Source organism: Scomber japonicus, chromosome 5 (assembly GCF_027409825.1).
Source record: "Scomber japonicus isolate fScoJap1 chromosome 5, fScoJap1.pri, whole genome shotgun sequence".
NCBI lineage: Eukaryota > Metazoa > Chordata > Actinopteri > Scombriformes > Scombridae > Scomber > Scomber japonicus.
In genome coordinates this window covers 7,198,241-7,433,391 of record NC_070582.1, presented here as the reverse complement: position 1 = coordinate 7,433,391, position 235,151 = coordinate 7,198,241, and the positions used below count along the sequence as shown (strand labels likewise).

At 39.2% G+C, this 235,151-nt stretch overlaps 6 protein-coding genes across 8 annotated transcripts; 3 read left to right on the top strand and 3 right to left on the bottom strand.

The window, feature by feature from the left end:
- Positions 1-8,420: 8,420 nt before the first annotated feature.
- kif21a (kinesin family member 21A) lies at positions 8,421-74,857 on the bottom strand. Its single transcript, XM_053319477.1, has 34 exons — positions 74,814-74,857; positions 43,863-44,085; positions 39,895-40,077; positions 39,185-39,325; positions 38,584-38,715; positions 38,197-38,367; positions 37,370-37,485; positions 36,663-36,858; positions 36,370-36,559; positions 36,120-36,186; positions 35,191-35,394; positions 33,413-33,500; positions 32,622-32,736; positions 31,233-31,421; positions 29,953-30,152; positions 29,402-29,509; positions 29,200-29,268; positions 28,375-28,514; positions 27,475-27,619; positions 25,591-25,785; positions 24,833-24,934; positions 23,920-24,085; positions 22,826-22,846; positions 21,948-22,005; positions 21,680-21,734; positions 21,388-21,590; positions 20,631-20,756; positions 17,481-17,617; positions 16,839-17,013; positions 16,404-16,568; positions 12,479-12,596; positions 11,677-11,847; positions 10,304-10,503; positions 8,421-8,917 (listed from the first exon to the last, which is right to left on the bottom strand). The coding sequence occupies exons 1-34, from the start codon at positions 74,855-74,857 to the stop codon at positions 8,827-8,829; spliced, it is 4,704 nt and encodes a 1,567-aa protein (XP_053175452.1). The 3' UTR covers positions 8,421-8,826.
- A 5,493-nt stretch (positions 74,858-80,350) lies between these two features.
- Positions 80,351-91,227, bottom strand: LOC128358727 (proton myo-inositol cotransporter-like). Of its 3 annotated transcripts, none has more exons than XM_053319095.1 (11): positions 91,120-91,227; positions 90,295-90,764; positions 89,007-89,166; positions 87,121-87,329; positions 86,909-87,017; positions 86,570-86,733; positions 86,305-86,419; positions 85,862-85,987; positions 84,820-84,938; positions 83,814-83,966; positions 80,351-80,985 (listed from the first exon to the last, which is right to left on the bottom strand). In XM_053319095.1, exons 2-11 carry the CDS (start codon positions 90,734-90,736, stop codon positions 80,759-80,761), a joined length of 1,824 nt encoding a protein of 607 aa, XP_053175070.1. In that variant the 5' UTR covers positions 90,737-90,764; positions 91,120-91,227; the 3' UTR covers positions 80,351-80,758. The 3 variants fall into 3 exon arrangements, with proteins under 3 accessions (XP_053175070.1, XP_053175071.1, XP_053175069.1); XM_053319096.1 differs by having other exon boundaries at positions 90,295-90,761; positions 91,120-91,222; XM_053319094.1 differs by lacking the exon at positions 91,120-91,227 and having other exon boundaries at positions 90,295-91,072.
- Positions 91,228-94,103: 2,876 nt separating this feature from the next.
- lrrk2 (leucine-rich repeat kinase 2) lies at positions 94,104-130,680 on the top strand. The gene is made up of 52 exons (XM_053319476.1): positions 94,104-94,242; positions 95,587-95,669; positions 97,135-97,244; positions 98,142-98,230; positions 100,058-100,192; positions 101,504-101,638; positions 103,419-103,550; positions 104,444-104,563; positions 105,061-105,221; positions 105,308-105,387; positions 105,995-106,101; positions 106,303-106,432; positions 106,905-107,029; positions 108,055-108,182; positions 109,451-109,595; positions 110,140-110,279; positions 110,735-110,863; positions 111,368-111,538; positions 112,762-113,026; positions 113,159-113,401; positions 114,206-114,321; positions 114,562-114,592; positions 115,075-115,271; positions 115,366-115,616; positions 116,590-116,738; positions 117,262-117,355; positions 117,489-117,675; positions 117,768-117,949; positions 118,144-118,367; positions 118,641-118,768; positions 119,303-119,524; positions 119,610-119,811; positions 120,389-120,477; positions 120,897-121,084; positions 121,296-121,450; positions 121,563-121,709; positions 121,917-122,108; positions 122,267-122,413; positions 122,549-122,661; positions 122,761-122,951; positions 123,068-123,228; positions 123,501-123,671; positions 124,297-124,397; positions 124,627-124,839; positions 125,749-125,942; positions 126,250-126,322; positions 126,525-126,715; positions 127,143-127,295; positions 127,961-128,187; positions 129,305-129,373; positions 129,484-129,616; positions 130,479-130,680. Exons 1-51 carry the CDS (start codon positions 94,107-94,109, stop codon positions 129,606-129,608), a joined length of 7,647 nt encoding a protein of 2,548 aa, XP_053175451.1. The 5' UTR covers positions 94,104-94,106; the 3' UTR covers positions 129,609-129,616; positions 130,479-130,680.
- Positions 130,681-131,691: 1,011 nt separating this feature from the next.
- Positions 131,692-156,162, bottom strand: slc6a15 (solute carrier family 6 member 15). The gene is made up of 11 exons (XM_053318687.1): positions 155,862-156,162; positions 148,442-148,599; positions 144,364-144,490; positions 144,026-144,207; positions 139,437-139,547; positions 137,584-137,825; positions 136,700-136,898; positions 136,161-136,353; positions 134,521-134,680; positions 133,705-133,867; positions 131,692-132,780 (listed from the first exon to the last, which is right to left on the bottom strand). Exons 1-11 carry the CDS (start codon positions 156,160-156,162, stop codon positions 132,400-132,402), a joined length of 2,217 nt encoding a protein of 738 aa, XP_053174662.1. The 3' UTR covers positions 131,692-132,399.
- Positions 156,163-181,159: 24,997 nt separating this feature from the next.
- lrriq1 (leucine-rich repeats and IQ motif containing 1) lies at positions 181,160-219,997 on the top strand. The gene is made up of 32 exons (XM_053319475.1): positions 181,160-181,246; positions 181,368-181,464; positions 182,568-182,656; positions 182,770-182,890; positions 184,560-184,780; positions 185,681-185,755; positions 185,922-186,743; positions 187,299-187,691; positions 188,411-188,563; positions 188,715-188,865; positions 189,433-189,626; positions 190,651-190,778; positions 190,980-191,053; positions 191,591-191,684; positions 197,430-197,609; positions 201,307-201,771; positions 202,346-202,532; positions 203,968-204,093; positions 204,513-204,587; positions 205,599-205,732; positions 206,489-206,560; positions 206,695-206,783; positions 207,618-207,719; positions 208,618-208,627; positions 209,057-209,140; positions 210,021-210,196; positions 210,255-210,372; positions 213,587-213,690; positions 213,736-213,850; positions 214,720-214,780; positions 215,356-215,476; positions 219,864-219,997. Exons 1-32 carry the CDS (start codon positions 181,172-181,174, stop codon positions 219,995-219,997), a joined length of 5,040 nt encoding a protein of 1,679 aa, XP_053175450.1. The 5' UTR covers positions 181,160-181,171.
- A 6,537-nt stretch (positions 219,998-226,534) lies between these two features.
- alx1 (ALX homeobox 1) lies at positions 226,535-231,314 on the top strand. The gene is made up of 4 exons (XM_053319534.1): positions 226,535-226,724; positions 227,160-227,464; positions 227,848-227,976; positions 230,973-231,314. The coding sequence occupies exons 1-4, from the start codon at positions 226,535-226,537 to the stop codon at positions 231,312-231,314; spliced, it is 966 nt and encodes a 321-aa protein (XP_053175509.1).
- The last annotated feature ends 3,837 nt before the right edge of the window (positions 231,315-235,151 follow it).

The window sequence follows — 235,151 nt, the reverse complement described above, 5'->3', positions numbered from 1 at the left end:
TAATTTCTATAAAAGTTGCTAATTGGTGCACAAAGTTTGAAAAGTGTCATGTAGCTAAAAAAAAAAAGGTGCCATATTCCTTCAGGCTTAGATTTCACACACTTCCTGTAATAAAACATCTGAAAGTAAGGTCTAATGTGTCTTTTTTAGGGTTCCTTGACTTGAAAAAGTTAGAGACCCACTTATTTCCTTCATGTGCTGCCTCACAGAGCCTCTAACTTTGGCTCTGGTTTTGTTCCTCTCGGTTTTGGGCTCTGTTGGGAGAGATATGAGAAGATATGATGAGTGTAATTCATCTCCCCCCCCTGTTCAGTACAAGAGCAATATCAGCTTTATACAGCAGCTAAGGGAGTGATAGATGAAGCGGTTAGTTTGATCATTTGTAATATGGAAGCAGCAGTGATTTATAGAGGGACTCGTTGAACAAATGAGCTTTATTATTATTAAGAACTTTATCTTTATTGGAGAACTGTTTTATCATCTATTGCACTTCTTCTAAGTAGTAAGAAGTTTTTTAATTCTTCCCTCGTGTTTTTAAATTAAAGTCTTCCAAGATTCTTACTATAGTTATAAATGTGATTATAATTTCAGGAATACAGTTGCATATTTTAATAATAAGTGAAAACATCATTAAATTCCTCTGAGATGTAAAAAATGTCTAAATAAAAATATATATCTATGAATCTTTAATACTGCACTAGAATATTGAGTTGAGTCACTTTAATGAAACTTGCATGACTTGAGTTTGTGTTTAATTCTTCAGATTTTCTTAAAAAAAAAGATAGAAAACTTTTTGCTTTAAAGCGCCCCAGTTTATCTGGACATAAAGAATTGTATTACATTCATGCCTCAGTGCCACAAATAGATTTCAAATTATCAGAGTGTGAAGCAGCTCTGTCTGCTACTAATTACAGTCTCCTCAATCTCCCTTTCTCTTAATTTGCTAGAGACGTAGTCTTGCTGCGATAGATGTCGAGTTCTTCTAAAATGTATTAACCCTCTTCAGCCCAGTCTTACCCACTAGTGGATCCAATAATACTTTACTTTAAACTCTAGTCAGGATTTCAAACTTTTATAAGCTAAGATTTGGGGGAAACATTTATTTTAACCCTCCTGTTGTCCCTGAGCAAAGGAAGGAAGAGAGGAAGAAGGAAGGAAAGGAGGGAGGAAGGGAGGGCGGATAGGAAAGAAGGAAGGGAGGAAGTAAAGGAAGGAAGGATGGAGGAAAGAAAGGAGGGAGGGAGGGAGAAAGGAAATGAGGAAGTAAGGAAAGAAGGACGGAAGAAAGAAGGAAGGGAGGAAGGAAGGAAGGAAGGAAGGAAGGAAAGGGGTGGATGAAGGGAAGGACAGAAGGAAGGAAGGAAGGAAGGAAGGAAGGAACAGTCAAAACAGACAGGGTCAATTTGACCCGGGAGGACGACACAAGGGTTAATTTAAAGCTTCTTCTTAGATTTGAATATAAGCATCATATAGTTTAAGGTAAGCGTTGGGACATACAGAAATATAATATCTTGCATCATTAAGGGTTTGTATGTTTTTATAAATAATGATATAAGAGAAGAAATCATTAAAGATCTCCATGTATCAACATATTACTCTGCTTGGATCAAATCATTTGTCTGATATATTTTTGTCCATATAAAAAAATATAATAACCACTTTAAAATCCTTAAAATGGCATCTACTCTTTTTCCCCTCATTGAAATCATCCATAATCATAATTATGTAAATATAATTCATATGAGAAGTTCAGCTGCTGGACTAAAGATGTCTCCTTGTTCACTGTAAAGTTCTTAACCCTTTACATACTGTTCATATTCTGACTCATAATTAGTCTCTATACTAATTCATATTCATACATTTCCCGTAAGTCAGTAATAAAAGTTTGATTCATCTTTCGCAATCACTATTTTATGTTCCAGAACGTTTTATAGAATATGAAGAATACAACGACATGTTTAATGCTTTTTCTCCTTGTTCCTGTCTTATTTCGTTCGTTCATTCGTTCCTGTCTTATTTCATTCCTTCCTTCCTTACTTACTTCCTGTCTTATTTCCTTATTTCTTTACTTCCTGTCTTATTTCCTTACTTACTGTCTTATTTCCTTCCTTCCTTACTTCCTGTCTTATTTCTTTCTGTCCTTATTTCCTTCCTTCCCGTCTCATTTCCTTCCTTCGTTCATTCGTTCGTTCGTTCCTTCCTTCCTTACTTACTTCCTGTCTTATTTCCTTACTTCCTCTTTAAAAAGAGGTTAAACTTGTACATTTGCATATATAAAAATATATAAAATGTGTATCAGCTGCACAAAAACCTAAAAAATATTTTATTTCCATTTTTGTATACTGTGAGTCACATTAGGAAAGAAAATGTGTATGGGTTTTTTTTTTAGTTTTTTTTTACAGCTTTTAAATGTAAACAAGGGTCAAATTTAACCCTGAACAGTATGTAAGGGTTAAATGTGTAAGTTTAATATTGAACCAGGGTTAGCTTCCAAAATATGAATCGTGCTCATAGGTTCACCCATTCCCCACTTTCAGCATAATTCTGCTCTGTGAAGCTCAAACATCCCACAGCACTCAAACATCCCACTGCAGGAACAAGAACAGATTATTGAGTGAATCATGACTTCATTACATTTCAGCTAAATCTACTAACACAACAAAACTATAATTATTAGATCTTTATTTCAGTTACATATCACCTCTCTAGTTAATAAGCTGAAGTTTGTTGAAAGAACCCACCCTCTGCACAGCTCACCTGTTCTACTTGTGCGTGGCTCAGTGTAAATGGGTCTTTCAGATCTAGTTTGTGCTTAGGCAGGTCAAAATCTCTCTCTAAGGGGCGGAGAGAGATCCGCTCAGCAATGAGCAGCAGCCCCCGAGTGAAATGTGCACATCTCTGCATCTTGTGAAACAGCTGGTTGTGCTGTTTTTAAATGAGGATTAATAGGCTAACATCAAAGAGAGAGGCTACTGGCAATTGAACGCCACAGCTGGTGTTTGTGGGAAAAGTCAGCAACACAATTTAATAGAATAAAGATTTAGCAGTAGAGCAGAGACGCAGAGATAGAGAGAGAAGCTTTGTTCACACGCAAGAGAAGTGGATTAACCTTCCTGTCGTCCTACCGGGTCCAACTGACCCCGTCTGTTTTGACTGTTCCTTCCTTCCTTCCTTCCTTCCTTCTGTCATCCCTCCCTCCCTCCTTCTCTCTTTCTTTCCTTCATCTCTTTCCTCCTCTGTTTCTTTCCCCCCATTACCTTCATTCTTTCCTCTGTCCTTCTTTCCTTCCTTCCTCCATCCTTTCCTTCCTTCCTTCTCCTTTCCTTCCTCCCTCCCTCCCTTCCTTCTTCCTCCCTTTCATCCTTCCTCCCTCCTTTCCATCCTTCTTCCTCCCTCCCTCCTTTCCTTCCTTCTTCCTCTCTTCCTTCCTCCCTCCCTCCTTTCCTTCCTTCTTTCTTCCTCCCTTCCTTCCTCCCTCCCTCCCTACCTCCCTTCCTTCCTTCTTTCCTCCCTCCCTCCCTTCCTTCCTCCCTCTTTTCCTTCTTCCTTCCTTCCTTCTTCCTTCCTCCCTCCCTCCCTCCTTTCCTTTCCTCCCTTCCTTCCTCCCTCCTTTCCTTCCTTCCTTCCTTCTTTCCTTCTTTCGTCCTCCCTTTCTTCCTTTCCTACCCTCCTTTCCATCCTTCTTCCTTCCTCCGTTCCTTTCCTCCCTTGCTTACTCCCTCTTTTCCTTCTTCCTCCCTTCCTCCTTTCCTTCCTTGACTTGAGGACAACAGGAGGATTAAAACTGTATTCAGGGTTCAGAGTTGGTGTTTGACTTTGTCCTGTAACTCCACAAAGTATTGCTGAGTCTTCTGAGGGCATTCTGGGTCAAATTAAACCCAACATAACCTCAGTGACACGCAAACACACACTCAGCCAACATTCACATCAGGTGGCCGGTGATTGGTGCTGCCTGTCAGACAGTCCTGCAGATTTATGATGGCCTCCCGAGTCGCTCGTTAGGCGTCTGAACAAAGTCTCTGTTTGAATGTTCTTATTAGATTTTAGCAACAAAAGAATCGACTGTGCACGTTAGGCATCATGATAGAGTATGAAACTTTTCAAGATGGTTTTTGAGTCAGTATTATAGAGTTTTCAGTGATATTGTATTTATGAGTATGTGATAATATTGTGTTATCATTTTAGAAGCTAAGTTTCACAATCGATAATCTATGAAGATGCAAATAAGCTGCACAGTGGATCAACATTGGCTTCAAATGAGTTGTGATGTTATAAATAATGATCATAGTTAGACGCTTTAACGTTTCCCCTTTCAGCTGAGGTATTTGAAGGCATCTTTTTAGTGTCAAACTCTTCTCAAGATGGGCAATTTGCATAAAAACACATAAAACACGAAGATGAAACAACTGACATACATATATGCTATGTTGGTCTGCAGACTGTAATAAGAGTCCTCAGTAACAATAAATAATATCATCACCTCATAACATGATAACTTTAATGCCATCATCATAGTTTAGTTAGAATTAATACTAGACATCAGCAGCAGCAGATAGATCAGCATTATAAATAAATAAACTAGCTCAAGTTAAATCATTATCAGTCACCACAATAGCAACAATGACCTCGTCCTTCCTTTAATACTCAAGGCTGGAATGGAAACGGTCTAGACAAGGGGTGTCAAACATGCGGCCCGTGGGCCAGAAGAGAGGTCCAATCCGGCCCAGTTTCCTTCTTCCTCTTTTCTTTCCTGCCTTCCATCTGTCCTTCCTACCTTCCTTCCTCCCTGTCTTCTTTTCCTTCCATCGCCCTTCCTTCCTTCCGCCCTGTCTTCTTTTCCTTCTTTCTCTTCTCTTCCTGCCCTTGCTCCCTTTCTTCCTTCCATCTTTCCCTCCTCCCTTTCTTCCTTCCATCTTTCCTTCCTGTATTCTCTTCCTTCTCCTCCATCTTTTTAATTATCCGGCCCTTGAATGAAAATGAGTTTTACCCCCGTGGTCTAGACTTATAGCTGCATAATAAGGAGCTGGTCCAAGGCAAGCCTGGGTCTGCCCCTGACTTTAAGATTTATCAAAAATCAAAGTTTTTTAGCCTTCTTTTTAAACATAGAGAGGGTGTCTGCCCCCCCAACCCAAACTGGAATATGGTTCTACATGAGAGGAAAGTTTTTTTCATCCTATTCTACTTTTGGAAAAAACAGGAACCAAAAATAAGCCTCTATATATACTGGTAGTGCAGTGTTCTAGTGGGGTAATATGAGCTCTTTAAGATATGATGGAGTCTGAAGAGCTTTGTAGGTGATTTTAACATTTCTATTGTTTGCAGGGAGCCTGTGTAGAGAAGCTAAAATTGGGAGTAATATGATTTCTTTTTTTTTTGGCAAAATATGTGCAGCTGTGTTTTAGACCAGCGGGAGACTCTTTAAAGACACGTTAAGGCAGCCTGATAATAATAATAAACTGTAATAACCCAGCCCAAATTTCAAAAGAATTACTTTCAGTGTATTAAAAGAGCTATTATCCCACATTGTGACTATCTGCAGCACTGTAACATAAAACATTTAAGAACTGCAGCAGACAAACCTACAGCAGCACATATAATTACACTACTTCATCATCAGAGGCAGATGCTAATATTTGCTGCATCTCTTGTCATTTCATTTTGTTTTTTGGCCCTTTCCTTTCCTTCACTGCTGGTTTCCTGTGATGATGTCAACAAAGCTGGATTACTAACATATCAAAACATCTGGGCTCCAGACCCTCAGGGACCCCCAAAAGCCTCATATTCTTTATTTTTAGTTTGTTGTAAAGATCACTGATTAGTTTGAGTCAAGTAGAACTAACAAGGCCTTTAAGTCAACACCTGCTTTATTCTTCTGTCTTGACTTCAGTAGAGGAATCCTGTGGTAGACTTTAATTAGTGCAAATGCTATCTCTACTACCGAGGGCATCTGAGCAGGGTTAATTTGGGGATTGTCTGTGGAGAAATCAAAGCTTTTCTATTGTTTCCCCTCATTAGCCAAAATCCCTCAAATGTCAGTGGAAAATACTCTTGGATATTGAGATAACTATGAGCGCTTACACTGTTCCTGGGTCAGTCCTGCCGGTGCTGCTACTGCCATCTTGTGTCCAATTTCCATCACTTCAGGCATCTGAGAATGTTTTGTTTTTTTTTACCTATAAGCAGCTTTAACCTAAAGAAACAATGATGTGGAAAGAAACACATGCATTCATAGCATGGGATCATATCAGGAAGAAAAAGACATTAGAAATGAAAAGCTGTGTGGGAGCATGCAGCAAATGCAAATGAGTCCTATGTTCTTCCTGTCATGTGAAAAACATTTACATAGTGTAGGAGGACATCTGTTTAACATTATAACACATTTTAGGCTATAAGATCCCCAACAAGAATAATATATTGAATGTAGGATAACAAAAGTAGTGTTTGGAAGTGACGTATATGTTGCATGCAAAAAAAAGCCTCAACTTAATAACTTATATTAAACATTACAATACATTTGTGATTAAAATAAAGAAGTATTTCCCCTGAGGAGGAATGAGAAGAAAATGGAAGGAATAAATTGCCTTCACTGAAAAAAATAAGGATGTTATAATATCTGCATGTGAATAAATCTATGGACAATATGGAGATAAAGCCAATAAAACCCACTAGTGTTCACCACCATTATTTACTTCATTGTCTTATATAATGATTACCTTTATTGGTGTATGCTATCTCCTTTTTTTCTCTTGTAAAATACCTGTTAGAAATAAAAAGGTTAGAAATAAAAAGAAATGAAGAGCTATAGATCTAAAACCAAAGAAAAAAATGACAATGATTCACACTTTACTCCATTTACCTGTTAATATCTCTATACATAACCAACCTGCAGTCTATCTATCAACAGCAGAGGAGTATCTGTAAATGACTAACAGAACCAAGAAAAGCCACACAGAGTTGGTCGTTTTTGACAGATGGCATTTATTCTCACCAGGCATCTGACATTAGAATCGCTACAGAGTCCGCCATTAGGGAATGGCTTACTACAACTCCAGAGGGGAACGCCCAGGAAATATGGAACAGGGACAGCATAACAAACTAAAAACAAAAGAAAAAAAAAAACAAAAAAAAAAACAACTAACCATCGGCTGATAAATTTAAATCAGTCACACCTTCTGGGAGGAAAATGCTGCTCGTATATAAAGCTCAGTCTTCCTGACAATTCTGGTCCTCTCGGCTCTCGTGCAGGACTCCGTTCAGATTGGTGGTCCCACAAAAACTATAACATTCAGTCAGATTTCTTTTTTTAAATACATTAGTTTACATACATTAGATATGTACTTAAAAGGATGCCTACAACTGTGTTTTTCTTCTTTTTTTTTTTCTTTTAACTGAACATTCAAATGTGACGGCACACGATCTCGACAGACAGTTACATCGGGGGAGACTACGAGTGTCTCCAGGAAGGCCCCAAAAGGATCAGAATTGGGAGACGAGGGTTAGGCTCACAACATTGGTAGAGTCTGAAGTCCTCTCCTCTCCAAAAAAAAAAAAAAAAAAAAAAAGATACTGTTACTTATATATACATACACAGTACATTGCTACGGTACCAAGCGGACCTCGCCTGGAGTCCACAACAAGAAGCCCTCTTATAGGGGTTGAAGAAGGTGAGCGCACGACTTAGCAGCGTGGAGGGGAAAGGGAGAGGAGGTGGGGGGGTTAGACGACAACTCAGTAGTGGCGCGAGGGGTGGGGTGGGGGGGGGGTGGGGGGGGTTCGGTGAGTGTTAACAGCAACACGTGAAGAGTGAACATCTTTTTTTTTAATTATTACACACACACAATGAAACATGAACATGAAGCGTGTAGAATAACCTGCTCACATTTAAAGAAGGATTAAGTGTCAAGACTAAATTGTGTCGATTTTCACAAAGTGCTCGAAAAAGAGTTTAAAGTGGAGCCGTTACAGGTTTTAAAGTGTGGGTTTTTTTTGCGGTTCACAGGCAAAAAAGACGACGAGTCGCACGATTCTGATTTTTTGGTCGCTGATCTTGAGGCAGCTGCGGGGAATTGGAAGAGAGGGGAGGAGCACGACAAAAGCGATGTGAGTGAGGACGTTTAAGGGGAAACGGTGATTTGTCTTTATCACATACAGTAAAGCCACTTTTGTTATTTGGAGGGGGGGGGGGGGGGGGTAAAGGAGCGTGGGGACATTGGTTCTGCTTTGAGTGCAGAGAAACAATCTGTAAAAACCCAAGAAACTGGAGAACTGGGTTGTGAAGACCAGCTACCAACCCGCTAGCTCTGCCACCTTTTTTCTCTCCTCTTAAAACTCAACTTCTTCTTCTTCGTCTTCTTCTTCTTACGTCCGTTTTTCTCTAATCTAACAAAGCACACTACTACCCCCTTTCTTTCTGTCTGATTTGAATGTGTGTCTGTGGATGTGTGGGATCCGGGCACAGCGCTGAATCTAAGCTGAATCTGTTGGACTCTTAAATAAACATGTTTAGTGAGTAAATGTGACCCTACTGACATTCACTTCTTAACACGATCTACAGTAAAGACTTGTCTACCGTCCTCTGAGTACATAGAGTCTGTGTTAATACGTTTTATTTTGAGATGAGATTACTTGAGTGTTTGCTGTGGCTCAGTCATGAAGGTTACATGGCTAAAAAGTGTGTGTGTGTGTGTGTGTGTGTGTGTGTGAGTGTGAGTGTGTGTGAGAGCGTTGGGTTGGATAAGTTAGGGGGTCAAAGTGCAGGGCAGCAGCAGCATCAGAAGATGCCGTTAGTGTTGCTTCCAGAGATTAAACCAGCAGGAGGCGCTGCGTTCAGTTACTGGCCACTTCGTCCGCATTGTCAACCGCATCTAAGGTGCTGTCCAGTCCACCGCGCACACGCCAGATCTTCACTGTGCGGTCACTAGAAAAAAACAGAAACATGAAACAGTAAGAAACAGCACAAAATAAAGAGAGTTGATATCCAGATGCACAGTTATGTCATTCTGTAGACTTTCAAAAACTATTCAGACAAAGAAATGGCTCCAAAGAATAAAGAGTAATTGCTGTTATTAGTCTTTGGATGTGCTCACTGACATGTTTTTAATGGTTTTTAGACAATAGAGGTTTACGGTACAAAGTAATACAATATATAAGGCTGGATACACACACAATATCAATAAGAAGGATGAGTTCATTGTTGGTTTGGATTTGCACATGAGATTTATTGACAGTAAAAAAACTCATAGTTTATGCTTATTAGAGCCATTTCTGCATATTCAGTTTGATTATTGTTATTGTTATGTTTAGTTTAACTGTCTAAAATGTTTATATGATGAGTTCCTCCTCCCAGGAAATGAGATATAGAGGAGCGGGGGACAGGTGTTGCTGATGAGACAGGGGAGAGACGTATTGTTTTTGGACCGCTCTCTTTTTTTATCCCATGTTTTTTGTTGTGGACACTACATCATCTAAAGTGGAATAAAATCTCTGTTGGATCCAAACCACACAGTGATTGTTTTATTGGCGCGCGTCAGGAAGCAAGTCTCCTCTGAATTGTGAGGTTTGCTGCTTCACATCTAACTCTTAGCAAGAAAGAAACTACGCTTATTTCCCCAAAATATAGAGCTACCCCTTTAAATCTTATCTCAAAACCTATTTTTCTTTTCTTTCTTTTTACTGATGCTTCCTTGCTCTGATTTGTTCCTCTTTTAATAATTCTAGCTCAGGATATCTCTTCAAATGTTTTTTATAGCAATTGTGAATCATTTAAAACTCGTTTTGAAAATGTGCTACATAAAGTTTTATTCTGCTTTCCGTACCTAAGATTAGTCAGAATAGTTGTTATGCTCCTTGTGGAGATAAAAAAAAAAGAAAAGAAGATAGCAAAGGAAAGCTGGAGGAGAGACTGAGAAACAGCAACAGTGAAAAACAGAAATCAATGAAGACTCTGCATTGTGTAACTGACAATCAATAAAACATAAAAAACAGTGATGGATTTGTACTTGACCTCCTGTCGAATCTCATCGAGGTTAAGATGAGTAATGAGAAGGTGACGATGTGTTGGTCGATTTTTAACCTTTTTAAAAAAAAATTTATTGATAGGTTGCTTATTCCTACTTTACACTGCAGCTCAGTAACAAGCCATCCAAACTGTGCTCATCAATTTGATGTTTTTCACACAAGAACAAAAATAACTTTTCTCATACATGGAAAAACTCAACTAAAACTGCTTGTGTGTGTGTGTGTGTGTGTGTGTGTGTGTGTGTGTGTGTGTGTGTGTGTGTTTGTGTGTGTGTTTGAGACTCACTCGGAGGCAGTGAACACGTGGCTGCTGTTGCAAGAGATGGCGTTGATGGGGCTGTCGTGACCCTTGAGCTCCCCGATGGTCCCCAGAGTGTCCGTGTGCCAAAGCTTGAGCACCCCGCCTCTGCAGCCGCTCAGCAGAGCCGAGGTGCCGGGGACCACGCCGAGTGCGCACACCCAGTCACGGTGGGCGTTCGGGACTTGCTGATGGAGAGAAAGATTGAAAAGGGTTTTAAAAAGTGATGAAGATGATTTGAATGATTTAATCTTCACTGATAATCTTTCAGTGGGCAGCCCCAAAAGCTTTGGAAGTTTTTGGTGTTTCATGTTTTAACTCCTATGTCTTGTTCCCTTTGTATAATTTATCTGGTGTCTTTATTTCTATTTATCTCAAATTTGATTGCAGTTGATTTTATTTCATTTGAATTTGAAGCACTTTGTGACTGAAATAAACTTTACTTACTGATAATCAACGATTTCTAAATATTAATGAGGTGATCCTTTCTTTTCTCACAGTGGGACACATAAAAAAAGTCTCAACCAACTCTCTTCTAATGGTAATGCAGCTGAAATAGACCTATGAGTGACAAATAAATGGCTCCACTAACTATGTGATAGGTGACAGTTAAGAAATTAAAGGCTATTAGAGGGGAGAGGGAGAGAGAGGGAGAGAGAGGGAGAGAGAGGGAGAGAGAGAGAGAGAGAGAGAGAGAGAGAGAGAGAGAGAGAGATGCAAACATAGCAGAGCAGGGGTGTCAAACATATGGCTCGTCGGCCAGAAATGGCCCATGAAGGGGTCCAAACCGGCCCACTGGATAACTTTGCAAATTACAGAAAAATAATAAATTTTTTTCCCAGTAAAATTCACTGCTATTCTCACTTAATTTCTCTTGACATTCACAGTCATGGCTTCTAATCTTCCTGTCTTCTTGTTCTTTAAATCTGAATCACATTGTCAGTCCGACTTTTCCTCAGTATTTCTAACCAGGGTACCCCTAGATGGCTTATTATAGTAAAATTATAATATGTATTATATATTATTTATAGGTTATTATGCAATGATTTAACTGATCTGGCCCACTTGAGATCAAATTGGGCTGTATGTGGCCCCTGAACTAAAATGAGTTTGACACTCCTTAACCAGAGCTACAAAATGTAACCACTTAATCAATTAGTTTGAAAATTAACTGGCAACCGCTTTCATAATTAATTAATTGTTTCTTAAATGTTTTTTGTATTGACTTCTGTTTCTTTTATATCTTGTCTTAGGATCTATTGTCTTCTTATGTCCTGTTTAAAAGAACTTTGAAAAGTCTTGTAGTTGAAACTTTCCTCCCTTTGAACCATGAAAGCTCTAAAAGTCTCAGCCTCCAGTACCTGCAGCAGGTCTTTGCGGGTCAGGTCCCACTTCTTGATGCCGTTGTCTCGGGAGCCGCTGAACAGCATGTCCCCCTGGACCACCAGTGACTCGATGCCGTCGTAATGCGGAGGTTCAAAGTTGTGTGTTGGGCTGATGCTTCCCAGAGAGCCTTCAGTCACATCGAACAGCTGCAACAGCCACAACACGTGTTTACAGCGCGGTACGTCTACTGAAAGGGCTTCATTGTGTATTATATTGTAAAATCCAACATTTCCAGAGGATTACAGTATCACATGTCATGCACATAACAGCAAATGACACTGATCACCCCCTACTCTATATCAACAATTCACATTACTGCCACCTGGTCGTATATACAGGACTTAAAAGTGGCTTTCTCTCTTCTGCCATAGAAAACCTGAACAAACAGCCTCATATACATCCTGACTTATCTGTGTGAGTGCATACATGTCTTGCATCACTTGTAAGTCAATTTGGATAAAAGCATCTGCCAAATCATGGTATTTAAGTGAGGGCAGTGGATACAGGCAGGAACATGAATATATGAAAGTATGATTTCATGTATTGTGTTAATTGGTATGTTTATGTGTGAATAAGTGCAGGCTGTTAACACGAATCTCCCTCTCGAGTTAATGTTGCATGACGGAGCTACGGAGCATGAATCCTTGTGTTGTATTCCTGAATGTTAGAATTATAACTTTAATGTCTAATCTTTTGCTTTCTTCTGCAGGATTCAGAGGAAATATGCTGATTACAGAACAAGAGAACAAGAGATGATGGATCAGTGGAAACCCCCACCTTGATGTAGTGGTCTTTGGACCCGGTGATCACGAGGTCTTGGTTCTTTCCGGACTTATCCACAGTCAAGCACATTACTGGACCGAGGTGACCAGTAAGTTTCCCGGTGGATGCAAATCTGACAAAAGAGACAAAATATAAATAAACACGTATAACCAACTCACTGCAACCACTGAGGGAAATACTCTAATAAACTTATACATTTATTCATTAAAAACAGCAGCTGGGAAAAGTCTGATGTTTCTGTTCATTTCCGCCATGTTGCACAAATGTAATTTCAGGTTTCAGTATTTTGTGTTTCATGATGATATATTTTGTTGAAGTGGTTCAGTCGTGGTCTTTTTGAGAGTTGTGATGGTGGGGCGGATTGTCTGCTTAATCAGTGGTAGTGGCAACAGCTGTGCACCATTAACTGCACTCAGCAGTGAGTCACTACGCCCCGTCAAGTTGAGGTAGGAATGATAAAATTGTTCTGTAGTAAAGGACATTCTCTAAATTTGGTGCACTTATAACTGTGTGTGTGTGTGTGTGTGTGTGTGTGTGTAACCAGTGGATATCATGATTGCCAGCAGTTGCAGAAATTCTACACTAATGTTGTTCTTTATGCTTTGATCAGTCTAGCTCATCCTTTGGTGTCCTGAACAGGTGGTACGTTCCAGTAAAGGGCTGTTATAAGGTAAAAGGCCAGTCACTAGACAATTGAATGGAACAGGAAGAGAGAAGATTTTATTTCGGGAAGAATTTCCCAAGGTTCATTTTTGCGTTTATTTTTATTAATGAATCTCACCTTTTTGTGTACGTACTCTGGCCTGCTGACCTTTTTTGCAACATCAAAAAACTATGTTCTCAGTCTGGCAATGGTGATGTACTGTATACTTGCATTAATACTTTGAAAGATGAAAATATGTCTTTTTTTGTAATTTTGCTTGCCTGGAGAATGCCACTCCCCTTAATTCTCCCTCATATTCCTCTGTACTTATTATTACTGTATATTTTAAAATGTTCTATATGTGTAAACAAACATCCCTTTAAACGTTTCCAGTGTCCAAATAACATCTTCAACCCTTTATATGAGGAGTCTAACTCATTACAGCATGTTTAAAGGGGGCATATTATGCACGTTTCCAGGTCTATATATATCCCACACACTACAGAGTACCTTCAACTAGTAGATGACCTGAAATTTCACACAACCAGCTGCAACCCCTGCTATCACCTCCCCCCTGACTCCCCACCACCAGCTCTGATGGTCTGTGAAGAGGATGTGTGTCAGCTCTTTCAGAGACAGAAGATCCAAGAAGGCACCGAGCCAAAATGGCGAGTCATCCTCGTGTCTAAAAGTCTGCACTGACCAGCTGGCTCCCATCTTTACACAGATCGTCAACAGATCACTGGAGCGGTGTGAAGTCCCCTCCTGTTTCAAATGCTCCACTATCTTCCTGGTCACCAAGAAACCCTGAGATCCACCTGAAGGAAAGGCCCTCTGCTGGACCCCTTACAGTTTGCCTACTTGGCCAACAGGTTAGTAGATGATGCAGTCAACATGGGACTGCACTACATCCTGCAACACCTCAACTCCACAGGGACTTACTCAAGAATCCTGTTCATGGACTTCAACACCATCATCCCCGAAATCCTCCTCACCAATCTCACACAGCTAACTGCGCCCTCCTCCACTTGTCAGCAGATCAAAAACTTCCTGACAGACAGAAAGCAGCAGGTGAAGCTGGGAAAAATCACATCCAGCACCACAGGGGTGAGTACTCTTTCCTGCTGATCCCCCCCCCCTTCCCTCTACGCCAATGACTGCACCTCAGGAGACCTGTCTGTTTAACACCTGAAATTTACAGACAGCAGTCATCGCCTCATCTGAGACAGAGAGGAGTCTGCATACAGATGGGGGGTTTCAACAGCTGGTCCTGTGGTGCAGACAGAACAACCTGGAGCTGAACACCATCACTGTGGAGATGACAGTGGATTTCAGGAGGAGCCCCCCCATCACTGCCCCAAATCACCAACAGCACTAAGCCCCTTTACTGTATAAGAGGTACAGGCAAGGAGTGGGGGGGCAGAGTTACTCATGAAGGTAGTCACAGATACAGATTGATGTCTGTGTGAAATGGACAGCCAGCACAACGGGACAGGAAGCGGATGCAATCTATATAATAAAAAGATCAATACTTGGTGTCCGTGTATCAATACAATATTACCACACAAAATATACTATGCTCTATCAATTTTTTCCCGCTCCCCTAGTAAAAGCACACACAGGGGCGGTTCATTATAAAAACGCAAAGGTGGCTTAATGACAGATTTTCTTTATGGCTATAATGTGGGAGAAGAGCCTACTGTGTCAGCTGCTGTGAAGGTTACTGGCACCTGAGGTGGGAGTCCAACATTGACCCAGTCATCAAAAAGGCCAAGCAGAGGATCTACTTCATGTGTCAGCTCTGGAAGTACAACCTGCCTCAGGAGCTGCTGATCCACTTCTAAACCACAGTCATCGAGTCTGTTAACTGCACTTCCATCACTGTCTGGTTTGTATTGTTCACAAAAGAGGAGAGGAACAAACCTAAATGGACTTTAAGGGCCCATTTATGCTTAACAACGGATGTACGAAAATGTATCCGTCCGTTTCAAACGATGTTACCGTCACTGCTCACATACTTCCATGCGTCCTTTACGTTGGCATGGATGTTAACCAATACATCCACCAGGGGGCAGCACAGAGTCAAAAGTTTATGACGACAACAAACTCAAAAACAAACATGGCGACTGTGGAGGAGATATTGATAATGTTCCTCTTGCATAAAAGACAAAAACGATATGTTTAAAGTTTCTAACCAACTCGCAAAACCTTTCCTCAAAAAGTTCCGCCATTGTTATTTCTTCGTCGTATCTCACTAGCGCTACGTATCGAGTAGTGACAGCAACACTGCCCCCTCATGGTTTCCGGTGGTACTGCTCCGTTTGGTCCGTATCCGTAAGCTTTATGGAAACGTGCAGAAATACGGATGAAATGAACGCAGAGCACGGACAGAAAGCTCCGTCCGTATTTAATGTTGAGCATAAATGGGCCTTAAGGGTCTACAGAACCTGCCCACCATCCAGGACCTGTACACCTCCAGAGTCAGGAAACAGGCAGGCAGGGAAAGTCACTGCAGACTCCTCACACCCTGAATATAACTTGTTCTAACTTCTCCCCTCTGGCAGGTGCTACAGAATACTGCACACCAAAACCACTAGACACAGGAACAGTTTCTCCCCTTCATTGTCTCACTTATAAACTCCATATTTTTTCCTAAGAAAAACATGAAGGCAATAAATGAATTATGTTGGTGAAAAAAGTTTCTGGATGAGTTTACAAGATTCCATCTCAGTCCAAATAGCGTGTTCCTCCAGGTCACGTTGTTTAAAAGTTATTTTAATCATCATGCTGCCAGTTATCAATTTCTTATTATCCAAAAGGAGCAAACAGGCAATTTATTATAAATGATGGATGACAACATTGGATACCTTCAGGTTTTTATACTAAATTGAGTCTTCCAAGCGGGCTGCAAAAAGAAACCGGGCTATGAATAACTAATCTTGTGTGTTATGCATCTGAAAATAGTGATGTTGGATCAGAAGGAAAGAATGAGAATAGCAGGGGATGAATACAGACCGAGAACGTTGCTGCATGTAATATTTATAGATATTTTTTGCAGATATTTTGAAAGCCCATGATGTTTTTCACTGGTAATTCCCATTATCATGTATAGTTACTGCTTTTGGACTTATTGGTGTCACTGTATGCAGTACGAAATCTGGGGAACACCAAAATCACTTAAATGCATCTTTAAATTTCAAGATATATTCACACAGCATTACTCACCTGCTCAAAAGTTTAAGTATTACAGTTTTTTACTTAAACTGAGCTGCTTACCTTCGCAGATCCCAGACTCTGACTGAGTTTCCGGCAGCAGCGTATAGGACTGTCCCGTTGGGGTTGAGAGCAATCTGGTTGATCTGGTTCTCTCCTGCAGGGATGGTGACCGTTCGGCTGGTGGTAGACGCACAGATGTCGCCAACACTAACCTGACCAGAGGACCTGCAGATACATGGAAGCAACATTTAAACAAATCTGCAACTGAAGGAGAAGAAGTTTTCCAAATTCACTTATGTACATCATTTATGTAATTTATTCATTATTAAAGGCCTCTGTGGTTTACTTATGTTCAAATCAATAAATCTTTGTAAAACTGATACTGTATAAACACAATACAGGTTTCTTCAAGTTGATCCATCAAAGAAAACTGTTTACTCTCTCTCTCACTTTCGCTCTTTAGCTGTATGTCATATTACGGTGAGTCACACTCACGATAGTGTTCGGATGCATTTGGCCGAGTCCCGAATGTCCCAGACTTTAATGTAGGAGGTGGAGATGGTGAAGACCAAACTGGAGCTGTAGCGGACTGACACCACGTTGTTGGGGTGACCTGCCAGGGACATTATCTCCTGACCCGTCACCAGGTTCCACACCTTACAGGTCCGGTCTGCAAGGGAACAACACAGTCCGTCATCTCCATCATCACTTATTATTTAAAGAACAGTTTCTGCACTCTGTCAACACTACTGCAACAGAGTACAGCTCAGTATCAAGACTGATTTTATTTTATAAGTTAAAAATAAGAAGTATGTTGGGATAAATGGGACCTTCAATAAATCTGACTGCCTCCATTTTTATCTCAATTTATTATGTTTAAAAGCTCCTTCATCATAAGTTTAACTATGTACCCAATGTCATATTATTTCACTACCTCATTTATTCTCCTGTTCTACATACTGTGCATGACAATCTTAATTAATAGCTGTCAGGTTTTATTTGCTGTAATAGAACAGCATATCCAAGTGTAATAATTACCAAGGAGGCATGTGAGGAATACTAATGATGAGGGACGAAAGAACGAGAGAGCGCCACAGAGAAAGAAAGATGGAGGGAGGGAAGATTGAGGGTAATGACCTTTGGATCCGGTAAAGAGAAGGTCATCAGTGCAGTCGACACAGAGAACAGCTTTACTGTGACCCTCCGCCACATGAGCACACTGCAACGTTGATGAGCGATTGCTCTTAGTGGATGGCACCGGGTTAATGACGCCCCTGGAAAACACACATATATCACCATCAATAGCAGCAGTATGAATGTAACCCTGTCCAGTAATCCGAACAAACAGGAGCAACACAGATATTAATCACACAGACAGAACCGGAGTCATGCACAGCATGCAGCTCTCATGGCTGATTAGCACCGTGCTGCATATCAAAAATAGAAAGATGATAACAGTCCACAGAAAAGGGATGAGACAGCTGTTAACAGAATAACCCTTATTGTGCTGAAGAAAAGAAAAGTATCCAAAAATACCCCCTGAACTGTGAGGAGCTTCTCTTCGCCAGCTAGTGACAGAAAAATCACCCAAGGAGACAAAAACAGACGAACATTGGAAACCAGTCGTGCCGAATCATCATGGACCGCAAGTTCAATAGCAGTACGGGAACCCTGATCGATCACAAATTGGCTGCATGTGTTGACAAATTGGCTTCTGATAGTGTAGTTGTGCAATCACTACCCTAGAATAGTCGTAGCTATTAGTATCAGTGGAGCAGCGGTGAGAGCTGATGGTGTACCACAGATCCAGACGTCAATACTCGGGAGTTGGGAATGATTGAGGTTTAACAGGGGCCTCTAATGTGGCATGTAAAAGCCTCGCTGAAATGAGAAAAGGCTAATGAATATGGAGGATCATTGAGTGTTCAAGACTCAATAGCAGTAATGAGCTTAGGAAGATGACATTGGGGTTAGGATATTCATTAATTGTTCTAGCACAAGGTCACCGCATCGTCATGTGATGAAACCCCTGAGACGCTCTGGTTACAGGACAGTGTGATGAACTAGAGCTCTGCTGCCCGATAATCATGCTAAAAACAGTGCGGGTCGTGTTGATAAGAGGCTGAGATCTACACCATGAGATTTGAGATTCACCTTTACCCTGCACCCATATATAGGTGAAATGTTAAGTGAGATATATGAGAAATAAAAAACAAAATGTACTTGGGTGGATCGGAGAGAGGAGGGGAAACAAAACGGAGGATGCTGGAGGAAAGGTGGAGGCATCCATCCATCCTGGAGGGCAAGAGAGTTTAATGTCCACTGATTTCCTATTTTAAACCATGTTCCTTTATTTTACTAATAAAACCATAATATTCAGTAGCTTAACTTCAACAAGAGCTAATTAAATAAAAACGTATCTTAAAGACATAATATTTGATATTGTCTGACTAAGTTTCACTCCTAGTATGTGAGTTTAAAAGATCCATACCATTGGTTTTCACATTTGAGCTACAAATCATACATTTTACATTACTGCTGGCCATCTTCCAAAGATTACAATTGCAATGCAATATTTTCATGCCTCATATGACAAACCCTCAATAGCCACAGACTCATAAGCTGGTCCAAAAGGAGAAAACACATCAAACCGGTTTTAAACCCACTTATATATAGCTGACCTCCTGATTTCCTACGAGCCTGAATGCAACCTGAGATCCTCTGGTAGATCATTAATGGTCATTCATCGGTCTAACCTTGAAACTAAAGGTGACCGAGCCTTTTCTGTTTGGGATGAGATCAGAAAACGCTAACATGTTTTAATTGTATGTAAATTACTTTGCAGCTTGTTTTGAACAATACTATATATATATATATATATATATACACACATATAAATAAAGGTATTATTATTACATTAAAATTGGCCAGCATGTCAAACCTGACAGATTTTGGAGTGCAATTAGTGTCAGTGATCATCTTCAGCATCTTTCCCTGACTCTAATCTGAATCTCTGGCAGGATCGTGTCAATTTTACTTATCTCTGGTCCTTACTTATCCTGCAGGACGTTTGCAGTACGCCCCAGATACCCTGTCGCACAGCTAAACACGCCGACGTGGTTACTGGGACGAGCAGTAGGGGAGAGAGGAAATGGTGGGCTGCTCTTCAGGTTCTTGATGACTGGGCTGCGAAGGAAGACAGCAGGGCTGCCAGTTAAGCTGTGGCATAATTAAAGTGTGTGCTAAGCTGTTTATACACTACAGGCAGGAGTGTGGGAGGACTGCATGAAGACAGAAGGGAGATGCATATGCTGCATTTACGTCATATAAGATAAACTGTCAGGATGGCTTGCGGGAAACATTCACATATTCAGACTTCTCTGAAGCCATCAAGATAACATTACTTTAGCTTTCTGCACACTGTGGTTTACAGCCAGCTATCTTTAGAACGATGCATCAGTTTGTGGTTGTGTCAGGCAAATATTAACCTGTCAAGATGGCATTCAGTCATGAAGGTTTCTGCCTCAACAGAGCTTCACAAATACATTTCTTTTGTATGTTTTACAGCCATTAATGTTTTACTATTTTCAAAGTGTGTAATTTGAAGGTCTAATATAGCCCAGAGTTTTTTGTGGCCTGATTTCAGAGGAGAGTTTCAGCAAACGTCAGCAAAACACTTAACTGTAAAACAAACAGAAATTTTTTTTAGAGGCTTTTCAACGTGGCAAGACAAGAAAAAAAACTATTGAGCAAACTCTGCAATTTTTGGGATAAAATTGATATAAAGAGAACAAAATACTGGCATAATGCAGCTGATATCAAAATATCTTTTATCAGCAGTTTAAATCTAATTATAGCCAGGCTAGCATGTGAGGCTGCAATGATCTTGTGATATTGTGAATCCAACTGCCTCACAAAAACAGGAAAAAGTGCCAGTGATTTCCTAAGTATGTGAAATGCTAATCAGAGCTAGATCAGCAGCAGAGGGATTGATTAGCAAGTTGAACACTGAATTTGAGTCAAACACAGGAGCGGGAAAAAGGAGTCATCATTACCGTCATGGCTCAAAGAGACATGATATCCAAAGTTAGGAAGGAAAAACATGACTTTAAATTCAGCATAGAACTTGACAGGTCAGAAGTTGTCGAATCAGGCAGAGAGCATTTCTGATTTACTGAAAACCACATGCTTCTCCAAAAGCAGGAAACTGAGAGGAGTATTAGTAGATTTGAAGTGAAGTTATTTTGCTTTTTTTTTTTTCTCCAGTGTTGGCAACGGGTCTCTTACTGTTTAATCTCCTTGACCTTTGCCCTGTCGGCTGCTTGTTGCGCCTTGTCATACGTCTTCCTGCGAGAGAGCGGGGAAGGCTCCGGCGCTCGCTTTTCCACCCCTGACGGAGTTCTGGGGCCAGAACTGAATCGTTCAGTTTGATACAGTAATCCACAAACAACACAAAGACAGTATAGAAAACAAAAAATGAAACAACTGAAAGATGTGAAATCAACACAAAATAATGGCAACAATGAGGAGATGGGCATGCAATACACACAAAAACAGTTACCTGATCATTTTAATGTCCCAAAACAGTGGTGGTTCTTCGTCAAGCCCACGTTTAATTAATGAGGACGCTGTAGGTTTTGTTTTATACTACAGCATCCCAAAATATACCTCCATTATTCTATTTGTGGTCTTTCACAAGCCAGTCAAAGCAGTCTGGTTAGTACATTTGCTTTCAGTGTGTAACTAAGCTGTAATAAGGAATTAGAGTGGTGGGTTTTTGCAGGGAACAGTAATAAATAAGCCATACATGTGTTAATATTTGCTCCTCTCTCTCTCTCAACATGCTTTACCTTCAAGGACTTATCAGCTGGAGGAAGGTATGTCAATATGACGTAAGGAGGCTCAGGAATAAAATGTCCAATAAGCTAAATAATAAGGCAGAGGAGGTAGCAGCAACATCAAACATGCAGGAAGGAGGAAGGGGGGGGGGGGGGGGGGGGGTAGTAATTAATGTGTTATCAAAGAGTGCCGGGCCTGGACTTACATGCTGCCCATTTTAGAGGAAAAGCCGGGAGAGAGAGCGGTGTAGTCCCTGACTGCTGAGCCTGATGAGTCCGTGTCTCCTCCCCCTTCTGGCGTTTCAGCTAACGGTAACATCGGACCGGAGAAGTCTGCGGTGGGCGCGTCGGGGGCGGAGTCACTGCTCGCATACAGTAGCTCCATCTGAGTGGTGGTCCTCCTACGAGCCTGTAGAGCACAGATAAGTGTAAATTAGGCAGGAAGTAATCGGGGGAAAAGCTGGAGTTCATGCAGGAAATGATGAATAAACTAAATACCTTATTTCTTGTTTTGGTCTCTCCACAAAGTTTCATAAGATCTGATGTCAAGGTGCTAAAGTAAAGGAAAAAAATGAGTTTTATATGAACGAGTATTAATATATATATATTTTAACTAAACTGAATATCGTTGGGTTGTGGACTTCTACTGTATGTTGCATTTTACACCTTCGGGAAACTGTGATCGACATGTTACTTTTATTTTGAAATTTTATAGACCAAATGACTAATTAGTTGCAGCCGTAACATAAACATGACATAAACTTACCTTCCCTCTGCAGAAGGGCTCTGGGCCGACTCATCACTGCTGCTATCATCCCCGTTTTCTGTCAAATAGGATCAATAAGTAATATTAAAGTTAGTAAATATGTTTTTGACTGATAAAACTAACATGACAGCTTAATGACTATTTGAAATGTTTTCTAGCACGTACACCTCGCCTGAGACTAAATAATATATCTTCTTACGCAACTATATTCTCAATTTTTTTTTCTTTTTTTTATTAAAGTTACTAGATACTAGCTAGTTGCTCAAAATGGATTTAGGAAGGATGAACAAGGGAAGCAGATGAGGGCGATGTCAGCGCAGCACCATGCCGTTTTTATCGACAAACAGAAAGTTGGTCCTCAGGGAGCTCAATGGGTTCAAGATGGGTTGAAAAAGGTGAGAGGTCAGAGGTCAAAGGTCAAAGAGCGGCCAGGTGAGGAAGGGTTATAAAAAAGAGGTGTGTGGGTGGGTTCAGGTGAAGGTAAAAGACCCAATATGAGGCATTTAGGTTGTAAAGTGGAAGGAATCATTAGTCTGTTGCTCCTGTGGGGGTCAGTTGACCTACAGGGACGGTCAGAGTCACACTATCCATGTTGTATGGTTCCTGTGGAGGGGCCTGGGGTTAGCAGGGTGCTAAAGCATGGAGGCTGTAGCACATGGAGAGCTGGGAGGAGGAGGAAGAGGACGAGGATAAGGAGGAGGAGGAAAAGTGTCTCCAGATGAGGGGAAAGAGGGGAGTCAACAGACAGATGGAGGGAAGCCTGGTTTGCATTGCACCTCATGCACCTGTTCTTGTTATGTTTAGTTAGTTTCAAAGTGCAAAGGGAAGGAACCATGCATTCATAACACAGATATGAGTCTAATTATGGTTTCACTTACCAGCCGGGATGTTACCTAGCTCTGTAAAAACATAAAAAAGAAACAAAAAAGAAAAAGGAAAAACGTGGGGGAACAGAAAAAAGGCAATGCACAAATCAAATCCACAGTCCCCCGAAATTCTAAAAAATAAAACAACGAAAGAAAATGAAAGTGCAACTACAGTAAACAGAGCGTCCTACTGAACACAGGCTGGCAACAGGGCACCAAATGCAATAATAAAGTTTCTAATAGTTGTAAAATTAGGTAGCTCTGTAACCACATTTAAATCAAATATTATCTCAGTAGTAGGGCTGCTCGATAATGGAAAAAATCATAATCACGATTATTTGGGTCAAAATTGAAATCACGATTATTAAATGTTGATTATTAGATGTTTTTTAAACTTTGGAAAGATGCTGCATTTATTTATTTCTTGTCCATTCGGCTTAATTAATTTTCTCTCCAATCAGTCGCTTAACGCAACACAGAGCAGAAAATGTGCAGAGATATTAGTGCTGAGCTGGTTACCATGACGATAGTTCACACATCACTTCCTGGTTTTTAATAATTAGTCAGTAAACTCAGCATCGTCTGACGCAGGCTGGAAACTGCACTTTAGTTAAAACATTTCACCGTATGTTGCAGCTTCTGTCAAACTAACGGAGCTGCGGCAGCTTCCGGCGGCTTCCCATCTAAACTTTTCAAAATAAAACCTTTGTTATTGAGCGCTATCTCATTATTATTAAAAAACGTTTCCCCTCGATTTTATTAGTTTTGAGATCAATGAAATGTCGATTAATTGAGCAGCCTTACTCAGTAGCAGACATTTAAGTTTTTAGGCCAGCTTTTATTCAGCAGCAGGCGACAGGCAAGAGCCTCTCAACAGGCCCAATCATGCAACTCACCAGTAACCCAGATCACTTCCTGAAAGGCCAAATATTTAATGACCATTTGATGTTTTTTTCAGAATGAATTCAGAACAACTAAATCAGACATTTTATTTCAAATTCAAACTTAATGTGATATTAATGACACTTTCAGGAGGTGGGCTGGGTTAAACCAGAAGTCTGGTGTGTGTGTTTTACAATCTGAGCACAAACAGTCGCCGTGGTTACCTTGCAGAGCGTTTCCCAGCAGCGCGTCCAGCTCCGGGTTGAACTCGGCTTTCTCCTTCAGCATGTGAAAGAGCAGCTGGTTCTGTGTGGCGCTGGTGATCTCCGTCTGCTTCAGCCTGCCCTCCATCACCTTCACCTGAGACTCCTTCTGGGCCGCCTGCAGACCCTGAAGAGATCAGACCGCAGAGTGTGTTTGTGTTCACTCACAGATATCAGCTGTTGACTTTAATTATCATAATGACACATACAGTATCACATATGAAACTTTACTTTTCTATTGCAATTACATAAACATGATAACATTTATCTGAAGCTGATGTATTTTTTTTAATTTACTGCAGATACCAAACTTTGCACACTACATTAAATGGAGCCTTTTTCTTTGTAAAATCTTCCTGCATAAGTTGGCTTAAAAAACAACTTCAATCAATAAGACTAACGCAATTTTTTTTAGCAATGATCCTCAAAGATGCAGTTTCATGGGGCCTTTAAAGGTTGATCTTGAATGTCAGAAATCAATCAAGTTTATTGCCAAGTAGGTTTGCAAATGCAAGGAATTTGTCTTTTTATCAATATGTACAAATGCCAATAAATAACTAAGTAACAAATATATCACAAGTCAAGAAATGTATGATAGAAATGTAAAATATATAAATATGTTGTAACCTTAAAGTAGCTTTGAAAAAGACCTTACAGGTGAAATGTATAATAACTAATGAAATCGATAAATATGACCAAAACAAGGAAAAAACCCACATAAATAAAACTCAACAAATCCAGTGTTCTTTACATGATCATAAACATATCAAGCAAGGAAAGGCATCAATATCTATCTGAGAAGTTTTAATATTTCTTAATTTTGTCTGGGTTTTTTTTTTAGATAGATATTTTTAGACAGACACAAGATCGGTACCTTGTTTATAGCCATTGACATGAAGTGATCGAGCAGGAAACGAGCTTCTGCCAGCGTGCAGGAAGTAATCACAGCAGAGACGTCCACTGTGTCTCCGTCCTCCTGTAAACAAACACAGTGAAAGATGATTAATGCAACTTCCTAAATTCCCTCTAACTCCCAATTTCTCAGTGAATTACTGCTAGCCAATGTTCACATTTTACAATCCACTCAATAAATTATTGTTTTTTTTTTGTTTTTTTTCCAAATTTTCTGGTGGCTGATATTAATTTAGTTTCCTACCTTTTGTTAAATCAAAGTCCTGCCAATTAGAAACTCTATTTTAGCTGTTAAGAGTTTAACCTTCCTGTCGTCCTCCCGGGTCAAATTGACCCCGTCTGTTTTGACTGTTCCTCCCTTCCTTCCTTCCTCGTTTCCTCCCTCCCTCCCTCCTGCCTCCCTTCCTTCCTTCCTCCTTCCTTTCCTTCCTTCCTTCCTCCCTCCCTCCTTTCCTTTCTTCTACCTTCCTTCCCTTCCATCCCCACTCCCTCCTTTCTTTCTTTCTTTCTTTCTTTCTTTCTTCCTTCCTTCCTTCCTCTTCCCTTCCTTGACTTGAGGACAACAGGAGGGTTAAAAAACAGGTGGTAATAAGATAAAGCTAATTTACTTTCTCCATCCATTTAACTGAAAACATCGTTGGCAAGTCAGAACAACTAAATAAACAGTTAAAATGTTTTACCTTTTCGCCTATCTATTCCTATCTATTCTGGCTTTCTCACCTTTGTCTCCTCCATCTGCATGATGTTAGCCTGACAGTCTGCGATGCTGTCGTTAATGTAGTCAATGTTGGCCGTTAATGCATCCACTTCCTCATTCAGGGGAAGCATGGCCTTCTCCAATTCTGGTCCTTCTATGTCCAGCCGGCCTCTCTTCCTGATCACCTTCTCCTTACGCTTAGTCAGCTCCTCCCGTTGCTACGAAAAGGCAAGACAGGGCAGGAAATGATTACATATTGAAATGTCAGAGCACAGATTTTGAAGTTTGAACACATTCATCTCTGAGTGTTTGTTATGAATGTTTCAGCAGCACAGAAAGGGGAAAATAGAGAGAAAGCAGTGCTTAAAAGATGATTATGAAAAATGAAAAAGAGGAAGGAGCAGATTCACTCATCCAGATTATGACAGCTTTGTTTTGCTTTGCAGCTGATGATGAATCATGCAGAAACTAAATGATGGAGCAGTAACTGAGACTCCTTCCAAGGTCACAATTTGATAATCTCTCATTTTTTAACTGCACAGATTGTGATGAATCTGTCTGGCTCCAAAATGTATAAATCAACCAAAGTTTCTGAACAGACTCACCAGAAAAACTCAACTTAAGTAATTCTTGGACATTTTGAAATCTATGATCACCAACCACTTAACTCCTGTTTGTACTTGTACTTTTATCATCTATATACTTGTTTTTATTGATTTGTTTTATCACTCGTATCCAGGGGTGCATTAACATCACTGGAGGCCCCTGGGCTACAGAACTTTATGAGCCCCCCCCACCCCCACCCTGCACCCAGGCTATAGGACTTTGAGCCCTCCATCCCTAAGTGGTTGACACACTATATTTTGCCTATAAAAACTCAATACAAGGTCATCTTTGGCTCTGTGCCATTTATTTGTACCATTGTATGAACCAATGTATGTACCATTAACTATGTGCATTTCACTTTTGAAAATTAGCCAACATATACTCACCCACACACACAATTACATCACAACAATTACAACACCACTTAGGTGTGAGCGCTTCATTGTTGCTAACTATTAGGCTTTGTGTGTCGTCTACTAAGCTGCATGTTGGATATATATGGTGTGATTTTGTTACATTGTATCAAAATGTAAGATATGGGAGGATGGGAGGGGAGGGGGGCCTTTCAGTGTCGCACCATCCCCATCACTCTTACCACCAGATGTCACTGTAGTGCAGCGTCATGTTGCGTTACAGTCGAGTGTTCATTAGCCTACATAATTATTCTCAATTTTTAGAGCCCCCCCCCCCCCCCCCCACGGTGGAGACCCTGGGGCTGTAGCCCAGGTTAGCCCGTTCATTAATGCACCCCTGCTCGTATCCTTTACTAACTGTACTTGTACTACTATCCTTATTTTAGTTGATTAAACTGAACTAAATAAAAGGTAAATTGAGAGTTTATTGCTCTAAGTTCAGTCATGCATAGAGTCACATTCATTACAACCTCAGAGATGCCGAGTCTGAGAAAGCTTTGACTGCTGAGCACTGACGATCTTTCAAAGCAGTTAAATATTACTTCCTGGTGCTTAACAGTATTGACGTTGTAGATTAAACTCGTAAATTTACAAGAAAAAAAAAGTTGGTTATTCACCGACATTATAAAGTCACAAATTTTCAAAATAAAATAAAAAAAGGTGTTCTACCAAGCAATCACATAGCCTCACTTTGCAACACTTGTCATGCATTATGCCTTGTCAGTATTTTTTTTTAAACACATATGGCCCTAATACGCTGTCGTAGATTTATATATTCCCAGCTGGTCCAATAATTTACTATCCTTACTGTCGCAGCCACGGAATAAAATCAACCACATCCATAAAACCACATCATATAATTTTACAAGTGCTGCTGTAGAACTTCACCTTGAGGAGGCGGTTCATGTCGGCCTCCATGTTGGAGATGGTCATCCTCTGCATGATGACGTCGCTTATCCGTCGCTCAAGAGACTGCCATTTATTACGGGCGATCCTGGTGGAGTAAATACCTACTGTACGCCTGTAGGAAGACCTGCACACACACACACACACACACACACACACACACAGTTAGTCATGGTATGCAACATTCAGGGCGCTATAAAATAAACTCAAATTGAGAGCAGGTGCAGGATTATGTAATAAAATCTAACATAATAATTGAAAGTCAAGTCCAAAAATAGAGTTATGTTACATTTTAACCTTTGTGTCGTCCTCCCGGGTCAAATTGACCCCATCTGTTTTGACTGTTCCTTCTTTCCGTCTGTCCTCCCTCTCTCCCTCCTTCTCGCTTTCTTTCCTTCCTCCATCCCCCTTTCTTCCTTCCTTCTGTCCTTCTTTCCTTCCCTCCTCCCTCCTTCTCTCCTTCTTTCCTCCCTCCTACCTTCCTCCCTTCCTTCTTTCATCTGTCCTTCTTTCCTTCCATCCTCCCTTCCTCTTTCCCTTTCTCCCTCCTTCCTTCTTTCCTCCGTCCTTCCTTCCTTCTTTCCTTTCCTCCCTACTTTCCTTCTTTTTTCCTTCCTCCCACCCTGCTTTCCTTCCTTCTTCCTCGACTCGAGGACAACAGGAGGGTTAAATGATTCAAAGGATGTTTCTTTTCTAGGATCACTTACTATGATGGAGCAGGCGTCGCTACTTCCACATATAGCTTTTGATGTTGTGAGGATAAAACGTGGCCTATTTTGGCTCCAAAAAGTATCTATATTTAGCTGCTTTCCTCGTTTTTCCTCTCTATGGGAACTCGATGAACGTGCATCTGAAAACACCTGTGCACACACACAGACTCACCGCGTGCCGTTTGGAGCAGTGTTGCCGGAGGAGTACAGACGTCCAGAGGGAGGGCGGTGAGAGGAGTCCTGGCTCAGTTCTGGGATTTTCCTGATGATCTTCCCTGAGGTGGGTCTGGCCTGCCTCCTCAGAGCTGTCACCTGGTGAACATTAGAAGCATATCACATGCATTTCTACATACATATAATTCATATTACACCCTTTACAGGCATTAAGTGAAGCCAGTGAGTAAGCAGTTTTGCATCTAAATCACTAAAATTAATGATATGAATCTAGGGCCCTATAAAATCTGTTTTATTTTTTGTGAACTCCATTTTTTTTAACCTTTTACTGTTATTTTACTAACAAAAAAGTGTGTTTTTGAAAAACAACAGTTCCCCTGACACATAGAAGTCCTTTGGGAACTGCTCGGCTCTGTACTGAGGGGTTAGTGTCCAGTTTTCAAAGTTTTTTCGCCGACGAAGACAGAGGCGTGTTCAGCCGCTTCGCCATGCTTACATTGTTTTGAAGTGGGATGGGCTCAGTGTGTGGAGGGGGGGCTTGTTGTGCCACCCAGATTTGCTTCCCTCCGTGCAGTTTCCCCCAGACATACGTTCCTCTTCCACACGAAAACAGCATTTCAGTCAAATTATGTCAAATTCCCTGATATTTATTTTAATCGGCCTTTTATTCTGTGATCGCGGAAATCATAGGGCCTTATAAATCCTACCCCTGACTATACAACAATACAACACAATGCCGCTTTTGGTGATGCACATTTTACCTTTCCAGTTGACTAATGTCAAGTTTAATATCGAGTTTAAAAATGAAAGTACTATGGCTCACCTCTTCTGTCTTTCTCCTCAGAATAAGCTCCTGCTGTCTTTTCTGAGCCTCCAGTAGCCTCAGTTGGTGCTGAAGAGGTAAACAAAATAACAGTATCACCCACATTAGTTAAAAGAAAGGGCTGAAACACTCAGGCTCAGATTGATGGAGATGTAATTAGTGAATTAGTGAAGTGGGCGCAGAGCACATCCCCGTCACTCACTTCTTGCTTGCGCTGGTCTTTCTTCAAAGTTGCAATTTCTCGGTTTCGGCGAGACTCGTTCATCCTGTTCTTCTCCTGCTGCTCCTTCATCTGCTTCATGAGACGAACCTGGGACAATCACATTAAACAGATAATATATAATATCATTTATATCATTCACATATATATAAAAAAAGGTTTTAGCATTTATCATTTCTCTCATCCTCCCTGTTTATTTGGGATTTTATTTTGAAATATTGCTTGTTGGCTACTGTCCCACAGTTCATTTTCATCATTTTTCCTCCATGTAAACAAAGAGGTGGAAAGAAATGAAGATACTAGAGAGAAAGACACAGAATAGACACAAACAGGAGACGAGGAGAAAATTGACTAGATGATGTGTAAATGAGCCTGTCAACACTTCACATGCTCCATTAACTGTTTTTGTTAAATCCATTTTTAATCTCAATGAAGGCAAATCCTGCTAAGCGCATGCAACCCGAGACAAATAACAGAACTGGCCTCAAGAGAATAACAGAATAATAAAAGACATACAGTATTTTTAAATATACCTTAGTTTTCTTCATTTCAGCCACATCCATCTGAAGCTTTTTCAGCTGTTTCTCGTACTGTGATTGGTTCTTCAGCAGGCGGGCGTGCTCTTTCTGAGCAGACTGCAGCTTCTGAAGCTCCTTGTTCATGAGGCTCAGCTTCTTCTCATATTCAGCCTTGATCTTACGAGCCTTGTCCTCCGTGCCGGTTTCCACTGAAGCTGAAAATACATATGAAACACAGAAATGATGGTGAGATGTGACAAAAACCAGACTGATATATCACAGTGAAAAGCTTAACACAGTAAAGAAGTAATAACGTATTTTTTTTCTCTTATGGTTCATACGGTCTTTGATCTTTAGATGTCAAAAAGTCTCTTGTATTATTTTCTAATTAAAACAATCTTAAAACTCCTCTATGCTTTTAAAATCTCCATCAGCTTTGATCCATTAGTGCTGATAGGCTTAAATGTATCTGACATTATCTGGCTGCTGAGAGACAATTCATAGCTGACTGTAACATTCGTGTTGTCCTCCAGGGTCAAATTGACCCCGTCTGTTTTGACTGTTCCTTCTTTCCTCCCTTCTGTCTGTCTGTCCTGCCTCCCATCCTTCATTCCTTCCTCCCTTCCCCTTTCTTTTCTCACTCCCTCCTTCCTTCTTTCCTTCCTTCCTTCCTCTTTTCTTTTCTCCCTCCCTCCTACCTTCTTTCCTCTGTCCGTCCTTCCTTCCTCCCTTCTTTCCTTTCCTTCCTCCCTTCCTTCTTTCCTCTGTCTTTCTTTCCTTCCTTCCTCTTTTCTTTTCTCCCTCCCTCCTACCTTCTTTCCTCCGTCCTTCCTTTCCTTCCTCCCTTCCTTCCTTCTTTACTTCCTTCCTTTCCTCCCTTCCTTCCTCCCTTCCTTCCTCCCTTCTTTACTTTCCTCCTTTCCTTCTTTCTTCCTCCCTTCCATCATTCTTTCCTTCCATCTTTCCTTCCTTCCTTCCTTCCTTCTTCCTCCCTTCCTCAAAGGATTTGCTGAATTTTGAGGTTTTTTTTTTAATATCACTAAAGACAAAAAAACTGAGATCAAACATCTAGGGTTAAATATAAATTCTTACAAATACAAGTAGGACCAGCAAGAACTCAAATATCACTTTGAGACTGAAATAAACTGATCAAAAACATCTACATCTTCCTTTTGATGGATGTTTTTTATCCAAACACTTAAACCATAAGTAGAATTATATACAGCATGCCATGATCTTCCCACTGAGTGATACATGACTCCCCCTGCTGGCAAACACCGTCCCCGTCTCCTTACTCATGTTATGGAGCACGCGGTCCCTCTCCAGCTGGGTGTCCCTGATCTTGCACTGCAGCATCATCAGCTTCTGCTCGTACTGCTGTTTGAGCGTGTGCAGACGCCGCTGGCTGTTCTCCAGCTCGTCGATCAGCTTCTGCTTGATGGCGATCTCACAGGTGATGTTGGCCAGATCTGCCTGGAAGTTCTCTGATGGGACACAGATGTAATAAGATTAGAGAGTATTCACATCTGTAGTGATATTACAGTATTTCTTGTTTTTGGTGTAAGAGGATACGCCCCTTTTGAAGTACTTTATATTACTATTACTATTACAACTAATTCAACACTGTGCTGCTAGACTTTAAACCAAAACAAGGAAAACTGAGCATATTACCTCACTTTTAGCTACACCTCACTGGCTCTCAGTATCTTTCAGAAGAGATTTTAAGCTTCTTTTACTTGTTTTTAAAGCTCTAAATGGTTTAGGATCGGCCTACATCGCAGACTCTATTGTTCTCAGATTCTCTACTATGGTTTTTAAATACACACAGTTATGCAAACAAGAAAATAGGAAGTGCAGCTTTCTTTAATTATGCTCCAAAATTATGAAATACTCTACATGAACATTTTTAAACGACACCTGCAAATTGACTTATTGGCTGTTAATTAGTGTCATTTCTATTTATTTTTTACAAAGTGTCTAATTTAATTTCTATTAGTTTATTTGTTGTGGTTTTACTGTATTTTATTTTTATTTTTTTCTGTTAGGCATTTTGAGCTACACCCTTTGCATGAAAGGTGTTCTATAAATAAAGTTTATCACTATTGTTACCATTATTATTATTATTTTTTAATTTTTATTATTATCATCATCATCATCATCATCATCATCATCATCATCATCATCATCATCATCATCATCATCATCACACATGGTTGCTTCCCCAAATTGAATGAAATCATATGAAATACAACTAACAATTCTCAGGGAGCACAAAGTGTTTTTGTCCTATTAACTTTTATTTCAGTCTTGACTCAACATTTAGGTAACTTCCACTAACACCACACAGCCATCTGTTAGTGAGGATGTACTAATCTGTAAGAGTATTGTCAGCGGACTTGTGTGTATTGTATTCAGTTAAACCCTCCTATTCAAACAGCATTGTGCCCCTTCATCTCCATGACTGATTTTGTTCCATTTTGGGGATCTAGACCATCACATCCAGACCTCCCCCCCAAATCCAGCTGCTCCTTTGTCTCATGTCACACCCCTTTCTTTGGTCCTTACAGTTACAGTCTCTAAATGTGCCGTGAAGAACTGGGCTGACGGTGACTGAACAGCTCCCTCATGTGGTGGATCTGCAGGCTGTTTAATGTGAACCTGAGAGCAGACACTGTTCCTCGTACCTTTTTCATCGGACTCAGAGTCAGACTCATCAGAGCTCTCCTCTACATCCATCTCCTCTTCGTCCTCATCCTCGTCTTCTTCTGCCTCCTCGTGGTCGCTGCCTTCTTGGACCTCCTACAAGATAAACACCAACAATTCAATATATGATGAAGCTTTAGGTAATGCTTTATTTGACAGGTCTTTTGCTTTTCAAGTAAGAAAAAGTGCTCAGCTGTTACATTCAGTAAATTTAATTCACAAATAACAAATTTATCTAAAAGCAAACACAAAAATCATCATATCTAAACAAAAAGTCTCAAAAAGTGAATGCATAATGAATGAATATTAACCCAGGCTTAAACTGAGCTTTTCTATCAAATAAATTATGGGGAAGAAGGAAGGAGAAGGAAGGAAAAGGAGGGAGGGAGGAAGGGAGGAAGGAAGAAGGAAGGAAAGGAGGGAGGACGGAAGGAGGGAAGGAAGGAAGAAAGGAAGGAAAGGAGGGAGGAAAGGAAAGAAGGAAGGGAGGAAGGAAAAGAAGGAAGGAAGGACGGAGGAAAGTAGGAAGGAAGGGAAGAAGGAAGAAGGAAGGAAAGTAGGGAGGAAGGAAGGAAAGGAGGGAGGGAGGAAAGGAAGGAAGGAAGGACGCAGGAAAGAAGGAAGGAGGGAGGGAGGAAGGGAGGAGGGAAGGAAATAATCTCTTTAATAAACAATTACAATTCTACAATTACACATTTTCCTAAGACTAGTAAGATAAATGGCTTTGAAATGATTATCAGTGCTGATTCAGTATATATATTAAACATCGTACCATTTCTGCGTCCTCGATGACTCTCTCTGCCATTTCCTTCTCGGTTCCCTTCTCTTGGTCGTTGTCAGGAACTTCCTCCTTGTTGGCGCTGAAAGATTCAGAAACAGATGAGAGTCAAAAGACGTCATCTATCAGCTGTTACTTTTCCATGTTATAAAAAGGAACACGTGAATATTTCCTGAGCAGAACACATGCATGTGGATTGCATGTGCATCTTCACAGGAACTGTAACACATCATATTTCCACAGCAAAAAAACACATCTGTGGGTAATGAGGACGTCCCTTCATTGTTTTAGTTGGTCAAATAACGCACACATAGCTCCATTATTATTAAATTATCACACTGTCTTTTTGGCAAATAAGCTTTTTGATGGATTTGATGGAACCATTCAGTTTATATTTGTAGACAATGCATGTTTTTTATTATGAGATAATGTTGTTTGCATGTATTGTAAAACATACAGAGAGCTTTTTACTGTAAAGTTGAACACACAGATTGTCACGCCACATTTGGGCTTATGTGCTTGCTTGTGAAAAAGACAAGTGTGTTTTCTTTAACAAAAGGAAGGAATCTCATCAGAGTCCAGCAAAAGCAAAAAAGAAAGAAAGCATGTAGGGAACACGCAGTGCAAAAAAACAGAAGGACCAAATCTATGAAACAATACTAGAGGTTTAGCAATGTTTCAGATTGTGTTTTGCACTAAACCATCTGACTAGACTGGAAAAAAAAAGATTCATAAAAAAGAAAAGAATCACTGAGTTTTACATTGTATTAATGTATTTTACACAAATGTAGATTAACAGTCTATGATGAAGTCTGTAAATGAAGGAAGAACAACACTATCAAAACCACTTTCTAGCCCCAGACTGTCTTGAATGCATATAAAAAAGTCAGAAAATTTGGAAAAAAAGATGCAGTAGAAAGCAGGGGTGTAGCGTGATGAGTCAGTGGATGAGCTAAGGGGATCACACAGCTCTAAAGAAAGATTTAAGGCTTATTATCATGTATTATAACAGCTATATCAGTCTGTTTCACTCCAGGTGGGGGTGGGGGGGGGCCTGCTGAAAATAAACAAATAAATTAAAAAAATGGTGCATTAGGGGAAGCAAAGGATGAGAATAGCAACAGGAGGGTGGAAGCTCTGACAAACCTGGCGTCCTCAACCTCTTCCACCACCTCCTCCCTTTGCTCCCTCTCTCTCTCATCCAACAGCAGCTGGAGTCTTCAGGGAGGGGTGAAGGGGGGGGTCAAACAGAGAGAAGGAAGCAAGAGATGAACGGAGGAAGGAAGAATGGAGGGAAGAATGGTCAGAGGAAGCTCTGCACTGAAAATCCCACTTTTTATCCCACCTATAGTGCCGCTCAGCACGACTCTGACCATTTCAAACCAGGAGCCTGAGATCAGCTGTTCATGCTGTTGTTGATTTCTCATCGGGAATTTCTTGCAGTCCAATTCTTGTGTCTATCAGCCCTGTGATACTGTCAGTAAATAACTTTGATCTCTATTAAAACACATTATATTTAAACATTATTGATTGCCTGATATTGTCTATCTGCTATGTGACGTCATGACTACAAGCCTTTAAATTTGTCTATTGTACCAAATTGTTCTACTTAAAATCTATAACAAGCCAAACTGACTTCTGGGTGCACAATTCATTAAAAAAAGAGGGCATAGTTTTGGGATAAAAAGATCCAGATGTGAACACAGCTAAATATGCAACGACACAAAACAGCCAATCCAAATAATCCAGGTTGTCTACTTCACTCTCGTTACCTTTTCTTTTTCTTTTTTTCTCGCTTCTTCAGTTTCTCCAGGTCTTTCTTGGCGAGTTCGATGATGTCAGAAGTCTCCTTCTCGGGGGCCAGCAGCGGCGTGGAGAAAGATCCGGGCCCTCCGTAGAACGACTGACGGTTGGAGGCACGGGACAAATTCTTCCTCAGGTTCTCGTTCACGGCCTCGCTCTCCAGGAGTTTGGCTCTGAGGAGAAGATCAAGGAACGCAGACATCAGACAGGATATACTCAGGATACACAGGACACACCCACTAGGGCTGCAATTAACCTTTTTTTTATTATCAATGCATCTATTGATTTAGTTGATTCATTGATTAGTTATTTGGCCTATAAAATTTCAGAAAATAGTGAAAAGTGTTGGTAACTGTTTCTGAAAACCTAAAATACAACCTTAAATGTCTTGTTTTGTTTTAGACTGTCAACCTACACTTCATATTAGCTGCTGTGCTCATGTCCTTTTCTATGATTGTCAGTTTTTGAGCCACAACAAAGGTCAAAACATGGCCTGCAGCAGATTATATAAGGCTTGTTTGCCTTTAGCTGGAAATGCCTTTTGCTATGTCATAAAACATGTAGTAAAATGGCAAGGGCTGATGAAAAGATGAAAGTTAATCACCGCAACCAAGAGATGTTCTTGATGATACAGTCATAAATGAGCACATAAAAATATTAGGCTGCTGGGTCTAATAGTGTGTGAGATTGGCTGCAGACAGATAAACACAAGCACACGCAGACAAACAGACACATACGACCAAAGGCATGATTTCCTTCCAGGCTGACAAAAATAGGTCCTTCTGTTATTTGGTTTTTCGTTTGTTTGCTTTAAAGTCATCATGCACTTGAGCAATTTCATAAAAAGAGAACGAGGAAATCAATAACAGCATTTTACTGTACAATGAGAGATATTTACCTGAGCTCTTCAATCTCTTTGATGTAACCCTGAATCATGTTGCCAATCTCCTCAGTGCCTCCTTCACCTGGAAAAAGAAACAGAATAGATTCCAAATGAGAGAGATAAAGAAGAACTGCATCATGTATTCACTGTAATAGCAATGACAGAGCAAGAAAAAGACTAAAGCATTAAAAAACCCAACATGAGCTTGCTGAAAAAGTCTTTGCCTAAACTAATCTAATAGTTTGAGTCTGCAGGTTCCTCCTACCTGCCCTGGCGAGGGCCTGGTTTGCTTGGTCACTGATCAGCTGGGTGAGCCGCGCTCTCTGGGCATCGATGGTCTCCTGCATGGCCTTCACCCTCACTCTCAGGTTGCTGTTCTCCGTCTGCAGCATGGAGTTCTCATGGAACAAGTCGCTGAAGCTCTCCATGCCGTCCTCGCCCGCCAAGCGTTTACCCTGCACAGAGGAGAATGATATATACATAAATCTCATCTAACATGACTGGTAAATTCATTTTTTCCATTGCTCCTGCCCTTTAAACTTCTTCCTCTCTCCTCACCGACTTGTACTCCATCAGCTCTATCTGCAGTCGAGCTATCTCCGTCCTGAGAGCGCTGATCTGCTGGCTGGCCTTGTCCTGGTTCACCATCACCTTGTTCTTGATGTTCCTGGCTCGGTTGGCGTACTTCAGCGTGTTCAGCGTCTCCATGAAGTCACGGTCAGACGGGCTGATGCATGCGATCATCACTGTTTGGCTGAGGCGAGAAGAAGAGAAGGAGATGGATGTTTAGTGTCTGACTCACATTGTGATATTTTTGATAACATTTCCAGATATTTATATAAACTATATGTTTGATGTATGATCCAACAGCCGAACAATACGAAGCTGATTGAATCTAGGTGGAAATATTTCTCAGCTTGAATGCTTTGGTGAGGAAAATTGACGTTTAATGCTGATAAAACATTCTCATTTGAAAGCATCTGTGATAATACTTTGATTTAAAAGTACACTCTTAAATGACCGTCCACATTTTTCAATTCTGAATACTTCCCTTGTCTCTAAACAGAAGTCATATATCACAAGATGGCCTGCATCATTGTCTGATATTGTGTATATTTAACACACTGTCTCATATATGCTTTGTTAAAATGCTATTGGTAGATTAATGGACATCCTAATCCTAATCACACTCCTTTATTCTCCAATTCATTCCTGATGAATGATTTCCATTTGTAATCTTTGACTAATCACACTTAACCACCAACCTGTTTCCTCCTAAAGAGTCCTGTAGAAGTCGGGTGAGTTTGGAGTCTCTGTAAGGCACGTGTGAGGAGCGTTTGCTCCGGTCGCCCAAAGCACTGATTACATTCCCCAGAGCGAGCTGCAGGAACAGACGGGGAGCAGAGAGGTGACAATATATTTAAACAGCTGACTTGTTTATATTGACACAAAATAAATACAATGTAAGTGTGTCACCTAAACAGGGCTCAAAGCATGGGTGTGACATTTTATTTCATTTATTTCACACATTTTGTCTTTTTATTCCTTAACTCAATTAGAGGCATTTTATATTTCCATTGTGATCTTATTGTAAAAATTCTGTGATTTTTCCTGCTTTCACCAACAACATGTTAACTTCCTCTGTCTGAAAAATCCCTCAAAATAATCTGAAGAGCTTTAATTTAACAGAAAGAATCCACAAAAACAGTTTTAACAAAAAAATAGCTTGCAGTACTTTGCATTTGTGATTATTTTAGAAAAGAGAAAAGAGAAAAGAACACATTTAAACAGTAGATGAATTTTCATTTAATCTATCAATTACTGATTATAGTGCTGCAGACTTAAGCTGTAATTCTGTAGATAAAACTGTAAAGATCATGTTTAATGATTTTTAAGATGTCAATCCTACCACTTTTTGCTTTAATGATGATATATTTACAGATGTATGCCCCTCTCTGTTGTATTATTGTTGCTTGGCTTGACGTCTTTTATTAAATTTAGCCACTAGATGGCAGTCAAACCCTATTATATCAATGCTCCCCTTCTTATCAGGGTGACTTCACCAACTTTGCTTGAGGGGGGAGAAGCTCACCAGTCCACAGTTGATGGAGATGCCCTCTTTGGCTCGATCACCCGTCGCTCCGGTTCTCTTCAGCCTCTCTGAACCGGCGAGGTCAACAAAGTGAAACTTGGCTGTCAGCGTCTCGTACTCGTCCATCTCAGAGTTGCCGTTGGACACTCTGTTATCAGTCTCATTGTCTTGCTGTGAGTGACAAGGACAAAAACAAATCACTGTTTTTATTTTATCCTTATCTAACCCAGTATATGTATACACACGCAGATAATATAAGTTTTATTAGTTCAGTCTTCTACTGAATGTATTTGATGCATATGTTATAGTTAAGAGCCCTGGGGGAAAATAAAACATTTGGGAACTTTGTGGTAGCTCAGATGTTGCTCAGTGTGATGATGTACGAACATTGTCGGAGGCACAGACGCGGACTTGGCACAGGTGGATGGTGAAGATGGCGTGGGATCGAGAACTCTGGACGTTCATCTGAGTGCTGGCTGTGGTGCGAGACAGAGCCCCCAGCTTCAGGCACTGCATCATCTGGAAAGAGAAAGAGAAAGAGAAAGAGAAAGAGAAGAGAGAGAGAGAGAGAGAGAGAGAGAGAGAGAGAGAGAGAGAGAGAGAGAGAGAGAGAGAGAGAGAGAGAGAGAGATTAACACACTGGTCCAATTCATGTTGATGTAACTGGATATAAAACACAAATGTCCTCTGGCATATTTAAATATAAACATCAGTGCGGTTGGTTGCAATCTGCAAGCTCACCACTAGATGCCACTAAATCCTACAGATCTATTAGTTTCTGCTTTTTTACATCAAGAAAACAATACTATATACAATATAAAAATAAAAACCGTTGTCTGACAACCTGGTTAGCTTCTGAATTACTGGATTTGAATTAACAGTTTAGATGCAGCGTAGTGTCCAAAGCATATTCAGACTCCATTGAATTAACAATGGGCTATATTTTTGTTACACACACACACACACACACACACACACACTACTGTACCTCTGCCTCAGAGGAAACGGTCCGTGTGGTCACTCCCACTGTGTAGATTCCTCCGTTGGCGTCCTCGTGAATCTTGATGTGAGATTTCTGCTTCATGTCTCTTACGGAGTCAAACAAGTCCAGAACTTCCTCATTGTAAAGCTGCACAGATGCAAAACACAAGACAAATATATTTATATAACACGCTCTTCCTGACCGCTGTCTCGCACATGCCCAGGCAGAGTTAGCTGAATACAGGAAATATTTGGACAACTATCCGCTCAGTAAGTATCAGTATCTGCCCAAGTATTCGATTTCTGTGTATGTCCTTATTTCTTCGCCATAACTCATCCATTTCATCCACCTCTCCAATTCCAGGTCGTCTCCAGGAATTTGAACACTGTCGCAGTCTGAAGGAGCAGCACAACTGTCAATTCACATCATTCCTGTTAACTCTTCCTGTCTGCCCCCCTCCTCCTCCTCCAACACCTCCTAACCCCACGATGACAGCTGCTGCAGTTCAATTGTCAGTGTGGATATTTTCAAGTGATGGAGAGCTGGTGTTAAAGCTTGTTAAATGAGCAGTGTCAACAACATAAGCCTGACCTATGACATCTCTGTAAATGCCTGTCCTAATGTGAGAGAAACAGAGATTATATTATGTATCTTTTACTTGGTTAAACAAGAAAAAAAAACATAGTTTACGATGATGCAGCAGAGTGGACGAGTACCTCGAGGAACTGGGCGTTGATCTTAAACTCGGGTACAGGCCGTCCCTGCTCCTGAGCGGCCTGTCGGCGCTCCTCGATGCCCTTGAAGAGGTGGTGGACGGCGCGAGGAATGATACCCAGCTCGTCGTCTACGATGTTGACGTCAAAGCCCGTCCCCATGGTGTAGGTCTTCCCCGAACCCGTCTGGATGGAGAGGAGAAAATGTCATGAAGAAGAACTAAAAGACAAGACAGCTTAGCTTTTAATGAGACATAACTGGAATCTGAAAGGTTGACCTCATATTTGGCAATGAGTAGAAAATGAGCTTTAAATCTCAATATCAGACTTCAGACTTATTTGCAACTACTATTCTGTGAACTTGTTTTTATTTTTAACCTATTAATGTTGTTTTAATGGCATTTTTAGGCCATGAGACACACCATGACCTACTGTATTACTATTGTGTTTTAGAGTGCCATTACCTTATTAATAGCATTTTAACCTAAAGGTAAGGGTAGCTTTAAATCTCAGCATCAAACTTCAGACTTATTTGTAACTTACTAAAATTTGTATTTACATAATTTTAACCTATTAATGTTGTTTTAATGGCATTTTTAGACCATGACCTACTGTACTACTATTGTGTCCAAGTTTAATCCTGTTTGAATTGTATGTTTTACACTACTACTATTAACTACTAACATCTCAACATTACATGATTGTTCAACATCTAATTCCAAAACCACATTAATCAGCTGCTACTATATAACAGCCTCCAGTTTGTTTTCGGGAAGACTTCCCAACAGCATGTTGAAACCTGGCTGTGAGGGATTTGCTCATTTATCATTGAGCCACATTAGTATTCGGGAGGTCGTCCGCTGATGTTAGGCAGATCAGAGCTCTGTGTGGGCCGGTCAAGCTCTTCCACAACAAATTGGGATAATAATTCCTTACTGGATTTGGCCTCGTGTACAATGGCGATGTCGTGTTAAAACAGGAAAGGGCAACAAATTTGGAGGGACAGCATCTCACAATATATCATTGCTGTAGCTGTTTTTCTCCAAAATTGGATCTGAAGCACAAACAATGAGAAGCAGCCTTGAGCAGGATATGAGATGTTAAGTGCTACACAAATTATTATTGTCATTACATGCTGTTATTTAGAGGTGTAATTTACTTTTGTTGTATATTTTTTTCCGCTGTCATCAGCTTCAGTAATGCCTCTAGACATTCGCTGGAAAATGGGCAATGAACTATTAACTCATTACTTTGGCCTGGGGGCTACACATGGAGCTGTAGAGCAAGTTTTTCTTGTTGTGGCTGCGTTCATACTGTTCAAATGAGGATGCTGTCACTGGATATATTAGTACCAGGATATCAGTGGCACCTCTTGCTTAAAATAAAATAAACTCGGGCTTTAAACAGCCCAGCATCCTTTTGATATGACAGAAGATTTACTCTCTGCTCTCCTGATCATTACTGTTTATATCTGCAACCCAACCGGGAAGAGTTCTTGTGATGCGGCCGAGTGGGTCGCTCTAAATCTAGATTAGTCCCCTAAACAGGTCTGATCCAGGCCAAAGCAACCGCTGCCTCTGTGTGTGTGTGTGTGTGTGTGTGTATGTATATGTATGTGTGAGAGAGAGAGTGAGAGTGAGAGTGAGTGAGTGAGTGAGTGAGAGCGTGTGTGTGTGTGTGTGTGTGTGTGTGTGTGTGTGTGTGTGTGTGTGTGCGTGTGTGTGTGTGTGTGTGTGTGTGCGTGTGTGTGCGTGTGTGTGCGTGTGTGTGTGTGTGTGTGCTTTCAGAGGCAGTTACTGGGGAGATATGGGTTAATGTGGACACACATTAAAGATGTATACTGCAGCTGTCTAAGAGGTGTGTACGCACTTCACTTCACTTTGACTCATGTGAGTGCCGTACAGCAGGGGACTCGGTCGCCAGGCAACCTGAGCAGTAGGGGAGGCGAGGGAGGTGAGGGAGGTGACGGACGCCCAGACTTGCATGTCATTTCCATGCGGAGGAAAACAAAGCGGGAGAAGGAAGTGGAAGTGAAGGAGCAGTAACCGGAGAAAAAGAGAAGAGGAGTGGGCTGCAGCTAACAACTACCAATTATTTCATGACTTTCTTGACTTATTATTTGTTTATTTTATCTATTAAGTGCGGAAATAAGTAGGTATAAATGCCCATCAGGATTTCCCAGAGCCCATTATGACATATGTAACTTTTTCTCTTTGTTCAAACAAGAGTCCAAAATGCATAAATATCAATTTTACTATCATATACATGAGTTAAAACAAAAATTACAAGCTGTAATCTGTAAAATGTTTGGTATGTTAATGAATAACTGATTATCTTAGATTATCTGTGGATTCATTTGCTGCCAATATACTGTAATAATAAATGAATCAACTTCAGCTATACAGGGGCGTATCACTCATTATATTTCTGATATTTCAAATACTAAATACAGTGTACAAATCATTTTGATTTTCCATCTCTTCCAAATATTTGACTTCCTGTATGAATGATCTCATAACAAGGAGTTTTTGAAAGCAGTATCCAGTAAAATAGCATCAAAAACATGCTAACATGGACTCTTTATTTATTTAAGGACTATTTTGTGTTGTTTTATTCATGTTTCTTGGTATTTATGTTATAGATATTGTGTTTTGGTCACATCTATTTTCATTTTTTACTCTTTCCTGTTTTTAATTCAGCTATTTACGTCCACGCTGTGATGATACAACACTGGTCTGGTTTCCTAACTGACATTGTTAAAGAAACAACCTTAAGCTCTGTGCATCTTGCAATAGCAGGCTCACTGCCAGTAATGCCATTAATACCACAAGTTAATCCTTAAATTGCTCTTCAAGGTATGGTGTGTGTGTGTGTGTGTGTGTGTGTGTGGCGGCACTAATAAATGAGTACAGTAAGTCAGTGTGTGTGCAGAGGAGACAGTTATTTCTCTGGAATTTGTAGGATTATAAAGCCTGAGCTCCTCGTGACTTCACATCCAGCTTTACATGACTGCAAACATTAAGATGTGCATACATAAATTAACAAACAGGACTTCAGCCACATGAACTAGGGCTGCATGATACTTTGATACTGTGTAATTTCTATATTAACTTTAAACTGAAATAATATTGGGATGCTGTCAGTATACTGTCCTTTAACATGTCGTCTCGATGAATAATTACAACTACACTGCAGTTTAAAACGATTAAAATATAGATTTAATTTAAATATCATTTTGGTTGACTTCTGCCTCTACATATACTGAACATATTACAAGTCTGTTCAACCTAGAAGAAAAGTGTTTCTACCTTTTGTTTATTCTTCTTTTTTGTTTTTCTTTATCCAAAGTAGAGCTGCAACTGACTATTATTTCATTTATTGGTTAATATGAGGATTTATTTTCTCGATTAATCATTTGGTCTATAAAAAGTTCAGAAAAAAGTGACAAAGAAGTAACCACTACATGTTTGGTATTTCTCCTTAAAAAGTGGCTCAAGCAATTATTTGACAATCAAATATTTGCAGATTAATTCTCAGTCTATCTGAAAATTAGTCAATTGAACCATTTAATTATTGCAGTTCTGATCTGAATTGGGAGTCTAAGAAGAATAGAGGGTGTTGTATGTTGGATATATTATAGTCCTCTGAAATTTTGGGCTGAATAAATAAAATACACACCGTACCATATGAGTAAATATTCTTGTAAATACAGTACTGTGAGGTTGTCTAAAATCATATCTCTCAGCCTCACTTGGTGGTACAAGGTCAACTAGGTTTAAATTCCTCCAACAGAAGTCTCCTCCTGTGTCCTTTTACCCAAACGTCAACACTTCCCACCTCTGAATCACGCCCCTCCTCTCTTTCTCCTCTAACACACACACACACACACACACACACACACACACACACACACACGTTCTCTAAAGCCCCGTCAGCACTGCAGCTGTGATGCCGAGCACACAAAGACTCGCCTGTCCGTATGCGAAGACGGTGGCGTTGTATCCCTCGAAGCAGCCGTCGATCAGCTTCTCGGTGCAGGTGGAGAAGATGCTGTCCTGCTGGGAGTCCATGTCGAACACGTAGTCGTAGGTGAAGGACTTGTCTTTGCCCAGGATCACCTGAGGCTCCCCGGGCATCACATACGTACAGATGTGACATCCTTCGATCTTCTCGCGGGCCAGCTGAGGACGAATCCTGCAGAAAATACACACACAAAAAAGAACAAAGATATGAGATGAGATTGTTGATGTTAGACAGAGCAGAGGTGTGAAACTCATTTTCATTCAAGGGCCGTACACAGACCAATTTGATCTCATGTGGGCCGGATCATTAAAAAGATGGAGGGAAAGAAGGAACAAAGGAAGGAAATAAGAAAGGAAGGAAGGAAAGACAGGCAAAAGGAAGGAAGGAAGAAAGGTAGGAAAGAGAGATAATGAAGGACGGACAGACAGAAGGAAGGAAGGGAGGAAGGACAGATGGAAAGTAGAAAGGAAGGAAGGACAGAAGGAAGGAAGGGAGAAAGGAAGGAAGGACAGATGGAAGGAAGGACAGAAGAGCACTGGATGGCAAGTGGGCCGGCCCCTCAGCGGGCCCTATCTGGCCTCATGATTGATCCACAAATTAAAAAAAAAAAACCCAAACAAACACAAAAGAAAACAAATTCCCAGAGTGATCAGAAACATCTGTCACAGCATTTGTTACAGAAAACCAAACCGCTGTCTCTCGTAGGCCACCAGAATTGATTCGTGAGAGCAGCTGACCTCCGTGGCTTTGCATACTGAGAAATAAAAAATGAAGAGGGTTTTTTTTTTTTTTTTTACTGTAAATTAGAGAAAAATGCCAAACCCAAAGCTGTTGGCACACACACAACAGCAGCAGCAGCAACAACACAGCACTGGATTGAAACTTCAACCGCACCCAAAAAACCACAGAGACAAATAAAAACATAAAAGTATTGATAACATGATAAGATGATGAATTGATAACGGACTGCTGCCAAATCTGAGTGATTTGAGAACATCGTAAAGTATTGTGCAACAAAATAAAAAAAATGAGAATATTGACAAAAAAAACAACTCACAATAACCCTAACCCTCCCTTCCTCCTCCTTTCTTTAATTTTTCCTTCATTCTTCCCCTCCTTCCCTCTTTCTTTGCTCCCTTCTTTCTTTCCTCCTTCCATACTTCCTTCCTTCCTCTTTTCCTCCCTCCCTTCCTTCCTCTTTTCCTCCTTACCTCTTTTCCTCCCTCCTTCCTTCCTTCCTTCTTTCCTCCCTCCCTTCCTTCCTCTTTTCTTCCCTTCTTACTCCTTTACTTCCTTCCTTCCTCTTTTCCTCCCTCCTTACTCCCTTCCTTCCTTCCTCCCTCATTCTTTCCTGCCTTCCTACTTTCCTTCCTCATTTCCTTCCTTCCTTCCTTCCTTCCTTCCTCCTGTCCTTGATAACTACCTAAAAGCTAAAATACAGAATCAACGGTGCAGTAATAATAATATCACATTATTTCTTATGATTGACAGACAAGAAATGATTTTCAAAACGTCAATTAAAACACAAATGGGGAACATCTTTTGAAATATTGATGAAAAATCACAAAAGCAGCATCACTAAAATATGATGCAGAGTGTTTTTTGTACGACAGCGACAAGGTCATCTCCTCCGACTCTGACCCAATACTTTGTCCCATAAAACCAGCTGGGTTAATACTTTAGCGTGTGTGACAACGCTGCAATGCCGAATGTTAGAGATGTTCTCTCAAATGTAATCTGACGGGGGATTAACCGATTTCACGTGGATGAGAGAGAGAGATAGATGAGTGTGTTCATTTTGCAGTGGAAGTGAAAGTGAGCATTTATGGGAGTTTTTATTTTTTAAGTGAAAGAAAAAAGAAAGATGGTGGAACAAATAGTACAACGCAGTCGGGGACGTCTGCGCTCAAGGACAAAGAAAGCTGGAGAGAAAACACTTTTTGAATGTCAGTCTGAAGGTTAGAGACACATGAGGGTAAAAAAAAAACACTAGAAGAAGAAAAGAAATCGAGGTGCCTGAGGCTTTCTATCAATGTTCACCCAAATGAGTCACACTGAGATACTTTACACACAAAATATGTAGCTATAGTTATATTACAGTGATTACCATTCATGATATTATAACAGTCCATATAAAACCACCACAAACACCTTATAGCTAAAAAGTATGGTTGCAAATGTTTCAATTTTATCTTTTATTAAATATTTCCAGAATCATATTATATAAATATGATCACATTTATTTAGTTTTATGCAGTTTTGAATGATTTATTCAAGTTTTAAACACATGTCTGATCTGAAGAATAACAACAGAACACAGTTTATTAAAATGATCAGTCAATCAATGTGATCTTTTTAATGGGATTCGGCCAAAATGAGCCATTTTATGATATAAAGTAATGTTGAAAGGTTGTTTTTTGCATCAATATTAATTTTGATTTCTGCACTCTACTCCTGCATTCAAGTTCATTAAGATGTCATGTATTCATTAGTTTGATGCACTGATGACCTGAATGAGACAGTAGTCCTTAATCATGAACCTCATGTTACATGTTATACAATGCTGCTTTATTGTGTGTTTACTGAACTCTCTCCTCACATAAGGAACTGAATCTAGGAGCTGGAAACCCAAATTAATGTAATTCATTATCTGCTTTAAGAAACTGAGTTTTAATATTAAAGGGTCAGTTTTATTATTTGCTAACTAATTATATTACCTCCTGCCTTAGTATTTACTTTATGTAGTTGTTGTACTGATCTTGTCTGGAGTCATTTTCTGTGTCTATCTTCTACTTATTTATATATTTTGTATTTATTTATACAGTTTTTAAGAATTATTTTATGTTTTGCCTATATTGATGCAGTTATCATAGCTGTAATAGGGATCAGTGTGGATGGTGATGACTGGGGAGGGGTTTGATTGTTGGGGGGGGGGGCTATTGTTTCATTGTTATTGTGAATAATGAAAATAAAAAATGAAATCACAAAAAATAAATAAATATTGAAGGGTCAGGTTTGCTTTAATGTGAGGTGTTAGCATCCACACAGCTGCAAATGAATCATTCCAGCATCTATTGTATGTTCTCCTCTCTACTCAATGGTTAAACGCCCGGCCAGCTTTAAACTAACTCTCCTGATGGGTTCAGTTCACAAACAAGCTTGGAAGAAAAGCACCTGACAGTGAGGCCTGCCAGTCTCTGTGTCCCTGTGTGGATAAGGGTCTCATTGTGCCTCCCAGTCCAGGCAGAACAATGCAGTGAGAGAAATACAGTGAGACCATTGTGTCCGTCTGTGTGACACTGGATCCCAGCGCTGACACCATCGCCACGGCTACGGGATTACAACGGCCGGACGGAGGAGTGGGAGGAGAGGTAGGAGAGGTAACGGTCGCAGAATGAAAGATGGCACACATGAACTTTCCCACTGATTCCTTCACCAGACGTTATCCTGTAATGCCGTTAGACTTCAAGGGTCTCAGGGTGTTTGTGGCATGCATTCATTTTCAGGCTGGTGAATCTGACACTTGACGACCGGTTGCTTTTAATGACAGAGTAGAAACATCAAGTTTAAAGCAGCTCAAGCCAAAGATTTTCAAGGTTATTACCTACCAGGCAACCTCATTGTAAAAGATGCTTTTTACAATGCTGCTTAAAAGCTGCTTTAAAAAGTAGAAACATGTGAGCACGCTGCACCATACTGCACTGATAATGACTGCTGCAGAAATGAGCACACTCAGCATTAACTGCTTTAAAAAGGTAACCATACACAGTCACCTGCAGGAGCTTTTGCTTAGGTCAGCTACTTTTAACCACAGTTAGATGTTAAATGCACAGCTGCATCTAAAGGATTTAAGATTGTACGTATGTTGTATTTATTGATATGCAACATTTGGAAATGAATGTTTTGTGAGGCTCAGCTTTTTAAGTCCAATGTCCGTGGTCCTTTTTCCTTGATATTGTTGCCAGTGCATTTGATGATATTGGGATTCATAAGGGCAAATTTTACATGTTTAGTACCTGTTTGTGAGTAGAGCTGTAAAGCTGCAGGGCTTTATTGCAGTTTGGGGCGAAGCTGAACCATTTATAAAATCTTCTTATTCCCTTATTGCCACCTTATTTCCCACAAGCTAATAAACATGTTTAATGATCTTTGAAAATTTAGTACATAGCTCACTTGCATGATTTTGGAGAATAAAGCAGTGGGACATCCTGATTAGCTTTTTCATCTCTGATACTAAACTAAGTTATTAAATCTTAGAAATATAATATCAACCAACCCAATACATGTGGGTTTTATTAGACGTTATTTTCTTCATTTTCTCTATTACCTCAAATCACATATTGTAAAGTCAAAACTGAGAGAAATCTGAGCTCCAAGTGTCTAAACAGACAGATCACATCTTCAGTACAGATCTGTTCATTTCTCTCTTCCTTCTGTCCTCCCTCCTACCTTCCTTCTGTCCTCCCTCCCTCCTTCTCTCTTTCTTTCCTTCCCCCTATCTTACTCCCCTCCTTCCTTCCTTCCTTCTCCCTCCCTTCCTTCTTTCCCTCCTTCCTCCCTCCCTCCCTCCTGTCCTTCCTTCTTCCTCCCTCCTTCCTTCTTCCTCCCTCCTTTCCTTCCTGATATCCTTCCTCGACTCGAGGACAACAGGAGGGTTAAAAGACTGATATCAATATTAAATACAAACCCCCCCCCCCCCCCCAATAATGATAAAAAGGAAAAGAAAAAGATATTTAAACCATCTTAAATATGATCACAACACATAAGACGAGTAAAAATGACTTTACAAGATTAAAAAATAACTGTCCACAGTGACTGAGGGAGAAAGTTGCTTTGGGTTTTCTTCATATCAACAACTTTTTACTGGCATCTGAAACATGTAGGAGAAAACCAAAGCTGACTAACTGCTCTTCTCGTCATCCTCCATATTGAGGTATGATGTTCGGTTACATTTTTGAGGGGGTGCACATGAACGTTTGGGAGTATCCAGGGTGCTCCTCCTCCTCTGTTGCTACAACCAAACCCTTCACACCCACAAGAATAAATCTCACTTTAACTATTTCCCTTTCCAAGCTTGTCTCTGAGGCTCTGTCTGGAATCTGTCACAGCACTGAGCAGCTCTCATCGTACATGCAGCTGATGCTCAGGAAAAGACTCAAACACGCTCCCAACACGACCCAAAACAAATGTTCCCGTTGAGCCTCCTCAGACGTTCTATTGTTTGGATCTCGTGAGGCTGTCGTAACGCACAATAAACACCATCCCAGTTAGAAAATCAATTAGTTTCTGTGTCGAATTCGCCGTATTTAATCGATTACATGTTTCCGGGGGCCCGTAAGAATGCTCTATAAATCTAATCCTTTCCCGTAACCACAAGGGGGGAGAGGGGGGGTCTTTGTTTCAGACGATTTAACTCTCTAATTGGGCGTGTAATCCTGTCTGTTTCAACACTCACACCCACAATACTTTCCCACACAGGAATCTGATGGCATTCCCAAATTTGCTCTCTTTTCGTCTGAGGAGTATAATCATTATCTTTATCTTAGTCAAACAGCCCCCCCCCCCCCCCAAAACCCAACATCTCAGCCTCCATTAGGGATAAGTGATGGGTAGGGATTCCTTTATATACACTATTAATAATCTCCTTTGCATAAAGAAGAAAACCATTATAAAAAAAATGTCTACCACCACCAGCATAAACTAAAAAAAAGTCTAAAATTATGATGCAAATAGTAAAATATTGCAATTTTTTAGCAAAGCAGTGAAATTGTAGAAAAATGGCAACATTAGCACTCAGAAAATTATATTTATTTCACTTCCTGCAATAATCACCTGTGATATCGCTCTATGGTAATACTGCATTACTGGAAACTAACCTTTACATTATTATAAAGAAACTGAAATATTGTTATTATATTAAGCTTTAAGATAAATTCATTGATTATACTTTAGCATGAAAGAGCAGATATTGATAATAGAGCCCAACCAATATATCGGTCAGCCGATATTGGCCTATCACAGATATATCACAGTATCTGCATATAAATGTTGCCCATTAATATATTTATTTAAAGTTATATAGGCAGCATCTTGTGTATATTTGATCCTTGTTCTTAATTCAAGTTTAATATATAATTATGTTTTTATGTTCTATAGGTTTTTTATTTATAGTTATTTATAAATATTAAATTCCCAGTGAAGTTTATTGTTTCAGTGCAATGATATAATCTTCTAACGAAAATACATATCTTTGTTAAAAGTGTTTAATAACCACATTTGAGGGATAATAATAATGTAAGATTAACAGCCGATGTATCGATATCAGACATTTTTTACTCCCTTATATCAGTATTGGCCCCAAAAGTCCAGTATTGGTTGGGGTACGGTGGCCGAGACCCGCCATAGCTGCAAATAAAAGTAACGCTGCAAACAAAAAGAAACGCTGCAAATAAAAAGACACACCGCAGCAAACAAAAATACGCTGCAAATAAAAACAAACGCCGCTGCAAATAAAAGAAACACCGCAGCAAACAAACAAAAAAAACACCGCAGTATATAATAAAAAAAAACGATGCAAATAAAAAAAGACACAACGGAAGTGGATTACCGGGGACTGTTTTTGCCGAAACACCGGAAGAAGAAACAACAACAACAGGACTACGAATTGGAAAACGAACTAGAAAGTAAGTGAAAATGGTAGTGTTTAATGTCGCTACATGTACTTTTTAATGTGTTATTTGGTCAGGCGATGTAGCCCCAGGTTTGAAGTTGAACTGGAGAATGCCGGTGTATTGTTAGCTTCGGCTAACACGGGGAGACCACTAACGAGAGTGGAAACAACTGACGGCTACATAGTTCCGGCAGCTTATTACTGTCGTTGTTCCGCCTACGGGACGGGTCGGAGGTTGGGAGGTAGCCACAAGTCCTTCTGAATGTTTTAAACACCAACCCTTAAACATATATATTCATGCCGTACATTGTTAGAAAGCATAGGTTGCCCTGATTCATTCAAGACCACTCACGACTTATATTGGTTGCTCACAGCCGTAATAGTATTAGCGATTAGCTCGGCTAGCCACTCAGCTAAAGTAAAAACAGCTATAATGCTACATACCTTCAAAGTCTTCCCTTTATCCACAACGATCATCTTATGACTCAGGACTTTCTGTACAGCTCGCCAAGTATCCATTCTTGTGAAATATGAAATCCGTTTCCATAACATCGAAATACTTTCCTCAATATGTCCATGTATTTAGTCCAACACGTAACGTAATAACACAAATAACAAACCATATACGGTCCCTTTTACGTCATTTCCTGACATACACGTACAAGCAACAACAACACAAGCAACATCGCCTGACCAAATAACACATTAAAAAGTACATGTAGCGACTCTTTCTAGTTCGTTTTCCAATTCGTAGTCCTGTTGTTGTTGTTTCTTCTTCCGGTGTTTCGGCAAAAACAGTCCCCGGTAATCCACTTCCGTTCCGTTTTTTTTGTTTGCTGCGGTGTGTCTTTTTATTTGCAGCGTTTCTTTTATATGCAGCAGCGTTTCTTTTTATTTGCAGCAGCGTTTCTTTTTGTTTGCAGCCTTACTTTTATTTGCAGCTATGGCGGGTCTGGGCCACCGTAGTACGGCCTTGATTAATAATATTATAATATTATGTAAAAATGTAAAATCACTGAACCAAATGACAAAAGCTCCATTGACTGTGATTGAACATGTGAAAGCTTTATGTGACTGAATCTGCATTAATTTCATCACATTTGTGGAGGTAGTGATGTAACATTACTGCGTGGGTCGTTTATTAATTAATATACAGATGTTTAACTACAGATGTCCGAGCATGTAAGGCTTCATGTACATTATTCATTTAAGGAGGTGACACATTATTTTAGATTAATAGCATCTAATGCATCATCAATAATGACTTCTTACAGCATTTACATATAAAATGTAAACTGAGCCTCACTGTATCAATACTGAGGCCATAAAAAAAAAAACAGTTGTGGTCACTCGTCTATTTTAGCGGCTCTGGATTTGTAGTGTGGGGAGGGGAGGAGCTGAGGTCAGAGGTCAGGAAGTCAGGGGGTCAGGGTCAAAAGGTCATGAAGGCTACACTGTAAAGACCAGTTGTCTGCTTCACGTCAGCAGGCAACTAATTCAGATACAAACACAGAAGGTGTCAAACAACTAAACCTGACATTGAGGAGTCTGTATGATTAAAGCTGCAATAGATCAACCGAATATGAAACTATTTTGATAATAAATTCATCATTTTGAGTCTTTTTTTGGAGAAAAGCTCAAATTCTCTGATTCCAGCTTCTTCAATGTGAATATTTTCTGTTTTTTTTAGTCTCCTATGATAGTAAACTTTGTGGTTTGACCAACGTGGATCGATATAAAATCATTAATTCAGAGAAATGTACTATTATTACTATTATAATTTACTATGCATTTAATAAATTCTGCATTTCTCTATTTGCACTTTTTAAGCCTTAAAACTTTCACAGCTTGTTTCTGAGCTGCTGGTGCTCAGCTGTGAATACTGAAGCACGCCCAAACCTGTTAACACCCCCCAACCCCCCAACACTGTCAAACCACCTCTTCACCACACTCAATAAATCATTAAGGGTGCAGCATATTTCTATGAGGGGAGGGGTGAAGGATATAGAAGTGTGAGAGTGAGTCCTTTCAGTTTTATCTGCAGTGTTGCACTTCTTTATAGTCGTCAAGTAAAAAAATCGGATTATCGAAATATGCAAAAAAATAACTGAAATGATTTCTAACAAAAAAGGTAAATGGAGGCTGCTACCCTGACTCTGACCTATGCAAATCTATAAACATATAATATTTATTGTATGTATGTAAAAACCTGATTCAGGTAAATGTAAAAATGTTAAAGTAGAAGTAAATATTGTTTCCATTCATTATTTCAAATTAGTCAGAAACTAACAATTATTTGTATCAATGAATCTGAAAATCATTTTTAACAGTGAATCATTTGGCCAGTAAAACATCAGATAAATGGAGTCTTAGTCTTAGTTGATCCATGTCCTCAAGTATCTTATTATCGTCTAATCAGCAGATCAAAGCCCCAAAATATTACATTTACAATAATGAAAGATGAAGAAAAGCAACAAATTCTCATATCTGCAAGTTTTGAATCAGCTGTTTTGGATGTTTTGCTTGAAAATGATTTTAAAATGATTAAATTATCAAAACATACATTTTCCTTTGACTTATTAATCGACTAGTCATTGCAGCTCTATTTCAAATGATTACATCTGAAATCTGGTCACAATGGGACAATAGAAACAATCGCTCCTGAAGTTGTACTCCTTTCCCCCCAGTGATTTACTCTGATGTTTGTTAAGAGACAGATTCACTGCAGAGACTCCAGCCGGTGCTCAGATAGAGAGGAAGAGACAGAAAGCAACCGTTGTTCATGCACACACGGACAAAAAGACCAAAGCTGTGCTCCCAGTGGTCGCTGCAGACCGGCGGAGAGTAAACAGGACAGATCTTTATGTGGAGATTTGCTGAGAGCAGCAGTGCGGCTGCTTGGGATGATGTCACCTGCCACTGTGCTGTCTGCTCAACTCCAAGCAGAACGTCTCCTCCGTCCTTCAGTAGAGCACACAATTATGTCTGTGTGAAGGACAGGGACAGGGACAGGGACAGGGACAGGGACAGGGACGGAGACAGAGACAGAGACAGAGACAGAGACAGAGACAGAGACAGAGAGAGAGAGAGAGAGAGAGAGAGAGAGAGAGAGAGAGACAGACAGACAGACAGACAGACAGACGGACAGACGGACAGACGGAGAGAAAGAGAGAGTGTGTGCAAAGAGGAGTGAAGCAGTAATAAGAGAGAAGTGTTTGCCTCACACTTGGCATGAAGCCAAACACTGCAGGCTGGTGTCTGCTCGTAATCAAAGCGAGGCAGCGTTGGTTTTAATGGTGCAGGTGAGTTGCTCTAAGGCGGTCAGTGTTATTCTGCTTCCTTTCTCACCTCTCATCCACTATACAACACCTTAGAAATCAGTTTTTAACAAGGCATAAAAACGCCAGAGGAGGAGGAAGAGTTTAGCCTTTCTTTGAGTTTACCACATCAGGACAATTCAGAACTGGTCAGGTAAGTTTTAAAACTACAGAAACATGTTCTTAATTGTCTTTGCAGCTCTTTCCTGTCATTTGGTGTAATCTTCCTGTCAGACGCTGCTTTTGAAAACATCAAACCCTGTCCAAAAGTCACCGAGTCCCTGTGTGAAACCAAAACACAACTCTTCCCAGGTCTGTGGAAGTCTTTATCTCAAGTTGCCTAAAATACCACAAGGAAGGACAAAACCCTTTTCTAAGGCCTTCATAAAAAGATAAGGAAATGACAAGAATACACCAAACCCACCAGATGTCTTTTTATAGCAGCTGTATATGAAGGTCAGTGTCCCACGTTTTAATTAAAGAAGTGTCCACAGTATAAACGAGCAGTCGGATCACACTTAACACTTTTACTGGTAATACTTTCACCAAAACTGTCAACTGCCAAAAGAAGTTTGCTCAAAATGGGACCATTACCAACCCATCTTCAATGCATGGTTGCCACTCCATTGTATTTAATTGGCCTTAATGTTTATTCAGATCCCCATTAGTTGTTACCACGGCAACGCCTGTCCTTTCTTTTTACAGTTGCATTTCAGTACGCCAGAGAGAGTCACTATAACAGTACCACTATTACATCAAATGCTATTAAATTGCATTAAAACTTGGTCTAAAAACATTAAATCGAATAAAACTAATTATTTGAACACTAAGTAATGCCTTTTTTTTATCATGTTTCCTGTTTTGAAATATAATAACCTCTTTGGTTGCTTCTTAAAACCTTTTTTCCTTCCTTAGCTTCTTATGAAATACAGTAAAATATGAATAATATCTAATCAGTGAAATACTACATGGCTTTATACATGTTGTTTTTTCTTCTTGGTGCATTTCTTTATATCTTTATGATTCATTTTAAATACTATCAGAGCAGCTTCATACATCACTAACTAATGAGATCTCATACAGGAGTTGCTACAGAATGATAATTGTACTATTCTTTCTATACTAACTGCACTTCATACAAAAAAATATAGCATGCTGGTTGCTGGCAGTGGTTGCATATTACCCTGCATGTGATCACCCCTGCCTGCAGTACGGGGATTAGAGCCACAGAGCTCAGGAACTGTGCATGGAGCGAGGGGATTGTGTTCAGGTTTACAGAGAAAGGCTCACAAAACTGTCAAAGACTTAACATGTGTGTATCCTCACTGTGCAGAGGCAGGTTTCACTACATGTGTGCTGACTACTGCAGTTTGGTTTCTCCCTTAAAAAAAAAAAAAAAAAAAAATCAACCACATGCCACAACCTACACAACCTTTAAATAAAGAAATCTTGAGTCCACTGCAGCCTCTATTTGGTGGATGCTTTTAAATCTGCCCAACGAGAAGGTACATTTTTAGTATCACACACCCCTGCTAGAAGTGGTTTCATGCTCTGCTCATTCAGCCAGACAGGACCACCTACTGTACCCAGACAAAGAGCTCAGCACACTGTCTACTTTGACTCAACATTTGGCTGCAGACGAGCTGGAGAAAAAAAAAAAATCTGTGCCACAGTCACGCACGCACAAATCCATCACTGATAAAAAGCTTTAACTTCATATCTGTTGAGATTCAACATCACTCCAAAAGTATATCATATGTGTCTTCTGTACTGTATGTCTGTGAAACGCTCTGTGAAACGCTCTGTACTCTGCGTGGCATAAAAGGATGGGGTTGCCATGGCGACCGGTAATGGAAGCGAAGAATTAAAGTCATAATCCGATCCCAGCAGGATATATAATGCCGGTCTGGCTGACTAAAAGGATGCCAAAGAGGAGGGGCGTCGGAGACAGTCGGGCTGGGCGGCTCGCTCAGCGTCCCGCCGCCCGTCACAGACTTCAGGATGAGGTTAATTCACTGACGACCCGACCGGCGAATTAGGCACGACGTCTTTCAGTGCTTCTATCCTCGTGACTGAAGCCTGGGCATCAGAAAAAAGGTTTATCATATAATTATTTTTAACCCACAGGGATAATTTCATGTCTTTTTCAAGTGTAACCACTTAGCTGGGCTGTAGTTATACACTCTATTAATTCCACAAAAAAAAAAAAAAAAACCCACAGATGCAGTTTGGGTTCAAAATCAGACTTGGGTTTAGTAGTTATAAATTATTAATTAGTCCAAAAGCTGAGTTAGAAAATAGAGATGACCTCGGTTCAAGTGCAGAAACCTTCTTCTCTTTCAACCCTCCTGTTGTCCTCGCGTCAAGGAAGGGAGGGAGGAAGAAGGAAGGAAGGAAGGAAGGAAAGATAGAAGGAAGGAATGATGGCAGGGAGGAAGAAGGAAGGAAGGATGGAAGGGAGGAAGAAAGGAGAAGGAAAGGACGAAAGGAAAGAAGGGAGGAAAGGAAGGAAGTAAAGAAGGAAGGGAGGAAGGAAAGGAATGAAGGGAGGAAGGATAGGAAGGATGGAGGAAAGAAGGCAGGAGGGAGGGAGAAAAGAAAAGAGGAAAGAAGGAAGGGAGGAAGGAAAGGAGGGAAGGAAGGAAGGAGGGAGGGAGGGAGGAAAGAAAGAAAGAGAGAAGGAGGGAGGAAGGACAGCCGTAAGGAAGGAAAGAAGGAAGGAGGGAGTGAGAAAAGAAAAGAGTAAGGAAGGAAAGAAGGAAGGGAGGAAGGAAAGAGGAAAGGAAAGAAGGAAGGGAGGAAGGACAGACAGAAGGGAGGAATGAAGGAACAGTCAAAACAGACGGGGAGGACCCGGGAGGACGACACGAAAGTTAATGCAGCATATTTTAGTGCTTCTATCAAAGTCAGCAATTAATGTAATACGATATTTGACATTTTCCAAAGAACCAATGCTAATAGTGAGAAGTTTTATGTAAACTGGCAAAAAAATATAGGTTTTAACATCAAGGTGACGGGTGGTTATTAAAGAGTTAACTCAAAGCCTGAAATAATGAGTTTGTCTTAAGGAGGACTTTACTATCTGTACAACATATGACACTCTATCCTCAGTCTCTCCATTCACATGTGAAAGAAAAATAAATACACATTTCAAAATGTCAAACATCTTCATTTTTTTTCTAATCACTTTAACATTTATAGGTTGTTTTGGCAACAGACCTCAAAATCTTACATCAGTGCACGACTTAATCCTCTAACAGGTAGAAGCTCGCCCCTCTAGAGAGTGAGAGGAAACCAAACCCTGACTCTTTAAAACCTCCCATCAAAGGTTAAAAACATCTCTGCACAGAAATATGATATTACTGAGAAACAGACATCAGTATTAAAGCTCTTATTAAAATCACTCAAAGTGACAAGAACAGAGAAGATCAATGTTTTAGGCCTTCACATTTAAAATTTGTCAAGTGTTTCCTTAAACAAATTTCTCAAAAATAAAAAGAGGAAATGAGATGTGACTGCTGTGGGACTAATAACACTATTCAAGGGTTTCAACAAACAGCTGATTATATTCTCAGTTAATCATTTTGTCTATGAAATATCAAAAAATATTGTCTCAGAGTCAAAGGTGATGTGTTTTGTCGATCTTAACCCCCCAAATATTCACTTTACTATCACGTATAACAAGGAAAAGTTTTAAATCATTACATTTGAGAAGTTGAAATTTCAAAAGAACGAGTAAAATGATTAATGATGAATCGATTATCAGAGCAACTGCAGATTCATTTTATCGATCAATTGTGGCAGCTTTAAAACTTTCAAAACATTATGAAGTGCTTTATGTGGAGGAAATATAAATACAACACTAAAATCATTCAAAACAATTTGACCTGGTACCAATCAACAAATACAGCACTAACACAGGCAAAGTATTAGGCTTCTCTGCATTGAAACAACTTGATGTCAGATATGTAAAAAAAGAAGAAGAAATTAACCGTTATGAAAGAAAACAGGTTCAAATACCAATCTATTAGTCTGTGACTGTGAAATCAGCTGTGTCCTAAACATATAAACTCTGGAAAACAATAGCAAGTCTCATCCCATGGCGTCCAAATAACAGTTTTATACTTTGAAATGATGTTTTGTCCTGTTTGCTTATTCTTTTATCACACGCTTCCAAATCCAAATTATAATATGCAAAATTTAGACAATATTTAATTTAGCCTTCAGGCGAGAGAAGATATGTGCTTTGTTTATTTCCAATCTGTTTATGGTTTTGCTATACAGGAAGAGAGGTTGTTATTTTGTACAGTTCAATTACAGCAACTAGCTTGAGGGACAAGTACATTACAGTGTAATTGGATGGATGATACAGCACGGCTCAGGGCTTCATAACCATATCACAGGTGGTTGATAAATAACCTAATGAGCAGAAATTGATGTGTGTGTGTGTGTGTGTGTGTGTGTGTCTTTGTGATATCATTTTTGACAAGTGATTGAAGACACCTTGCTAGACAAAGGGTATTTTAGATTTGGTGCTTTGTTAAAATTTAAAAAAAAGCATTGTTGAAAAATGTGTCATTAAAGAAAGCTATCAAAAGGTTACTGATTTACTACTAATAGAAAAAACTCAGATGTCATACTGTATTTGCACTAGTGTTGATAAATGTACATGTCCGAAGCAGCTACTGTGTTCATCTAGTATAAATGGGGAGAATCCATCTATTATTATTTCCATGTTGAGCTCACATAACTTTGCACTGAGTCAGATTTATTTAGAAAATGTGTTAGTTACCTAGTTTGTTACTAGGTGTGTTAACAGAGCATCAGTTAGAGAGTAAATAAATCACATATTTTAACATGAGGCCAGAGCTTACAAAAACAAGGCACACACCCAAAGCTCTGCCAGGCCACATTTTTAATCTGGCTCATGGAGGGGCTGACACTACCCTGCTGCTGACCTGAGCTCACTGGTTCATCTTCCTCTAATACAGCCTTGGATATGCATGGATATCCCACTGATCCTGCAGCACGTGAGCTGTTTGGAAAATGTGCTTTGCAAACAAACAAGGCCGCGCCGAGTCCCTGTGGCACGCTGATAACGGCTTTACTGCTTCCTGTGGGGTCAAGGGTCGGGGAGCAGACCACCCCTTCATTATCGGGGGGGGGGGGGCGTAGTAGAAGGGAGGGAGAGGGGAAGGTTTGGCAGCAGGAGGTTCGTGTCAGCGAGGGATCGTATGTAGCTGTCAACATGGATAGGACAGGGTCAGTGTCAGGGGGGGGGACATGGACCCCTTCCTCTTCTCAGTGGCATGTGTGCACGCAGATTTAAAAAAAAAAAAAGTAGTTTTCAAAACAGATGAAACTCTTTTGGTGATTTTTGGAGGTGCTGAAGTTTTGAAAAGCTGCAGATTTAACAGCTGGTTGTGTTTTTAAATGTAAAATCGTGGTTCTCTCAATAGACTGGACTCATGGGCACAGATTTGGGTAAGAACAGTAGAAACATGTCCCTATTATCATCGTCAAGGTGTTGCTCGATTGTCCCTACCCATATCTGCTTTAACTTCACATAATCTTAACATTGTGATCTCTGCTGAGTTGCCAGGTTTGTGTGTTTTCTATTAAGATAAAGAGTGAAAGGATATTGGAGATAATTGACCTGATGATATAGCAACTAGGGCTGGGCCGATATGCTTTTGTGCCGATTCGATTCTCTAACGATTTTTTTGGGTCCCGATTCGATTTAAATTGCGATTCTGATTAAACAAGTATTGCGATTTTATATTTCAATTATTGTGATTTTTTCATATTTTTTAAAAAACAATACACACATCACATCAGTTTGAGATTTATTTTTAAAACTGTGCACCTGCCCTCACAAAAAACATCCTCATCCACCAACATCTTACAATAAACTAAACTGCTACATTTAGCTGCTCTTTAGAAAATAAAAAAAAATTAAAATTAAAAAAATTAAAAATAAAATAAAATAAAAAAGTAAATTAAAAAAAATAAAATCAAAATTGAAATTAAATAAATAAATAAATAAAAATTAAATAAATAAATATATTAAAAATAAAAATCCCCAGAAAAAAATCGCGATTAATATAAAAATTGATTATTTTTTGCCCAGCCCTAATAGCAACCCTCAACTTGAAGCTCTACATTGTTGACTCGGAGCAGCAGCAGCAGCAGCAGCAGCAGTGGAGTCGGTGAGGTGGAGAATCTGGAGCAGTCAGTATTTATAGTTTAAACATTTTCAAATGTCACAGCGCTGAAAATGACTTCACTGGACACTAAAGATCATTCAATTTTTATATTTAGCTTCAAGTGTTACGTGTTGTTTTGCTATTTCTTGATTGTTGACATGCTACTTAACTACAGTTAAATTAAGACACCTGATCTTATTAAAGAGCCAAAGTGCCAGTAAGGAGTTGAGCTAAGTGTTGTTATTAATCCAAACATGAATCTTTGAAATTAGTGGGATAAATAGTTAATATCTAATGCCATTTCTTCTCTTTTCCTACAAGATTTATGGTTGCATATGTATCATATAGAGATGAACATTATGTATAAGCTAAATTAGCCATAGTTTGACCAAATGAACTGTTGGTGACTAACAGGAATCATTTCAGCAGCAGAGAGACACAGACAGGTGAGCTGCAGCCTCTCAGGTGAACTTTGATGGTGTGATAAAGGATTGAACCATCAGTTCAGGGGTCAAATGAAAAATAATACAAATATAAGTTTAGTAGATGATTTAAAATTAGTTGAGCAACACTGTGGTGCTGTCATGAAACTCTTAAGATGTGTTGATCAAATCCACAAACTGAAAGAAAGACATAATCTCAGGTGAGGTTGGAACATTACCTGCAGATTTCTATACATATATATTTATTCTGACAGTCTATGGTGTGTTTTTAAATATTCATTTTGGTGTCAGATTTATATTTAAGTAGTATATCAATAAAATAAAATGTCAAAATTGATACGAGTCCAGTTTCAGGCCAGTCAGCAAATACATAATCAGTAAAGTAAACATTTAGCAGAGTCAGGCTTTTTATGTGTGTGTGTGTGTGTGTGTGTGTGTGTGTGTGTGTGTGTGTATGCATACATGAGCTTAAGAGGGGGGAAAGAGTGATAGACAGCAGGAACTCTTACACAATTATTTTGGCCGCCCGACAAAAAAAAGTCCATACCAAAGTTAAAACCAAACATACGCCCTTCCAGTCACTCCTATCCAGTTATGTGTTTTTATCATGCCAGGAAAAAAAGAAAAAAGGGAAGCTGCATTGTATGCTTCTATTTAATCTCTCAAAAGGAAAACTTTACTTCTTATTGCTTTCACACATAATCACAGGCACTTGTCATTTGGCAGGAGTGCAGTTTAAAAAAAAAATCACACCTCTTCAGCTGACTTGGAAGATAATCAAGAACTAAAACCACCTCACTGTTTAATTTAAATCTGTTCACAGCTGTCAAACAAATGACAACAGCTCTGAACATGCCTGGGGTGAAAACACAGCAGATCTGACTCACTTCATTATCCTTTCTTTTTCAAACTTGATAGTGTAATACAACTTTTTATTCTTAATTATAAACTATTAAATGATTCATGTTTTATACTTAGATTTGCAGCTACAATAGAAACTTCTTACTTGAATAAACCTTGTGTGAAAAGGTGCAGATATGTTATTAGAGGCAGACTGTGTGATTCTCAGCAGACGGGTGCGGAGGCTGAACTCCTCTGTGAAGACACACTGATAAGTGATAATGAACAAAAGGACCAACTGTTGAACCAATTAACTACCAAGGTTGTAAAATCTGAGGGTCTTTTGCGGTGCTCTATGTGACGGAGGGTCTATAACGAGTGTGGCTATGACTATAAATCTGAGTGTTTGACGTCACTCTTTGACTCTCTGTCTAATCCAGATTTAGTCCTGTATGTGAACAAGTGTGACTCTGGAATAAAACTCTGAAAGACAAATTGATTCTTTGTAAACCCATCTTCATCAGATTTCCATGAAAATTGGTATAAACTTTATTTGTGGACACACGAGTGTGCTATGAAAGCTACATCCTTTTTGGGAGTGGAATCCCTCCACCCATACGCAGGTTATATCTAATACCAGAGGTGTGTAATTAAATCTGGATCATCTCTAGACCAACAAATAAACTGTAACTGTATATTTATCTGGCACCACTAATATAGATCTATCAATGTAATGATGTCAAGCAGCTCATGTAACAGCAGAGCCTAAAAACAACAGCCAGCAATGGGCAGCATTTAAAGTGGTTAACATCCCTGTGGGTGACTCCTTACTGGTGATTCATCCATGCACATTAAAAAGTGATGCTGATGCTGCAGGAGAATTAAACAGCAACATGTTTATTATGACTAAAATCATTTCCAGCAGATGTTGGATTTTTGCACAAAATCATTTAACTGTTAAAAGGTACAACTGGCATCTGTACCGATATTTATATGGAGTCATCCTGCACTGACTTGGGTCACTCTGTTCTGGTTGAATAGTTTTGTGCTCTTATTTTGTAAAGACTGCATCGCCACCAACAGCAATCCAGATTTTGGTTTTGTTGCTGGTGTGAAGGTGATATTTTAACATTCATCTGAGCACTTTCAATGAAACAAAGAGATATTCTTGTTTGCCCATTCATGATATTTCATAAATCTGCCAACTGTATCATTCAATGCTGATATTCATGACTGATTCCTCTCAGACAACAGCAACAAAAACACAGTCTGTAAATGTCATTTTATCATCATGGTGCATCATCTTCATTATGTTTTATACACTACTTCAGCATTTAAAAGCATCATGTACCTGCTGTTATATTATATTTTACTTTTATTTATTCATTCAGGAAAGTTTCACTGAGAGGAAGCCTCTCTTTTGCCTCTCTGTGCTTGTACTGGGTAGCTTCCAAGATACCCAGTGCAACCACAGTCTGATCTGCCAACCACTGGAGCAGTTATACTTAAGGGCCTTGGCTCAAGGGCACCTCAGTGGTGGTAATGAAGGAGGGGGGCACTTCACTTTCTCCACCCAGATTTATGCTGCTGGTTTGGGGATCGACCTTCTTGGCTGTGTTGAGACTTTTGAATCTGCTCACTGCACCAAGTCCAGCTGATACAAACCCTGACAGAGCAAACACCGTAGTCTATGAGGAAGAATTACCCCCGACATCTCGGAAAACGTTCACTTAATGGCCTTTCTGTCAGGTTTGGGCTGCTGAATATTATTCTTGAATTCGATAAAACCCCCATAATTCATTTTATGTCGTCATAGATACCCATCAGTGTCGCCGGCAGATATGTTGGTCTCTTGTGATTTCTTAGTGGAAAAACGAACCCCCCCCCCCCCCCCCACTACCACCACCACCACCACCACCACCACCACCACCATCACATGGAAATCAGTTAGAGTGGAGCCAATGTCAGACTGAAGATAGAATAGAGTGTAAGAAGGTGATAGATCTGTCTGATATCAGGCAAACGACCCTCCAGTCACAAACTCGCTTCTCTAACCTTTAGGTCACCATTGCTGTTGAATAGATGGGTCGATAACCTCCATCACATACTCAGCACTCTTAACCCTGTATTGTTGTAAAAGCTTTCTAAAGCTAAAGCTAAAGTTTAAGAGTAGGCCTTTTTGATAAAGCTTATAGTTAGGGCTCCTAGAGCTCTTAGCTTATGCTGCTATAGGCTTAGACTGCCGGGGGACTCCCATGATGCACTGACTTCCTCTCTCCTCCTCCCTCTCTCTCTCTCTCTCTCTCTATCCATCCATCTATATACAGTACTATTAATGCATTCAATAAGCTAAACTTCTTCCCCGGAGTTGTCTGTGCTTTCTGGTCTCACAGGTAATCTGGGCCTGGAGACATCCAGATGACGGATTCCAGTCCCGGACCTTCTAGCTTCATTGTTGACTTTCATTGTGCTTTTCTCCTCTATCCTTCCTCTCTCTCTCCTCTCTACCCCGACCGGTCGAGGCAGATGGCTGCCTACTCTGAGTCTGGTTCTGAGGGTTCTTCCTGTTAAAAGGGAGTTTTTTCTTGCCACTGTTGCTCATGTGTGAATGTTGGGTCTCTTTAAAGTTAAAACCTGAAGAGTTCGGTTTAGAACCTGCTCTATGTGGAAAGTGCCTTGAGATAACTTTGTTGTGATTTGGCGCTATACAAATAAAGATTGATTGATTGAAGCTCCCAAAAATAGTTTCTAGGGGAGGAAGGTAGAAATGTAAAGAATGAAAACGGAAAAAATTCCACAAAATATCATGTTATAACAGAAATTGTAAAGGGGCCCCTTCAGAAACCACAACCAGTCAACTTTTGATTTGTACTGTGGCACAGATAACAATCTCAAACCACAAGGGTATCATTATTATTATTAATAATATGCTGCTGGTTCATTGACCTTAGTCTATACATCCACACAATGATATCAAGTTACTGTATCTTAAACCTTCAAAACCAAGAACAAAAGAGAACATGGGTCACACCAAACTAAACAACAACATCCCCGCTTGATAAAGAAAAGCAGAGAAAAGAAGAAAAGTTTGACGTATTTGGGTGCATTGCTGGAATTTCCTCTGAAAATAAACTTCGCTGCTCGTACCGCGGAGTCAAGCCTGGACTGCAGTGTCATTCAACCATGTGGTGTTGACACAGGAGTCCCATCTCTGTGTCAACCGCCGGCCAGCGACACAAAAGCGAGCTGAAAATGTCAGTGTGTGTGTGTGTGTGTGTGTGTGTGAGTGTGTGAGGGACACATCAGCCAGCCGCCATCTGTAGCTTTCAAGGCAACCAGATAGCAGATAATAGGTTAGGTAAACACTCACGCCAAGGTTGAGTGGAAGTCAGCTCGGCTCCACGGTTTAACCATTTGCATTTCTATCAGACGTATGATTTTAGGGGTTTTTTACCATTATTTGCCAGCGGGTGGCCAATCAACGCCGCAACGGTTTAACAAAGATACCGCCCACGTCGAGCATTCACACCTGCAGCAAAAAAATCCAAATTACTCGAACGCCTCATGAATATGCAGATTCAAGACAGCTGCTACATAGTGCCGGCAGGTGGTGATGGGTCATTTGCATATGCTGCCTTCAGGGCCGTTTAATCCAAGCCTGCGATTTAGGTGCGAGACTGTCTGACGGAGGAAGGTGTGACGACTTGTGAGAACTCTGTGTGAAGAGGCTGCTGTACTACAATACTGATCATGACTTTATCTGCAAGTGTTGTTCATGCCCTCCAGAAATTAAGCCAATAGAGGACTCAGTAGACCATTTTATTGTACACAGGTGTAATTAATAACATTAATGATGGCAGAATCTAGTCTAATCTTACCAAATCAATGACTCTGGTGTAGTGTGTGATGTTTCGCTAGTATTCATTCATGTTGATTGCTCCCAACCTTTGCTTTTCTTGCTGTGAAAAAGCATCATCCCTCCAAGTTTCATTAAAACTGAATGGTTGGATAGCAATGTCAGTTTGTTGGTTGGTCCACCACTTTGGTCCAGACTGAGCTTTCTCAGAAATATTGGTATTTAATACTCTAATATCAAGCACCTCCACAAGGTTGATATTTGTGTTTCAGAATAAGATATCTCAACAACTATTTAATGAAGATTTCTGACAGATGGTTGGCAGATGATGCATTCCTATAAATTTGGCTATTCCCTGACTTTTCCTCTGCAGCCCCAAGTGGCTTCACGTTACTAGGCAACCCCATATTTTTGTGCACAAGCCCAAAAATAATGTACCCAAAATGAAAAGGCTACTGTTCAAATCTTTTGATTAAGTTATAAACTCAGTCTCATTTGAAAAGCAACTTGTCAAGTTTGTGCCAAATTTGTGGTGAATGACACAACTGATATCAAGGCTCTCACAGGTGGGATGGTTTCGTTCAACAGGTTAAGAGTGAAATGTTTCAACTATTGGATGGATCGCCATGACATTTGCTATAAACATTCAACGTCTCTAGAGGATAATAATAACTTAGTTTGATCCCTAACTTTCCATTTGGATCATCCTGAGGTCAAAATTTCAGTTTATCCAATACTTTGGTTTATGACCAGATGACTGAAAATCTAATGATATTTTCTTTACCCTCAGCTGTACTCTGTGCTAAAGCAAATACACAAATGCTAGCATGCTTAAATGTAAAACTAAGATGATGAACCTGGTAATTATTACCTGAATGAACATATACTTAAATTATAATTATTAAATACTATCTATCTTTTCACTGTGTGCATGTTAGCATTTAGCTCAAACCAGTGCTGTGACTAAGCACACTCTCACAGAGCTGCTAGTATGGCTCGACACATGAACACTAATATGGTGCCAACATTTCTCCAGATTTCTTCCAAAAACTCTGAGTCTTTGGCATTTGAGATTAGTGCTGAAATATTAAGATTATTGACAGAAAATCCATCGGCCAAAATAGTGTTAATTATTTAACAATTTAATTCATTTATCAAGTAAAGATGCTGCTTGATTGTTTGTTCCAGCATCTCAAATTTGAAGATTTGCTGTTTTTCTCTATTTTTTGAACATCTTTGGGGTTTGACTCTTGGTCACAGAAAAACAAGCAATTGTAGGACAAAACTGACAGTTCAGGACTAAAAGAAATTCACTGAAAATGCAAATAATTGTTGCTGCTCCATCTGAGATCCTATATTACGTACACTTTTTACTGTAACGTATCCATTTGGTGATGCACCATCCGGATGAGGTCACCATCACAGATATAACCTTACATATCACATTTAATCACAATCAATTGACAGACAGAGAGACACGGTCTGATTTATAAAGTCAGCGGCTCACTTTACAGAGAAAACACATCCCTCCCTATTAACTGTAGAGACAGCCTCTTGACATAAATAACAAGGTGGCATCTCACTATGCAAACAGAGCTATTTGTGACTGTCTACGTCCTATTTGTGACGTTCTGCTGGCAGTTTGATGATGGAAGTTAAGTTACATCCACATCCTATTTGTAGTACCGGTCCCACATTTAGACATTAACCATTTTAAGCTGAGCCCTTAACTGGACAGATCTGTGCAGCGAGGAAAAGGCCGGCATCAAGCGGAGCCGTGTTGGAGACTCAATGAAGACTGAAGCAATGAGGAAGAAAATGAGCATTAAAAAAAAGAATGAGGAAAGTAAAGTGTAACGGGGGAAGACAAAGCCAGCAGAAGCAGAGTGAACAACATATTTGCATGGGTGTGGTATACATGTTAGCCAATCTATAATTACATCCAATTTATTTTGCATGACCAGCTAAGTTTCTATGTGCTATATAATGGGGTGTGTGTGTGTGTGGAGGGGGGGGGGGGCATAAGCATGTCCACATGTGGTGCGTGTGGCTCCACGGTTGAAGACACTCTGCATCGGTACAGATGCTTCTGGCAGAAATGTGCTGACTCCTTAGAGGTTGTGATATAGATAACTGAGGTCTTCCAGCAATGCTGCGGCCGGTCGGGAGGCTATTTTGGGTCAAGTTAAGTCTAAGTGTAGGCTATGCTTAGTGTCGCCTTGGAATGGAGGAGCCTTCCGTCTAGAACGAGGGTCAAGACAGCGAAACACTGAAAATGTATCTGGGTTTCACTCTAATTACAGTGCAGTGTTGCAATGCAGCCTGTCACCATAACAAAGTCAGTTACTAAAGATCATTTGAATATCTGATAATTGGACTCCTGCTGCAGGGAAAAGGAGAGAGGGGAAGTCTGTAGTGCTGCTGTAGATCTATCTACTACTCAACCACAAAACTAATGATTTTCTCATTATGAAGTACTTTTTTTCTTCTTTACAAAGTTGCCTAAGTTACTAGTTCATGTCTTAAAACAGCTGAAACAAATGGTTAATTATTCAGTTAATTAGACAATCGTGTCATTTCAAGCAGGAATCTTATACATTAATTGACTAAGGCTTCAGAAAAGTTAAGATTTACTGCTTTTATCTGTTTTATATCACTTTTCTGTTAATTGCATATCTTATAATATAATGATAATGTTGCCTGAACAATACAAGATTTTTTATGGTGGGCACAGGAAACTTGTAAAGGGACATTGTTTCAACATTTTTCAGACTGTTGAACTACAAGCTGTTATGATAGCTTCATCTTGATTACAGGTTAAGAGCATATAAATTGATCACAATAGGCAACTTGAATCCAATAGCAACACTATGAAAGCCCATTCGCTGGCAGCCTGAATGCACTCCTTATAGTACCATAAAATACAAAGTGATGCAAGGTCAGTTATGTTACCCTGTAATGAGCTGAGTCTATTCAAAGCCAGCCTCTGCTGAGCTTCAGCTCCCTTGTTGGAAACATACACTCCTCGTTCAAGCTAGTGCTGCAGGCAAAGGAGGTGTTATTCATAGCTTCCGTCTGGGTAACTTGGCTAGCACTTTAACACTTTGGCTATCACTTAAAAAAAGACAAACAGCAAGTGCGGAGAAGTAATACGACACAATGCGAACTTCCTTCAGGCTATTTCTCTAATAAAAGAATGTGGATCATGGCACGAGGATGCAGATCTAGTATGGAAACCACAAGAGTAACAGCCAAAACTCAACGCTCCAGACAAAGCAACAAAGAATAACCCAGACTCCCCGGTGGCTGTGAAAGACATTTTAAGAGTAGAAAATACAATATTTCCTCACAATACAGTCAGGCTGTACCCAAAACCGATTTTTCCAAGCTGAAGTGACCCATTTCCATCACTACGCTGTGACAAAATGACTATGAAAAGATGATAAATATCTATTATTATAAAACAAAAACTGGAAGACACAATTATATTGAGTCATAGCACTTATGAGGGTCATGATCAGGAGGATGTCAGACAACTTCCAGGTGTCACCAAACAAACCTGAGCCACATAACCTCCTCTCATCAGCTATACTTTGTGTTTAGTGATAATTAATATGGCAAACATTATACCTGCTATAGCCTCATGATACCAGATTTGTAGATCTCTGCCTACCAAAGTGGGGTGTTTTCAAAATGCACTGTAGTTATTTGAACAGCAGTAAGAACAGCCGCTACCAAACCTACGCCTCTGTACAAGACCCAGCTCACCGGAAATGATGCTTCTCCCCTTTTCATTCTCCTCTATAGAGAACCGCATGTAACCGCCCCAGTATGAACATGAATGAGTGAAGCATTTAGAGACTGACCTGTGAGTCTATCATTACTAAACCTACTTCACATTTAGCTCAAAGCACTGCTGTGTGTAAGTACAGCCTCACAAAGCCGCTTACATAGAGTCTCTGTTCATGTCAGACATCACTTCCTATGTTATGAACGGTTTACTGAAAACTGAGCTGAAATTTTGGACAATCCCTAACCATCCTGATCATTTTAGCATCAGCAGAAAGCGGGACACAAAACATGTACACTACTTTTTTCTTCCATCATTGGATTTTTTGACGCCACTAGTTGATAAATTTAAACACTCTGAATTCAGACGCTCAAATAAAAAGGCAGAAAGTAAATAAAGCATTCTATACAGGCGGCGAGGTCCGGTCCTCTGAAATGAAGCCAACGCGGAAGTAACTTAGAACTGTATTCTAGCAAAAAGGCCACCAGGGGGCGACCGTTTTGGTGTCAAAAGGACTTCCGTCTCTATACAAGTCAATGGAGAATTCACCAACTTCTCACTTGATTTCTAACCTCAGTAAACGTTTTCAAAATGTGTTTATGGTCTCAATCGCTAGTTTAAAGCCTTCTTCAATGCAGTATGATGTTCATTTGTGAAATTTTGGCCTCCCTGATTTTATATTTGACGATAAAGCAGGGTATGCATTAGGGCGTGGCTACGTCCTGATTGACAGGTTGATTACCCAATGTCCTCGAGATCCAGCCCTCACAACCAATCGCAAACTCCCCACTCCGCCCATGGCCGCGCCTCATGCCCATATAAGTAGAATCCGTGTTTTTATTTTTCCCAGTATGCACCTGAAATTTTCAAGATGGCACTGCCCAGATTCGAAACTATTGGCTTCCGAGCAGCAGTCCACAAACCAATGGGTGACGTCATGGATGTTACGTCCATTTCTTTTATACAGTGTATGATTCTATATAGTAATCAGGGATTGATTTAGTCTAAAATCCAGTCTTTAACTTGTAGTTAGAGAGCTTTCCTAAAAGACTGAAACAGTGCTGCTGCTGTACCAACATGCCCTAATATCATTCCACTTCCAAAGTAACGCCAGCATAAAGTGTTAAATACATACCTTCACCCTCAAACTATGAACATACAGTCATGCAGAAAATATGTAATTTTTTTTTTCTTTTTTCAAAAATAACATCACTATCTTACCCAGGAATTCTGGGAAAACCTCCAAGTGATATGCAGTGATACAGAGATTCATTCTGACTTTTCCCTCCACTGCATGTATTGTGTGTATTAAAACCAAAGCATTCAGGGTAAAAGAAGCTGCAAGTGTGAAAGTGTGACACACAGACGGGTATAAAAATTACAACAATGGCCGGGAACGGAGAACGGCTAGAGACCGACACACACTGATACAGCGACATACAAACACACACACACAGGGCCACAGCACTATGGGTCAGTGGCTGACTCCTGACAGACTGACTTGGCTCAGTGGATGTGAACAAAGCACAAAGTCTGGAGAGGGCTTTAGACCCGGCGGGGCTTTTGTGTTTGCATGGTGCTGCTATGGGCGACCAAAAACGCATCTGAACGTCCCATAACTGAGCTCCCACTGGTCTTCTGCCAGTCCTCTACTAACCCTGCCCCTGTTAGGTACTTTCTGCCCTAAATACGACCAGATTGACTAGCTTTGGAATATAAATCCTGGCAAAGACTTTGGAAAATCATCTAGTAATTTGTTTGCAGGATGCTTTTGTCTTCATTTAACATTTAATAAACAACGCTACATGCTGGATAGTTAGCTGAAATCTGCTTCTCATTCATGTTTCATAATTCACTTTCTATTCACCTCAGTTTTTCCTGCAGTTTTCTAACCATTCAGTCTCTGTACCTCACTTATCCTCTCTCTTTGGCTGAGGGCCAAAGAGAGGATCTTTCAGCCGAGAGGGCCCCCAGCCTCTCTTTCTCCACTATAAACCCCCACGGCTATTGTCAGCTGTTGTCTCTCGTCAGCTGAGTTAAGGTCTGGTCTGGTCATTAAGTAATAATAGTAAATATCTGCTCTAATCTTGCAGCTCATTATAACAAGCTTCTTTTTTTTTTTTTTCTTTCTTGCTACCACTGTTAACCCTGCCTCTACAGTCGGGGCTTTAGACTTAGACCACTTATACCAGTTCCTGCATGCCTCTATGTCATTAGATTAAAGTATGCGTGTAACTTAAGCCTCAAGAGGTTTAGGGACCTATTTAATTTCATTATCATCAGTGTTATGCCCTTCAGCGGAGCATCATGATCACCAAACCTTTACAGGTGGCTAATAAATAAAAATAAAGGTGGATTTTCATTGCTTGGATGCATCTTTGGATTTCATGGGCTACTTCCTGTTAGCAAGTTAGTTAAATTAATTTGGCAACAGAAGCTAAACTACAACCCACAAACTTATTACAGCAGAAATAAACAGTCGGAGTCACTCCTTCTCACTTTCATCTGTCAACACTTACAATTAATGATAGATGCTTTCAAGTTTGTCGTATTCCTTTAATCACCTCAGCTGGCAGGTTCAACAAGTCCTCACTTCCACATGAGCCCTTCCCCTCAATGTTAAGACAAACTATTGTGACGTCTTGCGCTGTGCAAATAAGCCGACAGCGGCACACACAATCTATATACTGTAGTCTTGGAAGTGTACTGTGTGACTCCTTCAATGCTAAACCTTTCTGCTCTTGAGTAAACACGCACGATGGACGCAAATGCACGTCGGAAACAAAATGATTTGAGTTTGAATGAACAGGAGGGTCTTTGTCGAGAGAAGCTGTGGGGTCTTAAAAGCGATTAAACAACCTCAAATGGACCCCTCGGCCTCTTAAAGAACCCCTTTTTTAAAGGCAGTATGCAATCAGGGATCATGCAGTAAGGCTTAAACAGCACCTTGTGGAGTTACTGGTTTTCCAAGATAAGCTCGACACTTTTTTTTTTTTCTTTCCATTGAAATTTACATTGCAGGAATTTTGTTGACTCACTACTGTTTCTGTGTAGTGAAGCTTTAAGCAGCTGAGAGTGAAGGGGACTGTCACACCCAATTTGAGCTGGCCCGTGCACGTGCGTGGTGAGACTTGTCAACAGTCTTGTCAAACTATTTTGCCAGTTGGTAGTAGTTGAAACACGCTGCGGCAAACCCATCACGAGGGCTCGTCCTAAAAGCAACGTGTCGACAAGTAAACAGCATTCAGTTTCGGTTACAATAAAACAACACTAACTTTAAGTATCCTTATATCCTCATTCATTCATTACTTTTATATTAGACTGGTAGAGGTCTAATGCATTGGGAAAGTGAGTGATTTCCTGAGTATCTTTTAGAAAATGAACTGGTTTTAAACATGACACAGTAAAATAGAGTGTGCTAAAGTCAGTGTTGTATTTTAAGTTCCTGGAACAAGAACCAACATTCATCTCTCAGTGGATGAAAGCCATCCTCACTTTTACTGCAATTTGCATTCTTTCAGGAAGTGCCATTCATTTTAAAACACATGGTTACATCTAATTTGGGGAAGCGTGCATTTGCATGACTTTTCAAGATCAGTGGCCATAATTAAAGTTTGGAATTTAACTTCACAGCAGGCGTCCTGAATGGGAATAATGATGGAAAATTTACATGCCAATTGTATTATTTAACACAGGCTGAAGAGTTATTAAATTAGCAAATGAAACAGATGTTGACTCAGCTCCATTGTCAGCTTTAAGGTTGTATTGAACTACATTATATTCTGCAATCCAGTGAAGTTCAACAACACTATGAAGCCTCAAATCATCCCAAATTACAAGAAAACAGTATCTCATTTTAATTAAGTTAGTATTAGTAATAGTGCCATTTCATTGCATCAGTACAGGTGTTTCTATTTTTCTGGTCACTCAGTCAGTATATCAACTTGCAGCAGGCTTTTTCCACCTACTGTGCAGTTTTACAGGGACTGAACATAAAGGCACAGGCACACTACTGCTCAGTTAAACCTCCCTTTAGATACTCGGTTACACTGGTAGATATAATTGATCTGTGATGTGCAGGTTGCCTCGGGGGGAACTTTAATTTGCAAATTAAGTGCTGCTGTAATTCCCTCAACATGCATGTTTTACTCTGCTCCAGGCTTGTTGACTCTGTAGAGTTCTCAGGAAGATGTTTGGATGGACATCTATTGACATTGTAAGAGTCGAAGTTGGTGCCTCTGTCTCTTATACAGCATAGTCATTCTCCACAAAACTGGAGACAAAATCCTTGAATGTCTGGACAAACCTGGCCAATAAAGACGATTCTAACTATAACACATGACACAAAAATCTGGCATTTCCAAACTATATTTGCCTCAGATAAGCATTTTCTGCTCTAAAAGCTCTGCTATCAATGTCTCAACAACTATTCTTTAGAAGCAACAAAAAGATGCACCACCAAGCAATAAAGCAGCCCCCAAAAAAGCCAGACTCATCATCACCAATATGTATTTTTAAAAACAGCATCACAATATGGATTTTCCCCTCTACCAAACAAAAGATGGAATCAGGAAGCTCTGGACAAACAATGATGATGCACTTTTGTGAACAAGAGCACATGATGATGGTGAGTATTAGGGACATATGAGCAAATGCATGCATTAAATAAAAGATGGAAAACACAGATACTTTAAAAAGGAAAGAAACAGGATGAGTGCAACAATACAGTCATTATCTGTCATTTTCCATCAAAAAAAAAAAAAGATCTGCAAATGGCCTTCAATGACATTTTGGATGAGAGGAGAGACAACTGATGTTTTGTTTTTTTCCATTATGCCACTGTCACTGTGCCACCTCACCAGCTGGGTGGGAGCGGCCTACTTCAGCACAAAAGCACATATGAAGTGTATGGACTGAAGGAGGGCCAAATTCTGTCTCTTCTTTGCTAAGAAAAAAAAAGCTAACAAGCCTGAATTGATAGTATATAACAAGCTTGGATAACTAAGAGCTATAAGACTGATCTGTCCAAACTTACAAAGAGCAGACTTGACAGTGTTACAGAAGCTTGCAATGAACGCTCCACTGTCCTTTCCTTGAAAACCTGGCTGTCAGTGAAGCTCTCCTTTCATTGATTAGCTGTCTTTCTGCAGGAGGCTTTGAGAAAGGAGGCCTGGCTTTGGTAGAGAGAGAGACAGAGAGACAGAGAGAAAGAGAAACACAGGCTGATTGTCTGTCTCCCACCCTCCTCTCTAGCAGTCTTTCTCTCTTTCTTCTGATACCTCAGCCATTACAATAGATGATATCATCCCTCCTGAAGCATGCCACAGTGTGCAGAAAACCAGTAGGCTACCATGTGTGCGCACCTGTTCAATGGGCGTGATGCTCTCTATGTGCTTTCCCCCCCTGCCCCCTGCTATGTCCAGACACACACATTGCACATCACACATTGCAAAACTGGTCTTTTTTTTGCATAAGTGCACCACAAACAGACCCGAGGATATGTGCTGAAAAGCCCGCAGCAGCTATGGAGAGGTGCTCGGCTGATATGGGTCACCGGCATGTTGAAATGAAATGAGGCTGATAATTTATAGGAACTCTGTGTGTGTGTGTGTGTCTGTGTGTGTCTGGGCAGATGCTGCTGTGTGGACCTGCAGGTGTTTGCTAGGCCCGCTGCACAGACTGACAGGTGGCACCGGGGCAATTAAGACGCAGCTACGCATTTACCGGTGGATGGAGAATTAAACAACAAGGAACATTTTAATTTTTAGAAGACTTACCTCAGAGCCACACGGACTGAGCTTTCATCCTGTCCCATCATCATGATTCCTCATACAATAATCGATATATTTATTTAAAAAAAAAAAAAAAAAAAAAAAAAAAAACCCAGGAAGGGGGGAAAAAAGCGGATTTCTCTGTTTTGGCAGCTTGCCTTAGCAAAACAGCGAGGAAACAAAGTGCGTAATGTTACTACCTCACCGGCAGGCGAGCTGGACCGAGCCACGGAGCTGCTCACCTCGCCTTCAAAGCCGCCATTTCAAAACAAACACTAAAAAATTGTCCCACATGCAGACTGACGCTGCTGCTTCTAGTGCTGCTGCTGCTGCTGCTGCTAGGTGAGCCATGGACACGCACACACACACACACATTCATAATACCGTGCACTGTGCCTCTCACACACTCTCTCTCTCTCTCTCTCTCTCTCTCTCTCTCTCTCTCCTTGCTCCGTTTACGCACCGGGGACGGAGCCGCAATGCGTCAGCAAGCCACGCCCTCTCATTGGGAAAACGACGGCGAGATGACGTCATGACACAAAGGTAATGAACAATTTGTTGATAAAAATAATAAATAAACATTACTCTAAAATAGTCTGAAGTTTTGGGACAGATTTAGGGCAGATGACATCATTCATTATGCATTGGACAAAGACACTTAATTTTGGTGTAATCATCAAATGTCATTGGCACTTTCCACAAACATGAATCATAATTATTGTTTAATTTTCTCATTATAAAGATATTTTTGAAAGCAGTAAAATACAAACAAAACTAAAAAAAACTCCAGTCTAATATGTCTACCTACTTTTAAAAATATTATATTATTAATATACTTAGTCATTACTTGGCATCATTTTTGTATTACCTTTTTAAAACGTACTTTAGTTACGTTTAGTTTACACTAAATACACTGAAGTTGTGGGCAGATTTAGGACAAATGACACCATTCAATCAGACTGTGACTGTGATTTTGGCGTAATCCTCAAATGTCAGCACATATTCCATTAATCAATAATTAATTAATTAATAATACTGAGGCACATCCCACACACATGAATCATAATTATTGTTAAATGTTCTCATTATTAAGATGTTTTTGAAAGCAGTAAAATACAAACAAACAAAAAACTCTAATATGTCTAATATGAAAACTGCACAGCCAAAAGTAATATAAGTTCTCAATAGCACTTTTAAAAATATTATATTATTATTATTATTTTAAAAAGAGAGTTGCTTTAAAGTGCATGTGACAAATGTACCCTTACATGCTGTTCAGGGCAAAATTTGACCCATTTTTACATCAGAGAGCTGGAAAAATACTTTTTTCTTCTAGCCTGAAATGTGATGCCTCCCCTTAATGTGACACAGAACATACAAAACAGGAAAATTCAAAAGTCATCATTCAAAAATGTTCATTCTTCACATTTAATATAATTTGAAATAGTTTTGTCCTCCTGTTTTACCTAACATTGGACCTTAATATAGTGTTTTTTTTATTTTTTTTTCTCAAAAAACTACAAAAATAAACTTTCCCTGCTCTCTGAACGCTTCATTAAGGATTAATCATGTTTATTTGTGCCTGATGAGGTCTTTATACTTTATGGCTCAGGAGTTTGAATTATGAGGAAGGTTATAATATGAACAGTATGTGAGGGTTAAAAGATGCATTGGATCTGCTCGTGTTGCCCCCTGGAACAAACATCTGCAGGTTAGTTCAATCATATGAAGCAATGGCCTCAGTAAATGATGCTACTTCACATTTAAATCATTTAAATGAACTATTAGTGCCACCTTGTGGTCGTAAATCATCATGACACAGTGTGAGGGCATTGGAGAAGTCTACAGAGCATGATGAAGTGTTGTGACAGCTGCTTCTGTATCTCAAGTACAGGAAACAACTGACTTTTTGGGGAAGACTCATCCGAGGTGTGAACAAGGCAGTTTTGTTCTGAATGTACAGAGTAGAGGTATCACGCTGCTCTGATTACACATAAATAGTTTTATCTGATATCAGCTGGTGTACTGTGACTATAACCTGCCAGGGCAACAACTGCCGGGCATGTCTCTTCAATCCACTGTGCAGCCAAAGGTAATAGAGCGGAGCAAGCCAGGACTCAGTTTTCCTCAAGCTACATATTTGAATTTGGTTTATGTGTAAAAAAGCTCCTGTACTCCACCCTACCACATCCTGCTGGGCTATAACACCATGAATACAGGGGTCCTGTTACAAGCCTATCAGGTTACTGGGACAGGAAGGCATTGCAAAACACACGCAAGCCCACTAATGACTAGGCACATGTCAGTTCATTTTATAGTGAAACTGAGCAAAGACTGTGTGGTGGTTTCACTACAGACAGACGCTCCACTGGCTGTGACTCTGACTGCTTTTAGAGAGGTTGTTAGAATATGTACATCCAAACTGAAAATAAAAATGACCCTAAATAATATGATTATGATCAAAGCTGTTTTTTCTCCTCGTGGTCGGAAAGCCTCCTTGTTGGCTGAAGTCTCGGTTTGCAACTGCATTTCTGTTTATACTTTAAATCATATAGACTGCATCTACTGAGATGAAGCAAGAGGAATGACATGCAGCATCCCTTGCCAGAGTCGAAACAAGGATGCAATTTAATGACATCATCTTAAATTATAACGCACTTTTGCAATACTTTCTGACATGATGATGATGATGAGTTTTTAAAGGCTTAGTTCACCCAAATTGCTCTGTTTGCTCTTATGCTTGTACAGTATTAAATTTGTTGTTTTTTTTAAAGTATATTTTTTGGGCTTTTTGCCTTTAATGTACAGGTTAGTAGAGAGAGACAGGAAACTGGAGGCAGAGATGGGGGAATAACATGCAGGATAGGACCGGATCAGTGCGGGATTCGAACCAGGGTTGCCTGCAGCGAGGACTATAGCCTCAACACATGCGGCGGGTTCTATACCCACTGAGCTATGCTCTACCCTTGTACAGTAATAAATTTAACTACTGAGTAAATACAAACAAGCCTCCCTGTTGGCTGAAGTCTTGGTTTATATACTTTAAATCATATAGACTGCATCTACTGAGATGAAGCTCTCTTTGAACTCCATCATCATGCAGCATCCCTTGCCGGAGTCAAAACAAAGATGCTGCGATTATGTGGCATGCACAGCAACCACTCCGCCACCAAAGCGTTAGGATTTGAAAACTTCTCTTCTCTTCTTCTTGAATATCTTGTTGGTCAGATACAACAAGCAATCTGAAGACATCAGCTTAAATTATAACACACTTTTGCACTACTTTCTGACATTTCATACACAGATATTATATTAATCCATTAATTGGTCAATTAATTGATTACTTAGTTGCAGTACTAATGTTTTTTTGTAATTTGGGTGAACTGAGCCTTTAAAAACTCATCATCATCATCATCATCATCACCTCACAGCACAACCAACATGACAGTTATATTTTCATTTCATTGCTCTGTTTGCTCTTATGCTTGTACAATATTAAATTTAACTACTGAGTGAATTTAAACATTGCATCAAACAAAGTCTACAAGTGTTGCATCATTATTACAAACAGGCACAATGTGACTGCTTCAATGTGTGCATGTTTATTTCCCAAAGATCAGATCAATGAACACAACATGATCAAACAGACATGGATTGTAACTTCATATACATCACAAACAATTCATATATAACATTAAAATGACAGTACCAAAAATGGACGCACCTCATTTATCATCAAGTTAAAATTCGTCAAATGGATCAAATGGATATTTTATTATCCTTATAAATATCTTTCACATTACTGATCAATTGTGTGTAAATCAAACCCTTTTATATGACAGTGCCATGTTGAATATTTGGAATAAATCACCAAGATTATACTGTATATTTTCCAAAACTTCACAAATAGGCTGGAAATGAGAACGATTTACATGATTAGTGGCTGGATGGTATCATTACTCACATATACAGTAATATTTGATTATATTATAATGGATCTGTAACTACAAAATATTGTTATACACACTGAGTCATGATCATGAAAGGTTTTTTTTTGTGCAATTTCTAAACATTTCAGAAAACTATTCAGTTGAGGTATTCCCTGATGTTTGTGGGAATCTTACATTATTAGAAACAAGAAGAAGTTTTGTTCTTAAATACAACACTCCTACAAAAATGAACACTAATCAATTACAAAGAACTGCAAATGTGCAAAAACACAGCATTAGAAAACTGTTAATAAGTACAGTTAATCTGTTACAGGTTTTAGATGCCGAATGTGTCACTGTAAAGCTAATTGGCACTAAGGCTGCTCAATTAATTGAAATTTGATCGTGATTACGATTTAAGGGCCAATTGATCTCAAAACTAATAAAATCGGGGGGAAAAATGTTTTAATAATAATAATGAGATAGCACTCAATGACAAAGGTTTTATTTTGAAAAGCTTAGACCGGAAGCCAATGTTTGCGTGAACTATCGTCATGGTAACTCGCTCAGCGCTAATATCTCTGCACATTTTCTGCTGTGTGTTGCGTTCAGCGGCAGATAAAAGGCTGCTACTGGGAGAGAAAATTAATTAAGCCAAATGAACAATAAATGCAGCATGTTTCTAAAGTTGAAAAAAAATCATTTTAATAATCGTGATTTCAATTTTGACCCAAATAATCGTGATTATGATTGTTTCTATAATCGAGCAGCCCTAATTGGCACATAGTCAAAGTGTGTCAGTGCAAACGGGACATTGTGTGGAAATGTGCTCTGTACAAAGTTGTTCAGGGCTAGTTGGTCACCATTATCTCAGCTGTGGAAACAAGGACATTATATTGAACAATAAGAAAAGGCATAGTCAGCAATATATAGCAGAGCAGACAAGTTACTGGCACACTACTTTAATGTACCATAATACTCACAGTTATAAAGGCTATGGCACTGTCCGATCCCATCGCTCCGTAGTTTGCCGAGCTGGATTCTGAACTTCGCTAAAAAATGTACAGATTTGAGTAGCTAGTTAGCAATCTCGTATGTATATGTATATATAAATATCTCTCTGAGAAAAAAAGACACCTTTTTGGTTTTTAAAGTGCAATATCTCCCACTGTGTAGACAATAGCAGCAAACCACAATCCACTGATTTGTTTCACACCAGGACAGGAATGTGTTTTAAAGAGTCTAACCCACTACCAAATGGTACACAAATGTCCAGAGAAGGTAGAAACCCAGCGAAAGTGTCTGAAACTGTCTCTTCTCCACATTGTAGATCCCTTATTTCTGACATCTTCATAAATTACAGAATATGAAGGCCTATATATTGTACAAACACTGACTTGCTGGTATAGCTAATTTGTAGATGAGTTTGCTTAAAAGAGGTCTTTTTTTTTTAAATCGGGAAATAAAATCATCATGACAGTTTGGAAAGGCTAAAGAAATGCTGAGTCAGGAACCTGGTCACCCTGATTCTGAACTCAGTGGATTAAAAACTTGCTAGACAAATGGCAAATAAGTTAATCAGTAAATGTCCTTAAAGTAAAGATGATCCTTTTGTTCAATGGAATTCCCTTTAAAAGATTTCCATCATTTTCAGTTTCAATTTTGTGATATTATCATTTTACCACTTACGGACGGTAATAATTCAAGCACCACTGTTCAGTCACATCCTGGAAAGTTTCACTCCAATGTTTCCTTTTACGATGGCAGACAAGATGATTGGAAATGAGAAGAAGCAGACCAAACCGACTCCAAACCAAACCAAGGTGAGAGACAGGTAGGAAGGAAAAAAACGAAGTGGGGGAAAGAGCCACTTACAATCCATCACTCAAGCCATAAGTTTTTGCTCATTTTTTGGTCTCAACCACCAAAGACGTTTCCTCTCCACATCACCAATCTTCCCACTCCTCAGTCAAAAGTCATGAAACCCCAAAAGACAGAGTGGAAGGACAGATTCTTCCCGGACTACTCTACATCGGAGGCATCGTTGTCAGAAGGGAGGTAGTTGCTGCCTTTTACCCGGATGTATTGGATGTGGCGACTGTCGTTGGGTGAAGAGGCTCCGCAAGAGCAGAGCGGACCGGTGAACAGGTTCTCGATCTCTTCCAGCTGCAGACCCTGCGTCTCTGGCAGGCAGCCCTGGACGAAAAGGATACCCAACACCACTAGACCCGTGTACATGAAGAACGCACCTGGAAGAGATACACGTGGACATTGTTATTATAAAAAGGGTCTGAGTTACGGAAGTTCAGGGCTGCCAATGGCTGAGTCATGTCAGAGCCATAGACTGTATAAAAGAAGTGGACGTAACATCCGTGACGTCACCCATTGGTTTGTGGACTGCTCGGACGCCAATAGTTTCGAATCTAGGCAGCGCCATCTTGAAAATTTCAGGTGCATGCTGGGAAAAATAAAAACACTACTTATATGGGCAAGATTCTACTTATATGGGCAAGAGGCGGGGCCATGGGCGGAGCGGGGAGTTTGCGATTGGTTGCGAGGGCTGGATCTCGAGGACATTGGTCAATCAACCTGTCAATCATGACATAGCCATGCCCTAATGCATACCCTGCTTTATCATCAAATATAAAATCAGGGAGGCCAAAATGTCCCAAATGAACATCATACTGCATTGAAGAAGGCTTTAAACTAGCGATTGAGACCATAAACACATTTTGAAAACTTTACTGAGGTTAGAAATCAAGTGAGAAGTTGGTGAATTCTCCATTGACTTGTACTGAGACGGAAGTCCTTTTGACACCAAAACGGTCGCCCCCTGGTGGCCTTTTGATAGAATGCAGTTCTAAGGTACTTCCGCGTTGGCCTCATTTCAGAGGACCAGAACTCCCCGTCTGGTCAGAGCACATTCAACAACTGTTTGGGTTTCTTTTCCAATGGTTGCCATGTCTGCCTGTTTAAGGGAAATTGGGGTAGTTCGTCAAAGTAGCTACAAATTGGGCTTTTTTCCCCCTTACCTGCACATGCTTTCTCTGGGCTTGTTTAATTAAAAGTGAAACTAAATTAAAATTAAAAGAAAATAATGGTGTCGTTAGAGTTATCTCTGCTTGGGCTATGAGACTGAGGGTTTTAAAGAGAAAGGTAGCATAACAAACTGAGGTGTGGAGTTTGAAATATTGGCATTTACCTTTCAAGGGAAGTCTAATGTTGAGGAAATCAAGCTGAATCAATAATATCTTTTAAGTCCCTTCTTAAAACATACTTTTATTTGAGAGCCTTTCCTGATTCCATTAAATATGGTTTGTCTGTTCTTGCTCATTTAAAAAGTAATTATTTTATGATTTGTGTATTTTGCTGCCTTGTGAAGTACTTTGAAACTTGGTCACTTGGTTTTTGAAAAGTATTCTATATTATCTTATTATTGTTTTATTATTATTGTTTTATTATTATTATTATTATTATTATCATCATTATGAAGATGCTTTTGAGTTTCATGGCCGTAAATGTAGGATGCAGCACATTTGGCGAAAGGCCCACACTTAAAACTACAAATCTATCTTCAAATTTAAAGATATTTCATATTCTAAGGAATCTAATTTAACTATTCTTTTAAAATAAAAATACTGACAGCCTTGAACTTCTATACTGATGATACACAAAGTAACTGAGCATGGGGTCATTTGTTGAAGACCTCGGAGTCACCTTCACACACACCTACAGTTTACATTCCAGTTTCCACGACTGAATCCGAGTGATTAAACATATTTTGTTTCATATACTGTGTTCATGTGCTTTGACTTAGTTTCGCACCGGTCTATTAAAAGCATACCTCGACTGAGCTGAACTCTACAGTGGTTTCTTTATTGAACAGTTTGCATCTCATCTCTCTCTCCACTGTCCTGTTGCTATAAACAAGATGGTGTTTATAGTGACCACGCCTGGTTATATAAAGGGTAAAAAAAACAACATTTTAGGATCAGACTAAAAGAGAGGAGTCCCCTTTGAAGATGAACAAGATGCTTAATATAGTTGCTTTAAGATATGAAGCCATTACGTTAATCTTGTGGCTGTCTAAATACTGTAAAAGCCACGTTACTTACATGCAAAGGTCAGACCTAGTAACATTTATGTAAAACTGTAAAATCAGTTTAATACACCATGAAACAAAGTGGAAGAGACAATTCAAATGAGTCTATAAAAACTATGTTCCCCTTTTGGTGTGACCGCGCCAAAGGAATAAATAACCCTCCAGAAACCAAGATAATAAAGATAATAAAGATAATAATCTGAGCAGCAGAATAATTGATTCATATCCAGCAAATCACTTCAAATACAGTACATAAGCAAACAGGAAGTTAAGATCCTGTGATTTGATGCTTGTGCACTATTGAGTATTATAAAACAGGCAGCAGAATGATAAATATGAAGCCAGCAGAGTTGCATATTCCATGTCTGACAGGAGCTGTTTAAGACGTAGTGCTTAAATTCTGTGTTGAAATAAATAGATATTAGGCATGGGCCGGTATGGGATTCTGGCGGTATGATAACCATAAGCGAAAATATCACGGTTTCACGGTATGGAGGTATTGCGATTACAGCTCTAAAATGTTCCTAAAAGGAAGAGAAATGAAGACAGGCATGTTAATTTAACCTGAATATACACTGTAATGACAGTGTGAGGGGTCGTGATACTCTACGCTGCAGCTGCACCACCTGAGGGATTTCTGACCTTTCCACTTCCTGTCTTTGACCAGGCTAAAAACTGCTCATACCTCAGGAACGGTATGACAGAAAATTTTGTGGTTTCGGTTATCGTGGCTCTTTCATAACGCGGTATACCTCGAACGCGGTTATCATCCCATGCCTATTAGATATACATTAGATGGCAGAACTGGACCTAAAAATCAGCCAAAAGTGAGCCGATAAACCAGCCGTGAGCATGTTTTAATAGAAAAATATATGAAATATATGACGGCATTCATTCTCTACAGCAGCCTCGCATGTAAACCCACATTATGATCTGAAGCATTTACCATCATCTGACCTCCTGATGAAGTCTTACCGTAATAAGTCAGAAACTCTGTGACATGAAGGAAGGTGAGAGACACCAGGACATTGAAGGTCCAGTTGACCCCGGCTGAACAGGCGTTGCCGGTGCTGCGGGCCCAAAGTGGATAGATCTCTGAATTCACCGTCCAAGGCATGGTTCCCATACCTAACCAGCAGAGGAGGCATTTGTTGATGTATATCGGTGTAATCATCTTTTAACATCAGGTACTAATTTGATTCTTAATCAGAACAAAGACAGATGGTTTCTATCATAATATCTAAAATTATGACTCATTTACAATTTAACCCTTCTGTTGTCCTCAAGTCAAGGGAGGAAGAAGGAAGGAAGGAATGGAGGAAGGAAGAAGGAAAGGAGGGAGGAAAGGAGGGAGAGAGGAAGGTAGGAGAAGGAAAGAAAGAGAGAAGGAGGAATGAAGGGAGGAAGGAAGGAGAGGAAGGGAGGAAGGGAAGGAAAGAAAGAAGGAGGTAGGGAGGAAGGAAAGAGGGAAGGAAGGAAAGGAGGAAAGGAAGGAAGGAAAGAAGAAGGAGGGAGGGAGGAAGGAATGAAGAAAGGGGGATGAAGGAAGAAAGGGGAATGGAGGAAGGAAGGAAGGAGGGAAGGGAAGGAAAGGAGGAAGGGAGGAAGGAAGGATAGAGGGAAGGAAGAAAGGGGGATGGAGGAAGGAAGGGAGGAAAGAGAGGAAGGAAAGAAAGAGAGAAGGAGGGAAGAAGGAAGGGAGGAAGGGAAGGAAGGAAGGAAAGAAGGAAAGAGGGAAGGGGAAGGAAAGAAGAAGGAGGGAGGGAGGAAGGAAGGAAGAAAGGGGGGTGGAGGAAGGAATGAAGGAAGGAAAGAGGGAAGGAAAGGAAGGAGGGAGGAAGGAAGGACAGACGGAAGGAAGGAAGGGAGGAAAGAAGGAACCGCCAAAACAGACGGGGTCAATTTGACCGGGGAAGACGACACAAAGGTTAAAGGAAGTGAGAAAATATGTAAGAACAAATGAAAAAGTGTTTTTTCAGACCTGGAGCAAAAAATGCCAGATAGAGGATGAGACCCATCAGGACGATCCAGGAGTAGGTTGTGGGACAGTAGTTGTAAGCCCAGATTGGGCCGCCTGCTGCCTCTGTCAGGTTAGAACACCTGGATGATATTAAAAAAATGGTGAGAAACTGAACTCCACATTTCTCTCCAGGGTTTGCTAATGAATACACAGATGGGGGAGTAATTAAAAGGAAACATGAACCACAGGAAGTGTCTTAGTGTGGAGTCAGGCCACCGTGAACAGCATCTTTACCAAGTCTAAGATATTCCCTCATTTATACAAATATGTACACACTCAACGTTTATTTAATCACATAATGTCATTGAGAGCAAGACCTTTTTTGCAAGTGACACCTGAGTATGGCAGATCGAAAGAAAAACAGACATAGCTAGTCACAATGAAAGGACATATAGCATCAGAGATAATCAAGACATCACTACATAGATTTGAAGATTAAAGTTTATATATCATTTGGTCGTATGGAGATGGTGGCGGTGAGTGTTGTCTTACATGTTGGTCCAAAATCCTACACAGGTCTTCAATTGGGTTGAGAACTGGTGACTGTCATCATTTTTATACTAACCAAACCATTCAGAGAGCTCTTGAAGCATCTGCATTTGATATGTTTCTCCACACTTTTATTTCCTCCTTCATTTATCCCCCCATCTGTTTATCATTTATTTCTTAATACTTCAGCAAACATTATCTGGTTTGCAGGCAGAGATTCAAAACAAAGCAAATGTTACTTATTTAGTTTGAAAGTTACTGACAGTGAGAACATGTGTCTTTCAATTCACTTCTTTTTTAAATTTTTTTTGATATTTGTATATAATCTGATTAAACTGCACAGAAGTGAGTCGCTGGTGCTTTTACTGTGAGTACACAGGCAAATGTGATGATGATGATGATGTATATGTGGGGATTTTGTAATGTGACATTAACATATCTATCTCAGCTATTTTATTTATCAACCTCTTATTTACTCTCCGTCACACAACCATGCAGAAAACGAGTGTCTGACCTTCCCCACGCTGCGTGATCTATGGACTCTTGATTGACGGGGACGCAGGAGGACTCGTACACTCTGGTGCCGTTTTCGCGATAACAAAATCCACAATCTGGGTCCAGCATGCAGGATTCACAGGATCTGAAGAGCAAAGTTGAATGTAAAACTTCTCACAAGGGCAGGTCACACACACACACACACACACACACACACACACTATTTACTAAGCAACAGACAGGCATACATAGCATTTTGTCAGTAGTGGTAAATCAATCCTTTTCTAAAAATAGATAGATAGATACTGAAGAATGAAAGCAATATTCACTAAAGCAGGCTCTTGATTTGGGGACTTCTGAATTCAGAAACATTCACCTTATAGCAGCTTTTGTCATTACTATCATAAATTGCATCTACACAAGCTAAAATGACTGCGATGTAGCTGCTGTGCGATTTCTTACTGGTATAGTCTGCAGGTTGAGTTGTGAGGGTCGACCGGATGGAGGGTGATGGATGGTGAGTTCTGGGCTGAAAGCAAGAAGCCGACTGCCAACAAAGACAGACTCAGACCAGTACCTGCATCGGAGGAAATAAACACACTGAATAAAGCTCTGATAAAGAAAAAAAAGTGTAAAAAAACCAGCTTGTACAGACCAGAGGATAAAGGGAAATGAAAGATCCTATCATTCCTCAGCCTGTTCATCAATCAACTAACCAAACACAAACCTATAAGGCTGCCCAGTGTCAGCTTCCTGCGGCCGACTCGCTCCACAAGCCAGACTCCGACTAAGGTGAACACAAAGTTGGTGGCAGAGGTTGCAGCGGCCAACCAGATCGCCTGTTTGTCATCACTCACCCCCGCCATCTGCAGAATGGTTGCACTGTAGTACCTGGATATAGGCGAGGAGGAATTCATTTAAATTTCAACAGCTCAACAAATCACTCTGGGGTAACAAGCTTCTTTTTTTTTTTTTTTTAATTATACAGGTCAAAAAACACAGATGGATGTATCACAGGTGAGTGATAATTGTGAGGAGACTGTTCCAAGACTAATAGATGACCTACATGACGGTGTTAATCCCAGACAGCTGTTGAAACATCTGGAGGCCACAGCCAACGATGAGAGCCCTGCGAGTTGGACCATGCCTGAGGATGCGTAGAATAACAACGCCTCCTACAGCCATTAAAAAAAACAAAAAACAACTTTATTAATAACCTAAAACTCTAATGTTTGACTTGTCATTCACCCTGTTTCTGTTTTCACTCAAGTGTTTCACCTCCACCCGCCTCTTTCTCTTCTTCCTCGATGCTGGTTCTGATGGTGTCGAATTCCTCGTCGACATTCCGGCCTCCTCGGATCCTGCTGAGAATCTGACGGGCCTCTTGGCTCCGGCCCTTTTGAAGAAGCCAGCGGGGGCTCTCTGGCAGGAAGAAGAAGCCCACAAACTGCAGTGCAGCCGGGACAACGGACAGACCCAGCATGTACCTACAATATTAAGGGAAAGTGGGGAAAAATGAGGAAAAGATTGTCAAAAAGGAAACTGGGGAATTCTCAGAGTAATTGCTAAAGCTGCGTTATCATTGTACAAATTAAATCACAAATGGGGGCAGCAAAGATACAAGAGTAAGGATGTCTAGAGCCAATCTGCAGGATCAGGGCTGGAGTCAAGATTTTAGGCTCCAATCCTGGCATTGTTAACATAAACAAGCATTATTAATGAGCAGACCCAAACAGAATCTGCAGGCTCTTTTCTAGTTTTCAGAGATGATTCAGAATAAAAATCTGCAGAATTCTGTGGAAAGTTTCTTTCCTTGTAAATTGATAGATAACATTAATTTAACATAAGAAAGATTGATTTAAGTGAATTAGAGCTAAGCCACATTGTTTTTTCCCACTGATATCAAAACACATATCTCTTCCTGTCTCTGTTCATATTTCTCTGTTATAGCTACTATGACTAAAAACATCCTTTGTCATCACAGTAGAGTTGTACTGTAGTTAGTGTCTGACTGTGGTTCATCCCATAGTCACAAATAGTGACATGTGGTTTTATATGTCCTGTGTGATCAGCTACTTACACATAGTCACATATGATTGGGAACTTTTGTAAATGAATCTGAGCACATTATGAGCAAACATTTGAGACTATTTTACAGCTAATATTGAAAAAAATACTGATTTTATGAAATTTTTGGCATTTAATAAGAGATAAATAAGCAATTAACACATGGACACAGGATTAAAAGTGGGAAAAAGTCAATTAACATTTAGAGTTTTACAAGTAGCATCTTTACTGGCGGAAAATCTGCAGAAGTGTCATCAGAAATCTGTTGGTGCAGATTCAATGTGGGCCTGTTAATGAGGAGCATTACATGTGGTTATTACTGAAATCATACTATTGAATAATCAGCTCTCCAGTGCCCTCCAGTGGACAAACTACATAATAGCGACACTGTTTCTCAATGACCTCAAGTATATCTTTGACATTTCTATCCCATAGTTTCCTCTGTTGATAGCAACGGGTGTTTGACGCAGTGTTTTATGGAGCAGCTGCCCAACTACTGCTGAAACACACACAAACAAAAGGTTGGACAAAAGCATCTCTGAATAGCAGCTGCTGATTTATTGCTGGGATGACATCATCAATACACAGTATTTATAGATAACTTTTACAGCTTAGTGCTTCAATTTCCTCAGTTAATTAGTGAGGAACATATTCTGCTGGTTTCCCCTAAAAAACAAACAAACAGAGAACGAGATAAAATGCTACAGGGCCCTGAAATGCTGCACCTCCAAACTGAGGAACAAACTGTACTCTCACCCATCAATCCTCCTCCTACCCCCACTACCACCACACTAATATTAACTGCATCACCACACACTGCATATGGACTTTAGCCCATCCCTTTCTTTAAACACTTTATCCTTTTTACAGCCCCTTTTTATTATATTTGACCTTATTTAACAGTCATTCTTATAATATGTGTGTGTGTATGTGAGTATGTGTTTGAGCAGAGTGAATGGAAACAGGTTTCTCTTATGAGACAGACAGAACATTTCATTGTATGTGAACATGTAAATGCCTTCATTCATTCATTCATTGGACAAACAAAACTAAAATAAACATTGTCATATCTTAAACAGTGTAAAACTAACACGTACCTCCAGCCGTCACGGCTCATGTAGCTGAAAGCTCCATCGATCACACTGGCAATGAACTGGCCACCGGTGATGAAGAGGGAGTTTATGGTGACCAGCTGACCTCTCAGGTGTGACGGGGAAACCTCTGCGATGTACACAGGAACCGTCATAGAGGCAATACCTGAGGAAAAAACATAAAGGGTGTCATATTTCTATAACACACACATTTAGTTTCTGTTTTTTTAATTTATTTTCTGGCAGAGAGGCCGACAGGAAACAGGGAAAGAGAGAGGTGGATTCGAACCAGGGACGCTGTGACTATATGGCATGCACTCCCACACTTTGTATATCTACTTCTGGTTTTTTAAAGATTATGATTCAATAGCTTGAAAATACAGCAAAGTTGACTGATAATGTCAAATTTCAAACCATGTAATCAAAACTAAAAGTGCTTTCTAACTGTCATGTAAATTTAACTACAGCATAATGATTTTGTAAGAATGGACACAATACAAAAACAGCTTCTCGTTACTGTTGAATTAATATTATTATCAATTTTAAAAACACATCTAATCTCCTACAAGCCAGTCTGCATATTACACACACACACAGAACAGGGATTTTGACCAACAGTTGTACCCATTGTACAGCTTTCTTATTAACACCTACTCTACAGACAGTCACATTAGATATTAGATGTCCTAAAGATAGAAAAGATATTTTCTGCCTTTTTGTTGTGAAAATAACATAATATTAATATTAAACTGAATGCAGACAACAAGGCAATTCCAATTGGAGTAAGAGCAAAAACATATACATTTTCTTCCTTTGCAAACACCCTTCAACCCCTTCAAACTTCTAATGGAATTCTTTTACATGATCCACTGCCCTTTGTTTCATTCAGGAAAAGACCAGCCAATAGTTTTACTGGACAAGCAGGTCAGGTCAGGTCAGGTCAGGTCAGGTCAGAGGTTGCTTGGGAGTGAACTTTGTATCTGCTTATCAATGATTTTCATGAATGTTAAAATGGCAGGAATTTGTAATCTACAGAGAGGAGAGGTAGAATAGTGGCGACTGGTCTGGTCTGAATTTACAGGCAAACTGGAGACATGTTAAAAGGACAGTTACACATTTTTTTCAAGTCTGTCTTAAAACAACAGTTAGGTGTCCATATGAACAGTGAAAGAGGATTGTAATGATTCATCCTGTTCATACCGACTGTTAAAATATCCCTTTGAAATGTGCTTTCAATGAATATGATGGGGGCTAAAATCCATGGCTGAAGCTTCAAAACATGACACCTACTCACCTATACCCAAACCAACTGTGATTCTGCCCACCAGAAGGACCACTTTGTCTGGAGCTAAACTCAGGATAATACCACCAATGCTGAAGATGAAGCTGGCAATGAGGATGCAGATCTTGCGTCCCAGCCATCCGTTCAGCGAGCCGCCACTCAGGGCAGATAACGCAGCGGCTCCCACCGTGCTGGAAACCAGCAGCTCCTGCCACAGAGTGTTCAGGTTCATCTCCTTCTTCAGGAGCAGCATAGCCCCCGAGACCACCCCAGTGTCATACCCAAATAGGAATCCTCCCAGGGCAGAGAAGAACGCCAACACATAGACAAACACCGGAGTGGAGGCATCTCGATCCAGGATGTCCTCGCTGGAGGCAGCATCCCCAGATGATGAGGGCCCAATGAGATTCTCCTCTCCATCTTTCTGCCTCCTGCTGCTCATGAGGTTGCCCATGTGCTTCAAGCTGTACTCATCGTGGCTGCTGAACATAGGGGAAACCAAGAGTTAGGCTCACCAGAAGTCAGTCAGGTGACAAGACAGCAACTTCTTGCAGCAGGTATTTCTTTTACTCTAAGGTGACACATGACACCTTCAGCATGGTGTCATAGATACAGTCATATGTGGTGCAACGCCCCCAAAACAAGGTAGAGTTGAAGATAAGTGGGTTTACACAAAAGGAGATATTGATGTTGCATTCTTTAGTATCAGACATCCAACTACTGTCCAGCTGTGTTCAAAAAGAGCAGCTCGAAAAATTCAACAAGTGAAAAACAAGAACACGTCGAGGTCTTTTTAAAACAGCTATACGTGTAAAAATACGCGTTTTAGTTACTCACGGCGGCTTTTAATGTCATGTCATCAAAAACGTGCCTAAATGGTGCGTTTAAACCGCTTCAAATGGATTATTTACTTCAGTACGACACAAATACAACCACTCTGCCCAGTGTGCGGCCATGTTTACGTGACGTCACTCGACAGCCCAGATGCAAATGTTGTGGCATTCACGTGTTTTTGGAATAATCGGAAAAATGACCCACCCCCCGCCGGGCTGGGAAAGATTCACGTGAACAACTCAGAAAGTCTAATATGGCAATAACATATTTATTAATCCATGTGCTCACATTTGTAATATGGTCTTAGGTCGTTGTCACTGTTAGTTGCTGGTGCTGAGTGATTAGATTAGTTAGAAAAAGCTGTTTATTAACATTAACCAAGCATTAATTAAAAGTCAGGTAATGCGATATTTTTTAGTTGTTTTGGGGAATGCAGTGGTGCAGCCAGCAACAAGTCTGGGTCAAAATATAAAAATATCTTCTTTGTAGCGTCCATGTTGTTTCCACTTTTGACTTAAAAGCTTATGAACATACCGAACTGACATACCAATTTGGGAAACGGGACCAACGAGGACCACGTGAATGCAGCGTCAACCAAATAAAAATGAAAGCAGTTCATCTACAATTTTACAGATTATATTGTAATTACTTATAAATAACAATATAATATTAAAAGTAAAACTTGTTCTGGGAGGGTTTAAACGGGATATTAATTATCCCTGTGATTGATGTGGTCTAAAACAAAGAAACAATTGCTCATTTAATTCCATAATTTCCATTGTATGTATTCCAAAATTTTGGATTGATATTAAAAACTTTCTATTGAGAAGAACTAATCACATGTTCACGCCAAGTGGTAGTAATATTTCAATGTATAAGAAAATAGACACGAATGTTTGCTTTTTAATTTAACTTCTTGATTTTCAATCTGTACCCCTTTGTTTATGAATTATACCTATACCTCCTTATGTATTAATTTGTTTTTAATGAATGCAAAAACGTCCTCCTTTTGTTCTTCATACTTTTAATGTTTTTTTTTCTTTCAATAAAGTGTTAACCGAAATAAAGTCCTGTCCACGACTTGTAATGTGTAGGCTAGATAATGACATTATGTATAACATAGCATAATAAATATGATGTATATCAATAATTTATCAGTTATTTGAGAAATATATATTAAGCATCTAAGTTGTATAAGACACTTTAACATTTGTCTAGAACACAGCACCAAACTCCGTTCAAAATCTGCAGCATTTTGTGAATCCTCGGCAAATGTTAGTAAGAGCATGTTATAGAATGTAAAGGACAAAAAAAACAAAAGATAGCCACGTAACCTCAAATGCACATTCAAAAAAACTGCTGACAAGCAAGTATGAGCTTCAGCTGTGAGGTAGGTTGGATCTAATGACTCAACACTCGCACATAAAATCTATTAAACATAAAACGACACACAAAAAACATAACAGACATTACCTGTGCTTAACTCAAACTGTACCTCTTTTTTAAAAAAGCTTATTCTGGAGCTGTGCTGCTGTTTAGTGTCCTCTCTTCAATAAACGGGAAGTTTGCCATTCATGGATCACATGACCCACACACTGCCGCAGGAAAGCAGGGACACGCCCACATTCACACTTCACCTGTTCATGAAGCCTTCCCCAGCAGACTGCAGTGTTTACCTTATCACTCTTGTTCTACAGCAGGAATATGCAAAACTTTAAACAGATATTAACCCTAGCATACTGTTCAGACAGACAGACAGACAGACAGACAGACAGACAGGCGATATCTAATTTTTCTTAAGGACCTGTTCATCTGTTTTGTGAATTGATGTTTTATTAAAGAAAAGTCACAATATATATTATATATATTATGTATTATTTATAGGCTATTATGCAGTGGATTTGAGACATACGATGAAATATGACTGTATGTGGCCATTGAACTAAAATGAGTTTGACCCTCCTGCCAAATACTGTCAATAATAAATACCGTAGTTACACTAATAGATGCACAGACCAACACATATAGTTGCGCTCATAGCAGGATAAACCAAAAGTAAAAAGTTAAGATTTTATTGAGTTATTAGTAGTGAATATATGCATGCCGAATTCAAAAATTCTTTTCAATAAATTATTAGAAGTTTTAATATTTGATCTAAATGTTAATTAAACTCTTCTTTTCGCTAACAAATATTTAAGTGTTGATTTTTCGGATGAAATACGGCGGCGCCATTCCGGGTCAATCCCGATGTTTTATAAATCGACTGCCACCAGACACCGGAGGGAGGGAGGGAGTTTATGAAGTGCACAGATTTCACTCTACAGCTCAAGTCAATCACTACAGATGCTAATTAAGGCTTTTAAAAACCACAATATTTCAGCAATTTAACCAACTACTATAACGTCAGAATCTCCATGACAACTTAATTCTCCATGACAACTTCCCATCCAGCGCGGCGTGTCTGTGTCCTGTTTCCTCTTCACCAAAACGAGGAGTGTTTTTCTTTTCCTTTTTTTCCCTCTCTCTCTCTGACCGGAGTCATATGATGTGATTGTAAGGAAGGAGGAACACGTCTTGTCAGAGAGGGATCTGCTGCTCCCCACTACAAAACAGAAACAACTAAAAAAGCCACCGACTCCTACAAAGAGGAACACGTTTCTGAGTCAGAGGAGAAAGTGAGTTAGCTTAAGCTGCTGCGGACTGGGGTGATGTAAACAGAGCCGAAACTGCCACACTGACAGCTTTGACAGCACAGACACTTTGATGTAATGTAGCTCAGTGAGTCATGATGACATATATGTAATGTTTAGTAATGTGTTATAATGTTATTAGTTGTTACAGTAGCACTACTCGTCTACCCCCATGCTGCTGCTGCTGCTGCTGTTGCTTCTCCAATGTAGCTAACCTTTCGTCGGTTCTGAGAGGACTGTATACTGACTGACCATAAATGCACGTCAAGTCGTCAGCTGGAAAACAGTATTTCAAAGATCATGGTTAACCAAGAGGAATTGGAAGAAAGGCTGAAGAAGCTGCTGGTGAGGCTGAAAACCCCACAGGAAGACAGGCAACTTTGCACGCTGATTCAAATCATCCAGGACCTGCTTTTCCTGGCACACACAGACTGTGGTAGGAAACACATTGTTCCTGCATGTGTGTGTATGTGTGTGTGTGTGTGTGTGTGTGTGTGTGTGTGTGTGTGTGTGTGTGTGTGTGTGTGTGTGCATAATGTTGTAGTTCATAAACCCTTTTCCTGTTGGCATGTATGAATAACTGGTAGTGGATGGAAGAAATAGTGAAATCCTTTAGCTAATGTACAGTATAAACTACTCAATTATAAGTGTAAAGTGTAAAGCATGCTGCATTCATTGTATTGTCAGAAACGTGGGACCAGAAGTACTCATTACTCATCTACTAGTATTTTATTTTACTATATTATCATTGGAACTGATCATATAGGTTATTTTGTATGAAAATCAATGTCAGATAAATGTACAGTAGGAGTGGAAAGTAGAGTATTTCCCTTTGGAAAAATATAATGGAGTGAAAGTATAAAATCACTGTGAAGTATATGTGAACTTTAACCTTGACTACATTTAAATAAAGTACAGTATTGTGTTAAATAGAAGACTTCAACACAGTAAGATACTTTACTGCTTTAAAGTATCTTGGATTTTACTATAAAATAGAGAAGCCTTTACTCATGAACTCGGGTTCCTTATGTCAGGGACTTTTTCAAATTAACTATTAACTATTTTCATTTTTTGCAGTGTCATACTCTCATATTGTGCATATCACTCCACTGCATGTGACAGCTTACTATAGTTTAGATTTAGCTGGTAAAGACATAGTATGATGGTATGAAAACTGATGCATTACTTTAGTTTAAACCACCTAGCAGAACACTTACAATATTACTTATCATATTAACACAGTACATTTAACTTATCTTAATGCATAGTTTACTTTTTGTACTCAATTTCTCTTATACTAATACAACTACTATGTAATTGAAAATTTGAAAGCAGGGCAAAGGCTGTTGCTCATACAAAACAGGCAATTTGATGACATTACTTTTGCCTTTTTTTTTCACTATTTCTGACATCTTATAGCTTGATTAAGAAACTAAAAATTAAGAAAATCTTCAAGTGATAAGAGCCCTGCTTACAGTTTAGTTTTTTCACATTGTGGTCTTGCTTGATTTGAATACTTCCTGTTTTACTGTCTTTATCCCACCTGCACAGATTTATCATTTGTCAGTATAATTAGAATTCTTCATATACTTTTATCATCCTTTCTCATCGCTGTTGTGAATGAGCAGCATTCAAACAAAAGACAACCAGACTATCAATGGGATCCTTGTTATTGTCAGTCTTGTTTACAAGCCTTATTATATGCATGTAAAAAAGTTCTTCTTCAAAGTGAACTTGTCCAGTCATGTCATGTCTATTTCTTTGCTCTTTGTTGCAGCAGCTGATCTGTTTCAGGACAAAGATGTCCACAGCCCCCTCATGGTGGTGCTCTCATCCTACATCAGCAGCAGAGGAGTCCAGCAGGTACCACAAGACTTTAGGACACCCCTTCATTGTGTAGTTTTTTCTTTTTTCTTTTCACACAGCAGTCAGAAATGTGCCATCTTTAACTCTGTGTGCTGAATTAGAGAGAGAAAACTTCACTGACAGTTGTTGTAGCATCAGATTTCATGGTGCTGGATGTTACTGGAGACTCGTCACACAGATGTTTCAGTGTGTACGACAGCATCACCTGCTAAGACAATTTGTGCTCTATGTAGTTTCAAAGTCATTCACAGCTGACATACCAATGCTTGATCCAGCATGTTTATTGCGTCTGTTGGCTGCTATGTACTGCCGCTTATCAAAGGTGAAGCTGCAGCAGAGCACCATACTGAAAGTCAGATTGTGAGACTCGTATCAGGCTCAAACATATCTGATCTGATCCTCAATATAATGAACATTTGCTTTCACTTTTGTTTTTTTGGGAATCCAGGCAGTATAATATTTGGGTTGGGCATTATGATGACTTATATTCAGCCATGTGTCAGCATTTATATGATTTTTGATCTTCTTAGGTATTCAATTAACTGGATTAGCCAAAATAAATTGTAATTCATTGTATTTCTCAGTTGAATTTACTACTGTATATTACAATTTATATTTATATCCTGTTATAAAATTACATACACTGATTTTTTTTCCATATCGCCCGATTCTCATGTGATATATCTATATTTGAAAATGTCTGTCTTTATCTATGCTCGGTAGCACATGAGCATAGATACAGTAGTCGTTCAGTAAAGTGATATTTAAAATTAGGGCTGCGACTAACAGTTATTCTCATTATCAAGTTATAGATAATGAGAATAGTTGTTAAGTCTCTATAACATAACGAAACTGTGAAAATCAAAGTTTCCCAGACTCTAACAGTGATGTCTTCAGATGTCTTTTTTATTTGTCGGAGCAACAGTCGAATACCAAAAGATATTCCGTTTGTTATTATTTAAAGTCAAGAAGCAGCAAAGTCTCACATTTGAGGATATACAACTAGTGAATGTTTGACATTCTGGCTTATCAGAATGGTTTCCACTTAATTGTGATATTGCTGAGCTCAGTTATCTGGGTAAAACGTCAAATATATCATGACACAGCTTTAAAATACTGCTACTAAAATAATGAATACAGTTATTTATTTGTTTTTAAGCATCACAGCAAAGGCCTGATAGGATCAATAGGGTGCTTTGTATGTGTCAGTTGATCTTTCACTTGCTGCATAACATTTTGGTGGAGGAAGATTAATGCTTTTCAGCTGAGTCAAGTGATTTATTTTCTGGGTCAGCAGTCAGGGCAACTTGCATGGAAAATTATCTCTGGCATATTATGGTGAAAATTGCAAACGCATTTAGAAGATATGGCGCCCGCCCGTGTCTTTACCCTGTATGTTTTCTTCTTTTATCCATCTATCTGTTTCATGTTGGATTGTTTAACATCGAATGTCTTGCTACAGGTGGGTTGGTCGCTGCTGTGTCGGCTGATTGAAATATGCCCCAATACACTCAACCAGCTGACCAGACATCTGCAAGCCGCGAAGGAATGGGAAGTACTGGGAGTGCACCAGTAAGTAAAGACCTACTTGTTTGGCGCTTTAGGTTTAATGCACTATGTCACACCACCCTAGTAACTTGTGTCACATGAAGTTACATGACATAATCACACTAACATAGTCATCCAGATTACATGGCATTCAAGTTCAAAAGAAGCCATGAAGTCGTTCAGTATGTACATATGCGCATATATATGTCATTAAAACCTTTGACACATATTTTGGCCCTAATTGGGGTTATGTAGTTTTATAATAGAATTGGTGTGAATATGTGTAATATGAGCTTTATATAGAGTGGATATAATCAAGTTGCAATCCTCATGCTCATCAATCCCTGCAAGAATTTCTAGATGTAAAAGCATCATTTCACATTTGAGTTGGACATGGGAAAATCTTTTTTTTTTTTTTTACTTGGACAAAGTACGGTTCAATTTGAAGAGTCTGTTCTTCTGTTTAATAGATTTCGGTTCTTACGTGATACTGCATGATTTTGCCTGCTCTCGTTTTCATTTTTCACTTCCTATTCATTAACAGGTTATATTGTGGTATCACGCATTGTCTGTTTAACATTTTTTTTCCATATCACATTTTCAGTTCCTTTATCTTGTCCAAAGTTTTCTCCAAAACCCCTTTTATTCAATAATGCTCTACTAAAGCCACACCTGTATCTAATTTCTAATAGTGCTTTGACTAGTTTGTATGATATGCATGATAAAAATGCAGACTACTGAATCAGAATCTGTAACTAATTTATATACATGTAAATATAACACATAATTACATTTCCTTAAGTTTGAAATAGTTAGGCTTGCCATGTACAATGTGTACTCAGACAGGAAAACTTTCACTTGGATCTTAGTCCAGACTACAGCTGTGGTTGATTATTTTGCTTGTACTGATGTGTTTTCCAGGCAGATCCTGAAGGTATTGTCTCAGTTCAGCAATGACTGCAGAGTGACTATGGTTGGACTCCGAGCCCTGGCTCTCCTGCTAAGATCAGGTACACTGCTACACAGGAGCTATGTTATAAAGCACAAATGTATCACTCTTGCATAAGATATAATGCTGGAATGAGTGAAAGAAGTTTGAACTATTTGATCAGGGCAGCAGAACCACAGAAAGGTGTATGTGATTACTTTTTGTTTGCTATTAAATCAATGTAAAAGAAATAAATGTAGTAACTCAAGCCACGTGTATAAGTTTATTCTGCTCTATTTTCCATGTCTGGTTAGTGGGGGTTCCCCTTTTGAAGGCAGCTGTCTGTCTGTAGTTTATTTTTTGACCAACATTTCAATCTGTTTCCTTAAGTACTCTCTGGGGTTATTCTCATTTATGATCTCCGGTGTGATGACCTATTTTTCATGATGCTTGCTGTGATGTATAACTTCTGAGAAGGGCAAAGTTTAACTAATCTTAAGGGAGGGATTTACAGACTAATTCATAACACTATTACCATATTCTTCTATGATAACAATACATCACAACAAATATGATTCTGCTATACACGATATATCACAATCTACAATATATCAATTATTTCAAAGGGCAGGAAATAGTCCGAAAATGTACAATGTTTATTAATAGTACATTAGTTCCACAGAAAGAGGTGTAATCTCAGTTTGTGCCTCACACAGAGCTGCTAGTAACAACAGAGACGCAGAGGTGACGTCAAGCTAATATCCCAAAGATGTATTTTTTTATTATGGCAGTAAACATAACACATGACCCACTGATAATTAACTGTTTACTATATTCAGAACTCGTTTACAAGAAATTCAGGGCTGACTGGTGACGACAGTGGACTAAACATTAACAAGATAAAGAGCAGCCGCTACGTCACTCGCCCACAGACACACACACACACACACACACACACACACACACACACACACACACACACACACACACACACACACCCCGAAGAGCCTTTTGTTGTAGATCCGCTATGTCAACTACAACACAAGCACCACACAGAAACTTGTACAGAGAGTCATGAATCTGTTTCTAGTGACTGTCAAAACTCCAGCAGACTCTGTTTGTCCAGTGTGGACATGGAGAATCTTACAACAGCTGCTCATTGATGCTCATTTCGCTTCCATTTCTTCTCCATTGTCACCTACAATCATCTCACCATCACCAGTCAGTCTGTTCAGTGTCTCCACAAGGAGGCGGAGTGTAGTGGTATGCCAAAGTAGCTGGATCAATTTTGAGTGGTCCAATGTTTTAAAAAAAAAAAAAAGTATTGATACTTGGTAACAGCGTATTGATAATGATTCGCAAGTAGAAATATTGCATAATTGATTTTTTTTACCTACTCCTGCATCACATAGTTTGCAAAGCACACTAATTTGTTTACAGTGTCAGTGGCTGCAGTGCCAAGGACACTAATTCAGAAGAAATATTTACCTAATTTAGCTAAAGTGCTTGCTCATGTGGGAATGTTGAGTCTCTTTAAATTAAATTAAAGAGTACAGTCCAGACCTGCCCTGTGTGTAAAGTGCCTTGAGATGTCTTGTTGTGATTTGGCGCTATATAAATAGAGATTGATTGATTGATTAATCATAACTGCATTTCAGATATTCAATACTTATCATATATGAAGTAAAAACTAAACTAAATATTTGAAGATGATATCCAGCATGTAATACATATGTGACAAAATGGTTACTGGATTTATTGAAAATAATAATGAGTTTGTGGCTCTGTTCTTCATCTCTTTTCCTTTGTTGACAATTCCTTGATGGGAGGCTCAAATAACTGATTTTTATCAGCACTGGGATTGAGTCAATGGTTTGCATTGTTTTTTGTTTTTTTCATTGTCACGTAGACAATGTTCCTCTGCTGGTGCTGGAGGAGGAGGAGGATGTGTTTGGCCTGGTGGTGCAGGCCATGAAGACATTCCACACCAGCGAAGAAGTGCAGTTCCAAGGCTGTGGCGCTCTGCAGTTGCTCCTGGAGACAGGTGATCACATACACACTCTAACCTCCTGCATACTAACATGTAATATGTATTTTTATTGTTATTCCTTTATTTTTTTACTATCCACTTTGCTTCTGTAACACTGTAAATTTCTCACTGTAGGATTATCTTATCTTATATTATCTTATGTACTGTCCGTGTCTGAATATGCTACCGTAGGCATTCCCTGTTGTGTAGCAGTGTATTTGAGAAGCTTCTAGCTCTCTATTGTTATATCGTCACAAACTATTTTAATTATGGTACACATGCACTGTCTGACTTTTACATACATATACATATATAACAGTTTATAGGTCCTGAGGGACTGTAATGTACAATACAAGCCAAACATGTTAAGTTTGGAGTGAGAACAGCAGTAGAAAAAAGGCCATGTTGTTACTCCAAGCAAAAATGGTTTCTCCTTTGCACTGTGGTCATTTTAGGACATCTTGGATTCAATTTGTCAGCGTCAGCTCTACATCATCAGACATGTATCAACTTTGATTAGTCTAGACAAATCTGGTCGTGTGGCTGAGGTCATATCTGTTTGGGATCGAGAGTCTTGGCATAGAGGAGGTTCTGTTGCTGTACAGATTTTGGAAAATGTGTGATTTATGATACTGACTTAAATTGTTCTCAGGCTCAGATCTGCTCTAAACTGAGCGGAGAGAGTATTTCAGGCTTATTATATGGTGACCTATAATACACCTACAATTATGCACTACTCTGTAAACTACGTGATTTGAAGCCTTTTTGTGCCCTGAATCTTTGTGGTTCTCGAGTAAGAAAAAGTGTACATTGGCATAAAGATTACATATAATTACATAATGAAAGGACACCAGTGCATATCAATTTGGTCAAACTCAAAATATACTGTAGGTAGCTATCTTCTCTTTATATGTAACATTAGCATGTAGCCTGCTAGCAAGGATGAATTAGCAAACAGCAATTTATCAGATTAGCGTTAGTTAACAAACCATATATTAACCATAGACTGTGATATTACCATTGTGCTTAAAAATACTAAATATATAATAGTTATAACTTATCATTACATTATCACAAATGGCCAACAGTGTACACTCAGAAGAGAGGATGCTAGCTTTTTCACAGTTTACATTAATATTGGTGTTAAAAAGTGCTGAAGATTAACACGCTGACACGATTTCATGCTAACGGTAGTATACCATTTATCAGAATTACATTAATATTATTTATTAGTAAAGCATTTAGCATTTTAGATTGGTATGCTTGAACCTTTATCCGTACACTTCTGTAGCTAAATGTCCTTTCTTGTGTTTACTGTGTGTGTAGTGAGTGATGACCACCTGGTAGAATTTGTGGAGAACCAAGACCATGCTGTGGTTCTCACGGCTCTGCAGAGTTTCCCGGACAGTCCTGATCTGCTCCTGCAAGCCATGAAAGTGCTGCTTCCGCTGGCTTGCCCTGGTAGGAACTAACAATCAACACCCCAGTAAAGATATGAGGTCTAAAGAGGAACTGGATTACTATTGATACATGGATCATAAGAGCTGCATACCAGACCAAAAATGGCATCCATTCAATCCTATGAGAACTGCTCGGCTGGCGTATATGCCAAAGTTTCTAGCTTCTGGGTTTACTTCTGCATTATGCAGCCCGCTGAATATGCACAGTGGTGTTTCCCCTGCTGGCCATGCCTGTGAGTTCCCGCTCAGCCCACAGACTTTACATTGTGATGATGCCACAGATTTAAATCACTTTTCTTTGCTTGAGGAAGGTTTTATACATATAAAACCTCCATGGATCAAAACTTCGTAATAGAAAGAGTCATAATTGCTAGACACTGATCATGAAGGAAGCCGATTAAGCATCAACCCTTCTCCCCATTTCACATGGTCTATTTCTAACCTCGCTACCAGAAAGTGACGTCAGTGTAACCCTTTTTGAAACAGTCTTGATGTAAATCAGATTATAACTTAAAAAGCAACAAATATGTGTAAAGTCGGGCAGCTCCAGCGTCAGCGAGTATTTATTTGTGGGGCAGGATGGCTGTGCTTGTTGAAAATAGTACAATCTGCATGGAAATACCCTCTTGTTGAGTGAATAACTGTGTATTTGCCTTCCAAATACATTGTTATGCAACAGATAATTGGGTTGAAGTCGCCAACATTTCCAGGAACATTTATTCTTGTCTTTAATTTTTTCAATAGCAAATTCAATTATCAGAGCGCAGGAAGGCCCCTACTTTGGGTTTTAGTCCAAATTGTGTTCAAAATATGTGAGCGGGAAATTTTACAGTAGGATAGTAAACAAATGTCCATGCTTCCTTTGTTATTTCTGTACTGCATTTCTTGTCACTGGTGGCCTTACGCACACAGAAATATCTGCTAAGTTAGCATGAAGTTTAAAAGTACCAGCTACTTTCACAAAAATATGTTTAGCTTCCCCATTAAAAACAGCAGCCTTGTTTTCTGTGAAGAGAAACACAATCACTTATCAATAATTTTCTGGTTGGATGATGCATTCTGACAGATTAACAGATGTGGGATTAGCTTTAAATGCTCTAAACTCTCTAATCTTCCATTTTAGCTTGTCACACTTACACAACATCAGACATCAGACCATACATATTTTCTAGGATAGATGTGCTGATATATGATGATGAGGATGATGATGATGGTACAGAAAAATTCTTCAGATGAAACGTAGACACTTTGCCCAGCACTGAAATTCTAATGAGTTGGAGAATTTATGCATGAAAAGCCGAGCTGTAGATGAAGAAGAAGTGGAAAAGTGGACATGACTAAGTTTCAGTCATGTTCAGTCAACATTTTTTCCACTTTAATCCCTTTTTTTCACAGATGTACGATTTATCACGGTCATGGGGGGATTCCAGGCTATTTGGAGATATCAATCTCGTTCATTTGTGAAGGACTTTCTCTGACCTCCTGATTTTCTTCCTTTTTTAATAGCAGATTTTCCCTTTTTTATTTTTTATTTTGTCCCCAACACCTATTCTTTGTTGATTTAAGGACACTGTAAAAGTATCTTTGTGCTGCTCATCCATTCTTATGATCCTTATGTAATTCAAACTATACATTTTTACATTTCTTGATATGTACAATCTTGAACTATCAGCGAATACTTTAATTGCTGACTAAAATGATTAAACCAAAATATTAAGATGAGAATTTGAAATGCAAATCCAACGTGTGCTGCTTTGAGCTTATAAGCTTTTCTCCTTCAGGCAGTAACGTGGAGATTTTGATGTCAGGAGGTGCTCGGTGCTACAGCATGCTCATCACAGCCATGGACGCCTACCCGGAGGTGGAGGAGCTACAGGAGACGGCCTGCTGCCTGTTCAAGAGGTTTACATCAGGTTAGACTCAGATCAGATGTCCATTCTTCTGATAAAAAGTAGTTATATTTATGGCCTATTTTAATACCTTAATTCATCATTACAATGTAATGCAATAATATGATTATTCAGTTGGTGTTGTTTGTAGATAAATTGAGTTTCTCCCACCAATCAAAAGGTTACATGATAACAAAAAAAATCCAGAATTTCCTTATAATTGTTATACCCAACTGGTCGAGGCAGATGGCCGCCCACTTCTTGCCACTGCTGCCAAGTGCTTGCTCATGTGGGAATGTTGGGTCTCTTTAAAATTAAAACCCGAAGAGTTCGGTTTAGAACCTGCTCTATGTGTAAAGTGTCTTGAGATAATTTTGTTGTGATTTGGCGCTATACAAATAAAGATTGATTGATTGATTGATTGATTGATTGATTGATTGATTGATTGATTGATTGATTGTTATTCAATAAATTGGCAGGCCTATGATCTTTATCGCGAGCCATAAGTTGGACTGATCGTGGTTGCATGGTCAATCTAACTCTTTGTTTGTATGTATCCAGGCTTCTTACTTAAAAATGTTTAAAAATTGAAATAATACTCACAGAAGTAAAAGAAAAATGTAGTATTTGGATGATAAAATATGTTTTGGTTGCATATTTATTTAGTTTACTCCATTAGAAGCAGTGTAAAATGTACCCTAGTCAAAAACTCAGAGGTACTGTCACGTCAATGAATAACTTTGGAGTTGACTCATTGACAGTCGGACATGATAACACTATTTGTGGAATCGATGAATCCTCACTATCAATGCATTAATGTTTATCCCCTCTGATAAACTAACGTGTTGACAGTTGACAGATTGAGATTGAAGAGGTCAGTATGAATGAGGGTGCGCTCGTTTTGTGTCATCATGCAGAGAGCTACTACAACATCCTGGTGCTGAACGGCGTCCAGAGAGTTGCGGTCAGGGCCTGTCAGACGTTCCCCGACAACGCCACGCTGCAAGCCGCCGCTCTGTCCTGCCTGGCTGACCTCAGTGAGAACACACACACACACACACACACACACACACACACTGACACACACACACGCACTCACACATGCTATATTTAACTAATTTATTTATATCCACACAGATGGATTAGTGATAGAGACAACAGAACAATGGCTTGACGTTATCATCGACACATGGCAATATTATACACAAGAAGATAGATTATATTGGGTTACTAAAACAGCACATTATCTATGTATAGAGACTAAAAATACTTGCTGATTGATTGCCTCATCTTTTTAGCTGTGACCGAATCTATAGTAACTGAGATCATTCGTATATTCACCTTTCATACATATTACAACAATATTAAACAATAACATACTCACACACACAATTACATGCATCACTGAGGTAGCAATGATTGTGGTTTTATAAATGCAGTGAGCAGTTGACATTCACCTTATGTAGCCCACATTACATCATCTGAAATGCTTTTAAAGGTTAGATTAGGTGATGATATTGTCTCCCTCTATCAGCTGCAACCATAGTACAGAACAAAGCAGTGGCGGAGCAAGGTCTGGAAGAAGGAGAGGCGGAGGAGAACAGGGGTAAAGAGGAAGTGGAGGACATGGGCCTTGGCTGGATGGAGATTTGCTGTATAGCACTAGAGCTCCACGCTGCTGAGCCAGCTGTTCAGGTCAGTTCAACTTCTTCTAGTTATCCAGCAACTGCAAATATTTAACTGGTATTGTTTGAATAATCAAATTCTGTCACCTGCTTCAGGAAGCTGCAAGCTGGGCCATTCACAATCTGTTACTGCACGGAGCTGGAGTGAACCATTCAGAGGAGGAGCAAGATGAGAGGTACACAATGAAACAGTGTTATCTACAGATATTTAATACTGTTCAAGGTGCAGTGTGTAGGATTAGGAGCATCCAGAGGTGACGTTGCAGATTGGCTGCAAATCACGGAAAAAAGCAAAAAGCCCTCCTTAGATACAGTGTTAGGTTTGTCCATTCTGGGCTACTGTAGAAACATGGAGGTGCAACATGGTGGGCCTCCATGGAAGAGGACCTGCTCCATCTGTATATAATATGGGCTCATTCTAAGGTAACAAAAACACAATGATTCTTATTTTCATGTGATTTTACACAAATTAAAACAAACTTATGAATATTATATACCATTTCAGCCAAGTCCATTCCACTATATTCTACACACTGCACCTTTAAGCACTTTTTTGCAATGCTAGTGGAAATGTGCGGAAGGTCAAATTTGTTGCAATCAATAAAAATCATAGAAGGAAAACAAAAGCCTTCTCTTAAAATCAAGAAAACTGTGGAAGACATGTTAGGATTCATGAATGCTGTATGTTAAGCTATGCATGTTGTGAGGAATGTTTCTGAAATGCATCAAAGTGTCACATGAGGAAATGTAATGATGTGGTGGATACTATATGGTTGCTTTCAGGACTCCTGTTCACAGACAGTTAATGGCGGCCATGCTGCTCCACTCCTCCTCTCCCAGTGTGTTTAAAGCTGCTACCTGTGCCATCGCCACACTCATCACACACAATGGTAAATCTTCAGCAATATCCCTGCACACATTGATGATGCACATTAGCAGCCTCTAAATTTAGTCAGTCTTCTTATCTTGTATATGTTCGGCTACAAAATAATAATCCCTAAAATTGTGATGTTTTCTTGATAGTAAGTGATGTAGTCAGCTGTCAGTACTGTGTTGTTGGTTAGTGCAGTCACTGTTTGTTCTGCTTGCAGGTAAAATGCGTTCCCTGCTGCTGTCCAGTGGCCTCCACGTCAACATAGTGGAGATGATGAAGAGACATTCGACTTCAGAAGAGGTTTCCATCAGTGCCTGCAAACTGCTTGGCCTCCTCTTCCAGGGAAGGTTAGGACAAACATGGTTTCTAAGTGTGGTTAGTTCTTTTTGGTTTCATACGGACGAATAAAGGAGTAAAATTCACTCAAAATGAGAAACACAGGCAGACAGAGGGCAGTTTGTTGTTTCTTTCAAATGATACATCTTTGTATTTTTCTTTTCAGTTAAGTTTTTATCTCATTCTTCACTTTTCTGATTGCATGTCAATTTCTGCGCATCCACATCCACTCACTTCCATTCAACCGCAGTTCAGTTTATTTCTCATTTCTCTTTTTTAAGGAGTAGAACGGAAGTGAGTGGATGTGGATGCGCAGCGATTGATGTGTTGTTACAGAAAAGTGAAGAGTAATAAATGTGTGGCCTCCATGCTCCATCCTCAGTATTATTAAACACTGTACAACAATTGCATATTTGAATATACAAAGAAGACAATTACATTCATATTTATTTTGGGATAAAGTTGGCTTCTCTGTTTCTGTAGGACGGCCAGTCTGGATGAGCTGACCATGGCCATGAGCCAGATCCTCTGCTCCATGAAGGTCCACAACTTCCAGCCGGAGGTGCAGCTGGAGGCGTTGCAGGCCAGCTTGGTCTTCCTCTGCCCAGGTACATTCAAGTGTCTTTACTCATTTATTCCTGTCAGCATCTTTACTTAGTGTTGTTTTTATGGTGCATGATCCAGAAGTAACCTGCCAGATAAGATCTTCTTCTCCTTTTTCTTTTACCTCCTGATGACTATTTATGCTCATGTAAAGTAGCATGTTTCTTATTCCCTAGAAAGAGCTACCAGACACTGCCACCCTTTTAAAAGCTCCATCAATTGGTCACATATCTGGATAATGTAAAATGAGTCACTGATAGAGAAAAAGCCAAAGATAATTTTCACCCAGCTTTGCAGCTCTCAGGAGCTTTCTAGCCTCTTTTAGCTCATTATCTACTTTATTCTCAGCAATCTCATCAGCCATATCTCCAGCAGCAGCAGACAGCTGTTTTCAACAAACAACACTACATACCCAGCATCAAACAACAGTCAGCTGGTGAATAAAGTGGAACATTTTTCAACTAAAAGACAAATGTTTTTCTAAGGAGTGGAAGGAGACCAAAACAGAGCAAAAAAAAGAGGAAGTATTGGATTGGCATTCATTAAGTGGACATAAACAGGACCTGGATGAATGTAAATGTTGTTGTGTGTTTGTTAAATGTGTAAATAGGCAGTTCTTGGACATAACTTCATGATGCCAAAACAATATGGAGCCAATGTCCATGTACAGTGTGTGTTATTGTGTGGACAGAAATGAATGACAGCCTATTTAGTGTGTATATAGCACAGCAAACCTCCCAAACACAGGTAAACACCCTCAGATCTCAACCCTGTCCCCTGGCAGTATAGCAGAGTCATTTTCTCTGTTCAGCAGTGGAATGCAGATCTGGTTCAGTAGGATGGCTTGTTTTGTTTAAAATTTCTATCAAAATGAGGTTATAGTGTACTCAGCCTCTGCTCCCAGCACTGCGCTTGTAACACTCCTAATTAGATTAGTGACTGATAACAGAGCAGTTGTGTCTGTGTGTATACAGCGTGTTCGCCTGCTTCTTTGTCTTCATTGGTGCTTGTGCTGTGTGTGAATTCCCAGACAGGAGCTTACGGGAGCATGGCGTCTCAGTGGCAGACCCCGACATGGCCGACGTGTCCCTGAAAGTCCTGAAGAACCAGTGTGTGGTGGAGGGAGCTCATACCCTCTACCTGGAGGTTCTCAACAGGGTACGAACACACCCCACTACCAAAACATCAAAGTGTATCTTTCATGCTCCTCATCTTCTTTCAGTCCTTCCACTGCTTTAGCCTCTTTTTAAAAAAAATCTTGTTTTGAAAGTATATTTTAAATTTGGCTAATGACAATAATATTACAGAATTAAAGAATTACAGAAGGGTAGAGCTTGAAAAATAATCCCACAGGACTTCTTTTGCACACAAAGAGAACAGACGGTGCACAAATACTCGTATAGTTCAAATTCGTAAATTAAACAGTTCAACCATTCATTGTAGAAATTATACAGTATGTTGTTCTGTGACCAGAACATCGGAAGGATGTAATTAAATTTGTCAATTGACTTACTGTTATGAATGAATGGTTGAGCATTTTCTTCCCCTTATGTGTTTGTTGGGTAGGCTGATAAACACTGACAGATACCGCTTCTGAAAAGGGTGGAAGCAAAAATACAAATACTTCACGTTTCAGTGGGGAAGTCAAAACCAAATGATGAACTATAATTTCTAGAACGTTAAACTGCCTTTGTTGCCATTCAGAGAGTTTTGTTCCCAAATGAGATACACACCAAATACAAACCAAACAAAATAAATGAGAACACTGTTGACATGAACTATGACATCTACATTACAAGCATTTTAAATGATATAGAGCAAGTTTATGTAGCTCTGCATACATTTCTTATGATTAGCCACGAATAGTAAAGAATGACTTTAAAGAATAAGTAAAGGTGATAGAGGAAGTCTTACTGCCATTTTCTTTATTCTAGTTAAAATATTATCTATTTTGCATACTTTATCTTTCAAGGTTTAAATCATTTCAGTCAGTGATAGTTTTTGTGCTGTAGCTAGGTCAAATCTATTCTCTTTAATGTAACAGATAGATAGATGGATAGATAGATAGATAGATAGATAGATAGATAGATGGGTAGATAGATAGATGGGTAGATTGATAGATAGGAACTATATTGATCCCCTAGGGGAAATAGTGGTTGGGGGGGGGGGGGCGGAACTGTGTAACAATGGCTTACAGTATGCTGTGTGCTTGGTTGACATGTAGACTGGATCCTAACTCTTTATCCTAATTTTTTTTACATTTATAGCACTTAGTAATTAATATAAACTCAGTTGCCAGTTTATTCAGTACATTTATATACATCCTACTGTCTCGAAAGCACTACTATAAAGTTTTGAAGTGTTACTCATATTTTACTTGTGCCAGTAATATCAGTGACATTGAGGTTGTTTGTCTCTGTGTGTAGTTCATCAGCAGCTCGATCATCCAGAAGTGTGGTTTGAGGGTGTTGTCTGCTCTGGCTGACTGCTCTGGTGCAGTGGACCTGCTCTGCCAGCAGGGGGCGATCGACACAGTGCTGCATACACTACAGATGTTCCCACAGGAACGAGGTACACTGTAATTTCCATCCATTTACGTAATTAAACCCATTGATTTTATCATTGCATTGAAGAGGAAAGATAAGCTAATAGAATTTAGAAAAAATACAGGATTTTGGACCAGTGTATAGTAGTAGTATGTCACTGATAAAACAGTAATATAATGTCTACCATTAGTCATTGCTTCACTTTCTGTCTACCTTTACATTAACTCCATAAAAGCAGATTTGATTGTAATTAACAGAAAATTATTATCACATTCAGAGCACTGTCTACTGATTACTTATCTGTAGGTGAAATGATCTCTTTGTGCTCTACTAGCTGTATTCTTTCTTTACTCTGGTCTCACTGCCTTTTTCTGCTATTAGAACATTCCTACATTCAGACCAGATTATTTACAGGATGAATAATGAAACTATATAACTCCACACTAACTTAAATATATAATTAGAAAAGTTTACCTGTTTGAACAATAAAAAAAAAAAAAGTAATTTTATGTGATTTCATTGTGAGAGATGGCCGCTGATGCTTTTACTAACTCTCTACCTTCTTCCAGAGATACACTATTGGGGTCTGACCCTGCTTAACTACCTCGTATCCAAGAAGAAGCTGTCGCGGATGATCGTTCCTGTTCTGGCCTCAGTTTTAGTCACTTCACTCATCCAGTACAGAGAAGACTCTGAGATGCTTCTGAAGGTATCCTTGAGTGTTGCTCTCATAGAGTGTGATAAATAAAACTGATAACTGCTGCAGGGCATCCTTTTTTTTGTTATTCAGTCTATTTGAACACAATACATGTTAAATATTTGTTTCTTATTTTTACCATCAATTGCTCTCAAATGCAAATTATGTCAAAATTAAAAGTTCTATTGCACATATTGCTTGCTTTTAACATTTACAGTAGTAGTCCAATTAGCAGGCATCTTCTGAGACAAAATGCTGATGTGATTGATTGGTATTAGTCTGGCCAGAGAGCTCCAGCAGTGCACACTTCTGTCCAAAATCTTGCTCTTTGAATCGAGAGTCTAAATATAGGAAAACCCTTTGAGACACATTGATTTGAATTAAAACTTGACTTCTCTTGACTGTTACTGGTTATAGCTCTGATCTTCTAAACCCACGAATCATCACTGCTTGTCTGTGTCTTGCAGTGTTTTCAGGTGTCGTTGAGGATGCTTGACGCCTGTTCAGGAGCAGCTGCTGAACTGCAGAGAGAAGACTTTGACAGGCAGATCTTCCAGCACCTCAAAGAGGAGACTCCTGACCACAGCAACAACCAGGTAAAGAAGATATGTGATGCAAACCATAAATTCCCCCTCATTTTCTCATCTTAGACTGCAATTAGAGATCATCTATACTACACCCTTGAAAATGAAATCTATAGTATAGTTCAAATAAAAGTGTTTGTGCTATTTTACAGCGCAGCTTTTTTATCCTATTATTGTCTTTTCTATCGTAATGTGTCGCCATAAATGTGCTTTCTTTTTCAAAAATGATGTAACTTCATGGAAATATCAGTTTCAGTCACACCCTGTCTATCAGCATGCAGTCATGTTGAAACACAGGGTATATTTCTGTACACACACAGGGACATGCAGTACATACCAGACATGCCTGAAAATTTCTCAGATTAAGCTTTTAGGCTACTTGTGTAGATGTTAAACGCCTTCTTGAAAATGCCTTACTAGAAAGCAGGGAACCTTCACCCTAATTTAATAAAGAGATTTGTATCGGACCCCTCCTTCCTTCTCTCTCTTTGACTCCCTCTCTGTTTGTTCTCTCAGCTGCGGAAGTCGGTGTGCTTGGCTCTGTCTAAAATGTGGTGCAACCACGAGTTACACTACAGCATGCTGGAAAAGGCCTGCAAGGACGGAGACACCACGATGGCCGAGTGTCTGATTGAGCTCGGCGCTGATATCAACAGGAAGACAAAAACAAACTCTCTCATCTATCAGGTCAGAGGTCATGAAACTTCACAGACCTGGAATAACGACAGAATCCAGACGTTCATGTTAAATTCCTGTTGAATCTGGTGCTTTAGAGATCACTGAGGGAAGTTATGTTTTCAACCTTGTCTAAAACTCAAACAAGTCCACAATAAAAACTGGCCAAAAATCTCTTGATCTGGCAGCTGGAGTTTGGATATGTGGGATTTTTCGACCACAAAGCTTGAAAAGACAAATATGGGGAAAAGGTCAACACAAACTGTTTATATATGTGGCTTAACTCCACATGACATACTTAGAATCACTAAAACTAAGTACTTGAGGGTGATTTTGAAACTATTAAAAGATGAATGAATTAGTTAATTAATTTAATTAAATCAGAATTACTTTATTTTTCATTTATCAAGCACATATAATACAGAACATTTACTGGTGGGAGGATTTGCTGCTTTTCCCTATTTATATTTTAAACTTAATATCCTGTTTTGCTTTATTGTCAATATTTCTTAGGCATTTTATAGCTAAGGCTGGATGTGTTGTTGTGCTGATACGACCCAGATTTTGGTGATGGTATAATCAAATTAATTATAAATATATTAAACTGCTCTGACTGGACAGAGTGCTCACCCTAAAGACATCCACCAGTTGAACTAGTTAACTTCCGGTTAGCTCTCTGCAAAATTGAAGGGGATAAAATAATTTAATGTGCAGCTCTTCTAGACTTTTCAAATGTTATTAGATAGCATGGATCAGATTCTGATTTTGTCAGGGTTGTGTGACATTCAAAATAATTTATTCACCGTTTTACAGCTGAAACATTTAGGATGGAGTAAGTTATTGCAGAGTCTATGATGTTAGCGTGTGTGAATAGTGTTTTTGTAATTACTCTCCCTGCCAGAAGGGGGAGACAAAAGTCCTGCACTCCAGCTTTCCTTAAAAAAATCTTTTGTTCAGCACACAAAAGAATACAAATTTTGCCTGAATAAAATAGTTTACTAATGACAATTGTGATTTAAAAAAAAAAGTGAACAAGATAACAAATCTAACCATTTGATGACCTCTTTCTGTACTTGCCAGTTGACAGTCCTCACTGCTACAGACACATTTCCAAAAATGACTTAAGGTTCAATACCTTGCACTGTTAATAGATAGAATAACTGATCGTGACAATAATTGTCAGTTGCAGATCTTTATTAATTTGTCCATCATGACCTTTGTGCTGTGTTTTCCAGGTCTGTGAGAAAGGAGGACCACTAGAACTGGTGGAGCTGCTGCTGAGCAAAGGTGCCCACGAGCAGCACCTCCGTAGGGCTCTGGCTGTGAGCGTGAAGCGAGGTGACGGACCTACTGTCATTCAGCTGCTTGGCCGTCTGGGTCTGGACCTCAATAACAGCTCCCTCTGTCTGGGGGGCTTCCGACTGGGGCGTCTTGAAGCCACTTGGCTCAGCCCCCTGCTGGCTGAAAGAGGCAGAACGTTTAGTCTCCGTTACAACAACAGTGAGAAAACTCTCAATTTGATATTTCTGATATTTTAATTAATTCAAAAAATCCTGAACAAATAGATAAAGTGATACATTTTTACTTGCAGCCCTTGTGTTAATTTCCTCATGCCTGTTCTTTGTCTCCAAGGTAGAGGTATGAATCTGGCAAAGTACATTCAGTCTTTCCAGAGGTCTAAAAACACCAGTGGTCCGCCCAGGTCTCTAGGTGACCCGTGTTTGACCTCTGGCTACATTTCTGACGAGAGCGACGACTCCAGCTTCAGCTTCGTCTCCATGGACGACAGCCTGTTCCTCAACGACGACATGGAGAGTGACGGTAAAAAGCTTCAGAAATGTTGGGTAGACCTCATCCTGCTGTATGTTCACAGAGGTCAGAGAGTAATAAGGAGTTCAATTCAATTAAAAAATTACCCACATAAATGTATGTAGGCCACAGTTCCAACACAGGCAGCAAATTACTTTTAGACTTGAACTGGAGCGGACTGTTTATTACATTTTACACCTGCATCACTGTAAGTCTACTAAAGTGCACACAGAGGAGGGTTAGGTTAGGTTACAGTTTGAACTTTGACAGATTACTTCAATCTGTCAAAGTTCACACTGTAGGTCTATTGTCCTCTAATAGCTGAAACAGTAACGTCCAAATCATTCTCGTCGTCCATATTAACTTTGTGTATTGTCTGTTTGTACATCAAAGAAGTCACATTGATTAGTTATTGATGTTTTGTCTTATTATTAGTCTCTGTCTATTCTTACTCAGTATAGTGATGTTTCTTTAGTCACTTGTTTGTTCATTTGGCACGTGGCCTTTTACTTCAATGTGAAACTTTGCTCATCCCACAATGACTGTAGCTTTAAGATTACACATTTTGGTCCACATATATTAATAATCAGTAACTATAAAGACTTGCTCATTAAATATATTTGCCTCCACGGTTTCATATGATTAAAGTGTTGCCGTCATGACACCAGAGTGTGTGAGTGTTCGTCCTCATATGGATCTGTCTTTGTAGTTGAGCAAAAAATAAAATAAGCTTTGCATCAATCAATTCATTCATATCTCTAATAATACATTTTTAAAGTAAGATGTTAGAATATATGTCTTGGAGCTGTACCAAATAGTGTAATTTGGTGCATTAATAACCATTTGTCCTCATGTTGTATGTATTTGTAGGGAGTGATTCACTGACAGGAGCTCTGTCTCCAAAGCCTCATAATAACTCTTCAGAGGAGCTGAGGGGCAGCTCCTTCAAAAGGAAGCAGGGACGTCGCAGACATGCCAGCGCAGAGGTAAAACCTGTCATCATTTCTTAATTCAAGCTCAGGTTGTAGATTTTGTGTTAAGTTATTATTATCACATCTAAATGTTTGACACAGTTAAAATGAAAATCATAAAACATGGTGTCATTTACTGTAAATATCAGCTCATTGAGTTTGTTATCATGATGATAGAACTTTAAATCTCAGTCTAAATGTCGGCTTGGTCTCTTACTATCAGTGTTTCTCTCTGGTGTCTTTTCTTGTTTCCAGAGCGGTGGAAGGAGTGGCTCCAATCAAAAACGTAACTCCATCACACTCAATTCAATTTAAACTTTCTGTCAAACATTGTGCAGCAAAAAAAAAAACACGCTTTTATTTAACATGACCTACAGATTTGATCAGTGATGGCCAGTTAATTGAGTTTGCTGCCTGCTATCCACATGTTTAGACTTTCTGTCTGTTCATATACACATTTAATTATATGGATTAAAATCTTTTATAGATAATATTCTAATCATTAGTATGAAACGTCATGATAAGTATACTGTAGACTTATACTGTAGACCAAAATTTCAGAATCCTTTAAAAGAATCATGGATCTGCACTAAAACTTCAGCACTTTTTACCAAATTTTCACCAATTTAACTTGGAAATATGTTTCTAAACATGCTGCTCATATGTACATGTTAAGTGATATGACAAGTTTAGATTAAAACGGCCATGTAATGAATTAATGATGATTGATAATGTGTGTTTTCTGTTTTTTTGGTATAACCTCCTCAGATCTGGTATCTGGTGAGAACTCTGCTGCTCTCCCCAAAGAGAGAGAGAGGATCCGGCTGCTGGACCTGTCAGGAAATGAACTGGACTCTCTCTCCTGTCTGATGGACGACATTTTTGTCCAGCAGCAGCTGGGGCATCTCTTCCGCCTGGACCTGAGCCACAACAGCCTCCTGGAGTTTCCCTCTGCACTGTGTCAGGTAATTATTCTGATCTGTGCCAAAACGTTATCGAGGACAAAGTTAATCAAAAACAAAACGTTCACCAAGTATTTCTCTTTTTTTTTTGGCTCAGAATTTGAAGAGTCTGACACGGCTGGACCTGCAGGGAAACCAGCTGCAGTCGCTGCCTGTGGAGCTGCTGGCTCTTCCCTCTCTGAGCATGCTGAACGTCTCTCGCAACTGTGTCGGCCCGCTGCTGACCTTCGACCCCGCTGTCACCTGCCCCTCACTGCGGCAGCTCAACCTGTCTTTTAACAAAATCACTACATTCCCCCACGAGCTGGGCCGGGCCATGGATCAACTGGAGGAGCTGTTTATGGAAGGGTAGGATTGTGGGAAAAGGAGTTGATTAATGATGAGCAGAGAAAATGTTAGTGAAGGAAATAAAGAGGTCCTTCATACTTTAGTACAACTATAAACACTTTAGCCTTGTTCGTCTTTTCCACCTTGAATTAAGGTGGCAAATGCACTCAAACTGTTATCCCTGCTGCACTTATCAGTGTTAATGGGCTTGTTGCCATGAAAACAACAAAGCAACAATATAAGATTTTTCTGTTCTCTGACATTTCATTTCCTCAGTCTATTGCAAAACAGACAGTCTGGCTTGTCTCCACTGATTAGACGGGTATTTCCTACACACAAAGCGCTGTATAGTGGCTTTTATTGTCTAGAAGAAGTTTTGGAACTGTGGCATCTGACCTGAGCTACAAAATCACAATTAGATTATTGGCTGCTTTAAAACCAAGTCACAGCAAACAGCACCTTCTTTCTGTATGAGTCAGATTTCATAGATAAGTTCTGAAACAAGTCACTAGAAAGCACACACAAGGACCACAGAGTGTACCTCCCCCAGAGCTTCATGATCTTTTAACTTTGTTAATTCCACAGGAAAAGAATTGTAGTTTAATGTTAATCATGGGATAAATTAGCTAGATTTGTTAAAAAATTTAATTATGTGCAGTAATGAATGAGCAAAAAAGCAAATAAAGTTCACTGTTTTTCACAATCTTAAACAATGTCCTTGATCTTTGGTCCATGACCTAAATATTCAACACAGTTTCATGATGATATAAGATTCATGTTTTGAGATATACTGCTCACTAACAAAAAAAGCCACCTCATATGTTAGCGGTTCCCCTCGTTCCCCTCTGAATAGTCTTTAATATGCTGAGTAATCAAGAACACACTGTGGTCATTTGTTGTATCCTTTTTGCCAAATGAGTAAAAACATTCCAGTGTTATTTTGTGTCTCATTGCAGAATAATGAATTAAATCTTTTTGTTTTTTCCCTGTTCAGTAACAGTATAACTGAGCTCTGCACCCCTCTATGTCTGCCGGAGATCAAACTGCTTGATGTGAGCAAGAACAACGTTGAGAACATTTCTCCAGACTTCCTGACCTGCTGCCCCAAACTGGAAACCTTCAATGCATCCATGAATAAAATCTGTGAGTATTTAGAAATTGATTATTGGGTTCAACGTCAGCACTGAAAGAGCTTTGTGCTTCGTTCTTCTGCTAGGACAGACTCAAGCACCACATGACCCTAAGTAAGATAAACCGGATAGAGAAAGTAAAATATCAAGATTAATGCTCAAAAAAGTGTGTGTAATATTTGAATTAAACACAAATACAATCACTGTACAACACATTAGAGTCAGATGATTATATTAACATATACAGCCTTTTCAAGTGTAGAAAGGTTTATGTAATTCTTGCACCTCCAACAAGCCAGTCATGTGAAAAAGTATAATAATTCTTCCATTTTTTTAATCAAAATTGACAAGAAATCCTCTATCTCTACCTTTATATCTTATACCCGTTAATTCACATCAACTTTGAAGACTGAAATTTTATAGTTTTTACAAAGTTATTGATGAATTTTTCACCCAAATGTAAACCATATATACATTTTTATAATTTTTTTCTGCATTAAAATTTGACATTAAGGGATATTTACCATTCTCTCCAGGCTCCCTGTCACATCTGCCAACCAAGATCACAACAGTAAAACTAGCCAACAACAACTTCACTTACGTTTCAGAGGCGATACTTGATCTCCCAAAGTAAGTTTTCACAATTTGATTTTTGTAATATGTACAATTTTAACGACTAACACTTAATGTCAAGTTTCTAGCCATGCAATAATGTATCTTCTTGTATTATATGAACACATTTCTCTTGCTTTTATCTGTCCAGCTTACGATCAGTGGACATGAGAACCAACAGCATTGCGATTCTGCCTGTGCCGGGTTTCTGGGCATCCAGCAACCTGAGAGAGCTGATGTTCAGTCAGAACTGTATCAGCACTCTGGATCTGAGTGGACCAATCTACAAATGGGCCAGACTAGAGAAACTCCACCTGAGTGGCAACAAACTCACTGAGGTAAAGTATAATTCACAGAACTTGATAAGTAATGAGACATGTTTCTATTTTCATATTAATCCCTTTGGTTGTTTTGTGTCCTCCGTTTCCAGATCCCTCCTCAGATCGGTCTGTTGGAAGGCCTGACCTCCCTGGATGTGAGTCGTAATTCTGGCCTGCGGTCCTTCCCTGATGAGATGGGGAAGCTCAGCAGGCTGTGGGACCTGCCGCTGGACGGCCTTCGACTCCAGCTGGACCTCAAACTGATTGGCAGCAAGACTAAAGACATTGTCAGGTCAGTAATTCTGCCTCAGTAATAAATGCTCTTTGGATACCAGCCCGTCACAAATCGAATTTGTGCAATTTTCACTGTAATTTATGTTCATTCAGTTTTGATTTTGGATAAAAAGCAATAGAATGGATAAATCTAACATCTGCTCATTGTTATTAAATAAATAAGCAGCATCTTTTCTCCTCCGGCTCTCCCAGGTTCCTGCAGCAGCGGCTGAAGAAAGCAGTGCCGTACTACCGGATGAAGCTCATCGTGGTGGGGAATGCCGGCAGCGGGAAGACCACCCTGATCCAGCAGCTGATGAAACTGAAGCGCTCCCAGCTGAGCTCCAAGCAGACCGCCGTCGGGATTGACGTGCGGGATTGGACCATCAGGGAACGGGACAAGAAGAAAATGGTGCTGAACGTCTGGGACTTCTCAGGTTTGTCGGCAAAAGTCGCAAGTGTGGCTGACTTTGTTTTAGGGACAAATGGACAATTACATTAAAAGGACAACTTGACCTCTTGTCAATTTATCATTGGATTGTAGTTTTTTTTCATCAAGTCAGATATTTCAGTGTTGAAAGGTGAAAATCTTACATATTGAAACTCATATATCTCAACAGTTGCATTGCAAATGGTATATGGGGTGTTTGAGAGAGTCATTTATCATGTTGTGTTGGTTTGATTTCACACTCAGCTGCTTTACTTCACAGGTGGAGAGGAGTTCAGTGGCTCTCATCCTCACTTCCTGACTTCCAGAGCTCTCTACCTGGTGGTTTACAACCTGAGTAAAGGAGCCGGTCAGGTGGACGCCCTCAAACCCTGGCTCTTCAACATCAAAGTGAGTCATAGAATCATTATGATATAGTGGATTTAATGACAGCAGAAATGTGTGGGTGTAGTGCTTCTGAATTGAAAGTATATTAAGTTCAAGCCTGCTGCTATTTTGGACAAATAAGAGATAAGAATGGATGCTGAGTGATCATATTTATTTAATAATCATGTTAACAAAACTTTTAAGGTTGCATCTTGGTTTTCAGCACCATCTTCTGGCATTTTATAGACAAAGCAATAACTTCAACTGTCAACAATATTCAACCTGAACTACCTCAAAATTATGCCACATTAAAAATGACACATTATTTCCTATGTTTTTAAAAAAATATATATGTTATTATTATTTATTTTTTAAATTATTATTATTACTTTCATGTCTTAAGGAAAAACGTTATAAACCGTTAAAGAAATGTATTTACAACATTTGACTAAATACCATGTTACAGTAGAGTTAAAAATCCTTGAGATCTTAAAAATGAAACTTGAAAATTCCTTAAAAAACTTCTTAATGATAAAGATGTTCTTTTCTGTACGTCAGGCAGTAGCTCCGCTCTCCCCGGTCATCCTGGTAGGAACCCACACAGATGTGAGTGAGGATGTGCAGCTGCAGGCCTGTATGACTAAGATCAGAGAGGAGCTGTTGAACCACCAGGGCTTCCCAGCCATCAGGGACTACCACATGGTCTCCGCCTGCGAGGACTCTGACGCCATGACCAAGCTCCGCAAGGCCATCACCACCAGGGAGGTCACCAACTTCAAGGTGGACTGAGCACAAACAGCAGGTTAAATGTTTTCCTTTCATTTCATTTCTTTATGTCTTAACTCACCTCCTCTTCCTCTCACAGATCCAGGGCCAGCCTGTGATGGGTCAGCTGGTTCCAGATAGCTATGTGGAGCTGGAGCGCCGGGTTCTCCAGGAGAGGACCAGAGTTCCTCCAGAGTTCCCCGTCCTCAGGCACCATGAACTGCTGCAGCTCATCCAGGAGAGTCAGCTGCAGCTGGAGGAAGCTGAGCTGCCCCACGCCATCCACTTCCTCAGTGAAGCTGGTCAGTTGTAGTTAGAGTTTGTTTAAGGAAGCTGGTTTCAAACAGTGGTGAAATGTTATTGACTATTAAAGTTTTTCTGTTTTATATTTACACAATGACATTTTTTGATTCATAATCATCAATAATATGGATAAGGCAAATAATAGAGCAGCTAGAACAGTGTGGTAGGTTCAGAAAATGACATCACTTTACTGTAATGCAGCCTGTAAAAGCAGGAACAGACAACACTTCCGCCATATCACAATATCCAAAGTCTAAGACAATATCTAGTCTCATATTACAGCATAAATATAGTATCAATTAATTGCCCAGCCCTAAATATGACCTGGATTCCCTCTGAGTCACAGCCTGACCTAATCAAAGTATGCAGTGATAGCAGGCAGAGATCAGGATGAGTCTAAGTATTCCATGAACTGAAACTTTCCTGTGCCTTCCCTTAAAGGCATTATACAAAACACTGAAAAGTTTTGGATTCATTTGATATGTTCAGGTCTGTTATTGCCTTTTTGGATCAACACTAATTAGACTGGGTGTGAATTATATCTCATCAAACTTTGCTGTGTTTTTGTCATTGCAGGAGTTTTACTGCACTTTGATGATCCTGCGCTTCAGCTCCAGGAGCTTTACTTTATCGACCCACAGTGGCTGTGCAACATCATCTCTCAGGTAGCCTTTTCTGACACACCCACACAGACAAAGCAACAGCTTCAGATCATGTTTCAGGCTTGAGGCTGATGCTGAATATAAGAAAGCATCTTACAGTGCTATATGAACTAAGAAACTTAACTTCAGATTTACTGTTGCTACTTTTGATTTGCTTGTTTTTCTTAGGCTTTGATGATGGTGTCAAAGTTTTGTAGATAAAACTCTAAATCCTGTTAAGATGATTTAAGTGTGATTATGTTCAAGCTAACATCAGCTGATGCAAACACAAAATAGATGCATTTGCGTTTGTTCTACACTGTTGAGATATTCACCCATATGTTCAAAAAAGCAGTGAAAAAAATTCCCCTAGAAAACCCTTAACGCTTTTATCAGATTGTGTCGGGTGTCTCAGATGCAAGTGTTGTCTGTCTTCTCTGCAGAAACTGACATTAAAGAGTTCTGGCTTCTGGGAGCATCCTAAGGGAGTCGTTCAGCGCTCAGTGGTGGAAAAGTTCCTGTTTGAGACCAAATGTTTCCCCAAGAGTCATCTGACGCAGTTCTTCAAACTGCTAGAGAAGTTTCAGATCGCTCTACCCTTTGGCGAGGACCAGCTGCTCGTACCCAGCAGGTACTGTATATTCAGAGTTTCAGCTACAGATATCTGTCTCACATTTTAAATTAAGAACAATTGTCTATCATAGTTGTGTGTTACTATGATATGTAGGCCAGTACATGTTGATTACAAACATAAATTACATTAAATCAATATAGAAACCATTAAAAGTGTTGATTGGTAATTGATCAAATTTGAAAACTAAAATCAAACTCTTTGTCCACAGTTTGCCCAAACACAGACCAATAATAGAGCTTCCTCACTGTGAGAACTCAGAGGTGATTGTGCGTCTGTACGAGATGCCCTACTTCCCCATGGATTACTGGTCACGCCAGATCAGCCGCCTCCTGGAGTTCTCTTCTTATTTGCTTTATGGACGAGGTAACATAGACATATAGTAGACAGAGTTCCTTTTTCATCATTGTGACTTCTCAGTTAAAGAATCAAGCAAAAAGAAATGATAAATAAATTGTATCTCACGCTGTGTGTTCAGAGAAAGTTGTTCGACCAAACCGGATCTACTGGAGGAGAGGTGTGTACCTGAGCTGGTCTCCTGAGGCCTACTGTCTGGTGGAGTCTGCTACAATGGACGAGAGCCCTTCTTGCTTCGTCAGGATAACTGTGCCTTCTTCAAGAAAAGGTGCGGGCAGAAGTTCCCTAAAAGTTATTCTACATAAATGTGACATAATAGAAGTCGGAAGCAAATGCAGAACAATCATATAATGAAGCCCTTTCTTTCAAATGTGATATTACTACATGGTTATATAATAGAAATGCAATGTTACACTATATATATAAGCTCTTTGCTCCATCTCACCAGTGTTAACATCTGTCTCTTCTCTTCCAGGTCGGGTGTTGCTGGGTCAGGTGGTAGATCACATCGACTCTCTGCTGGAGGAATGGTTTCCCGGCCTTCTTAACACCGACATGCATGGCAGTGGAGAAGCCCTGCTGAAGAAGTGGGCTTACTACAGCTTTGAGGATGGGCAGGAGAGGAAAAAGATGTTGTTGGAGGACCTCTTTACCCATTTCAACGACGGTACATTGATGTCAAGCTTAAAAAAAAATCACCTGATTTCAGCAAAACTTTAAATCTGTGAAAATTAAGCACAAAACACATTGAGTTTGGTTTGGTTTTTCTCATTTTTAGCATTGCAAATGTTATCTGCAATCTATAATTTAAATTATCATCATCAGACTTTCTGCTGAAGAATCCAGAGAACGAGCGCTGCACTATTCCTATCAGTCAGATCGCCCCTGACCTGGTACTGAGTGACCAGCCTGGAGGAACAATACTGGACAGTGAGGAGCTGGAGGTGGATCTATCTATAGAGAACCAACTGGGTAAGTATATCTTATTTTTGTGTGTAATTACTTCATTTACTTTTTAAAATTACTGATTTTTGCCCCCTGCTTTTGTCGGTAATGTTTTCTTGTGATGTGATGGCATTATGTTAAATTAGTATATTTTATTTACAGGGGGCGGTGGCTTTGGAACTGTCTATCGAGGCATCTACAAAAATGAAGAGGTGGCTGTGAAGATATTCAACAAGCATGCATCTGAGCTTTACATCTACAGGCTCCTTAGACAGGTACAACTGAAAAAAAGAATCTAAAAGGTCTTTATAGTTACTTTGCTTTGTACCATCTTTAACTGACTTCACTTTCTTTCACTGGGCATTTTTTTCCAGGAGCTGGCGGTGTTGGGTCGTCTCCGTCACCCCAGCCTGGTTGGTCTGCTGGCAGCTGGCTCAGCTCCACAGGTCCTGGTTATGGAGCTGGCTATGCGAGGCTCCCTGGACTCTCTCTTCGAGCATGAGAACGGCAGCCTCAACAGGAAGCTCCAGCACAGGATCGCCCTGCACGTGGCCGATGGACTCAGGTAAAGAATAAAGCATTTACGATCCTTGTTGTCATCTTGTTCGTCCAGCTATATTTTTCCTCAACATGAAAACTCAAAATCAGATTCAGACTTTAAAGTTTAATCTGTGTGATCAGGTACCTTCACTCAGCCATGATCATCTACCGCGATCTGAAGCCCCACAACGTCCTCCTGTTCAACCTGAAGACCGACTCTGAGATCATCGCCAAGATCACAGACTACGGCATCGCTCAGTACTGCTGCAGCATGGGAGTGAGGAGCTCTGAGGGCACGCCAGGTCAGTGCTTCCTGAATGCATTCACATCCTTATTATCATCCTGCTTATCAGTCATTAAACTTCTGACCTCCATTTAAATGGTAGGCCAGTGTAATTCTGTAGATAAGCTTATTCTTACAAGTCGTACAGTATATGGATTTTTAACACACCGGAGAGCTTTTGCAGTGCTTCTTCAAAACATGATCTGTCAAATTAAATATGGTCAAAAGATTGTACAATTTTCCACATTTACCAAAGTGGTCCACCTTAACTGGTTTCTGTGTATTGTGCAGGTTTCCGGGCACCAGAGGTTGCTCGCGGTAATGTGATCTACAACCAGCAGGCCGATGTGTTTTCCTTTGGTTTGCTTCTCTACGACCTCCTGACCTGCGGCGAGCGCATCTGTGATGGCATGAAGTTCCCCAGTGAGTTTGATGAGGTCGCCGTACAGGGAAAGCTGCCAGGTAATCTCTCAAGATTTTTTTTTTTTTTTTAATTACCATAATTAACAAATTACCATTACCAAAAATCCATACAACCTGATCTGGACTCTGTTGTATGATTTTAATGTGGTGTGACAATTTTATCAAACTAAAAACTATTCTGTGGTATCTCACTCAATTACCTGCCCATAATTAAAATATGCTCTTTTGTCTTTTGATTGTGACTTTGTGTGACATTTGACATCCATGACAGGTTCTAATCTTGTGTAATTTCAATTTTAGTGTTGAGCAACACTTTTGTTTTGGATTTAACATGCTTACATGGGTGCTACGTTTATTTTAAACATTATATTTAGATATATTTAAACCTCCCTCATTAATTAATAAATTCTAGAAATTCTGTTCTTTAGACAGCCAAAGATTTGATGCTGAATTTGTGAAAATGTGTTTGATAATTTTGGTTATACTGAATATGTATCAAATCTATATTAACATTTTCTGGTGTCATCCAAGAAATAGTTCAGTCAACATTATGAATGCTATAGAAATTATCTCTTATTTTTCTCCCTTTTTTAAAATGTTTCATATCTGTGAATAAGTTTAAATCCGAGAACGTTTACTTACATATCCACTGTCCTGTTCCCAGACCCAGTAAAACACTACGGCTGCTCACCTTGGCCGGGCTTCCAGGCGCTGATGAAGGACTGTCTGAGGGAAAGACCTCAGGATCGACCCACCTCTGCTCAGGTTAGGAGCTGACGACTTTACATGTGTGTTCAATGTGTGTTGCTAATTTAATCTTTATTGAGCAAGTTAGAAAGGCACAAAGAAACAAATTGTGGTGGGTCGCCCCCTAGTGGTAGCATCTGAGACAGGCCCCAATCCAGCAATACAGCTTTAAACTGAGTTTATTTTGTTATTTTAGACCCAAACAAGCACATTTAAAGTGCTGTTCTGTCTTCTGTATTGTGTGCAGGTGTTTGACAGGCTGAATTCAGGAGAGATGTTGTGTCTGATGAGGGATCTGGTGGTTCCCAGAGCGGTCAACGCTGACTGCTTCACAGTGAGCTCCCGTAGTAGCGACGGCCCCTCATCCAGTCACAAAGCCTGGCTGGGAGGGGGCAGCAACAGCCAGAAGACGGGCTCCGTCACAGCTGTGGACCTGGACACCAACACGGTCACTACACAGGTACTGGCTGCACTGTCTGCCTCAGGATTGTGTGATTGTGTGATTGTGGGATTTTAAACCAAATTAAAGTAGCTCATAATCTCTGTATTTCACCTTCTGTATTATTCATACTGGTTAAAGTCATATTTTAATGTTGGCATCAGTCCAGATTGTAGTTTAGTTTAGTCATTTTTTCATTTTGTTATGTTGTATGTTGTAATGTAAGTATGAGGAACTATCAAATGACAGCTGGTTAGACGACTTCCTCGCTTCTCTTCCTGTGAAACAACTTTTAGTTTCATTGAAAAAGATCATCAAGAGGTTCACTTCTGCATGTCTCTCTCTGACATTTAAATCAAGTGACTTTAAGTGCACAAGTGTGTCTAAAGCATTTTTAATATACTACCTTAAAAAATCTCACACAAAAAATAATAATTTATTCTCTGAGCCATGCAGATGTGCATGCAGCATAGTAGATAGTGGCCACATCTAACTCTAACAGCAACATACATTTACAGATAAGTGTTCATTGTCTTCTCTTCCTGGCTATTCTATTGTTTAATAACAGATTTATTAATATATTGTCATAATAAGCTCCTTTCACACATGCATTCTGTCTCTGAAATGGGTCATATGTGTGAATGGGAGCAAGGATCAATATTCAAAAATGTGTACTGACAATTTCCCACCTCAAGACCTGGTAACATGTTGAGGATTTAATTCTCAGTAGGATCACTAATTGTAAAGATTTAGTCAAAATGTTTGTTAGCAACCACCTGCCTCAAAGATTTTGGACTATTCAAACAAAAAACAGTAGATTTGTGAGACTGGCTGGAGCAATATCTGTTCCTCTAAGTATCACAAATGGCATCAGACAGACGCACCAGAAGGAACACCTCACAGGTCCTTTTCTCTGTCTCCCTCCAACAGGTGATAGACACCAGTCCCGTGCTGTGTCTTCTGACCGTCCAAATCCCGAACGACACACATGATTGGCTGGTGGCAGGCACTCAGTCTGGCTCCTTAGTGGTGATGAGCACTCTGGACAAGTCACCTTCGCACCAACTGCAGAGTGTCACGGATGCTGTCACCTCACTGTACTTCCATGTACATGCTCGCCGCACGTAAGTTCAGTAGCTGCAAACACTAAAAACTGCTGCTGCCCCCCTGGACGATTTCACCTAATGCTGTTTGAAACTGCTCAGTGAAGTTACACTTCTGTTCTCTATTTTTGGGGCTTACAGTGACACTTTTGGTAAATAGCTGGGAAATAATGCAGTTTTAAAAAAGGAAAATATTTTAGGAACTTCATAAATGATCATTAACAATGTTGGAGATACATATAGACATATATACTTTATACAGTATGTAAGGTTAGGATAGTTTTACATTAATGACGTTTCACTTTTTCTCTTTTTCATTTCTTTCCAGCCAAAGAAAGAATTATTTGCTAGTGGGAACAGCAGATGGGATTCTCACTATTTATGAGGACTCTGTACTGAAGGTAAATATTAGACATTTAATCTTAGGTCAAGGTGTGTTTGCTTTCTAAGGATTTTTTTGGTCATCATTTTTTATTATTCTTGTTTTCAGATGTTATTCATATTGTATTGGACTTAAATTGTAACTGTCCATCAAATGTTCTTATAAAGCCAGCAGCAGCAACCGTTTAGATCTTCATTTTGCTCTTGTTCTTCTCCTTCCAGCAGGAGAACGGACAGCCGGTAAAAACTCTCACCGTAGGCAACGTCAACACACCCGTCATGTGTCTGGGCCAGTCGATGCACTCGCTCGATAACAGGTCTGTGTGGGCCGGCTGCGGGACCAAGATCCTCTCCTTTTCGGCCGACTATGAAGTCAGCAAGTCCATCGATACGAGACCCAACCTCATCTTCCAGTGAGTCCATGTCATGTAGGGAAATGTGTAAAAGCTAAAAGTTTGTGTTATCTGGTTTGGAAAAAGTCTGGGAACGTTATCGCACAAAAGTAGCCTCATAAACTCTCACATCTATTAAATAAAGTAATTTAGATGCCTTTTAGCAGGATGGGGCTGGAAAATGAGTATTTTACTTGTCAGAAGTTTTTTTCCTGCCTTTTAGATATTAAAATTTATATAAAGGAAATGCCTGTTATAAATTGAATAACTTGTCTTGCATAATTTGTGGACTTGTGAAGGCTCAAAATGTGGATTTAATTTTGAATCCTATTTACAAAGTGATGATCAGGTCTTTGGAGAGTACTAAGTTATGAAAGAAGTAGCAAAGTAATATATGACTGTTGCTGGTATAACAGCAGACTTGTGTGTGTGTGTTTGTGTCTTCCAGGCAGCAACGCTCGCTCAGTGGGGAGGCGTGTGTGTCTCGTATGGTTGTGGATCAATACGTGTACCTGAGCAAAGTTGGGGCAGCGACCGTCGAGGTTTGGGACAAGAGGAGTGAGAGGATGGTGGACTGCATCGACTGTGCTCAGATAATCAGGTATATACACACACACACACACACACACACACACACAAACAGAGGAATATTTGTTAAATATTTGAGGTGGTTTTGATCCGCTGACAATCATCTGCTTGTGATGACAGATGTGTGAATTCAAGTTTGTTCTCTAGTTGCACTTTAAGTCACATTGATCATCATCTCTTGTTATTTTTAGAATAAAAATGTTTGTCATCTTCCTAAAAAACTTCCTCTCTTTCTCTCACCATTTTACTGATGTTAACATTTACAGTAGGTGTTTCCTGAGAATGAAACAAGCACATATACAGTCAAAAACACACAGGAAGTGATGTGTTTTACATTGTTTCTATCCCTGAATAAACAGCACATCCAGGTAGTCTGAATATTAAACAGAAATAGCTACTATAGCTGAATAAATGAGAACAATGTGCACAAATGTAAATATAAATAGAAACTCAAAGGTGAAAGATGTACAATCCCACTCTGTTATCTTTGGAAAGTGCAGAAACCACACTTAAACACCTCAGTCAGTCACTATTTGCCAAGATGATGTTAAAATAAATCAAACAGGATAGTCATTCTTTTTTTTTATTATAATGTATTCTGTTGTTTGCTGTTTCAGTCTTACAGTAGACCAGAGTCTGACAGCAGCAGTTTATTAATGAGTCGTCCTCCTCCCGCAGACACGACTCTGGCTGCAGAGGCAAGCAGGGCAGTGAGGTGGATCTGCCCACCGAGGCGGCTCCGTCCTGGGCTCGGGTGAAGGCCCTGCTGGTGCAGAGCGCTGCCACTCTCTGGATCGGCACTAGAGGGGGCCACCTGCTCCTGCTGGAGCTCTCCAAACACCAGACGCTGCAGGTCATCGCCCCTCGCTGCAACTCCATCCGCTGCATCGCTTCTGCACTTATAGGTCGGAGCTCAACTTTGACTGATATATTAATTTGTTTCATTTCTGGTGTCCTGCCATCGTGGTGCAAGAAGGTGTGCAGGAGTTTTGGAGGCGATGTGTGGAAAGATTCAGGACCCACATTTACAGTATTATGACAGATATCTCATTCTTACACTACAGGCTCCCTGTGAAGAAAGATTTCATCAGATTTTGAGCCATTGTGTTGCATGAATTTGCATATTAAGTAAAAAAAAAAAACTGGTGGAAACTGCAACAGCACCGTCTTAGGTAATCATGTTCAATCAGTTCAATGCATTTATCGTCAATAGACAGCAGCACAAGAAGTTATGTCTCCAGTGGCTAATAACACATTAAAAGAGTAAAAGACAATATACATAAAACAACACACAATGAGACACATAGAAGACAGTATGTATAAAAAAGAGAATATAAAATTACAGTAATAAATAAGAGCAGTAGCTGCAGACTTGGTGGCACATTTTAGATGCACACACTGTTGCATAGTTATTAGGTATTGTTAGGTAAAAACAGTTAAGGACCTGTATTGCCTTCCGGAGAGCAACAACGAACATTATTAAACTGGTGATAACCATTAGTATGAGATGATGATGAAGATTACAGAACATAATGAAGCTCAGGCACCGCTTGATAACACATTTCCAGCACACACTCAGTCTTTATGTTTGCATTTTGTATCGCAGCTTTGAGATTAAATGAATAATGTAACATGTTGTCCAAAGAAAGCAGCACATTTTTTCCTCTTTTTCTCGAGTATTTGAGCCTGGATTAATTAAGGATATGTAACAACAGTGGAAACACTTAGGAATTTAAATAATGGATAAAAGCAAAACAGAAGGATGTTGAGTCAGTACATAAAAACTGTATTATGGGGCAGCTGGGTTTTTCTTTTGTCTTCTGTCACAGTGATTCACTGTTAGGTTATTTGTGTGAAGAAATGTGTGAAAAAAAGCACCATGCTGCTCACAGTTTGTCTGCATATTTTACATCAATATGTCGTCCTTTCCCTCTGTTCTCTCATCGTGTGATGTGTTTAAATGCTGCATCCATGCATGTCTTTCCCCATTAACTCTCTCAAGTGTCATTTTTCCATCTACAGAAACACTAAACTGGAAGAATGTGGTGCTGGTTTTGGGCAGACGACTCCCACAAGACAAGAATCAGTTAGGTAAGACGGATGTTTCATTGTTTGCCTTACTCCTTTTAATGAAAACAGCTGTCTTGCTTTGTGAGTTTCTCTGCGTTACGTCTGAAGCTTGGATTTGTCTCCGCTCTCAGACGAGGATTCGGTGCTGATGGCATGGAACAGCACGCTGCCGATGGAGGTCAAAGACCTGAATAAACACTGCGAGAAGAGAGAGCAGATCACGGCCCAAATGAGAGAGCAGCTCCATCAAGACTGAGCCTGCAGGTCTGATTGTTTTTAATTTACTTTCTTTACAACCTACTTTTTCAAAATCAAAGTCAACTTAATTATCCCAAAGAGGAAATTCAGGTGGTCAAAGTGCAGAGACAGACATTAAGAACAAATAAATAAATACACAAATGTCCCTCTTCCCTCCCCAGGCTAGCAGCTCACTAACTCCCACCCTCCCACACACATCCCCAACACACGCATGTCCAACACACACACACACACACACACACAGCACACCCACAACATCCCCACACCCCTTTTAATTCATGTGTGTTGTCTTTGAAAGCTTGTTAAAAACAGATTAGTAGCTTTTGTTTAATCTTAAATCTTAAATATTATTACAATAGTGGTAAAAAAAATCTTCTCAGAAGCTACAAGACAGTGGTCCATTGTATTGTACTGTGTAATGAGTAGTTGATCCACCTGCAGTAGTAGGAGTATCATCAGTATCAAATTGATCACTTTAAATGGATGATCATTTTAACCAAAGTTTTTTCTTTTCTTCTATATTTCTCATGCAGATTACCTTAGAATTGATATTTGTATGTTTATAACATGAATACAAAGTAATCAAACAGTAACTGTAACTGTGATCACTATAAGTGTTCTCTACTGTTTTGCCTGTAATATGTAAAATGATATATTCTTCACCACATTTATGTAATTTAGAGTAGACTAAACAGGTTATTCTTAACTGTCTAGCATTCATAAAGGTAAGATTTATTGCAGGTCTCCATTAGTTTTAGCCACATGTACTTTTATAAACTATCACATGAATATATTGTATTACTTTTTAAATTTAAACTACATTTTCTGAACAGTTAACAGTGTTAAAATTACTGCTATTGTTTTACAGAATTTACGTGGAAAAGGGATCAACTCTCCAGAGCATCATCATCATGTCAGCAGAACATACCGAAGGGGACGTTTTACCTCATTTTATGACAGCCATACTTTTTAATTTCACCCATCCTGGGAGACCAAGTACTGAAGGAGGGGGGCGCAAGTCGCAATGAAATGATAAACTTCAAGAAATCAAGAATTTTGCTTTGTTGAAGATGCACTCCAATGAAACAATGTGCCATATTTGAGCAGATAAAGACAATCTTAGTACATTTTTAAGAGACTTTTATTCTAAAAGGGACACAGATGGTCTAATTTGTGTTTTTATCAGGGCTGAGAGCAGTGCAGATGTTCAGGAAGACCTCCTGCTCCTAATGAATACAGATATTTGTTTACCTGTAGTTTGATAGAAAACCAGAAACTGGAAAGAAAAGCCAAAGGAGGAAAAAAAGAAGCCTCTAAAAAGTGTATATTTGATTATTTATTCTCACGTCTTTGTTTGTGTGTTTACCATTGAGCTCATTCACTCTACATCAGTAAACAGATCACAGGACTTCACAAACTGTATGACGCCTGCTTTGTACACGTCTGTAAGTCATGTTACCTAATGTTACTGGTGTTAATGATGTCAAACAGAACAAGTCAGTAAATATTATTTTATGAACTGATGTCTCTGTTTACGTTCTTGTTTGAGTTTTCATTACAGAACAACATGAGGGACACAGATAGAGGAAGTGTGATGGCTGAGTGTGAGTAAAATTAAATATTGAGTGACTTATGTTTTTATTTTTAATACAAATGACTGAATTACAATCAGATCTATGTATTTGTGGTTTAATATTGTGTTTCTTGTCAGTGGAATATTAACATATGAATTAGGAATAACCTAAAAAAAAGGCCTGAGAAAAAGTAAACCTTAAGAAAAACACTGATAAAATAAACACATCATTGTCAGGGTTTGGACCATAATTGACCTTTAATTTTGACCTTTAACAGGGAAAAAAAGACATTGCATTGAAGCCATTTCATGGAAAAAAATATTTACAAGGAGGACTCAGTCCTCACAAACATGGACAGCACATTAGTTTAAAAAAATGAGGGGGGAGTAAAGAGATGGGAGTTAAGGATTTGAAGTACGTCTGAACCTTAAAAACATGATCTGATATCCAAACTATTAAGATAAATATATTTATAATATTTATATTATATTCACAGAATACCTTAAATATACAATGTCCATTGTGTATTCTATAAACAAATATAAATTACTTAGGCACACTTTTGTCTAAAACAATCATGGGAGCTGTTATCAAGGCCATCTTCTCACAGTTTGAACTGGGTTGACCTGTACTTTCACCAAGAGAAATGAGTTCAGTCTTGCATTGTTACGTCATCCGGAGCAGCTACACTTCAGCTAATCTCAGTACTTGTTGGCCAGCGGTTATGGGTCATAAAGTACACAACCATATTTTACAGCACAGACAAAGGTGTTGTCCCAACGTGATCTCTTGACCCCCTGCTCCGCCCCTCTTTGCAGTCTCCTCTTTGCTGATTCTTGTTCAAGTAGGCCTGGTGGAGCGTCCACCTTATTGCTTACACCTTTTCTCTCCTGCAGGATCAACAAGGAGGAGGGAGCAAAGGCAGCGGAGGGCAGGAGGTAGAGATGAGTTTGGGACGCAGCCAAGCAAGTGGGTGAAGCTGTAGACAAGTATGACGTTTATTCCCACACCTTTTTGTTTTTTGTTTTTTTTTAAGGTAGACAGTCAAATAAGGTTCAGAGACGACAAATAAGAGAGCAGCTACGATATCTACAAAGAATATACAGTACAAGTAAAATATACAGTGATGATACGGCCAACTAAACGCACGCAGAGGGGTGGAGGGGAGGAGTGGCCAGCCGGTATGGCCGGGCAGGGCTTACTATTTCTGTCAGTCTATAAGTCCGACTCGGGCATGTCCGGCATGTCGGCCATCAAGTAACCGATACCGTAACGGCCATTGGGTGCGGTGTCCGCATCAGGACCACCGCTGCCGCTCTGCTTGCGGTAGATGCTGTTGCCAGGCATCGGTGAGGGCGCTTCGCTGGGCGACTTGCCTTGAATCAGGCTGGTGTCGTCATCCTCCCCCGGCCGGGCGATCTCCTTGATGATGCGACCCTTCTTGTAGGAGACGGTGGAAAGGCCACTGGTGTTTTCATCAATAACATTGAAGTAGCGCAGGGCAAAGACCACAGGCACAGGCATGATGGCCATCACCACCAGGGAGATGCAGACTACGATGCCCCACGGAGGGAAACCTAGTTTCTGCTCTTTGGCCTGAAGGACACACACAAGGAAACAGATGAAAGGATGTTGGTGAGTAAATAACTGGTGTTAAATGCTGAAATGTCCTTTTTTAAATGTCCTTGTGCTCATAATTTAGAGTTCAGCTGGCCAGGAACGAAAGTGTTTAGCAGAGATGGACACATTTAATCCTGAGGACAATTTAGTTAGAAGGTAAAACCCAAACAATGTGTGAACATGAGCATATGTACTTCTCTCAAAGTTATTCATTTAATTTCATGTTCTTTAAACATTAAAAATGGTCAGATTGAGGTGAGGCAGCCAATCTTTGTGACAAAACACTGCAAGAAACTAAAATAAGACATTGTTGTCAATTAGCTGACAATTAGCAATTATCTATTTTATTTTATTGACAACCTATTAATTGAGTAAAATAAACAATCATCAGAAGTCTATCAGATAAAGAAATAATGATTAGTTGCAGCTACATCCTAACTACTACATTATTACATTACTATATGCAGGTAGTCTAGTAAAGAGGTAGATAACATGCACCAGACTTGAAGCAAAAATGACGGCCAATCATTCTGTTTACTAAATCCACCTCAGAGCGATGCTTTGGTCAGCTGCAGGTGAACCTAATTAGCTTTTTTGGTAAGCCTCACTGGTTAAATTAAAGACACCAATGCAGCGACCTTTGCTCCACTTACTGCAGCTTTTTGAATGTCTCTATTTTTCTCTTGATGTGATCAAAAAACATCTGCGACTTCCTGTTGATTGTCCGAGGGTTAAAAGACCCCTAAATGTGTTTATCTGTAAAAACTTTATCTACTACCTCATTTACTTTGAACCCTTTAATCTGCTTTTTAATTGTTCCAGGTTTAACAAGTAGGAGAACTTCCACTTCCATTGATTCCCGGTCCCGAGAGAGACCACCAGCCGGAGATGTTGACTCACCTCTTCCTGAATCCAGGCACTGTAGCTGGGCGGCGTCATAGTCAGCTGGATTAAGCTGGTGGCAAGGAGGACCAGCAGCAGGATGGGTGTGATGTACTTCCACATGTAGTAGTAGAAACGGTACGGCGTAAAGCCAAGCATGTCCTTCAGGTCTTCAAAGAATCTGAGAGAGTCGGGGGGGTGAAAACAGAGCGACACAGCAGGAGGTAAGATCAGATGTATGTGGTAAAGAATTCATAATAGTTTTTATTTCTGCTTCATTAACCTGATGGCCATTATTTGTTGTTTAAAGTATGGTTTAAATATAACATCTCAACATTTTATCTGCATTGTGGCATTGGGGTTACAATATTTGCATCAACCTAAAGCATTCATACATTCTTAATAAATAATACATGTGCATGATGCAACATGTAGGAGTGATTAAATGACTCTTTAAGGTTATTGTCTTCACACCAGGTAGAAATACAGCTTTATTTCTTCTTTTGTGAAAAAATATCAATTATATATGTAATGCTTGACAAAAATATTTGAGGTATTTGAGACAAAACGCAAATGCAAAATGATAATGCTATGGCTGCAGTTTTTGTCTTTTTTTGTAACAAAATAATCAAAATATATGTCAAAATACTATTTTTTTCGGTTGTATGACTCAATTTCCTGTATAAGCTTGATTTATTTTTGTTTTTCCAGTCAGCTTAAAGCCTTAATAATCAATTTAAAGGCACAAGTACTCATAATTTAATAATGTTTACAAGTTATAAGTGGTAACTCATAAGAAGTTGAGACAATATGCAGATGATGCTGTGTTCTTACTTGTCAATCCCATAGACCCAAGCGACGGCCACATTCTCCAGTATGACCACTATGAGCAGAGGCAAAGTAGCCGAATAGTCGTCGAACATGGCCACAAAGTAGTTCCCTGAGCGCTGGACAAACAGGAGACCAATAGCGAAGGCCAACACACAGCATCCCACTGCAGGAGAGGAGCAGGCGGTTGGTTAGTAACTGAATGTCAGGATTTGTTTCATTTAAGGACGGGTTCACAGTTTTACAAGTCTGTCTTAAAATGACAGTTATGTACCTCAAATAAGGCTTCAGTAGTCTGAGTTAGTCATATCAAATGGATATCTGACACATTTATAGTAGCTTTGGCATCAAATTCGCTTTTCATGTTTCCCTGTTGAGCTGTGGTGGAAGTATAGTAACAAAAACTGTAACTTGGAAAGAGATCTACTTGATTGGACTCATTTGGACGATTGTGGATTTTTACTCCCCCATCACTTATATTGTGAGTGCATTATGAAGAGCTCTTCTAATGGTCTGTATGAACAGGAGGAATGATTACAAAGAGAAAAAACTGGTTAAATATTAATTTGGTTATCTGCCTATTGCAAACAATGACAGAATATGGTTCAGTGACTGTCACATCCAGTGTTGGATAATAGATATTGCATTGCTATATCATTTCCTCTATGATTCCTAAATACAGCGGGTAAGATGCTTCTTCTATAGTGTCCTATGATTTATGAATTATTTTCCACTTAAGCATAAATCTCAGTAAAGGACATAAAGTGAACTAAAACTGAGAATGTTTAAGTGGAGCAGAACCTATTGAAAAGCATCCAAAGACCAGCAGGATGAACAGCATGCTCCTTGTTGTGGCAGCGACTGAGCCATGAGTGTCATTAATCAAATCTGTTATGTGGTTGCTTCTGGTCCAACTTGTCTGTAATCATTTTATGGCACATTTCTTTTCATTCACTCCCCCCTCTCTCTGGGAATAACACCCATTTGGGGACTTTTTGGGGGAATTTTACCCCACTCACCTTGAGTCAGACAAGCTAATTTATGTGTTTTTTAAAATTCCTCTATGCAAAGGTATATTGACTGTCTTCACTTCTGTTCAGAAATGTGTTAGGTAGAAAAAGAAAAAAGTAGAAACATACTCACTCCATAATAGTAAAGGTTTAACACTTTCTACTGGCATCACAATACTATAACATTAAACTGTCTCTTTAAAGGAATATGCATTTATTGTATTCATGGCAGTGCTGGAAGTGGATCAGAAGTTCAATGTGCTATGACATCATTTCTATGTTAATTAGCAACTTTTTAAATATGTACCTGTGTAAATTAAGCAACCCATTTATCTCTGGAGAAGTTAAACAGTCTATTTCGTAATCAACATCCAGGGATTAAACTAAACTAACCTCAATATCCAACAGAAAGGTCTGCAGGAGATTGTTTTTGCAGTCCTACCCCCACCCACTTTTGCAAGATTTCTTAACATCACTCTCTACGCATTTTGTTCCCAAAATAATTTATTGGGACCTCTGTGGCTCATGTGATCCCAGTCCTTTCACAGAACTGACCTACTTTATATTAAAATGCAAACTAGTTACTAACTTCCAGGAGTTTAAGGTTCAACCTGTTGCTTTTAATGTCTCTCTAACCTGTAAGAAACTCCTTGCGGACTTTGAAAGTGTCTATCAGTGGAGTGAGGATGCCCTCGATGGTGCCGAACATGCTGCCCAGGCCGAGGTTCACCAACATGAGGAAGAACATGACAGACCAGAAGGGCGAGGCTGGGAAGTGGGTCATGGCCTCTGTGAAGGCAATGAAGGCCAAGCCGGTGCCCTGGACCGCCTGGTGGGAGGAGAGAAAAAGAAGAAGAGCTTAAAAAATGAGTGAATAACCAAAATTTCCTGAGCTGAGATGAGAACTAGGCCTTTATTTGAGTCAATCTACTTTTAGAGATTATGAGCCATCACTTCTAATTCCCAAATCATGCAGTAAAATTAAAAAACTCAACAATTCTGTCTGTTTCACATTAAAACCCTCAAACTCAGCAGTTCAGGAGTAATCCACAAAGCTAAGTACTAGAGTGGCATGATAAATATAAGGCTATCACTAGCAGCTGGATAGCTTAGATTACCATGACAGTAAAACCCTGGAAATAGTAATAATATTTTTTAGATTTTTTTGAACGTACCTTATTGAGCTCGGCCTCAATGGTGCAGGGTTCCAGCCCCAGTTTTTGGTAATCGTCCTCCTTCACCCTTTTGATGATCTCTGTCATCAGAGTGTAGTCCTCAGCGCTAACTTGACTGACCTGAGAGAGGTTTATGTGGTGGGGGATCAGGCTCTCTTCAATGCCATTCCCCAATAAATCCACAATCTTGTTGGTGTTCCTAAGAAGAATGGACAGAAATTATATATTAGATTAACTTTAATACATTTTGGACATTTTGGAAGTAGTAAAGTAGTCTAAACAATACCATTGGACCAAATTTAGCAAGTGCTTTATTCTCTACCTTCTCTCATTTTCAGCTCTAAGTAAAGAATAAAAACTACTTGATGGTCTACAGCAGGGGTGTCAAACTCATTTTCATTCAAGGGCCACATACAGCCCAATTTGATCTCATGTGGGCCGGATCATTAAAAGAAAGGAAGGACGGAAGAAAAGAAGGAGGAGAAGGAAGAGAATACAGGAAGGAAAGATGGAAGGAAGGAAAGATGGAAGGAAGAAAGGGAGGAAGGAAGAGAAGACAAGAAGTAAGGAATGAAGGAATGAAGGAAGGGAAGACAGATGAACGGAAAGAAGGAAGGAAGGATGGAAGAGAAGACAGGGACGAAGAAAGGTAGGAAGGATAGACTGAAGGAAGGAAGGAATAAGAAGACAAGGAGGAAGGGAGGAAGAAAGGTAGGAAGGACAGACGGAAGGAAGGGAAAGAGGAAGAAGGAAACTGTGCGGGATTGGACCTCTCGATGGGCTGGTTTTGGCCCACGGGCCGCATGTTTGACACCCCTGGTCTACAGGAAACACAGTTGCTGTCTGAACCCTAACCCTAAATGTAAGAGGAAGCTTGTACTCACAATATGACACATTTGCTGTTCATGATGTTGGCTTTGAAGCCGAGCACAGCAAACACCACCAAGGTGGCCAGTACGGAGGTGAAGAAATTGATAAAAGACACCAAAACGGCATCGAAGTGGCAGTTGTTGTCCCGCTTGTTATAGCTGGAGAAGGCGATGACGCCTCCGAAGCCGAGGCCCAGGGCGAAGAAGACCTGCGTGGCCGCCTCTCGCCACACCTTGGCCTCCAACATGATCTCCAGCTGCAAACAGATGTGTTTCAGGTCAGTAAAACAGTCTCCATGTGTGGATCATGACTGAAGATATACTACTAATATACACAGGATATATCAGAAAATACAAGTAAGTGGACTTTTTTTTGGATTTTTATGTCATTCTGATTTTTTATTGTATTTTTAACATTGTAAATTTAATGCTATGAGGTTTTGGACTGTTTGATAAAATAAGCAATTTGAAGATGACATGGCTGGCTTTCAAAAACATTTGATGTACATTTTGACAATTTTATAGACACTGATTGATTTATTGATGATTTAAAAATCCTTTACTTTTTTGCAATAAGATAAATAAAAGGTCAAAATTTTGGCATGTCTACCTATTATTATCATTATTATCATTAGTATTATTAGTATTATTAAATATTAATAAACAGTGAATATTTATTTTTAGGAAAAACTTTTGGGTAACACTTTAAGTCCTCCTACAGTAATCATAAGCACTAGCTACCATTTAAGAAATGTTTTAATAACATACTGTAATGTAGTATGAAGATATATTTGTCGCATTTCTGTTATTTGTATTAATTATATTTCTGTGTTTCACTATATTATCATTCATTAATCTGCTCTGAACCAATGTGCCCAAAGGAGGGGTTATAATTCTTAATACATTAATAAACATCTATATCTTTTGACAACTACATTATGTGTGTTAAGAGCCATTTATTAACAGTTTCTATACAGTTTATATGCTTCACATTATCTAATTTCTGTTTCTGTGCAGATTCTCAGCCGACTGACAGCTGGTATCTTGACAATTTCCAAGTGGTAATTTTCTATCTTGCAGGTCTCGACCTGCTCCGAACACAAAGCAGAACACACACACAGGCAGCAGGACTTTGATGTCCGCAGGTACAAGGTGGAAGATGGAGGCAGAACGTGTGTTTTGAAGTCGTAAGATGTCAGCCGACGAGACAGAGCAGACACCAGAGACAGACTCTGCTGTGAATGAGCGTCTTCGGCTGGTTAGTTACATAAAGCCTCAGTAACTCCTGTTTCCATGGTGAGCGAGGCTGCTGCCGACATGATTCCACGGCCAGAGAAGCCATTGGCCTGTTGCTGCTCGGAAGTCAGCCTATTACAGCGCAGATTCATTTTTTTTGAGTTTAGACACCTTTTTTTTTCTTTTTTTAAACAGCTAATGGATTCAGCTCACCAGTGGCTGTGTGATAAGTACATAATGTGCATTCAAGAGAATTTCTACAGTACATTTCTGACAGATACTGCTCAGTCAAGTAAAGCTGAAACAACGAATCGATACGTTTATTGACAGAAATTAAGCATTCTGGTCAGTCTAAAGCTATTTTTTCCATACATAATAATAAACTTAATGTTTTGGACTGATAAAACAGGACATTTGGAGGCATCACCTTGAGCATTCTTCACTATTTTCTAACATTTTATGAACAGAATCATCAAATTGATAAAGAAAATAATCTTTTCACAATCAAGATATGTCAAGATATGTTTCCTTGTTGCTGGTGCAGTTTGACTCCAAGCAGCATCAAAGCTCTAAATTTCTACTTAAACCAGATCAAACAGAGAAGCGCTGACTTGAAATGTGCAGTACTGTACCTTGGGGGTGAACATGTGTCGAATCCCGTCCACGGAGCCCTTCAGGAGCAAAGCGCGAACCAGGAAGCAAATCAACACGACGTACGGGAACAAGGAGCTGAAGTACATCACCTGCAAGTAAAACAGATCATCTTTATTTACTACTAACAAGAAACCATCAGGAAGAGTTAGAGAAGATGCTTAAATCATGATAACTTAGAGCATTAAGAACAAAATGTGTTTCTGATGATCATACAATGCTAAAAATGAAACATGCATTCAGATGAGGGTTTTTTTGTTGATGCTGTTTGACCGAGTTTCAACATAAGTCAGATTGTGGTTTACTATATCCAGCACAGACTTAAGAAGACCGCTTTTGATTTCCTAAGTCTCGTTCACGGAGACATATTATTGGTTTCTAGATTACTGTGTAGAGTTGAAACATTATGGTTATGAGATAAAGTTAACTGCTGTTCAGTTCCTGTCTGAAAAACAATGCTTGTCAGATAAAAGTGTGTAAAGAAAAAAAAAAAGGAGCATCATCTTCCTGTCTGCCTATCTGTGCAGTTTTGATCATGATCATTTTAGAGGAAATGTGCAGAAAAGTAGAAAGCTGAGCAGATCTGTCTAATGCTGTTATAAGTGAGAGTGAGTTTTTTCATTTCCACTTTAATATATTGGTTAAGGATCAAGTTTGCAGCTGAGAGGCAACTTTAGGAAACATTTTAAGCATTTTCATTCTTCCTGACTGTTAAAATGACTAAACATGTTAAAGTAGTGATGACTGTTAAGGTGCCATGAAAGTTGTGTAACCATTATCTTGCAGGAAACTATGCCAGGACTGGTAGCTGCTGGGGCCTGAGCAAGAGCCTTTGTCCCATTATAACGCTAATCAGACGGTGGGCCTCTCGTCTTTTTTTTTTTTTGTTCAACACTACACATCATTAACTGGAGGCCTTCTTCTTGTAGACAAGGTGGCAGTTAGAGAGTAAGAGCTGTACTTGAAGGCCTGAGTCAGCCGCTATGCTGTGACATGTGGGTTTGCAGGATTGGCAGCGGGGTGTGTACGCAGCCACAGGGGAACAGCTTGTGGTTGAGTCATGAGCAAAGTTGGTGATTCAGAGGCGTCTCTTACATGGTGGTCTTTATGTGGCTTTAAAAAGAGACAGCGTAATGTCTCATCCAAGAAGAGAGAGAAAGGGATAATTCACCCTGAAGCAGAGTCATTCATGTTTGGTGATTCAATCAAGGTTTGTAAAATTTAATGATTTTCTTCCAGTATTTGAAAAAAGACTTCTAACCTGTGATTCACATAAACACAAATTATCTTTTGTCATTTTTATATTATGCTTAAGATTGTAGTTTCACCTTCACAGACACTCAGACTGGGGATGTCCCTGCTTTGTATTGAAAACACAGTTCTTGCATTTAATATCAAAGAGATGAAATTGAAACTGATTTAAAGCTTGATCTCTAACAACAGCAGCAGCATAGGCACAAAGTTATAAAATAGTAAAACTACAGTATATATAACTTACCATTGTATAGAATTTAGTTTTTGCAAGTTTTGTCGTAAATAAACTGTGATATTGTCAAAAGTCTTAATTCAAATAAGATTTCCTTTTCTCTCTTTTATGGTCCTGGATGTCGTTACGAGCCCTCTTCTGATTGAATCTCCCAGTCGTGACCTCGGTCAACGCTCAGCCAGCTATTGTTTTTAGTGAGGAACAGATATCTGGTGCTTTGCAATCTCAGTCTAATCAGAAAGGAACTGTCAGGGCAGGTAAGATGTGCTTTCTGCGAAGGTCATGTTCTGAGTTATCTTTATTTTAACTGATAGCCTAATAAAAGTTTGGTTTTTCTATCATGACATAAGAGATTCCTTATACTTTTTTTTTTTGGCTACTTTCCATGAATTTCACTTCTTATTATACCAAATTCATGACAACTCCTCTCTCTCTCCCACATATTTTTCTTTCTTTTGCCACACTCTTGACAATCAAGCCAAGCCAAAAGAGCGCGTATAACCATGGTAACCAAAATGGTCTGATCCCTTTCACGCCCACCCACACACACAAATGGGAGAAATGCAGATCGCAGTAGGGATATTCCTTGGAAAAAAGGCTTTTGTGAACATGGGTGGAGAGAGGGCATTAATATTCTTTTGTGCTGCACAGTGCTGATTAAACTTCAAAGACACTTCGAGCTGGCCCCCTTTCGAGGGAAAGTTTGTGCCCATTTCTACGATGGCCAACTTTAACAAAAAAAAAAAAAAAAAAAAAAAAAGGCCATCCAGACACACCAGGTAATTGGAGGGCAACCATCTGTCTCAAACTGTACAATTAACTGGTGGCTTGGGTGGTTTCTGTTTAGCCATTCAAAAAAAGTATGAGTTATTTCTTCTTTTTTTATATATATAAACAATTATATCTTTCTTTTTAGCAAATCATTGTATTTTCCTGATAGCAACATAAGGACTTGAATGTCATCTGTGCCAGTATTCGCCTCTGATAGTGTGGCAGCAGTGATAGTGATTGTGACAACGATTGTGGTTATCAGTGACATTTCTTCTCAGACAGCAAGATGTGGCACACAGGGGAAATGAGACTGCAAGTCACTGTGGCACAGACCTAGATTAAAGGGTCCCTGTTGTTAAAGGCATCCATCTTGTTTTGTCTTCGGCGGTTGTGGTAAAAGCGGCACAAAAGACGAGAGCTCAGTGGATTCAAGCAAACAGCACACAGCTGTTTTGGATACTCGACTTGAGCTTAAGGACAATGTATGAATCACAGGTGGGGAAAGTAAGCCACATTTCCCACACCATTACAAGGTATTACAGTCAGATAATAAGAGTTGTTACTTCCTGCAAAGATGCAACTCGACAGTTTTCACCTCGGACGCTGAGTGAAGTCATTTTTAATTCTAATTAACCTGTCAATACAACATTACAACATCACCTTTTAAGCTAATATGCTGAACTACTAGCAGTTAGAGTCATGTTTATGTCCACATAGTGAATGTAAGGTTCTCTTTTAGCTCTGATTTTGGTCACTACCAACTACTAAGGGAAATATGTGGCTCCTTAGCTGCTAAATGCTCCACTATGTTTACCAGCTAGTCCCTTACTATATTTGTTTGCCATTTGATGCTGAGCAGGTAGTGTGAAGTGGATTTTTAAGAGCTTTATCTCTAAAAATTGTACTATGAGAGAGCTTACAGTGAACCAAAACAGTACAGTTACACCGGGACAGCTAAACAATGAGCTGAAAGTCGCTATAAAGCCGAGTCGGGTGATATGCAGCATATACATGATGACTGAAATATCCTGTGTTAATTTTGACCCTACAGTGTAGGGCAGTGAGGCCTTGGATGGGAAGTGAGGATAATAACAAATAGCTTCAGCATCAAAGCTTAGGCTACTCTTGGAAGATTAAAGTTCGAATTTTTCCAATTAGCACAGGCTTGACTCTGACCTCGGGAGTACACTGGCTAATGCTTGTCATATGGTATTATGCGAAAGTGTGGAATGATAAGGATTCCCTGTAAAACAAAAAGGAGCGGGGAGAGTTTGCAAGCAGACGCCAACCTTTAGCCAGTGGGCTAATCCTTCCGGATGCTAGTCACGCTACTGTCAGCTTTGCTAAACTAAGCTAAAGTAATCTGAGCCAGAAATCCCACAATGTCACATGAGCTCCCGGGATCATATCTGAGACTGTATCATTAGGAAAAAAATCACATTACAGTGTTGACTTATCAGTGTCTTTAGACCAAGCATTCATACAGCTGGCACTCTGTTGGCCTGCATCTTAAAGTGAGCTAATTATGTGTGAGAGGATTTTCCAAAAACACTTGGCAAGTAAAGACCTTTTGTTTCTGTCACAGTTCCCCATTTTTTCAGGGTACAACTGTTACATTTGAGTATCTATTTCAGCCAAGCTGCCAGGATTACAGGGCAACTAGAGTATTGTAAGACAATTGACTCTGTTTTCTTCCTCTCATGAAACTCCTCCTTCTCTGCCTCATTTCAAAATATCTTTTTTTTTACCAATTTATGTCAACAATTTGTAATATATACTGGGGTGCAAGAGCAAGGGCTGGAGGAAACTACTGAGGGGACTTAGGGGGGTTTCAGACCTTCATTTTCTTAGTCTGGTTGAATCGGACTCTGGTGCAAATCAAAACAGTACTGAGTCTCTTGGAGCATGTGGTCTTGGGTATGTCATAAAAGTGTTATGAGGCAGGTTTATCAGTGGTGGGAAAATGATCCAACCCAACTACGAAGCGTACTCTGCAAGTAAAACCCTAACCCTAACCCTCCCATAGACAAAAGTGCTTTGAATACTTGGATGCAGATGAAAGAAAGTTGTTAGAAACCAGCCAGACATGAATCGAGATTCGACACGGACTAGTGCAACTAATTAACGTTTTTCCTGTGTTTAAGGGTTTGTTCCCCGTCCAGAGACACCTGACCGATGAGCAGAGTGAATATTCTCACATGATTTGAAGTGATACATTTTGGGTTGCTTGTTTTTTTTTCTCTGTGTGAAAAGAAACTGATCCAAGATGGAAAACACTCATCCACTGATCCACTTGAACAAAATTCTTATTACCTTCCCAGAAGACTGGATTCCCTTGATCATGGCGAGGCACACCATGGACCAGGCAGCCAACAGGCACACTGTCATCTTCCAGTTGAGTCCGCCACCCTCAGCGATGCTGTTAGAGATGTTCAGGGCCTCGCGGTACCAATAGTAGGTGGTGGCCGAGCTCTTGTCACACTCTGGCACCACATCTGTGAACGAACCGATGTTATAAGTATCTAGTAGTGTCTTGGTTTATAGAACAAACAGGATCCAAGCCTTTCATTTAAAGTTTAACAGTAGACAGATCCAAAGACTTGATCCATGAATCGGGTCTCTATATGTGCCGTAATGTGTTCGTATCTTACATGTGGTGGTCTTGTTCTTGATGAGCGGACACTCATGCCATGGCAGAGGTTGCTGAAAGGACTGGGAGAAGTAGAAGAGACTCCAGCTGATGATGACATTGTAGTAGAGAGCCACAAAGAAGCACACCTACAGGTAAGAGAGCCAAGTTAATTACAGACACAAAAAAATATACCAAAACACAGAATTATATCTCAATGCCTTTCATACTTGATTTCTCTCATGTTATATTTTCTGACTTTTTTCTTGGCGAGGTGTTGCAAAGAAGCTTTTAATACTGAAAAACAACACCTTACTCACTTAATATAAATGTCCATGAATGACCAATGTACATGTGGCTCCCAAAAACTTATCAGAAAACGTTTAAATTCAATTGTAGGGTTAATATTGCAGTTTTAAAATTATCCCATAGAGGGCGCTAGGAGCCTGCAGGAAGGGTCAATGTATTAGAAGGAGAAATTAAAACAAGCAGCGTCCAGTTTACAAGCTAACTACAATGAGAAGAATATGTTTTATTGCTTAAAAGTTGGTGCTTAAGTTATTCAGGATAGAGGTATCATGCTTCGCTATTTTATTGTTTACAAAACGATAACGGAGAACGAGAATTTGATGTGTTTTAATTCTCCTAATGCACTTTTTTTTCTATGCTAGCTGAAACCAGACATGGCTCATATTCATTTCATTTTCATGACTGTAAATCTCATTTTGTGAAATCACCAATAGTCATTCCTATAATATTGTCATAATATTGATCGCCCCCTGGTGGCTGATTGCAGTCTAGGTCATAAGTCCCGCCCCCTCAATGTTAGTATATGGGACATGCTGAAAAAATAACAAAGATAATTTCTATCATTTCAGGGTTTTTTATCACGCTGATGTTTGTCCAATTGGCATTTTTTGTTTGTTTGTTTTTAAATAGTTATTTGACAATATAAAAAGGGGATGTGGTATCATAATTGTGCTGAAAAACAAACATATGACTCTGGCTTTAGCTGCACTTCACTGGCTCCCAGCGTCTTTTAGAATAGATTTTAAGATTCGTTTACTTGTTTTTAAAGCTCTGAATGGTTTTGGGACCGGCCTACCTCACAGACTCTCTGTCTTTCTATAATCCCTCACGTGATCTCACATCATCCACAGCTGGGTTTTTAAATATACACAATTACGCCCATAAGAAGAAAGGAGGCACAGTATTCTTTAATTATACTCCAAAATTATGGAATAGAAAGCTATAAGAGATGTGAGCTGTGTGAACATTTTTAAATTACAGATGAAAACATATTTATTTAATTTGGCTTTTAATTAAACTTATTTTTACTGAATGTCTTTTTTTTAATAGTCAAATTTACTAAACTTTACTTTCTCTTTTTTTATTCTGTTTTATTTGATGTTGTATTATTGTATTTTTATCTGTAAAGCACTTTGAGCTACATGCCTTGTATGAAAGGTGCTCTATAAATAAAGTGTATTATTATTTTTAAGTTTATTATGATTGACAGCTATGACAGCGGCTCTCAAATCTCCAACAGCTTCTCTCTTTCTGTCTTTTTGGGTTTTTAATTTCTTACTCTGATGGTTCAATGTCTCTCTGTGGCTGTTGTGTGACTTTATCTCCTGAACAGGAAACAGCAAAGAGATCATAATAATGTGCTTCTTGTATTTTTCCTGGACAGTGAAGCTGTTGGAAAGTTACACTGAGCTAATGGACTCACATGAAAACAGTCTGACACATTTGGGATTGATCAACCTTTTAAATGAGTGTTTGTTCAGTCACCTGTGACTCATGAATGAGTGTGTGCAGCAAGTGTGGCTTTTTACTTGAGATGATTTCCTCATTCTTGTTTGTTTTGAAGCTGAGGTGTAAATTGAGTAATAAGCCTTAAGTCACAAGAATGAAGTAACACTAGAAGTAACTAGAGTAATAGCAGTGTTAGCATGTTAGCTTCGTAGGCTATTAGAGTAATAGGAGTGTTAGCATGTTAGCTTCGTAGGCTTTACATCTCACCTTGTTATACAGCTACAATATTTCAAGTTAATATCCATTTAAAGAAGTTTTCTAATGAGCTTTCACTTCTCAGTTGTCAAAGTAACAACATGGGGAGTATTTTTGGTGGTGCACAGTCCCACAAACACTTATCATTATTAATAGATCAAATCATGGTCGTTGCAATTTATCCAGTTTGAAGAATCTGAATTATCTGATAGCAGATTATGCAAAATTTTAATTACCGGTAATCCTTATTAAAGTAGGGAAGCTGCCTTCATGATTTATGCACCAAAACTATGCACACCTTTGTATGTGCTACATATAGATAAGAGTGTCTTAAGTCATATATTTGATACATTTATATTTTGTGATGTGAATCTACGCTTTTAGACCTGTGAATGTTTTGAATGTTTAGTCTTTCTGCTCAGCGCTGATCTATATCAGATTATAAACTTTGTGATACTTTATATATAACACAGCGGCTCCCGTCTAGGTCTCACAACGCGTAAATCATGTGACATGTTATCTGTTTTTGATGACGAGCTAAATCTGTTTTCACAATAGAACAATAGGCCTGTAACAAATGTGAAGTTAACTTAACATTTGAACCACTGCAGAGCTAAAATGAGCACTTCTTTATTTAGAAACAATATGTGTTAAATGTCTTTTAAAGAAGCAGCCTTTTCACCACTCAAGAGGGTTTTGTGTTTTGAAAGCAAATTGTTTTTATTGTCTCACCTTTCATATTTCATCATGTCGGGGACAATGATATAAAATGATGCAGTTTGTTGTGTCTGCTTGAATATAGGTTGCTATAATTCGACAAGTTATGCTATAATTTATGTAAGTATATTGTCTATGTGCCCCTTTTTAACCTCCCTGCATTTGAACATAAGAACACAATACAACTTAAACATCAGGAAGTAGAGATAAATAACAAACTAGTGTAAAATAACATGACACTGTGATTGGATTTCCTCCTCTCCTCTTCAATCTTTTCGCACCAGCTGCCACTGGTCTGAATTAACAAATGTTCACCACTGGGAAATGACTTATTTTGACTTCTCCGGAGTACTTTAGTTTCAGTTTTAGTCAGATTTTGGATGGACCAAATCCAAGGGCACTGATCTCTCCTTTCATCCAGCTGTTCTCCTCTGTCCTTTCATTATTATGATTATTGCCTCATTTTCTCATACAAGTTTACTGTAAGTGGCGGTTTTACAGTAAGGTCGAGTCCTCCACTGAAATGCATCTTTTAAATCTCGAGGAGCAAAACTCACCATCTGAGTCGTGCAGTAAAATAACCTTTGATTTGATATTATTGGTTAAAATTATCTTCCTTTGAAGTTATGATTCCTGTATAGCATTACATCTACATCAGCTAGCTATTGAGAATAACTACAATGAGAACCAGTTTAATAAATAAGCCGACGGGGTTGTAATTAGATAGTTATCGTTACCAGTGTGTTTGTACTGCAATTATTAGACTGTAAAGATGGCTTTGTGATTATTATGAATAGCAGCCCGTAACATTGTTTAACCAGCTTTAATTATACTAACCATAGTGTGATGTGTCGTAAGGCTATACTTGAAGATGGCTTACTAGCCTGAAACCTACATGTTTTTAAATGTCCTTCTTCTGATAATCATTTTCTACCCAATAATATACTATTCTTGATGCTTCTTTGTTTTCATAGCACTTTCAGTCTAACTAATCTAGACTACTGGAGGTGGCTGTTTCTTGGCTTAATCCAAGAGGTTTGTTGGTGTAGAAATGCAGGAAATTTGTTTCAAATTATATTTTTTTTTCTGGGAAGGACCCCCTGACCCTCCTGCTGATTATGTACCTTTCCAAGTTTGCTCTCCCATTTCAAAACACAACCAGGCGCCAATGCTGGTACTGTTTTCCATGGTGGATATATTATGAAAACAATACGATATCCCAAAAATATTATGATATTAAACCCTAAAATCTTATTTGATTCATACAGTAATACATTTATTCACTATTCTTTCACCCATGTGTTGTCCTATTTTCATACATCCACTACATCTTCTACTTCTACAGATGCAGGCCCAAGTGTCATACTCACCACACAGCTGGCGAAGCCGATGCCCCCGAGCCGAGGGCTGATGTAGTTCCACACCCCGATGCTGCCTCTGCGGATCCGCTGTCCCACGGCGAGCTCCAGGAAGAACAGCGGGATGCCAATCAATATCAGCAGGATGAGATAGGGCACCAGGTACGCTCCTGCCAGTCACAACAATACAGATGGCAAGTTAGACGAGGGTCAACAAAGGAGGGGAAACTGTGCTATCAGATAACTGTCAGGGGAGACTATTTCAGACAACCACGTGGGTTCAACACACACGGACACGCACACACACACATACACACACACACACACACACGCCAGAGTTTTAATCTGTCTATCTGCCACATGCTGCCACCAAAAAACACAGCAGCAGCATCCTAAACTTTGACTACAGTATACTTTTACCTAATGCCCCCCTGATGGTGACACATTTGTTGAAAAGCATGAAAACACACACACACACCAGCCTCGTGAGTCTGCTTCATTATCTCCCTTTTACACACACACACATGCACACGCACACACACACACACACACAAATTACTATATGCACATCTGCTGAGTTGTATCTCCATCTAATACGTCTCCTGTGGTGTTTGTGGTGCAATCAAATAATTCTGGAAACCAAGGATACTGAAGTCTAAAATTACCTAAATTACAGTGGGATTACTTTGCTGCACATTACAAGGATGGTATTCCTCTCTAGCATTAAGGTTTTAGGGTGAATGACTAACATTAAGACAGGCTGTAATAGTGTGGTGCAATAAAATACAGAGGGGGCACATCTCTTGTGACAGTGAGACTACCAGGCACATGATGGCTATAAGAGAACGAGAGAACCTAAAACCCTTTGTTCAGAGAAAATGGCCGGTGGTTAGATGTTCTCAGTGGCACCAAGATCGTTTTTTATTTCCTGTAACACATGTGAAGGCGGTGTGAAGATGAAATGAAAGTTCCTGTGTGAAGGTTTCAGGACCCTCAGTGGTGGAAATCTGCCAGAAAGCATTGCATCATTTAAAAAAAAAGGAAAAAGGCAGCTGCTCCGCTTTTAAAAACATACTTTTTTACTGTCGACTTTTGTTCCAACAACAGTGATGCTATGATGAAAATCCCTCTTTGTGACTTTTTTCCCCCCCTCACGGGCTAAACCACAACATCAAATGTTAACACTGGCGGGGCAGCATACTATAATGTTTGCTATGAATCATTGATGACAGCATCAAAACTTCCGTCATGTGTGTATTGTCTTTGGTTTCATCCCTGTTTCAACAGCGTTTATTGTTTCATCTGGCAGGACGTTCATTCAGATCCTTTCCTGAGCCCCGCTGTCCCCTCCCCAGGTTTGGGTTTGGATGGGAGTGGTCACAGACAGGACGTAAAGATGTGTGTGTGTGTGTGTGTGTGTGTGTGTGTAACTAGTTTCTAATATTAAATCATCTTATTCTAGTTCATTGAGTACACAGTTCATTCTGGGAAGAGGCTTTGACATCAGTCAGCATCAAAACCCCCGTCAGGTCTCCATTGTCTTTTCAAAACCCTCGACAGTCTCCCTTGGACATTCAAACACTTTGATGGCACTCTGAAAAAGCAAACAGCCTGATAAGAACGTATTTTGTCTCATCTTAAAATAGTTTTGCAGTCGACTTTATTTACAGTGCATGGACCTCAGGAAGAGTAGCTGTTGCCTGGGTAACAGCTAATGGGGATCCAAATAAACTAAACTAAACAGTGCACAAGGTAAATATGTGGTTTATCCTGTCTATGTCAGAATTTCCGTGTCTTTTTGGCCAATACATGTACAGTTAAAAGCAGCGTAGATGACTTCCTGTATCCTGTATAATATAGATTTCAGTCTTATTAATAATGCTGTTAGAGATTCATCATCATTGAAATGAACTTTTAAACAAAACAAACAATGTTGACAGGTTCCTGGTAAGATTTGTTATGAAGTTACGCAATCTGTGTCTTGACAGAGCATGTTTTGATGCTGCCCAAAAGTTCCAGGTGCAGGCTCAGGTGTTGAATGTTGGCATGTGTCCTTTAAAATGTACAAACTGCACCAACTCGTTTAACCCTTTCATGCGTGAATTATTAAAAGGTGTGTTTAAGTGTTTTCATTTCTCTTTAGGAATGCTACAACTTGCTGTGTTAAGCTCCATATTTTCTTTAGTGGGATACCTGTAGACCTGTTTTTATGTTTTTACTGGTTTGTTGCAGTTGCACATGTTTGCCTTTAATATTACCACCATGTACTCTTCCAACTCATCAAATTACACAAACCAACTGATTTACAACTAAAAAAAGTTAGTGCAGATGAAGTGGTAATTTATGGGATGATGCACTAGTGTCTACTGTGGTGGCTGAAGTGCAACTATACCATCAAAATCCATGTATTCATCTAATAAAACAGTTTTTGAATAGCTGTCCCCTGCAGTGACCACCACTATGCATGAAAGGGTTAAAGGGCACCAGAGCAAGATTTTAGCTAATCGGTTGGGCAAAGAAAGTTAGAAATATAGCATTAAACTAAGAAGTATGAGTTAAAAACTAAACAAAATGAGTTTAAAAATTAGCTAAATGCCAACATCAATATGCTAACAAGTCACCATGCTAACATGCAGGTTTAATGTTTACCCTCTTACTGTTTGGAGAGTGCCATTTGCCTTTGAGGGGATTTTTTTGGCAATTCTCCTTCATATTGTTCACATTGTTCAGTACTCATCATTACTGTGTGTGTTTTTTTATATATAAATAAACAAACAAACAAACTGTTGCAGGCTAATATTAGCTTATTATCACTGAACACAGTATAGCTGAGGCTGATGGGAATGTGATTGGTTCTGCAGAAGTATAGTGTAGTATCAATAGTTTTCATTCATACAGTAGGTTGCATTCAAATGAAGTCAAATGAATTTACAAATATGTGATTCAGTTTAATTCATTTGAATGCAACTTGGTTTTTGAGAAAGTGACCAGACATCTAATGAAAGCTTACCAGACATTTTTTGGCACTATTGTCATATTTCCATTGGTAAACCTCACCATAATTTTTAAGTAAAGGGTTTTACTACTTATAATTCATCTACTAATTGCCAACTATTTGAATAATTGAACATATCTGTTATATTTAAGTACAAAAACCATATATTTGCTGGCTCCAACTTCTTAGAACTCTGAATACGTCACACTAGGAAATTAATTGTACATTTTCACTTTGCATGTTTCATTACATCCTGACATTTTTATAAATAAAGCACTTACTAAATCAGTCGAGAATGTAATAACCAAATTAAGAGATATATATAATCAACTTTTTTTCTTATACAAAGGCACAGCAGCTGTCAGAGCACAAAGGACCCATCTGTGCTACTGACACAGCTGTAAAGGGAAATATATATAGCAGAGCAGATGAATACAATGACACATGTATAAACACAGCACATGATACAAACAGGTTCCTTGTGTGGGTGGATAAAAGATACAGATAAAGCTCACATTAAAAAAAAAACACTCATGCACGCACACACACTGAGAACCACACACACGCCAAAGTCCCAGATCTGCTGTTTTAATCTAATTACAGTTGAACACAGCAGGGTGACCAGAGCTCTTTAAAACAGGCCTGAAAACATGACAGGGTCAACAGAGAGTTCATTACTGGAGCTGAATCCAAGCTGATGAGACTCAACCTAACTTCACTTGTCTAACCTTGACTTTAACCTTTAGCACTGTGGCCCAAAAATCAGCTTTTTTCCCCCAATTGAGGACACAGCTGTCATCTCCAATTGGACAGGCTATCCTAAATCTTAAATTTGTCCTCAGAAATAGCCAATGACAGAAAACTCAATACAAGCAAATAAACACATCCAAGTCCACTCCAGCAACCTGCCAACTATGACTTCTTCAATGACAAGATATCACATTCACTGAACACTCCCCCTTATCTATTTCCCTTGAACTCTGTTAAACTGGTTATTGAAAGTAGACCTATTTTAATGTATTTTACTACATTAGTATTAACCCATGAGGTAAAGGGGTGGTTAAATGTGCACATTCAGCATGAATTAGTTACACGTAGCAGAACAGAAAAAGGGAGAGGTTGTCTTCACACTTGCAAGCTCCTGAAAGTTTTATCAATGCAATCTTTTGACCTACAAAGACAGGGCTTCACTAGTAGATCAAAATTAAAGATGCATACAGTACATGAGAAGGAGCAAAGTTTTGTCTATGTAGCTTGCTTTTTGTTCACATGAGAAGGAGGTGGGAATATTTGCAGAAAATCAGAGTGCATGCAGAGAAACTCTCCTTTTTCTTTATTTAACCATTGTTACCATAATCACTATGTTTTAGATTTCTACTAACTGACAAAACTTTCTGTTCATTTTTTCATCATCAGCAAATATCCTGAGAAACTGGATTTTGTGTATGTACCATTGAACTGGCCAATCCCACCTAGGATTAGAGCTACAACTAACAAGTCAGTTTCATAACTAATTCATCAATTTCTTTCTTGATGAGTCTTATGGTTTAGAAAATGTCCAATCACTCTTTCCCAAAGCCAACAGTCCATAACCTAAAGATATCTAGTTTATTATCATACATGACTACAGAAACTAGAAAATATTCACATTTAAGAGACATTTGATTATCAAAAAAGTTGGTAATTAAGTCACTATCCCTCAACTAATTAATTCATGGACTAATTACTGCAGCTCTACATTACACACAATAACAATACATAGTGTATAAACAAAGACTTCATATTTAAAAACTGCTGAATGATGTGGTTGAAATCTGATATCAACACATATCACACTATGATGTATGCAAAATAATCAAATTGAGGAAATGAATTGTGTTCCACTATTATACTTTACTGACAAGTCTTCCAATATATAAACTGTTAACACTTCATTTAATAGTGAATTATTGCTGTAAATGATATAAAATGATAAACAATATGACAATCACAACACACTGACTGTAAATGATCATATTGTATTATAGCTCAGCCCTCCTTGATACAGAACCACACACTATATAATACTGTATCATTATACTATGCTGTAGGATGTAATAATAATAACAAGTTGAGAGAAGAAGAGAAGAGATTGGTTTTAATTGTTTTATCTGTCTGTTCAACCTGTCTGAGACGGTTTCATTTAATCAGCTTTGTCAAAGCAGTCAATAGCTTTCCATAATCTCCAGGTGGGGGGGGGGGGGTGACACCTTATCACCTTCCCCGAGACGCACGCAACATTAAGAGTATAAACCTCTGCAGCATTGGTGTCAAAATCACAGAGAAGCTTGCACTCATTTCAGGGGCATTGTGGGTAATGTGGTTTGATTGCATGTGGGTTAGGTGTTGTTGTTATTATTAGACGCGAGCGCACTCAGAGCTGATTTCCTGTATGGTGACTGCCAGCCTGCAGAGCGATGTGCAGTGCTATATGTTTAGGAAATGTTGCAGACAGCGCAGGGGCAGACACAGACGGTCACGTGACTCTCATGTCGATGAAGGTGAAGTGAGCCGTCTGGTTTGGACAGACGGGTAGATAATAGGAGGAACCCTGTTTCTCTATACACAGGTACAGTAGTATTGAACCAACTGCACTCATCACTAATATGATAACATGATGCAATAGTTGATTTACATTTCAAAGCGAGAGAGTCAAAGTGGAACCAGATGAGACTTTTTGAAGTAGCTGATCTTTGAATGTTTCTTAAAAAATGTATTTCATAACATCATTTCTGACATATATAGAAGTATTCAAGAGACACAGGACTATATATTGTGTCTCATTTGAGATATTTTAATATAATCTGTGACTTTGACTTTCACATTCTTTCTCCCCAAACATTGTAAATGACAAATAAACGCTTTACAGAGCTAGAAATAAAGAAAAAGAGGAAGACTATACTACTGTGGAACTCTGCTATTCCTGTGTTTTTGTATATATTAAAGAAACCTCTGAAACCATCCAGCTCGATACCTCCACACAGTCACAGAAGCAAATCACATGAAAGGGTTCTTTAGTCCCATATTTTCCCTTTTTTAGTAACGTATGCAGACTTTGGCGTTCTCAGAAACTACAAGTAGAGCTGTCTTCTTCTCTTTTTTAACCCTTAAACAGGCACCAGGAGATACAGACTCCTTAACACTGTTGGAGCATGATTAGTTAAGGTGCCTTAAATTGGTAGAATTGAAGCTTGTTTGTAGGTTTTTTACTTTGATATAAATGATAAAACATCAGTTTAGAAACTAGTATGTGTGATATTAATGATTAAGAGAAAGCAAGAATGTATCACTTATCTCTATTAGATAAAATATGAATTTGTTTTTTACCATTATGACCGTTTTTATACCTTAATATGGAACAATGTATTGTGGAAATGTTTTATTTTAGGTGCAATTAAGATAACTAGTAACCTCTAATTATGTTTTTTACATCTCATTTTACACTCCTGCCTGTTTAAGGGTTAAATCTCTCGTCTACATTCTCCGAAACTACAAGTATAGCCGTCTTCTTCTTCTCTTTTTTTAAATCTCTTTTTCATTGTTTCATCCCAGCTCCCAACCGTGAGTCTGACATCCTGATTGAAATCCTTTGTTTTTCATCTTATTTGGTGTTTTTTTTAATGCAAATGACAATCAAGCACAGACTCATGATATTTTAAGCTTGCTTGGTTTGACAAATACCTGCATGTTCCTTTTAATGTCACTGATTTTCTTATTTATGGAGTCTATTCTTCTGGTTTTACTTTAAAGGATAACTCATTGCAACACACAGGTTACTGATTTGTGTCATTTCTGGTCATAATTTCAACTGTGGCAATAATGACATTAGATTCATCAAGTCTATTTCTGAGAGCTTGGAAATGGTGACATCGCTAAAAATAAAGTCCAACAGGGCAATTAATGAGCAGTGAGATGATCAGATAGGTTTCAAACAAACCTCCAGATTGGTCAAATATATTTAGAAGGATAAAGGGAAGGGTAAAAAAAAGGAGCCAGACTGTGTTTTAAATATCAATCACAGCTTCAAGGCAACTCGGTTCAAACTTGTACCTAGCATACTTGCCTCAGTGGTGCGAATAATGTTTTCCTGTGCAATTATGAGTTATTAGCAACATTTCAGGTGTGCTCTCATTCAGTTTTATGTCCAAATAAAGTAGCTGAGGTAATCTGACAAAGTTACTGCTCATCCTTATTGCCCAATGGGAATTCCTTGGAGCAATGTCAGCAATCACAGTTTTATTATAACTGAAGGAAACAATGGAAAACTACTAGTATACTTTATATGTTCTTATTGTCCTATGACTATGTCTTATGACTATCATTATATTCACATTTTAAAGGTGCCAGCTGACGTAGCTACTTTCAAACAGTAAAAGAGGAGAGCTGATGGTGACTCACCCCCTCCGTTCTTCTGACACAGGTATGGGAACCTCCAGACGTTGCCCAGGCCTACAGAGAAGCCCACCTGAGCCAGGATGTACTGGATCTTGTTGTTCCAGGCCGGGCGCTCCTCCTCCTCACCATCCGAACCCCCTTCCTCCACGTCGCACTCTTTCCCCTCACCTTCATGGTTGTTGACGATCAGCGAGCTCTTCTTGAAGGAATCGTCGCAGGCGTCCTCGTTGGAAAGCAGGTCTTTGACTGACTCTGTGACATCGTCGTCAAGCTCTCTCTTGACGGCCTTGCTGTTTTTGGGCATTTGATAAAGCAAACAAGGTCGAGGGGTGGAACGTCTTTTAGGTTGGCGGGCTGGAAGGGCAGGGCCGGCGTCTTTGAAAAGTTTTTTTGAGCTTTGACTACTGTGCAAATGTGCGAGTTTTGAAGGTGTTTGGGTTCAAGGGTCCGTTGGGATTTGAAACAGTTTATAGAGGTTGAGTGATCAGGAAGTTATTTCTTCATTATCACCAAATGTCTGTGGGACAAAAAGGGAAATATTCATGTCAGTAAACAGCACATAAAAGTGAAACGGGGTCATTTTTTATTGAGAAGATTAATATGATGAGTTGTTGCTAAGAGGGCTGTCATCAGTTTGCATTTAGCATCTTCAGCCTTTAATTTCCTGTCATAAGTTTCTGTCTGACTGGTTTTACTCTGACTTAACTTTACATAAACAAATCTTGCTAACTTTAGGAAATGATGAAAGGAATTGGCTTTTTGTGACAACAGAAACAGAAATCAAAAAGGCAAACTCCAACCTCCTTACACAAGACAAGAAAACTGCTAAAACTACAAACAGTAAATGAACAACAAGCACTTTTTTTCTATTTCTGTCTGATTGTAATCGGTTTAATTCAGGTTATTCTAAAAAAAAAAAAAAAAAAAAAAAGTCACATTTTTTTTATCCCTCCTCTCCTCTCCTCTCCTCTCCTCTCCTCTCCCCCCACCCCATTTTATCTGACTGGAAACAAGTCCATAAATAGAGTATAATGGTTTATCCTGGGGATGTAGGTTTAATTCTCACATGGAAGTCACATGGTGGGGAGCATGCTGCAGAAAAATCAATGAATGGAGATCATTTTGTTATAAGTCCTTGTTGTGGGTTGGGTATGTAAGGGGAACTATAATTAGCCTGGTTGTGGACAGTGACTGGAGACACTGACAGGTAGAGAGGAATGAAGAATATCACGTTTCAAGTCTTCTGAATAATTGAAAGGGAGGAGGCCATTTGCATACAAACCCAAACAGTCTTTTTTTTTTTTTTTTTTTTCTCCGCAGCTCTCCGGCATGGGGAAAGCCCTTAAATATTAAAGCGTGTCAACTTTCAAAGATGGACATATAAACATTGGGGAGACATGCGGAGACAGGCTGACAAAGAAAAAAAAAAAGAAAAAAGATGGACACGCCATGTGATGCTAGGTTATTTAGGTGTTTTGGGGGTTTTTTGCCTTATAAGAAACGCTACTATCATATATTTACTGCCTCTTATACTATAAATAGGATTGGAAACGATTCAAGGGTGGGGACGCTCCATCCTTATAGGTGCGCAACATCCCTGTCTGTCACATTTCAGCATCCTTTAGGGCGTCTTGCATTGTCGCACGTTTTTTACGCTTACATGAAAGACAAGAAAGACAAAAAAAAAAGGTGTGAAGCGTTGTAAAAAAAAAAAAAAAAATCCAGGAAATATTCCGGACCCGTGCCACAATGTTGCAGAAATACAACATCCCTCCCGCCTTTCACCAACATGTAGAGGATAAAGCGATTAATAGATTTCCTTTTACCCGCTTCCAGATTAGCCTGGTTTGTATAAGGCAAAGGCCGACGTTTCATAATCCAGTGAACGCAACATAGCAGCCAAAAGGAGGACCGCTGATGCTGAGTAACCTTCACTGCAGCAGCCTTGACACACGATAAGGCATTTTTATTGTGTGGAAATGAGGATGGAGGGTGTGGGGTAGCCTATGGGGTATGCCTGTGTTTTAAGATGATGGTGACTAAGTGTGAAGGGAGGAAGAAAAGAAAAAAGCATAAACAATAAATGCGTTCCCGTTTTCCTATCCTTTTTCTGTCTGCACATGAGTCAGAGGAATGATGAATCAAACAACGGGCCCGTGATGTGCCATGGAGAAGAGACACGCGGATGGAGCATGAGGAATACTAATAATAAAAATACTAATACTAATAATTAAATAAATAAAAATAAACCCCCCCAAAAAAAGTCACACCGGTGCCATGTGGCTCGTTGTTCCATCAGTGCGCAATTTGCTCTCTAATTAATGCGCATAAATGAATAATTTCCCTCCCGCCCAGTCTTCATGACATCCGTGTGAAGTATTTCATCATTCACTGCCCACCACACACAGAGAGAGAGAGAAAGACACACACACACACACACACACACACACACACATAGCCTACACACGCAGGTACACGCTCATTCATCATACCATGCCTTCATTATTATTATTATCATCATTATTATAATAAGCCTATAATTGCCCCCCTCAGTGAGGATGCAGTGTTGTGGGTACTCACCGGTGTGGAGTAATAGTCGTCCTTTTTTTTCTGAGATGATTCGTCTCAAGGAATAAAATTGTGAGAGCACATGCATGGGGCAGACATTATCACTTGCGTCTCTGTGGACCAGTCCGGCCGGTGTGCTGCTCCAGACTCCGACGCCGTGACTTCTCTAGCGCTCAGTCTGGCACAAAAACGTAGATACAGGGGAGCGACTTCTGTAAAGCACCTGTGTCTGGTGGTTTTTCTACTGCTTATCCATGTCGAGTCTCCCTTAATATATATTACATGCTCCTATGATCTGACAATGAGGGCCATACGTGTTTGTTTATTTATCTTTTACGTGGTTTTTCCCCCTTTTGTTTTCTATGAACCCCCCCTTCTTGTTATTCCACTTGGTATGCGCCACTACTACAACCCCAACAAGGAGATGGGCTGGCTCATGGATGAATGCAATGTGCCTCTGTTTATAAACGCTCATTTCACACACTGTGTATTTATTTATTTAGATATTATTATTATTTATTTTTAAATATTTTCTTACAGCATTTTATGAACTTAACACAGACTCTATGTCAGATTCAAACATGTAAAATGTCAAGTTTTGCTCAAGGTCGGCATTTTGCGCCACATCCACATCACGCAATCTTTGAGGCTATTGCACAAGAAATTAACATATAGCACGAGACAGGATATGTCTTCAAACATGTAACACATCTGAGACATGTAGCTATCAATAGACTACATACAGGTCATACAGTTTATACAAGACAATAGCCTACACCGGTCCATTATGCCACTAAACATTGTGTGAATGTGAAAATAAATAAATGGAAAAATGTTATTTAAGTCAAGACATGTATGCTATGTGAGTTTAGTGCAATTTCATACAGTGAAACAATTGTAAACTGGCAGCTCTCTGGAGAATATAGTATATACGCACAACACATAAATAGATTAAATGAAAATACAGCTACAGCTTTATATTATAAAAGCATTGCCAGCTCAGCTCATTATTAAAATGTAACAGTATGAATAAAACAAAGGACACAGTATAGGCTGGTGCTGGTGGCTACTTTTCCCAAAAGACAGTGAAAAAAAATGTTATTATAAAACCAAATAAATCATAATTGCCCTTAGGAGGCACATCTGTCTATCGTGTAAAGTGTAAACATTTTGATCTGACTGATATTATTAAAGTGTAAATCTATTAACTGAGCTATAAGGTTCAAATATACAGCATATAGCCTATAGGCATATATGGCCATAGGCAGGCATCAGAGGCAAAATCACATTTACTATGATCACATTTTAATAACAAACAAGATTAAAAGTCCACAGTGAGGCTTTGAGCTAAATGTTTTTAATCAGCATGCTAATATTGTCACAGTTACAAAGCTAACATGCTTATCATCATATTCATTTATGGTTTATTTAATATAATATACAATATACACACAGACAAGCCGAGACAGCTGTCCAATGCAACTATCACAGTGTTTATAGTGAATGTTTATTTGTAACGCCCACCCATAGAAGAAGAAGAAGATTAAAAAAGTCAAATAAAAAGGAAGTTAAGGCGTGTTTGCATACTATCATTTGTTTAGAGCTAAGCACAGCTGAGTCAACAACAAAGGGAACATTTGAATCCCATAATGACATTGAAGGAAAGGTCTGGGGATCACTAAAGTTATTACAGTTCATCCTTAAGGGGGGTGGGGGGGGGGGGGGGGGGGGATTGTGTCCACCAAATTTCATGATAATCCATAAAACATTTGTTGAGATATTTGTCCCCCACAGACTCCAGATGTGTTTAAAAGAGACCTAAAAACTTCTCTCTTTACTAAGTGTCTTTTATATGTTCTCTTTTAACCTTTTCTTTTACTTTTTTCTTTTTCTTTTTCTTTTAGTTTCTGCTCTGTAGCACTTTGAGATTGTTGAAATGTAAAGTGCAATACAAATTAAATTTATTATTATTATTATTATTATTATTATTATTATTATTATTATTAAACATAGAAACTCATTAGGTCATTAGGATTTAATATTTGATCACCATGGATGTCTGTACTGAATATTACAGCAATCCATGCTGTGGTTGTAAAGACATTTCAATAAAAGACAAAAAACATCAACCTCATGGTGACACAGTGAGGTTCATGATTGTAGCCAACAAATCTTCAGGGCAATCCATCCATTACATGATGACTGAAACCTTTGACTCACTGGTGGTAAGAAATCATCAGGATTCATTTTCTTGACATAAAGTAGGCCTGTATCTGTTCTAAATATCACGGCAGGCTAACCAAAAGTTTCACAACTTCAATGTCATGGTAACGCTAGAGTTAAAATCAAGGAATCACCAGTGTTAGAGGATTCATCATCTGGTGACCATAAATGAATCATCCCATTTAACAGTACAGGTGTAGTGATGTCATGCCTTTGTCTTTTCGACTTCACCTTTTTTTAAAGTCAAGTGTTATAGTGTATAAGTAAATGTTTGAGTCACTTGTACCACTTCCTGTGTCTTTGTACTTCTACTTTACTACATTTCATGGGGATATATGATACTTATTGAAAAACTTCTATTAGTTACAGATTATGCTTTCACTGAACCCCAGGAAGAGTAGCTGTTGCCTGGGTAACAGCTAATGGGGATCCAAATAAACTAAACTAAACTAAACTGAAAAAACCTTATTGTTTTATAATTATTATGTTAAAAACTACTTAACAGAATATTAAAAGCTGATAAAACTGCCTTGTCTTGCTACAACAGTAAAATGCTGTACTTGAACATGAAGGCATCAGTAATAATAATCCAATAGTAGAGTATAAAACTTCTTGTGGAGTGAATGTTTGAGTCACTTGTACCACTTCCTGTGTCTTTGTACTTCTACTTTACTACATTTCATGGGGAAATATGATGCTTATTGAAAAACTTTTATGAGTTACAGAATATGCTTTTCACTGATAAAACCTTATTGTTTTATAATTATTATGTTAAAACTACTTTACAGAGTATTAAAAGCTGATAAAACTACTTTGTCCTACAGTAAAATGCTGTACTTGAACATGAAGGCATCAGTAATAATAAATCAATAGTATAAATACACACAGGGGTCATTTTCTGCATAATAACCACTTTTATTTTTTACATTTTGAGTATAAAACTTCTTGTGGAGTAAATGTTTGAGTCACTTGTACCACTTCCTGTGTCTTTGTACTTCTACTTTACTACATTTCATGAGGAAATATGATACTTATTGAAAAACTTCACTGATAAAACCTTATTGTTTTATAATTATTATGTTAAAAACTACTTAACAGAATATTAAAGTACAGTAAGTACAGTAAAATGCTGTACTTTCATTTGCACTCTATGTCCTCTTAATGATTTTAAAGCAAATCATTATTTTATGCTGCAATCTTATATTTAATGCTCTATTCTAGCATTTTATATCTCTCTTTCTATTTTTGTATACTGTGTTTTTATTATTAGTGTGGAGGGTAATTGTATGTTTTAATGTGTTATGTAAAGCACATTGAGTTGCCATTGTGTATGAAATGCGCTATATAAATAAAACTGCCTTGCCTTACTTGAACATGAAGGCATCAGTAATAATAATCAGTATTTCGTGGTACAGTATTTCTGCTCTTCCAGCTGAGACTCAGAGTGGGTCTTCCACTAATCACACGTTTGATCCCCGGCTCTTCCTGTTCACATGTCACAGTTCACAGTGTCCTTACTGACCCTCAAACTCCTGCTCCTGCTTTCAGTGCTTCCCATGGTTAGTGTGTGAATGAGAGACGCATTGTAAAGCACTTCAAATAGAAACGCTGTCCATTCAACAGTTTCCATCTAAAGGATCTGAATACTTTCTTCAGCAATGCATTGAAGAGTGATGTTGAAGTATTAAAGGTGCAAGTCTGTATCAGTTTAGGTGCTTGATGAGTTTTGTAATTTCATGACTACCACGTGTCAAAGCTGGCAGGGTAAAGAGTGAATTTGAATGATGCATTTTTCTATATGATAGAAATTAGGGCTGGGCCGATATGCTTTTGTGCCAATTCGATTCTCTAATGATTTTTGGGTCCTGATTCAATTTAAATTGCGATTCTGATTAACCTTTGTATCGTCCTCCTGGGTCAAATTGACCCCGTCTGTTTTGACTGTTCCTTCTTTCCTTCCTTCCTTCCTTCTTCCTTCCTTCTTTACTTTCTCCTTTCCTTCTTCCTTCCTTCCTCCTTTCCTTCCTTCCTTCTGTCCTTCCTCCCTCCCTCCTTGCCTTCTTTCTTTTCTCCCTCCTTTCCTTCCTTCTTCCTTCCTTCCCTCCTTTCCTTCCTTCTTTCCTTCCTCCTTCCCTCCTTTCCTTCCTTCCCTCCTTCTCTCTTTCTTTCCTCCCCCCCTCCTTCCTTCCTCCCTCCTTTCCTTCCTCCCTCCCTCCTTCCTTTCCTTCCTTCTTCCTTCCCTTCTTCCTCCCTCCTTTCCTTCCTTCCTTCTTCCTCCCTCCCTTCCTTCCTTGACTCAAGGACAACAGGAGGGTTAAATAAATTAATTAATTAAATTGCCAGAAACAAATCGCGATTAATATAAACATTTTTGGCCCAGCCCTAGTAGAAATAATAGCAGGATGATGGATCAGCCTTTCTCTTTTGTTACATACAACTCAGACTTTGGTCTCAAGGTTTAGTACAAATCTATGTGTGTTAGTAGTTGGTCAAGTAAAGTGAAGAAAGCCTCACAGTGGAAATCTTAGTATGACTCAAAATACTGAAACTGGGTTGTGTGGAGAGAAATGGGTTAAAGTACTCATTCACCTCCTTAATCACAATGCTTTTTCAATGTCAGGCTGCTATTGTGTTGCGTTGCGCTGCCTTCACATAATGCTTCTGTAGAAAAGGATTTCTTTCCCCTTATGTGTACAAGCAGGGCATGTGCAATCATTTTAAAGGTCTATATCCTAATATAAAATAGTCAAATGCCTAAATGAGCTTTTTTAAATTGCTGTAATCATTCTTCCTGTTCATACTGGCCATTAAAAGACTGCTTCGTAACAATGTAAGTGATGGGGTCCAAACTCCACAACCCTCCTTACATACAGAAATCTCTTCTAATGATCAGCATGAACGGGAGGAATGATTACAGCCAGAACAAAGTACTAATGTCCATACAGCCACCTGACTAGTGTTTCAACAACTGTGTGGCATTTTAAAATGAGTTTAGGTTTGTTTACTTGTTGACCTTTATTGAAACCTTGGATATGAGATGTTATATCTTGGTCTGATATGAGAACTAGTATGGAGAGGCAGCCTGTGTCTGTCACAATATACTGGTTTCCTGCAATAATGCAATATACAAAACTGGTGTGACACAAAACCTACCAGATATATAATAGATGGACACAGTAAGGGATATGTTTGTGGTGGCAAATGTTACATTTGAATTGCTAAATTTGAAGGAGATCTTTTGTAGAAAGTAGGACGAATTGATCACTTATAATGCAAACTACAAAAATGCTGTTATATCTGGACAATCATTTTCTGATACTTGGTTTTCCTCTTCTTTCACAAAATACCTTTAACTTGTTACTTAGAAACTTAGTAATACTACTACTACTAGTACTACTACTACTATTACTACTACCAATACTATTACTACTACTGATACTATTACTACTACTATTACTACTACTAATACTACTACTAATACTACTCCTACTATTACTATTACTACTACTAACACTACTCCTACTACTAGTACTACTACTACTATTGCTACTACTACTACTACTACTACTATTACTACTACCAATACTATTACTACTACTAATACTACTCCTACTATTACTATTACTACTACTAACACTACTCCTACTACTAGTACTACTACTACTATTGCTACTACTACTACTACTACTACTATTACTACTACCAATACTATTACTACTACTAATACTACTCCTACTATTACTATTACTACTACTAACACTACTCCTACTACTACTACTACTACTACTACTACTACTGCTACTACTACCACTACTACTACTACTACTACTACTGCTACTAATGATAATGATAATAATAATAATAACAATAATAACTTTATTTGTATAACACATTTCATACAAGAAATACAGCTCAGAGTTCTTTACAACAAAGAAGGACAGACAAAAGAGGAAAGAAATACAAACATTAATGTAATATAAGATGGAATAGAGGAGTAAAATAACAATAAAGATAGAATATAGTAAAAGTAGCTAAAATAGAATAAAAACTACATAAAATCAAGTAAAATGCAACTATTAACCCTTACAAACTGCTCATATTTTGACTCATAATTAGCCTGAACACCAATTCACATTCATAAATTCCCCTTCAATCATTAATACGTTTGATTCATCTTATGGGAAAAATAGACATTCACAATCACTTTTTTATGATTGTGAATATGATGAATAATAACATGTTTTAATGCTGCCTTTTGAATAAACACAGGACAGATTTGTACATTTGCATATATAAAAAAGGGTATCAACTGCACAAAAAGCTGCATTTTATTTCCATTTTTGTATACTGTGAGTAACATTAGGAAAAGTGTGGCTAACAGTAATGTGTATCTGGTCCTTTTACAGCTCTCAAATGTAAAAATGGGTCAAATTTGTAGTAACTGATAGAAGAACACTCTCACTACTTCATTATCAAAACGATCTTGATACATTCATATGTTTTGTCTTCAGTATAGGAGAAATAATCTACAATGATACATTTGCTCTTGACTTCTTTTAAATTAATCCAGTTTCCAAGGAAGAGCGTACTTTGGGTAATCTGTGCTTGATTGTGAATTCATTGAGGAGAGAGAGAGAGAGAGAGAGAGAGACAGGGAGAGAGAGAGAGAGAGAGAGAGTATCTGAAGCTCACACAAATCCTATTACTTCCAGTTCATTGCCCTTAACACTGCTCTTTACTCCACTCCTCTGTTGACGGATATCTCAGACATCTCTCTGCTCCGCTCTCTTGACATGAACACAGCCAGCTGTCCTCACTGTACAAAATGTCCAGGATATTGCCGTGCTCGCTGCAGTTTTTTTCCCCTCTCTGCTGGAGCTGAGAGTGAGAGCAGCCTAAGTAGCAGACTTATTGATTGCTGCTAATAGCATCCATCTCATCAGCAGGGCGGCACATACTGTAAACCCTGAGAGCAGTTAAAAGAAAACCAACATTTATGCTAATTATGCTATATTTTGTTTGACTGATGACATCGTAGTTAACATGTAAATTATTTAGCTACCTGCCACCACCCAGGAATAATGTTGTACTTCCTCCCTAGACTAGTAAAGCTGTAAAAATATGGTTGGGGATAATGGTTACCCCCTTTCCTTGCCCTTATCAGTCACTAGGGCTGGGTATCGTTTAAATTATGATACCAGTACCAATCCAAGTACCCTTAAAGTGATACTGATACCAACTGAGTACTTCATTCGATACCCATTATACATTTAGTGCTTTTATCCAGTGTAACAGGCGTGTAGTGTAGACTCACTTTAGAGCGTTTAGGAGGCATCTTAGCTGCTGAACTGCTAAGCGTGCTAACTTAAATTCACTCCGACTTCACCACCACAGACGGGTCCTCGCTGCTTTGGCATTGGGCCAATCACATGTCGCATTAAATCAAAGAAGGTTTGCATTAATTGGCTGCGAGCAAGTCCATATAAATCATTCGTCATTGCAGATATCGTTTGATGGGAGACGTTTTGATACTACTTGGTATCGATCGGTTGATACCTTAATCCTCCTGTTGTCCTCAGGTCAAGGAAGGAAGGAAGGAAGGAAAGGAGGAAGGGGGAAGGAAGGAAAGGAGGAAGGAAGGAAGGAAGGAAGGAAAGGAGTAAGGAGGAAATGAGGAAGGGAGTAAGGACAGAAGGAAGGAAGCAAGGAAGGAAGGAAGGAAGGAAGGAAGGAAGGAAGGAAGGAAGGAAGGAAGAAAGGGAGGGAAGGAAGGAAGAAAAGGAGGGAGGGAAGGAAAGAAGCTGAGGCTGATGGAAGTGTCATTAGTCTTGCAGATATTTGATCAACTGAAGAGCTGGACACATTTTATACAGATGGTTGCGCTAGCTGAAAAGTTAAGGGAGCACCACAGTTATTATAATTCATCCTCAGGGGGTGACATGTACCAAATTTCATGGCAACCCAGTAGTGGTCAAGACATTTAAATTCGAAGCCACAAAAGTCAACCTCATGGTGGGCCTAAAGGAGAAGTCAGTGGTTCACCAAAGTCTTTCAGATACATTTTTGGGAACAGTGTGGTTCTGTATACAATTATGTGTCAATCCTTCTAGTAGTCTACATCTTGAGATATTTTATAGGGTAAAAAAAACTTTGACACTCCAGATGGCACTACAGGAAGTATCACCAAAATCAGCAGACGTGATCCTCTGGGGACCTCATGTCAATCTCTGCTGTAATTATTGAGACTTTTCAATAATTTTGCAAACAGTAGAAAGACTAATGCTATTATGAGCATTCGCTAAATTTGAATAACATGCAGACAGACAGATAACACATTTCAGCGAAACAAGATTATCGTAGTTTCAGGGGGCAAAGAAAGGGGAACTGAAACTGGATGTTAGTCTAGCACCTATATTATCAGATCGGGGACTTCCAATATTAGCCCAAAACTAACACTTTTACTTAAACCCAGCAGGTTCCCCTCGCTGTATATATTTAGTGAAGATGCATTGGACAGGGGTCAATGTGCTTTACATAAAACAGAAAAAAATGTAATTTGAGAAACATTAAAACATACAATTAACCCCCTACCCCCCAACCCCACACTAATAATAAAAAAACAAAAAACAAAGTACAGAAAAATAGAAAGAGAGAAATAAAATGCAACATTAGCCCAAAACTAACACCTTTACTGTGGTCCAAAGAACCCAGCAGGTTGTCCTCGCTGTATATATTTAGTGTAGATGCATTGAACAGGGGGAACAGAACAGGCAAAACTAGCAGCTGAGGTCTGACCAACAAAACTGACAAGCCCGGGTTAACTCCCTGAGAATTGGATGCGGTGGATTTGTGGCATTATGTGTTATGGTGATTGTGAGTGATTCAGGGGGTTTTGTGGGAAGGGATTTTTGTCAAGTCACAAAGCAGCAGCTGAGAAGAGCAGCCAGCAGCTTTGGCTAATAGGATAGCAGTGGCTCTAAGTGATTATGAACATTTCTCAATGGCAGAGCGACTTCAGAGGCAAAATCATTTCACATGGAGCCAAAGAAGAAGAACAGTGTCTCTAGTGGGGTAATAATTGAGGCCTGGACATCTGGGGAGTTTAACATGAACTGCCAGATTCTTGGTTTGCATCCAGCCTCGGGGATTTCTTTCCATGTCATTCACAATCTCTTTCTCCGCTCATTCTCCGTCATCTCGCTACTATCAGCTATGGAATGAAAGGATACAACTCCGAAAATAATAATTTCAAAACCTCCTAACTCATCCTTATTTACTCCAGTTTTAAACATCATGAATCCTTCTAAAATCCCTCATTGGTAGTTATTTGGTTATTTGGCTTCACCCTTAGAGCAAATCTGCCTCTCTGGTAATCTCTGGTCATTTTAGTTTCCCCACTTCTGCAGGATTATTATTATTTTTTGTTTTTTACAAACTAAAATAATATTGTCGGAGATCCCATATTGCGGAAGTTAACCCTCCTGTTGTCCTGTGGGGTCAAATTGACTGTTGAATTGTTCCTTCTGTCTTTCCTTCCTTCTTTCCTTCCTTCCTCCTCCCTTCCTTCTTCTTTCCTTCCTTCTTTCCTTCCTCCTCCCTTCCTTCTTCTTTCCTTCCTTCTTTCCTTCCTCCTCCCTTCCTTCTTCTTTCCTTCCTTCTTTCCTTCCTTCCTCCCTCTTTCTTTCATTTTTCTTTCATTCTTCCCCTCCTTCCCTCTTTCTTTGCTCCGTGCTCCATCCATACTTCCTTCCTCTTTTCCTCCCTCCCTCCTTACTCCTTTCCTTCCTTCCTTCCTTCCTTCCTTCCTTCCTCATTACTTCCTTCCTTCTTTCATCCTTTCCTTCTTTCCTCCCTTCCTTCCTCCTGTCCTTCTTTGACCTGAGGACAACAGGAGGGTTAAAAGAATTTAAGCACCCATACCAAGTTTTTAAGTACAAGCATAGTTATGACGAATAAAGAAATGAATAAACTCTCAAAATATGAAGAATTGACCTAGTATTTTAATTTGTTTTACATTTAAACAGCAATTTTTATGTGTCTTGAATTCTATGAACCGGCACTTTATTCTAATTATCATAAAGATAATTCATTTAACTTTTCACCCAAACATTCACTGCTGAAAGTAAACTTGTAACTATAAGTGTAATCTCAGAGTTGGATGGTATCAGCTGAGGCTCGACGCATGTGATGCAGACAAAGTAGCAGACGAGTGTCACAGATAAGGAAGTTTGTAGTGTGCTGTATGATCACTGCTGAAAGCTGCCAGTAGAGAGGGAGGGCTATAAACTAAAACTTCTTCAGACAAATATAAATGTTAAAAACAGGAAAAATCTACATCTAGTATTTCCCAACTGAACATTTCTGCTTATTACTTCCATCTGTGTTTTACAAAGTCACACAAAATAGACATCATTACCAAAAAGAAATCTCATTTTTAGATAGGAAATACTCCATTAATATTGCTGGAAGTTGCAATATACACTGACAAATATTGGGTTTCTATTAAAGGCTATTCATTTCATGGAGCTCAGCAATGATAAAACACATGGTGACATTATAACATTGTATTACATCATAGCCTGAAAACATTTGTAAGATACTAACTTCAGTATTTAGTCTAAACTTAAATCCAAGCGAGGTTTTATCATTTTGAACAAACACAGGATACAGATTAATTTCCCAGCACTGGTGTTTGATCTTTTCTTAATAGCTTGGCTCATAATTTTGGCTGTGTTTGTGTTATCTGTTGCCCAACAAACTGATAATCATATTCATATACTTTTATATATATTTGATCTATTTCAAATCAGCAAGCTGAAAGACTCTCCTGCTTTAGTTTCTAGTTTCTTTTAGTTTCACAGATTTGATAAAAGCCATACTCATCACCATAAATGATGTCATAGATGTTATAGACTCGTGAGTGCAGGTTTCTAAGAATCGGTGATATCACTGCTGGAGGAAAAACCTCCTTAGGTAGAAGTATTATGACTCTCATGAGACAAACTGATGTCAGCCATGTGTAAAGTCTGAAAAGATCACTTAGCCTGAAGGACAAAGAGGGGGGTGATTAAAAAAACAACCTTTTAATCTTGAAAGGTTACTTTAGTTCACCAATCAGAAACACCTGGTAAATGGGTAGTTCACATATTCACGGCCAGCTTATGAAAGATTATTCTGATAATACAGTCAAAATTCATGAATAATTGAATAATAGTGCTTTTTTTACTGCATCTAAAAATCTTTATTATCTAAATCCAGGACCATTATGGTGTAGTATAATTGACAAATCTGGAATAATGTTAAAAAAGCAGAAACTTCCTGTCTTTTGTGATATTAAATCAATAAATAAAACATTATTACAAATCCAAACTGGTATGAAGTTGGAGATAAATGTGCAATTACACCTGTTTGCTGTACTCATACTACTGCATACTGTGTTTTTATTGATGGAAACTTAATGTATTCATTTGTTTAATCAGTCAGTCAATCAATTTATGTTGCTTAGTTTCACATAAATGTCTCAAGGTTGTGATAGAAATGTCCTTATTTTATTCATGAATGTATTTATGAACACATTTATGCCTCTTTTTCAGAACCTTTCAATCTTTAACCCTCCTGTCGTCCTCGAGTCAAGGAAGGAAGTTAGGAAGAAGAAGAAGAAGGAAGGAAAGGAGGAAGGAAGGAAGGAAAGGAGGAAGGCAGGAAGAAGGAAAGAAAGGAGGGAGGAGGAAGGAAGGTAGAAAGAAGGAAGGAAAGGAGGAAGGAAAGGAGGGAGGGAGGAAAGAAGGAAGGAAGGGAGGAGGGAAGGAAGGAAGGAAGGTAGGTGGGAGGGAGGAAAGAAGGAAGGAGGGAGGGAGGAGAGAAGGACAGAAGAAAGGAAGGAAGGAAGGAAGGAAGGAAGGAAGGAAGGAAGGAAGGAAGGAAATTCAGAAGGAACAGAACAGTCAAAACAGATGGGGTCAATTTGACCCGGGAGGATGACACAAGGGTTAAAAACCTGATTGGGTGAGTGGAGAAGCAACAAATACAGATGTGTTAATAACCAACTGATACCTGATAAATAATTATTAAATGATCATCCCACTTTGCCCTGCAACATGTATAAAAATAAACCTCAAACTGGCTGTTGTATTGAGATAAGAGGAAAAAGAGGTGACTGATTATGAAGGCAAATGCACTTTGAAGATTTAAATGATGCCAAAACCAAAAGGCACTATAGTCTGCACATGTGGGAAAAGGTGAAATGGGAGTCGTCCTTCATGGTAGTATAAACTTTGTGCGTGTGTAGTGTTCAACAAGATAAGGTATTTGCAAATTGACCCCGCCTGTTTTGACTCTTCCTTCCTTCCTTCCTTCCTTCCTTCCTTCCTTCCTTCCTTCCTTCTTTCCTTCCTTCCTTCCTTCCTACCTTCCTTCCTTCCTTTCTTCCTTCCTCTGTCCTTCTTTCCTTCCTTCCTCTTTTCCTTTCTCCCTCCCTCCTTCTCTCTTTCTTTCCTCCCCCTACCTTCCTTCCTTCCTTCTTTCATCCTTCCTTCCTTCCTTTCCTTTCCTCCATCCTTACTTCCTTCTTCCCTTCCTTCTGTCTTTTCCTCCATCCTTCCTTCCTTCTTTCCTTTCTCCTCCCTCCTTCTCTCTTTCTTTCCATACCTTCCTTCCTTCCTTCCTTCCCTCTTTCCTCCATCCTTCCTTCCTTCCTCCCTTCCTTCTGTCTTTTCCTCCATCCTTCCTTCCTTCTTTCCTCAGTCATTCCTTCCTTCCTTCCTTCCTTCCCTCCTTCCTTCCTCACTCATTTCCTTCCTTCTTCCTTCCTTCCTTCCCTCCTTCCTTCCTCACTCCTTCCTTCCCTCCTTCTTCCTTCTTCCCTCCCTTCCTTCCTTGACTCAAGGACAACAGGAGGGTTAAGAGTGGCCTCTTCTGGGAGGGGCGACTGGATCATTTGATGAAAATGATGTGAATCATGTGCTATGGATTTCACAGTAACTACATCTCATCAGTGTTACACATATGTATTAGAAAACATGTATTATTCTTCCTGTATTCATTCAAACCGCTTCAATACTTCTTTGTAGTCCCTCGCCACGCTGCGACTCTTTCTGTGACTCCATCTTCCTCTGTATAGTAGACTCTATTTCAGTCAGTGATTTCCCAGCTGGTTAAACCTTTTACAACACAGTATGTCTCAGAAGGTGCTTGTGCATCATCAGGTCCTCTGGGTGACAACTCAGTGGGTGACTCAGTGTGGTATTATAATTCAATAGGGTCTTAATTTAGAGAAAGTGGTAATGAGTAGGTGTTTTCATTTGATTTTTGTCCTCAATCGTTGGCACAGAAACGTAGACAATGAATTCACCATACACCATATACCATTTTTTTTTCTATTGGGAAGTTGATACATCCCAAACATCCCAGGTTAGGATTCGTTTAGGATTAGCTTTACCCTTGGGTTTTGAAACAGAAATGAAACAGGTGATTTTCTCATAGGCTCTAATAAGTACCTGGTGTTCCCCATTCTGTGCTGCTGTTTTGATTTTGCAGTGGTAAACACAGAGCAAGTCACAGATGGCGGCTTACTTCGCCTACCTGTTGAATTCTTCATGGCCTGACCCTGACTTTGGTAACATGACGCCACGCGGCCGTCACGAGTTTACCCCTCCCAGACCTCTGATGGAAAGTTAATGCATATTGGTTTTCACTGCAACACTGATACGCATAAGCTCTCAGCCAATAGGAGTCACCCAGAGCTGGCATGAATGAATGAATCAGTGATTTAATGTTGCTTCTGATTCCCCTCTCTCTCTCTCTCTCTCTCTCTCTCTCTCTCTCTCTCTCTCTCTCTCTCTCTCTCTCTCTCTCTCTCTCTCTCTCTCTCTCTCGCACACACACACACACACACACACACACACACACACACACACACACACACACACACACACTGAGTCGAAATGCTCTTATGCCATGTTATTATGAATTGAATGAATCTTACAGAGCATGGGTGTACCAATGTTTTCCTATTTCCATATTATGAATGCAGATGTTTACCCCACTGAGTTCAATAAAGGGATGTGGAGCTAAAAGCAGATATATTCAGGTTTATCATTGACGTATAACATCCCAGAAATTCAAATTTTCCAGCAAAATGAATGCATTTGTGTTCCCATTACAAAGCAGGACAAGAATTATACTAATTTATTCCATTTCTTTTCTGCCCTGTGAAAAATATGTATTTCTGAAAATGTCAGGGGCAAAGAAAAACAGCCCCGTCCTTGGCTTTATGACAATGCTTTTTTTTTTTTTTTTTTTAGATAATCCAGTGTTTTGGTGGACAGTACTGTAGGAACTCTTGATAAATTATATAATTAACCTCTTCAGGATCACCAGATTTGGACAAATGTGGTTTTCATGAGTAGTACCCATCATTTGAAATGACATAAAGTACAAATCATTGAACATAGTCATGGCCTGATTAGCTGGTGGGACATTTTAACCCCTCTCCTCCCCTTCTCTGTGCACTATGTACAATATTCCTGTTGGAACTTGTCTCCAAATTTCAGGTTTTAGTAATATGATTAAAGTAATGCACACCATTTAAGTTGAACTAATTAAGGTCTTAAGACTAGGCCTCTTCTTTAAGAGGGGGGCCTCTAGATTTAGGTTCTGCAGGACCCACCTTAAGGCCAATTCATCCAATTACCAACAACTAATGCCATGCAATTTGGGGCTTGTGGGTCCCCTGGGATCTGGACCACCAATGCAGTTACCCCATTTTATCCAGTTGCTAATCCAGATTATCATTACAAATGTTTAGATGCAGAGTTGTGTCGAAGCAGTTTTCAAACGAGAAGGAGAAATTGAGACACTGAGATGGTGAAATCTCACATCGTACCAATGGAAATACCCATTAAAATGATGATTCATATAAATAATGTACTTTAATTGTGTAGAGGGATTAAACTTGCTGGTTTATAGTGTTAAACTACAATAATAATAATAATAATAATTATTATAATAGTAACTTTTATTTATACATAAAATGCAGCTTGAACTGCTTTACAGTATAGCATTGAACACAATAGTACAACAGTGTAAACAATGAGAAAGGGGTAAAATAAAGGAGGGTACAATATATACAAAATAAATATAATATAATAAATAAATAAATTCATAACAATAGAATAAAAGATCCCATAAAAAGAGTAGAAAAGTGGTGTAGACAGAGAAAGAAAGTAGCAAAAGTAGTAAAAATGATCGTAGAAAGGGATAATGTACAATATTAACCAAACATAAGTCTGAATAAGTAGCAGTATATTAAAAATGTCAACAGAGTTTGTATAGCTGATGTAACTGTTTTCATTTTTCCTTTATATTATCATCAGCTCAGCCAAATCAAAAGACACCTGGGTCAACTGGATAATAACAGGCTAAATATTGACCGCAAAACACAAACTATACATCTTTATATCTCTATAAATAAAAAGAGGTTGATATTTTATTCCATTTTATATCAGTAATCAAGTCAGTGACACAGTTCACTATGACCCTCCAAGATCAACATTGAACCTTCAGGAATGGCAACCAAGATCCTTTTGAGTTTGTCCATCACAGACAATATTTACCTATTTCCCGTATTTATTGTGCATCATAAAGAGATAACATCCTGCAACTGTAATCCAAACCTTTGATGAATTTATATTTAGATTAACTATTTATAAAATGACGGATCCACACTGAACTCTTTAACTTGCAAGTCTTAGAGTGTGTGTGCTATTGTCTTGAAAAAAGCACCCAGGGGAAACAAAGTCTATTTCATGTGCTGTCTGGGAGCCACTTTGAAAAACAGAAAAGCCTGTGTGTGCAGCCTGCGATAGGCAATGTGCAGCTCAAACCTGCTTTGATAAAGAAAAAGAAAACAGTAAGCGGTGAGGCAATGGTGACGTTCACTTTAACAGCCTTGATGCAGTTTTGTGTTCTTTCCAGTGAAGAAGAGAGTCAAAATGAGGCCGCGAGGCCATGAGAAGTGCTGATGGCTGGAGTTTGGATGGGTGAATGGAAACACTAGATGGTGATAAATGCTATCTGCTCCCACTATGTTGTGTCTTGTCTGAGTCATAGTGTTCTCGTGTTTAACTCTGGGTCTCTCAAGGATGGTTTTTCTTTCTCTCAAGGAGATTTTTTGTCAGCTTTGTTTCCAAGCAATCCCTTTTATTTCCTTTATAGAATAAGTTCATTACTACAGAGCTGTAGGTAATGTCCTGCCACCTTGTGTACCATACAGTAAGTGCAGCTGTTGGCAATGATGATATTTTGGCTCTCTCTCATCTTCTGTTACATCCTCACTACTCTTGTGTGGCTCTGTGCTCTGTCATTATCTTAGCATGATACAAGATTATTATTACAGGTTCAAACAGATTCAGGGTCAAACACTATGTTAAGTGCCAGTCAGTCAATCACTAAAGGAAGTAAAACTGTAGTTTTTCATCTGGAGTCTATCTTTTGTGGCTACTGCTACTCTTGTGAAATGTTCTTCATTTAACCTTCGTGTCATCCTTTCGGGTCAAATTGACCCCGTATGTTTTGACTCTTCCTTCCTTCCTTCCTTCCTTCCTTGCTTCCTCCCTCCCCTTTTCTTCCTTCCTTCTGTCCTTCTTTCTTCCCTCTGTCCTTCCTTCCTCTTTTCCTTCATCCCTCCTTCTCTTTCTTTCCTTCCTCTCTCTTCCCTTCCTTCCTTCTCCTTTTCTTCCTTCCTTCTGTCCTTCCCTCCTCCCTTCCTCCTTCTTTCCTTCCCTCCTTCCTCTGTCCTTCTTTCCTCCCTCCTACCTTCCTTCCACCCTTGACTCGAGGACAACAGGAGGGTTAATTCCATATAAAGCAGAAACTTTTGAATCAATGCAGGAACATTATAATAGCAATAAAGGTTGTGGATATTGGTTGTATTGTAATATTGCATTTACTGAATGATGAACAGCCTGATTAGCCTGTTACTTAAATCTATAAATAACATCATGAGATTAAATTATGATCTGATGATAATGGTCATTCTTGTCATTCAGTTCAAGGTATTGTATGCCATGAGAGAAGAAGTTAACTGTTCATCCCAGTGATTGATATGGTTTTCCAAAAAGTAATTTTGAAGATATGCTGTATGTCCATAGATAGGCTATTAAGATCTTATGCTGACAGGTTCGAGAAGAAACTGAATTTATTTCATTCATTTAGATGACAACAACAAACCAGTAAATCCAAATATGGGGATTTTATAACCGTTATATAATTATATGGAGGGATCATAAACTGACAAAAATATTGAATGAATGCCCAGCCCTGAAGGCATATGCACACATTGTGATCGTCACACACACACACACTCACGCACACACACAACCGCAGTAATGTGGCTCAGGCTCACCTCTGGCGCTCGTTGGCTGGAGGTGGAGATGCTTTTTCAAAGAGAGGATTAACTGCTGTAAAGCCTCCGCTCTTCTTCCACTAGGAACTGTCCTGTGACACAAGGCCAAGAACAAGTCATGGGACCTGCAGAGTACATCACAGCACCAACACCAGACCCGGGCCAAGTGCTCTCTTTTTTTTTTATTATCCCTCTTTATGGTTTGCTTTGTCTCTGCAGTGTGGGTTGATGTTTCCATGTATGGCTGCGTAGAGAATATAGGGAAATTACAATAAATGTGATGGGACATTAGAGCGATGAACGTACTCCAAATGTTTCTCATTCATGCCACATTCATGATTTACACTCTCCTCTAGTGTGAAACAGCTATAATCACAATGTTAATGTTAACACCAAACCAAGTTGTGACCAGTATTTATCTGCTTTGGCTTTAAGATCAAATTGCCCCCTTATCAGTAAATATCTACAACTTCAATTGAATGACCTATAATGACTATATTGTATTTAATAGACAAGAAAATCTTAATAAAAGGGCTTTAAACTCAGAGGTAACATCAGCTGGTTAGCTCATTGATTATTTCTCATAACTAATTTGAACAACTAAAGCTCTATATCAGTTCAGAAAATCTTTTAAATACATTTTTGCACATAAGGACTGTGGATTTTGGCTCTTGTCACTTGAAATGGCATCATCAAAGGATCATATAATAACCAATATGAACAGGAGGAATATAAGAAAAATCTATTTCAATATTCATTTGGGCACCTAACTGTTGTTTTAAGACAGACTTGAACCCATCCTATAAGAGTAAATATCTTTCTACATACTAGTAATACTAATAAGTGTCATCTATAAGGATAACATTGTGTTCTTTTGGTCAGTTTTCCTCATGTGTGCCTGTTTTGTTAAAAAGCAAAATGCAAATAAATAATTATTCAGAGAGAGGCAGCAGTGAACGTCTTCAACAGTTTGTCTCTAACACACACTGCGAGCCATTCTGCCCCTACACAGTGGATCTCTGTGCATAGACTGTGGCTCAGCACACAATATTGCATTTAGCTAAAGACATCCTATGTGCATTTACAATGTTCAGTCCCTTAGTGAACAAAAGAGCTCACATTTCGTTTTTTGCTCCCGGGTCGTCAATGTTACCATTGATAGCTCTGCAGGGAAATACTGATCTCAGCATGCTACTTTTAGATATTTGCAAAGAGCACCACATATTTAAAAAATCACTAGCTGGAAGGAAATGTCTATATGATGTATAACAGGGGTGTCAAACATGCGGCCCACGGGCCAGAACCGGCCCGACGAGGGGTGCAATCCGGCCCACTTTCCTTCCTGTGTTCCTTCCTTCCATCTGTCCTTCCTCCCTTTATCCCTTCCTTACTTCCTTCCTTCCTTCTGTCCTTCCTCCCTTCCTTCCTTCTGTCCTTCCTCCCTTTCTCCCTCCTGTCCTTCCTTCCATCTGTCCTTCCTTCCTTCCTTCTGTCCTTCCTCACTTCCTTCCTTTCTTCTTTCTGTCCTTCCTCCCTTCCTTTTTTCCTTTATCGTTCCTTTCTTCCTTCTTTCCTTCCATCTTTTTAATGATCCAGCCCACATGAGATCAAAATGGGCTGTATGTGGCCCTTGAATGAAAATGAGTTTGACACCTCTGATGTATAATGTCTAGGGCTAGGACTTTAACTCAATGAACCAGGAGCAGGAGATCTATTCTCAGCCTCCAGCTTGTTAGGGGGAATTGTGATTACAATAATCCCACAGTCATTTGAAGCAGATTTAGATGTACTACGGTCACACTGGCAGCATGATAACTTGAAATGTAACCCAAATCTGTGTCCAAGTCCAACTGATTCACCGCTGTGATCATCCCTCTGAAGGAGAAATGCTCTCTGTTAGGAGGGTGTCGAGGATGAACTGGGTAAAGTGCACTCATTTGAGCGATATTGTGTAGATATAGTGTGCAGAACCAACAAGAAGATACTGATTTTGTGAGTGAGAATTTGATTTGACAGCAGATAACTCCAAGAATGCAACTTAGTAATGATTAGGCTTACAATGGCATTCGTGCAGGATTAGCTTGCTTAAATATTTCCCCCCTCACGTGCGCCTAATATGTTTAAACTATCAGGTCTGCATACAAGTCGTCTTACTCACAGAAGCCTATAATCTGGCTCAGTGCATTGAGGAGAATCATCAGTTTTTCCAGCGCAAGGGTTTGAAAATGTGAAGTTGAGTTCATGCATGGGAAATATTTTGGTTCTGGTTTGTATTTTCATTTTACGTTGGTAGCTGAATGCATGGCAACTGAATATTCTTAACAGATTAATCCACGTCTACATTAGAAAAATACATGTTGAACACCACATTTATTTCATGCATCATTAAAGTCGCCTTATCAAAAAATCTGTGACTTACAAAGAATAACTTAAAATGATATTGCTTTGGGAGAAGGATGAAGTTGTATTTGGGTGGTGGTAATTTTTCCTTCCAATCCCTTCTTTCGTCAAAGCTCCCAGATGGAAATGATAGGCTTGATAGACCCAATGGCTGCCAAGATAATGGTTACAGACGAGTAACAGAAAACACTTGACAGTGTAAACACACAGCTGCTATCCAAACCGCTGCTGCGTTTGGGCCGGAGCCGCCATTGACTGGCGTAATCTGCTGTATAAATCTGCAGCTTGGCCCTGTCTGGCTGCTGTCTGGGTTCTCTGCACTTGGACAAAAGCGACGGACACCTTGCCCACTGTCAAAGGGCCTGGCCCTAATTGGAGCGGACAAGGCTTGCTGATGGAGCCTTTTTGAGCAATTGAACTTGGTCAATGAATCTTAGAGGACCTAATGAAACATAAGGGACAGGCAGTTTGACTCCAACAACGGAGGCAGAACCAAGCTGTCCTGTTTGTGGCTGTCAGTCTAAGGACTGAAGTTGTGCTTTGACCCACAATGACCTTTATAAAGGCATGTCTGTTCTGAACCTGTGAAGATTCTTATGGTGTTGACCCTGTAGGCCACATACAGTAAGTGTTGTAGATGTGGTGCCTTTCATCGCTGCTGTGGAATTCAGTTTTGTCCTTTGAAGAGAAAATTAGTCTGATCTGGCGCCATTCTGTTGTTTTGTTTTCCTCCTTAACCGTCACGAGAATGGAGAACAGGCCTTAGTGTGTCTCCGGAGCAAACAGTTTGGGATGGAAGACATGCTGTTCTCCTTTGAAACTTTGAGGAAGGAGACTGGGTTCCTTTTAGAAAGCCCTCGGGAATGTGTATGGGAACCTGTGTGGGCCACTGGAATCTCCTCAAAGAGACAGAATACAGTATGAGTGCAGAGCCTTCACCACGGGAGAGAGGAACCGGTCTTTGTGATCACAAATGCCATAGAAAAAGTGTGCATTGTTTACGGCCCAACATATTTTTTGTTCTTCGGGTCTTGTGATTCACCTACAAGGTCTTAGGCTCACTGACCCCTTTGAGCTGGCCTCCCAAAATGCCCACACGAGTCCATGACACTACATTTTATTTTCAAAAAGAGTTGCTGTCCCCAGGCAGTGCTGCTGTTCACAGACTGCTCTTTGTACAGAAGTGTAACACTAGTTGATCTTAACAGGTCATTTCTGTTTTTAAATTAACAATTGTAATTTTGTTCATCTCCTTTCTTCTCATTACATCGTCTATAAATATCTAAATATTATCCTGATTAATAACTCCTGCTGAACTAATACTAATAATTTTACTAATAAAAGAAAAAATGACCAAACATACAGTTTAATATAATATAAACTATGAATATCATTAGACCTGGGATCTACTTAATAAGGTTGATATATATAAAACATAATTCCCTTCTTGTTGCAACCTCCAACAAATTCCTAAACAATGCTGCTTAAGGCCGAAGTTTGTGCAATAATTTTATAGTGCTTTTATTATGGTGATCTTTTAGCATGTGTTTTTCCCATTGGTGTATGTATGTGTTGTGTGCAATGTTATGGGATATATGCAATACTGTTATGTAATTGTTGTTGGGATGATAAGGCTGGTGATGTTTTGTCTGTTGTGATTGTCAAGGCATTTATGACGCTGAGTCCTGAGTCCAAGAAAAAAAAAAAATCCCAATTCAGATCTTAAATAAACAACTGAGTTGAAAAAAATCCGGCTGTGATAAAAAGGAAGGTTAAGCTATTCAAAAACTTACCTTACTAAAATCTTTACAAAGATGAAAGACTGCTTCATTTATTTCAGCAAAATACAAAACAAATGTCAGAGAAGTCTCAGTTTCAAGCACCGGCCACTTCACTAGGTACACCTGTAATCTAATTCAATTCAATACAACAGCTCTACAATAAACTCTACTTTTTTTAAGTTTATACTTCTGTTTTTGTTAACATTGTCATACATGTGATTATTCTACTTTATTTTAACCGCTGAGGTAGGTGGTGGCATACTGGAGTACATTATATTGACTGGTGTCATACCCTTATGTTTATTTTATATAGTATTTAGAGATTGATTATTGTATAAAGTATTTTTTATCATTTAATCATCAATTTATCATTTTATCACTCATTACAAGAATACTGTTGTGTCAATTTAAAATTTAGGGGGATCAATAAAGTTCACCCTTACCCTTAACTTACCCTTATGAGCTCAATAATTAAACATAAAGTAGAATTATCACCTTCTTGACAATTTTAACCTAAACTGAAACTGTACAAGCTTTACATCTTTATAAATGTATAATTTAAAGCAGAGTTGTCGTGTGGTTTAGCATTAGACTGCACAGCTGTTCCAAATAAAGAGGGCCAGTGTGTGTGTGTGTGGTAAAGTTTACATTTGCCTTTTGTCCCTTGCGAGGCTCCGTAGTTCACCTCGTCTCCATGGCAACCTAAGTGTCTCCAAGACGCGAAAGGTTCATTTTGACCTCTTGTTGTTCTGTAAGCTAACAGTTAATTAGCTTTGACGTGCTAAACAGCATATTATTCAGATAAGTGTGGATTTTTGCGGCTATTAAGAACAACTTAAGATACATTTCTGACGATAAATGATGGTAACTGGATTGAAAAATACCTGCCTGACGTTTAAAAAAACATGACGGATGTTAATGAGATGTGTGAAACAATCATGCAGGAGCTGAATAACGTGGCCGTATCTGATACTGAAGAAGAGCAGGATGGCTTTTCATTTCACCAAGAGGAGGTGGGTTAAGTTAAGACGAGGCCTAACTACTTAAAGAGAAAGTGAAGCTAAATGTACTTGTAGCTTGTAATGTTTAAGTATGTAATTTGTTAATGCTTACTGACTTATTTTCTGGCAACAGGCCCCAGACGAAATTCCACAGTCACTTCTCAGCTACTTTGAAACCTCAAAAAGTAGAGCAGCAGCTTGTGAGAAGCTCATCCTGGAGGAACTTGATGGTATGGCAACATGGTGAATATAATAATAATAACACATTTTATTTGAAGGCGCCTCTCAGGGCACTCGAGGACACTGTACAATTAATAAACAAAACAGATAAAAGACAGCAGAGTAAGTTGAGGTAGTGTAGTTCATGTTAAGCTCTGCACTCAGACACATCATACAAGCATTTTTGTTATCAGTGTTGGGGAATGTTACTTTTAAAAGTAACTAATTACATTACAAAGTTACTGCCATTAAAAAGTAGCTAGTTACATTACAGCATTACCTTCTGAGAAAAGTAACCTGTTAAAGTACTTTTGTGTTGTTTTAGTCAAGACTTCCTTTAAATATAATGACTGTACCATCATCACACAGCCAAGTCTGGCCCATAATCAGTAAATCTTTACACTAATAGCAGAAATAACCGACACAATGTCCCATTTACAGCTCTTTATTGGACTAAAGTGACTTCTCAAACACATGCTCACATACAAGTTAAAAAACTACATACAGGCTTTTCAATCACATCCCTACATCACTGCAACAGGGCAGCAGGCTCTCGTTACCTCGGCACAACTTGCATGCTACTGTACTGTTCTTGCTCTTATTTCCTCCCATAAATTAAATATAATGTGAATATTTCCACGAAATGAAGGCTGTCCCATCTTGCTCGTCGAGCTGCTGTACACACACAGTGATATAACCGAAGCACATGGCCAGGTGTCTGCCTGCCAAAAAAGTAGTAAGGGTGCAAATTTGTGGCAGATTTTCTTTTCTTGTGGCAAAAGTTACAGGAGTAGTTGGTTAAAAAAATAACAGATTACTTTTTTGAAAATGTAACTAAACAACTGAGTACCTAAATTGCAGACCTAACCATTAGATTATTTGTTACATCTAAAAAGTAATCTAAGCACTCTAACGCGTTACCCCCAACACTGCTCCTAATGCACTGCTTTTCTGTGGTAAACAAGGGAAGGGAGGTACTGCAGCCCCTGTATTTAAAAATGATTTATTAAATGACAAATACAGCCTGGCACTTTCATGATTTAATCAGTCAGCTATTCAGCATTTCTAGATAATTATAGTGAGGAAAGATTATTCTCTGTCTTCTTCCCTTCAGATCTCACTGCATCACATCACGCTGAGGACATGAGACGAGGAGACTTGCCTACTGAACTTAATGAGGACACGATGACACTGAATAAGCTGGTAATTGCTCCTCATTACAACTCAGTCTCAGTCTCTTATGACACATCCAAAAAAAGAAATACAACAGATCTAAAAAATTGTGGCAAACTACCCTTTTTTTTTGGCTGATACAGGTTATGTGTGGCGCAGAAAATGAGGAGAACAACACTTTCACTGACACCCGCCTTCTTCCTGCACCCACAGAAACAGAGGCACTTTTCACTCACAATGTGTCAGTGTGTAACAACAAAGAAGGTACAGTACATGATCAGAAAAATGAAGTGAAAATGCTCAGTGCAGTGATGTGTGAAGCCAGCAGGGTGAAACAATTTGCACCACAAACTGAGACACACAAGACTAAACTTCATAGGTACATCTACTGAAGTTTTGTAGATTTAAAAAAGGGTTAACGTGGCAAAGGCTGGCTTTATGTAAATGACAGTTGGCGAAAATAAAATGTTTCTTAGTTATGTTCACTAATCTTAAGATAAGATAAGATAAGGTAAGATAAGATGTAGCTTCTTGGGAGAAATTCAAATTGACACAACAGTATAGTGGAAAAAAAGTAGCAGTATAACAGTGAAAGTGATAAAAAAACAACAACTTATAGATCTGCAATATTTAAATGTGCAATATGCAGAATTTCCTGAGATTATATACATGTTTGCAATGTTCCTGGAATTTACATAGTAAGGATAGGATTGCAAATGGGCAGAATATTTCCAATACATTTCCGGAAAATTCCTATGGGAAGTTAAGCCAGGGAATTTTTGAAATATTCCAAGTTGGAAACTTTCCATGGGAATTATTTTATGGAAGGTACTGGGAGCTGTGGTGTTGTGCACATATATAAGTAAAAAAGTCATAAAGCATGTCACATTACAAATTAATGCGTCATTATGTAATGTTATAATGTTGTGCCTCATTGAGCACTAAGGTTAAAAGGTAAATGGTTACAATCATTCAGTCTCATCTGTCATATACTTACACATTTAAATTGTTTACTTACAATATTTTCTTGAGGTTTATACACACGTTAACATATATAAACCTGTTCAAACCAAGTGAAATATTACCCTGTTTCAGTCAAAGGTTCAGTCTTCTGTGCCAATGGGAAACACACCATGTTAAATATTGTAGTTTATACCACAGGTGTGATAGAAGTTGAAGCTATGTTCCATCTCTTTCTCCTCTCTGATCTTTTTTCTTTGTCCTGTTGTAGCCTTTGTCTCCCTATGCACTAAAATCCTTCGTGGTAATAAAGCTTTTGCTCACAAGAGGTCGCTATTATCCTGTTTTTCTCTCTCATACTGATCATGTAGTGTATTACAGTACCTCCCACTCCCAATAAAAAAGACTGATGCTGTCATTGCAACATATATATTGCAGATTTATTTACACAGAGATTGTTTGCTGTATAGTATGTTGCTTTATTTTGTTTTTTTTAATTCTGTTTAATCACTTTAACACTTATGCTGCTACTTTTGTTCCACTGTACTGCTGCTAAGATCGGGTTTTCTCTAAACATACATTAGTTTATTTATTTCATGTATTTCAACCACTGAATGTCACATTACTCACCTTTATATTTATGTGTGGTGATGTAAACATTGCTGATGATGACACATAAGAAATCTCACACATATCTGATTTCTACAAGACCCCAAAGACCTTTGAAGTACTGTTGATGTCCAAAGAAGCAGTTAGTCTGATGAGGATGTTGTAATAAAAAATTAAAATGTCACATTTTTAAAGATCATAACTGTTACAGGACAATGTATGTTTCACTGAAACTGATTGGCCCTCATGATGCCTATATGATGCATAGGAAATAAGATGTGTGATTTGTTGATACAGTATTTTCTCTACCCTTGTCGTACCATTGTGATAGCTTGAAGTCTGACAGTTTTGGTACTTCTCACAGATGAAACTGGAACAGATGAATATACAGAGTGTGAGCAACAGTTGGCACTGGACATGAGAGCCCTTGAGATGTCACTGAATGAAGAGGAGAGAAAGAAAAACAATGAATATGAAGTGGAAAGAGAAAAGGAACGCTGTGAGGAAATGAAGAAGGAGCAGCAGAGAAGACAAAGAGAGGAGGAATTCCAGGAGGAGCTGAAGAAGATAATAGAGACAGAGAAGGTGAGTCACTCCGTTCACTCCCTTTATATGTGTTGTGAACTGTTGCATATGGATCAATGATGTGATGCAACCCAGTGTCAATTCATGAAAATCTGATTATATAGAGGAAAATCAATGTGAACTAAAATGTGGAATAAATATAATCCCCTTTTGTAACACAACACTGTGTTTATAAACAAATTTTACATAGTTCGTCAAAATTAATTTAGAAAAAATACATTTTTTAGGATATGTCCTGCTCAATATTGCCAAAGTGCTTCACATTTCCAAACATTTCTTTTCATTTGATGTTTTTAAATAAAATAAGTATTTGTAGAAGTACACTGTAGGTGGATAAAATATTTAATATTTATCATTATTATGTGGTTACACCATTTGACATTTTCAGGAGCATTCAGTCTTACTTTTGGTAAAAAATGCTGCAAATGTCATTTCAAACACTAACACTACTAACACAAATACAAAATATACATTTGAACAAACCTGATGCTTTTAAAACTATTTATTATTTAAGAAATTTTTTGCATTTTGTTCTTCTTGCCAATCCTTATTTGTCACTGAGCCATGTACATCCTATTGAGGAGGAGAAACTAGTACCTGGTTCTTTAAATATGTCCACTAACATGAGTATTTATTAGGGAAATGGACAAACTGAGGAAATCAGGTGCAGGTGCTGCAGAGATGGCCTTTTCCAGAAATATCATGTTGCAGTGGGAGAGGGCATCATCCAAAAGAACAAATTCATCCTGTGACATTTGAGCAAAGACAACAAGATTTATAGCTGATACACTGATTTTAATTTGTCAGCCAGTGTGGAAAGTATGCTGAGTGAAGAGAGAGATAGAGAGATAACTATATTTATGTAAAATGTCACAATGATTGCCATTTTTCCTTATCCAGCTTCATCAGAAGGAGCTTGAGTTGATGGGGAAGAGGGCTGAGGAAAAGCTTGAACAGGAGTTGCTGCTTCGGCAGGTATGCCTGAATCCTCTTGTTGCTTTTTTCACCACATGTCCAATCAGCAGGGGCTTCAGCTGTGAGTGTAGCCATTGAAGTCATCATTGGGAACTGATTTAATGTTTCCAATGAAATGAAACAACTTTGTATTGTTCTAACTCTATTGACTATCTATACCGACCAGGAGCTGATCAGCAACTTACAGAGACACGTGGCGGAAGAGAGGAGGATAAAGGACGAGGAGCAGAAGAGAATGAAGAAGGAGAGGGAGAAAAAAAAGAAGGAGGAAGAAGAAAGGATCAAGAGAGAAGAGGAAAACAGGAGGAAATTGGAAGAGGTCAAAAGTGAGGCAGAGGCAGAGAGGAAGAGGATGGAGGAAGAGACGAGGAGGATGAAAAAAGAAGCAGAAAAGAGAAAAATAGAAGAAATTAGACTTAAGGAAGAGGAAGAAAGAAGAAAAAGGCAAGAGGTGGAGAGGAAAAAGAGGGAAGAAGAGGAAAAGAGGAGGATAGAGAAGGAAGATAATAAGAAAAAGGAAGAGGAAAGATACAAGATAGAGTTGGAAAAGAAGAAGATGGAGGATGAGATGAGGATGATGATGGAGATAGAGGAGAGAAATAAGAGGATAAAGGAGGAGGAGGAGGAGAGAAAAAAGGTAGAAGTGGCAAGGAAGAAATTTGAGGAAGAGAAAAATAGAAAGATGGAGGAAGAAATGAGACTGAAAATGGAGGAGTGGAGAAAGAGCGAAAGAGAAGAGAGCACAAGGAGAAAAGAGAAAAATGTGAGAAAAGATGAAGAGGTTAAGATAATAAAGGAGATTGAAGAAAGGAAAAAGGAGGATGACAGAAAAAAGATAGAGGCAGAAAGAAAGATGTATGAAGAGATAATGAAGAAGAGTGAAAAAGAATATGGAGATAGAGGTGAAGAAATAAGACCTGAGGAAAGGACAAAAAAGGTAGAAAATGAGAGGAAAACAAGGGAAGAGGAGGAGGAAAGAAAAAGCAAGAAGAAGATAAACATGATGGAGGAGAAAGAGGTGGATGAGGAGGTAAGAAGAACAGAAAGTGAAGATAGAAAATTGGAAGAAGAAAGAAGAATCAAGGAAGAGGATGAGAAAAGGAGAAGAAAAGATGAAAGGAAAGCAAGAAAGGAAGAGAGGAGGATGCAGGAGGGAGATGTGAAGAGAGAGAGGGAGGAAGAGGATTACAGAAAAACACAGGAAAAAATGAGACTCAAAGAAGAGAAGGATGAAAATAAAGGATATGAAGAGGAGGGCATAAAGAAAATGGAAGGTGTTAGAAAAAATATGGAGGCAGAGAAGAGGCAGATTGAGGAAGAGGTGAGAGAAAACAAAAAAGAAGAAGAAAGACTCAAAGACGAGGATGAAAGCACAAAGATGATAATCCAGGATGAGGGAAAGGCGGACACGCTGATTAAAGTGGATGACCTGGAAGAGAAGAAAAAAAGAGAAAATAAGAACAGAAAAATTCATAATGAGAGAGAGAGTACAGATAACAAAGGAAACTCCCAGACCTCACAATTAGAAGACAGCACCACCCAGACCTCCTCATGCCCTGTCAGCGAATCCACAGTCGGTCCCACCATCACCGAAACTTTACAACAACACGACCTGAACCAGAACATGAGTCAGAGCCCCATAAATAAAACTACGGGCCAAGAAGATCCTTTCGTGATAAGCTCTTCCACTTCTTCTTCTTCTTCTTCTTCTTCTGGCTCTCTGCTCCTGTGCCTCCCAGAGCACACGGAGCAGAAGAGGTTGTCGTGGATGAAGGACTGCATCCCCTGGTCCAAACTCTCCCTCCAAAACAGGAGGAAGCAGAGAGGAGCCGTCCGAAGTCGGAGAGGGCCGAGGAGGGACGCGGAGGCCAGCTGCCTGCCACCGCTTAGCCCAGATACTCTGCTTCAGTCCACAGGCTGGAAAACACTACAAGAAGTAAGATTTGTACAAATGTATAGAAACAATGAACCAAACCCACTGACAATACCACTTCATCGAACACTGAAATGTGCCAAGTGCCAAAAAAAGAAAAAGAATTGTATTTTTGTCACTGTAGAAAACCCCCTGAAACAGTATTTTTTGTACACGTGGAACCCTTAAACCAAAGGCCACAGACATAAAGATGATTTAGCAGATTTTTGAAGGCAGGGAAGGGAGTTACCAGCCATATTCACAGGGAAGCTCTGTCATATATTATCAACATTAAATCAAGTGAAAAATCAGGAAAAAAAAACACATGAAATATGCAAAGATAATAGCATTTTAGTGCACATTGACCACTGATTTATGTGACTTTGATCAAAGAGGATCCATCATTTTTAGCAGAGACTCATATCTGGCTGGTTCAAATTTTATATTTTGTTTTTAAAGCCCTTATATGTAGAAATGTGAGATTATAGCGTATTTTGTTTAAAGCTTATCACATACATTTTTTGTTTTAAAAAAAAAATTAGACAATCCTGGTTGAAAACTGCGGTATATCTGTTTTTCAGCCTCCAGTCAGATCTGTCATGTCATGATATTTATGCTACCACTAGGGGGGGTACCAAAATCACACATTTTTCTATATCCCACACATAGGGATTTAAAGAAAAGCCCAGTGTAATAATGAAATATATCTTCATCCTTAACTTGAACCTCTTTCTCTGTTTCAGGTGACCACAGTGACTCTGGAGGACTTGCCTGGCTGCAGCTTATCCACGCTTGCCCAGTGTCGTCAACTTCGGTCCCTCACCCTCAGACGCTGCAGCCTCAAAGCCCTTGAAGGCATCAATCAGTTACCAGAGCTTTGCTATGTTGATGTACAGGTGAATATTCAGTCAATGTATAATGATTTATTACTTAATTCCAGGATTTTTTAAAGAGACATTAATAATTTGAGATAGTATCTTTAGATAGGTGGAAATCAGTAGGAGTGCATTTTCTTGTCTTCTAAGATCTTCATTGAATTTGTTACAGGAAAATAACATCTCTTTTGTGGACTGTGAAAATATGACCAGCTTACAAGTTCTTCGACTTGGCCAAAACAGGCTGACATCCATCCATGGTTTGAGTGGTGCTGACAATCTGGCCGTTTTAGACCTGTCACACAACTCCATCACCCGGATTGGTGAGACTTGGAAAACCCATTACTGTATACACGATCCCATGAAACATTCACTTTGATGTTTCAAATGAAAAAACATATAACATAAAACAAAGAGCATAGATGTGTAATTGTGTTGTCTATGAAGTCTGTATGTGTTTTCATGTGTGAAACCAGCAGCTTGAGATGTTCAAGTCAAATCAATTCTGCAATTTTCCACAAGAGGGCAGCATCTCACTTCTTTTTAAGCTTTGCATTTCCCTCATTTGACAGTATGAATTGAAATATGATCTATTTACTGAAGTCAACCTGAGCCCTGGGGCTGAAGTCATGAATAGATATTGGCCAGGAAAGAGGTGAAACACATTGAATTGTATATTGAGCTACTGTATTACTGAAAAACTTTGTTTTGGCTCACCTCTAAAACTGACTCATAATACCACATCACACAAAGAAGATGAAGGTCTCTTTTCAACTCAAGCTTACACACTTATGCATTATTTATTACTAACATGCATTCTTATTGTGAGCTGTTTTGCAGTCTCAATAGTGGCTTCTTCTTCTTTTTTTTTTTTTTGCTCTCAACCCCAGCTGGTCTGGAGTCTATGAGGAGACTGCAGAGGTTGTCAGTGGATCACAACCAGCTGATCAGTACTAAAGGTTTGAGGGACATATACACACTCCTCCACCTGGACTGCTCACACAACCACTTGGTAAGCGTGGAGGGTCTGGAAAACAGCGCTCTGCTCAACACGCTGCACCTGACAGCCAACAGTCTCACTGAGGTAAAAACGGCCAAAGCTGATCACAAAAAGCACCTGATCTGATGTCACTGTTCAATGTTGCTATTTTTGGAGACCATATATAGAAACCGCTTTGATTGTTTGAAGGGGGTGTGGGGCTTGTAACTTAGCGTGTTGAATTGAATTAGGTCCACGTCATGAAATCAGCAAGAAAACCTAATTTTAAAAACAATGTGTTTACTGTTTTTTCATCTTATGTAATTTTTATAAAGATTCAGAAGCAAGAATTTACTTTTAACTTCCCTTTCCAGACATAGGTGTTTGAGGATGGTTGGAGTGATAAATAATATAAACATTAGAGTAGGCATCTGGTATGGATATCAAACCTTCACAATATAATCTCAAAAGTGTAACAAATACATATGGACTCATTTATTTAAACCTAACAAAATCAGGCATAGATAATGGATGGATATATAGAACTACTGAGGGGAAGGGAAACAGCGTCCGACAGTGCAAATTTACAAGTTGAAAAAAGGTGAACTTTGACCTGCAAGAGCAGAAACATCAAACTGAAGGTGGAAATACGTTTTTGAATTTGTCAGGTATGCAGGTTTAATTTGAAGTAAAAGAGAGGAGTCGGCATGCACAATATCACTGATACACCTATAAAAAGTAATTCATTATTGTTATTAATTATGCTTTTGAAATGTCCAAATGTCCAAATACTGAAGCTTATCATTCTCTTTGTGATTATATCTCACGGGTAATTTATGAGGCAAAGTCACTAAAACGAAAAAGTTATATGCAAAGTAAAAAATACATATTAACAGAAGTCATTTGTATGGTGTGTACATCTTCAGTGTTTCAGTACATCTTCAGGTTTCCTGCAGAGCTTCACTTGTGGCTGACACTGATGACAGTAAACACAGCAGGACTGAAACAAGTGACATTGATGGACGGGGGTCATTTAGGCGCTGTTGGACCAGCAGCAGCAGTGTAAAGTTAGTCTAACCCCTCAGTGTGACTAGTGTTAACTGACAACTTCACCCTGTTTGTCCATCAGGTCCCTAGTCTGAACAACCAAGTCCTCCTCAGAGAGCTGCATCTGGATGACAACAGCATCGCCTCCCTGCAGGGCCTCACTGCCTGCTGGCTTCCCCTCATGCAAATCCTCTCTGTGGCCCAAAACAGGTATGTTCATCAGGTACTATTTGATATCTGATTGATTGTGTGATAGAAACAAGAAAGAAGAAGAAGAAGGAGTAAGGGATCTCTTCGACCGTAGAAAAAAACATGCCTTCCTCCTTTTTCTTATTTGATATTAAGATTTGAATCTAGATACATGCCGAGTCTTAGCCAAAGACTTAGACAGTATTTTTCTGTGTTTCCTAGAATTACCCAGCTGCCCTCCATGTCTGATTTTGTGTCCCTTGCGAATCTGGATCTTCGATTAAACTGCCTATCAGGTAACAGGTTGTCTTGATTAATCAGACTATAAATCCCTTTTCATCATCATAAATGCAAACCAGTCTCTACTTTGCATGAAATGTGAATTAATTCAAAACCTGTGTTGTTTTATATTTTCTTTTTCTTTTTCTTTTTTTACTGACCGTAAAGCCAACATGTGACACTGAAAAATCAGCTCAACCATTTTCAGTTTTCTCTGCATTCCATCTGTATGCTGACATTCCCTTACTCCCACTCAGCCACAGATTGATTTCACTTAACAAAATACATTAATTTATATGCATTAAATATGATTTTAGCCATAAACACTTATGATCCCACACATTTAATAGAATGCTACTGCATTCATTTTGGCAGGCTGTGTATATGACTTCATAGAAATAAGCATTAATTCACAAGTCTCTGGAACACGTCTCTGTTTATTTCTTCCAGTTGATTCAGCCCCGCTACAACCAGATCAGACCATTGTGAAAGAGAGGAATAGGTTGGAAAATACGCATTGACAAGGGGAAGTTGTTTCTCTGCTTTTCTTTCAGAGCTGAAGAATGTGTGTGAGAGCCTGGAGGGATGTCAATTCCTGCAAGAGGTCCACCTTGTGGGGAATCCTCTTGAGCAGGAGAGTGGCTGGAGGTAAGATGAAGGTTGGAAATATCGTTTGGAGTAAATTACATGGGTTACTGTTCGCCAGGCTCGTACTACATTGTCATCTAATCTGTGGGCATCTACTTGTGGAATAAGGAAGAACTGTTATATAAAGATTATTTGAATACACTCTCTATTTCTACTACAGGTCATCTATGATTATACCACATTTTCCTTCGCAGTACCTGCTACACAGTTTCAAGCCAAGATAGTGTAATTAGAAATTTCCGTTGTTCTTTCTGGAAATTCTGTGGAAAAAAAGTTTCAATTTCAGCTTTCTTTGCTATGAAATATCACTTGCTGTGATGGATGTTCAAAGCAACATACCAGTGAAAAGCCAGTATTCGTCTATCACAAAATCAGTCTATTGGCTCAGGTAGTCTAAACATTCCAGCAGAACACAGGCCTTCCTGTCCGCTTCCCAGGATTAGTGCTGTGATCCGCGTCCGCTATTAGATTACCGCAACGTGCCACCGACACGTGTGTACGTACGCCACACTTAGCACTCGTAATTTCCCAAATATTGATACAACAGAAAAATCAATTATCTTTTCAGTGTCAATTTGCTCATTCACTTATTGTGCCTAAATATTTTCCTCGTGTTAGGACCGTTGCAGTGAGCTTATATGTAAAATATGCAATGACCACTTATATTCTTCGTGCTTCTATTGGCGTGTCATGAGCAATGATGTCAGCTGTTACACTCACACCCATTTAGTACCAGCAAAATATCCAAAACATGAAAATCTACACTTGGCTTTCCTGCCAAAAAAGCCATTAATGTTTCGGTTTTAGAAAATAATATAAAACAGCATTTTGACTGTTGTATTAAGGAGATTTCATTGGTAATTTTTTGGACTCTAAGTTTGCACCTTTAAATCAGCAACGTCATATCTGAGAAGAGTCAAATGTCAATTGCAGACGTCAAACACTGATACTTTGTGCATGACTGGTAAGGTGATTCAATAATGCTCACAGTTTTAACTTAAAACTTTGCATTTGTAAATTTTCTAGTTTAGCATTTTTTCTTACTTGTGGACATTTTTCTATTCTTAAGCCTTAACTGAAACACAACCTTAATATTTCAGTGAACTTTACTTAACCCCCAGTGCCAACAGTGGAATTAACCCTCTGTATTTCCACACTCATGCCCTGGCCCTTTCATCCCGGGCCAGTGATAACACTGGTTAAATTAAAGCACCAAAAGGCCAGAGCTAAGAATTACACTCCCTGTAGGCAGCCCATGATCCAGGAGACGTGGAAGAAGAAAATACTGAGCCTGATTAATCAGGGCCACTTTAAGAGCCTGTGTTATGGAGGAAGTCTTCACTAAATGAAATACGGACCTGTGCTCATGCTGGCTGGAGAAGGAGGACACAGATGAAGGAATGTGAGCCAAGAACAGAGTTTCCCTCAGAAAGGAGGATGAAATTTATATCAATTTAGCAAAGCTTCAGATTTAATTCCAAGTGTAGTCAGTGTAGACGAAGCTGTAACTAGTTTTACATTGTCTTAAATGTGTAGGCCCTGCTCTCTTTTGCAAAATATGATTTTCAGATACTACTGCGAGTGAAATGTAGCTTTTTTGACAGTGTTGACAAATCTCCGACAGAAGGAAGACTTTCTGTCATGAAACGATCATGAATAGTGTAAAGACTAGCGATTATAACAGTACAGAGAAAATCCTGTTTCTGAAAACAACCAAAATAGATTTCCAAAGTGGTATCCATTTATTTTTCAATTTTAAAAAAATAGTATATTTAATGATTTTCAAAGGGTCAGACGATTAAGGATAAAAGAGCAAGATAGAAATATGTGCACTTTTTTCCAACTTACCATGAACAAAAAAAACGCATTCTTCCCACACAAAACCTCCCTAAAGAAAACCCCAAGACAGACGGTTTATACAAGTAGATATAAGGTGGCATAATAATGGGATTTGGCACATTAAACACTAAGACATACATGGAAAAGTACCCTGAGATCTCAGTCAATGCTAGTCTGTAAAGACCACACCGAAGAGTCCTCGAGAGGACATTGCAGTGTAGTAAATTTCAACCTAACCTGCTTATATCTCCAAAATAAGGAATATGAAGAGCTGTTTAGGGCCAAAAGTGTTTCCTTGTTAAAAGAATTGGGATCCTTTGAAAGGGGTACAACATTCATGTTAAAAAGGTCCACTCTTCCTTGGAGAGAGAGTGGTCCATTGGGCTAGATCCTCTCTAATCTTTTGAATTAACGGCATGGAATTAGAGGGAGGGAGGAAGGGGGGTAATATGTGTACCGAAGTAGACGAAACCTGATGAGGACTAATGAAAAAGGCTAGAACAAGTTGGGGACCAGTACACCTTAGGGGTTGGGGTCATTGCCTCCGACTAGAGAGAGTAGTTAAGAAGTAGAGTTAGTTAGTTAGTAGAGAGAGTAATTAATCTTGTAACCTGTAAATTGGCCAACAGATTTAATACTCTCAGTGTCTCTCGAAATATAGTCCTCAGGGTTACTTAAATAAAACATAACGTCATCTGCACATAGGAACACTTCTAATGGCATCTGCCACGAGCTCTATGGCAAGCAAAGGGGGCGAGACCAGACCGCCTTATTTGGAACCAGGCCATTTGTTATAACTGAAGTATGATGGGCAGCATATAGACTAGAGATATCCATTTAATAAAGTTGTCACCTAAATTAAACTTTGAGAGGATTTGGCTTGTTCCTGAATTCATACTTCCTATGATTAGCAAACAGGGGAGTGTCTAGAGCGACTGTAGTGGTGTCAGTTTGAAGTCTCAGGTCCTCTGAGGGTAAATGGAAATGGTAATCTCCAGTCTTCCAGGCTTTTACACTACAAGTAACATTCATATACACTGATGGTAGGGGCTGCCACCCAGTGTGTCAAACTGCTCATCAGGGGGAGTTAACCATTCACACACACTTTCAGTATCTTGCCTAAGGACATTTTGACATGAGTGGGGGAGCTGGTAATCAAACTGGAACCACCGATCTTCCGATTACTGGACAACCCACTCTACCTCTTGAGCCACAGCCACCCTTATGTTAAACTCTTCCTGCAGGTTGCTTAATTGTTCAAGAATCTGTTGTTCTTTCAATTTACTGAAAATGATATAAGTAGTAAAACCTTGAATAACAGACAGCAGTTTCCCAGAATAAACTAGGAGACACACCTGGAGTGTCATTCACAGTGATAAAATGATTGTTCTATAAAACACAGGTGATTCGCTAACCACCATTGCTCTTTGGGTCATTGTACTTCCTGTGCTGGACACGACAAGACACTGATGTCCACCGTCAAACAGGATGGGTCTCCCTCTTTGTTGTCGCCATATTTGGGTGATTATAGCAGAGGTTTAGCTTTCTATCTTGTTAAGAAAGGTTTTGCCTTAGATGCTCCTGGTGAGAATTACCTTTCCCTGTCATACAAAGACTTATCTTGAGTTGTTCAAAAAAAACAAAAAAAACGATTAAGAGGCTTAAAATGATGTTTGATTCTCTATTGATGAGCTGGTTAAGACATCTCTACTCGCTACCCATGCTGCCCCCCTAACCCTAACCCTTCTCGTGGTGTCCTTTCTGAATTGAATTACAGTTACTACCTCAATGAGCTCATGTAACGATCAAAAGGTCCTATTTTGGTTTGGAGCTTCACTTGAAGACAGCCAGGCAGACAACATGCCCGCTGGGTTGGAATCTAATCCTGATCTGTGTCGGAGAAACCAAGCGGACCACATCAAAACCATATCCCTCTGACAGTACACAGATCCCACCCTCCGCGGTCATGTCTTTGTCTCATGGTGGTGGTAGGGTCAGGAACAAACAGCAGGCTTTCACTGTGACCATTTTTGCAGTTTTAAATCCCCTGCATCTAAAGAATAGGGTTCACAGTCCAAACCTGAGTCACAATGTTATTTCACCTGAAGCACCAGGACAACTAAAAGATAACTAACATAATCACCTTATTTTAGTTGTGCTATAGTACAGAGACTGAATATGACATTATTGAAACATGACATTAAAATGGAGCATTTTGAAAGAGTGTGAATGTAACTAGACATGAAATATAAATAAAAGTACTCATATTCACTAAAAGGTCACATTATGAATCAATTTGAGGTTCCCCTTCGCCACATGTTTTATCCTCCTCTGGTGACAAACTAGGCAGGATTTGAGAGCATATGGTGCTCTGGGAATCAATTTTGAAAACCCTAGTTGTTCATAATGTTTTACAAAATCGAATTTGTAGCCTGTGGGCTTGTATTTTTTTACTCATTTTATTGTTGCCGTTCCCTAGTGTCCTGTAGAGTTTCCAACTGCACATTTTCCCACTGAACACAGACCACATTTGGCCAGTTCTCTGCTGGTGGATGCTCCGAGTCTGTTTCTCTGACAGATAGTTGGGATTCCTCTGCTTGTACATCCTTAGCCTCAGGCAGTGGTTACCTCTCCCCCAGACTTCAGCAGTCATTCAGGGCTCCCCTCCAGTTTAAAGGCGGATACTATCCAATATATGCCATTTGGTAGAGTATAGTTTATCCAAAGTGGGTTCATACCTATACTTTTAGAATTAAATATAAAGTATAGTATAATGTTAAATGTCCCTCAATGTAATAAGATTGTAATTCCAGTGCAAATCACAGTGTGCATCATTTTTACCAGTGGAAAGTACATCATATTCACCAAATCACAATTAGTAGATGAGTCTGGTTAGTCCTGAGGACAAAGTATACAGTGTACTCAGCAAGTACAGTGTGGCCTCAGTGGGACCTCAAACGTCTACTCAAATTCTAGCTGGCAAAAGCTAAACAGAGAATGGTTGATTGGTTGATTCAATGGGCTGCTTTCGGGCACATCCAGTCCAGAAAATGTTTCTCCTGTCACTACAGGATCTGAGTCAACCGGAGATGTGAGTTGTGCATGTGCAAGCGGGTCCACTATCTTGGACAGCTCCGTACAGCAACACCACTTGGACAAATCACATACACCTGCCCGACTCAACTGTCAATGTGCATCCACTAAAACAGCTTGTTTTTGCCACTGACATGCTCAAATTATTATAAGTGTATGAAAACATTATCATTTTTCATGTCTGCTGGATCTGAAATGTCTGTTCATATTGCTTTCAATGACCTTCTTCCTCTTTGAACATGCAGTGTTTATACTAAGTGTAGGACTCTTAATTGTTTGTATTCACTGTAGTGGTGAAGACTGCATTCAAGACTCTGTAATATTGAATGCAGAAGTACAGCACATCAGTAGCAGACTTACTGAATTGAACTATAATGTAAATGTGTCAGTTGAAAAAGTCTTGTTATGAATATATTTAGATATAGATTAAGATATTACTGATCTTTTCTTTAAATTATATATTTAGAATATCCATTAATAATAAACATTACTGTAGTTTAAATTCCTCTGAATGAATGAATTGTATGACTACTCATATTACTTTTTTATAAGCTACCTTTATTGTCACTATACTTAAAATACAATGAAATTGCTAATGCCCATCACAGTGGTATTTTGACATTCTACTGCATACATACATACACATACACATCATAAAACTATACAATAAAACAAAAACCAAAGTCAGGTGAAATTAAGACAAGCCAGGAAAGTAAAAAATAAAGTGCTGACTGGGTTGATATTATAGAAACCAAAAAAGTGAAACAGTTTTATTGGCTGCTGATATTTAATCCTGTTTGCTCTCCTTTTCAGATCTGCTATGCAAAAAGCAGTGCCTGCTCTAAGGGCCATTGATGGCCAGGAGACAGACCCTGTTCTATCCCCCCCTGCTGTTCAACAGGTCAGCCCGGCCTCAGGCAGCTTCCTAGCGCTGTGTCAGGCTCAGCTTCAGCAGGCTTGTGATTTACAGCAGCAGCACAATGAGGAGCTCAGGTAAAAGCTAAATGATTAACTGCTTGTAGTGTCAGTGTGTTATGACTTTAGTGTGGTTGAGTGCTGGTCTTACCAGAGATTAAAGAGAGTTGGTGTGTTTGATTTATGTGGATTACTTTGCAAAACTGTCATGGAAATACACCAGAGATCAACTTTGTGTACTGTCAATTTTTAGTGTAGTTAGATATCACATTTAGATCATTTGTGTTGGTGAAGTGAAATGTCTAAAGGACTGATGTTTGAAGCAGCTTGACGTGGCTCATAGAAAGGAGGGAAGGAGGGAAGGAGGGAAGGAGGGGAATGCTCAGCTCAGATTTGTTCATTCATATTTGGCTTCATTAGACATGTCCTAGTTGGAAAAGGGAGCAATGATATAATATCTTGTACAGCAGTCTCTCTTTCCCTTTAATTTATCCTGTCACTGTTCGTTTATATCAAGAAATCAATCAAAACTAAACATCTAATTATGTAATGAGAAAGCTCCCGTTCTGCTTGGCAGTGCAGACAAGATCTACAATTCATAACGCAACATAATTGGCAAAACAAAATCCATTCATAAGAAGTCATATTACACTTTAAATCTTGTGTCGATCAGCCTGACAGACAGACAGATATGAAGCGGTCAGGAATGTCAGCTATCCTCTTGTTATGTCTGATACACAGGGTGTAGTGAGCCTAAAGACAACGTCCATCTATTTTCACAAGTCCTTCGATGTCAGTGGCCTCCACACACATTGATGCTCCTATGCGAAATGGACCACCAACACTTAAAGCAGTGGTCAACTTTCTGCTTATCTTCGTGACCCTTCCAAATTACACAGCACAAAAGATGAAACGTGGCGGCGGCTACCCGTATGGGTCAGACTGAGGACTCCTATGGCTCGGGGGGTAGCATGGCGCTCCCTTTGCTTCACCTCTCACTGTGTGCCCTCCACCCCCCTGGCCTCTGGACAATGAGCCATTCTGGGGGCTTTGCAAGGACCAACACAGCCATTTAACCCCTGGCCTGACCCTATGTCAGACTGGGGTTTAGAGGAGGTGAGAAGAGTGCCACACGCCAGTCAACTGCTGACTGTAAGGTGGGAAACCATGGGGTTTATCGAGGCTATGGTTTCACAACTTTTCTTTACAGGGTAGAGTGCAGAAGCTTAAAAATACTCCTCACAAAAGGACTCTATTTTACACTCCCAAATTACTTTTTATAGAATTTCTAAAAGATTGAACCACAGCAGATAAGATAATGTTTCTTCATCCTAGAGTGATCACGTGTGATAGACAAATCCATACAGTCTATCAAAAAGTTAGTTTCTCTCCTGGTTATGTTTTTTATACTCGTTGCATACATCCATTGCTACCAAACACCGCAACTGTCTTTGAGAGGCAAGCTGGAGTATTAACACAGTAGAATATAATAATACATTTTTAATGTCCTCTCAGGGAAATGTGACTTACAGCAACAAGACACTGCTATACATACATGCTTAAAACACATGCAGATACTATGTGTTACCATGGTTTACAGACCCAAGAATACAAGCACTTAAGAAATGTTATAATCCAGTCTTTTATTTTGCACACTGTAACAAAACATCTGTTATTTATTTATAGTACACAGTATTTTTTTTTTATAAAGGCAGAAAAGTAAAAAGACTCTTGTGCTTTTCATTGAACACAAGGTCAGTGTAACCACAAGTAATTGTTCTGACAGTAACTTTCTCATCATAAACTACAATGTTCAATGGATGCTTTGCCTGTAAGCTTTCAATTATGTGATCTTGAGAATCAGTTAAGACTCTGTGCAGAGTGTCTTTTACTGTTTTCTTAAGTTGAATTTTACTTTATCTGATTTCATATAATCTACTTTATCAGATGTTTATTGAGGAGAATGAGTTGGCATTCAAATGTGTTTTAAAGCAACCTTATTTCTAGACAAAACATTGATATTGGATGACTCCTTGAATTATGTTAAGTGGTGTGTTTGAACAGTTTGTTAAAGTATAGATATGGTTAGGGAAAGATTGTGTTTATTGTGATCTATGATGGAGTGTGAGTACATGAGTGTCAGATGCACTGAACACCATCCTTAGTTTCGACCTTAATGGAATTAATTGTTGATATTGGACATAATTTATGTTCTGAAAATCATACAATGACTTTGTGATTCCAAGGAATAGTGTGCTGCTACTGTTTTTTTTGCATATTTTTGCTTTAAGTTTATGAAGTGTAATACTCTCTCTGCAACCTGTCATTAATCTTAATCCTTGCATTCACCTTAGCTGGTATTCACTTTCTTACTGCTTTCCACCATTATTGGAGTTCACCCATATGACACGGCCACAGCAAATGCTGTAGTCCCCAAATATCCCGAAATCGAACTAAAAATATGTGGATTTCGTCATTTATACACGGTTACAAACAAACACATGATAGTTATTCACAATATTTAAACAAAGAAAAAGATGTTCCATTTTTCAACAACAGCTTTTTAATACAGTCAGTATGAAATTCCAAAATACTGATGATTGCATGTTGTCTATATTCATAACGGCCCCCATCCTACCCTCCCACAGAGCCAGATGTGAATAGTGCAAATGTAAAATTATATAATAAGCACATAAGTAAGAAACTTAGAAACAGAAACTAAGCAAAAAGACAGATAAAAAAAACAGTACAGATAAAGTGAGTGATTAATAGAAATATACATACACATTTAAAACATAAAACATGCTGCTAAGGTAGATCATATGTTACCGTGGTTATCCATAGCCCTCTATATTTTGATTTGAGTTCAGTTATGCTATGCTATAATATGTGTTTTAATAATGTGACAGACGCTCTATATTTAAGCTTTTACATTCCTTATTCTTCATTCCTACTCTAATATACAAGTGTTTTATATGTCCACAGTGACCCTGGAGTGAACCAGCAGGTACAGAGAGAGAGGGGGGGGATGAGGGGGTGAGGGGGTCACTGAGGTCACAATCCTTTTGGACCTCCCGACTCCTCTGTCTCTTGTCCCACAGAGACATAAGAGTTGGTCTTTGTAGGGAAGAAGCTGTACTACCTAAGGCTACTGGGTTTTCCAGACTGGCCGGGTACTGAAGTGTCTCTGGCCCCTCAGGGTTTAAGACAAGGAGGGAAACAGGGGGAGCAGAGTCAAGCAATGCTAATAGATTCATTAAGTTTCCATTGAGGTGGCTTTGTAGTCAGTTTATCCCTTCAATGAAAGAGACATTATATGGAAGAGCAGGCACTTAACTCAGCTGCACTCACCTTACCTCACCTCAGATAATCAAGAAGTCAAGAATAAGAACAGAATATCAGCAAAATGTGACAGAATTTACTATTAGATTTTTTTGTGTTAATGTGGATTGAATTTCTTAAAATTAAGCATGCTGAATTAAGCCTCTCTGACATTTTATAACAGCCTCCTCCAGACTAAATTACTCTGAATATCACATGAATATTGATATTCATTTACACCACAGATACATTTTTTAAAATAATGTTAACGTTAAAAATATAGCTATGTAATTCCATCTGTGAAAAAGTAAAAATGGGCTAATATTATTACAGAAAATGTTGTGTATCATATTTCGAAGGCTCTTCAGTGTCACTCAGTCCCCTGCCCACCTACAGTAGATGCACTCATGCCTAAAACTGTCTTTTTTCTCTGTGTGTGCATCCATATTCACAGCAATGCCTCGTTACCCCTGGATTCTGTAGAGACCCTCTACCGACACTTCACAGAGGCTTTGCAGCTGGCTGAGGACCAGAGATTTGCCCACGAGTATGGTGACACTACTGCTGCTGACAAACAAAGAGGTGCAGCAGACCAAACAACTGCAAAGGAAACACTCAACGAGGACAGTAGCAGCGCTGGAAAGTTTAATGAGCGCCCCGATATGGAATTCACTGGAAAAATTTCACCACTAATTCCAAGGGAGGACAATATCAGCAGCAGCTATTGGACCTTGGAGAACTTAGCCACAGAGAGTTGGCATGACACTGTAGACACTGTTACAGTAGGGCCAAAGATGAAGTCAGCCGATAGCAAAGTTAACTGTGGCAGCTTTCATTCCTTTGCAACAAAGGGAAAAATGACGTCCGCCAATCTCAAAAAGGCAGCTGTGTCCAACCATCGAGACCCAGACCTCAAAAAGTAATTCACTAATTCATTTCTATTTGAGTCTTCTGTACATGTTAGCGCTCTGTACATCAATTCCATCCAACACCAAAACTTTTCATGGTGCACAACTGGACACTGCTGAGTTAAAGCAAATCCTCTTTTTTATACGAGTCTTTTTATAGCAGCTTAGCTTTTTATTGGTTTCTGCTGCAGAGTATTTGTCTTCATTGGAACCTCCTCTATTTGATTTATAACAAAAGATGTCGAACATCTTACTCATTTTAACACGCAGCTTCATCATTAACGCTGCGCTATCTTTGGGAGGACAATAGATCTTTAATATGAAGGGTGGCTCTGGACAGGCCTAAATTCTCCAGAGTTTTCCTCTCCAGATGTCTGCTCGGACATAAATTCATGTTTTGAAAGATGAAGGTGCTATGACATCATGTATATCCCTCATGTTGTGTGCCTGGGTATGTTTGTGTGTTTGTGTGTGTGTGTGTGTGTGTGTGTGTGTGTGTGTGTGTGTGTGTGTGTGTGTGTGTGTGTGTGTGTGTGTGTGTGTGTGTGTGTGTGTGTGTGTGTGTGTGTGTCTGTTTTGGAGCAGCACAGCAGCAGTTGTGATTCAGCAGCAGTGGAGGAAATACAGACAGAAATGTGGGAACATCATCAGCCCCCCCACAGCTGAAAAAAAGGGAGGAGGAAAAGGAGGAGGTGGTGGAAAGCCAAAGTCAGGACCTTCCTGTAATGAGTGGAACGTTGTTGGCCGCGATCATGCAGCAACTGTCATCCAGGTAACGCGGCTGAGACCTTGTAAAACATTTGGCCATTTTTTGTAATCTACACTTACTGTACAAAAGGTTCTATCCAACAAGAGGTGTTGCGTTATAATTAAGGGGCTACAATTTTCAAACCATGTAGGTCACATGTACTTTTTTTGCATTTGCCAAGTTTTTCCATTTTTTCCAGTTTTCCTCTTATGCTATTTTTAAAGGACACATTTATTACCTTACTTTAGTGCAAATGCAGTTGGATTTTTTTAAAGATACAAATTTAGAGTATTTTCCCTCTTTCCACGCTGCAGTAACAGGTTCTTCCAGAGCTTCAGCCAGACTGAGACAGCATTAGCTACAATGTTCTGGCTATTTGTGACTACAGTATTTAGGATATAGTATCTGATAATAATTATGTTTTAGTCCAGTTCAGTTGAACTATCCTCTAGATCATTATGTCCACTATGTTCATGGATGTATAGGTGAATCTATGCATCTATTGAATGTCATGAAATAGAAAAAAATTACCAACTGAAAGATATCATGTTTACAATGAGGGGAAAAAAGAATGAAGCAGTAAATGCTCACATTTGAGGAGCTGGAATGGGTGAATGTTGGTCATCTTTGCTCCATAAATCAGTTCAATGAATACTCAATTATGAAATTTGCTGACCAATTTAATTTTCCGCTCAATTAATCTACTAATCATATCAGCACAAATCCCAATAGAACTATTAATGTACCTTCTAGTTTCAAACTTAAATAGCTTTTTCAGCAAAGACAAGAGACGGCTTGTTAACTTGGTAATATGTAATTAAGGACTGTATTATTGTGACTGAAGGCTGATAATACAGTCTGAAGGCAGATATGTGAAAGTGTCCATTTTTCACCCTTGAACATCCATCTTCAGGCCTCATACGTGCTATCAAAGCTTACCCGGCTAATCCCCTGCATAGAGGTCTAAGCTGCTGTTCTGAAAAACATGCTACTCAACACTGCTCCCAAATCTCTTTTCAACACAAAAAGTGTTTGATGAGTCCTTTAGGGCTCTCCAAAGTAGAGGTGGGGGGGGCGGTGGTGTGGACGGTTGGGGTGGAGGTGTGTGTGTGTGTGTGTATGTGCGCGTGTTGGGGAGGTATGGAGTGATTAATCAGATTCCATAGAAATGCGGTAGTAAGAGTTCTAGGATTCGTGTTCGGCTGAACTTGAAGTGAAGTGTGCCCCTCCACCCCCCCGCCCCCCCGGTCCATTGGGAATTGGAGGATTTAGAGGCACACTGGAGCTCCATTTGTCTCGGAGCAGCCCGGAGTCATGCAGAGTTCAGACAGCAGAACACTCAGCAATTAAAAGAGAGGTTAACATGTTTTATCTCTCTAATGGGATAACACACAATATTTACGTTTGCCCCGTGATTCATGGAGAGTTTTGTACCATTTTTTTCTTTGGGTACCTTCAGGCATTCTGGAGGGGCTTCACTTTGAGGAGGAGGCTCACATCTGCTCTTGCTGCTGTCACATGCCCCAGCACCAGAGAGGATGACACCTTTGAGGAGGTAGACATAGATGAATTTGTCTATGATGAGGTATGTACACAAGTTCATGTGTTCCTCACTTTCATGGTTCAGTAGTGCTCCACCCCATTTCCCATCAGACACACAAACGTGCATGTGGGTCTAAGCAGAGATGCGTAAACTCACATTTTCTTACCCACAGGACTCTCTGTACACACACAAATCCACACAGATCTGCTTAGATACACTGAAACACACACACACAAAAAACAGCTGTTAAGAGGATGCTAAACCAAACATATCACACCATCTGTAAACCTATAGACACGAAGACACACAAAATAAACAGGAACTATCATTATAACCTGATCTTGACTCTCCCTTCATTGTAAAGTGTATGTATGTGTTTCTGAAGACACGTGTTTCTGTTGTTGCTTCTCTGTTCCTGTCAAGAAATACATTTGTTAAAATAAACTTTTAATTTCAAACAGGGAGCGCTGGACAAAGACTGGACATTACCGATCTCTGAGGACTCACCTCCCAGATGTTACTCTGTGTCAGAGCAGGTAAAGCTGTCCTGGGACATTTTGGTAAAACCTGGTGGGCTGGTAACACAGTAAATGTGTCAAGTAAATTTTGGGATTTAGCCCCTGTGTGGTGTTAATGAGTTATTTGTTTGTCCTGTCCTTTTTTTTAAATCGTAGTTATCATCTCCTTCAGGTTTTGTCTGACTCTCCCTGATTGATCTTTAAATTTATTCTCTTGAAAAACAAGATTATTTTCTAGGGGCCTGAATGTTGCTCAGTATCAGCAGATGTCATTTTTCATGCTGGTGGACTGTCGTCCTGTTTTTTTTCCCTTCATTTACCTCTCGTTGGATCTTTTCTTTGGAGCGTGCTCAGCGCTGTACATCATAGTAGCCGGTTCAGGACAGCTGATGGGGTGCAGCTGCTGTCGTGGCCGGCCTGTGTGTTGACGCTGAGGTACACATCAAAGGCGGGGATGAACAATTTAGCGCTTCCACAAAGAGAAAATGGGATCTGGAGAGTAATTAAGCTGTTAGTTTGACTTAAATATGAGCATTCCTTGGGTGTGAAAACTCGCTCTGGTTAAAGGTGTCAGACAAATACTTAAAATGAAAACACACACTTGAGTTAAGTGTGACTGGGCATTATTGTATAGGTTATATTTCATTTCCCCTAAGGTATATTGAGGACTGTATTTTATCTAAACAGAGACTAAACTGTATTTTTCCATTTGGAGCCGCAGCATCACAGCCGTCTGAACACTTGAAAACTTTAGAGAGACAGACGTTTATTAAGTTGAAATATACAATATAAAGAACCACTTAGTTAAATTAAAAACTATTAATAAAGTACTACCCAAATTGCTCAATATTTTACTCTACTGTTGTGGATCAGAATAACTAAATATACAAATTTTAGATTTTTTTTAAGCTACTGTATGTATTAGCTTTTGTTTGCTTATTCTATAAAAAACAAACTGACAAAATCTACACAAACTAAGTGATATGAGCAGAAAAATATTCCTTACTCTAATTCATGTTTGTTTTTCAGCCTCCTGGGCCCCTTCCTGAAGCCTCCCAGTACATACTTCCACCACCACCTGTATGGAGACCCAAACAGGCCTGGTTGGCCGGGGAACAGGGGGACTCCGCTGGGCAGAGAGTTTCCCCAGAGAGCTCTGATAGGTAGCACACGTAACTGTTTTGCACATGTTGGTTATACTCTACTTAATTTCTATTTATGCTTTAAATAGGAAACAATGTTTATCAATGTGTTTTATTGCTGACATCACAATAATGCTACATGAGTGTGAGTCTGCACAAAGCTAGATGTTGCTATATAAAACTGTTGAATATACAGTAAGTGACAGTCAGGCTTCCTAACTGGGTTCCTCATGCTCTCACTTTGAGCCTACTGTACCTTTATTGAGATTGGCATTGTATCCAAAGCAAATTACCAAGAAAGACATAATAAGATTTTATGTTGTCATTTAAGTATTCGCTCATGCTAATAAAAAACAACTAAATAACATGAAAAATTCAACATTAAGAACACAAATCAAAGAGGTAATACCAAAAAAACATGGACAGGAAATGAACACTGTCCATTGGCTTGGATATAAATGGACAGCCTGATAAAGTTTTGAAGTGAGAATCATGACTATTCTTGTCTTGATTATGCACATATTCAGCATACTTGTGTAATGGTTGAATCAACATCATCTATATTACAGTCATAGATAATGAACCTTTTAAGAAACCCACTTAAAACCACTTAAGGCTGCAACCTTCAGCTGCCAACACTTGAAGACTGTTGTTTTACTGAAATCAATAGGATACAATAAAGAGTTTTTCTTTCCTCTCGTCTGATAATAACTTCACATCCTCGTCATTGATAACCTGCTAATACGATTTCTGCTGTTGTGACTGTTGTAATTTCAGAAGCAAATCCCCTGCTTCAACCTCTATGCTCAGCGGCCTCTCCAAAAGATCAGAAAAGATACTTGAAGAATGGTAAATCATCATCTTATCGTATGCTGTGTCTTCATGATGACCCTTTAATACCCATCAGTGTGTGTGTGTGTGTGTGTGTGTGTATGTGTGTAGTTATGAAGTGTAATTGTCCTGGGTGACACATCTTTCTTCAGGGGCTTCACTGATAGCCACACAGCTCTTCAGATGCTTAAGAGAGCTCAGAAGATGAAGTCGAAGAAGCAGCAGCAGAGGAAACATGTGGGTGAGTGTTTGCAGAACAGAACAGATAGAAGATATTGAACACACACTGAATCATTATTAGACATGATTGTTTTTAAAATGATGATATATGACAGTTATGAAAGCAGATCAGAAGCTCTCATGGTTTATTTCTGAAATCACCCCAACTACAAAGCTTTCTTTGTTCAGTACACCTGGACATTTTTTTTATTCTTCCTGTCTCCAAATATCCCCAACAAGAAGAAACTGCTGTGAGGGCACAAATCCATCTTCTAAAAGGGAAAAAATCCAAACTAATTTTTGTTTCTCTCTACATTCCTGTCTTTGTTCCTTGAGCCGTGCTACGACAGCAGCGAAACCTTTCCACCTCGTGTACATTAACGAGCCATAACAGACAGCAGAAGCCAGGCCCTGTCGCCTCTTATTGGACTTTGTTTGAGAGCCTGCAAAGGAAATAACGATTGCCCAGAAACCTCTTGACATGTCATCCTGCGATGACTTTCATTCCATTTCATTGTAGTGGTTGAGTGTGCGGCTGCAGTTAAAGGTGACCTCACCTCCGCTCTGCTCCAAGAAACAGTAGTCCTGCCACGGTTATCATGCCACAGTCATGTAGAGGGAGGCTGCTCTTTGATCAGAATTGCAAATGCATGATTCCAATAGCGAGGCCCTTGTCATCTTGCTCCACGGACACACAGGTCTATGTCGACTGTAACTTCTAATGGCATCTGCCTCAGTGGAACCAGAGCGCTGTTCTAATATTTTCCGAATGTTAGGTTGTGGTTTTCTGCTTCTGGTTTTAGAGCAGCCTTGTCCTTCTTTGACCCTCTTTTACTCTTTCTCTGCTACAATGTAGATCCCGCCGTCCAGCTAGCCTTGTTTAGAAAATGCACTTACCAGCTGGATCCAGTGGAGGCACGACACAGACCTGCACCCCGCAACAGGAACTATATAAAAGGTAAGACTTGCTATACATTTGATAGCCCTGTTGTAAAATATGTACATTTAGTTTTTCAATTTTTCCCTCCTTAAAAAGACCTGTTTTTGAGAACAAGGGATCTTTAAGGGGTGATAAAAGGGCAACAGTGTATGCCACATAGAAGTAGTATACATCATCTGAAACCTGGGAACATGAAGATTAATTTAAGATGCAGCTCTGCGCTCTGTGACAAGATCACGTCATAAATTTCTAATAAACATAATTGGTTAGGTGCCTATTCAAATTTTCAGGGCTTAGAACATTATGATGGAAGTACAGTATATAATAGCTCTTCCCATGCTCAATTATGTCTTATAAGTTGTTGCAACAATTTTTGGGTTTATACCATCTGTTACACAGACTTGGTCAAAATGTAACCACTTGAAATTTGATAAAAGTGATGGAAAATACCACCAAAATACCACATTAAGACACCAAGACCTTGGAATAAGAAAGAAAAATTCATGCAGTGATTTGATATCAGAAACTTTTGAACTTTGGAGATTTCTGTAAGAATTTCTTTTTTTAGCCCTTATTGTCAATATGCCGCAGGAATATACCTAGAAAGGCCATATGTCCTCTGAATACCACGGGTCTCTAGTTTGTGGTTGTCAAGTTTAATGAAGCTGTGATTATCCAAAAAATGGTCTCACAACAATGAAATGGCTCCTATGGTGAATATAATTGGGCTCACTGAATCCACACGAGTCTCAGCTTTCCAGTCATATCCAATTAATGCAATTCCAAGGCTGTTTAGGGACCCTGGTATACAGGAATATTCAAATACAGCATTTTTATAATAGGCAAACATAATTTATACTGCATGTACCTGTAAAGGGGAGAGTTGTGGGTCCTTGCTTAACCCATTTCCATTCAGATATCTTGAAGTGAGAGGTCAAGGGACCCCTTTGAAAATGGGCCATGCCAGTTTTTCCAGTTGTTAGTACTTTGTCAGTCCCAAAATGTAAAAAACCCTCAACCATGTATCTGTGCTTATGTCTCTGTATATGTGGTTTTATGGAGCCAAACAGGTGTCATCTTTTCACATCTTATCAAATTTAAACTTTTTCCTTACCGTGAAGAATAGTTACAATCTACGTAGTTTGAGGAAAGGCACATTTTCTCTCCATCATTTTCTGTCATGGCCTCTTGCCCTGCCCTGAGGTGGAGAGATGATTTGGCATCATGACATTCACAGCCAGACTTAAAAGGGAGGGAAAAGCTGGAGGGAAGGCAGGAGGGAGGATGAGGGAAGTTCACTTTTATCATGAGGGCCTGTCTCCATCTTTTCCTCTGCGCTCACCCCCACCCTTCAGGGTCAAGGCCTCACATCTAGAGACCACGATGCTCACAGTCATCCAGCAGTCAGAGAGACGCTGCAACAACTGTGTTTGCCAACAGTCAGTGAAGTGACTGGTCTCTCTCTCTCTTTGGTCCAAGTCCAATGCTGCCATAAGCATGAAATACCCCTTAATTAGCTGTGGGGAAATACAATATGTTTGCCTGTCATTTTATGTTACAGTTTAAAAAAAAAATAAAGCAACACTGGGATGTTTTTAGTCTCACTTTAGCTCTTTTGGGTGGAACGCTTTAGTGATTTGTTTGTTGAATAGTTGTGAAGGAGTCCCCTTGTTTTCATTAAAGCTAGATCTTATGATTCACCTCTGTGCAGTCAAGATCAAGCAACAACTTAATTCAGTGATTTGAAAGAAATTGAATTTATTTGTCAGTAGCCAATAAATCGGCGACCTTAACAGGCTCTTTCATTTTTTTAAATGATGGATAGATTTACCACCTAGAAAATATACAAACATATGGGTGGACAGCTGGAGTTTTGACACTTCCAATTTCTCTGCCAACAATGTAATTGTAACATGAAAAATATACACTTGTTGTATGACTGACTGTGACAAAATCATTATGTTATCAGATGTTAAAATTTGAACTTCAGGTGTAATATGTCAACTCTCCAGTACTGAGAGTCTTGACACTAGGAGCAGATTGTGTGTAAGAACAATATAGCCGTGGATAAGCTCTGAGCCAACTGGCAATTGAGGATCGTTTGCATCCAAATGACCTATTACATTACAACAATATTTCCAGCTCTGTTTCTTTCCAATAATCCTTATCTCTCCCCTCCACCCTTGTCTTGATAATTAATCAAGTAGTACTGGTGTTCTCAAGCAATGAAGTGAAGCAGCTATATCAGCTGAGAAAGTAACGGGGGTGATTAGTTCGTACATCACCATTGCCTCACTCCTTAATACCCTGTGTCCTCAGTCGGTTTTCTGATCCGACTGAGAAGAATCCTGTAAAATGCGTAACCCTAACCAGTTCGGTGCTTGAGGAGACGACTCCCGCTGCCTTTTTACAGGGTGACTATGAGGCAGTGGCGATGGCGGCAACAGCGATGATGTGTCGAGAACTGGCGCTCGGTGCTGTGATTTTGGGCCTTCGTAAAAATGGGCTCAGGCTAGACACCCCTCTTGCTCCCCTGGTCTTGACCTGTGGAAGGCACCCCCTCCTCCGGATCCATCCCCAGTGCCCGGGGCGTAGCCAGCCCAGCCCGGCCCAGCCAGCGCTCCCCGGCAGGGGCTAACGTTTCAGGCTTTGAGTCAAGCCCCTTCTGGAGGTGATTAGCCCCAAACCCATGACAGATTCTTTCCAAGATATCCGACGCGGCGTGTTTATTTTATCCGGTCTCTTTGTGTGGATGTGCTGGACATGAGTAACCCACTTGAAATGGGTATCAGTTTACATACCCAGAGAGAGAGAGACAGAGAAGGAGAGAATGGAGGAGAACCGCAAGACATTTTATTCTAAAGGCAAAAAATTACAGAAATACACTTCCCATTTTTTAGACGATTTGTATTGTCAAGTGTCCGGGTGCCGCAGATGTTGAAGATGTTGTATGCCTTCAAGCATTCCTCCTTGTTTCTCCTCTTACTTTCCACCGCCTTCTACTCAACCCCCCCAGGCACACACATTTTTCCAGCCTCCTTCTTCCATCCAAACTGAGATCCAACCCCACCAAACATCCGTCCTCATGTCAGAGGGACAAGAGGGTATATATTTTTATTTCAGGCTGGAACCCCTGCCTCCTGAGCACTTAACTCGATTTCACACTTCAAGTCATCTACAAAGTCCAACTGAAACACAATCATCTTGTTTATCATCTATCATCCAAAATAACTTAACATAGGACTATTTACCACCATTCATATGCATTCAATTTCACCCCCTGTAATCTCAGCGCTTCTATTTATCTCGAGCAGTGGAGCTCTCTTCATTGTATATGTTTGAGATGCACTGGCACGCTTTAAGGAAGAAACATCCAGAGCCATGGTGCAGTGTGGCAGCAATCTGAGTCATTCATGAGGACACACATCCAACTAAAATAAAATCCTGCATTGCTGTTTTTTTTTTTTTACAACGAAATGGCATATAGACAAGGTTAACATTTAACATAGCTGTTTTTGGGTAAAGTCTCAAGTCTGTCAGAAAAACTCAAAAGTCAAGCTCAGAGTCTTCAAGGCCAGGTTGAGAACAAGTCTTCATGAACTAATTGGAAAGATGCAAGTCTCTGAGTGCTGACCGTTAAAATGACCCAGCTTTGAAATGTTTTCCTTTCAAACAGTTTTTTACTTATAGTGCCAGTCAAAAGTTTGGACATCATTCATTTGAACGAGAAAGTGTATCCAGACTTGTGAAATGCACAGGTCCTAAATGTAAAGAATAGTTTCGCTGCATTACATTTTTGGTCTTAATGAAAACAGAGATGAAGGGTAAACAATTTTAGACTGGTAAACTTTTTTCGGAAGTAGACAATCTGACAATAATTGCCACACAACTTGGCATTTGCAGGTATGTCTCCCTCCAGCTCTCTTCTTTCATTCTTTACATGACTACTTACATCAATTTTTTGTTATGGTCACCCAAGTACAACAGTGCTAATGCCTTTAAGGAGAGACTCCAAAATGTGCACAATTATCCTCAATTGTATGATTCATTGCATCTCGCCTCTTTCTATGACAGCATGCAGCTTTTGAGATTGACCGATATAACCAAGAATAAACTCTTTGGCCTTTTAGATGTGGTTGGACAACACTGAGTTACCTGAACTGGCTGTCTTCTGTCTGTAAACGTCTCTCACAGATTGCCTTTTTAGTTCAACTTTGACCTACTGCACTTTCAGTTTTCCAACATTGTGTGTGTGTGTGTGTGTGTGTGTGTGTGTGTGTGTGTGTGTGTGTGTGTGTGTGTGTGTGTGTGTGTGTGTGTGCAACATTTCCAACATTGTGTGTGTGCTCATTTTTGTACCACTAAATAAAATGGTTTTGATGATCTGGAAAAATTGTTGACTTTTTTACAATCACATGTTTCTTGCTCCATTTGACATTGTTGTAGCAATGTTGCTATGTTCCCAGATCCCAGCAATTATTTTACAAGGGCATCATAACAAATTAGATCCAAGTTGTAATAAACTACAAAGGAAAAGAGAACTATGTAATATTACTCAAATCGATGATAGTTGGCACATTCATGACACTATTTCGTTTCTTATTAGGGTCCACATTAGTCTCTGTTGCCTGACTCTGTGTTGTTTGTTTCTGCAGTGAGGTTGGAGGGGAGGAGGCTCCAAAGTGCCAGCATCATGTCTCTCCTTTAGCTTTGGTTTGCTGCGGGCCAAAGCCTCCACCCTCCCCTCCTACTCCTCAACTCTCTGATATTAAGTCAGAGTTTTTCCCTCCTCAGTAGAGACGAGCTTGCTTAATGTGCTTAAGAGCCCCTCTTAACAGGCGTGACTCCTACAGGCCCCCTCCTGATGTCCTGGAGGAGTACTGGAGGGGGATTCAGGAGGTTTTGGGGGTCAGGAGGGGGTTTTAGTGGAAGGTTCAGAGGGGAAAAGGGAGAGGAGATTTTCTCCTTGCTACTGAAGTCCAACATCATTTTTTTCATGGGACTCATTTTGTATCACACCAATCCCATGCTATGCTATGATGTGCATTCACTTCCAAGCAATTTGATTTCAATATAAGTGACATATAAAAACCGTAAAAGACAGTAGAGACGTCTTGTTTGGTTGATACAGTGATATAATAAGTATATGAACATGGACATTAGTGTTTTTCAGGACTGCCCATGCTTCGCCTCTCTGTATTTTCAGCTTTGGTAAGTGCGAGTGGCCATTTCCTGGCCTTTGCTGCCCCGGGGGGAAGCATTTATCACTTGACATTTTTAGTGGGGCTACTCAATTAACCCATGAAAACTGTAAAGCTTTTCTCTCCTTTTTACAACTCAGCAAAAGCAAGTAAATGGCTTAAATAAATGCATCATTAGTTCCAGCATTGGGCTGTCAAAATTCATCAGTTTTCACCCATCTACGGCAGCATTACTGTCAGCGCAACATAAATGTTTACTTTGAATTACAACCTTATTATGGGATTTCGACATAACTCATAAATCAGCAGCCTTTCAGATTTCTCTCTTTAACAAACTGTTGTAACATTGCTTTGATTCAATTTTACCGAGAACCACAAACCCCCACAATTGTTGGAAAAAAGCAGAGCCTCTCTTGTTGCATCTTTCAGCAACTTTGGATGTATTATAACAATACCCCTGAGTCCTCCAAACAAATACACCACCTTAATCCCAATATAAACACAGGGAGCTTTGACCACAGATCTCCCTCAGTGCTGGGAACTCTGGCCCACTGTAATTACAGTGAAACATGTCAAACGTTGTCACAGATTAGGCCCGTAACCTGTTTATTTGTTAAGCTTGCACACTGGTGAGCATCTGTTAACACTTCACTGCAGTTCTCATTATGTCTCCTGTCATTTTAGAAACATCCCACCTTCTCCCCAACATTTAGGCAGCTCACTAATTTCTCTTTTCTTTGCCGCCATTGTCATCAAGAATGTTATTCAATCGACAAGAGGAGCTGGAGGTATAAAAATAATCGCCTGTGACGTTTATTTTCTGTCGAGTGCAGTTCGTGAAGCTGAGCTGGGCCTTCCGCAAGAAGAGAGGAATGAGCAAGTGAGGCAGGAACGAGCTCAGGAGTGGCTGCACACCCAAGCTGCTCAGTCTGACAGGGACTCAGAGAGGTGAGCAGTACTGGATTGTAGGTATTATGCAAAGAAACTATCCTCTAATTTACCCCTAACAAGATCTAGCCATGTAGACAATCTGTTGGTGAGATATCAGTCTCTGTGAGATTTCACACTGAGGTCTCTGGATTAATAGTACAACTGAGACATTGTTTTTGGAAAGGCACATTGAACTTTCTAAATGAAAATTTGCAGTGCTGTGAGCACCACAAACAAAATTCCATTCACCGTCATAGTATTGGTGTAGCAGCAGAAATCCCCGAGGCAGCTATCTCACAACCGGGCCAAATAAAACCCAAACTATCTGCATGGCTAGAGACCCCTGAAGGTGCAGTATGTAAGAAAATACATCTTTTCTTGTTTTGGATCAAGGTTTCATTTTGTTTCCAACATTTTTATTCTTTCATCAGCAGTTTTACAGTAGTGAATGATGGGATTTTAGAGAAATCAATGATAAATTCACAGCTAGAACTGATTTTAATTAATAAAACATTGCCATGGCTTTTATTTCTATCAAGCTGGTTAATTGTGCTAAGTGCTGAAACCATATCTTCTGTACAGAGCTGATTTCTGTGCTTGTGTTAAAGCAGAAGGGCAATGTATCACCAAAATGTAAGAAGAGGCAGATCTGACTCTGAAATGTGAAATGGGTATTGGCAGTGAGCATTTGGGCTATCCTGTGCTAACTCCTAACCTACCCAACAAACAGACATCAAGATTATCATGAGTGGAATCTGTGTTTATTTTATGACATGTCAGAGGTAATTGCACAGAAGTGAAGAGGGGAAACTGCTGAATTCTTCTGAAATACGCAGAGCACTAATAACCCATATGTTTGTACATTTTTTTTTCTGTCTTATCCTCAGCGAGCATTTCTTACCGGAGATCAGCTCAGATATTCTGAATGGAGGCAGAGTGCAGCTTGTGGTGAGTACAGTCCCCTCCCGCTTTCCTCTGCAGTCCACTCACTTCATTGAACGACAGTGAATCTTGATTTGAATCTTTCGTGGGGGGCAGTTGCATGTATGTGGAGGTATGCAGTATTTACATTCAGCAGTCAGAGTCATGTCCCACACTGTGGGTTCCCTCTCCTGGGGCCTGGCTCATCAGCTTCAATTTAAAGAAGAGAAGGGGGGGAGGTGAGTCTGAGGGTAAGCTCCACAGTGACACTTTCAATTGGATCAACTGGCTGCAATTTCTTCATTTCACTTGCAGAAATCCCAGTGTCACTTTTCAGCAGTGTGCCTGGACCTGAGAACGATACTGATGCTCGTGAGGTCTTTGAAGTCAGAAACTGCTGGTCTCCGTGTACTGTTATAGAGCAGTTTGAGTTATGATCACTGGCAAGAGGAGCCGCCCCCTTCCTCCTGTTTCTTAGATATGTTCAGACTGCAGAGCCGCTGGTTGTTGAATGTTTTTCAAAATGTTGGACTGCTTGCGTGAGACGTGTCACGTTGGGCCTCATTTGTGTGTGTGTGTGTGTGTGTGTGTGGTGCGTGCAGGCTGAACCAGGATACACAGAACCTCTACATCACGCCAGTGGATTGTGGGCCAACAACAGTTTAGCTGCCCAGCCTTGCAAAGAGAACAATTATCCTCGCAGAAACTCTTTGGGTCATGCAAGTGAGTCTTCTCAGCCGTTTTTCTACACAAACTCACCTTGTTCCTATAAAAACATATATATATTTTTTAAATAAACTCTCAAACATAGGAATCAACAACACCTGAAGTAAACTGTGTGACTGAGTCTTTTTAATTTTTACTCACAAAAACAGTTTGTTGCTTATGTTTAATTTTAGAGAAATTTACTCATCAGATTCTGCTGTTTGTTTTCCTTAGACTCTTAAAATTGAGAACTATTTTCTTCAAATTATTGCAATGATAGACGAAGATAAACTCAAGAGTAACATAAAAATACTCACATATGATTTATAAATTAAACAGCAAAAACACAGTTCTGGCTCAACACAATATCTAAGCTAGCATACATTAATATTCCTTTATGTACTTGTAATTAGCCAATTGCTGAAACTCTGACTACTTCTACAGTTGTTCCTACATATTCATAACATCAGAGGGGCTTGTGTGCATACCTGTGTGTGTGCACGTCTGTATAAACCTGTGTGTTGAGTACATGTGTGTACAGATGTTTCCGTGTTTGCACACATGCACCCGTGGGTTTCGGGTCATACAGACCTGAGTTAGCCGAGCCAGGGATAAAGGCCGCTGCTTATTCAGCCCAGACTCAATCCACCGGTCGGCTGCTTTGGGAGGGGAGGGGAGCTACAAGGTCGGGCCGGGGACAGAGTGCCGTGAATTTCTCCTCTGACAGGAAACGGGCAGTCTGAAAAAAAAAAAAAAAAAAAAAAAAAAATCAGTCCTTTCAGCAAAGAATGACTGGCCCTTCTGTCAGGAGTAGTGGGGGCTCAGGAGTCTGAGTGACAAAGATGCTACTGACAGCCTGACAGCAGATGACCACTTTAAACAGGCTCAGGAATCCAAGTGAAGGAGAGCCCTGTCCCCGTTAACGAAGCCAAATTGGATTCCGATGATGATTTCAAAATTATATCCACGAGGTGAAGCAGCAGCAGCAGCAGCAGCAGCAGGAGTGAGTGTTGTCGTGCTAAGCAGACAGACTGTTGTTCTTCTCCAGAAGCCCGGCTTAGAGAGAGAAAGCCTCTCTGTCTTCACCGATAAAAACACTGCTTATCGTAATTGTCTCGAGCAAATTGAAATATGAATGTATGTTTAAGGCAAGATCATTTTAACAAAAAAGGCCAATTAGATATTTCTTAAACTTGGAAGGGCATCTAATGGTCTCAGTAGTACATCATCAAAAACTCATCATATCAGAGGAAATTGATTATTTTTAGCGAAATCAAGAAATTAGGCAAATTCAGCTTCATTGATTAAAATATTAGCCAGACTATATGAGTCAGTTTAATATTATGACTCAAAGATAAATCAAACTTTATTTATCAAAAACTTGTATTTCCTTCGCCTCTGAAGTGACATACATACATCAAAGTGAAGGTTTAAAGTTAGAGGGTTCACAGAGTTTGCCATAGCAGTAAAGACTACATGAATACTCTATAACCTACTCAATAACCTACTGCAACACGATACCCACCACTTGCTGGGACGGTGCCATAAAATGCGTTTCCAGGCTCACAAAATATTTTCATTACATGTGCAGAGGAAACCACTTAAGTTGCATATCTGCTCCCTCAATTTTGTCCGCTGTTCAACCTTAATAGGAGTAAATGATCGAAAACAATTTGTTTGGTCACAGCGGTTGGGTCAAATGTGTGGCCATTTGTTTATCTCCTTACATTTAATAGCATGACTGCACAACTTGCATTGAAATTAGCAACATGTGCATCAATTTTTTTTGCCCTCTGTTTTTGATTTAGAACAGATAATTGAACAAAAGTCTTTAATAAACTAAATTCAGCCACCAAAGCCGGACTAAAGTTTCTTAAAATAAACACAAAAGACTGCTGGTGGTTTATCTTTAAACTACATTACACAAACCATCAGGAGAGGAATTGCGCTGTGTTAAACCACGGACATGAGTTCAATCAAAAACTACAGAGGTGTGATTAGGTATGACTTCAGTTCAAATGTAAGTAGATGGATATTCTATACAGTGTGCCAGCTGTGCACGTATTTGGAGCCGGGTCGGTACCTGTGATGCGTCCCAGGCCCCCCCACCTCCTCCAGAGCCCTCCCCGCTGTTTGGCTCCCTGTGTGGGGCGGCCGTGGAGACTGCGGGCCTAGGCTCTACACGTGGAATGCATCATGCCCGCTCCAAGCACAGCCTTTGTTCTGTGTGTTTGAAAAGCTTTGTACTGATCCCCAGGTGAAATGGAAGGGCCTCTGATATGGCACACAACGCTCCTGACTGACAGAGCACACAAACACAGATCCTTACCTCCTCACTCACACTTAAGTCTTTTACTGTGAAGATTTAATATAGCGTCGTCTCAAGTCTACCGAGACAGAGATCAGAGACAAACGTTATCTTTCAGACTAAAGATTAAATTGCATCCTTGATGTAGAAAATATTCATATTAAAGTAATGATACATTTTTATTAGTAGATATAAAACAATAAAGAATCCAGAAAGCTTTGTGTAACTATTTTAATGCTTCATTCTAGGGCTGCCAATAAAGATTAATTTTAGTTAATTAATCTTATCTTTTGATATCACAAAAGGCCATCTGGTGACATCTTCGGATTGCTTGGTTTGTCTTACCATTAGCCTAAAACCCATAAATATTGTATTCACAATGATATAAAACAGAGAAAAGCAGCAAATCCACAGAAGAGAGAACCAGCAATTGCTTTTGAAATGTTGCTTGATACATTTTTGATAATTTTCTGTTGGATTGACCAATTAGTCGATTGTTTCAGCACTAACTTACATTTAAAGTTAAAAGCTGTAATTGAACCTATTGCTATATGATAATAATCTCAGTGTGTGCTGGCAGTTTGGTTGAAATCAATTGAAAAGCCACAAGAGTTTTGTTACCCACCATGAAATGAATGTTCTTTCCATTCAGCTAATGCTTTGTCAATTATATGCCGATCATGCAAAGCCGATCGGCTCGTTTGCGTGTACTGAGAGCAACTAAGTGAGAGCAAATTTCCAATTGTATACGTTTCATTACATTTTAAGTGTATTCTGATGGATTGGATATATTGCACAAAATCAAACATATATGTGATAAAGCTAATGCCCTGTAGAACATTTCTGATGGTAGCAGCTAGGGTTGCAAAATTCCGGGAATTTTCAAACTTGGAAACTTTCCATGGGAATTAACGGGAATAAACAGGGAATTTACTAAACTGAAGGTATGTTCTTATTAGGGAACTTAAATATAGTTGTGTAAAATAATATTTTAGCATAATCCTGACTAAAACTACCAGATATCATCCAGTACAGTTGAATATCTATGCTATCACATGCTCACGTAGCACACTGTTTACTGCAGGGCTACTGAGACCACGCCCCCTACATGCACTCTGCATACTGAGACCACGCCCCCTACAAGCACTGTGCATTTTTTATGTGCATGTTGACTTTTTTGGAGAGATTTATTTAACATTTTGAATGGGACTTTTGGATTGGGGGGATGTTTTTGTGTTCATTTTTGAGTAACATTTAACTCCACGTTCATGTTTTTGTTCTGTTTGATTGTTCAACTTGATCATGTTCAACTTATAAATAAATCTGTTTTAATTGTATCTGTTTTAATTGTATTATTTTGCTTATAACTAAACAATTATTTTTGCTTGGATATGATACCTTTCCACTAAATTACCCTCAATTGCCATACATTTCCATAAATTCCCATTTAATTCCCATAAATTCCCATAATTCCCATGGAAAGTTTCCAATTTGGAATATTTCCAAAATTCCCCAGCTTAACTTCCCATGGAAATTTACCGGAAACTTTCTGCAAATTTACCGGAAATTTTCCACCCCTTTGCAACCCTAGTAGCAGCAACATTTTACTTTACTTTACATAACTAGTCTTTTCTCCAGAAACCTATAATGTTATATTGATTATTGTTAAACCATGTTATTAACATCCATTTAAATGACTAAACAGACAAATAAAAGCAGACCTGCTCACCATGAATCCATTAAAAGCACCTCACCTCACTTTGATTGACACAAAGTTTGGTTATTCCAGGGAAAATCCTCGGGTATACAATAATTAATATACTACATTTCTGATGGTAGCAGCAACATTTTATAAGTAGTCCTTTTTCAAGAAACCTATTTTATAATAATGATTATTGATAACCAATGTAAAGCAGAACTGGTCAGCAAAAATCCATTAAAAACACGTCACAGTACTGGACACACTTTGATTGACACATGAGTCCAAATATATGATTTACATAATGCACAAATCTAATGAATAACCATTTAAAGCCTAAGTTGGATGGATTTAACATTGAAATATTAACTTGTTCTTCTTGGTTGCTCTTTCTTCAGAAAAAGAGATCCTATCGCCTAAACGAGTCACGTCTGCTCCATCAAAAAAGGATCGCATCTCTTTTCGAGACCACCCTGTCCAGCTGAGTGGCGGCTGGGGAGGGGGAAAGAAGAGGGACAAAGTGTGCAAGTAAAACACAAACTCTCAAACTGTGCAGCCAAGACACCTTTTCTTCCTGATGCAGCACGTACTAAAAACAGCAGAAGGCAAACACAGAATATTTTTTTCATTACCCTTTTGCCCCTGACAATACAATAACAGTATTTTACCATATCTGTGTATCTATTTTGGGCCAGTACATGTTCCTGTTACCTTTGGATGCAACATAATTCTCACAATAATCTGTATTGTACAATTTAGGAAATTGCAGAAATCAAAACAGCACAAATGTGATGTCCTAAAGATGCAAAGTTAATCTTCTTTGTTAGTTATAAAGCTATTTTATCGCCTGCGTGGAATCCCCCCTGCAGCTGTTCTTTTTAAACAGAGCTGAAAACTCGGGCTCCCTTTTCCTTAAAGTTAATTAAGAGCAATAGGACCTGGACCAGCCCAAATATCTTCAGGCGCTTCCATGATGTTCATTCTGCTCAAGTATCACTGCATGAACGCGATCGCAGCCAACCAGCACCGAAACACATGGAGCAAAGTCACAAACCTTTAGCAAATGACACGCTTCATATGCAAATGATGGCAGGAAATAAGAACCAGGAACCTTTATTACTCGTGGATTCGTGTTTCTTAGGATGTTGAACTTCTGTTATTGCACTCTTTTGATAATAATATATGGATTATAGTTAGTAAATATTGGGAGTATGCTTGCTTTTTCCATCTTTCATGTGCTCTCTTAGGAGTAAACTTTTAATGAAGACCAGAAATTTAAGTGAAATTTCGCCATTCTGTGGATATATTTAAACCTTGACTACACCGGACTCGGAAATTACTGCTTTTTGAGCCAAGCACAAACATTGGTGTTAGAATTAGGAAGATGTTTTTTTATTTTCAGTTGTGGATTATAACGGCCTTGTCTGTGTATTTGAATTTGGAGAGCCGAAGCGTCCGTCCACAAACACTGTCCTACCGGAGGTGGTGAACCTCAAGCTTTGGAGGTTCCTAGCTGCTCTGGAAATGATAACTTAATGAATGTCAAAACAAATAGTCAGAGCTGGAGAGTGGCTCCCTGGCAGGAAATGCATGCCTGTCTATTTTTTTTCCTCCCTCATCTATCTTTTGCTTTACACATGTCTGGAGGGGTGTGTTATGACTGTACACGGGCTGATGGGGGATTTTTGTCTCGGAGTGCGGCGTATGCCAGAGATGTGGTGGTCCTGCCCACTCGGGGGTTGTTGTGAAACCCAAGAACACTGCTCTCCTTCGGGGAGAGGGGGGGGGGGGACTTATTTTTCAAACCCCCTGAGGGACACCAAAGGGGGGTGTTTCTCTATCATCGATCCAGCTGTAGTGATAGACAAGTCGGATATCTATCAACTCATATATTATTATTATTATACATAGAGGCGACCTAGAAGTAATAGCATTATATAGATCTACATTTTATAACTAGTGTCTTCTTATTTGACACAAGTACAGTTTGAACCAGGGGAAAAGTTGTAGATCTCTCATACTACACTACAACTACTATAATTATGTTGTTAAACCATCGTCCACCAGACTTCAGTAGATCTGTTTACTTTTTGGGTTATGGCTAAAATTATATGTAACTTAAGACATTCAAAATCCATTGCCTGGTGAAATGAACGCTCCGCCACACATTAAGATAAGATGAAGAATGTCCCTCTCAGCTCAGACTGCTCTGCCAGCCTTGACCTCAAGTCAGCAAATGTTGTCAAATGTAGTCTGGCAGAGGAGAGGTTTGGTATCCGAATCGCTCCAAGCGCTTCCTATAAGTGCTTTAAAAGAGCCAGAACAGTGTGTTTTCAAGTTTTTACTTCACCAAACGTTACATACTGTACATATCTAGGGACTATATTTATGTGTGTGTTGTACTATTTTAGGTTTTTAGATATAATTGTGTTACAGTCATTACATTGGTTTCCATTTATTTCAAGTATTTTAGTAGAAATGTAAAATCTGTTATCTTTCACACATCAATGTTACATCACTTTATCTCTGTATGGTTATGCAGTTTAAGAGCATATTCAGCTGTAGCTCACAACACAAATGTTATTTTGACCAAATCTATTGCACTTTAAGCAGCTTTAATAAGTGTGCTGGTTGGTTTTCATATCATATGGAAATGATTGGTAACCAATGGCTACCTGGATTGATACAAGAAGTACAGCATAGCTTGCACAAAAATGATTAGATTTGATTTTAAAGTTTTTCTTGGTCACACTGGTGCAAACCCCCCCCCCCCCCCCCCCCCAAAAAAAAAGACATTATGTAGAAGACAGTGCAACAATCTAAAGTTCATGTGTGTTGAAGCAGCATGACAAACTGAAATGTGGTTGTAGGAGGAGTATGGCTGATCTGAAGATTTAGTAATGTGCTGGTCCAGCAAAGAAGCCTGTTATATTTATTATTAAAGTGGATAATAAATCATAAAAGACTAATAAAACCATTAGGATTGTAGGGAAAGGCTCTAACCTTTATTACCTTAATTTGAAATCCCATCCAAATTTATCGATAAAAGAAAAAATGGAGAAGTGACAGAAGAGATGTCCTGTTCTTATATCCCTCTACATTTTTTTTTCTTTGACTTTTGACATAATTGGCCATCTTATTAAGCCAAAGTAAAGAGAAGGGGGGAATGCATATAAACTCTGAGGAATGTGCAAGCTCTCTTATAAATATGAACCATATTTAGGAAGAAATTGGGAATAAACTCACACAAGTGGAAACTCTTCTGCATCGGACCCTGGTAAAAGTCAAAGCTGATTTATTCCCTGAATGGTAACTGTTGGCATCAAATATTAGTGAAAAGAGGTCACACTCCTTTCCTTCTAAGAGCTGAGGGTATAGGACTGATGTTACAATTAGCTCACTTTATGACTAAAACATGTAAAGTTGTGTTATTAGTGTGTGTTAATTATGTTTAAATTAGAACAGAAGCATTTCAATACAGATGTGAAATAGTATAAAGATGATATGTGACATTTATAGAAGGATATATTCACACACATTCTGCACAGCTACTAAAATATTCATAACACCTGCATCTTTTTTTTTTATATATATATAACTTTTAAGGATAACCCATACTTTTAAGGGTTTTTTTTTTTAATAATCTGTATCAGTAATGTGATTTAATCTTATTTATTGTCTTGAAATACATCTGAAGTTCTTCCAGGTTCCTGCCAATGGATTTTTTTGTTAGTGGATTTTCTCCTTATTTGAGTCGAGGGTCTCAGGACAGAATGTGTTGTATTGCTGTACAGACTGTAAAAGCTCCATGAAGCTAATTTGTGCTTTTTTTTTTAGAAATTGAGCTATACAAATAAAACACGGCTGAAATAGAAAAATTGTCTGTTTGTCCAGCTGTTAAAATGACAAACACTGGATGACTGGATTCAATAATTATAAAATAAATTGTTTGTACATCAACTGTCTGTGAGTCAGCACTGTTACAGGATCTTCATGTGGTTTATTTTACTAACTTTGCCTGTTAGATAAAAGTTTTGAAGTATTAAATCCAATATAAAGGTCATCAGTTTAGTAAATCTGTGTTTATGCTAAAGCCTGAATCTATAAAATACATTAGTGAAATAGTACATAATAAATGATTTTAAGGTTAATGACTATTTATAATGTAATAATTGAGTTTATGACTTATTGCTGTTTGTTCTATATTCATGTTTGCACTTTGTAATTGTCTTGTAATTGTATAATTATTAGAATAAGCTTTTAACGTGTATCCATATCATGTGGATTGTGCCTGACTGACCCTGCCAGCTGGTCTGATCTGGTTTCAGTCATAGGTGGCCTGTTTAACATGTCGACATGAACCCAGATGACTTAGTCAAGTGATTTAGAGCAGAAGTTTGTCGGTGCTCAGGAATGCCTGACTTGTGGAAAAACAAAAGACAAACAAACAAAATGAAAACAAACTTTAAAGCACGAATGTAACTGCTTTCACTTTTTGATATTCATCCCTACAGTATGAGCCAAATGCTCTGCAGACTCAAGTGACATTCATAAGCTCCACAAAATTTGTGCTTTTGGGGAAAATAAACTCTGGTCGTTTGTGTGTTTCGTGGCTAGCCAAAGTTTGAAGACATTTCAATAGATTGAATTAGACCCAAGGGTAGCTCCGGGCATCATGATGTCATGTCTCCTTCTCTTCAGAAGTGGCATGGTGTGGCCTCTCGGGCTTTGCCTCGGTTATATGCTGGATCACATTCAGTCACATTAAGACATGAAATGAATGATATTAGTTAAGTTCAATCGTATTTTGACCACGTTGGCTGCTACATAACGCTATAACAAAACTGGCAGCTCAGGTTAATATTGAAAAACGAGGTCTTTCCGGGTGGCTCACATGACATATTGGCTGCAGCACTTAAAGAATTAGTCTGACTGATCGGGCCTAAAAGGTGACCGAGCCCTCCGACTTCACAAACCCACGCAGCATCTATTGTGGCAGGAATTTCCAGCTGAAGGCCCACCAAAACCACAGTGAACTTTTCACATTTTCTCCTCAGCGTGAGCCAGTGTGCGAGGTCATCTTAGAAGCCCAATAAGACACCCCCCTGCTACTTAAGAGCACCTCTATTTATTTTTATTTTTTCTCCTGTGGCACCGTGCTAGCCCCAGGTACTGCCACTGACCCTACAGCGAACCATAGCTATACAGTACGCATGGTGTGCATTGCAGGTGGTGAGGCTGTGGGGTGGAGGGGTGGAGGTGTGGAGGTGTGGAGGTGGGAGATGGGCTCCGGTTTGTTGTAACATAAATCCTCCAATAAGAAGAAATAGAAGAACAGCTCTTCCTGTTCTTTTTGAAAAACTCCCCGTTGAGTCCTTGTGTGTCTGCTCCTGGATGCAGGCGGTGGGCGGCTGGCTTCAATGAAACTCTACTTTTCCTGCATGAGGAGGATGTTTGGTCTTTAATTCGAGCAAGAAAAGGTCAATACTTCATTTACAGGACTTCTGGATGTCAAATATTAATCCTAAATTGATGTTATTCATGTTATATTTTCACAAAGGATATCTGTCAAACCTCAGCTTTTCACTGCAGCCACAGGCCCTGTTTATTTAAATGTTCTTTACTGATCTTTATTTTGGTCTTTAAGTTACATTAAAATAAAATAAAAAACATAAATAAACTCAGTAAAATAAATTAAATAAGCACCATTAAGCATTTAGGCTTTTTTCATTACTTAAAAAAGCTATTATCACTCATTTGTTGCTCTAATGATAAAATCGTTTAAAACATCAGATTTAAAAGATGAGTTTGATTATTTCAGGATATAAATCTGATATTTTAGAAAGTGTGGATTAATTTTAGTTTGCAAACAGATAAAATATCGAATATGACTGATATCAGATTCACATTTAATTAGTACAAATCATTTTTTTACAGGGTTTTTTTTTCATTTTTTTTTTGAGTCGACCCGAAATGCGAGTAAAGCCAATTAACAAAAATATGCTATTCATTATTCTCAGTTTGAACTATATTGAACATTATTATGAAAATTGTAAATTGTATTAATTGACCGGCTTCCTCATTTGTCAAAAATATCAGGATTTATAAACTCATTTAATTTTAAATCCTCTCCTCTCTCCCTCCATCGTATAGGCCTTTTATACGCTCAGGCGTGCACGTGACTAATTAATGATTAAATGGTGTAACTTGACTTTAATTTCTTAAAAAAATGGAAACTAAGAATTACATTTGGAGCCATATTTTCTAGTGTCCAATATATTTGACGCAACATATTTTCTTACTGAACGAACCAAAGCAAAAATAATTTTACTTCCTGGTTTCTGCACTTTTTTTCCCTTTTTGCTCTAAAAATTCAAACATATTAAATGAGTTATATTCCATCTTTATAGGCTTTAAATTTACGTGTATATAAGGCAAATATGCTGTAAGTATGTTGGTTAGTTTCCTGTAAGACTTAAAATAATCATTGTAATATGTTGGAGTTAATTCAATTAAAGTATTTTTTAATGTATATCTAAATATCTGTCATTTTATTCACTTCAGTCCTGTTTCACACAAACTCCATAAAACGCAATAAATGAGCAGCAGGGATGAAGTATCCAAAGACTCTATTAAATCCCATTTGTAGTCACAACTTGCAGCTGCAGATAAATGATTGCCTCATTGTGAAAGTCTAAACAGGCTGTAAATTAAAGTCAGTTTTGATTGTCTCCTCTCAGAGTCGTTGTGGGTCTAAAATCACTTTAAACTGCTGTTTGGTTTGGATTCAGGGCGTGGGAGGAGTTGCTGCTGCTGCTGCTGCTTCATATTCAGAGAGAGAGAGGAGGGGAGGCTCTTTAAGGATCTCATTCTCTTTGGGGCTATAAAGACGTTGTTGCCTTCAAGACAGAGCAAATTAACTCCATTGGCGAATTATTGCATTACGAGGGGACTGCTCCGTTCATCGGTGCGCGACGGCGATTAGTGTCTTTTTTTCCCTTCTTTTTCTTCTTCTTCTTTTTTTTTATGGTGACATTTGATTAAAAAAGCAAAGCGGAGTTTGGCGATGATGATGGAGTACATGGAGGATAAGTTTGCCTTGAAAAGCCAAGCGATGAAGGCCAGCGATTACTACATGGATCAAGTCATCGAGAGTCTGGACAGCGCGCAGTACTTCAGCAAGTCTCCCCCGAAATGTGTGCAGGCCTTCGGGCTTCAGAGTAGCGAACACCGGTCCTCGCCCTGCGGAGACCAAAACGGTGCGTAAAAAAAAGAAAAAAAGAAAGCGTGAACACTGCAGTTTGATATGAGTTGTTGTGCATCTGTGTGATAATATAAGAAAGATTTAGAATAATAACAAAACAACTTTCACTTTGAAATCCTTTCCAAAACTTTCACTCATTGATTGTGATTCTTCTTTTTCTTTCTTTTTTTTTTATTTTACATCCAACATTGTTGAAATTTGCAGAAGTTTGTTGTTATTTTTTGAATTATTCCACACAGTTTATTTTAGTAGGCCTATAAGCAAAACTGAATTGATGTTAATAAATTGTCTCAAAGGTTAATTGGGCCACACACTAATTTGCAACCCACATATTTATATTGTAGTCTCTAATGTGCTGTGTTATAATATAATATCAAAGTTTAAAATGCATTATCATCCATTTCTACCTTTGTGTATTTGCTCACTTTAGCCAATTACGGTGTGCCAAAAACAGACGACGACACTTTGCACTCGGACCTCGGCAGGTCGATGGATAATTGTTGCACTCTGCGTTCGTCTCCGGTCACAACCGGACAGGAGAAAACGGATTTGGACGACATGGGAGACAAGTGCGACAGTAATGTGTCCAGCAGCAAGAAGAGGAGACACCGGACGACCTTTACCAGCGCGCAGCTGGAGGAGCTGGAGAAAGTCTTTCAGAAAACTCACTATCCAGATGTTTATGTGAGGGAACAGCTGGCCATGAGGACGGAATTAACAGAGGCCAGAGTGCAGGTACAAGTTTATCAGCGGACTCTAATGTTTTATCTTTATTAGGAGCTTTATTATTAGGGATAGAAGAATTTTAAAAGAAATATAGGAGGGGTGAAATACGCTGCGTTGCGTAAAATTGCGTAAAACCATTGGTGCTTATGTTAAAAACAATCACAGTAATATGTCCAATAATTAATATTACAGGAGTCAATCCTCTTCTTTGTCATTGCACAAGGGTCTCCAAAATATGTTTAATTAATTTTAAACCAGATTTTGTGTATACTCTTGAATCTTGAAGGCCTGTATTTTTTCTCCATCTAAAATCTTGTAAAAAAAACTTTTAAAATTGGCTTCATTTTTATTTTGGTTTCATATTATTTACTCCTTTTTTTTTATCCTTCCAGGTTTGGTTTCAGAACAGAAGAGCAAAGTGGAGGAAAAGAGAGCGCTACGGACAAATCCAACAAGCCAAAACTCACTTTGCAGCCACTTACGATTTATCCGTGTTACCAAGAACGGACAGCTACACACAGGTACGTTTTTCCCCCCTCCCCAAACACCTCTTCACATTTAAAGTATCTCTAAAATATTATAGATGCCAAATAAATAAAGGGAATTTAAAGCTATGTGTTAGCTCAGACTCCGGTGGTGCGTAATACTCACAGCGGCCTCTGATCTCCCCGACCTTCATCTTTCTTCTTCCTCTCTTCTGCAAATACTCACTTCATGTATGCAACAGTACAAAAATCATGCTCTCATCTGCATAAATCAGTAGGCTGTCATTGTTGCTCTATTAATCACTAATTATGAAACCCATCTTCAGATAAGAGGTTGGACACACTGATTAGAGGCTGTGAGGTGTCACGGCTGAATTAATGACCTTATATCAGATTTCATGTTAGCTGAACATTTATCTTGCAGTTTGGACAAAGGTCAAGTACAAGAAGAGGTGAGAGGAGACAAATAGTGTCAGTTTGTCCTTTTTTCTTGTAGGTGTTTCCTATCAAAAAACTGAGATGAGGCCTCCACACACACACACAAAAAAAAAAAAAATGTGTAGAGGTTTTTTTAAGGTTTTCCAGAGATGGAAATATGTAAGAGGCAGTGCTCACAGAAAGCAGCTTTATTGTAGTCAAAGGAGAGTTGTATAAAAGCAGTAAAAGTCACAGTAACAGCTCTGCTATGCCCTGGCAGACCAAGACCAGGTCAGAAATCTGTTGGACTGTCTCGTATTTTCCTCACACATGTTTCTGATAGATACCTCTGGATATCAGCCATGCCCGTTCATACAGCTGATCCAGATTACTGTCATTAAATGGACGATCCTTGTTTTTTTTTTTCCTCCTTTTGCTACATGTAACTGTGTTGGCAGTGGGTGTTTTTGTCTCCCTAAACACAGTGGACACGGATTGCATTTTTGTGGGTTTTAAAGGGTTTGGTTTTGTTTTGTTGACAATTGTTGGCCATTTTCTTTTTAGGCAAAGACTTGAAGTCCTGCTTATCGATGGCACATGTTGTCAGGAAGGCAAAAACAGATGATTGGCCAAGCTGACTCTCATGCTACAACCACATTTTCGTGCTACAGAAATGGAGTTTATCTCTCTGTCAGATCAGACTTTTACTCATTACCAAAAACCACAATTGGTTTGTGGTGTGCAGTGAAATACTTTGTACTTTTGGCAAAAGGTGTCCCGTGCATAGCAACAGCACAGTTTATATACTTTTAAAGATTTTCTGAATTTTATTGCAGTCATATTTAATTTAGGGAACAATTTAGGTGCGTGTATGTGTTTAAAATGTACTTTCTTGATATGACGTGGTGAAGAAAGCTACAGTTGCTCTAAATTTTGACCCGAAACAATTTTAGGATGCTACTCACATGCTTACTTGTCTTGGCTTCTCCTCCCAGTTTGAAATATTGGCGTCACTGGCAAGTGAATGAAGTCATTTGACTGCGATCTGTCAGTGAAGACTGTAATTTTACGTTTAAAGACGGACATGCTTCCTGTACTGTAGCTCTGTGGACTCTGTGGACTGGAGCTCCTGCCTTGAATATCAGTCAATGTGGTGTTGACTGTGTGCTGTCCAGATGGGTTCATGTCTGCTCTCTGTCGTCTCTGTCCAGTCCGCTCTTTGACAGTCCAGTAAAATGCCAACTCTAAAAATATGGAAAGTCCAGAATTATAAGACGCCTTGTGTGTTTGGCATTATTTGGATCTTTTTTTTTTTTAGATATTGATGCATAGAAAGTTGGTTCACTTAAAAAAACATACTCTTTTTTCCCCTCTCTCTCTCTCTCTTTTTCTCTCTCTCTCTCTAGTGATACTTTATCGTGTAGATTATTGCATTTTTGTGTCATTTATCCAGGTTTTCAAATATCTGTCTCTGAGCTGCAAACTTATAACAATGTAGGTGAATCTCTCTCTCTCTCTCTCCCTCTCTCTCTCTCTCTCTCTCTCTCTCTCTCTCTCCCTCTCTAGAAAATCCACAAAACATGATGTTAACAGTTTCCATACAAGTTATTTCTTTAGTCGAAGGCATGTTTCTGTTGAATTCATTCAGTGTATTTTTTTTTTCAATATTTAAAGCACCAGAAACACAACTCCTTTCACCTTCATTTTACTGGGGTGAAGGCAGAAATGTGAGAAATAGATATCTGGACAAATAAAAGTGGATACCACTAGAGTTAAGTGAGAAAACATGCTTTTGTTTTGCGGGATGAAGGAAAACCCCACCAAAGATTTTACTGTGTGTTTAAGAAATGTGCATTTTGACCAAAATACTCAATTTGAACAGTTACAGCTTCACTCAAAAGCCGCAGCAATAATCTTTTACATCTATACTTTAAGTTTTGTTTATTCTTCTTCTCTGCTGGTGATTCCTGTAGCTTCATGATAGTTCAGTTGGATTGCAGCAGTGAATAGAGATAGAATATAAGATTTATGTCCTATATTTTTATTGTTATTATCAGTGCAGCATGTAAGACATAAACTTTTCTATAAAGCAGAAGTTTCCAAAGTGTGCGCTGTGGCTCCCTGGGGTGCCCTGAGGACAGTCCAAGGATGCTGCAAAAATCATTTTACATCAATTCTGCATTTTTTAGTATCATTTCATCATGTTAATTATGTGCTATGATGTGTTTTCAAATATATTGGAGCAAATGAAGAAGTAAACATGTTGTAATCACTCTATAATAAATGTTTAATAGGCAATAACACTTCAGCTAATGATGATTCACTGTTGCTGGTTGTCATAGTAATGCAGTTTTTCAGGTGTCCAGCAGTAAAGAGGGATCCTATGGCAAAAAAAAAAATCTCATGAAGGGATGCCGAGGTTTAAAAAAGTAGAGCGACTGCTAAATGTATATGTAGGCCTAAATCCATCCGTCTATAAAGTTAATTCAAATCTTTTAAGTTTCACCTAGCTTTAAAGATACATAATAAGTTTAATTAATCTAATGTAACTTTTTTTATCCTCATGACATGAACGTTTTTGTCTCCAGTGTCTCACTCCATCCTTCTCCCAACAGATCCCTAACAACCTGTGGCCCAGCCCTTCAGCCGGCGGCTCCGTGGTATCTCCCTGCATGCTTCCCCGAGGCTCCCCTCCCTGCGTCACTTCCTACTCGCACTCCCCCCGCTCGGCCGCCGGCGCCGCCGACCACGGCTACGTGGGCTTCCCCAACCAGCAGAACCAGTTTGGCCACGTGTCCCTCAACAACTTCTTCAGCGCGGACTCCCTCCTCACGCCGACCTCCAACGGCCACCACGCCTTCGAGACCAAGCCCGAGTTCGAGAGGCGTTCGTCCAGCATCGCCGTCCTGCGCATGAAGGCCAAGGAGCACACGGCCAACATCTCCTGGGCCATGTGATCAAGGTTCCTGTGCATGTCTGGAAAGTCTGGATAATGTGTGGAAAAATGTTTTAAATTTCCAGTGTATGGATTACGCAGAGTCTGAAATAATTTTAGAAAAAGCTGTTTTGTTTTTTTTCACCCGCAGCACAGATCTAACTACAGCTCGGTGGCCTTCAGAGCAGATGTCAGCCATAGATCGATATGATCATTCTCACAATCACACCGCCTTGATATTTAGATTCATGCATCACATCAAACTCTAGACTGATAAAACATGTAGTAAAGTATAGAGGGTGGAAATGGAAATGGAAAAGTTAGTGGTCCTCTACTTATTCTAAAAGCTTCTAAAATGAGTTACTCTCTTAGCTCATGTTAGCAACAAACAGTTTAAATACAAAGTCATGTGACAATCAGCTGCGTTTCCAGTGATAGGCAGATTCATGCTACTGTCATTCAATACTGAGACAATCATGCTTTCAGAGACACTTTTTAAATTTTTTTTGGAAATAGGGAGGTGCCTTCATGTAGCTCAACCAAAGCAATACATTCATATCAGTCAAACCTTTCAGGGTAATATCCAGTGCATTGTTTTACAGTCCACAAAATGTCGTCCTCTCTGGTTAGACCAGATGTTTGATGAACCCTCGTGACCTGCAGAGGTGAGGGGCTGTGGTGGTGTCAATAAGCTTTCTATGTTGTCTTTTTTTTTAACGGAGGTCAGCCACTCCTCTGTGTTTCTTCTTCTTTACCGAGACAAGAAAGAGAGGTGAAAGTGAAACAGGAAAAGACTAAAAAAGGCTCTAGTGGGATTCAATCCCCATTGTGGATACACGTGGATCCAGAGGGAGGGGGTCCCAAACCACTACAGTATTTCTAAGCACTGTGAATAAGTTGTGTTTTTTTTTTTTTAAACCTGCGCCTCTCATCTTCCTCCCTCGTTCCAGCTCAGGACTGAGGATGAGCAGAGCAGAAAAATAAACTGACTTGACGTAACTAACGTGTCCGTGTGCTTTGCAGCAAAGCTCTGTAATCGTCGTTGTCTGCCTGCGTTGTGTATCACAGGTACACAACGCAGGCAGGGTTTGAAAAAAATTGTGTATTGTGTTATAAATTTATCTGGTGAAAGCATAATAAATGAATGTCACTTGATTCTGATATGACTGCACTTTATTTTAAAATTACAAAGCCTGTGATAGTCTATATTTTTTTCTCTTTTTTTTTTAAACAAAGCTCGTTAAAAAAACAAAAACTTAAATAAACTGATCTTAACAAGGACTCTGCTTGTGTTAGCGATAGTCCAATCCTCTGTGCCAAAAAGCTCCATCGTTGTCCAAAAACTATTAAAAAAAAAAATGCAATGTGCCACTCTGTTACACCGGGTGACATCTTCCTTCATTACCATCAACACACACACACTCAGTTTATTTTGACTCGGTCCCACATACACCCTCCTCCAGCTGTAAAAACTCATTCCAGCTATTCCTAATTTGTATTAATTTGCAGCTGCAACATAAGCATAGATAAGCATAGTTTACTCCTGTTTGAGTAGTATTTGATAAAAACTACAGTATCCAGCTGTTTTAGATCATTAGTGAAGCTTTGTTCAAATAAGCAAACCATATATTTGTGCCTCATTTTAAAAGATGTATGGATTCAGTAGGAAGCAATGGGCTTTTCTTTTCATCGTTAGCTCACAATAGGAAAGGAAAATATAGAATAATACCAGCCTTTAAAATCCTATGATAATATATCAAGGTTTATCAAGTATTACTACAGTTTCAATAGCTATAATTTCAACTACACCAAATATATGCTACTGCTGTATGGTTATAACTAATTATTCATTTAAATATTAATTCTGTCAGTTTCGATTATTCGGTTCATCTTTTATTGGTTTAAAAAACATCATGAAATGCTGTTAAATGTCCATCATTAAACCACACTGGTGTCTTCACATAGTGTCTTATTTTCACCAACAGTTCAAAATACAAAAAATGTTCAATTTCCAATTTAATAAATCAGACAAACACAATAAATCTTCAATATGAGAAGCTGCAAATAATCAATGTTTTGGATTTTTGTTTTTTAATGGGACACAAGGGACATATTTTAAACTAATATCTAAGTTATTTGATGATTTTATTGTCAGATGACTCATTTATTATTGATTCATTGTTTCTGCACTACACCCAAAAGCACGAACACTTCCTTTAAACTCATTAGTTCACCTCTTCATTCATCAATAGTAGTAGTTTCCATCCGTGCCGATATAATAAATGTCCCTCCTAAAAAACATGCAGTCCTTGTTCTTGAATGTATCACACTGTCATGTAATTAGGAGCATGCCTTCTTCTTTCTCTTCTGTTTCCTCGCTGACGTCATCCTTTTGTTTTTGCTCTGAGATCACAGTCGGCGGTGGATAGCATCTCAGGGAAACCCTCGCTATAGGAACGGTGGGCTTGATTCAATTAGAGCTGTAACTTGTATCAGATGCTTCGGTTTAAAAACAAGCTTGTTTCCTCTGGGCTACTTCCTGGTTGCTGCCATTCAAAAGCACAGAGCCAAGTACCTTATCTGCAAGCATCATAACACGGAGGCTTTGATCCCCAAATGTCCATGGAAACAATGTTGGTTGTGTTCCTCCTCCATGTTGCAGTGAGGTGTTTCTTCACAAATCAGACATTTACAGCATCTTGACGAAAAAAGTCTGATATGATATTTATAAAGCTACGTTAAAATTAACATCTAAATTATGCAGCCTGTTGTCTCCTTGTTCACATTTACATTTGAACAGCAACAATTTAAACAATGAGGTAAATGATCATACAGGAATGTGTTTTTTGGGGCGTACCTGTTTGCTAAATCCAGTAGCATTATATATATACAAGTCTGAAAACCTGATATTGGCCATGTTGATTTTCTCCATATATTGTTGTTGGATTGGTTTACGATGAACTATGAGACAAGCTGTTCTTGGTTTGTGCGACTTTGTTAAATCATCATAGCATAGTGTTCATTTATTGGCTAAAAATATAAAATATAACAATGTCTTCTTCGGCCTTGATAGGTGGGTTCAAAGGTCAGAACAGAGGTACAGAATGGGACTCAACATGATGAGACTTTTTCTGCAGAGTTGTAGTAAACAATTAAAATAATTAACCACTTAACACACGCCCCTGTATTTTATGCTGTTAGCCTAAACGACATGCCCAAGTTGTGAGCAGCACAGATCCCGCATAGTTTGAGACTCAGAGATGTGTCTGGTATCATTGGAAAGGAAACACTCTCAGGATTCTTGTAAAAGTGTCTGTGTGATTCTGTGACTTACTGACAAAGAGTGGCAGAGGTTACAATGATGGGGTTGTTTACTCGCCCATAGGTTTGCCTTTACAATGACATGTGTACAGACATTCAGGGACCTCTCAGCAGGATATAGACACAATGAGGCCAAAGCCACAGGTCTTGGCTTCATGCAGTCCAAATTTGGAGTCAAAAGACCAAAAGATGATATTATTTTTGATGTTATTTTTCAACAGGTATGTCCATGCGTTTTCCTTAGGTCCTTTTTGGAGACTCCAAATAGACACTTGGTTACCAAAGCTGTATAACCACAATCAAACACCTATAACTTCACATCCCCTTTGCCTACAATCAAAATCTTGGTCTCTAATGAAAGCTGACGCCATATTATTATTATTATTATTATTATTACCATTATTATTATTATTATTACATATAACCATATTTTAACCATCTATCTATCTATCTATCTATCTATCTATCTATCTATCTGTTTATTTTGGTATAAGTCATATGTTAAGTCGAAGAAGAACCAACCGTGTACCAAAATGCC

Bases quoted from the DNA above. Each gene is read 5' to 3' on its own strand.
- kif21a (XM_053319477.1), bottom strand. From the start codon at position 74,857: ATGATGATGGGACAGGATGAAAGCTCAGTCCGTGTGGCTCTGAG. The intron at 35,395-36,119 runs GTAAATATCTCT...TCTTCTCCTCAG, and splicing joins AAAGAGATTGAAGAGCTCAG to AGCCAAACTCCTGGAGAGCG. The intron at 10,504-11,676 runs GTACTGGAGGCT...TCTCTCCATCAG, and splicing joins CCCGCAAAGACCTGCTGCAG to CAAGTCCCGAACGCCCACCG.
- LOC128358727 (XM_053319094.1), bottom strand. From the start codon at position 90,772: ATGTTCAGCAGCCACGATGAGTACAGCTTGAAGCACATGGGCAACCTC. The intron at 83,967-84,819 runs GTCTGAAAAAAC...TCTGCTGGTTAG, and splicing joins TCTGGCATTTTTTGCTCCAG to GTATGGGAACCATGCCTTGG. The intron at 80,986-83,813 runs GTAAGACTTCAT...TATCTCTTCCAG, and splicing joins AGAGTTTCTGACTTATTACG to GTGCGTTCTTCATGTACACG.
- lrrk2 (XM_053319476.1), top strand. From the start codon at position 94,107: ATGGTTAACCAAGAGGAATTGGAAGAAAGGCTGAAGAAGCTGCTGGTG. The intron at 95,670-97,134 runs GTACCACAAGAC...GTCTTGCTACAG, and splicing joins GCAGCAGAGGAGTCCAGCAG to GTGGGTTGGTCGCTGCTGTG. The intron at 121,085-121,295 runs GTACTGTATATT...CTTTGTCCACAG, and splicing joins CAGCTGCTCGTACCCAGCAG to TTTGCCCAAACACAGACCAA.
- slc6a15 (XM_053318687.1), bottom strand. From the start codon at position 156,162: ATGCCCAAAAACAGCAAGGCCGTCAAGAGAGAGCTTGACGACGATGTC. The intron at 144,491-148,441 runs GTGAGTATGACA...TCTTACCTGTAG, and splicing joins TCGGCTTCGCCAGCTGTGTG to GTGTGCTTCTTTGTGGCTCT. The intron at 136,354-136,699 runs GTACGTTCAAAA...TCCTCCCACCAG, and splicing joins TTGAGGCCGAGCTCAATAAG to GCGGTCCAGGGCACCGGCTT.
- lrriq1 (XM_053319475.1), top strand. From the start codon at position 181,172: ATGCAGGAGCTGAATAACGTGGCCGTATCTGATACTGAAGAAGAGCAG. The intron at 188,866-189,432 runs GTGAGACTTGGA...TCTCAACCCCAG, and splicing joins CAACTCCATCACCCGGATTG to CTGGTCTGGAGTCTATGAGG. The intron at 204,094-204,512 runs GTATGTACACAA...AATTTCAAACAG, and splicing joins ATGAATTTGTCTATGATGAG to GGAGCGCTGGACAAAGACTG.
- alx1 (XM_053319534.1), top strand. From the start codon at position 226,535: ATGATGGAGTACATGGAGGATAAGTTTGCCTTGAAAAGCCAAGCGATG. The intron at 226,725-227,159 runs GTGCGTAAAAAA...TGCTCACTTTAG, and splicing joins GCCCTGCGGAGACCAAAACG to CCAATTACGGTGTGCCAAAA. The intron at 227,977-230,972 runs GTACGTTTTTCC...TTCTCCCAACAG, and splicing joins GAACGGACAGCTACACACAG to ATCCCTAACAACCTGTGGCC.